The sequence below is a fragment of the Euleptes europaea genome, chromosome 16 (genome assembly GCF_029931775.1).
Source record: "Euleptes europaea isolate rEulEur1 chromosome 16, rEulEur1.hap1, whole genome shotgun sequence".
NCBI classification, from domain to species: Eukaryota; Metazoa; Chordata; class Lepidosauria; order Squamata; family Sphaerodactylidae; genus Euleptes; species Euleptes europaea.
In genome coordinates, this window is record NC_079327.1 from 32,279,710 (window position 1) to 32,568,067 (window position 288,358).

A 288,358-nucleotide genomic window follows, 5' to 3' on the forward strand; every position below is an offset into this window, starting at 1 on the left:
AAAGATACGACATTTTGGAGGACTTTCATTCATAGGGTCGCCATGAGTCGGAAGCGACTTGACAGCACTTAACACACACAGGGAGGTGGCGGGTATCAGGGGGGAGCAAAATGTAAAGTGAAGTCTATGTATTATTTGGAATGAGAATGTTAAGATATAAAGAGTAAATAATTTAGAACAAGAAAGAATTAAACCAGTCATGATCAAATGGATGCAGGATTTAGGATTCAATATAGACTTGGATAAATGGGAAAATTTATGGAAGAGGGAGTTTAAATTTACAATAACTAATGAAATTAGAGAAAATCTCTATAAAATGTTTTATAGATGGCATATAACCCCATTTATGATATCTAAAATGAACAGTCAAGATAAAGGAATCTGTTGGAAATGTGGAAAAGAAAGAGGAACTTATATGCATGTCTGGTGGACTTGTAAAAAAATCAAAAAATTTTGGAAAAAAATAATAAAAAAAACAAATAATTTGATTAATAGTAAAGTGAAAAGAAAACCATTATTTTGTTTATTGGGAATACCCACAAACGATATTCATGATCGGGATAGGATTATTTGTCAATATAGTTTTGCTGCTGCAAGGATTGTGATAGCGAGAGTATGGAAACAAACAAGTAAACCCTCAATTACAGAATGGAGAGAGAAAGTGTGGTTATATATGAGGATGGCTAGATTAACAGAAATTCTGCATGGAAATGATTTGGAAGAATTTAAGTTAACATGGTTTAAGGCTACCTCATATTGGGATAAGTTGGCAAAAATGGATTTTACTTTGTTATTTAGTGAGCTATAGAAAATTATTTTTTAAGCAATATTAGAATTTAGATAAATAAATAAAGCTACCGGACACTTCTATGGAAGTCATGGTGATGGGTCACTTTTGGTGGGTGGGGGGAAAGGGTATTTTTCTTTTGATGAATGTATTAAAAAATGAAATGTATTCAATATGTTATGTGAATACCCTTTTATATCTATATATGTATTTTTTTTTCTTGTTTCTTTTTTCTTTTCTTTTTTTTTATATTGTAAAATTTAATAAAAAAATTATAAAAAAAAAAAAAAAGATATAAAGAGTAATAAAAAACTTTAAAAAAAGAAAAAATGCAACTGACAATTTATATTTTTTTAATTTTAAGATAAGTACCGCAACAGTGCTAGGGAACCTAATTAATTATAACGTCTTCTAAAAAAGTTTTGTAGGAATGCATCAGGCATTTATTTTACTGCCAGGCATCTGTTTTTGAAGATTGGTTAGCAATGGGGGGGGGGCCCCACAGGTAGTTAGGGTTGCAGTAAAACAGGGGTTTGCGGGGGAGAGGGAGACCCAAGATCCTTATCAAGAATAAATGGCCTTAGCCCAGTGACCCAGTGCACAGAGCAGGCTGGTAGCTAGGCAGAAATATCCTTCCCTGGCAGTCTGGAAGCCAATGATTACCGGGAGATCTCTGGGGTAAAACACAGCCGCACTTACCTGTAACTGTCGTTCCTTGAGTGGTCCTCTGGGCAGGCACTCTGCGCATGCGCAGGCCAGCCGCGGAGCCGTTGGACTATCGAAGCTTCTCTGACTAGAGATAACGACGCTTCCCCCCTCCGCCAACGGCTCTTCCCGCCTTTATGGTCACGTGACAGAGGGGGGGAAGGGAGCGGCCGTCCCTCAGCGCTCGCTTTCTGTCACATTTCTGCTGGGCGGGGCGGCGGCCTGCCTGTCCGTCCGTCCTCCGAGGGAGGCGCAAGCGGCGCGCTTCCAGCAGCCTCCGCCTTCCTCTCCTCCCATCCCGAGTCGCTGCAGCGGAAAGGGGGCGGAGAGCCGGTGCCGGCCCGCTGGCGCCGCGGCGGCCCCTGCCCTCCTTCCCCTGGCGGTCCAGCGCCGGACGGGCCGCGCCGCGTGGCCGGGGACCATGTTCGCGGGGCGGCGAGGGTCGGCGCTGCTGCTGCTGCTGGCGGCGGCGGCGTGGCTGCCGCGCGCGGCCGGCTCGCTGGTGTGGTACTCGGCCTGGGTGACCACGGCGTACACGGAGCCCGCCGCCAACCGCACGGTGCGGGGCAGCGCCGAGAGCGGCCGCTACGGGGACGCCTCGCCCAAGGAGGGCGCGCGGGGCCTGGTGGGCATCCCCCGCGGCGCGGGCTGGGAAGGCTGCGGCCCGGACGTCGACTACGAGGTGCCCACGCCGCCCGGCGCCGGCGGGGCCCCTCCCGCCTGGATCGCCCTGGTGGCCCAGGGCGGCTGCCGGCTGCAGGACAAGGTGGCCCACGCCGCCAGGAGGAGGGCGGTCGCCGTGGTGGTCTACAGCGAGCCGCGCTTCGGCAACGCCACCCTGAGCATGCCGCACGCCGGTGAGTGGCGGGGGGGGGGCTGGACCCCCCTTCCCAGGGGTCGCTGGGGGTGCGTGGGGGGAGGTAGTTGTGCATTTCCTGGTTTGTGCAGGGGGTCGGACGGGATGACGCCGGTGGTCCCTTCCAACTCTATGTAGGGGCACTTGCGTGCAGCCCCAAACGATGCACTTGCGGTCCACTTTGAAGGTGGATGTTACGGCTGCTAGAAACATTCTTCTAACAGGAAAAATTCAGAACAGCCCCCTACGAGCCCACAGCCTGTGATGTCAACAAAATCTCCCAAGTCCTCTGGAGAGTTCATGAAAACCTCAGCCTCCTCTGCTGGGACTAGATTAGGAGGATTCAACAAATCTTCAGGGCCAGTAGTCGTGTTCTCCTCATTTAATTCATTCAGAACAAAGGCATTTGAGTTAGGGACTGCTGTCAGGCCCTCTCTTGGCCAAAACGCACGGGAGGTTTCGCCTTGGATTTGCCGCTCTCTCAATGCACGTTTTCCCCATCTGAATTCTCCAAACTCTGCATGGGGGCTCCTTGAGCAATTGATCTTAGCAATTGATCTTGAGCAGCATATATCTAGTGTTGGAGGGATATAAGGATTGAAACAAATCTTGCCACTGACCATGTATACTCAATGTATTGTTGAAGGCTTTCATTGGTTCTTGTAGGTTATCCGGGCTGTGTAACCGTGGTCTTGGTATTTTCTTTCCTGATGTTTCGCCTGCCACAGCTGCTGGTGAAACGTCCGGAAAGAAAATACCAAGACCACGGTTACACAGCCCGGATAACCTACAAGAACCAATATACTCAATATATTTTTGAGTTTAGAGAATTCAGATGGGGGGAATGTGCATTGAGAGAGTTGCAAATCCAAGGCAAAACCTCCTGTGCGTTTTTGCCCTGTGTGAACTGGCAAAATCCACTTGCAAACGTTTGTTAAGGTGCAGTGAAAGTGGATTGAAAGTGCATTATTATTTGGGCTGTGTGAAAGGGCGAAAATGCAGGGGAGGTTTTGTCTTGGATTTGCTGCTCTCTAAATGCACATTTTCCCCAGCCAAATTCTCAGAACTCAAAAATAAGCCCTCATGCAGAGTTTTGAGAATTCAAATGGGGAAAACGTGCATCTGGTGAGCAGCAAGGCAAAATCTCCCTTGCGTTTTCGCCCAAAGTGATAATTCTATGATTCTCATGGAAACACGATTGCTTATGCTGAGAAACTGGGGGGGGGGCAGGACACCGAGGTAAGGCGTGAGAGGGTAGCCTCCTGCGGAAATATTTTCCTTCTCAGGGTGCGACAAACATCCAGCCCCTTCAGCCCCTTTCAGAAAGCTCTCCACTTGTTGATCATCTGCCCAAGACCTAGGGGAAAAAAATCTCCTAAATTAATAATAAGAACCCCACTAGATGAGGACAAAGGTCCAGCAACCTGTTTTCCACAGTGGCCAACAGGGTGCCTTTGGGAAGCCCACAAACAGGTCACCAAAGCAACAGCCCTTTCTCTGTTGCTACCCATCTCCCCTGCCCCCTCCCCAAACTGGTTTTTAGAAGTGCCTTTGAACAGGAAACATACAATTATTGATAGATACCCCTTTTTAAAAAAAATCTCCTTTTAAAGTAATCTAAACTAGGGACAGCTACCACATTCAATAAAGAATTGTGTGAACAGGTCCTTTCTTGCATTTTCCTTGAAATGGTGGAAGGGATTTGTTGTAAAAACAGTAGGTATGTTTGAAATGATGCTTGTACTTCTCCGCTGATGCTCAAATGCAAGAGGAGCTGAAGGGTGAGCAAGGAAGGAAGCCACAGATCAGCTGAGCAGCGGCAGCTGTTGCACATCCTCCCCTTAAGAAAGGGTGATGCTGTGAGATGTTTAGGGGGAAAAGTGGGGTGACTTGGTTGTTTAAAGAATTGGCCTAACTGCAGAATTGGCCTAACAAGCTGCCTGGACCAAGTTCTGCCTAGATTGTGTAAACGAGCATGCTACGTGCAATTATCTGTCATAATAATTTCTGTAATACCTGTTGGCTTGGTTTGATAGTTTGTCATAAACGTTGCAGCAGTTAAAAATAATATGCATATTTAATAAGACAAAGTAGCAGTCCAAGGAAAACGCTGCCTTTTATTGGCTTGTGTAAAAATTTCCAAAACTATTTTGCCGTGGACTAATGCTCTACAAAATGGTGTAGTGGTTTAGAGCGGTGGACTCTAATCTGGAGAACCAGGTTTGATTCCCCACTCCTCCACATGAATGGCAGACGCTAATCTGGTGAACCGGGTTGGTTTCCGCTCTCCTACACATGAAGCCAGCTGGGTGACCTTGGACTAGTCACTCTCATCCCCATCTACCTCACAGGGTGTCTGTTGTGGGGAGGAGAAGGTGATTGTAAGCCGGTTTGATTCTGCCTTAAGTGGTAAAGAAAGTCGGCATATAAAAACCAACTCTTCTTCATCTTCTTTAGTATGTCAACAGATGTAAAAGCAGGCTATGAAATGTCCAAGAGATGGGTGCCTAAAGTTCTAGAAGCACATAGAAATGCTGGGTATGACAAATTGTGACTAGCTGGAGAATATTTCAATAGTCCAGACATGATGCTATACCATAAACCTGGCTGAAAGTACTTGGGTGAGACAGACAATAAGAAAAAGGGATCTTCACGGATCCTAGTTGGGTGGGTGGAGTACGTGTTACAGAGAGCAGAAAATGGTGACTGACTTACTGGATGCATTCAATGTATATAAGCTTTGAGAGAAGATGTTTAAAAATAAACTTTGGAACCACTGATAGAAGCATGTGAATTGCTGCTAGCTTCCTAAAGCATCTGAAAGGGTATTTTCATTGATGAAAAGTTTCAAAGGCTCTTTCGGCCTCACTTGGTATATTCTGCCAGTTTTCTGCATTGGCAAGTGTTACTACATTAAAAGTTTTGTCTTGCTTTGTGAACCATTTGCGGCGAACCTGCTAATTTGTGACCAATTAAACTTGGCATTGTCTATAGTTTTATGATGTTCTTCAGGCTTTTATTTCTATTCTGTTTTGAATGGATGTTGGCATTCCCTATTCTGTCTCAGACTACATGTATTCCAGGTGTACATGTTGAGGAAAGTACAAGATCATACCAATGGAAATGTCTGAGCCACAGGACTGTCGTGTAGTTTTTCAGATGTTAATGGTTGTCCTAAATCTGGGACATCTTGGAGCATTGGTTCCGATCTGAACCACCAGGACCTTTTTGATGGTTTTGATGTGTAGCACCTGTGGGAGTTGCTTTATTCCCCTCCTTTGGCCATTTCAGAAGACTTGGAAAACCTTTTTCCAAGGTACTTCATTCGGTGGAGGAGGGGAGGGTGATTTTTGCTGAAACCCCACTTTCACTGCAGATTACCACTTTGCCCTCCAGGCTATCCCTAAAGGTTTCTTGGGCCCCCCACAATCAGAATTTGAGGGGGTTATGTGGCAGGGTGGATTTGAATTAAATCAAATCGATTTAAATCACTAGTCATTAAGACCAAACTTTCACAATTTAAATCACTAGTAAGTAAGAATATATTTAATTTATTTTTTAAAAAGATAAACAGCACTTCTCAGATCACCAGGCCTTGCATTTCTTAGTTGCAGTGTTTACATTTTTCACACATGCCCACCTTACCCATAGGTAGGGGAACTTTGCTAAAATATTCCCAAACTGGGTCTCTTACAGCCTGCTGCCATTATAGGCTTTCTCCTTCAGGGAGAAAATAATATAGTAAATTTCAGGCTGTGCACACAAAGATCCCAAGACTTGTGGAGAATTCTGCTCAAAAGGTTTCACTATCATTTTTACTGCTTGTCCCTCCCTCCTCACACCTAGCTCCTTGTACAGATCTGTTCCGTTCCAATCAGACTTCAAGTAATTGTACTACTCCTTTAGTTCACCTTTTGTCTTTCATATCTGGGAAAAATAAAGCAGATCGTAGAGTATAGGGTTGTCCAGTCCCAAGCCATAGATGCTTCATAAATGAGGGCTAATCTAATGTTGTGATAAGTGCCTGAAGCTGTATGGTTTGGTTTGATTCTCAGATCTGCTATTAACTCACTAGATGGCCATATGCAAGCCAGTGGCGGCTCCCATCTGCAATATGAGAGTAATAATACTTGCCTGCCTTACAGGATTATAGTAGGGATTTTTAAAAGATAAAATAGATGAAGTGCTTTTAACAATGAAAGTGCTATATAAATGCTAAATATTATTATAATATGAAAGCAGGAAACAAAGGGAACTAATGCAATGACTGAGAAAGGAACTGTTGGGAAAATCCATGGATTCTTCATTGGCTGTTTCCTCTTCACTTATGCAGATGCATTCAGCATCTTTGGGTGGAAACTCCATTGAAGTACAATCCTTTGAACAGCTATGGTGATCATCAGAGCATGCAGATAAGTACGATAGCAATCGTACCTCCTAAGCAGGTCAGAGGATCTTTAGTTTTTTAAGTTGATATTTTCATAATTTATATTCTTTGCACTCTTAAATGCACACCTATTTCCCAATAATACAATATACCGGTAGTTATTTGCTTTCTTGTGTCTGCATTTGGGCAGACTGTCATTATAAAATCAATCAGCTTATATGAGAGTTTTAGAACCTTTATGCTCTTCATATTGAAGAGTGGCTTTCTTGTTTATCTGTTGTAAGATCCTATTCCGCACCTTAAACCCTTCATATTGAGTGTATCAGTCATGTACAGAATGTAGTATAAAACTGGATCCATGTACTTACTGTGGGACAGGTAGTGGCCAGGAAGTACAACAAACATTTAGTAGAGAAAATAATTGCTAATTAAAAAATACAAAAAAACCTTCTAAATATAAAAAAAAATCATGTTGGATGAATCTAGTTACTTGTGGGAATCTTTTAAATCCCCCTATGTAGGGGAAGGCAGTGTGGAATGATATTCAGGTGATCATTGTTCCTGTGATCAGGACCCTGTTTGAAATTCTTAAGGACTGTAATGATTTCTGAGACTGATAGAAAGACAGTAGAAAAATGGAAAAACCCTGCGGGGGGGAAGGGTCCCAGGGTCTCTTTTTCAATTTGACTAAGAACGGGGTGGGGGGCTCCTAGCAAATGCTTTCTTTTTGGTATGAGTGAAATGTTTTTTAAGACAAAGTTTTAGTCACTCAAAATATGTGCTATGAAGATTTTTATGTAATACTGCCTGCCTGATGAGAGAATGATAATTTCTCTGTAGACTGTAGATACAAAACATTCTCAAGGATATGTGTTTGTTTAAATATTGCTCATTTTGTCCACAATCAGTATTCCACATATATGATTATGATACACAATTGAAAAGTTTACATCTCATGTCTAGAGTGCCGATACTGTTAAGTTATAAGACTTTTCTCGCTCTGTTTTTTGTTTGTCTTGTGTGAGAGGAAGTGCATACACTTGGATCAACACTAGATGTTCCAAGGGGCAGAAGGATTTCTGCCCATGGAGTATTATTTTTTTCCTCCTTCCAGCAACAGCCCAAAATTCCCCTGAAATTCTGTTCTTGGGGGTCCCCTTTCCCCCAGGAAAGTTTGCTTTTTTGGCTGAGGAACTTTGGTTACTGGCTTGTGTTTGTGGATGTTGGATGAGAATTTATATGTAGTAGAAACTAATCTAGCAATTAATTACGGCCAAGTAGTTCCATCATAATTATAATGGGCCTGGATTTCATTCAATCAATAAAAAGTGGTGAGAAAGTGCATTTGATTCTTGTTTTTCTTCCCCCTCAACAGGTACTGGGAATACAGTGGTTATTATGGTTGGGTATCCCAAAGGAATGGAGATCTTGGAGCCAGTGCGAAGAGGGATTCCTGTGAAAATGACTATTGATGTTGGAACTCGGCACATACAAGAATATATCACTGGACAGTCAGTTGTTTTTGTAGCTATTGCGTTCATCACCATGATGATTATATCTTTAGCATGGCTTATATTTTTTTATATACAGCGTTTCCTCTATACTGGAACACAGTTTGGAAACCAGGTAATTACTAGTGGTGATGGTGACTCTTACCCTTTGCTATCTTTTAAAAACCTCTTGCCTAATAACGGGCAGGTGTTCAGAACTTACTTGAAACAATGTGTGGCAACCTTCTTATCTTCTTACCTCATCTGAGAATGCTGCTTAACCTGAACAAATTTCTTAATACCAGCTCCTTTATTGCCTGTTGATATTTATTGTTGCTACTTGTTTTTTAGAGCTAGACATATACTGTATCTGGTACTCAACAAAATGATTTTTTTTTAAATTGCAACTGGACCACGGCTCTTCTGTAACTTTTTCTGTAACCAACAACCAACAGAAAAAGTGGAATTATAAATATTCTCAGCTGGCAAGGAACTTGCTTCTCTGAGTCTTTTGAGATAAACTGAGAAATAGCTAACACTTGAGTAGGCTGTGGGACTTAATTGCTTTAAATAAGAGCAAGTACGTTTGGTCTTGGTAGGTGTTAATGCAGGTGGGTGTTGTTTTTCCTAGAAGAAACAGAAAGATGTTGCAAATTTATCTCCTGGGGGACACAGCAAAATGAAAGTATTTGTTTAGTTCTTAATTAAAACTGTACATATCTGTGTTGGCTGGCTAGTTGATTCAAATCTGTATGTGAAATTTGCCCTCACCACCTTGTTCTGCTCTACTGCATCTGAACTTGACATAGATCAATCTTTTTGTGGGAAGGTTGATCTGTTGTCTTCTCTACCTACAGCTTTCCCTTCTTTTCCCATTTCTTTACTTTGTCATTTCGCTTAAGCCATCCTGCTTCTGGTCTCCTTGCCCCTCAGTTTCCTTACTTCCTATGACTTCTTCCAGCTTAGTCCTGAACCTGTACTTCTCTTCCTAGTATATGTGTGATACCAGCTAGTATAATACCAGCTAAATTGAACAGCTTTCTGTTCAGTTGGGCCTCAAAATGGAATGCTTGTGAATCTTGCATGGCATTGTATCAGTCTAAGTGAGGGATGTCGCCACCATAAGAACAGTAAAATATAGACTAGAGTGAGCTATTTATATGGTGTTTAGACCTTTTTTTGCTGTCAAGCTATTCTCCTCCAAGGCAAGGGCATCTTCATGAGTGGGTGTTTTCCCACTCTTTCCAGGAGGCAGGACCAAACTTTATTTCCTGTCGCCTTGGCGGGAAGACCGCCCCGGCTCCCCAGTTTCCGTCCTGCCTTTAAGCAGAGAGCATCGACTTCGTTCAGCTCTAGATTCGATCTAGTTTATTCAGCCTATTGTATACCTGTTTACCTTGTCCATTGTAATTTGTTATCTTTGTTGTAAGCGTCTTCCCAGTACGTCCTTTCAAGCCTCCTGTAAGTCCTTCGAATCTCCCTCTTTCACTTCCCCCCTCCTCTTTTCGAGCCGATTTGGCCTCGGGAAGAAGCAAGATGGCCGACGCTGTTGTAGGGAGGGAAGACGATCTCCTCTCAGTGGAGGATTTCCAAAACAACGGGCTGGTCCTTTCCGCCCAGGGAGGGACCCCTTCCAATGGCCACTTGAGCGGAGCCTTGGGGAAGGGACAGGAAGCAGTGGTTGCGGAGGCAGCGGTGGAGCACCCGCTCCCGGCAAAGAAAAAAAAGCCACAAAAGGCTCCCAAAGCCGCACCGCTGCCAACGCTCAGGAGGAAGAGGTGCAACAAGATGCCGAGAGCCGGTTCCTTGCGAGCCATCTCCTCGGAGCCTGATAATCGGTGGGCCCCAGTTCAGCCTGCAACGCTCGCACAGCCTTTGATCAATCCTGGGGTAACGGTAGGATCCCCCCAGCCGGGAGGTGGCGACCAGCCCCCTGCAAATTTGGCGCCAGGCGGGAGGGTTTATTTCAATGAGGAGGCCAACTACCTAGTGAATATGGCCCTTCAGAGGCAGTGGCAGGCCTTTCAGGCCTTTCAAATGAGGGCTCCCCCCCCCTTTGGGTAATGCAGGAACCTTCACCCTCCTCTTCTTCTTCCCAACCGATCAGTGTGGGGCGGGAGGATCCACTATCGCCTGTGGCCCAGACAGCTTGGCCCACAAAGGCGGCCACAAAGTGCCATCAGCCCTCCTCCTTACAATGTGATCCAAATTCCTCTGATCAGGAATCTGATCCTGAGGAGTGCAAGGAGGGCGAGTTTGATTCCAATGAGGAGGTTGCTCCCTCGGATGATCAGCAACCCAGACTGTTTTCTGGGGACGATTTCCAGGGATTATTAGCCAAAGCCCTCTTAGCCCTGGACCTTAATGAGGAACAGGAGTCTGAGGAGCCCACTCCTAAAAGGAAGCAAGGGGTTAGGGAATACTTCCCTAGGAAGCCAACTCATACCAACTCTGTGCCCTTCCCTGAATTTTTCCTCAGAGCAGTTAAGGAGGAGTGGGATAATCCTGCTTCTAGCAGGCAAACACCAGCCAACATAAAGAAACTGTACACATTAGCTCCTCACGCCATGAACCTGCTCAAGGTGCCTGTGGTAGAAGCACCCATAATAGATCTCCAGACCCCGGGTCTGGTTCCTGAGGATGGAGCTGGCTCCATTAGGGACCAGCTTGATAGAAAGGCTGAGGCCTTAACTAGAAAGGCTCACGAGGCTGCTGCCCTGGCCATCCAATCTAGTGCTACCATCTCCATTTTTGCCAGAGCATCTTATCTCTGGATTAAGAAGCTCATACAATTAGTTCCAGAGGACAACCAGAGGGTCTCAGCGGGTTTGGAGCGAGTCTTAAAAGCCACCACCTTGATGGCCGATGCCTCATTGGACTCCCATTTCCTTCTCGGCTAGGTCCATGGCCTTCATCACATCTACCCGGAGGGCATTCTGGCTCAGGGCATGGCCCGCTGATTTTAAGGCCAAAACAACTCTAATGGCATATCCCATCCAAGAGGGTTGTCTGTTCGGGGAGAAATTGGACAGGATCCTTATTGAAACTAGGGACAAAAAGCATGTGATGCCCAGGCAGCTCAGGAAGGAAAATCGCACGTCATCATATCAGTCCTTTCGTCCCTCCAAAACCCCATTTCGTTACAGAGCAGACTACAGAAAGGGTAGCTGGGCTAGCAACAACAAGCCTTTCCACAAAGGCGGGAGATTCAATAGACAGAACCAGCACCCTCGTTCGGACAAACCCGACAAGTTTCCAAAACCTAACTCACAGTGACTCCAGGTCACTGCAGCTGGGGGGATGTCTACAAGCATTCTCGCACAGGTGGATGGAATCCAACCCGGACATCTGGGTTTCTCAGATAGTTTCCAAGGGTTACTTCTTGGAGTTTGTTTCCCCTCCCTTAGATCGCTTCCTCCATTCCCCAATCTCGTCCAAAAAGACAAAACACTCCAGAACTCAACGCGCCATCAACCACCTTCTTCAATTGGCGGCTATAAAACCAGTTCCGCGGCTAGAACATTCCCAGGGTATATTCCACCTTCTTCACCGTTCCCAAAAGGAACGTTCCCAAAAGGAGGCCATCCTCAATTTAAGATACGTAAACCAGAGGATGCAAAAGAAACGTTTTCGCATGGAGACGTTAAGATCCATAGTGGAATCTCTTCTTCCTGGAACGTTCATGACCGCAGTGGATCTCAAAGAAGCCTATCTGCATATCCCCATCCACCCCATCCACAGACGTTTCCTTCGATTCGCTTACGCACGGAAGCATTTTCAGTTCAGAGCCCTCCCCTTTGGACTTTCCTCAGCTCCTCGGGTCTTTTTGAAGGTTCTGGTTACCATAATAGCTATCCTGAGGCAAGAGTCTGTCCAGGTACACCCGTACCTGGACGACAGCTTGATCTGTGCACAGACCCCGGCTCAGTCCCGTGCTCACACATCTAGGGTCATGCAGTTGCTACAGGAGCACGGTTACCTGCTCAACCTAGACAAGAGTTCCCTCACTCCATCGCAAACAATCACTCATCTGGGGGTCAGAATAGACTCCAGGACGAATACAATTTCCTTTCCACCAGAGAGAATAAGAAAGATAGTTTCCCTAACCAAGACCATGATCCAAAGCCGAAGACCTCACCTCATGGCCCTGGCGAAACTCATGGGTCACATGGTCTCATGTATCAACATCGTTCCATGGCAAGATTTCACCTGCACCCTCTCCAGTAGACACTTCGCCCCTTCCAGAGGGACATACATCACATACAGGAGGAGCAGGTTCATCCACTTGCCACCCAAGCTCAAGCAAAGCCTCCGCTGGTGGACCAACTCATCCAACCTGAGCCGACCCCAGCAATACATTCACGAAGACCCTCTGCAACTGTTCACAGACGCAAGTCTCGAGGGCTGGGGAGCCACCCTCAAGGAACAGATGGCTCAGGGCCTCTGGTCAGAAGAAGAAAGAAAACTCCATATCAACATCTTGGCGCTTCGGGCGGTGAGACTGGCACTTCTAGCCTTCTCCACAGTTGTCCGACACCATCACATATTGATCAGGTCAGACAACATATCGACCAAAGCGTATATAAACAAGCAGAGAGGGCCGCGATCTTCTGCCCTTCACAGGGAGGCTTCACAGATCTTCAAATGGGCCCAGATCCATCTAAAATCTCTGAGGGCAGAGCATATCAGGGGAGTCTTAAACACCCAAGCGGATTGGCTCAGCCACCAAACCTTGGAGGAAGGGGAGTGGTCATTGGACCAGAACACCTTTCACTCCATCACGAGCAGATTCGGCCTCCCGGAAATAGACCTATTTGCCTCGGACAGCAACCACAAGGTACCACGTTTTTTCACCAGGTACTTCCACCCCCGAGCGATGGGAACGGATGCTCTGCTGAACCCTTGGCCGCAGGGGCTACTCTACGCTTTTCCGCCCCTCCCCATCCTACCCAGAGTGCTCCGGAAGATTCAACAGGAAAGAGCCAGAGTCCTGGTCATAGCCCCCTTCTGGCCTCGCAGGCCGTGGTTCACCACTCTCCGCAGAATGTCGGTACAGGAGCCTTGGAAAATACCAACCTCTCCAAACATGCTACGCCAGGGTCCGATAGTACACCCAGAACCCCACTGGTACTGTTTGACCGCCTGGGTCTTGAGAGGAGATGACTGTTAACCAATGGATATTCCGAAGAAATAGTGAACACCATGTTGGAGGCTCGCAAGCCGGCAACCAAGAGAATCTATACAGCATCTTGGAAAGCCTTCATCAGATGGGCTCACAGAAAACACTTTGACCCGCTTGCTCCAGGAATTAGAAATATTCTTGAGTTCCTACAGGAAGGCGTGCGCCTAGGCCTGGCTGCTTCCACACTCAGACGACAGGTGGCAGCTATCTCCACGGTAATTCCCATATCGGAAGGCGTACCTATCTCTCAGCACAGAGACATCATCACGTTCCTGAAAGGAGTCACCCAGATCAGACCACCTACCATCCATCGCTTCCCTACTTGGAAGCTCAACCTAGTGTTAAGGGCTTTAACTTCAGATCCCTTCGAACCCTTAAAGACGATACCTCCAGGTTCTATTCTTGACAGCCATCACATCGGCACGGCGAGTCTCCGAGCTCAGAGCACTATCGGTCAACAAAGGGCTCTGTGTATTCCACAAGGACAAGCTGGTCCTTCGAATGGACCCTTCCTTCAGGCCTAAAGTGACATCACATTCACCTACCTGTCAGAGACACTCTCACTTACCTGCATACCTACCCATCCCTGGGATGAATCAGGTTCAGTCAGTTTATCAGAACAGTTAGCATTCCAGTTTCCCCTTTTGCCTTTAGAGCCATCGAGGGTCAATGTTTAATGTTTTGAATTCCTGTTTCCTAATTTACCTTGTTGTACTGTTCCCTGTTGGTGTTTTTTATAACTCTCTAAGTAGCTAGGCAGACCAGTAACTGGGGAGCAGAGGCGGTCTTCCCGCCAAGGCGACAGGAAATAAAGTTTGGTCCTGCCTCCTGGAAAGAGCGGGAAAACACCCACTCATGAAGATGCCCTTCGCCTTGGGAGACAAGGAACCTTCACAATGAGTATCCAAGGCTCCATTGTGTTCTCATTTTTTAAATGAATGTGTGCTAGCCTTTTTCTTCATATTCTTTCTAATATATATTTTTTGCCATCAAGTCATATCTGACTTATGGTGACTCATGGTGGGGTTTTCAAGGCAAGAGCCGTTCAGAGATGGTTTGCCATTGCCTGCCTCTAGGTCATGACCCTGATATTTCGGAGGCTTCCCATCCAGATACTTGCCAGGGTCAACCCTGCTTAGCTTCTGAGATCTGATGAGATGAGGCTAGCCTGGGCTATCTAGGTCAGGGCCTTTCTAATATAGCGGCCAACAACAGCATCATGTCTTTTATATGGATACCTGAGAAAGACCTATATTGTGTCCAGAATTAAATACTTGTCCTTAAAGCAACCTTCTATTTCGAGGAGTCCTCCAGTACTGGAGTTTTGTTGTTCCTTTGAGGGCAATATGCATTTCACAGAAGCTCTCTCTGTTTACATTTGTAATTTCTGGAAGCCAATCTATGAATCCCAACTGGATAAGGATTTTGACTGTTCCTTATTTACACCAGCATGACAGAACAGGTCAGGATTATTTTCTTAATCTTGAGGGCTCTATGAATTGCTTAAGTGGCTGAAAATATATAAACTGGGGAATATAAAATGAAGTGCTGTGTAAGGAATGAATTTCATAAGTGCCTCGCTGAAGTCTAATGGTAGAGGAACTAAGATGGCTTTCCATTGCTAGCTTTGTTTCAGTAGGAAGAGCTGTGTAGTATTCTTCACAAGCAGAAATGATCTGACCCATACGAATAAATCTTCCAGTTAGCCAAGTTTTTATAGTGACAATTTTGCTTGTAGCTACTGTGCTTTGTATATTGAAAACATGGTGTAGAGGCAGTGAACATCATTCAAACATTATTTTGATAGGCACCTACAGTCTCTCTTTCATATGATATATTGTACAGAGCCATGCTTCTTTTTAGAAAGTGAACTTAAAATATTTACCCAGTGTGGATGATAGATCAAAACCCATAAACCATCTGACAGGTTAAAACTTTTGTCTGCAAAATACTTCGGAATCCTTCATAAAATGATGCCATTGAAATTTTGGATACTAACTTGAGGTTGTTTTTTTAAGGGACACAGAAAAAAAATAAAGAAAGCAATTGGCCAGCTGAATCTTCATATTGTGAAGCATGAGGATAAGGTAATTTTGATCACACTAATGTAGAGTGAAAACTTTATTTGATTATAAGTTCATTAAAATGAAATTGATGAAAATTCTGTATATAGAACTGGTTGGATGATTGGCTTTAACTGGGATTTTAAAAAAACTACATCATTTACTCTAGTGTTCAAGGGTACATTGGGCTTATGTTTTATGATAAGTGATAATACAGTATTTACTCAAATGTAAGACTTTTCACAGATATGCCATCAAAAAGAAGAGTGGGGGGTTGACTTACATTTGAATACAAGTTAGAGTTATGTCCAGTAATTTTTTTGTATGTAACATTTTTAAGGGATCTTACATTCAGAGTTGCCTTCCTTTCAAGTAAATATGGTACACTTGAGCACTTTGGATACTTTCTACGTTTTTAGTCTTGCTACTTGTCTACGGTTAAAATATTTTTTCTATAAAAATAGTTCACCATCAAAGCATATTCACCATATTGTGAACCTTGCCTGAGAAATGCAAGTGATTGTATAAAATGGACATTGATTTGATTTCGGGTTATATATGCCATTATAAGTCTAACCTTGCTACTAGGGGACTGTTTTTTTCCAGTGATAATACTTTTGGCAAAGTGGAAGGTGGGATTTTGCCTGATTCCCCTTCCTTGCTGTAGCCTTTTTGTTGCTTAGCATATCATTCACGGTTATGAATCCTACCAACTGACATCCTCAGCTTCTCATTGTTCTCCAATGCCCTAGCATCTATTGCAATATTTGTTGAAGCATCCTTCATTGTGTAGAAAAAAGTGCACCTCAGCCTCTAGCTTTAATTAAAAATACTGTGGATTTTAATTGTAAACTGCTTTGAGAACAAACCTGGCTGAACAGCAGGCTATAAAGATATTAAATACATTATACAAATTAGCACTAAAGCTAGTGTGCTGCTAGTTTTCCAGGTTAAGCTAGTTTTCTCTTTCCTTTTCAAGATGGGCACAAACTTATTCTATCTACAATATTCTGGAACTTCAGTAAATCCTGAAGTTATTTTATGAGCAAAGAAAACTTTCACTGAAATACTTACGCGAATATTGGAAAACAATACTACCAGTGTGCTTAAACAACTCTCTAACTCCCTCTCTTTTATTCCCCACAGGGGTTAGATGTTGATGCTGAAAATTGTGCTGTGTGCATAGAAAACTATAAACCAAAAGACACAGTTCGGATTTTGCCTTGCAAGTAAGCTCGTTAACTTCAATAGACTGGTTCTATAGGTGATGTCCCTTAGAAATGTTTTAATTAACCTATGTCAATAAAAGTTTTCTGCAGTATATGGAGAAGACAAATGCAGTATTGCTGCTGTATGATGCTAGACATAGTAAAAACAATATTTAATTCTTCTGATTCATGACTTTCAGTGTTCTGAAAATAGCCCGTTGGGGAATTGCTTTGTGCATGAGAATGCTCTAAATTAAGAGGCAGAAATGATGGAACAATATGGGTCCCTTCTACAGCTTTTCCATTATGAAAAAAAGTTTGGTTGTCTTAGGGTTTTTTAGCATTTGTTGTTATGTTGTTTGCTGAATCTTCTATTAAAGAAAAAGTTCCATCAGGAGTATTTTTATATTAGTTTTAATGATACTGCCCTCTGTTTTTCAGACATATATTTCATAGAAAGTGCATTGATCCTTGGCTGTTGGACCACAGAACATGTCCAATGTGCAAACTGGATGTCATCAAAGCTCTAGGAAGTTGGGTATGTATAAATAAATCTTTGAGGTGGCCCTGGGTATGTCTTGTACGGGGCTGAGTCGTGTGTATTTCTTCTCTCCTTCCGTATCGCACTACTTCTGGCAGAGCACATAGCTTGTTTGCAGAAGGTGCCAAGTTTAGTCCACAGCATCTCAAAAGTGCAAGGGTTTTGGTGGAGCTAGCTCTGCCTGAGATTTTAAACAGCCAGTGCCAAGGACAGTAAACAGCACTGGGCTGGATGGTCCAGTTGTCATTCTAGGTATACGGCAGCTTAATACATTGTGTACTCATGGAAACCATAACACATGAAGCTGTACTTAGAACAGGAAGTACACATCCAATAAAATCACATGTTCTCTTGGGACTGTATCACTGTAGATAGAGTGAAGGCAGGAGATGCAGTTTTAACACGGGATGGAAAATCCTGTCTTAGCATAGAAAATCCTGTCTTATGGAAAGCAGGCATATTGGATGGGAAGCTAAGCTAGAACACTTCTGCTTGACATGATAAATTTCCATCTGCAATGAGCATTTGAGGAACAGCGCTTACTGTGACCCAGTTTCTAGCTGTGTTCTGAAGTGCTGACAGGCACAGGAGTGCTATACTATTAGGCTTTGAAATGAACAAATAGATCAGCTCTTACTGTCTGTCCTACTTCAATGGGGAAGCAAGTAAAAATACATTATTTAGTGATATCCTGTGGTCATACCATGCCATAATAGGTGGATAAAAGGAGTAACAGGAAAGACCTATTGTACAGTAAAGGTTTGGACAATTATTGCTGGGAAGCATGTTTGCTTCCTGCTATAACAGTGTTTCCAAGGGCAGCACTTCATGTAGCTCTCTGAATAGCTGCCATTTGCTGAGAATGAGCTAAGGCTAATCTTGCTGTTGGTTTCTGTTTCTTGCACAGACCAGGTCTTTCTCCTTCTGAATAGTCTTGCTGATTGCAGCTTCACAGAATTTCTTTTTATCTTGAAAATTTAGTGGGAGCCGTTATAAACCAGGCCTGTTACTCTTGTGTGTAATCAGCCCTACCTACTCATGCATTTCTGGAGGTGCTAGTGATGGCAGTCAGAGAAACTGGCTTAGAGAGAGTTGATAGGACTGCATTTTAGTTCTGTTAAAAATAAACATATCTCCCTCACCCCAATACTCCTTGTGCTGACCAGTACTATTTTTTTAATTATAAAGGGAGAACCTAAAGATTTACTTGAACTTGCAGTGCCTGAATCAATAAGTGGCAGCATATCAGCTGAAAGCTGGAGTATTACTGTACAAGAGGATAGAAATGAACTGAGTGACACATCAGCATCCTCTGCTCCTGAATCTGCACTAAATTGTAGCAGATTAAAAGAAGATGTAGGTGAAACAACAACACTACTTGGTAGGTAACAACTATGCTGTATGTTTAAATCTTTCACGGAAAAATTTGCCCACAAAATTTCAAGTGCTCATCCAAAAGGTTTACCTTAGTGTAGGTACATTTTAGAAAATTGTCTCTTGCTTATTTTAATAGATCATATGAGCTTAATAGGAGATATTATCTTGTTAGAGCAATGGGGTGAAACTCAACTGGAGAGGAGTGAAAAGATGGGGAGGGGCTGTGAGGAACTGGGAACTTTAAGAAAATTATCTTGTAATACTGGGTATCTTTTCCATTGCCTGCAAGAGGCTTTGGAAATCTAAACCATTCATCTTAAAGATTTCTTGTGTTATCTTGAATATTAGTCAAGGATCAAATTGGGATGATATTGTTAATGAAGATCTTTTTGGGTCTCTAAGATCTTAAAATGTTTTGATGCAGTGTAAATAGAAAAGTGTTATTCTTTCTATGATGTAGATATTAGAGCTCACAAAAGTTACTACATCCATCTTTATTTTCCAGAATTGGATGGCAGAGGCAATCAGCCTGAAGAATTCCTGTCCAGTGGGAACTCTCAGTGAAAGTTTTAAATTGAAACTGAGAGCTAAAAACATACTTTATTTAAATGTTATGGCCATGTGTTGAGCGTATGAAATGTTTTAACATTTCAATTCATGTTCCAAAAGGGCTAATATAACTAGATTTTGTATTAGAATATTTTTAGGGAAGCTCTGATCCTACAGAAAGAGTTACACCGATGTTGGTTTTGTCTAGAAATGAGAGCTGTATCAATTGATGGGGACAAAACCAGCATGAAATCTGTGGGTGCTTTTTTTTTTTTTTAACTTTTCTGAGAGTATTGGAAAACAGGCCCCCTTTTTTCACTTGATTTCTGTAGGAGCAGGGTCCAAGGGAATGAATAGAACTGATTTCTTAAAGATGCTACAAAAGAAAATACCCTTGGGTAAAGAACAGGAAGCTTAAGATGTGTGACATAACTTATTTTTGTGCCAGAAAGCGCTTACAGATGTCAAGTCTGGGAGAAATATACAAGCTAATAGATAAATAATGGTGGGTTGTTGCATTACACACAGCATGCATTTATCAAACCTAGAATGTTCTTAAAACTGTTTTGTTTAAAAGATTAACTAGTTAATGTATGATATAGACTTGCAAAACACCAGGCTATTTAAGTGGCTAGCCACATACCTGAGAAAATTACTGTAAAAGTCAAAAACACTTAGGCTGTGCTATGTATTTAAGTTTCACGGTTGAAGTTATTTCTTTTGCATTGCCTTGGTACATAGATCAACTGCATTAGTTTGTTGTGCATGGTAAAAGGTAAAGGTCCCCTGTGCAAGCACCGGGTCATTCCTGACCCATGGGGTGACGTCACATCCCGATGTTTCCAAGGCAGACTTTCTTTGCAGGGTGGTTTGCCAGTGCCTTCTCCATGTTGTGTATGGAGAGTTATTTAAAACTTATGCAAGTTACCTCAACTCTTACATGAGTAAAACTGAAGTAGAATTCATGGTTGGAAGTTATTTATTCTATTTATAAATCCTCACTGACTCAGATATATATGCATCTTTTCCTCTGTTACTTTCCCATGTTCTTCCTTAGCATTTTCTGTATCTGAACTCAGTGTTGGGATCATTAGGAAGACATCCTATAAAGGTATACAAAAAAACTTTTCTTGAGGTATTAATTAGTTCTGTTCTTGTTGTGTTGCTAGATTAGCAACATTGTGCCTTTTCATATGACTGGGAAGCATTAAGGTTGACATATACGAAACTAAAAAATATTGCTGTTACTTAATTTCCTCTGTTTAAATAATGCATATAAGCTCAGAGGAAAATAGTGATAGTGTGTTTATATGTATAGATATATTAAATATTGAAAGTATGTTCAGAATTTTAGTATTACTACCAATGAATGAACGTTGTGAAGTTTACACGTTGCTTAAAACTGCCCAAGGTAGACATTTTGTAAGATGCTTTATAGAAAACATTCTTAAAAATAGTTATTTTCTAAAGCTGGAATATTTGATTTTATTGTGTTCCAAGTTTTAAATTGATTTTGGTCTATTAACCACAATAAATGAACGAATTGTGTTCCAAGAAGAAAAGTATTTCAAACATGGAAAGTCAAAAGAGGCTTGTTTTTAAGCATCGGGACCAAAGGACTTGCTGTAAACATATGTCCAAAATACCCCAAAGAGCTTACTACCACTTCCTACAGGAGAGCAACTACGCCACACGTTGACTGCCAACATTTACTTGCCCAAGACTTGCATCTTGCAGTGAGCACTTAATGGATTGGACTGCTAACCACGTCAATATTGATGTCGGCTTTCAGAGGGGGAACTATCTTCAAATTGTTCAGTAACTAATGTTTCTCAATTCTCAGCGCAAAGTAAAAGCATTAACTACCACAGTTTTTAAAAGATCACAACTTCAACTTAATATACAGGAACTGACAGGAAGGTGATTCATTGGAAGCCTCCAAATTTTAACTAATATGTACAATGCCGAGCTGCCTTTGGAGAATATAGTGCGGTGAGTACACATTTATATCCCTATTTAAGCGTTAGATTGGTACTTTATATGTTTAAAAGTGCACTTTCCCCAATTATTTTAGAGAGAAATCCAGCAATAATCACATATAAAATTGGTAGTACTTCTGAACAAGGATTATTGTATGATAAAGGTTTTTGGCATATTCTGGGGATGGAGTAGGGGTCACTGGGGGTGTGGGGGGAGGACTAGATGACTCTGGTGGCCCCTTCCAACTCTATGATTCTATGATATGGAGTCTACGTCTAGCAGCTAGGTACAAGATATCCTCAGAATACGGCATCTCCAGTTGGAGAGTGCTTAAGCAGTTACAAATCAATTTTGAGATGTGTAGAAATATGGAGGTAGTTTTGGTTGAACCTCCAAAAAACCAAAAGAAGATGGGGGAGGACTTCCAATGGAAGAACAACTGGATTTCAGTGCTCTGCCTGTGTGGTTGTTCTGCAGCTCTCAATGTGGCCTTCAGAGGAGCTTTGAAGTAGATTCTAATTACTGGGTAATTGTGTAGGTATAACTTTCTGTATAGCTTGAGCAGTGCTGAGGAGTGATGACATTGAAAGGCCGAATTGCAGTGCCTAGAAACAGTTTTCTCTCTAAAGGCACGATGACAAAGTTCCTGAAGCGACTACTCTATCTGACCTCAGCAATACTACATAAAGACGTCTCTATGGATTCTCAGTGGTTTAATCTTACTTTAGTAACAGAAGTATGTATCATTATTTCTTTTCTCACACAGGTGTTCTGGAACTCGTTCAGACAAGCCCAGTTGAGGTATTCCAACTGCTCTGTACGCTGTTGCTACTGATCTATAAATCAGAATTACTGAAGCTGTTTATGCACATGCAATATAGAAAGAAAATTATCAAAACTCTAAGTCAAAGCTAATTTTTTTATATATAGGGCAAGATCACTTTTCTTCCTGGTGTTATATTCACTGTAAAATTTTGTGATAATGCTGCATACTGTTTTCGGAAAGTACTCTTGCCTTTTTAAAGTATTTCTTATGAGGCTCCCATCCATATATCTAACCAAGTGTAGAAATAGTTTTGATTCTTCCAAAAAAAGACCCCCCCAATACAGCAAAATCTACGTTACCTCTTTAAAGTAGCAATTTGAAGAACAGAATCTGTACTACGTGAATGTCCATTTTCATGACATTATCTAATTTCTCTAGTACGTTTTACAACTCAATAAAGGTTACATAATGTTTGCACTTTAACAGAATCTGTGTGGACACACACAGAAATGAAAAATGCTTAATGTTATGATGGGTCTCAGAGGTAAGATACAGGGCTGTTACTAGAGTTCAACACTGTTATTTACACTAACCTATTTATTTAAATGAATTATAAAAATTTTTGAAAGTTGGTATTTTGTATAGCCACAGTTAAAAAGATGGGTTATATTCTAGTGACTTTTCCAATGGAAAAAGAAAGATCATGGGATTTACCTTGGTAAAAGCCAGAGGACAGGAACTGCAGGAAGAGAGAGAACTGAGTGAGACCAAGCTGGTAGCATACAACCCATAGACATCTGGAAAACTGGGCTAAAACTAATAAAATGCATTTTAACCAAGATAAATGTAAAGTTCTTCATTTAGGTAGGAAAAATGAAATGCATAATTATAGGATGGGGGAGACTTGTCTTGGCAGTACAGTGTGTGAAAAGGATCTTGGGGTCTTACACTGAACATGAGTCAGCAGTGTGACGTAGCTAAAAAGGCAAATGCGATTTTAGGCTGTATAAACAGAAGTATAGTGTCCAGACCACGTGCAGTGATGGTATCGTTTTACTCTGCTCTGGCTAGATCTCAACTAGAATATTGTGTTCAGTTTTGGGCACTACAATTTAAGCTGGAATGTGTCCAGAGGAGGGCAACAAAGATGGTGAGAGGTCACTGTGGGTGTGGGGGAAAGTAGTTGTGAATGTCCTGCATTGTGCAGGGGTTGGACTAGATGACCCTGGTGGTTCCTTCCAACTTTGATTCTGCAGTGCAGCTTTCATAATTCGGAACTGCAAGTGTCTTCTAGAGTTTAGTTTCCTTAATTGCTTGTTATCTCCTTCCTCATTTTTGAAACGTCAATCCAAAATGTATGCATAATCCAGCATTGAGGGACTCTTAAGAGGCCAAAATCAATCAATTGCAAGCACTGTTAATATGTATGAACTTGCATAGTCTTTGAGCTTCCCATAGCATCACTTAATAGGTCTAAAATGTTATACCATATCTACAAATATTACACCTGAATTTTTTCTCTGCTTTGACTATTAAAGCATTTTTCAGAGACAATATAAAAATCATAAGTATAAAGAAAGCAAAGTGTGTTGAGCCACGCCGGCGGCCAGGACAAAAATCTCCAGGAGGCTGGCGAAGGCCTCTGCTGGCACAAGGGCCCACAGCGCTGGCGTGCAGGGCCAGATGCCGGTCGCTGCTGCGGTGGCGACCCGGGAGGCATTCCCCAGGAGTTGGGGGGCAGGGCCACTGTTAAGCGGCCTCTTAAGCCGTTATGGCTTGGGTACGCCCCTTTTTATTTTTGCAACCCTATGCAGGTTGCTGGGCCAAAACCTCCTTAGGAGGCAGCGCCGCTGCGTTGCCTCCTAAGCCCAGCACAGGCATTCCGCTTAGGAATGCACTGTTAATCTGTGGAAATCTAAGCATGATCATTAAAAACTCCTGAGAAGATTTATGAAGCTGCTGCTGTTCCTACTGTTAGGTGAATTCGGTGTAACCACAGGTTCATTTCCACAATTACAATCAAGTACTAAACAGAACTTCATATAGATTCTCCCACTGCAAAGGTAAACTTCCAGTTCCATATTTTTAACTTGGGGTGAATGCTCACACAAAAGGCTGGGAGAAGGGGCTAACCTCACACCACTGACCACAGGAAACTACCACAACCACTTGTTCAGCCCAGCTTTCCAAGTTCTCAAACTACTATTTAATCTCTCCTTTGGAGATTGTCCGTAGAAGGGCTAAAGTACTTGAAACAGAGCAATATGATTGCTATGAGAACTGTTCTTCATTCTACACAACTACATTTTAAAAAACAGTTTTCTGGAGCCTCCACTACTCGCTAATAGATCTCTGTGCAATTATAGCACCCCATATCCACCTATACTAAATCTAGAGGATTTTACATTTGACCTCTCAGACAATGGTAGCCTCAGATCTTTACATGCAAATTAACAAAAAGGGTAAGTAGCACAAAGGCTGTACAGTAAATTCCACGTGGGTTTGAAATCCAAATATAAGAAATACTTCCAACAGTAACAACTTCTGCCCAAGAATGCTGTTCGTGTAACTCCCATGAGCAATTATCAAGAATAATACACGTACTTAAGCTGGAAGGCTGCAAACTTGCTAAGCAAGTGGTGAAATACTGAATCTTACTAGGCAGTAAAGCAACCTACTACTATATGGCCACCCCATACAAGTTCCATGCAAGCTACCTCAGTCATAGGCTAATGTCAACCAGGAGCTTGTGTTGTAATGCTAGATTCAGATTCCTTATCTACCAGAAAAAGCAGTATTTAATACAGCACAAATAGCATCTTCATTGCAAGCAATAATACAGTCAACTATACAAAAGTCAAACAGTCATAATCCAAGTAAAGTGTTCCCATCTGAGTCTTATTTCGAGGTCTTTGTCTCTGAAGGGTTTTCACCGGTGTCCAGTGTTTTGAGCAATCGAAAAAGGCCAGCTGCTTCTCTTATCCGACTGAATTCAATACAAAAGGCCTGTACCTCTATAAATAAGTCCTGTACATTAATGATTTTATTCCGGATCAAGGACTGTAGAAAGACGCAAACAAGACGTACCAATCGGTTCTGGAGGGGGGGGAATAAGCTATATTGTAAACAGGATTCTAATTTCACCCAATAAGCAGGTGAAGAATACATGTGATCTTATTAGATAAACACGACGTTTACTTAATACAGTTCAGTAAAACTTACCGCATTCTACATTTTATTCCAGCAACTAATGGATACTTTAATACAATATGTTCTGTAATTGCTGGAATATCTATTTCACCGGTCCAGCAGAAAGAAAAATAATCAGTTCTCCAAGGGATTTCCTGAAGCTAGAGGCCAAAAACAAAACGCTTGAACAGAACTATTTTAATGTGTGTGTGTTAACTGCCGTCAAGTTGCTTCCAACTTATGGTGACCTTATGAATTAATGACCTCCCAAATGTCCTATTGTTAACAGCTCAGGCTAATTTAACAGGGTGGAATTAAAGCCTGGAAAAAACTTCAAATTCCTAAGAGCAAAGGTTGTATATCCATGCTTCTTCAAACCCTATATGACTTCTTTCTGTACCAGCTAGGGCAGGGGTGTCGAACTAATTTGTTATAAGGGCCGGATACGGTATAAATGTCACTTTTTCAGGCTGGGCCATGCGTACCATAAAATTTAATGCCAGGTACTAGAGATACAAATTTTACAGAAGACACAGGCAAAGCCAATTAATTTTTTTTCTTTTTTTAAAACTTAAAATACAAACATGCTTAACACAGTAACACTCTTACAGTATTTTATTTAACAGTCTTTGATCATGAATACCTTGGGATGGGGGGGGAGGATAGCTGGCCACATAAGAGCTCTCAAAAGGCCAAATCTGACCCCTGGGCCTTATGTTTGACAACCCTGATCTAAGGCCTAGCTTTTCTTCAGTAGCCAGGATGCAATGGTTTCTCTTTTCAATAAACTCATAAATACTTACTTGCATGTACTTGTCCTTAATCTGCTCACAAGTAGAAATACAATTGGAGATATAAAGGTGAATAAATTCTGGAGGAAGATCAACTGCTGTTGTAAGCCTGTTGAATATATAATAGTTCATTAAGCCTGTTAAATATATAATAGTTCATTTTCCTTATTTGCCCCAGATCTAAACAGCTCATTAAGCCAAAGTCATAAACTTTTTTTACAAATACACATGTAAACAGCATCTAAATGGGCAGCTTAATATCAATCTACATTGTATGGAAGGCAAAAATCAAGAATACAACTAAATATGGGTAAAAAGGAAGAATCATCCCCTCATTTCTTTTCTGTACACAGATGCTGTTATCTCTCTGCTCCCCATGTGGAGAAGTTGTCCACGCTGCAGTGCTGTTCACAAATGCAGCTATTCACTTATATGGGAGAAATCAAAGAGGACCACTATTGAGGTAGGGACTGAACCTCCCCTTTGCGACTCCAGTACCTGTAATGAATACTGGGTTTCGCCCCCTTAGTTGGATCTCAGGTTGCAGTCTGCTTTATCCTGTAGAGTTCTATGAACTGGTCTCTGTCTTTCATCTGCATATGTATTCACCCCAGTATTATTTCTTGGAATGACAAACATGATGGAATTCTAGAAACTGAGTTTCTAAATATTAAAATCAAGTTCTTTAAAAAAAAATGCCAAAAGAAATTATTTCAATTAGACATGCACTTACCGATTTACAACTTCCATTGAATGGAGAGACATGTCCATGTTGACCAAGACTGAAAAGTACTCTGTTATTTGACTTGACTGCATTAGTTTAAGCAGCATTTCTATAGCAACTAAAGGATTATTTTCCACTAAGTCAGGCAGTTTGGCAGGAGTGAGGCCAATGTGGTAAACAAGTTTGGGGTCTTTCTCCAACTCCCCAAGGAGCTGCAAAAAAAAACAAAAAAAACGACCCTAAGTATGATAAGGTAAACACAGGTATCCTGCTCTTAAGATATCATTTTGTCTTTTAAGCAAAGATCTCCTGCACTTTGACAACACTGCTTCTATAATATTCTGTAAGTAGCCTGCAAAAGCATTATCTACCTTCTCTGCTTGTATCAGGAGACTTGTGGCTGGGATAGTTAGGTTGTTCTTCCCATGTCATGCCCCTTCACTGCCTACATGGCATGCATGCAAGGCCTTGTCCAGTTGCACAAGGATGGCTAGACTACTCCAGTCCCTTGTAGTGGCTCCTAGAACAGATCTTCTGGCTACCACTTAACTAGCATTTTATTCATCCCAAAAAACCCCTAATCCTATGCATGTTTACCTGCGGTTATCCCACCCAGTGTACCATGATATGCATTCAAGTAAAATAGCTCATAGGAGATGAATTTTAAACAGCCCCCAGAGGGTTAAAAGAAGTTAAGTTTTAATCCGAAGGGAATTTCTGTAGCAATTTGGATGCTTTCGACTTTGATGCAGCAGCCAAGACAAATCTGGTACAGCAATACCTAGATCAAAGATAGGTTTGATCAATCAAAAGACTACAGATTAGTTTTTAAGACAGTTCAGAAAAAAACTTTAATTTCAAGGCAGAGCAGTTCTCCCTGAAGGGCCCCATCAGACTCCTTTAATCACCACCTATTGTTCAATCACCATCTTGCTGACTCACATACCCTGTTTTATTAGCTACGCCCCAAGATGATTAACTATAATATAAGGGTGGAGATTTTACCACTGCTATATATTTAGGGCTAGTCTGCCAGACAGCCATGGCTCTGTGAGAAAGAGAGCCACAATAACAAAAGGTGAAAAAAGGACAAGAGAGGCAAGTGAATTCAGTAACAAGGGAAGGAAGCCAGGACACTAGTCTCTGTTCCTATCATCATAGGACTTTGCTTAGGATAAGTAAAAGGTAAAGGTCCCCTGTGCAAGCACGGGGTCATTTGTGACCCATGGGGTGACGTCACATCCCGACGTTTCCAAGGCAGACTTTGTTTACGGGGTGCTTTGCCAGTGCCTTCCCGTCATCTTCCCTTTACCCCCAGCAAGCTGGGTACTCATTTTACCGACCTCAGAAGGATGGAAGGCTGAGTCAACCTTGAGCCAGCTACCTGAAACTGACTTCCGTCAGGATCGGACTCAGGTCGTGAGCAGAGCTTGGACTGCAGTACTGCAGCTTACCACTCTGCGCCACGGGGCTCCTTTGCTTAGGATAAAAGGCATTAAAAGACAAAAGCAGTCATGGAAGGAGAAAGTAGGGGGATGTTATACAGTGTTCTCTGAAAAACTATCTGCCTACTTACAAGACTCAGAATAGGTTTGTATCCTTGAGGTTGCTCATCTGAGAATATGCCCTAGATACCTCCCTACACACTCCAAAGAACGTGGGAAAATACATCAGAAGACAAACAAGCTAACCAATGTACATACCTGTGTTTGTTGTGGTGATGACAACGGGCTTTTGAAAGCTTTGGCCATGATTCGCTTGATCTCCACTCCAGCACTATTTTTAACACACATTGATTTGTCCCATTGAATTGCATGGTCAGGCTCTATAGGGTTTAGCCAAGCTAGTTCATCCTCACAAATATGGAGTGGAGGTGGTGGCCGGATAAACTCAGGCCGAAAGTGACCTGAAAAATATCCATAACCACAAAATTGAAAGGAAATTACAAAGAGGATTTCATCAAAATCAACCACACTATGAACTTTAACAAGTCCATGCAGTATATCCTTCCAGGCTCTGGCCATGTTAAGAGCACGGGGTATGGAACACTGATCACTCTAGTCACATTTCCATGCAACCATTCAGAACACATAAGGAAATGCTGTCAGACTCTGTGCTCTATTATGATCATAATGTATAATTGCAAGAACTGAGGTTAAACATCCTTCAGTTTCCAGTACCTTTCAAGATAATGGTTAAAGTACCATAAAACATACAAAGCCATTTTTATATGTTCAACAGAATGCTCAGCTTGAATCAAAATCTCAGAGGAGAATCGGGAACATTAGGAAATAGAATGAAATCCATTTAGAAATTCATATAAACCAGTCTTATATATAAAGTGCAGGGGAGAAACCTAGAAGAGACTAAGATCTGGCCAAGTTTGATTCTCCTCTGCTCACAGGTAATTAAGGCCTGGGTATGGATTGACTCTATAGAGGAAGATACAGCCCTCAGTCTCCAAGACCTGAGCAAGGATGTTAACAATAGGACATTTTGAAGGATATTAATTCATAGGGCTGCCATAAGGCAGAAGCGACTTGATGATACTTAGCACGTACACACGCCCAAAAGGCATAAACCGTTGCATACAAGCCCGAAGGGCCCTTGCTCTTAGCCTAAGGGTCACACTCTAGAGCTGGGTGGATGATCGGGCAAAGAAAGAGGGAGAAGAACAAGCTCTTCTCCCCATTTTCCTGATTTTAAAAAAATTTGTAACCCATGAATATGAATTGTAATCCTATGAATAGTTCCATTAAATGCCTCTGTGAAGTGTGATGAAACTTACAAAAGAGTGTATCTAGATCAGGGGTCCTCAAACTACGGCCCGCGGGCCGGATCCGGCCCGTCAGGGTCCTGAACCCGGCCCCTTTAAAAGAGTGCAGCCGCAAGGTACTTCCTCCCAGCTCCCTACACACGGGAGGGAAGAGGGAAGAGAGACAAGCTGCGAGGATGCAGGTCCAGCCGCCTCCCTGCTCTGTGCCGCCCCGGGGCTGCTGGGCCGCCACTCCCGGTGGGCGGGATGCAGGCGGGCGCTTGCCAGGTGCTGTGGCGCCAGGTTGGGGCATGCTGGCAGCGGCGGCTGCTGCTGGGCGTGGGCGAGCACGGCCGCAGAGGGCCGGGCGGGCTGGGGTGCGCTGCACAAGAGCTTCAGCTTCCGCCTGCGGCAGGGCCAGGAGCTGCCACGCTTGGGCTCGGGGCTCCTGCGCATGGCCGCACCTGCAGCGAGGGAGCCGCTGCTGCCGCCGCCTGCCTGCACGCCTTCCCCAGCAAGCGCGACCTGCTCTGCCCGATGGCCCGGACGCCGGGCCCCAGCGGCAGGGTGGCCTCTAGTGACTGCTGGCCGGCCGGCTCCGGCACCAGGAGCGCACCTCGCCCAAGGCCTTCGTCCTTGCCGAGCCCCGCGAAGCCCGCCGAGCGCCCCCCCCCCCAGGGGAGAAAACACTTTTCAGGTCAGGAAAGGCCTCGCCCTGCGGAGCTTTCCCCCTCTCGGCCTGTTGGGGGGGGGAACACTTTTCAGACTCCCGTTTCCAGCCCTCAACGTGCCTGGGGAGCGGTTTTGCAAGGGGGTGGGGTGGGCTGGAGCATTCAGATCTTTGAGGAGAGGGAGGGAGAGTTGTGTTCGTGCGCATGCATGCGGACTGTGTTTTGACGATGCTTCCTGGCGTGCCTTCACAACTGCCTTGCAGGGTTGGTTATATGGTTTCTGAAAAGGGAGCTGAAGTTGCAGGGGGAGACCGACTTGCCCAGAATCCTGAGGTGGAATTCATCCCCTCCCCTTGGTCTGAGTTCACACCCATCTTCAGATGCGAACCTCAGAGGGCAGCCTGTGTGCCCGCTTCCTGCTTGTCCCATGCCATGCCATGCTATGGGAGGCATCTGAAGGAACTCCTTTCTGTGCCAGTCCTGCCCCAGGCCCCTTGTGCCAGAAAGAGTGACCTCGCCCCCTCCTCCTACTCCAGGATCGGTGCCAGGGCAAAGGGGCCGCCATGAGCAGCTTGTTGTTAACTGACTTCTCGCGGTCCTCAGGAACTCCCTGCCTTCTTTCTGGGAAAGCAGGATGGGGGGGGGCAGCTGGTGTCTTGGACTGAGCCCTTGGATAACCGCTCTGACCGCCATGCTGGGCCTGGGGGTTGCCCTCCTGGGGCAGGGGTAGAGCAAGCCGGAGGGTCGCTTTACGCCGCCTTCTCTGGGATGGTCCGTCAGAGTCAGCCTCGTCCACTCAGACTGGCAGCTGCTCTCTGGGGTCTCAGGCCTCAGAGGTCTTTCTTGTCACCTCCTCCCTGCCCTTTTAGCCAAAGATGCTGCCAGGGGTTAGCCCTAGGACCCTCAGCACGCCCAGCCGAAACTCTTCCGCTAAGCCTCTGTGGAGATTTCAGAGATTGGTATCTGAAGAAGGGAGCTGTGACTCACGAAAGCTCATTCCCTGCCAGAAATTCTGTTGGTCTCTCAGGTACTGCTGGATTTTTGCTCTTTTATAGGGCTACAGAGATTTCAGGGTGGCGCCCCTGGTCCCCCTCAGTACTGCCTACTCAGGCTGGCGGTGGCTCTCCAGGGTCTTGGGCAGAGGTCTTCCACATCAAAGATTCAAAACACATTCAAAGATTCCACATTCAAAGATTCAAAACAGATAAAAGGAAGTATTTTTTCATACAACACATAGTTAAATGGTGGAACTCCCTGCCCCAGGATGTGATGATGGCTGCCAGCTTGGAGGGCTTTAAGAGGGGAGTGGACATATTCATGGAGGAGAGGGGTATTCAAGGCTATTAGTTAGAATGGACTTGTATCACTTGCTATGACTAGCAGTGACAAATATGGAACCGGATATTGACCATCTCATTATCCAAAAGCAGGCCCATACTTCCCATTGAAATATTATAAGTTTATGTTGGTTAAAATGGTTCTTCATTTTAAATATTACATTGTTTCTCTTATTTTTTGTGCACTACAAATAAAATATGTGCAGTGTGAATAGGAATTTGTTCATATTTTTTTCAAACTATAGTCCGGCCCCCAACAGTGTTTGAGGGACAGTGAACTGGCCCCCTGCTTAAAAAGTTTGAGGACCCCTGATCTAGATCAATAGCTTTGAAGGCAGAGTCTGGTTCATTCTGTCCTTAGAATCAAACACAACAATTCCTGATGCAGCTCCTTTTGCCCTATTCACTAGATAAATGTTGCTAATAAGTAACAAAAAGTCCATACGCTTATGCATCCTTACTGGATTAAATGAAATTTACTTCCTAATAAACAAGTTTAGGACTTGTCTGGAAGTATTTGCATTCTCTTAAGATTTTGGCTATTTTGCCAAGGACATATATAAACCACAACTCATATTTGAGATGCGTTTCAGTCTGAGAAGGAACTTGAAATTCTATGGTCATACACAAATTGATAGAAGTGACACATGCTATTTCACAGCGTTCTTCATTTCATAGAACACTAACCTTCAACTCCTAGAGATAACAAAATACGAAAGGGCTGTGTTAAGACAGCTATTCAGGAGAGCTTTTGACATGGTTGCCTAATTCGTAATTATGTATGTCAAGTTTTCACAGGTTTTTAATTGTATATTAGGGAGGGAAAGCAGCATGGTATAGCCCAATCTCATCAAATCTCAGAAGCTAAGCAGGGTTGGCATTTGGATGGTAGACCAAGGAATATCAAGGATGCTATGCAGAGGAAGGCACTGGCAACCTACCTCTGTTAGTCTCTTGCCTTGAAAATCCCATAAGGGGTTGCCATATGTCAGCTGCGACTTTACAGCACTTTACATACACACAATTGCATATTGTTTTTATTATCATTGTAACCCACCTCATCTCTGGTTTCAGAAAAAGGTGGGCTAAAATGTGCTAAATAAATAAATTTTCATAACTTGAAAGTTTAGCAGGCCACCAGCCTCTGGACAAGAACAGAAGACATCAACCAAAACTACTTCTCAAACAATGCTAATACTGCTCTGAACAAAGCTTTATAGCTTCTGCATAGCAATTCAAGTGGTTTTTAGTTTTAGCACTAGTTATACTAACAGAGAAAAAAATACAACTGATCATATGGGTATTAAGTCCTAAATCGGTGAAAAAATACCAAAAAAATGCATACTTTCAATAGGTGGTTTTGGTCCACTCACTAGAGCTTCAGTGATCTGGGAGGCAACAGAGCTGTCAAAACCAGAATTGGAAGAATCCGGGTCAGGGTCACTGAGAATACTTGGGAAACTAGCTTTACTCTGTGTCGGAAGTTCAGACTGACGCTCTGAGGAGAAAAACAATTCAACTCAATTTCAATGAACACAAAATCCTGAGAAAATTAGCAGTCATAAAAAAAAACCAGGACAAACATTATTCACCAATCCATACCTCTGCCTAACTGCAGAAAATGATGGGGGGAATTGGGATGCCCACTCTAAGGGTGAGATGAGCAAGTTACCTGCCTGCCTCTGAGGAGTGTGATTTCCCACTTCCTAACTGCTCTATTGTCATGACCTCCCCCTCCCTCTTTAAAGACAGATTTAAAACCATTAATTCTTACCAATGAGGCTCAGTCAACATGGATGAAGTCATAACTCAAGTCTTTCGAAAGTTTGGATTAAACAGATACCAGGAACAGTGAGCCCGTGGCTCAGAGTGGTAAACTGCAGTACTTAAGTCCAAGCTCTGCTCACGACCTGAGTTGGATCCCAACGGAAGTCGGTTTCAGTTAGCCGGCTCAAGGTTGACTCAGCCTTCCATCCTTCCAAGGTCGGTCAAATGAGTACCCAGCTTGCTGGGGGTAAAGGGAAGATGACTGGGGAAGGCACTGGCAAACCACCCCGTAAAAAAAGTCTGCCTAGTAAACGTCGGGATGTAACGTCACCCCATGGGTCAGTAATGACCCGGTGCTTGCACAGGGGACCTTTACCTTTATGAACTTTTGACCACAGACTCTTACCACCTGGAGCTAATTTAAGTTACTTGGAAGCATCTCCCATTTTATTTCAGTGGAACACGCTTCTGGGTTATGCAGTCAGGATGAGACAGAATGAAGACACGTCCTGCACTCGAGTTGTAAGAGAGGCTTGCCTGTGACTGGCACAAATACAGCTTGTTTTAGTGCTTGCACAGTCACCTCGCTTCTCCCCATCTTATCACTCATGGGGTGCCACTGCAGGCTTCAGGTTTGGGAAACCTGAGTCAAGCTCCAAGTCACATGACTTCCCAGAGCAGGTGCTGAGGCAAATTGGCATTTCCTCCCACCTGGAAAAAAAATACACACCCCACGCTGACAAAATTCTAATCCAATGGTTAAAGGCCTGGAGGGAGGGAGAGGTGTGCCTGCATCCCAGCATCAGAGCAACCTGGAACTTGAGTCAAGATTTCCCAAACTCAGAAGCCTTCAATCCTTCCCCAAGTGGAAGGGGACTGCATCAGCACAGTAACACGCTGTGTTGACACCCATCATGAACAAACCTCTGTTTGTTAAGACATCTGAATATTGAGACATCTGAATGCCGCCTCTAGCTTTTGAAGGTATAGCTTATTATTTTCTGTAATTCTGGAGAAGGAAGGCTACATGAAAAGAAAAATGAAAGCAGACAAAATAAGCTCACATTTAGAGCGACCCTTGATATATGGCATTAGGAGCCAAAAAGTGTACACAGTGTTGGCCTGCTGAAACCCAAACAATGAGTTATAAACTTTATTAATAATTCATTATTTGGTTTACAAATTACAAGTAATTTCAAATATTTACAGTTTAGAAAGGACCTCATTGTCCCAATTTTTTCAACACAGAGAAAAAAGGAAATATAACATGAATTCCGCATGTTTCTTTTAGTTAAGTCCTTCAGTTATCTCAGGCAGCATTCCCCAAGCTGTAGTCTGGGGACTCCGGCAGGGTATGTGAAGGCACTTCAGCAGTTTGCTGATTCTTTGTAAGAATGGAGCACCAGCCTTTCTTGCATGCATCTGGCTAATGTGACAATGCATCCCCCTCAGTTTTCTAGGACTGGAGGCAGGGACTTGCCACATCCAGATAGGCTATGGACAGTTTCCCCCTCCTTCAGAGGGCAGGAACTCATAAGAGCAGTTGCTGCCTGCCTTCACCAAGCTTCAGAGCCCTAGTAAGAAAACATGCTGGCTGGGCACTGAGAAGCAACAACTCAGCCCTAGGGACATGGCTGAATGGTACAATCCTAATATAGTCATAACTATTCTCAGTATAAAACTGAACTGGTGTTCACTCATTTTCTAGCGCAAAGCATTTCAGCATACAAATAAATACATGCTCCTCTATGTCCACAGACAACAACCACCACTTGCGATTTTCAACTGAAAACTTGGAAGTTTACACTTTGTGCATCACTAGTCTCTATTTTTATGAGCAGCTTTAAAAAAATTTCCTGGCCCCTTCCCACCTGTGTCCTTCTGGCTAGAAGTTATTACCCACTAAGGATGTTTCTTGCTGCTCCTGGTGCAGAGGCCCTTCCAATCAAGGGGTAAAATTAGAATTTACATTAGAGCCTTTAAGTTGTGGATGTATAAAATCAGGTAACCTCTGAGACTCAACCTGGGTCTCTGCTTACAGACAATATAAACATTTTACATAAACTTGTTTTTAAAGGAGAGGTCATGTGGTTTTTTTTTTTTTTTTTTTTTTAGAACATCAGGGGATGGAGGCTTTCATGGGGGATGCATAACTTCTTGGGCAGATGTCAACAAAGGAGAATGGGAGGGCCTGGAAGGTCCATGAAACTTTTAAAGCAAAGTGGAGGCCCTGGGTTGCCAAACCACAGATTCAATGATCAAATTAAATTATTTAAAATATTTAAAAGTTATTTCAAAAGCTCACTACCTTGATAAAACGAGACAGTATTGTATCAAAGTTGACTTTAGGAAGGTCAGGCATTTTCCTAGTATAAGTATATTTCACAAATAACATGGCCTACATCAGGGGTGGGGAACCTTTTTTCTGCCAAGGACCATTTGGATATTTAGAACATCATTCGCAGGCCATACAAAATTATCAACTTAAAAAGTAGCCTGCTATATTTGGTCAAACATTTAGCCAAGAGGCACGACCGGAGACGGCTCTGAGTGTCTGCCACACAGAGAGACTCACTTTTGAGCTCTGCTGTCCCCAGCTGGGCCCAAGAGATTCAGGCATGGCAGCATCCTTCTGAGCTAGAGATCTGCCAGGACCCATGTAGGGCCGGACCAAATGATTTCGCGGGCCTTATATGGCCCCCGGGCCTGACATTCCCCACCCCTGGACTACATCTTGCTATGCTGAAAAACCATCTCAATTATGTATTTAATGTTTAATAGGATTACACTAAATTAAAAACACTGCTTGGGATAAATTGAAAACTTAAAAGTCAGGCAGCCCATTCCTGAAGGGGGGGTAGAGAGGAGGCAGCTGGGAGCAGCGCAGTCACGTCGCCTCCACAGAGGTTTTCCAGCCAAAAAAATAAAGGTTAAAAATGCATTTAAAAAAAAAAAACCCTGTGAAATTTCTTCATGGAGTTACACAGGGCTATGCCAGCTATTCTGCTCCACCCCTGAGAAACGCATCCTGATGCCGGCACCCGCTTCCAGGCTTTTGGTGCCCATGCTGCTGAGTTACTCTGCTGCACTGCCGTAAGTGCCCCTGGGCCGGCCTTGGTGCCACTCTATCATGGCACAAAATGGTATGGACACGGCATGGGGTTATGCTAGCTCCTATGCTGCTTCACTCCCCCCCTTCAGGATTGCACGGTAAGGCTATCAAAATTCAGAAATACTCAATCAGGCACATAAGGTTCAGTGTGAGGTCGATTATACTTCCAAAGCTTCATCACGACAACAAGGATAAAACTATGACCCTTCTAAGAGAGGGTAGTGGATGCCATATTTTTGGACCCCTAGTTCTTATCTAAAGAAATAATGTATGAAGAACATGAGACTAAGGATTCTTTAGTTTTTGACTGCACTCATGCCAGGAGACCAAGAGGCAAAAACTTTTCAAAAATGTTTGTATCTTCAGCACTGGCATTAATTGTGGCGATGGTATAAAAAATAATAATTCTACCTGTATGGAGTTTTCATCTGAGCGAACATATGCCTTCGTAATTTGTAGTCTTAATGTAGAAGAAAACTGAAGACATTTCTAAAAAGCACAGAAATATTGTGAGAGGAAAAAAGCTCCATGCTATTCAAAAGAAAATAACTGGAGATGTTTTGTGGAGCAAAATTTTCCCCTCATTTGTCAGTTCCAGGAAGTCTCCTTTGATTACAGAGGGAGTGTTCCAAAAAACAGCGATTCAACTACAGCTAAGTCATTCTTAATCAAAGCAATCTTGTGTATCAGATAAACAGTTTGTACTTACAGGATCTTTGCCAGAATACTTTTCTTTTTTCCATAAGCAACAGATGACACAAATTTGGCAGGCAAGCTCTAAAGTGAAAAGTAACTACAAAACATCTCAATTTTTTGTAAGAACACTCTAGAGGCTCTAAGGATATTTTACAAAAGATTACTAATACATTGATCCCAATATATATTTTACTCAGGACTAAGTCCTACAAAACTCATTGGAACTTACTTTATGTGACCATGCTTAGGATTGCTAAACAGTATTTCTCAGAATTTATATTCCAAGAAACCTGAAATCATAACATCTAAACTATTTTTTGTAAGTATGAAAGATCAGATGAACTGACAGCCTACTTCAAAGGTAAGGTTTTTGTACGGGAAGAAAGCTAATGAACACATGAAAATTCAGCACAATTTACCTCTATGGAATAGGTATCCTATAACCAAACACAAATTCTGATCTGGTGCATTCCATTCCACCTCTCTTAAGTGCCTCCTCCATTTTTATCTCTATTAAAGTCTGGGCTCATCTGTGCTATTAAATAAGGTTCAGTTTCACTACCCCAATGAACTGTTTTTGTTCTGGAAGAAATTCAAACTGAATTTCTGAAGTTCACTACAATGATGTTCAAAACAGGATAATAATTTCAAAAGCTCCAACCATCAATAGGACTCATCTTAAAAATTCTGTCCACATGCCCTCAATCAGGGCCCGGCCTTTTTCAGCCATGGTCCCGGCCTGGTGGAACGTTCTCTCTAGTGAGACCAGGGCCCTGCGGGATCTAGTGCAATTCTGCAGGGCCTGTAAGACTGAGATGTCCCACCAGGCCTAGGGTTGAGGGCAGCAACCCATCCCTTCCCCTTCAATGTATTCGATCAGACCTTTCAATAGGGGACCCTGACCTACTCAATTTTAGCTTCAGAAACTGTTAGTTTTAAATTAGAATTGGAACTTCCAGTTAACTCTTGTTGTTATATGGTGTTTTTCATGGATGTTAGCCGCCCTGAGCCCGGCTTCGACCGGGATATAAGTCCAAAAATAAAATTTTAAAATATATTCTAGGAGTTTTTGTATGAATATCTGCATTACCAGATACTTTCCTTTTCACCTGAGATCAAAGCTATTACCCCCATATGCAGCCTTGGAAAGTTACTAAAAGCTCTAATATTACAGCACAAGTCACCAAGCATCATCCTGTAAGTACAGAGAAAAAGGACACTGTCACTGCTCTACTATCATACAAGCCAAGCTAAAATTATGTAGGAGTTGAGCTGCAGCAGCATTTGCTGGGGCACACTCTTACAGGTAAAGCTGTAATCCAGGGCACAAATACCTGGGAGTCCTATAATGTGATTCACTTGGATAGGGGCATGCTGTAAAGTGCAATAGGGATGAGTAGGATAGAAACTAAACCCAATAGAGCATACTCTGAGAAGAGGCCTGTTGGCACAATCAATTTTTAGTACAATAAGTGTGCACAAACTCCCTTCTTGTACAAAATCCACAGACCTATCATGTGTCTTGATTGGAGGAATATCACATTTTTCTAAGCGCTCAAAGGACATGTTTTGGAATGGAGAGGAACAGCCAAAAAACTTTATCAAGTATATAGAGGCTATAAATAATAATTCTTTATACAAATTGTGTTATTTAATATTAAGAAATAGTAAAATTATGAGGTAAATGTGAGGTGATTTTACTTCTGTAAGGGAAGCAAAGTTATGAAGTAGGCCTCTGAGCACATACTAAGCAGCTTTATGTAACAGGATCTTCAAGATACAGATCAAATGAAGGGAGTCGGGAAGGAAGACTTCAGAGCAAGCCGGCCTCTGTAAGTGCTATCTTAGGGTGCAGCCTAAAGAAAGGGAAGTTATGTATCTAAATTCTATTAGGGGAGAGTACTAGCATAGGGATCCCTACCATCATCACCACCAACAATGACATTGAACAGAACATATTCTATAGAATAAATATCCAACATTATGTTTCAAAACACGTACATATTTGGCTTTTTAATCTCTTCATCTCAGTCTCTGCCTAGTGTACAAGTAACATATAAATAAAAAGGTATGTTTTACATTTACACATAAATGGCAGCAGTAAACAATCTGACAAAAATACACAACACCCTATTCTTCTCATGGTGGAAGTGTGGCTGAGGGGCAGGTCAAGTTAAAAATAAACCATCCTCCAAAGGAAATGATTTTTCTAGATGAACTAATGAATGTCATGGGACACTGGTCATTCAAATGCATTTTTTTAAAAGACCTTTGGTGGTTATACATTCCTCATTATGGAATCTCAAAAACAAAACATTCACAAAGAGCTTAAAAGTAAGGCAAGATATACTACAATCCATTATATTAGCATGAGACAATGACCAGCTCTGGAGTGGGCATATACCGGAACTAAACTGTGACTTGAATACTGGTTTGGATCATGCAAAAAGGCTTGCAGATTTCACTGTGTTTGTTGTTGACGAATGCTACATTAAATTGGTAAGCCTCGTGTGTAAACTGGATTTTCAGATGTTTTAGGAGAAGAGGCACTTTTGAGGTTTGCCCCCTAGATATTCAGAGCCATTACTTTGTTTTGAATGGGAAAATATCTCAACAGCAACTCAGTGCTAGAAACAAAGGGTCAAAGAATTAAAAGCACTCTTCATACACACTTAATCATTCTTCTTGAGCTTAACACAAGTTAAACGAAAGGGCCAATTGTGCACGTAGTCTAAAAGTGAAGACTACAGTGATGTAGGCTATAAATCAGAAAATGTTCTGGAAAAATTCACAATGTACTAAATAAAGCACAGATGTAGCAAACAACAATTTTAAAAAGTATCCCCTGTTAATTTTATGACCTAACAGTAACAAATACTTGATTGTTTTTCCTTATCATATATTCAAGTGCAATATAAAATGTTTTATTCAGACAAAGCTTTGCTAGACTAATACTTGCAAAAATATAAAGACAATATAGCATGTACTTGTTCTGTATTGCTCAAATTTAAGAAAAAAATAAGGCCACTGAAAATGGTTCACACACTAACAGTTCCATCCTAAGCAGAGTTACTCTAGGAAATCAACAGGCCTAAGATTGGAGTAACTCTTCACAGTATTGCAGTGAAATTTTAGCATACCCAAAACATTGTGTATTTTATGTATGCTAGCACACTCTTGCCCTGACCTGGATGGCCCAGGCTAGCCTGATCTCGTCAGATCTCAGAAGGGTCAGCCCTGGTTAGTATTTGGATGGGAAACCACCAAGGAATACCAGGGCTGCTGTGCAGAGGAAGGCACTGGCACACCACCTCTGTTAGTCTCTTGCCTTGAAAACCCCATAAGGGGTCGCCATAAGTCGGCTGCGACTTGACGGCGCTTTACACACACACATACCACAGCACACTCTTACCAAAGAAAGAACTGTTACCACTACTCATGTACCCTTATGGCATCACTTTGCACCCCCCGCCAAACCCGTGCAGAACAAGGACATTGTCTATTTTCCTTCCTTTTCCCCCTCAGGTGGCAGCTGCTCTTGTCTGCAGTCAGTGGGGGAAGAGACCAGAGAAAAAGCAGCTGTGAACTGGAGAAAGAATTATTGTTAAACTCTCTAACTTCCCAAAAATTGTCTCTCAGAAGCTGCATAAAGGGCATACATTGCAGAAGTGCAATATGTTCAGATTCAAGCACACTCTGTAAACACATATTGAATGGTACACGTTAGCTGGTAGATAGCAGGAGAGAGAAGCCATTCATTTCACAGAGAGGGCAAACAAACTTCGTATTTCATTCTGGAGCACTCAGATCTCAGACTTTCTTACCTGCTAAAGCCAGCTGAAGCCCACTTATATCCACTGATTGGCCCATATTTCCCACATCCATTGATGCAATCTGTCGTGGAGTTTTTTTAAACAGCTCTCTAGGTGGGGCCAACATCAGCTGGGAAAGGAAGAACTTTTCTGGTAGTGTTATCGGTGGCAGAAAACCTGGATGCGGCAATTTTATACTCTTAGATGGATTCAACGTTTAACACAATACATACACACAAATGTAAACATGAAGTTGATATAAATTAGCACGGTCACTGCACTAATTAGCAACACAAAGAAAGAAATTTCAGAGGGCAGCAGTGTTGGTCTGCAGTAGAACAGCTGGACTCGAGGCCAGTAGCATCTTCGAGACCAACAACATTTTTGGGGTATAAACTTTCGAGAGTCAAAGCTCCCTTCATCTGATAGGTTTCTCCTTTATATTAAGCAGAGGACAAGCATTTAACTGAGTAGACAGCATGAAGGAAGTTAGGGATTTTTTTAAAACCACTGAACTCTTCCCATGACTATCCCAAAATCATTAAAGAGACATTAAAAGGGCCATTTCTGGTAGTAACATTAAGAACATGCATCATCCTTCTTATATCCCCTCACAATTCTATAAAATAGATATTATTTCCATCAGTCTGCATATTGAGTTGAACTATATAAGTTCCTCCTGAAACACCCAGAGAGTTCATACTCTAGTACGTCTTAAAGTAATTTTACACTGCTTGTGGTAGTCATATGAATGGAATTGATAAAATCATAACCTATTCTTTGGGATTATGAATTTACTGATGGCTTGGAGGCCTTGTGATGTGAATTGGGCATACATGTAAACACTGCATATATAAATGCTGCAGATTCTTCTAAGTTTTGCTCTATATAGCTATCAAGCTATCAGCACGCACACCTCCCCATACCCTGCAAGTACTTATTGGTTTCTCCCAAGTGTACTTAACCACATGCACTTATACACAAAGTAGCAGGTAATGTAACAAACTCACTCAAGCACTGTTCAGAACATGTTTTACTTGATGCTTTATCAAGCAACATACATAAGCAGTGAAGAATAAACATCAGCTAACATGACATGGAAATAGTTTTCAAGATCAAGTCTTTGCTTCCTAAAAAACAAGTCAAAGCCCACACATTACTGTTTCCCCTACAAAACAGGTTCAGGTAAGTTACATGCAAAGTGGCCTAGTTTTCAACTTCAGTAGAATATGAGAGGCTTAGCACGGTACAAGCCATGAAAGCAACCCTTATTTCCCTATACACTTACAGCTGTAGTTCTTTTACCACTGGGTAGGAACCACCATGCACCGCAGGATAAGATGTTCAACAGCTGTTTGCTCAAAACAGCTTAATATTATACCACCTTTAACCATCAGTCTACAACTGTTATAAGAATGGAGAAAGAGGTCTTAAGCCAAACATTACTGATTGTCAGAACTAGGAAGTTAAGAGTAACTGCTCCAGTTTAATCAGTGAAGACTACAAGATGACTAAACTGAGGCTGTCGTAGTACTTTGGGCACATTATGAGAAGACAAGTCACCAGAAAAGACAATCATGCTATGAAAAGTTGAAGGCAGCAGGAAAAGAGGAAGACCCAACAAGAGATGGATCGACTGTATAAAGGAAGCCACGTCCCTCAATTTGCAAGATCTGAGCAAGGCTGTTAAGGATAGGATGTTTTGGAGAACTGATTCATAGGGTCACCCTGAGTCAGAAGCGACTTGACAGCACTTAACACACACACGCAAGAGGCCTGCATTACACTAACCCAGGGATGTCCAATCCTTTGGCTTCCCTGGGCCACAATGGAAGAAGAATTGTCTTGGGCCACACATAAAATAACACTAACGTAACACTAACAGTGTTTTAAGTAAGTTTACGATTTTGCGTTGGGCCGCACTCATAGCCGTCCTGGGTCGCGGGTTGGACAAGTCTGCACTAACCAAATCCATACCATAAAACATATCACGTGTGGGTATCAAAGCTATAACTAAGGAGCAATTTAGCATTGTTTAAAAGGGTTGTGTTATAAAAGAAGCTTTTAAAGTTTTAAAAGATGTGCGGGGGTGGGACACCCGGCCCTATATGATTTCATCTCGACAGGGTGTTTTAATAGAGAAGATGCCTGCGAAACCTCCTCCCAAGCAAATAGTTCCCAAGGCTCCCCCTGCCAGATGGAGTAGGGGTCACTGGGGGGGAGTAGTTTGGAATTTCCTGCATTGTGCAGGGTAGGGTTCCCAGGTCCCTCTTCACCACTGGTGGGAGGTTTTTGGGGTGGAGCTAGTGGAGGGCGGGGTTTGGGGAGGGACTTCAATGCCATAGAGTCCAATGCGCAAAGCGGCCATTTTCTCCAGGGGAACTGATCTCTTATCGGCTGGAGATCGGTTGTATTAGCAGGAGCTCTCCAGCTAGTACCTGGAGGTTCGGAAATCAGCACAAAGTACAAAATTATTATTAGCGATTAAGACAAATTACAACAAGTGTTATACAACAACAACAAATGCTATCCTACTATGATACACCTATACAAAATTCCCTCAATGTCAACCACACAGGTGTACACATATTCTCGATGCTATAGATGCAAATATGCAATTTTTCTTTATGGTGAGGTTGAAAAGTCCGATTCAAGTAGGATATCCAATGAATGGTATAATCCAAAAAGAATGAGCTGGGGGACGGCCGTTTCAAGATGTTTGTTGTTGTATAACACTTGTTGTAATTTGTCTGGATCACTAATAATAATTTAGCAATTTTGCACTTTTGACTGTGCTGATTTCCAGACCTACTAGGTACAGGCATAGCGATGCTCTTATTTGTTTAATCTAGTACCTGGAGGTTGGCAACCCTAGTGCAGGGGGCTGGACTGGATGACCCCGGTGTCCCCTCCCAGCTCTGTGAAGTACCTGAGAGCGGGGGCCTCTCGCTGTCGTCTCCCCCTCCCCCGGCCGGGCCAGGGCCGGCGTTGGAGGCGGCGCGCTCGGGAGGCGCGGGGTTCAGGAGGTGCGCGAAGATGGCGGCGAAGGGGTTGGCGGCCAGGGGCTCGGTGCGGTACATCTCCCACAGCAGGTAGAGAGCGGTGAGGCGCTGCGGGGGGCTGGGCAGGAGGTCGGGCTGCTGCAGGAGCAGCACCAGGACGGAGCCCACGCGGAAGTGCTCGGCCTTGCCGAAGTAGTGGTGGAAGGCGGTGGAGAGGCCCTCGAAGGTGCTCCCTCCGGCCTCCTCCGACACGATGCTCAGCAGGCTCGACAGCTCCTTCGGGGAAAGGCTCATCTTCTCCCCCAGCAGAGGCGAGGGGCTGCTGCTGCTGCCGCCGCCGGGAATCGAACCGGCGCCCTCCGCCGCGCTGCCAGAGTCGGGACTGATGCTAGCTCCGCCCCCGGGCATCCAGCGCCCCGCTTCCGGGTCCCTCACGTGCGCCTCCGCGCGCGCACCTTCCCAACTGCCCCCGCCGCTACTTCTGCGGCCCCCTCCGCCGCGGCCTGATGACGTCATCCTCCCGCGCGCGCATGCGTCAATCGCTTGTTGCCCGCAAGCGCGCGCCAGCCCCTTCCTCCCGCCCTTTTTCCAGCCTTCCACACACACACACACCCTCCTCCTTCTACTTCCAGCTACTGCTAAAGATCATAGTTGCTCAACGGGATTCTCCCCCCCCACTTTTAATTGTCTTTCCTTTTATCCCTTAGAAGCTCCTTGATCCATTGAGCTTGAGCAGCATATATCTAGTGTTGGAGGGATATAAGGACTGAAACAAATCTTGCCACTGACAATGTGCCTTGGGGTCCCTGTCGCTTAGTAAAAAAGGCATTATGTCAGTCACAGAGGCATTGGGTTTGTATATTAAAAGGGGGGAAATATAGTGCGATCGGAGTTCCTCGTAAAAGCGGCCTTCCAAAAGGGCATGGGCTAAGGAGTCAATAGAGCCGGAAGAGCAAGGGCAGATCCTGTCTGAGTAGGGTATATTCAGAATTCTGCCCTGCATTACCATAGCAGGGTTAGCATTCAATCTAGCCGAGCAAAAAGCTCTACAGACGAGTTGTCAGATAATATGTATAGCTGGCTAAATCTCCTGTTATCACACAGTATTTCAACACACAGCCACTTGATAGATAATATGCTTAATAGATAATACGTATAGGCAGGCAGACCACGCAGAGGGGGTATTCCAAAGAACTGGGATGAACGGACTTTTAATTGTCGTAAAGCGGTGATGCTGGGCCAGGGGGGAAGAGTAGTTTCTATGGGAAGAACAGTTTCTTCGTGGTTTCCTGTGCAAAGGGATTGGTCCTTCCCTTTCACACGGGGAGGAGGGATTGGCTGCTTGAAAGGCAGGAAGGGATTGGCTTTTGGTTCCCTCAGGACGGGAAGCACTGGGTTGCTAGGCTGCTCAAGGATTTGTAATCTTTTCGAAACGAGAGTTAAGGGTGAAATTAGAGACCCCCAGCCTGGTGTTCAGAATAGACTGCAAAATTAAGCAACTTCCAGGACACGCAGTACTACTTACTGCTGAGTATACAATAAGAAGTGAGCTGTGGCTCACGAAAGCTCATACCCTACCAGAAAATATTTTTGTTAGTCTTTAAGGTGCTACTAGACTCTTGCCCTTTTCTACTACTGCCGAGTATACAGGCTTATTTCCTAGTACATTTTGTCCCTTCCTTAGGGTTGCCAGCCCTCAGGTACTAGCTGGAGATCTCCAGCTGATAGAGATCAGTTCACCTGGAGAAAATGGCTGCTTTTGCCATTGGACTCTATGGTATTGAAGTCCCTCCCCTCCCCAAATACCGCCCTCCTCAGGCTCCGCCCCAAAAACCTCCCACTGGTGGCAAAAAAGGACCTGGCAACGCTACCCTTTCTTCCCCGTTATTTATGCTTTATTATTGAGACGATAAAATAAACTAGCTTCTTACTATCAGATTAAGCATTCCAATGGTGTAAAGGCAAAGGTCCCCTGTGCAAGCACCGGGTCATCCCTGACCCATGGGGTGACATCACATCCCGACGTTTCCAAGGCAGACTTTGTTTATGGGGTGGTTTGCCAGTGCCTTCCCCAGTCATCTTCCCTTTACTCCCAGCAAAGCTGGGTAATCATTTGACCAACCTCAGACGGATGGAAGGCAGAGTCAACCTTGAGCCGGCTACCTGAAACCAACTTCCGTCCGGATTGAACTCAGGTTGTGAGCAGAGCTTTTGACTGCAGTACTGCAGCTTAACACTCTGCGCCACGGGGCTCCTCATTCCAATGGTAATTGTATGAAAAACATGAAATGTATTCAGTCTTGTGATTTGCTTAGTATCGACCTCCAATTCTGTCAATTTAATTGTTATCCCAACATTCCTCAACAACACTAAAAGTAGCATACTTTTATCTTCACGACAATTCTGTGAAGTAGATTTGGCTGAGAGTGAGTTACTTGCCCTGTGTCATCAAGCAATAGGGCTGCCAGGTCCCGCCCCCCCCACCTGTGGGGGACGGGGTAGAATTGCTTGATCCAGGTTGGGAAACTCCTGGAGATTTGGGGAGGGAGCCTGGGGCAGAGGACAGAGAACTCAGTGGGAACAATGCCATAGAGTCCTCCCTCCAAAGCATCCATTTTCTCCAGGGAAACTGATCTCTGTAGTCTGGAGAAGAGTTGTAGTTCCAGGGGATCCCCAGGTCCCACCTGGAGGCTGGCATCCCTGTCAAGCAAGCTTCATGACAGCATGGGGATTTGAACCTGGGTCTCCCACCACAGCAGCTTCCCATTGCACCTTAACTCATTATACACAATACGTGTAGCTTGGTTGAAAATTAAGGGATCCCTAATTTTTGTATAGGATTGCAGGTTAAATCTACAGTTTATCCTAAGAATTTGCTTGGAAATAACCATGGTGCAACACAGGACAGATCGCTCTTTAACTGATTTACGGTGCCATCCTATGCAGAGTAATTCCATTTTAAACCCACTGAAATGAATGGGCTTAGACTGGAGTAACTATCCTCAGGACTGGACAGTATGTTACTTAAATGTGTCATCTATGTATGTCCCCAAAAGAACCATCTCCTTAATTTATCTGCCTTGAGAAAACAAATGAGGTCATAGTGTGTGTGTGTTTAAAGTGCCATCAAGTTGCAGCCAATTTATGGTGACACCTGCAAGGGGCTTTCAACACAAGTGGGAAGCAGAGGTGATTTGCCATTTTCTTCCTCTGCAGAGTCTTCCTTGGTGGTCTCCCATCCAAGTACCAACCCTGCTTAGCTTCCAAGATCGGACAAGATCAGGCTATTCCTTGCCACCTTCCTGAGGTTAAAGTACATATGATAAATTCTTTCCACCCTTTTCCTGTTACATTCCTTGCTCCAAAACAAAGCTTTCCTGCCAACTTTGTGCTAGTTGTGTCGACCCTTGTTCCAACTCTGACCACTTATGCAACTAAAAAGGAAAATAGTAAGATCTCTACCTCATACAGTTAAAAAGTTATTTGAAATGGATCTCCTGTTCTTTGTCGTGCCTTAGTATTGATACAAACAACTAGAGCAGGAACAGATTCGTGCCGCAGAGCCAGTGTAATGAAGTGGTTACATTAGTGATGGACTACATCTGATGGGCTCAACAGCTCTCTAAACAGAATTTCCAGCATTTTTAAAAATGAGGTGTGCGCGGACCCATTTGGAGCAGTGCTGTGGTATATGGGGGAGGGGGGGCTTAAGCTTCCACCCCATGCCGTTTTCCCAACCTTAAATAGGCACTGTTTGTCCTGTTGGGACACACATACAAGTCCCTGTACTGGTTTATGTGGCGAGGATGGAAAACCAGGCAAAATCAGCCCCATCTGCTGCTAAGGCTGTTTCTGTTGATGCAAGAGCAAGGTGGAGCAATCAGTTTTAAAGAAGTTTCAAGGATTGCTAGAGGAAGGGAGAGGCAGGAAAAATCCCCTTCAGCAAATGCCTTTTGTGCAGACTTCTTTCTATCCAACCCTTGCCTTGGCCCTGTGAGGAACAAGATGAAACAATAAAGTTGGCATTTATAGCTTTGTGGTCAACTGCTCTATCGTCAGATATAATGGCTAGTAAAATTAAATTTTACAAGAGGAATCTGACCCTATTTTTTACAGCTGGTTCCTGACCTTGTATCACATGTTTTCTGTGTTCCACAGAATAGCAAAAAAAGGGGGCGAGGTGCAGTGTTCAGCTTCCCTAGAATCTCTGGGGTTTTTTAAAAGCTCTTAGAATTGCAGGTATGTGGTTGTGGCCCACATTTGGTAAAAAAAAAAAAAAAACAAAGCCAGAGGAGTAACTGAATCAGCTTGCCAAAGCTCTGCAAAGTTCCTTGCCCTTTCCCAATATTAGCACAAGCAGAATGCAAAATAGTAAAGAGTACTTGAATAGATTGTGCAGCTTAAGGAAAATGTGGCAAATTGGCTTTAGCTGTGAAATATATACAATTACAGAATTAAATGGAGAGGAATGATGTAAAGTGCTTTGCTGTAAATAAATACAGAATTTTGGTTGCCGTAATACAAAATGTTGACTGCGAGTATATATGCATGAGTGCTACACGGCGTATAGTACAGCTAATCATATGACTGGTCAAAAATGATGTCACCAATCGATCAGATAAATATTAGTATTTTTAAAGCATTATTAGAACAGGTTACTTCATCAACAAGTTTGATACTATTTACAAAAATAAGTAAATTATTATTGAAAAACTAACTTTAAAAATGGTAATGAATGCTTAAAACTTTTAACAAGATCTGTAACTTGTTAGGTTCTAAAATGAAACAGGAGTCCAGCGGCACCTTAGAGATTAACAGAATTTATTCTACTATAAAGTTTCATGAGTCAGAGTTCCCTTCTCCTCTTTGACTTTTTCCCAGAATACCAGGATCAGTCTACAGTTTTAATTTTTAAAAGTGAAATAAAACAAGGTAACAATAGAAACTGTTGAAAAAGAAAAGGTCAGTTTTTAAAGCGGCACCAACTAGGTAGCAAGTTGATTCTTCCCGTTAGATATCTGGAGTTGCTGCAAGCGGCCAGTAGGAGGAGGTTTGTTATGCTGCTCGGTCTGCCTCTGATTCTGCAGGGCTCTTGGGCAACCAGCCCTCCCTCAACCCTGACCTTGCTTAACAAATGACACCCTAATTAATTTTTTTCAAACATAAGTTGTTACTCTGCTATTCTACAGTATTCTTAGCTTCATGAAATATTAGACAATAATTGAACATGGTCAACTTTTGACTGATCGATTTGACAGGCGTGCCGTTGCCAACCTTACCTTTGCAAGTCAGTAAGGCTGGCTGCAGCCCTATACATACATACTTACCAATAAGTCTCATTTAGTTCAAGAAGAAGAAGAAGAGTTGGTTTTTATATGCCGACTTTCTCTACCACTTAAGGAAGACTCAAACTGGCTTACAATCCCCTTCCCCTCCCCACAACAGATACCCGGTGAGGTAGGTGGGGCTGAGAGAGCTCTAAGAGAGCTGTGACTAGCCCCAGGTCTAGGGTTGCCAGGTCCCTCTTCGCCACCAGCGGGAAATTTTTGGGGTGGAGCCTGAGAAGGGCAGGGTTTGAGGAGGGGAGGTACTTCAATGCCATTGAGTCCAATTGGCAAAGCAGCCATTTTCTCCAGGTGAACTGATCTCTATCAGCTGGAGATCAGTTGTAATAGCAGGAGATCTTCTGCCGCTACCTGGAGGTTGGCAACCTTATCCAGGTCACCCAGCTGGCTTCATGTGTAGGAGTGGGGAAACAAGTCCAGTACACCAGATTAGCATCCACTCTTCTCCAGTGCAGAGAAGAGCAAGGCTGCGCCTGCTTTTCTTTATGGGGCGAAAGGCCCCATTTCACAAATAAAGCCTCCAAAAGGCTTTCTTGTTTTGTTTTTGGGCATGTGGGGAACGGCTTTAGCAGGCCAGCACCTCCTCCCCACCAACCACGCATGCCGAATCTCAGGAATGCGCTGTACCTGTGTTAGATGATCAAGTTAGACTTTCTGGAAAACATCAATTTTAGAGATTAGGAGCATGCCACCTATTTTGAGAGATGATCACATCCATCTTTTTCTCTCATGTGCACATGAATCATGCACCTGCACAAAATACCACTATCCCACACTGAATGCTGAGGACAACAGCGCAGGAATGCTGTTGCCTGCTGTTGCCTGCAATGCCAAGCTTGTACACTTCCCAGTGGCATTAGTCCATGTGCTGAATGAATGTAGACATTGACCAAGGCTCAAACTGAATGCCTGAACCTCAAAACAGCTTACCAGTTCTTTAACCCAAGTTCTGATGGGTGCTTCAACATAGCCCTCAGTGGACCATTTTCTGTCAAAGAAACATCCATACTAGATAAGAAACCATTCTTTTGTCCTAGGACCTGGTTCTAGTCCTCTTGGATCAAATCCATAAAAAGACCAATTTGAAACCAGCTGATCCTGTCAAAATTAGTTTGGAATGCTTTTAAGAACATAAGAAAGGCCATGCTGGATCAGACCAAGGTCCATCAAGTCCAGCAGTCTGTTCACACAGTGGCCAACCAGGTGCCCCTAGGAAGCCCACAAACAAGACGACTGCAGCAGCATGATCCTGCCTGTGTTCTACAGCACCTAATACAATAAGCATGTTCCTCTGCTCCTGGGGAGAATAGGTATGCATCATGACTGGTAGCCATTTTTACTAGTACCCATGATTACCCCTCTCCTCCATGAGCATGTCCACTCCCCTTGTCCCTTTGCAAGTGGCAGAGGTAAGTGAAGAGAAAAAATGGCTGGCGCTGGCTCTTGACACTTATGGGGAATCTCAAAGGGAAGCACTGCAATTAGACCTGTCAGTCACCCTGGCAAATCTAGATTATATTGTTTTGGTGGTCTAAACCTATATTACCAGTTGCTAAATGGAAGTCTCAGTTCTTCATTTGGGCGGCACCTGCATACGTAGCTGGGAACTGCAAATCAGGAACTAGGAACCAACATTATCCTCTGAAAGTGAAGGGTTTATGGGAATCTGTCACTTGTGGTAAGATCTGGACGTTACAGAGGTCATCTTAGGCTCGCAGATCTTAACGTGAGTGACATCTGGTCCCCTTTGCCAGATACATCAGAAACAGGAAAAGCAGAAGTAGGAATTTCACAGGTTTCTCTACTTCCTGCTTTTCATACCAAGTCTGCTTCACTTCTTACTTCCAAGTAAGAAGATATCAATGTGGTTATTCTCTGGAACAAAGTAAAATGGTTAAGGTATATATGTATACATTATTTATCATTATAGATCATAGATATTTATAGTTCTAAGCAATTGAAAGTGTAGTGCTTAGATGAATCTTTTAAAAATGTTTTATTCCTTTGTTTTCTTTATTGTTGGGCTTAACCTCCACTGACCTGCTTCACCGTCTTCTTGATAATGTTTTTCCACGAGTCTAGTACAACTTTGTAGGTGACCCTTTCTAATTTGGCACACAGTTCCAGATTCAGTTTTTTTAGTGCTTCTAAACTATGAAGTACCTTTTCAGTGCTTCTGTGTTCTTTCCATTTTAGCTTACTTTTTAATTATTAATTGCAGTAATATAACGCAGTTACTAGCGGAGGGGAACGATTGACTTTCGTTTGTAGGTCCAATGTTTAAACACTGCCATGTTCACCTCTAAAATAAAGCAACGACCAACTATGAACTTTTCTGCTGGCACAAAAGACCTGAAAACATACAAGCAGTTAGTGTAGTTGTTTCAATATCAATATAATGCAATACCACCATAATGTGATACCACCTTCTAACACCAGACAACTGTCTGGTGGTGACATTTTACACCGCCAGAAGTTTGGTGTAATAATAAATACTAATTTAAGACTGTTTAGTAACCTGACGAAACCTTCAAATCTCCTTCATAGGCCTTCCAGAATAAATACGTTTTAAAAAAAACCTGGGAAGCCCATAGTGATGGTACTAAATGTCCTTCCTGAGGGAGGGAGTTCTACAATCTAGAGGTGGCAGCCAAGAAGACCCTTGAGTAGGTCCTCACCACTGCATTTCTGAAAAGATGGGTTGCCTCAAGGAGACCTGTCCACATGTGTAGTAGTGTCAACACAGAATAACCCACAAGGAGGATTAGGGATGGTTTGGCCAGAGGACCTTATTCTGGCTTCAAGCATATTGGTGACTGGTTTGATGACTGTAAGTAACTACAGGATTACTTCCTCCTAGTCATTCAGCCTTCCCAATAAAGGGTTAAGAGCTCCAGGGGCAAGCATTAGACCCAAACCAGCATGACTCAGCGGATTCCCAGATGAGGGTGCAGCTAACAGACTGAAGAGAGTATAAAAGAGGAAAAGGTAGCAAGTGGGTTTCATCAGCGATCAGGAGGTGCTGTGGAACCAGGTTTAGGGCTATGGCTGTAGGAAGCCCCTAGCAACAAAGTGAAACTTAACAGTCTGCTGCCTTTGTGTACCTTGTAGACTGTTTCTTTTCTTGAATTAAATCATATTTGTGTTGTAAAGATCTCTTGCCTCTGTGAGATTTCTGGATCATCCAAATCCTTTACAGGATCCCTGCCTCAAGCAAAACAGCCTCTAGCAAAACACAATGACATCAGGACTCAGACAGATTGACAGGTGGAGGGGGTGTCCTTGGTACATTAGAGCCAAGACATGTATGGCTTTAAAGGTTAAAACTGACACTTGAATTGAGCCTGCAAACCAACTGGAATCCAACGCAGCTGACAGAAGATTGATTGTGTAGATAAACCAAAAGCAGTATCTTCTTGTAGTTTCCAAATTACGTTCTAAAGCAATCCCACATACAGAATTTTACAGCAATCTAGTCTGCATGTTACTAAAAAATGTGTGACAGTAGTCAGATCAGTTTTCTCCAGGAACAGCCACAGCTGGAGAACCAGCCAAGTTAAGAGACCGAGGATGCTTTTGTACCCAGCATAATCAATGGATAAGCAGGTTGATGCACCTTCTTCCAATTACAGATGGCATGTAAGATGCCCCCCCTTTTGGACTCTGCTGAGCTAACTATGCTGAGTCACACTATTGGAACTTCCAGATTGGATTGCAACATGCTTTATGTGGGGCTGTCTTTGAAAACATTTTGGAAGCTTTAGTTGGTGCAGAATGTGGAGTCTGGAGTCAGCCACCTGGAACATATAAAGCCAGTGCTACGTTACCTGCATTGGTTTCCTATCTGCTTCCAGGCTTAATTTCAAGTTCTGGTTATCACTATTTAAGCCCTTCACAGCCTGGGAACCTCTTAACCTGCATCTCCCAGTATACTTCTATGCGTCTGATGCTCAGACAACCCTCTCCTAGTGGTACCCTGACCTAGGATGGTCCATTTGACAGCAGCTAAGTCCCTGCCATTCTCTGTGGTAGATTCCTTCCTCTGGAATGGCCTACCAAAGTGGGTGCAGTGGGAATCTTAACTTGCTGCATTCAGTTCAAGCAGGCATTTGGTGGAGGGTAAACATTTTTGATCGTTTTAAACTATGTATGTATTAACCTTTAACTAGCTGGATGCTTGTAATTGTGTCCTTGCAGCTGTGCTATTTTGTTAGCCATGTTACGTTTGTGGAGATAAGGCACAGTATAAGTATTTTAAATAAAAATAAATAAATTAAATAAATAAACTAGTAAAAGGCATTCACAGTGCCATCCAAAGCAGAGTTAACTCCGCTAAATTTAGGAGGGTGTTTAGGACAGTGGTGAGCCCTTCGCCCAGAGTGGGAAGCTGTGGTACTGCAGTCAAAGCTCTGCTCACAACCTGAGTTTGATCCCGACAGAAATTGGGTTCAGGTAGCCGGCTCAAGGTTGACTCAGCCTTCCATCCTTCCGAGGTCAGTAAAATGACTGGGATAAAGTGTAAACAACTGGGGAAGACAATGGCAACCACCTCGTAAACATAGTCTGCCTAGTTGGGATGTGATGTCACTCCATGGGTTAGTAATGACCAGGTGCTTGCACAGGGGACTACCGTTACCTTTTTAGGACAGCACTGCTAGCCACTTTGTATTAGATGTTTCTCCAAAAGCAATGAAGACTTCAAAGTACCCCAAATTGTATGTCTGATCTCCCAGGGGAAGTACCACTCTGTCTAGAATGAGATGTACACTTAATCCTGGTTCAACTTTATTATTTCACAGCACCTGTTTCTTGTAGATTGCAATTCAGTTTGTTTTCCCTTCTCCAGTCCTTAACTGTCTCCAAGTACTGGTTCAGTACTCCACTGCCCCCCTGGACTTAGACAAAAGGAGAGATGTGTGTGTGTAAAATGCTGTCAAGTTGCAGCCAACTTATGGTGACCTCAGCAAGGGGCTTTCAAGGCAAGTGAGAACTAGAGGTGGTCTGCCATTGCCTTTCTGTGCACAGTCTTCCATGGTGTTCTCCCATTCAAGTATCGATCCTGCTTACCTTCTGAGATCTGATAAGATCAGGCTATACCATGGTACCTTGCCTCCGAAAGGATAGAGCTACGTATTATCAGTGTACTGATGACATTTCACTCTAAATCAAGTATTTCCCAGCTTGCAGATGTTAAATAGCATGGAGAACAAGGCAGAAACCTGTGGCATCACAGAAATCAGTGGCCAAGGGGCAGATACATCCCAGACCTTCTGTAATCTATACTGTAGAAGGGACGAAAGCCCCCCCCCATCAGTATATATTTTATGTGCAAAAAACAGTTAAACTTATTGAAACTAAATTAATGTAGTAAAACTGGTAACTTTCTAATTATATGAAGTAGTGACACTTCAGTGACAAAAAATAACAACAGAATAGTATGTTTTTCCACTCTGCTTTTTACATTATTTGCTGGTACAGTTTTGCAATCCCCAGGCAAGATGTTTGAAATGTAAAAGAAAATATTATAAACTAGCAAATTACAGGGCATGGCATTCAGTTTCCATATAGCCGTGGTCAGAAATAACAATATTGATGTAAACCAGATGAATTCTGATCTTGTTCAAATTTCAAAGACTTCTCTGAAACTCTATGTATGCTCTTATTGTTTGACAGCTGTTCAGAGACTATCTGCTGCACAGCTATCAAAAGGGCAGCCAAAATGGGATATAATGGAAAGAAACAAAATTATTGTGAGGATTCATGAGCACTCAAATGGTATGTGTGCCTATTGTTTCATTGTGGCAAAAAAGAATAGGAAGGAAATTTAATTAAGATTATTTCAGTCCAAGAATTGTGAAGGAAGAGAGTATTAAGCATACTGTAGAACATTCTTACATATCTGTGTGGGGAGACATAATCTTGAGTAGGCAAACATTATATCCATTTAACCCAGTAACTTATTTCTTTTGAGTTTCACAACACACTTGAGTTATCTTGGATACATAAGCTACATTTTGGCAGGCAGTTGGCCAGATAGAAACCATAAAAGTCTTAGCAGAAAAAAAACTAAGTCAACTAAAACCATGGAGAATACAGATAAACTATGATAAAATTGTTCCTCTTGCTCTCCAGTTTTTCCAACTAAATTTAATCACTATAAATGTGCTCAGATTTCAGAAGACATCTCTCTTACAGCCTGATACTAAGATGGACACTACTGCACATAGGGCCACACTGGTGCAGCGCTAACTGGAAGTATTCTAACAGTGCAAGCCTAAGCAGGTATACTCAGAAATAAAACCTATTCATGCAGACACTACAAAACTATAGATACCCACCAGTCATGGAGTCCAAACACACACACCCTGTGAAAAGTACCAGTCAGGAAAATCATAAGTGCAGGTCTATTATTATTTAACGGCTTCCTTCCCTCTCTTCTTCCCCACACAATGTCATTAGAGATTTATGAGCACACGCAGGTCTTCCTCATCCTGCTCCTTCATTACCCTGCATAGTATTTAGAAGATTGCATGGAGCTGTATGAAGCCCTGTCCTTGGGAGAGGGGTTCAAATGATGATTGACATCTCTTTAAAGCCATTTATGTTTGCACAATACACACCTGACATGTATAGAGATATGTAACACAGAAATAAATGTTTTGCAATGGACAAGTAAGCATAGAGACAAGAATGCACATCAGCTGCAAGGTAAATTAAGCCTACTCCAAGGCTGGAGCTCTGTGGATACCAGAAAGGCAATGGAAATGGAAGATGAAGGTATGAATCCCACTCTGGGGAGATATCATCTTCCCCTCTAGTGCATCAAGTTGATGTATCCCAGACAAAGTGGCACTTGCCATAGGAGTATTATCCTGCTAGAAAACAATTATTTGGAATGAAAATAGGCCGATGCAACACGAAAAGCTGGTCAAATTCTCAAGTAGTGAGACTTGATCCATGTCTGTTATTCCAGAAAGTGATTCCATTCCATTATCATGAACCCCACAGCAGCAGGAGAACAGAGCTTTCATACAGGAATCCCTGTAGTTTCCTAGAGATTCACCCTTTAACACACCACCATCCCTGGCTTCCACCCAAGATTCTTGTATGAGATCTAGGTACACTGGCCATATTACCTGGTACAGAAAAGGCACAGGTAGCTCATAGCTCAGTGTTCGCATACAGGACTTTTATAGCAAGAGGTTCCAGTTTTGGTTATTATTTGTTTTATAAATCTAATAAACACTTTTCATCTGATGAAGTAGCCCTCCCACAAATAAAGCTTATGCTAGAATAACAAAGCACCACAAGACTCCCAAGTTGTTTTAATAAAATGTATTAATACTACTACCCTTTAACAGTCTCAAGGTGACTGGGTAGCTGTTAAACATGGGCAGATTGGCCATTTAACCTATAGGGACATTTCCCAGTGGGCCACTGCCCTAGAGGACCACTGCTGGCCAGCTGTAAGCACAGCCAGCAACTCCACCAGCTCCTTGGCTCAGATCATTAGCAACAGTAATTAGTGTCAGCTCACCCGTTGTGTCCTGTACTGCTGTCAGTTTCAAAGAGGAAGCAATGGATGAGCTAATGCCCACTGCTGGAAGCGTGGGGCTGAGTGGCCCCAGCAACCTTGGTTTGTAGTGTCACAAGGGATGTTCAGTTTGGCTTATTCCCGGCCATTTTAACTTCCCAGCCTACTCCTGGCTAAGCAGTCAGGTAGGTGGCTTTATGGCTTCTCTTAGGAAGGTGGTAGGAAGTTACCTGAAGCAGTCTCCTCAGGTGCCATGGGAGATCAGAGAGTGGACTCAGGGAATTCTACCATATGGCAGATCTTCAGCCAGCCACAAATTTCCCATCACAATTTCCCTCCTTTCCCATGTGTTAACTGTTATGTATGTATATAGTTAGGCGATATGCAGGGGAACTTAGGAGCTTGAGTCCTGTACAAAGGATCCTAAGTCCTGTATGCGCCATTGGCCCTAAGCCGGCACGCGCCATTGGTGACCTGGGATTGTTTCCCCCCCTATCACAGATCGGAAGGAAGTGGCCGCAGGCGGCCAGGGAGCATATAAGCAGGGCTGTTTGCACTGCGTTCTTCAGTTCTGTTCCTGTTCACAATAAATGCAGTTGCTGTTTGAACTCCGTCTCCGACCTCGTGTGTCTTCCCCATGCTGACTTAACATTAACCTTGCACACTCTCTGCTCCTTCAGTACAGTAACAGCTATAGCCTTTTTCCGCATGAACGATGTACTTTTCCAGCCGTCAAAATATATGTTTTATTTTTTTCATTTCCACACATTTTTTTTCCTGTTTGCTATTGGAAACGTTTTCCCACCATTTTTCTTCTGTTACTTTCTCAAGCACTTTTACCACAATGTTTTTTCCCCTCCGTTTCTGAGCCAGCTTCCCTTGCGCATGCAAACTTCTCGAAACAATCTTAATTTCTCCACCCCACCAAACACGCTTCCCTTGTTCATGTCTACTGTTTTGCTTGTCTCCCATCCCATCCCTTCCCCTCCCTCCACCCATTCCCTTCCTAATTAAAAAAATATTAAGACGAGATTAGCAATAGAACGCTGGGTCGAATGGATGCATGAACGCTAAGATAGCCCTCTTTGCAACCCTCAGCCCCCAAGCCAGCCTCCATCCTTTTTCATTTATTTGCTTGCTCTAAGAAGGATCTTGGAAATCGCAAAGGGCCAGTTTCAAAAGTGCGTGAGTCTCCCTGGCCTTTTGGAATGCAGGATTCTCGGCTAGCAATGCAATAAGCAAATGGGATGAAGTGTGTGATAGTTCAATAGTTCTTGAGTGCAAAGCAAAGGCTGGACGCACTGAGCCTCTAGTTGTTTTTCGGGGGGCATGTAGATATTGCCTAATGCACTTTGGTGTGGGGCATCCATTTTGAGTATAAACTATTTCAAATACAGAATGGCAGATGAGACACAAGCACACAAGATAAGCCACCTTCCCAGAACATTCCCAGAATCTCCTTTTGGGCATCTAGGGGCCAACTGCAGCGTGTTACAATGCGCGTGAATTATTGGAACGTGTTTTTGTGGCCAGCAACTTCGAACCCAGGGCCGCTTAATGGTTGTGTGCATCAGCACTAGAGCGTATGAGTAAAACCAATAAAAATTAGGAGAAAGTGGGGGGAACATCCAGTGCAATCATCCACGACGTCACGAATGACATGACACCCCCACTGGAAAACATAGCTTTTTGGGGAAAGTGCAGACAGGATAAAACTGATTTAGGGAAACAGAAAACAACGTTGCAAAAGGAGGGGCGCGGACAAAAATCGTGGAATGTGATTCCAAGCCTCACAGATTGACCACATGGAAAATCATTGTCAGTGGCAAGATTTGTTTCAGTCCTTATATCCCTCCAACACTAGATATATGCTGATCAAGATCAATTGATCAAGGAGCTTCTAGAGATGAAAGGAAAATCTGGGATAAACGATGCATGCGGAAAAGGCCCATAGTCATGCATGCTAAAATAAAAGCACTTTTCCATTCTCCATTGCTACGTGTTTGCCTGCGTGACTATTGATAGAAAGTGGAGGAGAGGCATTTAAACTTGGGTATGCATTCTAGGTAATCTGGGTTTTACATTCAGGTCCCAATCAAACCCCTTTTAAGTTTTGCTACTCTTCTAGAACTTACATTGGGCGAAAACGTATGGGAGGATTTTGCCTTGGATTTAGTGCTCTCCAGGTGCACATTCCCCCCCCCCCATCTGACTTCTCCAAACTCTGCATGGGGGCTTATCGTTGAGTCTTGAGAATATGGATGAGGGGGGGGGGGGAACGTGCATTTAGAGAGCAGCAAAGCCAAGGCAAAGTCCTCCCACGCGTTCTCGCCCTTCGATCCCCCAAACCCCCAGGTGCCAGGTCCTGAAAGCCACGTCTTCTCTAACCAGGAAGCGCCTCCCCCCTTCTCAGCCGTAGGTACGGGTGCGGCCGCGGGGAAGCCTCGTCCTCGGCCCAGGCTCAGAACCACTCTTCCACCTCTGTAGCTCAATATTGTTTTTTTATTATTATTATTATTACTTATTTACCCACTCGATTTCTTCCCCCTGGCGAAATCCTGCCAGGAAAGGCCGGAGCCCCGGGGGGGGGGAGAATAAGCGGCCCCCGCCCCGCCTTCTTTCCCGAGCTTCGTCAGGGCGGACCTTGTTGACTCGGGCGAGGAGTTGTGGGTGGAAGCGAGAGGTGGGTGGGGGGTTTCCTCTTTCCGTTTCTCCCCCCCCTACCGACCCCCCCCCCTCGGACAGAGCCGGTTTCTTTCGCCCGCTCCCAGTCGGAGAGGGAGCTCTGAGGCGGCTTCGGGGGGGGGGTCTCCTTGGCCCAGCGAGGGGAGGGGGAAGGGCCCGGCGCGGCCGCTCCTCAGGCTCCTCCCCCTGGGTGGCGGTTGGTGGCGGTTGAGGGCGGCGGTTGAGGGCGACCCGGCCTCCCGCCGCGCCCCTGGCTGGGCTGCCTGACTGGATCCCGGCGGCGACGCTGAGCGGCCGCGGGGGCGATGTGAGGCTGCCCAGCGGGGCTGGCGGCCGGAGCCGGCGGCTCGGCGGGGAAGATGTGGCTGAAGCCCGAGGAGGTGTTGCTGAAAAACGCCCTCAAGCTGTGGGTGACCCAGAAGAGCAGCGGCTACTTCGTGCTGCAGCGCCGGCGGGGGCACGGCGACGGCGGCGGCCGCTGCTTCACGGGTACGCGGTTTGCGTGTGTGTGTGTGTGTGTGTGTGGAAAGGCCTCGAGGGTGTGTGTGTGTGTGGTTGTAGTCGGGGGAGCAAGGTGTGGGTCCCGGTGTGGCCGAGGGAGTCCAGCCTCGCGTGGGAATCGAGGCAGCCCCTTTGCCCCCCCCCCACTCCACCTCACCCGCGGCCTGTTATGGTCCCCGCGGAGACCCTCGCCCTGTCTAGCGTCCTCAAGGACGCCCAGAGCCGGTGCTACCATTTTTTAAAATAATAATTTTTTATTTTCTTAATTTGACAGGTTAACATATAAAACAATATCCAATATTAATAATACTAAAAAAGGAACACACTTAAAGTTTCTGAATTAACAATAAATTGACTTCCCCCTCTCCCTCTTCCGTCTAAAAATGAATTGTATAAACTTTTGCTAACGGAACTAATCCCTTTACTATTTTAATTAACATACTCTTCTCCTGTCTAACACCATTCAATCAATGCTTAATATAAAGTTAATAAAAGGTGTAAATAAGGGATTAGATCAGAAATTATTCTTAAAATGGCCCTATTGATAATAGTTAAGGTACTCAATAAAAGATAAAAACAAATAGGAACCATTAAAAAGTATTTATATATAGTCAAAAAAATTAAAGAAAGAGCCGGTGCTACCATTAAGGCGAACCTTATGTTGGAATGATTATTTATACGAATATATACAATCAGATATTGTTGCACAATTGGCTAAAGATTCACCGTGGGATGGTAAAATAAGGGAAATAAAGGACAAGTGGTCTCTGTACTTGAATTGGATAAAATGCGAGGAAGTCAACCCTAATGTAACTAAGAAGTTTAGAAACTTGTGATCCTGGTTAAAGATTTTGGTGTGAAAATGTTGGGTGGGGAAAAAATGTATAACATAGTATGGATTTGAATATAATGTATAACTCAAAAACATTAATTAAAAAAAAGGCGAACCAGGCGGTCGCCTAGGGCGCAGACCTCCGAGGGGTACAGTTTTAAACAGATTAGTTTCTTGAGAAAAAAATTGCAACTGGCAATTTATATATATATATTTATTTTAAGATAAGGACCACAACGGTGCTATGGAATATAATTAATTATACCGTCTTTATATAAAAAGTTTTCTGCTTTTATTTTCCTGCAAGACATCTGTTTTTGAAAATTGGTTAGCAATTGGGGATGGGAGGGCACAAGTAGTTAGCCTTGCCCAGGGAGCAAAAAATGACTGGCACCGGCCCTGACTGCGCCCCCTCACCCCCTCGTGTAGATGGCTTTTGGGGGGGGGGGGCTGAGAAAGAAGCAACTTCCTTCAGATGAGAGGGGAAATTCTTTCTTGTCTTGGTTGTGGGGCAGGGGGAGGCAGCTGTGCCCTAGAGGGGAGAAGGGGAAAGAGGGAGAAACGAGGCTCTTTGTCCAGACTCATGATAGGGAGGCCCTTGCTTGAAGTGTAGGGAACCTGAATACCTCTCCCCCTTCCCCCTGGTTTAGTTGAGAACTGCAAATAGAAACTGTGCATATTGTGCTTTCCCTCTGGCTGAAAAAGTGGAATGAGGAGGGGGTGGGGAGACAGTTGATATCTATGCACCATGTTACAAGCTCACTCACACCACTGTTTTCCCCCTTCCAAATCCTTTTTTGGCATCCGGTAAAAGGTTTATATTCTGCGGAAACTCCATCATTTCAAGGCAAATCAGATTTAAAATGTCTAGGACTTCTTGTTCTGGTGACTGGGACAGCTGATAAAAAAACACTTTTTTTTGAAGGAGAGAGAAAGTAAATGGACAAAAAGATAAGAGCATGGTTCAAAAAGTGCTGAAACTTAACAACTTAGTGTATTATAAGAAGGCAGTGAGAGGCTATGTTTAAGCCAGGCTATGATGGAAAAACAAAAAGGTTACATTTGTAAATAGTATTGCTTTGGGGAAATTCCACATGGGGCAACATGGGAAGAGCTGTGGACAGAGAAAAACATTCTCTTTTAGTGGCTGTAGACTTAGAGGAAGGCAGTGATTGTGGTTTATGACTACTGACAGGTATTAGGAAATTGTCAAGGTATGGTTAATACACTGTTCTCATTTTTCTTGTGTAATGGTTTCCAAATGCAAAAGGTGAGTTGTTAAAAATCACTTCTAAGAAGTTTGGGGAGATGTCCCATGTTTGAGAGAGAAGTGAATGTAAAACCAATTATCACGATCAGTATTCAGGATTAACACTAAGGGTGTTACTGTTTGATTTGTAATGAATCTGGGAGAGCTTTTATGGTGTAACTATCCAGATTAGTAATAGAAATAAAGCTGTGCTTCAACCTTTTTGATGATGTTGACTTTCCCATTAACTCAAGGGTATTTTGAAAAAATAATAGTTTAAATGGCTGCCCACACTGTTGAGACCTGCTGTTGCTTTTTAAGATTCCCTTATATTTCAGCTATTGAGCAACTAAAGGTGCTCTGGTATAGCATGTAAGTTGACTCTGTGTGTGTTAAGGAAGCTGAAAAAATATTTACATTCTTGATGTGCCGGGTTATTATACTACTGGGTTTCCCCCAACTCTGTGTAATAATTAATAACCATATACATCCAGCCCTATCTTGTGACTGAGGTCCATTGCACCTATAGTAAGCATGAGCAGTAGTAAGCATGGGCAGCCTCCAGAAATGAAGGTGAGACATATCCCATCCAAACTATCTTTTGATTTGCCCCAGATTTGCCCCGGAAGGTCCTTCTCTCAGCCATGATAGCTTAATAGAGTCTTCATGTTCTAGATGCTGGCAACAGAGGAAGGTTGTTGGTATTATGCACTTTATAGTATTAAGCTTTCCAGATTCAGTTGGCTGGCTATTTTAGTGTTGGGTTTTATGGATATGTTACTTGCCAAGGATCACAAATTGAAGACAAGGCAGAAGCGGAGACTAACATCCAGTTTGAAACTCTAGCACCCACAGTAATTTTCCCTTCCAAAAATTACCCTTCTGACCCAAGATTTGCTGCAATGTTGCAGTTTTGATTTTAATGTCTCCTTTCTCCAACCTGCTTCAATTTCTGCAAACATGGGAGGTCAAAAGGAGAAAAAAACATTCAGGCAGCTTCACTAAGCAGTAATGTACAATTACTTCTTCAGATGATTTTGCTCAATTTACTTGAGGAATTAAGTCCTGTAAAGTATAATGGTACTAGCTCACATACTCTTAAAAGACAATTAGACAAATTAATGGAGCATAGATACATCAGCAGCTATTATTCGTAAATAAATGGAACCTCCATGTTCGGAGGAATTGTACTTCTGAATACCAGATGCTACAGACAAACAGGGGAAAGTACGGGCAACGTGAATATTTTGCCTCTTATGACCTACTGGCAGTTTCTCCATTATTGATTCTTCTTCCTCCCAAAAGAAACAAATCTTCATTTCTCTTGAGCAGTTTAGAATAATCTACTGGGGGAGCGTTCTCCTTCCTTGTTCTCTCCTGCAGACAACCCAATCCCAAATGCCTTCCTTCTCCCAGATCTTGTGGTGGATGGGAGGGTAAAGGCATAGAATTGCAGCCATTCACCAGTGCTTTCTAGTTTGCCTGCCTCAACCACTGTGTGATGGTTTAGGCTCCCATGCAGTGCTCAAGGTTCCTCTATACAGACAGAGAGGGAACAAACCCTATGAACTCTTCCCTCCCACACACACACACTCTTCTGTGCCTGTGTTCCAGTCAAGAAATGTTTTTTACCCTTGTCCAAAATGGTGGATGTTGGCATGCTGATTGACCCAAATAAAGAGGCCACCTCTAAGCAGTTTCTTGATAAAACGTGCCTTCTACAATTTACATTAGGATGTTTCGGGGGGGGGGGATAGCTACTGTCTTCACATTTCACAGTGAAAGGAATTTAAAGCCCGGTTGTATTAGCTGCTCTGTAAGCAAGTACACACTCACCATAAGATGACTCTCCCAGTGTGATATCATGGTTGATAATGTTATTCTAACTTTATGAGCCGACATATGTTGTGTCTCGTGTGGATCAAAGATCACTCCAGCAACAGTTAATGTTGTCTGATGCTGGATCATCATATAAAACTTATGTAACATGAAGCTTGACCTACAAGCTATGGGTAGGACTTAGCAATTCTGTGTTGCTATGCTGAAGGTGTTATTGTCCACAGTAGGTGCAGCACGCTATCTGGAGACATCCCATTTAAGGAGAATGCAGCATGGACTGGACTGGTCTATTACTCTGACATAGTTATGTGTATCTTCATAACTTTTGTGACAAGTCTTCAAAGTTTTTCCCTTGGAGTGAAAGTGAAAAAGCTATACAAAAATTTTATTGTTAGTCCCTCAGATGATTGTGAAAAAACGTAGAGGAGTTTAGAAAGTTAAACCACATGAAGCTGCCTTATACTGAAGCAGACATTTGGTCTAAAAAGGTCAGTATTGTCTGTTCAAACTAGCCGTGGGTGTCCAGGATGTCAGGTCAAGGTCTTTCATATCACTTTCATATCACAAGGTCTTTCATATCACTTACTACCTGATCCTTTCAGATGGAGATGCTGTGGATTAAACCAGAGACCTGCATGCCAAGCAGATGCTCTAGTGCTGAACTATAGCCCTTCCCCAAACCAGATACTTTATGGCTTAGTTTGAATACATTATTTGGTTCTTGAGAATTAAAATCTAAATGAAGCCAAAGTATGGGGACGAAGTTTGACAAATTACAGTGGAGAAACCTGGTAGAATGCACAAGCAGATTCTGGTCTTAAAGCTTCCTGACTTTTGGGAATATTATAGAGCAGATTGTGTCAAGTCTTGTGAAGTCTTTATGAGAGTTTATTTTTTTCACAATAACTACCTTTAACATACAAGCCATTTTGAATTCATTTACTGAAATTATTAGATTTCTGGCTAGAAAGCTGATTCTTAGGGATCTACATGTTGATTTTATGGCTCTCCAGCATATCCTGCTTTACTAGTATACCATGATTATGGTAAAGTAATGTATTGCCAGTTAAAAGATTTGTGCTGGATTTGTACTTTATCATGCCAAAGTATCAAGGTTGTGCACTTAGGCACTGTGTTTTATTTCAATGGAGAAATAAAGCATGAACTTAATCCCTGCCACTTTATAAATGTTCATAATTTTGGTTGGATCAGGCCTTGATTTTTATTTTTGGAACTTTAGTTTGACTTCTAGAGATCAGGCACCGAAACATTCAAGAGGAATTCGTTTCAGTTAAAAAGGTGTTGTCTTCATACTTTAGGTCTTCGGTGCATGTTGTGGTTTTGATACCATGTCACTGGGTTTGCTATTGAACCAATGAGGCTGAAGAAATGTATGAACTAGATTCTGTTCACGTCACTATTCACATGCGCTGAAGCAGATAAAGATAAAAGACTGCACAATCAGAAACTTGTTGGATTAATTTTCAGACCTAAAAATAGCTTGTTCAGCTTCTAGAGTTAGGTCTTGACCAATGGCATCTTATAGATGACATTCAAAATTAAGATTGTAAGGTTGAGCCCTTGGATGCGTACTTTCAATAGTGTGTACTTGGAAAAATGTTTTCTGTAGTAGCTAACAACAAAGTGTTCTTTAATACAGAAACTAAATAAAGACTTAGGACAGTACTCATAGGCTTTAGATTTCTCTCTTCAAACTGCCTTATAGTCATCAAAAATCTGATTTCAAGAGATGGTCATGGCGTGGGGAAACGAAGCCACTACTTGGGGTGACCTTCAGTTTAAGAGCAGGTTTTCATGGGGGTGGGGGTAATATCAGAGCCTTATGTGTGTTAACCAGTGAATGTGATAGAGAAGTTAATCTGAAGTGAAAAAAGTATATGAGGAGCTGGCTGATAATATCAGTCTTTTAGGAGAAGAGGGAGGAATTAAACATAAGAAACAAGAAGTATACTTCCGTGACATGGTGTAGGGGATTAACTTTTGATTTTTGTAAAGCTACAAGGTGCACAAACCATAAGGTCATATAGGACAAGTTATTGATATTGCTTATACCTACGCTGCATGTTGATTGGCAGTGGCTACCTAGTACTTGATTTCCAACAATGTATAATTATATAATATGTTGAGAGGAGTAAAGAATACTAGTTTTGATTAGTGCTTTTACAAAATTAATACCTGTCTTAACAGGCAATGGTTGGTTTATTATATTATTTTAAATATGTTCTGTTTTTTGAAGCACAGCATTCATACTTCTGGCAGAGTGGATTTTACTTTTCCCTCCCTAGGCTATTACTAGGTATTTCATATTCATTTACCTTCTATCTTTATCTTTGGCTGGAGTCTTCCAGGCTCTTGCTTGGAAATAATTCTAATTGAGACTAAAGGCTTCTCTGGTGCTGTTGTTTGAACAGTATCACTAAAGCAGAAGCAGCAGAAGGTGACACTGAAAGAGATGTCGTGATTCATGGAGTTCTATGAAACATTTCTCTCCCCCCCCCCCATGCTGGCATTGATAAATCCTTTCCGATATGAACTAATGGGTATCATCGCAATTGCCATATGGCTTGTGGGGGAACAGTGTGCTATAGCTGAATCCCAGCAGAACTGTTGGTGTTGACATGCTACAATACTACTTATTCTTGAACACGTAAACAGAAAATTGCACCTTTGTCCTTTGATGATAATTTAATGAATCTGCAATATTGTATTGAGACCATTCCTTCTTAAGAACCAATCGCTATGAGACCAGAACAAAAATAGAAAACTGAGGTCTAAGGGTTCTGACTTCAGCACAACATGAATTTCAAACCTTTATCAAACATTGACTCAGATGTAGTTCTGCAAACTGTCTAAAATGATGACCACTTAACCCATCTCTTGTCTTACTGTTCACTTCATTTTCTAACAGTCCACTCCTAAGGAGAGTTACTCCAGTCTAAGGCCAACCAATAACTCTCCTTAGGAATGCACTGTAAGTATCCATATTTCTCTTGTGCGAGTCACTTTTGGGGGACACTTGGGTTACCAGCTAAACAAAAAATTGATATATGAGAATTCATAGCTCTGTGTTAAAACATTTTTTCTTTATATTTGTTCAGGTCGTTTGGTAGGTGCTTTGGATACTGTGCTCGATTCTAATGCCCGTGTTACTCCATTTCGAATTTTGCTTCAAGTGCCAGGATCACCCATTTATTCTGCCATAGCATGTGGTGAGTTATTGAATGGATCCGAAGTTTACTGGGCCATAGCCATTGGTGAGTTGCATATCAGACAAGAATAATGTCTGAGCATGCTATGGTCTGCATGTCAAAGAAGCTGAAGGTAACACAAATTAATAACATTGTTGTGTGCTTAAGAGCTGATTTAACAACCAAAATGTAATTTGTAACATTTCCAGATATAGGAAATTAGTTACATGACATTAAAAGTGCTTGAGAGTGCAGTCCTATGCCCACTTGCTTGGAAGTTAGAACAATTGAACTTAATCAGTTGGCTTTTTGAGTAGGAGGGACTTTTGTGGCACCCACTTTTGGGAAAGTATACTATAGTTTTTCAGGCCACATACTTCTTCTCTACTCTGACTTCTTAAAAAAACAAGGTAGCGCCCATATCCCTGAGTTTTGTATGTGTAGGGAAGTAATTAATGGGGGGGTGAAACACATAATTATTTTCCTACATATATAAAGCTAGTATGTCAGGGAGATTTTATAGGGAAAGCATTCACTTTCCTCCATAGTCTGAAAAGGTACGTCATAACAGCATGCACATCATGTGAGACTTCTATTAGTCTGTTTTAGATACTTAGATGCTTAGCTTAGATACTTTAATTACCACACTTTGTATATTACTGAATAGAAGTTACAGTTGTAAAGGAGGTTATTGCTCTCTGAAAGTACTGAGCAATCACTTTTTGTACATTTTGAAGACATCCGAGTGAAGTAAAAAGATTTGCCAATTGGACATCTGCTTTTTAAAAAACAGAGCCTCACATCTTATAATGCTTTTGACACTGGTGCTATATATTCTTTTGGGAATTGCTTTTTGCAGACAGAAGAAATATGATCAAAACTGTTCATTATCTGTAATGATGATATAATGGAGAAAATGAATGTTGTATTTGAAATATGTTTTGATTTTCTTAATCTAAAACATACTTGGACCCAGGGATTAGCAGAGTCCACCTTTGTTTCTGTGTAGTGCAGGGTTACTTGTTCATTCTTTGCAAACAGTCCTGTTATATTGGTTTAATTGGCTTTGAGGGTTACTTGTCTTGTCATATTTCTCACTAGTGTGTGCAGATTTCTTATTTAAAATAGCATTTGAAAATATAGTACTTATATGGTTCTTCCATGTCTTGTTGAAGGGAGTCCCTCCTGCCTCCTTTGCCCCGTTTTATGTTCCCCTTCCCTAGCAGGCTATAACTCCCTGATGTTTTGTCTCCTGCCCTGCCCAGCCATCCACACTGCTGCTTAATAATAAGTGTTCACTAGAAGAGGGTATTGTAAAGTAAACTCCTTGATCTAAACAACAGGAAGATAATTATCATAGGAACAATGTTACATTGAGCAGCAGTGTGCAGCCAAAGCATTTTGGTGGCTATATAAAGATAGGTTCCTAAATGGTGGAGAAAGGACATAAATTATTTAAATTTGTTTGCCATAGAATGCTGCCACTAGCAGTCTTGAAACAATCTTTCCAGGCTTGATTGCAGTCAGGAAAACAACAGGTGGACTCTCCCTCTCGACAGGAGGGATTGTTCTCGCTCTGAGGGAAGGGCATCTTGCAACGGGTGATTCACATTGTGTGCCCAGGGAGGCAGGACCAAATCTTCACTTCCTGTATTCCTGGGCGGGAATTGCCAAGAAATCAGTTTCAGTCCTGCCTTAGCTAGGGAGAACAGCATTGTTGAGCAGCTCCATGCTTGCCCTCAACAACTCTTAGGAAAACTCTATTTTCCTTCTCTTCTTTTTCTTACAAATTAGCCTTGCTCTATAGCGCCAACTATCCCTTTTTCAACCTATTAAAAAACCCCCTCTCTTTCCCCCCTCATTTCTTTGCTCTGCTTCTTTCCATAGTTTTGGAAGAGCAGCAACCCAGACTATTTGCTGCAGAGGATTTTCAGGGACTCCTCTCCAAGGCACTCATGGCCTTAGACGTCAATGAAGAGCCTTAAACCAAGAAAAAGGGGGTGAAAGAAATCTTTCCCAGGACCCAAAGCCAGAATAAAACTGTACCATTCCCCGAGTACTTTGAAATGCTGGTAGAAGTGGAATGGGACAAACCTGTGGCCAACAGGCAGTTCCCAGCTAGTGTCAAGAGACTCTATAACAGTGGCTCCCAACCTGTGGGTCGCGACCCCCTTGGGGGTTTTCTGGGGGGTTGCCGAGCCCTTGTACAAGCCACCGAGCCCTGGGAAACCCCCCCCCCCCGGCTCCCAGGGCTTGGCGACCACCCGCACCTGGTCCAGAGCCCCTGGCGGCGGCTCGGGCACCACCGCCTTCCCCCCTGGAGAGCGCCGCCGCGTTCCCCTGCCTGGGCTCCGCGGAGCCGTCGGGGCGCTTCTCGGCTCAAGCCTCCCTCCCATGCTCCTGGCTGCGAGCACGCCCCTCCCCCCTCCCCTCTCCCCCTCCCTCCCCGGGCTCGGCGTGAGTCGGCCCACGGGGCACCGGAGGGATGGGAGGCTTCTCTTCAACCACACCTTGGAAAACTCTGCCGGAGAGAGAAGCTGGCGCTGAGTAGGAGGCTTCCCGCGCGCAAATGCCACAGGGAAACGGAGCTTCCCCTGCTGCTCCGCGCGCCGCCTCCTCTCCCCGCCCAGCGGTCGCGGCGGCTCCTCAAGCTCGGGCTTGACTGGGCTCTGAGGGGAACAAGCCCGGCGTTTGCACCGCTTCCCTCACTAGAGTTGGCAAACCATTACCCCCCCCTTCCCCAGCAGCTGTTACGCTGGCCGGCTCCAATGCTGCTTTCTCCCATTCCCGCTGCTAGGGTGGGAAAGCCAAGCCGGGCAGGGAGCCTTAAAGGTGGGAGGGGTGGGAGGGCGCGCCCAGCTCTGCCATGTTCTTCCTGACGCTGCCCCAGACTCACCTCGGGAAACGGCGCCGCTCCTTCCGCTTCCCCCCTCCTCTGCTCCTCTGTCCTAGGCCTTATATGCTGGGGAGGTTGCGCCTGGGATTTGCAGCTCTCTGGATGCACGTTTCCCCCATCCGGATTCTCAAAACTCAACAATCAGCCCCCGTGCAGAGTTTTGAGAATTCGGATAGGGGAAACGCGCATCTAGAGAGCAGCAAATCCAAAAGGCAAAACCTCCCAGGCATAAGTGGCCTCGCATTATGTATTCCCAGCGATGTTTTAAGTCTTGCCAGTAAGACTCTTCCAGCTCCTCTGCAAGCGGTACTTAATTCTCTGATCAAAATTGTGACTCAAAAATCTATTTTTAATGTGTTTTCTTTATCCTATTGAAAATGTCATTTGATGGCTTTATGCAAATGTGGCGGGGGTCGCAGGTTACTTGGCAATTGTAAAAGGGGGTTGCGACTCGAAAAAGGTTGGGAACCACTGCTCTATAAGATGGCACCTCATGTGATGCCCATGTTTCAAATGCCCTTAGTTGACACCCCAGTAGCCGCTATTCAGTCCTCAGACTTGCTTTCTGAGGATGGGGTGGGCCACATCAGGGATCCCCTGGATAGGAAAACCAAAATTCTAACCAAAAAGGTCCACCCTGGCAATACAAGCCACAGCCAATACGTCCGTAATGGCCTTCTTGACTTGTCAATTGCATGGTGTATTGTCAGCTCTCATAAAACCACCATTCGAGCCTATAAAGGAAATCCCACTAAAGTTCCTCAAAATGAAAGCCATATTTTTAACCGCAGTTACATCCGTGTGTTGGAAGCCAACTCCGCCCGTCCAAGATTTTGCGTGTTTCATAAAGACAAGGTGGTTCTGATACCAGATCCCACCTTTATCCCCAAGGTGAATTCTATCTTTCACTGGAAACAAGAACTTTACCTGCCGTCCTTCAGTCCACAGCTTTATTTCAAGAAAGTAGTACACTCTGGACCTCCGCAGGCCTCTCAGGGTGTTCAGCAGTCATATGGCAACTATCAGAAGTATCGATGCTAATAACAGGGTCAAACAAGAAAGAAGACTTAAATACAGCTAGAATAGTCTTGGAGAGAACTTTTAAGCCAAGCAAGAGAGAGTTTTCTCCAAGACTATTCTAGCTGTATTTAAGCCTTCTTTCTTGTTTGACACTTTTATCTACCCTTTCTATGTGTATATATATTCATTTTCCTATCTCAGCTCAGGAAATATGAAACTGAGCTTCTGGGCAATTCCCACCCAGAAAGTCAGAAAGTGAAGATTTGGTCCTGCCTCCCTAGGCACACAATGGGAATCACCCAAAGTTTCAAGATGCCCTTCTAGCATCAGAGCAGAAGGAACTCTTGCAGTCGAGTTTCCGATTTTTGCATACTGCTTCTTTGACCTTCTTGCAGAAAAAGAAGGGCACAGTTGCTAAGATGGTCCTTTGCCCTCACTGTAGGTAACTAGAGACAGACATGACCTGAGGAATGTGGTTGAGAGTACACATTTAAGATTCCTATCTTCCTATACCTAGTATAGATGTGTAAGTATGTAGAAGCTGCTCCCTTTGTTCTTAAAATAAGCATAAGTGGCCAGCTGAAAGATTATTCCTCTGGTCAGGTATTTAAAAGGCATTCCTGCATAGAAATTTTCTGTGTATCTAAGATCTTGTGTTCTGTTGTTTGTATTTAAAAAGAAATGGTATCAGGCAGTCTATGAATAGCTTTGTTAATAATTTGCCTGTCCTGCTCACCTATGCAGCTTCTTCCTCTTCCCTTCTTTCCCCAATGCTCTTCATTGATCTTGTGCTTATCTCTTCCCCCTCCTTTATCTGTCCTGATTCCTTTTCTCTGTTGGTTGCATTAGTGTCACAAGGATATACAGGTGTTAAAAAGGTTTGTCACACAGTGTTAGATACGATTTGCTAATGTAGCTGCTAGACAGTTTTGAATTTATAAAGCATGGCAATGTTTAAAGCTCTCAAATGCTCTGGAGTCATCTTTGTTGTGGTTCCACAATATTCCTGCTATCCATTTCACTATCTGGTTATTATTACATTGTTGAAGACTGGAATGTTAATATTTACCTGTCAGTTTGCCTAGGATGTGTAATATTGCTGCATTGCCCATAGAAAGCTGCATGTTCTGAACTCTGTGTGCATTAAAATGGGGAAGGAAAAGAGGACTAATGCTGAAGAGCTGTTGAGTGATAAAAATAATTGCACATGGAAGTAAATTTAAAGGAAAGAAGAAAAATCTAGTCAAAGAGAAGAAATCTAAATTTCATCTCATAAAAGAAATGAGAGGAGAATTGACTGTAGCAGAGGTAGTCTACTCTCAGACATTATTTATAGACTGTATTTATAATATGTTTGTATTTATAGAAACTCGTGAATCAGCCCAATGTTTCTCTCAGAGAAGACCAGGCTGCTGCTGTTAGCCTCTGAATTCTTTGCACTGCATAAGAGGAACAAAAATGCAGACCACAAGATTGTGAGGGTGTCTTGCTTCATTTTCAGGCTCTTTATTCAAATTTTAATTAATACTCCATCATACCTCCCAAACCCGGGAAAGCATAGTCCTAAAGAAAGCAATAAGCTGAATTTTAAAATATATGGAAAATATAGCTTAAATATCCAGGGTTTTTTCATGACTATTAATTGTACTGATAGCTCTCGTTTGGGCCTAAAGACAGGCCCTCCCTTTCCAATTCAACAACCCCCCTCCCTGCAGTTCAGCTATGTGTTTGCTGGCTCATCTTTCACCCTGCTCGCCTTCTCCTTAACCCATCTCCCCTCCACTTCTTTTTAAATGTAAAAATATTCAGTCTTCCTTCATCTGCTGCACCATCAACACAGGGATAAGTATTGTAACAGTGTAAACTTGGTTCCTCCTCCTAGTCCCTATAACAGCTGCTGCTTGTGAAGCTGGTATCATAGATAGCAGTTCTGTTTTATACTGTTATTTTGCTCTGTCTTTGAATATAGCTGTGGGCAGCTGTAGCTGTACAACTTTTTATCATGTTCCTAAGCTAGCAAGGCTCATTTTAATGTCGGTGTTTTTAGTGCGTGCATGTGCTTGAGCGGGAGTCATCTTGATGGATGGTGTTTATCAAGAGCCATCATTGTAAGGCCTTCCTGTAGAGGAAATTAAATCTTGGAAAGGTCCCCTGGCAAATGGCACTTTCTGTGGGAAACCTAGCAGAGGGAAGTGGAAAATATTTAGCTATATTTATCATCTCTTTTGTGTGAGGCTCTGTGCAGTATCTTAAATGGTCACAGAGTACAGGTTAGATTCTGAGATTTCATGGATACTCTACTGTTCTCCTTTACATCTTTCATTTATTGGGTACAGCTGCTGGCTTCATATTTGAGGCTTAGAGAGTGCTTCTTGCAGTGCTTCTTACAGTGTTGCACCCAGCTTTTTTTTTACCATGATGACAAAAATAGTCTGTTCAAGCTCTCCAACATGACAAGATAAAGATCACATATTTGAAATATTAATAACAAAGCAGGGAGCTTGGTTTAGAATAATGAAACCAGGTGGAAGTTAAAAGGTTAAACCTTTTCTTCCTTCCTTTCATGCGCCATAGGCATGAGCCTCCAATTTGTGAGATATTCCCAGTATCCCAAACCCTGAAAGACATGGGGCAAGATCTGTTGACATCATACTTTCACAACCGGCTGACTTAGTTATAAATAAAGTCCTGTCCCATGTTTATTGTGTGTCCCTGAATTTGATGTTATCAGACGCAAATGATGCTGTCTTGGTCATCCTATAGAAAATAGCCAAGGTTGCTTCCCCTTCAAAGTTTCAGCAAAGTGGGGTCATATATACTACTGTGTATAGTTTGCTGTAAGTTGGATCCTACTATGTAATTGTGCATCATTTAGTGTGTCATGTTAACACTTATGTTTTGCCTCAGTTCTGTTTTTTAGATTTCTGATGGGTGGTTCTATAACCCAAATCCTATTTCATTGTTTATTGAATGTCCCATCCTGTTGATTGCATTGACTCACTTTGTGTAATCTACCTTGAGTTCCAGTGAGAAAGGCAGACTATAAATAACATAAATAAAATATATTTAATTGTGTGTATATAATGGATATAAATGCATCAAGGCAAACAGTATTTATTCTTGCTGATAAGTAATATCACAATACAAAAATATCAACAGTGTAAAAACAGTCTTTATTGTTTCTTTGCAGTTGTGTTCAGAGGACTTTAACTATTTCCTTGAACAAGAAGTAGTAAAACATAAAAAATAAAAAATGTGATTTGGGCAAAACATTATATGTTGCTGTATATTATGTACTTGTTTTAATTCATGGTGCCATAACTATTTTTCAGTTACTTTGTTACATCCCATCTTTAAAATTTGACTATTTCCTCCACAATGGTACTTCATTCTATTTGTTTTCTATCCCTTGTCCTAGGTGCGACAGATGAGGAAATAAATCAGCACTGGGAGTGGCTGGAACAAAACTTACTACACACCTTGCCTGTTTTTGATAATAAAGAAGATATTGTTAGTTTTGTCAGAGGAAAAATAAAGGTACGAGAATGACGTTTCTGTCTTTCACTGGCAAAGTTGGTTAAAAAGGCTATTGTGAAAGAATTTATTTTCCCTTTAAGTATCTATGAAGCAAAAATGTACTAGCTAGGTTGATAAACATTTCAACTTTCTGTTCTTGCAGCTTAAGGAATTGTAGCTGTGTACTCTTGAACTTGTTTCCATGTTTCTGTATTGTTGCCTCATCTACAATATAAAGTATGAACTATCACATAGATACAGATTTTCTTCTTCTGTTCACTAGCTCAATTTCTCGTGTGTGTGTGTGTGTGTGTGTGATAAGTGCCGTCAAGTCACTTCTGACTCATGACAACCCTATGAATTGGTGTCTCCAAAACATCCTATTGTTAACAGCCTTGCTCAGGTCTTGCAAACTGAGGGGCCGTGGCTTCCTTTTTAGAGTCAATTCATCTCATGTTGGGTCTTCTTCTTTTCCTCCTGCCTTCAACGTTTCCTGTCATTATTGTCTTCTCCAGTGAGTCTTGTCTTCTCATAATGTGACCAAAGTATGATAGCCTCAGTTTACTCATTTTAGCTTCTCGGGAGAGTTCAGGCTTCATTTGATCTAGAACCCACTTATCTTTTTGGCAGTCGAAAACTCTCCTCCAATACCACATGTCAATAAATGTGAAATATCAATTTCTTAATTCTCTCTTAGGGTAGAACATCATATGACTGTGAAATGATATACACACAAAATAGAATTGTTTATTTAAAACATCTGTATGCTGCCTCATAACATAATTATTGAAGCAGCATTTGGTACCTAATAATTAGAAACTACTTCCTACCAGAATTCTCATTCTAAAACTTTAACAGGCAGTATTGCCCAGAAGCTAATCCATCATTCATTGATGAGAAATTGAACACCTTTGCATTGTATTTGGAAATGAAGAAACTATATTTTTACAACCTCCAACTCTGCATTTAATATTGGTTGTTCCGACCTTTGTTGTAATGCCTGATCTCTGGGTTTACCATGTATCTCTGCTTGGAAAAGTCAGGAAGGATACATCTGCATTCAGTGGTATCTGAAGCAAATTGTCGTGTAATTAGAAGGGTTATTTACTTTGGCTGTCTCTGTCTTGCAAAAAATGTTCTTTGTCAGTAATGAAGCTGTGTATCACATTGTTGAATTTGCCTTCTGACCTTAGTTAAGAGCTTGTTTCAAGTTCTACTACCTTTCATAGCTATATATAGGAAATTTTAGAATTTCTGACTTTTCATTTCACTGACCAACTAGCAAATATGTGCCCCAAGGTCTAATACAGCCAGGGGAGGTGGCAAGCTGTTTCTATGATCCTCTGTTAGGAAGATGTACCCCAATAGTCACTGTCTGAAGGCGCTATGAAGTGGCATTAGCCAGAAGGAGAGTCTTTTTACCCTCCCCTCCAGTCAAGCCAGCTGAGTTGCCCCTGCTTCAGCCCGCAAGGAGGATGTGTTCTTTAGAGACTATACTGAAAACAGTTAAAAGTAAGTAAAGTAAAGGTCCCCTGTGCAAGCACTGGGTCATTCCTGACCCATGGGGTGACATCACATCCCAACGTTTTCTAGGCAGACTTTGTTTACGGGGTGGTTTGCCAGTGCTTTCCCCAGTCATCTTCCCTTTACCCCCAGCAAGCTGGGTACTCATTTTACCGACATCGGAAGGATGGAAGGCTGAGTCAACCTTGAGCTGGCTACCTGAAACCAACTTCCATCGGGATGGAACTAAGGTCGTGAGCAGAGCTTGGCCTGCAGTACTGCAGCTTACCACTCTGCGCCATGGGGCTAGCATTTATTTATTCAAGACATTTGTACCTTGCGCTCGTCAGTGTAGCTTGAGGCAGCTTCCAGAGAACAGTCAACTTTTGCTTGAATATATCCCTGCAGAGATGTGGCAGGTAGACTGTAGATGACTGGGGTCAGCCTGGCATTTCCTTGGAGAGGAGCCCCTCTTTGACCCACCCAGCCCAATTAGGTTGCCACAAGAGTGATGGCAGCCACAAGCAGATGGGGTGAAGAACTCTGGTAGAAGGGATTATCCTCTCCCCATATGTTTGCCTTTTGGTCCTTCAAGCAACTGCTGCTGCTGTTTTAGATTTGCTGCCAGTTTGCAAGTAAGGAATGGGCTTGAGAGCAGTAGAACCGGCAACATGCTTGCATTGGGGTGGTAATGGAGGTCCGTTTTCAGGATGAAAGACTGCAAGAAGAGAAGTCTGTCAGTCAAGCCACTGAAGCGAATAGCGCTGTAATACTTGCCAGTACACTCCTTTGTGCATTCCCTCTCCTCTGTCCAGTTATCCTTGATGAGTTTACTATAGTACTAGTTAATTGTTATTGTCACTTCATGCTGGATAATTTACCTTTAAAATTGCATGGAGAATACAAACAAAATTTAACTTGCTGGTACACTCACTGAAATGAGAGAAACTCAGCTATGCATAATTGTGAGCTAATAGTGGTTATGAGACTGAGCTTTGAATCAGGAAGTACCCAGTTTGCATCTTTCCTCTGCCATGGATTTGCTAGGTGTCCTTAGGCAGGTCACTTGTCAGGCAAACCCTCTCTCCCATCTGCAATGTGGGAAGAGAATGCTGACCTGCCTTTCAGGATTGCTGTGAGGATTGCAGGATCCCATATGAAATGATTTGATGTTTTATATAAATGATGGTTTTGTTGTTGTTAAATGGGTACCTTTTAACAACAAAACTTAGAAATGATCAACATTATTGGTTGGTTGGATATGGACAGTTCACATTCTTCTGTAACACGTTAATTTGTAATTGACTTAGGCGTTAATTGCAGAAGAAACCAGCAGTAAACTAGTTGAGCAAGAGGAAAATCCTGAGAAGTTCAGAGAAGCACTGGTGAAATTTGAGACCAGATTTAACTTCCCAGAATCAGAGAAACTGATTACATATTACTCATGTTGCTGCTGGAAGGGCAGAGTTCCTCGACAGGGATGGCTTTACCTCAGCATCAACCACCTCTGTTTTTATTCCTTCTTTCTGGGCAAAGAACGTAAGTATGAACAGATGTATGTAACTGGTCCCTGTGTTAAGTTTTCATGCCACAGGTTTCCCGCAATACAGCACAGAATTGTGTTTTTTTTCTAGTAAAACTCGTCCTTTGGCTGAATCAGAACTGATATGTCCAGCTGCACTTGTAGCAGGAAGGCATATACCAATAAGAGATTGTGTAGCTTTTCTTGATAACTTGCTTATATGGATTTTTAACTTTGTCCCATGGGCTGACAGTGTTTACCAAGTTATGAAAGTGATTGTTGTATTAAGAAAACTTAAGGACTAGAGCTAACAGTTCCGTTCTGCTAACTGGTGGAGCCTTTCTCCAATGCAAAAATACTTCTACTAGTACAAGAGTTTGTCTCTCAGTGCATGGAATGGGTTGTTCCTCCTATCCATATCCAGAGGCAGGATCAAATCTTCAGACCCCTTAGATGGTGTGTGTGTGTGGGGGGGGGGGGTAGTCCCCAATTCTAATCCTGCCCCTAGCAGCTTGTCAGTGCCTGCTGGCCCTTTTCTTAAGCTACTCTGCACCTAGTCAACATTCTTAGGAGAATGAAGGCTCATGGTGAATACCAGCATTCGTTTTCCACTAGTGAAACATGCCTTTTCTGTGTGACATGAGAAAGTGTAATTCTGTTGTTTGATATGGTTTATTATCTATTCCAGAACTATTTTTGGACTAATAATTGTGAAATTTTTGCTTAAACTTTCTCCTGTTTCCCACCAAATCCATAATATCTTGACTGTGTTACATGGGCACCTGTCAAACAATATTAAGCAAGATAAATTCTTATAACCAAATGGGAGAACTGGACAACTTGTGGGGGGCAGTAAAGAAAACTTTCCCAGAACACATGCAATGGAAGTGTAGTGTATGGGGAAGGACTGTCATAATACCACAGACCACAAACATGTTAAGAGACTTTTGAGTAGTCTTGCCTTTACGTTAATTGGTAGCCACAATTTTTTTCCAGGAAAAGGCACCTGCTAGCGCTCCCCCTGTACACTACCATTCATATTAGTCTTTTCTCACTTGTTTGTGCACTTTACTAGAGGAATTTGACTGAGTGAAACCGCTTCAGGCGTCATCTTGAAGTAATGCAGAACGTTTTTTCCTCTCACCAGTGTTTTGTGGTTCAGAGTGAGCAGAGAGTTGTTTAAGGGCTGTGTGTGTCCATGTTCTGCTCATTCCCTTAAAATAAAAATGCAAACCTTTTGATTTCTGTTTTCTGCCATGAGCCTCTGAGTACAGGGAAACCTAAAAGTTTTAAAAAATGAAGTTTGTATTTCTTTTCATGGATTTTTTAAAAATGTCAGATCTCTTTAATTTCTGCTTCACACAGATTAGCTAAAAGTAAGGAAGTTGCCCTAGTTTGTGTTTAGAGCCACTTTTATAGTCTTCTGAGTTTTCAGTGCTTAGGAAACAATCCTGACTATGGTTTGAAAATGATGACTGTGATCCTTTTATCTTATGACCATGTACAAATTATGACTATGTACAAATTGGCAACAAAGGATTCATTATACTCAATTCTTAGGCTGAAGGATATTACTTAATAACATAGATCAAGCCTTGTGACTACAAGAAATCATGCGATTGCATAGTTATTGTCATCTTGATTAAGTCTGCTGGGAGAAACCGGTACATCAGTGGTTGTTTATATAAGTACAGTAAGTCTTTGTAAATGCTTTAGTTTACTTAAATCTCCTAATATACCGTATTTTTCGCTCCATAAGACGCACTTTTTTCCTTCTCAAAAGTGAGGGGAAATGTCTGTGCATCTTATGGAGCAAATGTGTGTGGAATCCGGCCCCTGGGGAGAAGGGCAAAGCTGCGAGAGGCCCTGGGAGCCACGGCCGACCCTCAGCCGCGGCAGCCCAGTGCAGAGCCGGTGCGCCCCGGGAGCCGGCTAGGAAGCCACCAGCCAGCTGGGGGGCAGGAGGCCCCTCCCAGCAGTCGCCCAGCGCAGCGGGAGCCCGGCGCAGCCCACGCGCCCCGGGAGCCGGCTTTAAAGCTGCCAGCCAGCTGGGGGATGAGAGGCCCCTCCCAGCCGCCCAGCGCATCCTTGGGACCGGGAAGCGCTGGGGGGGTTAAACTCCTCCACGCTGCCATCCCAGGCTGCGCAGAGCACTTTCAAGACCCCCCGCCTGCCTTTTCCCGCCTTTAAAGACCGCCCCGCCCGGTTTCCTTGGAGTCCCAGGAAACTGGGCGGGGCGGTCTTTAAACTGCTCTGTGCTGCCTGGGCAGGCACTGCGGAGCAGTTTGAATCCTCACCGCCCCCCTTCCCGGGACTCCCGGGAAGGGGGGCGGTGGGTCTTTAAACTGCTCTGTGCTGCCTGCCCAGGCAGTGCAGAGCAGTTTAACCTCCCCCCGCGCTTCCCGGTCCCGAGGCTCAGCTGTTGGGCGGGTCCCTGCCCAACAGCTGAGCCTCGGGACCGAGAAGCGCGGGGGGGAGGTGGGAGGTTAAACTGCTCTGCGCTGCCGAAAACCTCCGGCAAGATGGCTGATCTGATCGCAACTTCTCTCGAGCTCTTGAGAGAACCAGGAGGCGCTTTGGAAACGAGTCACTTTCAGTGACTCGACCATGTTCCTAAAAGGTGGAATGTGGAGCAGGCAATTCCTGCTGCCGACCAGTGCGGTTTGACTCCCAAACTCTCCCCCAGAAACGAATCCCGGGGGAGTTTGGATGCTGTCCCGCTCGGCTGAGGGAGAACCATCGCTGCGAGCGCCTCTAATGGAATCGGGACCCGATCTCCTCTACCAAATACCAGCTATTGAATTATTTTAATCATCAGAAACCCCAACATCTGAGACCTGTAAGTGCCAAGAACTTCTTTTGTTTGCTTTTAAAAAAAAGAGAGACGGAGGAGTTTCTTTAAACTAGCTGTACACCCACATCCCCCCCTCCCAAGACTATGAGATAACTTGATAATAAGCAAGTAAAATCACCAACCGGACTGAGGATTATAAATCTTTCTTGCGGGTAGACATAACAGCTAAGGATTTGAGTGACATTGCACGCAGCAACTGAAGACTCCGAGGCAGAAGGGGGAGGGAAGAAGTTTTATCTCCGATTTGAAATACTTTCGCTTTTGAGCCTTCCTGCCACGTTTCATTGTGAGAACGAGGAGACTCAGTGAGAAATACCGGATGTAACTAGAAGACTCTTGAAACTCGATGGTGAGTGTTACATCAATACTGACCCCCTATACAACTAATTCTACAGGGAACCATGGATTACAAAAGAGTGGAGGAACTTTTGATGCAGCAAACTGAAACACTTAACAAGCAAATCCAACATCAAACACAGCATATGACTCAACTACTTGACCAGAAACTTGACAATCTTATGAATGAGATTAAGTCAATTAAAGAACAAGTGAAGGTATTAAAAATAGACATGAATAAGATGGAAATTACCATAACAAAAGTGGAGGAGGAACAAAAGGAAATTTACAAGAAACCAAAGATAATGGGAAACAAATTGGAGACCTACAAATACAAGGAGAGATTCTGAAGGACCAGATAGCACTTTTGGATATGAAATCGAGAGAATCAAATCTATGATTACGCAATCTCGCGGAAAAATATGGGGACACCAGAGAGACTATGATAAAATCACTTGCTGACATTTTCCATTTAAATGATCAAAAATTAAACTATGCAATAGACAAAATATACAGAATTCCCCTGTCACTAAAAATACAGAAATCAACACCTAGAGAGATTGTGATTGCCTTTTTTGATCTCAAAATGAGGAATACAATCATGCAAATCCAATATGATAGTCCTCTTTCGGTAGATGGATTACCATTAATAATGCTGAAAGATATACCTCGCCACTTGGTTGCAAAGAGAAATGCTTACAAAGACTTCACAACGATATTGAGGAAAAATGGAATAAAGTATGCCTGGTTAATACCACAAGGACTCACGTTCATCTATAAACACAGCAGATGTGCGGTCAATTCACCAGTTGAGGCTGAAAGATTTCTATTAAGCCACAAAGAACTGACAGATCCAATTAAAGGAAGAGACCAAGAAGAAATGCGACGGGATGAAGACTCAACTCGGCAAGATGTAGCAACTGGACACCATGGACTTCAAGAGACTACACCAAGAAAGCAAGAAAAGAACAATAGAAAACCTCGACATAAAAAGTCTTTTAAAATGAGGGTTGGAGGGTATTAAAATAATGGGAATAAGGGGAGGTGTAGGGAACTAATAATAATAAAATTTTAATTTACATGATAATGTTATGTATGTGTAGTTCTATCCTAGTTTTTGGAATAATTTATACCCATTAACATTTTTAATTATTTTTAATGTTAACTAATCATATCAAATAGGGTTACAAAGTTATGGAGTTTGTATGGATATTAGAAAGAAATAGATAAATAAAAATAAATATATAATGTTTTAGAAGGATAGACAAAGAATGATACAAAGAAGTGACCGGATTAAGAATGGGTTAAAGGAAGTTGGGGGGGAAGTTCAAATTGTTATATGTATTTTACTATGAAGATATCCATTCAGCATTGTATTATTATTGTTTATATAGAAAAATAAGCTAGATGGCATATCGAATGGGATTATTGTATCAACTTTATGGAAAAAGCAATAAAAAATTTTATATAGAAAAAAACTGCGCTGCCTAGGCAGGCAGCGCAGAGCAGTTTAAATACCCCCCGCCCGGCTTCCAGGGAGTCCCTGGAAGCCTGGTGCGGGGGGGGGGGGGTCTTGAAAGTTCTCCACACTGCCATCCCAGGCAGCTCAAAGCAGTTTAAACACCCCCCACCGGTGTTCAAGGGACTCCCTGGAAGCCAGATGGGGGGGTCTTGAAAGTGCTCTGCGCTGCCTGGGATGGCAGCGTGGAGGGGTTTAAAGACCTCCCCGCCGAGCTTCCATGGAGTCCCTAGAAGCCGGGCGGGGGGGGGGGTCTTGAAAGTGCTCTGCGCTGCCTGGGATGGCAGCGCGGAGGAGTTTAAAGACCCCCCCGCTGGGCTTCCAGGGGCAGTACACCATTTGATTCAGAATATATTTTTTCTTGTTTTCCTCCTCTAAAAACTAGGTGCGTCTTATGGTCAGGTGCGTCTTATGGAGCGGAAAATATGGTACCCAGATTGTTGGGGGGAAGCTCTTAACCATGCCTCATTTATAATAGCTGTTATCAGACCGAGCCTGCTAGCTGCCGCTTTGTGGTGCCCACCCAATGACAGTTCCAAAACTGACCTGTGCCAGATTGTTCCTTTAGTCCAGTCCTCTCACAAAGGACACTTTTGAACCCTTTTTTTAGAAAACTAAATGCTTTGAACAATGCTATGTAAACTGGCAAAACAGGAAAGATTACTCCCATTTCAAGCTAAAAGCCCAGAGGGAGAAACTTTTTCAGGTGTGAAGCCCCATCCCAGCACTTCGGACAATGGATTATAGAAACTGCTCTATAGTTTGCAGAATTAGGTTAATTTGTGGTAGTTAATTGGCTGTCTTTTCATGTGTCTGAACAGCTGTTCCCTCATCTGCAATGTAAAACTGCCTCAGTGCTCAAAGTGGGATGGGATGCCACCCATCTTTTAAGTGTGTATCAAGCCATTCCAGATGAACCCACCCCTAATATGGAGTAGGGTCACATCAGTATTGCAAAAAGCCACCCAGGACTTGTTTCATACTTGCGCTGTTTGGGCAAGTCTACCTGGAATATGCTGTATTGAACTTAGCTTCATCTTCATCCAGCACTGAAGTTCTGTCTCTGGACAGTGCTAGATGGGAATAGCCTGGGCCCTAATCTAGGATTGTCTAGGACAGAACTACTTATGGAGCTGGGCTGGGAAAGTCAGGCACTTGGAAAGGCAGTGTGCCTGCCTGCCTCTGCACATCTGGCCTGGGCAAGAGCAGAGAATGGGAATAGACTTTTGCTGGGCTTGCACTACTTCTGCAGAGACTGGGGAGGGTGGAATATGGCTCAGTGGCAGAGCATCTCTTTGGCATGCAGAAGGTCCCAGTTCAATCCCCAGCATCTCCAGCTAAAAGGATCAGGTGGTAGGTGATGTGAAAGACCTCCATCTGAGACTCTGCAGAGCCACTGGTAGTCTGAGTAGACAATACAGACTGTGATGGACCAAGGGTCTGATTCAGTATAAGGAAGCTTCATGTGTTCAAGTGCACAACAAGGATATGTAGAAGCTTTTTTGGAGACAGGACTTGCCTAATATTAGGCCACTACCATTGCAGTGTTTGACTTCATTTATAATAGCTCAATTCCTGGTAATGACTTATAACTGGCATAGTAGCCTATACAGCAGTTGTATGTCTAAAGATTGTGACTGTACTACAGAGTAAATTAATTGTGTTCTAATTTGAAAGGAAATCACCCAGCTTCCTTTTTTCTTCCACTCAGAAAATTTGCCTACCCAAAACTATAACAGATTCTTCTGCTGTAGTTGCAGCATCATTCATCAAGGGACGAAGAGCATTTCCAATAGTAGTTAGCATTTTAAGCTCATTGTAAAATGTTAGATTGAACTAAAAACATTATGTATTTTTATTAACTTGTACCCCCACTCATACCAAGGAATTCAGGGTAGCAGACATGGTATCCCCCTCGTACTCTTATAACAACCCTTCGAGGTACCTTAGGCTGAGAGAGTGCTTAGCATAAAGTCACACAGTGAGCTTAATAGCAGCATTGGCTGCATGCTCCACAAGGAGGTTTTCCCCTCATGAAAAGCAGGAAACCCCTGGGTTAAAGGGGAACACCCACATGTCATTGTGTTCATATTGAGCACTGCTCATGGCATTCCTGGGGCGCCCCCACATTTTTCTCAGGTTTTAAAGAGGAATGTTAGGAGTGTCTGTGGAGGAGCATGCGTGTGGATGCTCCTTCCGTTGCCACTACAGGGAAAGGAGCCAGAATGAAGCCTTGCTTTCAAAATGGTTGGAGACAGCTCGTTGCTGCAAGTCATTGGCTTCCTTTTTAGCCCTTTAACGGTCCTTTTCCCCCTTTTGTCTTTGATTATACCACGATCCACCCATGGCCCAGAAGCCTCCCTTTCCCTACCAAGCTATGTACAGCTCAGTCGGGAAAGGGGGTTCCAGGCTGTAGGGTATCACTGTTGCCCCTACACTTCTGCACAGGCACAGTGGAGAAAATGGGAGGAGCAGGTGGCAGCAGCAGCAAGTGGTATAAGAATGGGGTGATGGCAGATGCCATTCCTTCTGATTTCTGTGCTGTGTTTTTGTGTCTCCGTCTAGAAGCCGCCTATATGTATTTTTGCTTTCTGTATGTCACTGTATATGAACTTATTTGGGAATGTCCTGTTGAAACAGTAGGACTTACTTCCAAATAAAAGTTCAGAGGAATGTGTGTGATGTATTGAGGATTTTGATGTCTGTGTACTTGAACAAATCTTTTTTGTCTTTTTGTAATGGCAGTAAAACTTATAATTCCCTGGGTTGATGTCCAGAAGCTGGAAAGAACATCCAATATCTTTATGACTGACATTATTCGCATCAGCACTCAAAGTAAAGAACGTGATTTTTCCATGTTCCTTAATATTGATGAGGCATTCAGGATAATGGAACAGCTGGCAGATGTAACTCTCAGAAGATTACTGGATAATGAGATCTTTGAACTGGATCCAGGTCTGCAAGATCCTACTCAGATTACCAAGAGGTACATAGTGAAATTGTATGTATTTGTTGAAGGGCAGATAAGTAGCTCTTATAATTTTTTTCAGTTCAGTTCCCCCCCCCCTTTGCCTCATTGCATTGACTAAACCTAAATAAAGAACAAACATATCTGGGAAATTGGATCTTGTAGGTTATCTGGGCTGTGTGACTGTGGTCTTGGAAAGAAAATACCAAGACCACGGTCACACAGCCCGGATAACCTACAAGAACCAATGAACTCTGACCGTGAAAGCCTTCGACAATATCTGGGAAAGTGCAATGAACAAAAGGCAAAAGTAACTTTTGAATTAGTTCTGTTACCTTTGTACTAATAAATTCAAAAAACAAATTTATGATTTTTCTGTTAATAGTCATTTTAAAAAGGTACTTTCCACAATTTCTGTACTGAGTTATCATGTAGCACATGACACGTTTTATGTTCTTGAAGAAATAGCATTTTTCTATTTGTTGTTGTTGATCGTCATGCCTTGCTGAAGGGAAAGCGAGTAAGAATTTCCTAGACTTTGAACACAGCCAAACACATACTGTCTGATAGGGAGGGGACAGGAGAAGGGAGGCCAGCTAGAATGGACCCCTCGCTGTCCTCAACCATATGCCTGGTGGAACATCTCAGTCTTGCAGGCCCTGTGGAACTGAGCCAGATCCCACAGGGCCCGGGTCTCATTTGATAAGAGTGTGACTTGTCCACCTCTCCTTAGCCAAGAGTGTGTTTTAAACTTGGATCCAAGGCAGTTTTTCTGTGTTTAATTCTACAGAGTGCTGTTTAATTGGCACAACAATTGATTTTGCCTAATTTTCAATCTCATTAAAGTTTAACAGTTTCTGCTACAGTGATTATGACATTTGACATGGGCTTCATGTTGTTGAGGTGGGCTGTATGATGGCAGACTTCAGGAGGCTCCTCCGTTAAAGAAAATCCACAAGATAAAAACTCTAGATATTGGGTCTAAAGTAGAGTGTCAAGAATCAGCCACTCAGAGCAAAACCAGTTCTGTGCAAGGAGTGTTTGCTCTTTTAAAAACTCTTCTGGAGAGTGGAGGCCTTACTTGGATCAGTACTGTGGCATGTGAGGAAGGTTTTTTTTTAAAGCCTGCCACCTGCCATGCTGTTTTCTCAACCCAAAATAGCCCTGGGGAACTTCTTTTTGCACTGTTGAGCTACAAGTACACGTACCTGTATATTTAGCCAAATGTGGCAAATGGCTGCTCCCAGGTTGGGGGCAATGGTGCTGGGTGAGGGTTTATGCCGTAGTCCCAATCCAAATTGTCCCTCCCTCTGTGCCTGAAAATGTAAGTTTAAAAAAGCACTGGAAACTTAGGAACTCTGAACACAGAACTTGCTAAATAAAATAACCTCTGCTTTAGTTGCAGATGGGACAGATATGTGGCTGTTTCTGACATATCTAGTGTAACTAGGTCCTTGAGGGGAACTGAAAGACACTGGGGGAAGTAATTATTACCTGGGAAGTCCCTGAAGGTACAGTTCCCACATTAGTGGCTTCCTCATACACACCATGGTCATGGAAACTTGTTTTGCACTTAGCAAGAGACAAGAGCCCAATATTTTTTACCCAAAGTAAAATGAGTTATTTAGTTAGCATAGATATACTTTTAAAGAGGAATTAACAGACTGTTGTCTAATTTTCAAAAGTAGAGAGATGGTGACTCGTATACCTACAAAAGCTTATTGAATGCCCCCAACATGCTTTGTACTACTGGGATATAATGCCACCATAATATTATGGTTTGAAAATGTCCTGCTGTTAATGGATTCTGTGTGGTAGTCAGGATATGGAAAGCATGACACTTTTATCCATTATATGGTTCTGGCTGCAGTAGCTAGTATGCTACATATCTGATACTGCAGCTAGGAAGGATTTTCTGCTTTGGTTGCATGAGTGTTTCTTAGTCATAGTCTCTTGTGGATTTTCTTGCTGTTTGTAATTTCATGGAATTTTACATGTATTGGGTTTGAGCCAAACTTTTCAAGGGCTTTAGTGGGAAGGGACAGGTGGGAAAGAGGCATTTTGCAAGTACATCTCCACTCATGGACTTGGTTCCCATGTATAATTTCTACTAAAGAAAAGGAAGCAATTTTTGCCAGTTTTCCCCTTACACTGTCCCAGAGGTTCCTTGTCCTCCACTGTAGGGGAGGGGGACCATTTTGGGCTGCAGTGGGAGAGGCAAGGAAGTCCTATTCTGCTGATGGAATTTCTTCCATCAACAGTAATTTACCGCAGGGTCCACTCTAGTATATTGATAAATGGAATTTTGTTCTCCAGAGAGTTCTAAACTAAAAGCAGTGATTTAGGAGCAAAGCAGTGTATTTTATTTCCTTATAATCTTCCTTTCTTGCCAAGATTCAAGGCACTTCAGAAACTAAAGAAATTGCAATAAAATGCATCCAAACAATAGATGGAAAACTGAATTAAAATTTTATAGAACAAAGTACGTACAACAAGTAATGCAATAAAACAGGATTACAATTTAGAGAACAATATAATATAAATAGTATAATACATGCATACAGTAACTAATGCAGCGGGAATTGCCTCATTTTTTCACAAACATTAAAACTACAGTTCTATTCCCTTTCTTCAAAGCACATGAACACATGAAGTTTCCTTATACTGAATCAGATCATTGTTCTGTCATGGTCAGTATAGTCTATCCTGACTGGCAGTGGCTCTCCAGGTCTTAGATCAAGGTATCTAGGGGTGTATATTTGAATATGCTGAACTTTTCGGCTTTTTTTTCCAGCTGAAAAATAAAGGGCACTGTTTCAATGAAACTTGAAAGGCTGAATAAAAAAGCCAAAAATTTTCAGTTTGTGAGGGGTCCATTATACCATATGGGGTATCTTTGGGTGGGACAGTTTTTTAAGGTAAAGGAACCCTCAAGTATGGTAAATATTGGATTAGGGGGTCCAATTTTATGGGCGCCCAAAGAAGATGCCATCGTTCATTCTCCATTGGCTACTTTGAATGCTTTTTCATTCAAGCCCTTAGTGCCGTGTTGGCGAACCTATGGCACGCGTGCCACTTCCGGCACGCATAACCCTCTCTGCCGGCACGCGCGGGTGGGCTCCAAAAGGCCTCCTGGGTCGTCTGGGCCCCTCCCTCTCTCAGCTGAGCTCCCCCCACACCGTGCGTGCGTGGGCGTGTCAGCTTCCTGCCTCGCACTCACGCTGCTGGCTTCTTCCTCTAACCCCCTCTCGCCCCCAACAGCTGACAGGCGGCGGGGAGGCCAGCAGCAAGGAGGCGGGGCCTCCTCCTCCAGGCTCCAGCAGCAGCTCCTCCTTGCCGCCTTCCTCCTCCTCGTCCCCCTCAGGCGGCTCCCAAAAGTCCCTCTCCAGGCTGCCGCCGCCATCGTCGTCCTCCTCAGGTGCCTCTCCCCCGGCCGTTTTCGCCCGCCTCCTCCTCAGGGCGCTCGCGGAGGGCCAGGCGGCCCCTCAACAGCCGCGCGTCCGCCAGAGAAGGGCCTGCCATCTCCCGCCATCCTCCCCCTCTCCCCCACTCGCGCTCGTCCCTGACTCCTGCGGTAAGCTTGTGGGGTAGCCGGAGCCACCCTCAAGTCCTCTGGCTCGGGTGTGGCTGCATGGCCTCTGCCTTCTCCCTCCCTGCCCCCTAAGGTTGCCTGCAGGCTGGCAGGGTCGCAAGTGTTGGCGCGCTCTCCCTCGCTCTCACCGCCCCCTCCTCCCCTGCCCCCTCCCAGCTGGGAGGTGACCGATGCTGCTGCGCTGGGCCCCACATCTCCGCCGTCCTGCACCGTCGCCTCGCCACCTCCCCAGAGCTGCCGGTAAGGGGGGGAGAACTTCGGGTGTGCGCCCTGGAGCAAGTCCTGGGTTGGGCTTGAGGCCCGACCCAGGACACTTTCTTTCTTCCTTCCATCCTTCCTCCCTTTCATCCTTTCTTCCCCAGTTCCTTCCTTCTCTTTCCTTTCCCAGTTCCTTCCTTCCCCTCTTTCTTTCTTTCTTTCTTTCTTTCTTTCTTTCTTTCTTTCTTTCTTTCTTTCTTTCTTTCTTTCTTTCTTTCTTTCCCTCTTCCTTCCCCTCTTCCTTCCTTCCTTCCTTTCTTTCTCCATCCCTCCCCCCTTTCTTCCTTCCTTCCCCAGTTCCTTCATTCTCTTTCCTTTCCCAGTTCCTTCCTTTCTCCATCCCTCCCCCTTCCCTTCCTCTACTAGGGCTGCCAATCTCCAGGTGGTGGCTGGAGACCTGGCAACCCTAGCAATAATGTCTGGTGGCTGAACAGAGGACGAGTCCTGGAAAAATGCATGCCAAATACAAACAACTTTTTATTGAAAGGTAAAAGTTTGCATCATTGAAAGCTCTGTTATTGTGTTTTTCTTTTAACGCAAAATATGTGAATGTATGAGTTGTTTTTTTTTTAAACTAAAACCTCAGTATTCAGGTTAAATTGCCGTATTGGCACTTGGCAATAAATAAGTGGGTTTTGGGTTGCAGTTTGGGCACTCGGTCTCTAAAAGGTTCGCCATCACTGCCTTAGTGGCTGAACGGTCCATGGCCTATCGGTCTCTGGTAGCTGCACATTTTATTTGAATGTGTAAATAATTTCTTAAGAGGAATCTTTTGGGTCACCATTGTTACTGGACTAGATCCTAGGGGATTTACCTAGTGGCTTGAAAACTTTTAAAAAAACGGCTAATGGATTTCAGCTCTTGGTTTTGAGAGTGGGGGGAAATATCCCTCTGTATGAATTGTGGATCACCAGTCTAAGGCCGATGGACCCCTGGTAGCTACATTTACCAATGAGGGGTTTCAAGAGGACATTTAAAAAATGGTGTGCTGGGTCTGTTAATGGGATGTTGCAGTCTTAGTTCCCTAGTAGGGTCAGGATTATCACATATCCCTTTGTTTCCCGCTCTTTCCCAGAGTAGTGGGAAAGATTCTATCCAGTAGGGCGAGTGTTATGCTGATAACACCTCAAGGCCATAGTCTTCCCATATCCAGAGCAGTTGTGTGAACTTTCCAGTACTGAGGCTCTCCCAGCATTTGTTTAAAGTTGTCTACCTGAATACTTCCTCACATTTATCTATTGGAAGTCAGGATGATCAGGTACTATTTCACACCTTTTTTCAGCCTCTATCATGAGTACACACTGTACAGCGGTATAGATTTGCATAGCAAGCGGGGGACAAGTTCCCTGTCCCGCTCTGCCAGGTTCTTCCAGTTGTGGCAATGGGCCATATAACACAGCGTTTCCTTCCTGGCCGTCCAGCTGGTGGGAGAAGTCTACAGTGACTTCTGTTATGGGTTTCCCGAGCAGACAGGTTTCATCAACCCACAAGTGGTCCCTCAATTTTCGTTTCCCGCTTCTCTTTTTTAGAGAATAGAGTGTTCCCTCATAAAAATGTCCCTGCTTTGCTCCAGGTGGGCAGGGGGCCGTTGGAGTTGATTTCCAGTTCCGCTGGTCATGCACTGTATGCCCCTTTATTGTTTCCCTGACTCCAGAACAGCAGAGATGTTCATAGCTCCCTGTTGCCCACAATGGTTTCAGTTTCCTACTCTGTGGATTACTTCTGATGGAGATGTGGGGTACTTCCTCAAGAAGAGCATCTGATCATGGTACAGCCCCTACTCCACCACGATGTCCTTTTCACTACATCTGGTGGTGTGGTTATCCCAACCATCGGATGGGACCTAGCTAGAGTTGCAAATGTTGTTGATACTGTTACACATAACCTTCCACATGACCGTCTTATGCTGCCAAGTGGGCTCGGTTTTTGAATGAACAGGATCATACAGCCTGCATCCTCATACTTCATCATTATATGAGGTGTGTCGTTACTCATACTAATTAAATGGAACTGGCCTGGGTGTTACTTCCATTAAATACATCTGGCAGTCATCTCAGTCTTCCATGTCCTGATTAATTCTTACTTGATGCTTGCAGCACCAGTTTGGTAAAGGGTTTGAGGGCTTGACTGGCATATTTTCCTATGCTAATTTCCCCTATTCTTGTTTGGAGTTTATATAACATAGTTGCCAATTATGCATAAAACCTTTGATCCAATGGCAACGTCTAACCTGTTTTTCTCTTATCCTGTAAGGTGGCGTTTCTAGTCATTATCATTTCGACCAAAATGATGGGGGACTTATTGGTGTTATGATTTTGCTTCCTTTTTATCACTTTCCATCTTGTTAAGGTAGTATTGCCTAGCATGGAATTTGGGCCTAAGGTAGTGTCCCATTTCCATATGTTTCAGGACATTGCCTAAACTGTTATTTTCCAATTCTCAGTCGCTAACTGAGCAATCACTTCATGTACTCAATGCCAGAAGACCACTTATTTTTATTATGTCATTCAGGTTCAGTACAGCAGATAAACAACAATTGGTCTCTTTTAAAGTTTCTAGAAGGCTGAAGCAATAGCTTCTTCGCAAACTCTGGATGGGTGGACGCTGTGAGACTATGTGCTTATAGCAATGCTAAACGAAACTGTCCACTCCGTTGAGGCTCCTTGCACCAGGGCTTATGCCTCTTTAGCTGCTTTCCTTGCCACGACAGATCTCCAAGACTTCTGTAAAACGGAAATGTGGTCCTTCCCATTCATGTTCCTCTGGCATTGCCCTGTAGACGTGGATTCCAAGAGGGAAGCACCTGTTGGGAGAATTGTCTTTTAATTTGGTGACAAGCTTGCACCTGCCTCCATGGTAAGTGAGCTTGCTACTCTCCTGTGTGGGACTGCACTGAAGACAACGAAGAAAACAAAGTTGCACTTACATGTAACTGTTGTTCATCGAGTGTCTTCAGTGCGCGCACACATCCCTCCCTCCTTTCCCTGCTGTGGGCTACTGTTTAACAACTATCGTGCTCTTCCATGGTGGCGAAGGGGAAACTGAGGGAGGAGCACTCCCCCCCCTCTGTCACATGACAGTTGGGCAGGAAGCTGCCTCACTCTCGGCTCAGGAAGGAGGGTAGGGGAGAGCGCTCCAAGCACTCTGAAGCTTCTGAAAGCTTTCTAGTCAGTTCTCAGTGGCTGGCCTGTACAAGCGCAGTTCCCATGTGTGCCTGCACTGAAGACACTCGATGAACAACAGTTACAGGTAAGTGCAACTTTGTTTTCCCATCTCCTACTTTTTTTTAATTGGAGATGCTAGAGATTGAACCCAGGACCTTCTACATGCCAAGCAGACCTTCTGTCACTGAGCCAGGGCCCCTTTAAGATTATTCATACTGTCTTGTATTTTTAAATAGCTGTAAAATCTTCATTTTTACTAAGCAGGATTTATACTAAACATTACGATATCAGTTTGGTAGGCTGTTCATCATTTTTTTAACCTCTTAGAGAGCAATCCTAAACAGGTCTACTCAGGATCCTGCTCAAGTCTGTACAGTGGGGCTTACTCCAAAAGTGCTCTTAGGATTGCACTGTTAATGTCTTGATTAGGGAAGTTTGTTCCATTTCAAATAAAGCACAGGTCTTGAGAGCCACTCCTTAAATTCTTGAGCCCATACTTTGAATTCTTACATGAAAGAGGGGGAAGCAGATCGTCCTTAAAGTGAACAGTTTAAAGAAAGAAAGAAAAAAATCAATGTTAAGAAAATAATATTGGTGTGTTCCTAATTTAATTAATGCTTGTTAAATCAGTGAAAGGATATGTTTTTTTTTTAAATCTTTGCTCTTGTTTTGGTGAGTTGGGGCAAGAGGTCTGTGTATGATCAGAATATTTGAAATTCTTATGGTTGAAGGCAGATTGGTCCCAGTGAGTTCCACAATCACAACTGCAGTGCCAGCTGGAATCTGTCAGATGTGCGAAATACATAACATTAACAGGATAACATTGATGCTCACAGCCAGAGATAACTACAGATCAGCAAAATATCTTTGTGATGATATTTCCTAAAGGGACAGTGAACATACTCTTGCCTGTAATCTCGATTATCTTCAATTAGCCAGATTAAAAACAACTTTACTCTGGGGAAAAAATGTCCAAGCTCAATTTTTCCTTTCTGCCCTTCCTCTGCTAAATGTAATTGTTTTAGTGTATTTTTTCCACAGAAGCCAACAGCATAAGAAATAAGTATTAACCTGTTAGTACATAAAAACCACAGGCTGGCAGATGAGCACTTTTGCCGGTGGAGGAGGGATGCATTGTTGTTGTTGTTGTTATTTTTGCTCATTCACTCCTGCTGATTCATTGCTGCAGACCACCTTTAGGCCTAATGGTGCATCATGGGAGGAAGTGGAATGCAGCATCATGGTGGGGCTGCAAAGCAGGGGGGAAGGCAGGAAGTTATGTTCTGTGAATGGTGTTCTGTTCCCAAAATGTTGGATTCATACTAATGTTTAATATTCTCTGTAAGGGTTGGAACAGGCAGGGCCAGTCCGCAGTAGGAGGGGGCGTTGAGTAAAAATTTCCTCCCTTCTAACTGCTGAAATCCTCCATGGGGTTCAACCCATTGTTAGTTAGTATTCAAAGTAGTGGTGGTAATGGCAATTAAGTTATTTTATTTTTTATTTATTTTGCAAAATTTATATACCACCTTTCTGCCCTTATAAGGGCCTCCAAGTTGGCTGACAAATTAAAACATACATAATAAAATCACATAAAACAATTAAAACCAACAAAAGATTATAAAACCAGATTTAAAATGCATGCAAAAACATTTTTTAAAAAAATGTAAACGTTGGGCGGGAAAAAGGGATAACTGAGGAAATGCAAACAAAAAAAGTCTTCACCTACTAGCAAAAGATGGTAACAGCAAGGGTTCCTCATCTCCCTTGGGTAGAGAGTTTCAGAGTGTTGGTGCCACTACTGAGAAGGCCTTCTCCCAGGTTGCAACCTGCCTAATCTCAGAAGGCAGGGACACCTGCAGCAGGGCCTTGGAAGATGACCCATTATAATCTGTGGGTAGGTTATTGTGTCCTCTTAAATACCTTGTCAAATGCTTAGTAATGCAACTTCATTTTCAACTGTTTGGCCGACAAAGAATTCAAACGGATGTCAGTTTCAGTCTCGAAACAAATTATATTGACTCTTTTGTTTTCTTTTTTAAAGGGATCTTGAAGCCAGAGCACAGACTGAATACTTCAGAGCCTTCTTCAGGCTGCCAAAGAAGGAGAGGCTGTATGAAGTTCTAGACTGTTCTCTCTGGACACCCTTTAGCCGCTGTCATACGGCTGGAAAGATGTATACCTCAGACAGCTATGTTTGTTTTGCCAGTAAAGAAGATGGTTGCTGTAATGTTCTTATTCCACTATTAGAGGTTAGGTTCTTTTTTTAAAAAGCTTTACTGTTGAATGTTTATTTTTAAAATCCATAATTTTTATGACAAATCACTTTGCTGATTAAAATGTTGCTTTGGAGAAGAGGCTTAAAAGTAGAAGATTGTCTGTTTATTGCACGCCATTAACCAGTGTTTAAATGCTTTAGATAATGGTTAGCATCAATGTGGTATTTAACCCCTAGATCAGAGTATGCATGTTGAAGTAAGTGATGTGTCTTCACTGAAATATAACAACTATTAATTTACTATCTATAAAATGTGTAAACTACATACTTTACCAGAAAAGTAATATGAAAATACTGTGGAAATACAGTTCTCTCTGGGAGCCAGTGTGGTGTAGCGCTAGAGTGTCAGACTAGGATCTAGAAGACCCAGGTTTGAATCCCCACTCCACCATGAAAGCTTGCTGGATGACCCTGGGCAAGTCAAACACTGTCAGAATAACCTTCCTCACAGTGATGTGAGAATAAAATGGAGGAGAATGATATAAGCTGCTTTGAGTCCCCAACGGTAAATAAGTTAATAAATCAACCTACTTCAACCCGTGTACCCCACTCACCAGTTCTTCTTCCTACTCTTTCTGTGGACTGTTACTGATGTGGAAATTGTAAAAAGTGATTACAAGCAAATAACTAGGAGTTGGCAGTGTTTCTGGATTACTTAACAGCAAATACAAGGATTTAACCTTGTGTACACAATGATTGTCGTCATAGGGGCTGTTGCTTAAGCCGCCGGAAGAGAAACAGATGTTTACATGCTACTTCCCACACATCTCACTAATTAACTGTGAATGCAGATATATTTGCTGCTGATGAATCTGTTGCCATGTATTCTATTTTATAATGCTGATTTACCAGGAAGTTTCTGTGAATCTTGTGGATAAATACATTTTGTACATTTTCTTTAAATAGGTGGTTACCATTGAGAAGATGGAGGATACTAGCCTACTTCCGAATCCCATCATTATTAGCATAAAAAGCAAGACAGCATTTCAGTTCATTGAACTGAAGGACAGAGATGCCTTGGTGGAGAATCTACTTCTGAGACTGAAACAAGTAAAGGCCAGCAACCCAGCACTCTGTAACAGCAAAAACAAAGATATGGTATTAAACATTTGAAATGTTTTAATGATACACTGAGTATATTTCACTGCTTTAAAATGAAGCATATGCTTTACAGTTTGACTATACTGACTTCTTAGAGAAGAAAAGAAGCCTGAAACCTCTGTTCGTAGATGTGAACTTCACAAATAAAAATAGGCAATGGAAATTTGAAATGCCACTGTGTGTTCCTTATAGAATTGTTAGCAAAAAGCTGAAAATATGCTTAACATCCTTTCTCTCACTAGAGAAAATAACACCATGTTCTCTAATGGCATAAGAGGAAAATATTTATTTGTGTACATTTGTCTACTATAATTCACAGTGGGTAGCCGTGTTAGTCTGTTTGCAGTAGTCAAAAAGGGCAAGAGTCCAGTAGCACCTTAAAGACTAACAAAAATATTTTCTGGTAGGGTATACTATGTATTGTCTACTATGTGAGTGTGTAAAGTGCCAGCAAATTGCAGACAACTTACAGCGACCCCGTAGGGTTTTCAAAGCAAGAGACTTACAGGGATGGTTTGCCATTGCCTTCCTCTGCATAGCAACCCTGGTATTCCTTGGTGGTCTCCCATCGAATTAGTAACCAGGGTCGACTCTGCTTAGCTTCTGAGATCTGACGAGATCAGTCTAGCCTGGGGTCATCCAGGTCAGGGCTTGTCCGCTGTTGTATTGGGTAAATTGCAGTAAGGAGCATACTTGTACCATGAAAAACTGCAGTTTGAGAATTAGTTTAGTATCTAATTTTTTTTGTTACAACAGAAAAATGCAGTGTACGTACATCCTGGAAGATAGCAAGACAATCCTGTGTTACAGGAAGATTGAACAACTTTTAGTTTCTAGTGACAATATGTATTTATTTGAGACAATTGTTGGGATTTTTTGTGCTTCATAATTTGCTTGCATTTAACCGGAGAGCTGGGAAAAATTATAATCTGCTGATGAGCTGTTTTAGTACTGTTTAGCTGCAGTTATTGTATCTAGATTGTACAATGTGGCTTACAAATTGGTTCTGAAAAATCTTTTCTTTTGTAGCAAAACTCTCATTCAACATGTTCTGAATATCAGTTTGGGGGATTGGGAGTAGTACTTTCACAAAGCAACGGAGATGAAAATGATAAGAATGACAGACACCTCCTGAATGCAGAGGCTTTGAGTTCAACATTTCATCATTCTGGAATGGATGTACTAGACTTTCGGATGGTATGTAAAAGAATGGCTCCATTGTTGGGGGGGAAATTCATAAGCATACCTTAAAAGTGCCTGAGAGTTTATGGATCAACTTTGTAGCTTCTGGCATGCTGTTAATGTGAGGTTTGGACAGTAAAGGAGTTAAGATTTTGGTAATCTGGTGTGGTGGCTGTAGCGGGGGGGTGGGCTCTAAGGCAAACTCCTTCTGCCCTGAAGAATGTCTGACCCCCCCCCCCCCACTCTGGCCTCTCCTGTGGATTCTTTAAACCCCAACAGCCCACAATCAAATAAAAAGGAGGACAAAAGCTTTGATTAAAGGGTTGGTGGCGTGTAAACTATATGTTACCTTAAGGTATCATATTTGGGAACAGGCTAGACCAAGGTGGTGATTATTTATGAGAAGTAGAAATTGCTTTTTCATAGATATTTGATTGGACAGACAAGACCCAGATGGAGATGAGCAACAAATGTTTATTTAACAGATAACAAAGTATTTAACAGGATAAGGATCTTGTGTGGAAATGTTTCAGTATTTCAAAGTGGACTGCTTCTCAACTTCATCCCCATAGGTTACAAGTTTTCCCCAATGAGAGAAATCACTTTGTAACTGAGCCTCAGTTAATATAAATAAACCCTGAGAGGAGTTTTGATTCCCCTTTGTCCTGACAGGTGACCTCAGCAGATTCAAGGCTCTCTTTTACCACACACAGAGCTCCTGTCCACAGAACCTGTATGTGTAAGTTAGGAATGCAGGACCCTTAACAGGATGATTATTTGTCTCACTGAAAGAAAACTTTCTTCTCTAAGTCATCCTCAAACTAAAAGCCTGGTGAAGCTGATCCTCTTATCCAGAGCCACAATTCCCTTTCTGAGAAAAAGCATTTTCTTCACCCTTCTTAAGGTGAGGCTGGCTCACCCCCCTCCCATCCAGTGGCGTTCCATGGGCTCTGATTGGCTAACAATCACTTGGATTTGCACAAGGTCAAAATCATAAGGATTGGTTCAGAGCCCTAGAGGAGAGGCAGGATTTTGGGGGATGATTGCCACATCGGGTATCCCTAAATTCTTCTGAGAAATGGTAAAAAGGCTCACACAAAGCTGGACCATGTGCAAAGAAAGACCTGCCCTGTTTTGGTTTCCTTATTTCTCTATTTAGAGTACTGCAGGCTGGCATGAACACAGAGGGGAGCATAAGCATACAGAGGGTTGTGTCTGAACCAGGGCCACTTTCTGTTTTGTAATATGAAGATACAGGAATTATTTATATGAGTAATATATAAATTGGTGTGTAATTCCTTTCAATGATTGAGTCAAAAAGCAGTGTAGGCAGTAGCCCTCCAACTCTGTAACTCTTTCTCTCTCCTGTCCACCTTCTCTTGTTTCAAGATTTAGATCATACAAAGGCTTTCCATATAATATAAGTTCTTTCATTACAGTGGAACTGCCTAGGTGTTGACCAAAGAATTGCCCTTTATGGTCTGTTTTTATTTGCTTATTTTTTTTAATCAATAAATAGCCTGCTTTAAAAAAGAGGATATTGCTTTACATTATGAGTAACACAAAATATAGCTTTAACATGCATATCTTGGCTTACAGTCCAGGGAGCAAATCAAAGAGAGCCTATGGAATGACCATTTTTCTGAGTATGGCAGAACGGTCTGCATGTTTCGAACAGAGAAAATCAGGAAACTTGTTGCTATGGGAATCCCAGAATCTTTAAGGGGCAAACTGTGGCTTCTTTTCTCAGGTAAGAGCTCTGTAACTTGGCATTTCCACATCAGACTTGGCCAGCCATTTCACTGTGGCAAGAAGCCAGTAGAAAAGGTGTGGTTCTCTTTGGTAACTTGCAGTTTGGAAGGAGAAAGTGAAATGATAGAGGCGTACAGTCCAATTCTAGGTTCTAGGAATGGGAAGGAAGCTGCTGTGGTGATGAGAGGCACAAAAGGCAGAAAAACATTCCCTTCTGCTAAGTACTGCATTTAAACAATACATTTTTAGTAAAACTATTCAAAACAGTGTAGTAGTAATTTTTATTAAAGTGCATAAATGTTACAGATTATAGTGTCCCGCAAGTTGGCAGACATGGCTGATACATACTTGGAACAAAAAAAACTGAAATGAGAAGCTTTCCGGTAATTTCTTTTGTTGCCAGCTCAAAGCATGAGTGCTAATACACCTGGGATCATTAGTTTTGTTGTCTAGAATTTAGGTATTCAGCACTGTACTTAATTCCTTCTATTTGAATTTTGTTTTACGACAGACAATCCTAGTAGGCCTGTCCATGAATATGTAAATTAAATATGTTATGCAAAGCTTGCTACCAAGATGGATTATTGAAGTCTTTAGAGCTCTTTCAGGCCTATGTTTCATTTTCTGGAGAATACTATATTTTAGAAAAATGCGGTTAAATATTTCTGAATTTTTGCTAAGATGCATGTTGGGTGAATACAGAATCCAATTGCATAAGTATTACAGATCAGCCTTGCATAGACTTTTCCCTTTACAAATAGGGGTATTGAGTTTAACGTACTTGAATTCAGACCTGCTCTTCTATTTTGCATTTACTACTGCCTTCAGATGCTATGACGGATTTGCATTCTAATCCTGGTTACTATAAAAACCTAGTGGAAGTGTCCATGGGCATGTGTTGCATAGCAACAGAGGAAATAGAACGTGACTTGCATCGCTCATTGCCAGAACACCCTGCCTTCCAGAATGAAACAGGCATAGCTGCCCTGAGGAGAGTCTTGACTGCTTATGCACACAGGAACCCCAAAATTGGGTATTGCCAGGTAAAAATTTGTATGGCCATCAAAACATAGGGGGAACTCCCTTGGACCCACTTTTAATTTGTGAAGGGGGTGGGATTAGGGTGAATGGTGGATCAGAAAATATAAGAACTCATTTTAATCGCTTCCCTGGGTGAGACTTCATTTATTTTACTTGGACCAGAAGGAAGATTGCAAGTTAACTAAAGTTAGTGCTATGAAGATAATATGTGTGTGGTCTTTGTTCCACTTGTTTCTATTTTGGATAGATCATTGTTGGGTCCCAGCAGGGAAATACTTTATTTGCCCAGTTATATAGGTCACATTCTTTAAAGCCCCCCACCACTCCATAGATCCCAGTCTTTTATATTCTGTAGATCTCTTTTACTTCCTATTCTATGTCCAGAACATCAGTACACTAAGGTGCCTTATACCATTTGTTGGTCTATTCCGGTATTATTTAGCCTGATTAGCATTGGTTCTCCAAGCCCTGTTGTCTAAAATCCTTTAAATGGAGGTTTGGGGGAGGGGACAAGATCATGCCTGATGTCCCTGATGTCTGTGTATTCAGCAGAATATCTGAACAAAGCCCTACACAGATATTCCAGTGTAAACTCTTCTGTATGATTGGGAGGCCTGCAAAAGGCTAGCTGTGCATGTAGCTCTGACCAGATCTTCAGCAGAAAGCACAGGGGTTTGAAGGTACAGACAGATCCTACTCCTTGTGCTCTACTAGCAAATTCTGAATGTGTAAACAAGGTATAAAAGGCCTCAGGTAGCACAGCTACAACTCAGCCTGAGGCTGTAGAGAGCCACTGTAAGCCAGTGGTATGCACTCAGCAGCTCAAAGAGAGCCACATATAGTTCAACCAAAAGAGTCACATGACTACTGTGCGCCCTGTGCACCGCCCCACCAAACACACACATACAATAATATAAGATACAGCTATTAATATTAAACAAGTGGAGGCCCTGCAAGGACTTGCAGGGGCATCTTGGTTCCACTCCTCCACTATTCTTCTACCCAGAAATCTCCAATAGCTTTGCCCCTTTTTCTGCTTCTGTCTCTCCTTTCCTCCTACCAGTCAGCTTACTTTTATCTAGCCCTCATCTTCAGTGTTCCCTCCTACCCATCCCCTGGTAGCCTCTGCCTGGGAAAACTATGGCCCAGTTGTGTTCTGGGGAACCTGCAAGGACTTCTGAGAGGCACTTCACTTTCTCCTACATGCCCCTTCTGACACTATTTCCTCTTTCCCTGCTCCTGACAAACCCCCATTTCCTCACCTTTACCTCCTTCCTTCTCTCCTTCCCAGCCACCAACCAACCTTATCTCTCCCTCCATCTTCATCTATGTTTATTATTTATTTACTTCATTTATACACCCCTTTCTCCACAACAGGGACCCAAAGTAGCTGAGATCGTTCTGCTCCCCTCCATTTTATCCTTACAGCAACCTAGTGAGGGAGGTGAGGCTGAGTGAGAAGGTGTAACTGGCTCTGCCTGATGTAGTGGTTAGAGTTTTGAACTAGGATCTGGGAGACCCAGGTTCAAATTCTCATGCTGCTGCGGAAGCTCACTGGGTGACCTTGAGCCAGTTACACATTCTTACTCAGCCTGATCTACACTGTTGAACTTTAGCAAGCGACTATACCTTAAGAGGCTTGCCATTTCTCTGACCTCTAGCATTTCAAAGTGGGAAGTTTCCTTTAAGCAAGTGCTGAGATCAATTAACAAGAAGTCATTGGTACAGATAAGCCTTTGAGGGCTTTTTTCCCCTTTAAAAATGTAGAGTCGGTCTAGTCTGTACTGTTTATCTTCACTGAGCATCTTGGGTTTTGATAGGGTAAAAATACAGTTTGGGGGCAGATTGTCAAGTCCTAAACCTACCTGTTCAAATGAGGGATATAAGTGAGCCCCACAAAATTACACTTTGACCCAATGTAAAAATGTAGTGTTCAACTTTGCAATAATGCGTATACAAATTAAGAGAGGAATTCTAGTTGGTCTAGAATTTGGGGAGGGGGCATGGTTCAGTGGAAGAGTATCTGCTTGGCATGCAGAAGGTCCCAGGATCAATCCCCAACATCTTTAGTTAAAAAGATTGGGTAGTAGGTGATGTGAAAGACCTCTACCAGAGACCCTGGAGAGCCGTAGCCCGAGTAGACATTTCTGACTTTGATGGACCAATGGTCTGATTCAGCATAAGGCAGCTTTATGTGTTCAGGTGACTGCAGTGGAAGTAATTCAGTAATTCCTTTAATTTTAAGGTGTAGTCACTTTTTAAACTGTCACTGGATCTGAGAATGCTGTAGTCTTTTAAAAAAACTTTAAAAGTTTTTTTGATAGATATTATTGCAACTAAGTTTTTCTTCTTTGACCTCTTAACAGTCCATGAATATATTAACCTCTGTTTTGTTGCTGTATGCCAAAGAGGAGGAAGCTTTTTGGCTGTTGGTTGCTGTTTGCGAGAGAATGCTTCCAGATTATTTTAACCACAGGGTGATAGGTGAGATTCTCCAAATCTTCTTCTTCAGTCTCTGTTTTGTCTCTTCGTTCTGGGAACCAATGATAAATATACTGCATATCCTCACTGAAATAAGTTCAGTAACAGCACTGTTCCATGAGAAATTTTCTTTATTAAAACCCTTGTATGGAGGCTTGAATTCTTTATACTGGGCAAGAAAAGAGTTGCATTGCTTATTTTTCATTGTTAAGATTGGCTGGTGCATTATATGTGCAGACCAGAGGGAAATATACAGTTCTTTATGTTTATTGCATAAATCCCTTGTTGCCGTTTTGTTTAGACAATTGTTTCTACTAGTACTTAGTTTTCATGTGCTTTTTAGATTGCAGACAATGTTATTTCATAGTAACTTCCCCAAGGGTGCTGTGCATTTATTTCCCCCTTTACAGCATGCAAAAAGCACAGCTGTGTAGACAGCTCAGCATTGTGATGTGACCATGAAGAGGAGTGAGTCTTAACTGATAGAATAAACTATTGGTCGGCAAACCATACAGTCTTGGTTTTTGGTATCCTTTAAAGCTATGAATTACATTTGTTTGTCTTATGAGAGCAAGTAATCATTTCAACTTTGGCTAACATGCCCTGCTGTGGTTTACAGGTGCTCAGGTAGACCAATCTGTGTTTGAAGAGCTGATCAAAGAGCAGCTTCCAGAATTAGCTGAACACATGAAAGACCTCTCCACGCTGGCTTCTGTGTCCCTGTCGTGGTTCCTCACTCTCTTCCTCAGTATCATGCCCCTGGAAAGTGCTGTTAGTGTTGTGGACTGCTTCTTCTTTGATGGGATCAAAGCCATCTTCCAGTTTGGCTTGGCTATTCTGGAGGCCAATGCTGTGGAGCTGTGTAACAGCAAGGATGATGGGCATGCCTTGATGATCCTTAGCAGGTATTGCTCTGGCTTTTGTCCTACTAACTGAGCTGCTGCAATCCAGAAATGAGTTGGCTGCTCATTAAATAACAGTGATGGTAATGTGGAACTAGATGTGCATGTTGTACTCCTCAGTGTCCGCCCAAAGTAATACAGCTTACAAACCCCTTATAAATAAAGGGGTATCGTGTTTTCCTGTTGATGCAAGTCTGTATCTATAAGCATTCCATCAGTCTACTGCTTCTTTTCTCAAGTATAGAGGGGTCAAACTCTTCTAGGAGCAACTTCAGCCTTAGTGTCGATAAGATGTCTTTTAAAAACCAAGATGTTATAATTAGCATTCTTTAAGAAAGCCAGAGCACTTTACCAGTGCGTTGTACTGCAACAAATTGTCTTGTTTCCAATAACTGTCCTCTGCCATTGGAAGGACACGTCTGCCACTGGGATGATTTCCACCAGTTTCCTCCTATCACCAATCCCCACAATGTAATCAAATGTGTTCCTCTGGGGCACCATTTCAGGAGGTTTAAAGAGCCACAGCAGAAGGGAAAGGCAGTGAAGTTCTGTTTTGCAAGCTCTGCTCTTGGTTTGTGTTGGATACAAGGCATTAGGTCTAAAAAAATGTTCTTTTCAGGTTTTTAGACCATGTTAAGAATGAGGAAAGCCCCTTGCCACTGATTGGGAATCAGCATGCCTTTTTCAGTGATGATCTGGAACCCTGTCCTATAACTGAAATAACAGACCTAATTCGGGATTCGTATGAGGTAAGTATCAAAGAAGCAAGTGTGTTTTCCTTCAGAACTTTGGAGCAGTTTTTCCTATTTAAATTTAAAGAATGATTTTCTGTGTATCAAATACATCCTGGTTTTAGGCATGTAGAAGAATATGTCCCATATTTAAATATCTACATTGCAGCAAGAATACTTCTTTCAGTCTAAAGTGAAAATCTATTCCTGAATTTTAGAAATTTGGAGACCATTCTGTGGAACAGATTGAGCACATGCGCTACAAACACAGGATTCGTGTTCTGCAGAACCATGAAGAAACCACCAAACAAAACGTGGTGAGAATTCTCAAAATACAAAATCACACTCTTTTAGATGGTGCTAGAGCTCTGTATAAAGGCAAGCTTCTCTGCTGCTAGTAGATTTGCTTAGCCTGCGTGGAGCCTTGCTCCAGCACAAGAAGCATTATTCTGGAGGAAGCATCTCTACTTCCAGAGAGAGAGAGAGAGATGGTGCACTTGCTTTGTAAGGGCAGAAAGGCGGGATACAAATTTTGTAAATATAAATAAATAATAAGATACATCCCATTGACTGCCAGTGCTCTTGCACAGTCAGACTGGAAGCTTGGATCCAGTCCCTAAACAATTAACTTTAATTTGGAAAGATAATAGAATGAGACACCTTAAGTTTATTTAGGGATTTCTTTCCTATTTTATACCCTGTGGAGACCCAAAGCAGCTTACAAAAATGCTGTATAAATGCATAAATGGTAGTCTACATCCTGGGCTATCCCTGGATTACAGAGTCACAGTGCTTGTACCTCTGGGCATACCTGCCTAAAATGCATGTAATAAGGGAAAGAGAAAGAAGCTCAGGCCAGATCAAGGGGCAGAGATGTTCCCAAGAATTCTCCTCCTTTTGGTCAGAACTTCTGGCCACTCCTAGTCTTAAATTACCTGCAAACCTGTATTAAAATAGAAAGCTGGTAAGTAAAATTAATGGCGCAAGCCGTAGTTCCCTCTTTTAACACTATAGAGGAGAATTAAATCACTTCAGATCTGTGATACACATTTCTTCCCACTATTTTTCATAAAGCTTTACAAATGGAAAAGGTCTTAGCTGTTTGGCAGGTAGGACCCTGGAAAGAAATTTTTGGCTGTAGGTGGAAGAACCAACTATGTGTGTAGCCCTTTCGTGCACACCAGCAACGGAAAACGTTCTATAAGATGCTAGGATATCTTAATGCTGAAGTATAATAGGAGAATGTGCGCTCTAAATTGCTAGGAGAAATGTCAGTTTTCTGCTAAGTTCACCCTGTTTCTCTTAAGCTCAGAGTGGTCATCCCAGATGTTTCTATTCTTCCGGAAGACTTGGAAGAGCTTTATGACTTATTTAAGGTATGCACATCTCTGAATTAAATTTGACAGGGTTTCTGAATGTGTTTATGCTCATGTGTTTTGGTAAGCACCCAAAATATGTTGTTTTGTAACTAGTATTTAATCCTGTAATCCCTTTCTCAGCTCAGGTAAATTTTCAGATTTAAAGGCATTTTTGAATAATTTCAGTAAAATGGGCTTGTGCCACTCCAAAGTCGTGTATTGTTTTAACAAGCATAAGATACATTGTTTGTTCTACTCATGTAGCAATAGTACAAATTCTTATGCCATTAAAGGTATTGGTAGTACAAATTCTTAGCTTTTTTTAGTCTCTCAACTTGACCTCCACAAGGCCATTGTGGCACCGTATTCCACCACATTGTATTAGAATAATTAAAGAGACATCAAGCCAGTTATGTGCCACAGATGTGATAAGAGATACAGACGAGTGTATTGCAGCAAATATTGAGATGTGCAGTATTCATACTAAGGTGCCACCTAATCAGCACCTGAACCAAAGAACATCCCTTTATTTATTATAGCTAATCCAAACCGTAAAATTAACAATACCCTGTGATGCGCTTCAGTTTGCTGGCTGTACTGTGGCGTGGCTATCTGGCTTAGATTTCAAGAATGACAGAGGAAAGGAGATCAGTGATGACAGAGCGACTTAACAGATATTCAAAAGACAGTCATGTTGGTTGATCAATCAGCACAGTTATATACAGTTAAGTGTGTTTTCCCCAAGTGGTGTGTATACCAGTTAGTAACTTGCAGGGAGGGCTTTGGCTTTATTCCTACAGAAGATCTCAATGAATTTTTGTGTGCGCACATAAGCCCCTATATGTACAAAACCCTAATTCATGCTTACTTTACAGTAAATGTATACAGTTAATTGTTAATCTTGTTTCATCATGGCCCTTGGCACAGAGATGGAACATTCGGGAAGGCTATGATCCTTTATCTGTGGTGGTGTAGCATAGATGCACACCATTTTAAAAAATGGTCGCACCAATAATATACCACTCTCCTCTCACTATCATGAGTTTACCATTAATGATAACTTGTCATGGGTGAACTCCCCAGATTCACTTTAAATGAGTCTGACTTAAACTAGTTAATTTAGGTTTCAGATTTGGGCCACAGAACTTGGAATAGATTATTCATAGATGCTCAGGGGCAGGGATGGTGGGGGAGGGGAGAGGAAGTGTACCTCTCCACCAGCTCTCCATGGTGACTTCCTTTTTCTAAATCTTGGTTAGAAAAGGGAAATGGCAGGAAATATTGCCATTGGCATGGGAAAGCGTGGGAAATGCTGTTCCTGGTACTTCTCAGCTCCTGTTACTGGGAACTAATACAGGAGCAGAGCAGCCTGAAGCTACCAGCAGAGAAGGGGTGGGTGGGGCTGGTGATGAGAAGGATCAGTGGTGGGAATGGACCTTGGATTACTTGGTGTGAAGGTTCCTTCTGTTCTGAGGTAAGGAGGGCATCTTGAAACATTGGGTGATTCCCACAGGTTGCTCAGGGAGGCAGGATCAAATTTCAACTTCCTGCTTCCTGTCTCCTGGTCTGGAATCACCCAGTCCTCAGACTTCCCAAGCTACAATTGAGACCGCAAGGAACCAAAAGGCATACCTAACAAAAAACAGAATAGGTGCCAACAGTTACACGAAACAGAGTGAAGGACAATAGAAGGGACTGTAGAGGATCACTGAATTTACCTAAATTGTCCTTCTCCCTTTAAGTATTCTCAAACCTTGATTTGAGATTGTTCTATGACCTGCATGTCGAGCTTTGCAACCTTATCTCCAAATTTTAGTGACTTCTTTATCCACCTTGTTTGTTTTGGGGCGGGCAAGATGCCCCCATGAATACTTCATGGTAAGTATTCCAAGGTTCGTTCTTGCTCTGAGGAGGAGGGCATCTAAATGTAGAGTGCACAGCAGTGCCTGTTTGATACATTGCCCAAGATTATTCCATTATGACTGATGGAAGCTTGCCCAAGATTAAGACTGATGGACGCTTGGTCTGAGAAAAGATCGAAACATCAGGCTTCTAATGGATTGGTTGCAACTGATATAAGTGCAAATAAAACCTGCAGGTCGATCATATGTCGCACCTTCTCGTTAACATGTTATGGCTGTGGACCGAATAAGGAAGATGGATTAGCTTATAAAAGGAAAAAATTTCCTTTAAGGATGAAGGTAGGAACAGGGCATGGTACTACCTTGGCTTTTAAGAAATACACGCATATAGACCCTTCCTGAACAATAGGATTCCTGGTTTGGGTACCCCGTGGGTTGGCACAGCTGGCGTTGGGACAAGGCTTATCAGGAGTAACCTAAGTGTGACTTCCTTCAGTGTTTTTGAGGAAGCCTTGAAAATGCCTAGAGGACGAAGAGATGTCATCAGGTAGGGAACCAAAATATCGAAATATCTGGTAACTAGCCTGTGTAACGCCCTTAATTAGGTTTGACGTGTGAGATCCTGGCTACTCTATCCTGATATACCAGGTGTTATTGCAGCGATAGTTGTCACTTGATTGCACAAAGTGGAGAATTGGGCATCCTGGCATACTCCATCCTGCAGAACGTGAGTTCTGAGCCTGACCTAAGAACTTAGGGTTCCATATGCTTATGCATGTACTAGCAGACAAACGCTCTACAAGAGAGATAGCATAACTTCTTAGAGGCTGGTCTTCTAGGGTTAGAAGTGTGTGGTGCACTGGATTACCTTCCACAAGTCACACTCAGTTTCTTTCAATAACCAGGTGGTCAGTAGCGGTCGGTCCAGATCTGGGGAACCAAAGTGGACCACGTGTAATAATCCTGGCATACTGGAAGCCTCTATGGTTTCTATATAAACCAATTCATCCCTGATGGAAACCGTGGTTTGTTTGGGGTCCCCCCCCAGTCTACACAAGTACAAGAATATGGTTACTGCTTGTTTCTGTCATAACTTTCTCAGGCTCATGGAATACTTGGTAAAGGAGTATTCCGTTCCACCCTTGTGAGGTGATACCAGGAGAAAATTCCAGACCATAAAGATTAGAGTCTAGCGCAGATAGGTCCGCCTGTGGAGGCCCAGTCTAGGCACTGTCTGTTGGAGAAAAACTTGATTGACTACTCATTTGTCTCTGAACTAATGGCTTAGACAGTTCGTCTGTATGATGGGATATCCCTGTGTATGCTCTGGGACAAGGAACAGGTGGGGGAGACCACCTGACACATCTTACATAAGGATAGGAAAGGGAGTCATTCCCATGTCTGTATTTTCTTGGATCCTCTGGCAGAGGAAAAGATTTGTGTCCTCCTAACTTGTTTATGTGGACTGATCAGAGAGTAGTCTATTCTGAAGGGGACAAAAAATTAACGAGGGCAAAAAAAACCCTGCTTAGCTCCTAAGATCTGAGGAGCTCGAGCTAGCTTGTTCCACCCAGGTTGGTTAACTGGCCCTCAACCGGAAGGAAGCACCTCTATAGTGTTTTAGTGATGGCCCTGAGCTCCAGGATGTTGATGTTCAGAGTCCAGTTCCAGGCCACGAATCTTGAACTGATCTACCTGGGGGGAGGCTCCCCCACCCGGTCAGCCTGATGATCAAGACATTTGAACTAAAGGATAACGGGAGTACTGCTAACCCTTGGTCAGGTTGTTGGGTTGGTCCACCAGAACAGGCTCTGTTTAACAGAAGTGCTAACTGAGATCTCTTGACTCTCTTGTCAGAGTCTCCTAATGATAGGTTTGGAGAGATCGTTGTAGTGGTCTGGTGTGCAAAAGAGGCCTAGTGAACTGACCCTATGTATAACATCATAAGCCCTTGGTGGCAAGCTAGGACCAACAGTTGGTAATACTTGACCTGATAATGTCTCTGAATACCTTGCCTATCTCTTGTTGAGGTTGGGCTTATTCTTCCTGGTGAGGCTAAGATCCTCTAGGTGTTGGTACGGTTCCATTTTCTTTTCCTTTTTTAAAATTACCCTTGATCTGGGTGGGCTGAATCAAAAGATCAGGGCTTAGGCCTCTGGGCTACTATAGACACCAATGTCTGGGAAAATGTCCTGGATACTGAAGAGAGGCTGAAGGCAGGGCCCAAAACTGAAGGGCTGGTCCTGGTAAATGAACCGAGGAAAACCTGCAGTGGTTGCTGTGGATCCATCTGGGTCTCCCTTGGAGGTTAATCCGTCTTCAATGCTGCCAATCCACCATATTTTTTTGTCAAGAAGAAAAATACTGAGAGGGAAGGAGAAATGGCAGAGGAGGACAAGGTTGAGAGCAGAGAGGGTGAAAGCCGGCTCAGAGATGTGATTGGGAATGAAAATAAGAATTTTAAGAAATGGAGTAAGGTAGGTTTCCTAATTTAAGAAAAGAGCTATTTGCGGCAGAGAGCAAAGTGAGAGAACAAAGTGAGTTCCCTAAAGTAAAAATGAAACTAATTTGTAGCAGAGTGCTGTTTTGCAGCTGCTGTCCCTGTGCTAGGCAGGAAATGAACTGAGGAGTGGGCAATTCCAGCCCAGGAGACAGGAAGCTGAAACTTGATCCTGCCTCCCTGAGCAACCAGTGGGAATCACCCAATATTGCAAGATGCCCTCCTTCTCAGAGCAAGAAGGGCTGATGTCAGTTCAAGCTTATTACACACTGGGTCTAAATCTCAGAAGGGTCTGGGCCCAATTTATAATTCCCTCCTTTGAGTTCACCATTCCCAGTGTACTGAGAGTTGTTGCTACCACTTATACTAACTGCAGTCACATGCTATAAATCATACTCACATCCCATTCATCTAAATAGATGGGATTACTTGTTTTTCTGGGCCCAGTATGCATTGAACTGTGTTAGTAGTATACCATTTTGGCATGATTCTTACAAGGATTGAAGTGGATTGAAGGACTGAATTCTACAAACTCTTCCGCTCCATGTGTTCCCATAAGCTTCTATATGATCCATAGATACAGGACTGTAACCGGATAATGTTCTCTTATGTATACAGAACTTCAAGTTTCCTGTGTTCCTCAGTGATAACTTAAAAATCTGTGCAGATAAAACATGCTTTTTTCCTGATGTTTGCATTATTTTCTTTTTAATTCTTCTTAGAGAGAACATTTAATAAGCTGCTACTGGGAATGGAACAGTGCAGTTGTGATTCAGCGCCATGACCCAAGCAGACCTTACGCCGAGCAGTACAGAATTGACTCTCAGCAGTTTACTAACCTTTTTAAACTTGTCTCGCCTTGGACGTGTGGAGAACATACTGAGGTTCTAGCAGAAAGGATGTTCAGGCTTCTGGATACAAATATGAATAATCTCATTGAATTCAAAGGGTTTGCTGGCTGCTTAGGTAATTCTTTAAAGATGTGTTTGCCATTGGGGGCCTGATCAGCATGTGCTGGAGCATGGGTAGGGTTTCAAATTCAGAGCAGCAAAGAATTAGGCTGCATGATGCTTACCTAGTACTCTGGCTCCTGGAATTTGTCCAACACCCAACTATGCCTTTTTAGGATCAGAGAGCTCTTGTGGGGAGGGAAGAAATCCACCACGAAGACCTTCCATTTGCACAGCCCAAAGAGCCAACCCTATGTAACTCTATCATGAGACTTAATGCTGTGTGTATCTGAAATACTGAGCCTGTTTTTTGATAAGCCTTACACAGCGTAACTTAGTGCCCCCTCCACCAGTGTTCCTCTGCCTGTGCGTCAATATGATCAGCCTTCCTAGGGGCAAGGCTTGCGCTTCAAAACCCGCAGTGTTATTTTGTAGTGTGAAGGCTTTCTGCCCCATACCCATCTATCTGGTAAACCCTGAAGAAAAAACAGAGCAATGAGGGAGATTCAGGCTTTGAGGCCACCCTGTCTTTTGTGATAGATATAGGGGATTACTGCACTTTGTATTTCCAGCGATGTTTGAAAACGTTATAAAAAACATCGCTTTAAAAGGGTTTTTTGATACCACGGCTTATAAATGGTTGGAAGACGTCTTCACAGCTAAAGGGGCCAAAGTGCGAACAGTATTTTTTATAACGTTTTCAAACTCTTAATACATCGCTGGGAATACAAGTGCGGTAACCCTCATAGTCTTGGACAGTAAGTGGACTTAATGAACAAATTCCTCTCCAACACCCCCTTTGCTGCCAAGTTGATACTTTCAGACACTACCAACAGAGGTTTTAAAGAAAATGTTCAGAACGTGCTGAATCTACGGCTGTTACCCTAATCTTATACTCAAGATATTTTGATTCACTGTTCCTTATGTTAAAAATTATCTTAAGCTTGAAGTAGAACATCAAGACTCTAGTACACTGTCTACTTCTTACAGATATTATGTACAATGGAGAAATGAATGAAAAGATAAAACTGTTATACAAGCTGCACATTCCACCTGGTAAGTGGCTTGGGGGATCTTTACTCCTTTTTTCCTCTTTGTGCAGCTTTAATAAATATATAAATTACTTTCTCAAGAGTGCATCCATTTTACATTTGATTAAGTTTTCTTGGGTAAATCAGCATGTTGACATTTCTGTATGTAGCCAATCTTGATGTCTTGCAATCAGCTTAACTTTCCCTTAAGCTGTTGCTGTTCCCGTGTATGAACCAAATACTTTTCCTGTAGCAAGCTATCAGTGGTAGTATTGCATGCCAGGGGCTGCAGGGAAAGCTTTTTCTTAGCATCTGCATACCTCCTTTCTGACCAGAAGATCATGCTGGAAACTAGGAAATCCTAAACTGCTGAAACCTTAGCCAGTAAAATGGGATCATAACGATGGCATTTTTTTTCTTTTACAGCGCTTACAGAGAATGACAGAGACAGCCAGTCACCATTAAAGGCTCCCTTATTGTCAACGACCAGGCCACTAGTAATTGGAAAATCAAATGGTAGGTGAGCTGGGATTGCAAATACTGTTGGCTAGTCTGATATGTAGCTGCTTTGCTAAATCAGATTCTTTCCCTTGCTTGTTGGAATTAAGAACATAAAAAGAGCCCTGCTGAATCAGACCAGCAGCCCATCTAGTCCCGCACCCTGTCACACACAGTGGCCAAGGCCTTCCCCGGATGTGGCCTTCTGGCACTGATATTGATGTTTACTGCCTGTGAATGTGGAGGTTCCCTTTATTCACCATGGTTAGCAGCCACTGATAGAGCTGTCCTCCATGAATTTGTCTATGTATTTGCTTGTAGCCATCACTACAACCTCTGGCAGCAAATTCATTTTAATAACTCGTTGTGTCCAGAAATTACTGCCCATCGGCTTCATCGGATGGCCTTAAGTTCTGGTATTTTGGGAGGAGAAAGTCCTGTCAACTCCTTTAGCATAATTTGCTAAACCTCTATCATGTTCCACCCTAGTCAGACTCTTCAGCCTTTCCTCATAGGGAAGGTGCTCCAACTCCCTAATCATCTTGGTTGCCCTCTTCGGTACTTTTTCCAGCTCAGCAATGTTCTTTTTGAGATACGGTGACCAGAACTGGCTGCACCATAGATCTATACAGGGGCATTATAATATTGGCTGTTTTATTTTCAATCCCTTTCCTAATAATCCTGAACAGTTTGTTTATTTATTTAATTCAATTTATACCCCGCCCCAACCCAGTCTCAGGGTGGCTTGCAACAGCATATATATGTAATAATTACAACACAGGATTACAATTAAGGCCATCTAATTACACTTACTGCAATAAAGATGTTTTCCTAAGGTGAGTCTTAAGCAGAGGGCCAGTCTGATGACAGTCTTCAAGGGAGTAGAGACGGGTCAGGGGAGAGGCCAAGATGCTCTATTTACCGTTGCTGCCTCAACCATATGCCTGGTGGAACACCTCGGTCTTACGGTTTGCCTTTTTTACTGCTGCAGCACACTGGGTTGACACTTTGAGTTATCCATGATGACCATAGTATCTTTTCCTCTCAGTCTTAGCAAGTTCAGGCCTCATTAGCTTATACTAATTTTTTGTTAGTAATACTAATGTTTAGTTGAGATTTTTTTGTTCCAATGTGCATCACCTTACACTCACCAGCACTGAATTTCATTTGCCACACTGTTGCCCACTCATCCAATTTTTGGACATCCTCTTGGAGCTTGTTACAGTTGGTGTTGGTTTTTGCCACCCTGAATAATTTTGTCATCTGCAAACTTGGCCACTACACTGCTCACACCCAGTTCCAGATCATTTATGAACAAATTAAATAGTACCGGCCCCAATATCAGGCCTTGTGGGACCCCTCTTATTACTGTCCATTTATTCCTGCCTTTTGCTGCCTGTTGTTTAACCCATTTAACATAAGAAGACCTGTCCTCTTATCCCATCACTACTAAGCTTACTCGGTAGTCTTTGGTGTGGTACTTTGTCAGATGGGTTGATTTATTACTGTGTAGCAAATCAAGTGGGTTAATTTGCTACACAGCATCAAAGCTGTATTGTATCCTCCTAAATAGGTGACACCATAGATTATCAGAAGCAACTGAAGCAGATGCTGAAGGACATTGCCAAAGAGAAAGAAGCTAAGGCTGAAAAAGAATTACCAAAAATGAGCCAGGTAAGATATGAAGGAGTATACAGTTACAGTACACTTAGCTTGGGTACCTGTGTCCTAAACCTTTTTTTATGGGCTACATTTGTGTTTATTTCATGGAACACATAATGGAACTGAAGATCAAAAATATAGTAGCTACATGGCATCCATGAGTATAAAACTGACTTGCCTTAAAGGGCTGTTGTGAGGATTTAAGTGCTTTCAACACTGGAAGGTGGCATATAAATATTACTGTAAACAGCTTTAAGATTCTTACTTGTGCTTATGTATCACAATAGCTATGCAATAAATATCAAAACGTGCAGTACTGTACTGTTGAAGGTAAATAGGCAATAGGGTACATGTGACTCAAGTGTTCAGAGAAGTTGTGGAATACATTTTGAGTACAGAAAGAGCCATCTTGGGCCCCACATTCAGTCCTTACCCTTACAAGCAGTAAAATTCTTGCCTTCCTGAGCTGAATCTGTATAAAAGCTTTCTGATAATGAGAAATGTAAATATGTGGTCCTTTCTTTGAACACATGCACACATGAAGCTGCCTTATCCTGAATCAAACCCTTGGTCCATCAATCAGTATTGTCTACTCAGACCAGCAGCAGCTCTTCAGGGTCTCAGACAGAGGTCTTTCACATCACCTACTTGCCTAGTCCCTTTAATTGGAGATGCCAGGGATTGAACCTGGAACCTTCTGCATGCCAAGCAGATGCTCTACCACTCAGCCCCTCCCCTTCTTCTCTTGAGACAGTGCCAAACTCCGCAGCCAGTTTAACAGGCTAATAGTGGACTGGGACCAGTAATAAAAAATGCACTGAACCGTACGTTTTGCTTCCTAGCGTGAGTTCATCCAGTTCTGCAAAACCTTGTACAGTATGTTTCATGAGGATCCGGAGGAGAACGAGTTGTATCAGGCCATTGCCACAGTGACCACTCTGCTACTTCAGATTGGAGAAGTGGGTCAAAGAAGCAGCAGCTGCGGCTCCGACGAATTCACTGAAGATCTGCAGACTGAGGCGTCTACCTCAGATCAGGACGTAGTCTTCACCGACGAGAAGTCTCCAAAGAATACCCAATCCTTACCAATAACTGAAGGGGACTGGATTGTTTCTTTGGAACATATCTTGGCTTCGCTATTAACAGAACAGTCACTGGTCAACTTCTTTGAAAAACCCTTAGAGATGAAACCAAAACTGGAAAATGCAAAACATGCTCAGTACAGCTTCAAGACGAATGGTGCAAGTCACCCGTCACGAAGTGATCCCGAACCTCAAGGTGCACAGTAGCAAATGTCCGAGACAGTTCACTCACTCTACACCAAAGCGCATTATGTGCAACATTAAAGCTTTTGTACTACTTTTTGACTTGGTCAGATTTTTCTGTGGGACAGCTTTAAAGCCAAAACACTTAAAAGAGTTTTGGTCAATGTTTCTCTTCTTGAATGTAATTTAAAAGAAAACAGTCTTCACTTGGAAGACACTACAAATGTGTTAAAACCAGTTCCTGAAGAACAATGCAGCTGAACTCTTGGCTTGACAAATTTGTCTTAGCTAGTGACTGCAGGTTTTATGTATGGTTGCCTTTTTTGCACTAATACTGAAGACTTTGTTTCAATGCTGGTAATTGAAACTATTAATATATTTGATTCAAGATTTGTATGTCTTGCTTAAATGTTCAATGTACATGGGCTTTTTATGTTGGTCCGTGAGTGTGCACTTTTCAATAAAAATGGCTTTTGTAGTAAACCTCCAGTAACTGTTGCTTTTCATGTAGCACTGTGAAAATGAATCCCTTGAGCTGGCTGTTCACCTAACTGTACTCCTCCTTTCTACTCACTCTTAAGCAACAGATGCACCCACTGTGATAAGCAGTCTGGCTTTGGGATTCAACTGAAAAATCAGTGACTTTATTTTAGCGGGCCACTTGGAAATAATTGCTCCGTCTTTGCTCCCCCCAAAGTTTTCATACATAGACAACACTAAACTGCTAAGCAATTTATGGACATTAGGTACAGTCAATTTTAATTAACAAATTCTGAGCTCAATGTTCATTTTTATAACTTTATTGTAATGAAAGATTAGTTTTCATCCACATTGACAGTCTGTAGACCTGCAGGAGAGGAAAGAAAACCTACGTAAGATCACAAATAGAATATACATTTAAAATTCACAATCCCCCCCATGTACACAAATAGGCAGCAAATCTGAGTCCTCTCACCCATCTCATTCTACAGGTACATACAAAACTTACTTTTGAAAGTGGTAACTGGCACATAAGTCACCAGAGTGTACAATTTATTGGGTGAATCTTCATCTTCGTTGCGTTTTCTGGATAAACGCACACGGATGCGGTAAGGAACATTCCTAAAAGACAATGTAAGTACAATGGGGTACAATTAGAAGCATGTCCTGTTAAACACTTTAGAAGTTAGCAGTTACAAAATGTAGGATGCAAAACTTTGTATGGATGACTGCCATGATGGTTTGACACACACTTCTCTGCAGACAGCTTGCTCTTCTCCTAGCAGCCTCCCAGCTGCCAAGGCTGAGTGTGTGGAGGCTGCAGAGAAGAATGGGATGCTGTAGAGGATGGGCCCTTTTTCCATCCCTGGCATGAGGCACACAGCTCAGGGCAGGTTACCTGTACTCCAGTCCCTCCCACTTTCCTGGAGCACAGGGATGGGTGCCATGTTTGCAAATAGTGCTCAGAAGAGCCACAGATGGCTCCCAAGCTGCTGAGTATCACTGTCTAAACAGATCCTGTTAGCTGTCCCTATTCACTTGATACTCGAGATCTTAAGTCTGTTTACAAGCTATATATTAAAATATCAGTGCCACAATGGATACTACCACAGCAGGAATTGTACAAATCCATCTGACCCCAGAAGTGGATTACCGTTGGTATAGCTGTGTTTATCACTCCTTTCTAATCACAAGTACCAGTGTAGCAAGTTTTGACTGTTAATTACAGCTCTCCTTTTCACTGGGCAAGAAAGATGCCCTCAGCCACCTGAAATGTACCTTATTCCTTTTGCCCAGACTGCCTTGTTCAAGCGGGTATCAATGCGTACATCAGGTGTCCCCATCTCCTTCATGGCAAATTTACGGATTTCCTTGAGGGCCCGCGGAGCCCGCTTCTTGAAGCCCCTGAGAACACACAAAGTAATAAAGCCAAGTGCCATCAAACTTGAAGGATAAGCTTCATCGTTTTAAGTTACCTGCTCAGCATTAAGGATTTCACAGAAGTGGCTAAGGATGCTAATCAGATTCCCTGATAAGATGTGTAGTGGTCAACAATTTTCCCAGAGACCACCCTTGCCCCATCCTTCTTTCCTTCCTCTTTGACAAGGCCACAACAGAGGAACGTGGAGGATACCTAAAACTTGAAACTGTGTTTGAGGATCTACAAGACTTTGCTAAGATTCTAGACTATCTTCCAGAATATGCACGCTAAGTAAATAAAATTCAGTATCAAGCAACAGCTACAAAAACATGGTGGATATGTTTCAGTTCTTCCTAGGCACCTATTTGTGTCCCTTTCTGGGAGTCTACAAGTGATTGCGTCCTGACCTGGATGGCCCAGGCTAGCCTGATCTCACCAAATCTCAGAAGCTAAGCAGGGTTAGTATTTGGATGGGAGACTACCAAGGAATACCAGGGTTGCTAATGCAGAGGAAGCCAATGACAAACCACCTCTGTTAGTCTCTTGCCCTGAAAACTTCACAAGGGGTCACCGTAAGTAAGCTGTGACTTGACAACACTTTATACACACACACAAGTAATTTGATAACATTCAGCAATCACAGGAGGTGTGAGTTAAGAACAGAAATCAAAATTTTAATAAATTCATTTGCCTCCTATTTATCCACCTGCTGAGAGCTGTGCAGTTTTTCTTCACTACTGTAAGGGTTAAAGAGCTGTTGGAGTTAAAAGGTGATTAGACTAATAGTTTTTGCCAGACCCAACTTTGGCCTCCACCCCCCCCCCACAAGTCTGCTTCAAACATAAAACAGAGGACAGAGAGATAAAAGCATGGCAAAATGAAGGAGGCAATCCTAAGCATGTTTACTAGAGAGGAAGCCCAGTTGAGCTTAATGCTTCGGATCTACTACATCAAACTTTAAATAACTTCTTTCGAGAAGGCCACCGTATCTTCAAAATATTGAGATGTCCAAAAAAAGAATAAAGTCACTGGTGTTCCTGTCCAACTTCATGATAAGAGCGTTAACTCCACTTATTCTTATTATATACAGGGGGAAAAACTCTGCTCCATTGTACATGAACAGCACACCAGAGACTAGAACAGTGATGGCGAATCTTTTAGAGACTGAGTGCCCAAACTGCAACCCAAAACCCACTTATTTATCGCCGAGTGCCAATGCGCAACACGGCAACACGGCACAGCCCTAGGCCAGTGGTCAGCAAACTCATTAGTCAACAGAGCCAAATATCAACAGTACAATGATTGAGATTTTTTTGAGAGCCAAATTTCTTAAACTATATAGGTAGGTACACTGAATAAAACTTGATATCATATTTAATAATGATCTTTTTTATTGATAAAAATTAAATTGTAAGTCCCTGCCATTTCCCCCTCCCCGTCCATAAAATTAAATCATGACAATGACTGACAAACACTGTACATTTTCCCCATCTGCATTCTCAAAACTGTGCAGGGGGGCTTATTGTTGAGTTGTGCATCTGAGTGGCAAATCCAAGGCAAAACCTCCCATTCATAAATGGCCAATAACCCCCCATGCAGAGTTTTGAGAATCTGGATGGGGAAAATATGCATCTGAGTGGCAAATCCAAGGCAAAACCTCCCATTCACAAATGGCCAATAACCCCTGTCCCGAGCCCAGGCCTGCCCGGGCCACCTTGGGACTTCCCAGACACCGGCGAGGGCTAGCCCCCACACTCGCGGTGGGAGAAAGGGGGTCAGGACGTCAGGATAAAAGCCCCTCCCACCCGTCCCTCCCTCTGCCCGCCGACAAATCTCAGTGGTCGGGCACCTGGCCGGGGAGAGGGGGGTGAAGCGCTGATGACACCACCCCCAGGCAGGAGCCGACCCCCACAACCTACCTTTCCCCCGCAGGTTCCCCAAAGGCAAGAAGGGCAGACACCCCTGAACCGGCCCAATCGAAGAGGGGCGGGGGGGGGGGGCTTCTGGCGGGCCGGGAGTCCAGGCCCCCCCGACACACGTGTGTGTGTGTGCACATGCCCCTGCCCACTCCTCCGCATGGGCCCCTCCAGAGGGCTGTGGGGGCCGGCCGGCAGGAGTGAGAAGGGCTGCGGGGTGGAACACCCTCCGGAGGGGTGGGGGGCGCCAGACACCGAAGGAGGCGGGACAGGGTCAGTGAGCAGAAGCGGCGATGGGCTCCCCTCTTCTGGGCGGCGAGAGGTGAGGAGGCCCAGCTCAACGACCGGGGAGGGAGCAGCGGGAGGCCCCGATGCGCAAGTGCGCACCCCCCGCAGGGATTTCTCCCCCCCAGCCAGGCCCGGGGTGGTGCAGGAGGCCGTGGGGAGGGGGGGTTGTCCGCCCCCCCTCGGCTCCGGGCAGGGGGGGATCGAGACTGAGGCTGGAGCAGAGAAATCAGCCCCCGCCTCCCAGAGTCCAGGAAAGGGGGGGCGAGCAATTCAATGCTCCTGCGGCCCAGCTGGGCGGCCGCGTGCCTACAGCCTCTCCCATCCGGGTCGGGGCAGAGCCGTAAAGGCCAGCGGCTGGGAGGAACCGTGCGTGCCGGCAGAGAGGGCAACGCGTGCCGGAAGTGGCACGCGTGCCATAGGTTCGCCAACACGGGACTAGAAGAAGAGTTGGTTTTTATATGCCGACTTTCTCCACCACTTAAGGGAGACTCAAACCGGCTTACAATCACCATCCCTTTCCCTCCCCACAACAGACACCGTGTGAGGTAGGCGAGGCTGAGTGTGACTCGCCCAAGGTCACCCAGCTGGCTTTGTGTGTAGGAGTGGGGAAACAATTCCAGTTCACCAGATTAGCCTCCGCCGCTCATGTGGGGAATCAAACCCGGTTCTCCAGATCAGACTATTTCCTTCCCCCTCCCAAACTGAAGTGCCAGCTATTATAAGTTGGCTGGATCTTGATAGCACTTTACACACACACATATGCAGATGAATCAGTGACCCATGAATTTAAACAGGATGTCGCATCCAACCTTGGGCAACTGTCTCAGTCTATCTAATGCAACAACTGCACAGTGTATTAATGTGGTCCAATAATATTTGTATGCTCCAAATCATTAATTTTCTTCACCCAGTTTTTTTTAAACAGCAGTGATATACATAATTTGGAACACTGCCCAGCACTCAACACTGGGGACAAGGAACTCCGCTTACTGGAAACCTCCCCCCCGATCTGCACGTTCCTTAAAACCTGTAAATATAGTTCATGGTCTGTAACATTAGAAACACCAGGTGACAGGTCACAGAACTGCAATTCAATATCCGGTTTTATATATTTTTACACATAAAAAGAAAAGGCCTTAAAGACAATCAAGTACTCACTACCATTTTTACCTAAGGAAACACAAATTGTGGGACTACTGTGGTGCACAATGTAGAATGATGCGATGGTTTCAGAGATCTGGGAAGAATATACCTCGTGTCCACACTAGCCCATTTCTGCACTGATCAATATATACATACTGACAGGAAAAAGAAAAGCTACTCACACGCCATGGATCCGCTTGTGAATGTTGATAGTGTATTCCCGAGTGACCACCTCATTGATGGCAGATCGCCCTTTCTTCTTTTCACCACCTTTCTTTGCGGGGGCCATCTGTATACAAGACCAAGACTTTTCAAAGTCAGGCCCTACACAATGCACATGTAGCAGTTGCTTAAAATATAAAGCAACATCGATGCTGCTAATCCATGACTCTTCCCTCAGCCTACGCGGATGCTCTACTTATTTGCTCAAGCTAAAGTCAAACCTTTTTTTATCACATAGGCCTGCAGGAGAAAACTAAATTATCACTTTTTAATTAACAAAGGGTATATACACTACATGTTTAGGGAGCTGTTGGGGTCAGAAAGAGTGGCTTATTTTGCACCACCTATAGTGCCATCCTAAGCAGTTACACCCATTGACATCAATAGGCTTAGACAGCTAATGTGTTCACAAGACATGGGACTTCCTGTCTCATTCAGCCAGGAGATGCAGGAACTTTACTCATTGCTGGGTTTGCACAGGGCCTCCCCCCCACCCAAATCTCATTTGAGGAATCTCAGAACAAAACCAGCTCTGGCTGCCCATGATGTATAAACGCAGGCGTGCAGGTTAACTAGAAGCAGTTTTTGCCCCACAATGACTTTCTAATGTTAGCATCCTGGGTTTTTTTTGGGGGGGGGGGAGATTAATCCACACACCGGCACTCATTTGTCATGGGCAGCTGTAATTCATTGCTCTTCAGGATTTTTGTGAACAAAAGGATGGAGAAGAGTAAGAAAGGTGCAAGAGTAGGAGGAAGGGGACTCTTCTAGGCAACATTACGTGGGGGGGTTACCGCACTTTGTATTCCCAGCGATGTATTAAGAGTTTGAAAATGTAGTAAAAAACATCGCTTTAAAAGGGTTATAAATGGATGGAAGACGTCTTCACAGCTAAAGGCCAAGCAAAGTGCGAACAGTATTTTTTATAACGTTTTCAAACTCTTAATACATTCGTGGGAATACATAGAAAGTGTGAACAGTATTTTTTATAACATTTTCAAACTCTTAATACATCGCTGGGAATACAAGTGTGGTAACAGCCGTGGTTTAAGGGAAGGAAAAAGACATATACCATCTCATACATGCACTTTTAATGGTTTGGGGCAGGGGTCTCAAAACTGGCTCCAGAGCCGCATGCGGCTCTTTGGCCCGTTGAGTGCGGCTCTCCGAACTTGGTTCGGAGCCCCTGCTCTTGCACCCGCTCACGCCGGCAGCCGGGCTGTGGAGCCGGAGAGCCTGAGAGAGAGAGAGAGAGCGGGCGCGCTGTCTCCCCCCACCCACCGGGGAAAATGGCCGGGTCCCCCTTTCCTTCAATGGGAGGCTAAAGCCTCCCCTCCCCTCTAGCCGCGCGATTGCTGGGCGGGCGGTTCCTGGCCCCCCCCCGCCTATCAGCTGTTGGGCGGGGCGGGCTTCCTTTGGTAGACCTGGCCTCTGGCTGAGTCCCATTGGGAGGCCATGTCTACCCACTGGCTTTCTTGGCAGTAGACCTGGACTCTGAGGAGGGGAAAAAGTCCCCCTTCAGAGGCCAGGTCTACCCATTGGCTTCTATGGGCCTCCGGAGGCCAGGTCTACTGCCAAGAAAGCCAATGGGTAGACCTGGCCTCCCAATGGGACTCAGCCGGAGGCCAGGTCTACCAATAGGCTTTTATGGTGGTAGGCCAGGCCTCCAGACAAGGACTCTGGACGGGGAGGGGGAAATGGCAGGGACTTACAATTTAATTTTTATCAATAAATAAGATCACTATTAAGTATGATAAAGTTTTATTCAGTGTTAAGACTTAAAACTTTTATTAAAGTTTATTAAGTTAATAAACAGTGTACCTACCTATATAGTTTAAGAAATTTGGCTCTCAAAAGAAATCTCAATCGTTGTACTGTTGATATTTGGCTCTTTTGACTAATGAGTTTGCCGACCCCTGGTTTGGGGGAAATTTAATTAGGTGCTGTGGAGTTGTCGCCTCTGACACCTGTGGTTTGTAATTTAAAATTTTCTACCCCTGAACTGCTTGGAGAGCTAACCTTTTGAAGTCTGTATGGCTCCTGATGGAGGAAGGAATGATTTTATCTTACAATGAAAATGTCAAGATAAAATGAATTGGTAACATCCACCCTTATTTCAATATATGCAGCTGAAGCCCATCGAGTAGATAATACTATGTAAAGGATTAAGAACAGAGGTAAAACTGAATCCAAATTATCATACAGTGGAAGATATATAAAGGGCGGATTGGTGAAGTGTAACAAATATTGATTCATTTTCAATCTAAAAGGGAAAAAACTACAAGGCAAAGTGGAAAAAAGATACTCAGAGCCCCATTTCGCAATAGGAATGGGTTTGAGGAAATACTTCTAAAAATGTGATCTGTGTGCATATATGAAGGAACGTTCAACAATAAAGTCATTTTGGGTTCAAATTCAAACTATAGTCGCAGATATGCTTATGAAATATCATTGACACCTAAAGTGGTTTAATAGGATTTCTGACAAACTCTGCTGTAAGTACTGATACCTATATTGCGAAAAGCATGGAAAATGAAGACTTCAATATCGATAGTGGACTAGTATAACAAGATATGGACAGTGGCCCTACCCAAAAAAGCTGATAAAAAAGGAAGTGTTATGGCCTCTACTGAATACATTCACGAGGAACTGCATTTTGTTTACTGGCTACTGGAATGTTTACTTCATTTATACCCCACGTCTCTTTCCCAATGAATACCCAAAGTGGCTTTCAACATTCTCCCCTTCTCTATTTTATCCTCCTAATAGCCCTGTGAGATGGGCCAGTCACAGACACTCAGTCTAGCCTAAGGTCAGCCAGCAATCTTCTCTGATTCTATACAACCAGATGTTTCCCCCTTTTATTAAAAAATACATAATAAAAACTAAAGGGTGGGGGAGATGCATGCACATAAGCTCAGCAACAAGCCTAGTTTGTACACGTTCCATGTTGTTTAGAAATGACAACGCGATGCATCCTCTGCTCCCATACACCCCCAGTCCATGTTCACTGGATTACCACCAGCCCATCCACCACCTGAGAGGGCAGTTATTAAAAATCACCATGCCTAGACTATTCCCCTCCTTTCCTACAGAATAAGTCTCAAGCTTATTTTGCACACATTAAAAAAAAAACAAGTATCAGACCACTACCACAATATTCTGCAAATTAATCTCCTGCTTTAATACTGAGAACGGAAAGAGGTCCTTTCTCCCACCACTATCATACACACACCCGTTTTTTGTGCGCAAGCTGTCCTAGATTCGTTTGTCGCACAAGAACATTCCAAGCAAAGGCTTGTCAAGAAAAAGTGCTAACCTTACAATGCGGGGGAAAGAATTACATCACCCCCTTTTGAGCGCCTCCCCTCCGCTCCTCTTCCCAAGATGCATAAACACATGCATATAATGCATATAACAAATGCATATAAACACACCTTGTTCCCAAACTCGTTGCAATACTAAAATAACGTGCGGCCCTCTTTCCATCCAAAAGCGCCTTTCTCTCCCCTTGGCCGAAGCACAAGCAGAGCGCGGCCTAGGCCCTGCGAAGCCGCCGGGCGAGGGGAGGCCGACGCAATCTCCGTTCCGCCTGGCGCGATTCCCGCACCAGCCACAGAAATACACAGCCCCACAAAAGCGTCACCGACCCAGGCAGCCAAGCCCCCTTATACCATCCCCCATGTGGGTCGCGGAGGGACGGATGGCTCCGGATCACAACCGCGGCCTCGGTCGCAACTACTCACCTTCACCCGCTGCCGGAGCGGAAAGGAAGGCGCTAGGGATTCTGGGAAAAACCAAGGACGCCCAAGCTAACCATAGAGAAAGAAAACAAGCGAAGAGAGAACTCTTCCGGGTTAGGAGTGCCTAGAGGGGTCCCTGTCCTCACTCAGTTGTAGAAAAGGGCAAGAGTCCAGCAGCACCTTAAAGACTAGCAAGAATATTTTCCGGCAGGGTGTGAGCTTTCGTGAGCCACAGCTCACTTCTTCAGCTACAGCTAGAATGTGAATCCAAAGTATAGTATAGAAATATAGTATAGAAGTACTCTCTATACTAAAGACAGATGTAGAAAAGGGCAAGAGTCCAGTAGCACCTTAAAGACTAACACAAATATTTTCTGGCAGGGTATGAGCTTTCGTGAGCCACAGCTCACTTCTTCAGCTACAGCTAGAATGTGAATCCATCTGTCTTTAAGTAGAGGAGAGTGAGCTCAAGTGTCTACTTAAAGACAGATGGATTCACATTCTAGCTGTATCTGAAGAAGCGAGCTGTGGCTCGCGAAAGCTCCTACCCTGCCAGAAAATATTCTTGCTCGTCTTTAAGGTGCTACTGGACTCTTGCCCTTTTCTACCACTGCAGACCCACTGTGAATTATCCTCACTCAGTTGAACTTTTTGCCGCTTGGGTAAAATGCAAAACGGCTTGAACGGAGCGACATCCCACTCAGTCCGGGGGTGGGGCATAATGAAAGATAAAGCCTGTGACATGATCGTGCCGCAGTCGCCGTTCTGTCCGTAGATATGCAAGAGTTGTGCTTCTCTAGGCCTCCAGGGAAGCCGTCTTCCCATTTCTATGGCTTTTATGAGCTCGCCAAGCCGAAATCGTGGATGCGCGCATAGGGTCCCTTCTCACTGTTCGCTGTGGAGGCGTTCCCTTTTAGTGGAACGTTCAACGCGTTCGGCCCCGCCCCTTGGAATCCTGGCCCGGGAGAGATCAAAGTGCGGGGCGGGGCACGAGGGTTGCAAGTGGATATGAGCCGTCTAGAAAGCTCTCCCTCCGAAACCCCGGACAAGATGGACTGGATATGTTTGAATTAGCAGAAATGGCTAAACTAACAGCGTCGATAAATCAAAAGGACAATGCAGAATTTGTGGGAGAATGGGAGGCATGGATAACATATTGTGAAAATGAACTAAACTTGGTAAATATGAAAGGATATGTATTGATCTAATTCGAATGTTTATAGATTAAAGGTAATGGTTTATTTTTAATTACTAAATTTTTTAGTGAAATTTAAATATAAAGAACCATGAGGAATTAGATAGTAAATGCAAATGGGAGTAATAGAATCTTAAATGGACAGAGGAGGAGGGAGGGGAAGTTACAGAAAGTATTATAAATATATGAGAACTGTTTGTGTTTTTTTATATATTAAGACAAATGATGATGAAACTAACTGTAATATTATTAAAAATAATAAAAAAAATTTAGAAAGCTCTCCCTCCCACAAGCCCTTGTCACGATCAACTCGTTGGTCTTTCAGGGGTTTTTCAGGGTGTCGTGGTTTGGAGCGGTGGACTCGCAAGCTGGTGAACCGGGTTGCTATATATATATGTGTAGAAAACGGGGCTGAAGAAGAAAAGAAACGATCGTCTCCCTTATCACTCATCTATGAAGACTTCTTTCCAGTTCTACTTACTTTGAACTTTTGAACACGTGTACCTTCGGGACTATTTAGATATAGTTGTACATATATTGTTGTTTGTGTTTACTAGTCACCTTATGCACTTTAATATATCTTGTTTATCATAGAGCTACTTTGATTTATTTCAGCCGTTCCTGTGCTTACTTCCTAACCTGTGGTAACAGTACAGGGGTGTTAATTTTGATTGCTTAACCTCCGGGTACTAGCTGGAGATCTCCCGCTATTATAACTGATCTCCAGCCGATAGAGATCAATTCACCTGGAGAAAATGGGCCAGTTTGTCAACTGGACTGTATGGCACTGAAGTCCCTCCCCAAACCCTGCCCTCCTCAGGCTCCGCCCCTAAACCCTCCCACCAGTTGCCAAGAGGGACCTGGCAACCCTACTAGTCACAGCTCTCTTAGAGCTCTCTCAGCCCCATCTACCTCACAGGGTGTCTGTTGTGGGTAGGGGAGGGGAGGGGAAGGGAAGGGAAGCTGATTGCAAGCTGGTTTGATTCTTCCTTAAGCGGTAGAGTAAGTCAGCATATAAATACCAACTTTTCTTCTTTTTCCTGAAGTAGTGATCCCAATGTAGAAAAATAGTACAGCAGGTTCACATTTAGATCCATTTGTGACTGAGAATGGGCAAAAATAAGAGCTAGTGTGTTGGACTAGGTCTGGGGGCACTCAGGTTCAAATGTTTTCTTACAGTGAAACTAACTGGGTGACCTTGGGCCAGTCACCTGCTCTCCGGATAACCCTGTGAGGATAAAGTCCGGGGCAGAATATGTACATTATCATAGCTCCTTAGGCTGGATAAAAATGTACTAAATAAAAATAAATGCAAATTAATGGACAGCATTGCTCCCCCAATATCTCAGCTGTCAATCAAAAACAAAGAAACGTTGAGGTTTTAGAAGAGGAATTGTAGTATAGCACTGTTGGGTACACAAGACTGAAGTTGGCACCTAGTTCTTTATTCAAAATAGAATTGTAAGAGCAACCACTAATATAAACCCTACACCACAGAATAAGCTTTGGGACACCCAACTCCCATGATCAGCAGATTCTCCTCTCTAAAATGTTTTGCAGTTGCCACCAGCCCAAATCTTTATTTTTGTTTGGCATGCAATATTTGATGTTTGCAGCCCAGTATTACTATTGAGGATCAAAACTAATGGTTTTTGTTTCTCAAAAGCAGATTTATTTTTATTCCACCCCAAATGTTATGCAATTGGGAGACTGTCCTGCATGAGTGGCTCCACCGTTATGATGGGCCAACAGTTCTTTTGTATGACTCCCTCTTCAGGGGGATGCACAGCTCACAGGCTCCCACAAAGAGAACTGACCCAGCGTGCTTCCTATCAAATGCTGACTGAGGACCAAGCTGTAGGGCTGCTGTTGAAAGAAGCAGAAGACAGAAACTGTCTCTACAAAAATATTAGTAACTATTAATGTATTTTAAAATGTTCACTCACCCCCTCCCCCAAAGCACAAGAGAAAACTATAGACTTGTGAAATGAATGGGTAGTTCAAATACAAAACAATTCCTACATAATCCCATATAATTTTATTTTATATAGAAATAGGTTGGGTTGGGGTTTTTTAACAACAGCTATATAATACACTACTTCTTTTATAATTACATAAAATCTTTTTTTTAAGAAACATCAACATAAAACATACAAAAGTGCAACTCTTTGAATTCTAAATATCGTAATGAAACAGATATGTAATAGTTTGCAGCATTTCCCCAATTAATGGGCTGTAACACAGTGCATATTTTTCCAGATGCTTGTTCTGTGGAGGGGGGCTGTTCAGTTTGTAGGAGACCCTCTTTAAAGTGTTTAAAGAGCAGGACAAGTATGCTGAAACAATAGCTGCATGATTGTGCTTAGATTAGCTGTCTGTAAGCTGTAGTCCACTGCATTAACAGAAACTGTCCAGTGTAATTTTTTTAAAACATTAGAAATAATGAGAAAAAGGTAACTAACGGAATAATACCAGGTTATGGGTCAGAGGAGTAGATACTGCAGGGCATGGTTTTAATCAATGGCATTATGTTTTACATGGCTGGAAGTGCTTGTTTGGCCACCAGAACAGACTTTTCTTCACGGAAAGTGCTAGGTTACACTCTTTGTGCAGTTGTGCAAAATAATAATGTTAACATTTAATAAAATAATCTCTTGATCTTTCCTCAATAGAATCTCTCTGAAACAGTGCTTTTCATATTTGATCAAAATAGAGAAGGCCAAGTAATTTGGGTCTACTTTTTTGGGGGGGAACAGCCAGAGTACTTTCTGGTTGCAATATTTAGAAGAATCTTCAACTGAGACACACCAGTTAGTGCCACAGTTTGCATGTGATTGTACAGTCTAGTATTACTGTTCATAACACAGTCACAAAATAGTGCAAACATCTGCAAAGTGATTCCCACTCATTTCTATTGCACTATCCACCACAGTCTGGACTCGACAGTCTTTTTATCACAAAGCTTTGAAAAGGACACATGTGCAAAAGCCAGCATTCCCCCTCCCCCCCACCCCTGCTGCCATTCAATAAAGCTAACTGTGCACTGATAGTGCTGATGTGATTCTATTGTAGACGTTGTGGCACACTTGAAGACTCCGGCAAACTGACGGTCCTCCTGACTGCAGACTGCTGCTGCGACTGCATCTGATGATACACGACACTCCCTTGCTGCGGTGAGTAGGAAGGCAAGATCAGAGACTCTGCTTGCTCGCTGTGCAAAGGGCCTACAGGCTGCACCTGCAGACAAAACAAATTCGATGCCGTCAAAATTGTAGCCTCTGCTTCCTTATCAGACATATGTAGCAAAGGTTTGCTGGACTATTTGGACATTGTTGGCTAGAATACTTGAAACATGGGTAGCTAAAGGGATCTAAATACTTCACCATTTATGGTGGTGAATGGTGAAGTATTTTCCATTTATGGTAACTGGAGCTTTTTGGATCAACTGTAGGAATCACAGGGTTAACCAAACAAAGGTGGATTCTCCCTTCCATGTCACTGAATAAACAGCTCTGATGCTCTCTTCTCCATTGTCAATGGGTATCTTTTCCATTGTCTTTTGCAGCAGCTCCACTTTTCATATGGCCATCGTAGCTGGAAATCGCAATAGCAACATCCTCAGCATTTTTATTTAGACCAGGCCTACTGAGTTGAGTGGCATTAAATCCCTAGTAAGGGTGTTTAAGACTGCAAACTTAACATCCCAGTTTGACACACAAGACTCTCCTTATTGTCTTCTCCTGAAAAAAGGTTTATTTCATGTTTATTTTATTTACTACATATCTATCCTGCCTTTCCTCCAGAGAGCTCAGGGCAACATACGTGGGTATCCCTCTTCTCCATTTTATGCTCACCACAACCCTGTGAGGTAGGTTAGGCTGAGACTGGCTCCAGGCACCCAGAAATCTTCATGGTAGAGTAGGTGTTCAAACCTGGGTTTCCCAGATCCTAGTCCAACACTGTGTCTCCTAAGGTAGACATTCTATATGTACTTGTAGAAACTGACCCGTATTTCATATTTTATATTTCTTGTTTCAGTGGGAACTTAAAGTGAACAGAAATGTCAGAATTCCAAATGTGCCCGCAGGTTCAAAAAAGTGGGGGACCCCTGGTCTGAATAAGTTGGCATGGCCTAAAGCTTACTGGGGGGGGGGCAGTAAATAATTCATTTTGTGGGCTGCTTCTGCACCTCTGTGTTGAATAAGAACCTGTGAACTGGCGGCCAATTTTATTTAGGAAAGTATTGATAGAACGTTAGTCCGTCAAAAACTTCACAGGATGGTTTAAAATATGAATATACAGATTTTTTAAAAAACTCTGTACAAAATGGAAAAAACAATACAATTAATAAATAGAGCTAAGAAAAAAAAGAAATCATTTTAGGGAGTTTTTGTTTGACAAGAGAGGGGGAAATTCCAAAATAAACACAGACTCTGTCAGGATTAACAAAACATAGGAAAATTCACTTGTAATGTTTCCTGTATAATCAAAACAGTCTGTTCTAAATCACAGAGTGATGCATGCATAACATGAGCAAAACATGAACATGTTTTTGTAAACTACCCGCACATTCCTGAGTGGTGCCGGCGGCCAGGACGAAAGGCCTCTGGAGGCCGGCAAAGACCTGCACCGGTGCAAGGGCCCACAGCGCCAGCGTCTGGGCAGCGTATGCCAGCGTTTGTGGCCCCAATGCCGGCATGAAGGCCCGGACACTGGTCGCCAACCACTGCTGTGGAAGCGCTGGGCCGGGCTTCTCTGGTTATTATTATAATATAAGCTATATATGGAATGTGACATTCTCCAAAGGAACAGGAACTCTAAGCACTATACCCCAGTTCTACTCCCCTCCCCATAGAAGGATTGGAACGGGCCTCTGTCATTTCTGTTCCAGCCCACCTGAAGGTAGCATTGCTGTTGATGCGGTTGATGTTCTTGTTGCATAGGTGGCAGAAGTGAAGCCTGAGAGGGCTGCGCTGCAGAGAACCCGGGATGTAATACTGCATGTTCCATCAGCACTATGGGTGCACTGCTGCCAGAAGCTGGCACTTCCAAACTTTGGAATGCTTGTAGGCTTTGAGAATACCTATTAACAGGAGCAAAAAAAAAAAAGTCCAGCAGCACAATTATTGTGGGAACATGGGAAGAATAGCAGGTGCTGCTAATTGAGAACCTCAGTATTTTAAGGAGATGCATATATCTCTGAGCACATGTGATGTTAGGCAGTGAAGTGCACTTATTTCTACTCAGTATCCCTGAGTTCAGTTGTGCCTGCCTAGGGCTATTTCGAAAGTGCTTAAAAGTACTGGAGGAGATAGATGGGGGCAAGACAGAGAAATAGGCAGCTGAGCAGGGTTGCAACAACATAGCCTTTTTGCCTCTGTGGTTAAGGTGGTCTTGCCATTTTCAGCAGGCCTGATAAATGGGAATGTAAACAGAAAGAAACTATGGTCTGAGTAGGTAAACTTAGTATTTAATGGCACTATGGCATCTGTCCCAGTTTGCACCTTCAGGTTTTCAAGTGGCCACCCTCATGACATGCATAAACCCTTTCTTCTAACAGCTATTACATCCCATTAGCTCCCATACTCTTAAAAAGGTAAAAGCCAGGTAGCACAAGAGGAGCTGTGTACATGATCAGTGGAGGAGAGAAGTATTCAGCAACTGTGTGTGTGTTAAGCGCCGTCAAGTAGCTTCTGACTCATGGTGACCCTATGAATGAAAGTCCTCCAAAATGTCCTGTCTTTGACAGCCTTGCTCAGATCTTGCAAACTGAAGGCTGTGGCTTCCTTTATTGAGTCAATCCATCTCTTGTTGGGTCTTCCTCTTTTCCTGCTGCCCTCCACTTTTCCTAGCATGACTGTCTTTTCCAGTGACTCTTGTCTTCTCATAATGTGACCAAAATACGCAATAGGATCTAGAAAAATTCAGTCGGGGGGGAGCATGGGTAGACATACAACGTATGTGACAGAGAATGTAGGTACAGAATCTGTATGGTCAGAAAGTGGAGGCATTCTGCCTCTGACATAGTTTGCTTAGCCCAAGTACCTCACTGGATGAGTAGCGGTTTCATGATCTCACTCACTTTAAAGGTATTTCAACACTTATGTTTTCCCCCCAAATAAATATTACATACTTAGTTTGATGTGAAGCCACACCAATGTCTGATGACTGCCTTGCATGACAGGGACCAGGCATCATTGGCTGAATAGGCTGACTGAGTAAAAGTCTAAGAAACAGAAAATTAAAGAATATTAATTCAATGCCAGTGAAGAACAAGCGAGTCGCATACAAGGGAAAAGGAGTATGGATTGTTCTGTAAAGGCTAGTTTGTGTGTTTGGTAGCCAGGACACTTGAGCGGGTACTGGGTTCAGAGACAGACTTCCATTCTTTCTGGAATAGAAAGGAATTTCAAGCCTTATTATCAAACATGCACAGTGCCTGTCTTTTCTCTTATAAAATAATTTTATCCTTCACTGGGACATGTCTACACATTGCAATTGCCACAGTGCTATTGCTGAAAACAGAAATCCTGCCACAAATTCTCCACCACCACCACCACGTGCAGTATTTATATACCCTTACCATGCAATGTAATCATCTTGTGAATGTTTATAGGACAGGGATACTTCTAGCCATATGAGCCCACATTCTAGTGGTATCTAATGAACATGGGCCACTGGACTTTTTTCCCCATCCTCCCATTTGCAACCTTAATGCCCTTCTGATCCAAGAATACGAAAGTGGCACCTAACTTGGAGCACAGAAGAAACTTTCTAGTTTACATTATTTTTTCTATAGGAATACACTTTCTACTGCAGTCTATTACTCTAACTATTCTTTCAAGCCACTGAAAGGCAACTTTAAAGGCCCAAATCTGCTCCTCAAAAGCTCCCTCATGTCTCATAGGCCATTTATGCACGGGAGGTTTTGCCTTGGATTTGCTGCTCTTTAGATGCACGTTTTCCCCATCCAAATTCTCAAAACTAAAAAATAAGCTCCCATGCAGAGTTTTGAGAATTTGGATGGGGAAAATGTGCATCTAGAGAGCAGCAAATCCAAGGCAAAAACTCCCATGCATAAATGGCCATAACCTCTCTTTCCTCCAAGATGATAACATGAACATTAGTCTTATTGTTCAGCTTCTTTATGTGATTACTGTATTACAGACAAAAGGGCAATTATGTCCTTTTTTTAAAAAGAAAGCACTTTGTTATACAACGATTTTACCTCAGTTGTCGGTCGTGGCCATAGTCTGGAGTACTAAACCGGTGGCTGCTATCATGAAGAAGGTCAGCAGGTGGTGCTAGACTCACAGATTGTGAGAGCACAGAAGAGTTGTTGAATTGTGGAGGGATACTGCTAGAAGAATGGCAGCTCTCTTGCATGCCTGGAGTAGTTTGCACTGATTTCTGATCCTAGAACAGTTAACAACAACGATCAAAGGCTTTGAAGAAGCCCGCCCCCTAGCAGGCAGTATTACATCAGTGATGCTTAGAGGAGCAGTGGGGCAATGCTATTACCTCTGGATTTGCTATTGTCTTTTAGTCTTGTTTTCATCAGTTATAAACTGCTTTGAAGAGAATTTTCTGCTATTCAGAAAAATGAAAAAGTGACCATTTTACCTGCTGAGTGAAGATTATTTGCACTACTTGGATTGGACTAAAATAAATGTAGAAAACAAGTGTGTCTGAGTTTATTTTTTTTAATTCTCTAACTGGATATGAAAAGTTTCCTCAATTTTTTTTCTCTGTAGGCCAGCTACAGAGTACAGTATGCTTACCTGGCTTGGTAGGATATTTTCTTCTCTTAATATTTCATGGTCTGCTGCTTGAGAACCCGCCACCTGTCCTTGAAGATGAGGTATTGGAATAACTTGCTGCGGCTGCGGCTGCTGCTGAGAAACCCCTTCCGACTTCCCCTGAGGATCTGGCTGTTGTAGACTGGCGAAATTCAGAGATGCTGCAGACTGCTGTAAAAACATCTGGAAAATTATTATTTTTTAAATGTTGGGCAAATTAAGCCAAGATATGTAAACAATTTCAAAGTTGTGATACTGTGAATAATGTTCTAGGACTCTGTTGTAGAAAATGGGTCGAGTCCACTACTGTGTTTCCACAGGTGCGAAGACTTCCGCCTGCAGAGCATGGCTTTCATGGTTCCCTCCTCCCTCGGCAGCGCCAAATGCCTCCCCCCGCCCCCCAGTCCTGTTCCTGAGGATTTGGGGCTGCTGTAGAAGGAGCGATGAAAGTCATGTTCAGTGGCTGGGAGCCCTTGTGCCAGCAGAAATTGCTGCACTGGATCCAAGCCATTCTTCTGAGAGACAGGAGTCTTCCTGGAAGACTGCAAGATGATGTAGGGTTGGATCATATGGATCTGCTACACTAGTGGAGGTGCCACCCTGCAGTGGAAGGAACTTTTCCCTGGAGGTTATTTGACCAGCAGAAGACACTCTTGCCTCGTGAGAAGTCTCTTTCTGCCAAAGGACAGCTGCTCTGTCAGCACAACTCATCTGCAGGATCCAACCCTAACCACTCTAACCACAGCCATCTTTGACACTTCTGGGAACAATGCAAGAACTTCCATTTATGTTGGATGGCGTGATGGCTTGAAAGATTGTTTGAGCCCTGGATGGCACATTAAGTACTAGATAATGAGAAATCTTTTGTTCTCTGAGTTCTGATTAAGAAGTGTTGAAGAATTTATGGCTTGGATCCACCAGAGATTTCTGCAGATGGAATGAATTACCATCCATGGAGCAGGACATCTCAACCTCCCTCAGCCCCAAATACCTCCCCCCCCCCAAAAAAATGCTGTTCCTGGAAGAAAGGGAACCTCCCACAAGAACAGCATGGGAGGGAGTATGAGGTCTGCAGCAGGAGGGGGGAAACCAGAAAGAAACCCTTTCCTGAAGATGCTTCTCTCTAGACAATGCAGCCATCTCGGTTTAAATGAACATTTTGGTGTACATACAGCTTGGCCCTATATCCTCAACAATCATGACCCCTGTTCTTTCTCTGGGAAGACACATTTCCTTTCCCAGTTGAGATAACACATTGGACTATGTCTCCTTTCAGAAACTATCAGCATCAATCATGTCAAGAAGTGTATTTTATACAATATAAGGTGTATTTTAGTTATCCAGCAATGAATATACAAAAAGAAAGAAGACACAAACATGCCTTTAGACATTTGTAAGAGTAACAACTGCAATTTGATATAATCTTTGTTTAAATATTGAGTGCTAAAAGAAAAACCAGAAATGGTTAGATAGAGTATTAAATTGTTTCTCAACTGCCAATGAACCAGAATAGAAAGTATTTCATCCATAATAGTTACATCTGGGGGTGTATGAATACACAGAGTGTGAAAGCAGGTTGGGAACTGGTAGGAATGGTGTCTGCAAACACCTGTTTCCCCTCCGCTCGAGGATGTTGCTGCCTCTGCCCCTCCACTCGTCACCCTTTTCTCCATTGTGCCCGCACAAAAGTGTAGACACAAAAGCAGTTTTGGCCCCACAACCTATCATCTGGACTCCTGTGGGGGTTTCCTGTTGCCCATGTGGGGAGAAATCCCATGTGGAAACAGCACTAAATAAAGCAATATGTGTGTGTAAAGTGCCGTCAAGTCGCAGCGACTTATGGCAACCCCTTTTGGGGTTTTCAGGGCAAGAGACTAATGGAGGTGGTTTGCCAGTGCCTTCCTCTGCACAGCAACCCTGGTATTCCTTGGTGGTTTCCCATCCAAATACTAACCAGGGCTGACCCTGCTTAGCTTCTGAGATCTGACGAGATCAGGCTAGCCTGGGCCATCCAGGTCAGGGCAAATAAAGCAATACACATCTGAAAATCTCACTCAATAGAATTTATTTTCCCTCTTTGCAAGCAAGTCTTAAGTAGATAAACCAGAAAGTTCACAGTTGTGCCATCAACTAATCTCAGGATTCTTCCTGCTGTGCGTCAAGACATGAGAAGCATATTACTAATCTCTCCTAATTGCAGCCTCATTGGTATTCTTATGAAAGAAGCAGGGACAGCACTTCTCTCAAATCTGGAAACAGACACCATCATATTAGAAAAGCAACTGGAGAAAGCTGTTCCATACATGCTCTTTGGAAAGCAGACATTTTAACCATCTGTGCTGATCAAACCAGGAAACTCTTAGCAAGAGCATTTAAAAAAAAAGATGCCAGGAGGAAAGATATCACACTGAACTTATAGTTAAGGAACATTTTCATTCCATAGAGAGCCTAAACTGTAAAGTGCTGTTTTATAGATATTGTCTCATGCCCTGCTGTGCATTCTTCCTAGATTTGAAGTGTATCCAAAGAGATTAGGAATACAATACATCAGAAAGAGAGGGGCAGCACCTGAGGACATAGGAAAAGAAACAAATACACTCTCTGCAATAGAATATCAAAGTCAAATTTTCTTCTATCTTTCTCCCAGTTGAGAACAACTCATGGGTAAAAGCAAATATGAAAGTAAAGGGGGAATCAAAGATTAATCGTTCAAAATAAAGCATGCCAAAACAAATAGTTGGAAGATATTTGCTAGGTTTACGATAAATTTAATCAGGAGCACCTCCACGTATTTTCAAAAAGAGCATCCAACCCAGTTGGAAATCTGCCACCAACTTTACACATGTAAGTAGCATATTCATTTCCACCAACCTTATGCATGTAAATGCCATCAAGTTGCAACCAATTTAGGGTGACCCCAGCAAGGGGCTTTCAAGGCAAGTTAGAAAGAGAGGTGGTTTAACATTGCCTTCCTCTGCACTGCCATCCTTGGTGGCCTATCCTTCCCTCCTAGCAATCTTAACATGGTATATAATTTCTCCACTCAGTTATCTCACACAACGACCAAAAACGCATGGTCCCTTAACCCACTTTATTCCCTGTTTCAGCCAGGATCAAATTTACCTGGGCTGGGGGGGAAACTGTATGCATTACCTTGAAAAGCAGGGACGAAACTGGCAGTCGATCCATGTAAACAGAAAATGCGGGAGATATAAGTTCCTGTTTAGTTTGGCACACACCCCACACCCCCGGTGATTGATCGTTTCAAATTGACCAATGAGGGCCTTCCCTGCCCCAGGAAACGACCAATCACCGGGGGTGGGGGTGTTGCAAGCAAAACAGGAACTTTGCACGTCTCCTGCATTTTCTGTTTACATGGATGGATTTGCACACAGTTTCGTCACTGCTTTTCAAGGTAATGTGTACAGTTTCCCCCCAGCCCGGGTCAATTTGATCCTGGCTGGAATGGGGAATAAAGTGGGTTAAGGGACCATGCGTTTTTGGCCAACATTTCCCCATTGATCTCCCAATGCTTTATTAGGTGGAGCCGTTGCCCAGGGCGGGAAAGAGTTGGGTGTTGCCAGGCTCACCTGTATGTTGGAGTCCTGTACCAGGCAGAGTTGTTGTTGGATTTTCTGCAGCTCTTCCTGCTGCCATTGAATATTGGCTTGCAGTAGACGAGTCCGTTGCTCAAGCTGGTCCTTGATGGTTTGGAACATATTAAACTGGGATGCGAGCTTAAACAAGAAACAAAAAAGAGAAACATTTCTGTTGTGTAAACTGCCCTAGTTCTATGAAAAATACCAAAAATAACTATGCTTTTACATTCTTTTTCCTTGGGGGCACAAAGGGATCTATTCTCTTTTAAAATGCAGCATCCTCTCTTGCATCTTGCAATTTTAAAGATATTACTAACATTTCATAATCAGTCAGTAGAACACTAAACTGAAACTGCATTTCACTTCTTAGCATGGCCAACCAACCAATGATAAGTATAATACTATAAAGTATATTTGGGATCAGCTTATATATTTATAAGAGTCTGTAGCATCACATATGCTATATGACACAACTAAAAGTTCAGTAAGGGAGCACAATATTGCATTATAACTAGGAAATCCATACTAACTTCATGCTTAGATTTGCAGAAATCAGAATTTACCAGTCTTGTACTGAAAGATTTACAAATATATTCAGTGAAAAATGAAGCATGATGAACTAAGGCGAAGAAAAAAACAAAAAAAGGCTTGGAGTACAAAACAGAATTGGATGCAACAATGACTAGTTTGATTTCAATTCTGAATTTTCCTACAGAGGCACAAGTCTCTCTCTCTCTCTCTCTCTCTGCAGTCAGACTTCTCCAGAACTATATAGATGTGTGTTACACACCCTTTCTGTAGTAATCACAAAGGAAAAAATATAGGAAATAGGATTGAACAAGCGGGAACCAGCAAGGACTTGCAGGAGGCATTTCATTGCCCTCTCCCCCACTATTTCCTCTTTCCCTTTCCTGAAACCCCTATAGCCTCTCCCCCTTTCCTGCTTCCTTCTTTCCTTCCCACCCAACAGCTACTTACATTTATCTCCCCCCTCTGCCTTCAGTTTTTGCTTTCCCCCCACAGCAGCCTGTACCGAGGAATACTTGCATGGCACAGAACCCTCAAGGACATTGGGGGGCAGCTCACTCTCTCTTGTATCCCCCTCCCCACACTATTTCCTGATGCCCTCCCCCTGGCAACCACCATTGCCTCATTCTCTCCTTCTTGGCCATTCACCAACCCACACTTTATCTGTCTCTCATCTTCAGTTATATTTATTATTTATTTACTTCCTTTCTACCCCACCTTTCTTCACAGTGGGAAACAAGCCAATTTACATTATTCCCCCTTTCCTCTTTTTTATCCTCACAATAACCCTGGGAGGTAGGTTAGGCTGAAAGTATGTGACTGGCCCAAAATCACCCAGTGAGTTTCCACAGCAATATGGGCATTCAAACCTGGGTCCCCTAGACTCTACTCTGAAGCTCCAAGCGCTACACCACACTGGCTTTCATAAGGTGACTGCTATTGAACAGTAACAAGCAGCCAGGCCTAGTTGAGTCGTGCAAGTCTGGTGGTACCAAGTCATCCAATGGTTGTTGCTAGGTCCAGGCCTGGCCTTGATAAGTCCTCTCTCAATGGTCAAAACAGCCCTGGAAAGGACCCTACCTCCTACCCCTGCCTTTTACTCACAGAAACAAAGCTCTGGAATGCTGTGGTTGCTTAGCAACAGCCACTGAGGGCTGCTGTTTTTCAAAGCTACAGGCGTTCCTTTTATCATTTTTTTTTTACAAAAAAAAAAAACCAATGTATTTTTTTTAGGTTTCGGATTTTTATCAAACCTGGGGCGTTATTTAGGTTTGCAGAAAGATCTGTCTTGCCCGTTGTCAGACTTCAGTACCTCGTTGCATATCAGCAATAGTAAACTCCACTCCAGACGTTGCAGAGAGTTTAAAGAGTTTTATTAAGAAAAGCAAACAGGTCAGAAGGTCTATTCAACTTAAGGTCAGAATGCCTATGGGGAGGATACAGGCTAACTATATAGAGAACACACACTAGAATTGTTTACACGTAATCTTTGAAATGCAAAACATCAGGTTTCTTTCAAGCCTCAAGAGGTGCCAGGATTCTGGCAGAATTGACACCTTAAGAACAGATAGTTGATTTACAATAGGAAGGCTTTGAAGTGGAAGTACTATTGCCTCCGGCCTTCGCCCCCTTCCCAAACTGAAGAGAAGTTTCCCATGAGACCGGGAGGGGGGGGGGAGAACACGGAGCTTGCTTATCCGGGGCCCGACTGGGTGCCCTCGCTGACACCCGTCCAGTCACCAGATTTAAGTATCCTCAGATTTGGCTGACTTGGCTATTAGAATATACAAGCGGAGACCCGCAATACTCATGGGGGGGGGGGAATCCCTTCCCCTCTTACCTTTATGCCCCCCCCATTGTTGCTGCTGGGCCTGGTGTGGCTCCCAGCTTCCACCACTGGGCCCACAGAGCCCTTCCCCCCACTGATGGCAAGCCCAGTGCGGCGCCCCGGCCACCAGGTGTGCCGAGGCTTGTCCCCAACCAACTGACACTGGTTACTAATGTTGTGCCTGAGTGACCTCTTTCAGACACGCAAGCTACACGCATACCCGCAGAAGCCGCTTGTCAGTGGCCCCAACCCCCCTTCTCTTTAGCATCAAGCAAGTAGGCACACACACACACATTCCAAAGGCTAAAATCTTTCCTCTCACATAAGGGAACAGCCTTCCTCCCCCCATCCCTCCCCTCCTTTAAGTTTCGTTTCTCCCTGCAAGAGAATAGAGTTCTATTCATTATTGTAGCAATGCTCGCGCACGCGCTGTAGAAGCTAATGACGTTGCATTGACAAGCTAACATCGAATGTTATTGGGATGTCAAATGTCTATAAAATTTCTTGCATTGCCCCTCCCTCGGTGTGACAGGATTGCAGAGCTCATTGTCTGTATCCTGGCTCACCCGGTTATGATTCCTTGATCAATAAAGCAAGCCGTAAGCTCAAATCCAGCCTCCTGCCCTCATTACTCCATTGAACTCTACGTTAATGGGGGGGCACTATAAACACTAACCCCCACCAACCAAAACTGGCAAGGCTCATGAGGTTCCCAGTCTCTGCTGCTGGGCCTGCTGAGGTTTGTTCCCCCCGCCACAACTAATACTGGCAAGCCCCACATGACTAGGGTTTCCAATCTCCAGGTTAACAGCAGAAGATCTCCTGCTATTACACCTGATCTCCAGCCGATAAGAGATCAGTTCACCTGGAGAAAAATGGCCACTCTGGCAATTGAACTCTATGGGATTGAAGTCCCTCCCCTCCCCCAAACCCTGCCCTCCTTAGGCTCTGCCCCCAAAATCTCCCGCCAATGGCGAAGAAGGACCTGGCAACCCTACACATGGCTCCTGGCCTCTGCCACCAGGCCCACCAAGGTTTCTCTTCCCACCACCACTGACAGCCAGGCCTGACAAGGCTTGTCCCCCCCCCCATGCCCCCAACAATGGCAAGCCCGGTGCACCTCCCGGCCTCAGCCACCGGACCACTGAAGCTTCTCCCCAATTGACAACATTGGCAAGGCTTGTTCCCACCCACACTACACGTAGGCAAGCCCCATGGAGCTGCTGGCCTCTGCAGCTGGACCTGCTGAGGCTTCCTGCCGCCACCATCTTACAGAGGAGGAGGAAGAGGAGGTATCATTGTCTGAGCATTTGTTTTTTTGGGGAGGGGTTTAAAAAAAAACCCAATGTATTTTTTAAACCTTTTCAGATTTTTCTGCAAACCTGAGTTTCCCAAGTTTGAAGAACTATCTATTTTTAGTCAATGGGGGCCAGATCCAAGGTTTTAGGTATCCTCAGATGAATCCACATGTGACTATTAGAATATATGATGATGTATACTTCATCTTCTGGGTGTAGCAAAAGAAAGTGGAAGGTAGGGGTTTCAACAACAACAACAAAAGAGCAAGATTAATGTTATTTCCTAACTTTCTGGGAAATGAGTGATGGAGTTTAATACTTAAATTTAAAATGTCTCGGTAATGGAATTCCTGTTGTTGCTTCTGATTACTTCGATGATCATTTTGAAGCCTTACCTGAACAGTTGCAGGTTGGCTGGGTCTCTGCACTAAATCCTGGGGTACGCTGGAGGAAGCCTCTGTGAGGAGCTTTGTAGTTGTGGCTGTAGGAGAATAATTATTTCAATAAAATCTGTTTACTTAATTTATCACCATTTATGACAATTATTATAACTGTTATTAATACAAAAAAAGAAGAAGACAAGTTGGAGCGTGTCCAGAGGAGGGCAACCAAAATGGTCAAAGGTCTGGAATCTATGCCCTATGAGGAGAGACTTAAGGAGCTGGGTTTGTTTAGTCTGGAGAAGAGAAGGTTAAGGGGTGACATGATAGCCAGGTTTAAATATCTGAAGGGATGCCATGTTAATGAGGGAACTAGCTTGTTCTCTGTTGCTCCAGAGACTAGGATACGGAGTAATGGATTTAAACTAAGAGAAAAGTGATTCCACCTAAACATTAGGAAGAACTTTCTGACGGTGAGGGCGGTTCGACAGCGGAATGAGCTGCCTGGGGGCATGGGGTGGAGTCCCCGTCTTTGGAGGTCTTTAAGCAGAGGTTGGATGGCCATCTGTCGGGAGAGCTTTGATTGTGGGATCCTGCATGGCAGGGGGTTGGACTTTATGGCCCTTGTGGTCTCTTCCAACCTTGTGTGATTTTGTAATTTGTGACTGGATTCCTGCAATATCCATATTAGAACGAAGCCAGCTACAGAATTAACACATCAGTAACTGATACAGGGAACTAGATGAAAGAACTACATCTTAGAATCTCAGATCTGAGAGACCGGCTTCTTTTCTATTCCTGTTCATGCCTGCAGCATTTTGGCTTTCTTGTGGAACAAATGCATTATTGAAGTCATCACGGGGTTCTTTCATGCTACACTTTACTTGCTTTTTAGAAGTAGACTTCAGTGCTAAACCAGGAGCAACAGATGCTCCTTTACAAGTATCCTCTCATTGTTTCAAAACTGTGCTAGAATTAGAAGGGGGGGAGGAACATATACAAGCAAGAAAGAACTGCATGTACAAACACGGTTTCCTTTTCAGTTTTCATCATAGCAGCTGTTCACCACATAAGAGGTATCGTACCTCTGAATAGTACCTCTGTCACAGTACAAACATGTAAAGCTCTGGCTATATGCATTCTTTCCCTTGTGCTCTCAGGGAGGGGGCAGCAAGACAGTTGAAAGAATAATATTTATATGCTGGAACGGCACTATAACAATCTGCTGCCCACTGATCTTCATCAGATTTTAATAGAACTGTTACAAAGCTACAGCAAATGTGTGAATAAAAGAACCAAAAAGGAGGGGGTCAGGAAAGGTACACAGCAGCTGTGATTACCACAACTGAGAGCCAATAGGGAATCAACGTAAAGAAAATGTAGACAGGGAAATTTGGGGGGGAGCCAGAGGAAAGTGCACAGAAAATTCCCACGTGTGAAAACTGCATTGCTACCATGCATGCTTCTGCATCCACAGTGATGAAAGCAACGCATAGAATCTTCACCAAGTGGAAGCAACCTGGTAGTGGTTTTCCAAGGTCCCATATGGAGGTCCTTCATACCACCTTCTACCTCATCATTGTAATTGGAGATATGCTGGAGATTGAACCTCCTGCATGCAAAACGCTCTACCGAGCCATGACCCTACCTGAAAGTTCTGGTTTGCAAGAAGGACTAAAGAACACATGCCTCATTAAATTCTTGAAGAACATCATCAGCACTCTCCAGCAGTGTGGAGAGTGCTGATGAAAAAAACTTTCATTTTGCCAAAGTAATGGTAAAAGGAAAGATTGGAATGCATTTTGTTTTCATTTTGCCAAAGTACTAGTAAAAGGAAAGACTGGAATGCATTTTGTTTTCATTTTGCCAAAGTAACAGTAAAAGGAAAGACTGGAATGTATTTTGTTTTCATTTTAGGGTTTTGGCATTACTTAGGGTTTGAGGATTACTTAGACTGAAGCCCAAAGGAATATAGTGCCCTTGATTCAAACAAACAAACCAGATATCATTATTTAGTATTACCCAATAGTTGGCTTTATAATTTTATTGTATCATGCACCATAGTTTCAAACTATTCTGCCAGATAGCTCCTAGACCAGTCAACATATCCAGTTTAAAATCTTTATTAGACAGTATGTTCTGCATTTTCAATAAATAGTTCCAGAATTTTTTTTAGCAGTTTTCAGCTGCTGAAAGTATAGGCAGTGTGCTGGAAAGCCAAGCAGCTATTTTCTAAACCTCACTCTACCCATCTGTAATTATGGGAATAATAATACAAACCTATCTTAAAAGGCCATTAAAAGGATGACTTTTAGGGTTGCTAATTCTAAACTCATCCCTCTAGCTGGTTCCTTTAATATTAGTTCGATCTGCAACAATTATGCCATGAAAAGCTTCAACTGCCTATTTCCTCATATTAAACTTCTATTAAAGGGACAAGACATGTTTCTGTTGGCCAGTTGGCAAACAAATACTTTTAATATAAAGCAAACATTCAGAAATGCAGCTATTTAAATACTATTATTTAACTACACACAGCCCATTTCTGAGGGGGTGGGGCTAGATCCGCGGCAGCCAGGAGCAGCGCAGCCACGCCGCCTCCACAGAGGCTTCCTGGCCGCCGCGGAGGGGAAAAAAAGCTATTTAAAAAAATTACAAAAAGAAAAAAGTGAATATGCCCCATTGCGAACAGTGAGGCTGCACCACCAAAAAAGGTGGCACAGCCCCACTGCAGCTCAAGGGGGGGTTCCCAGGGCAAAAGGGGTTAGGAAGCTGACTGTCAGCTCTGCCCCTTGGAATGTACCACCTCCCCAACGCCGGCACGGCCTGCTGCTTCCAGGATTTAGATCCTGCTGCAGCAATGGAGGCCTGTGCCACTCCGGGATGCACAGGCTGTGTGTGTGACACCTGGGAAGGTGTAAGTGCCCATTATCCTGGGTTAAACGGGCACTTACACTGGCACGGGGTCACACTGACTCCTATGGAGCTGCCCCCCCTCCAGGAATGCGCTCTAACAGTTTATGTGAATCAGAGCGAATTTATCATTCTTTATGAAAGGAAAATGCTTCATTTCTGTTCAGGATTTTTCTTCTTGTAGAAGGAAATAGGAAGCTGATGATCGTATATGGCTTTGAATGCATGCTTGGAGCTGCTGGGTTTTAGCAATGTTACTACTAACCTGCTAGCTTACTGCCCGCTAGCAGTGTGTATTTTTTTCTTAAACGTATATCCCACTATGTATTCTGGAACTGAGGTTCTCGTATCATAATGCAGCTGAATCTATCTCATTTTTTATCTTCTTGCTCTTCCTGAGTATTGGCTGCTAATCATAACTCTGGATGCTATCAGCATTTTCCCTTCTGTTAGTGATTTTCTCTATATATGTAGACATACATCCTCTCTGTACATACGTTATATATACGTTTTTATCTCAAGATAACCTTTGCTCTTTTGGTACATTATGACTTTTACAGCAATATGTTACACTGAACATTTTGGAATCAGTATTTGTATAGCAACCACAACTTACACGCTGTGTCAGATAAGGATGTTGTCAAAGATTTGTGTGAACCTTGAGATGATGCAGAAAGTGTCCGACTGGTGTTGAGAACTGGGACACCTAATTCAAGTGCATTAAAGTGCTGTTGGGGATCCAAGTCTGAATCACTGTCCTTAAAAATAAAGTAAATATTGTATTATATCTGATTTGTTTTTGACAGTTTGGAATGCAAGATTTAGAGTGGTTATAAACCTTGAGATAGCGTATTTGTTTAAAATTTGTTCTTTTAAATATTCACTCTTTAATGCCGTGGTTATAGATACATCAATTTTTATGGTCTTCAGCACATAACTTGGTCATCGAAACTGACCTTTATTTTTCTTTCTCAACGGAGCACTCCCCTAACAGACCAAAAAAGAGATGAAGCCTCATTTCAGCAACATCTGTCAAGAATATAAATGTCTGTCCTAGTACCTAGCCCCATGGTGCAGAGTGGTAAGCTGCAGTACTACAGTTGAAACTCTGCTCACGACCTGAATTCGATCCCAAAGGAAGTCGATTTCAGGTAGCCAGCTCATGGTTGACTCAGCCTTCCATCCTTCCAAGGTAAAATGAGTACCCAGCTTGCTGGGAGTAATGTGTAGATGACTGAGGAAGGCAACGGCAAACCATCCCATAAACACAGTCTGCCTAGTAAACATGCCTTTTGCACCATGACCTTACTTAGAATTTCAGCCATTTCTTCCCCTATTGCATGCACACATATACATATAAGTATTAAATATAAACATACACATATATTCATAGTTCCCCAGGTTCCTTTGGTAGGTTTGTGTACCAATCAAAATTAATCCCTAGTGTTGTTAATACAATGACTTTTTTTTCTTCTGTCTTTGAAAACTTTGTTTTCCTTCTTCTGTCACTCTTCTAAGGGATCTGTGTTTCTCAGTTAGTGTTAGCAAGACATTTCACCAGCAGATAGTTTTTGTATTTTCAGGGGAATGCTTTGATATTTTTTTATTTTTCCTCCCAAGGCTAAGGGTACAACCTGACACCAGAGAACTGAATTCCCAATCACAACCATGTCTTGCACAGACCCTGGGATATCCCAAACACACATTAAACTCGCATAAAGGTACCATGAAAGCAAACAGTCGTAAATTACTTCAGTAACTATCTAAGTGTTTGTTGACTGCTGGAATATACTTTGCATAAACCAGAAAATAGAAAAACAAAAACAGAAAGTAGTAATTGGAGGATACCTTCAATACAGAAGAGATGATCTCCGAAGAACCATCTTTCAAGATTAAATCTTGTCTCCTTTCCACTCGAACATCTGAATAACTGATTTAAAACTATATATTTATGTGAAGAAGTATATTCCATTCCACAATTCAGACAGCAGCTGACTACAGTTTTATTACTTGATAATTACTTTTTTTTACTTGATAAACTCTGCAATGAGAACCCACAGCTCACATAATCTATATGTATATAGTAATACTGGTCTGTATCCCACAAACTTTGTTTGAAAAACAAGTTCTGAAGCTTTACTCCAGCCTAAGGAGCCTTCTTCCAACTTAAGAGGCTGTTCTGTTAAAGAAAGTGCCACTTAAGTAGGAGGGAATCTCCTTAGGCTTCAGACTTTGCTGAATGGAGTAGTAGGATACAGACTATTGTATTCAGCTTCTTCCCATTTTTATTATATATGCAAAAGAACAAAGAGTCTTAGCTGTAATTGTATATATTCTTCCTTGGGAGTAAGACCTATAGATAAAACTGGAGCTTGAGGCTGCTTGGTATGTTACATTCATGTAAAAATCTAATGTATGCACACAATAAACATTCATTTCAGCATTTCATGTTATACAGGTACCTATGTCAGGGAGCTAAAATAGTTCATAATTCTGCAACATGAGTACACAGGTTTGCTTTTGCACAATATGTGAAGGAGCTCTTAATCCAAACACATTGGTGTAGGATCGCAACCTTAATTTTAATGGCACTTTCTCTAGAGATTAGATTAGCATGCCTTAATCTACCCAATGTTTCATAACAGTAGTACAAAATACATTCTACATATAGTTATACCTATACATATAAATAAGGATGTCTGTATACTCTTTGAACTTGTTTAACCATACACAGGCTTGGATCCTGCCAAAAATAAGTTTCCCGTCTCTCTGCACAGCCCCAAATGTCCTCCTAAAATTCTGTTCCTGTTGTACAGGAGACCCCCATGAACAACATAAAGGGTGAGTTGGTGTCTGCTGTGGGAGGTAGGAATCAACAAAAATTGTCCCCTCCCTACATCATTGGAAATCCACCATGGGATCCAACCCGTGTGTGTGTGTGTGTGTGTGTGTGTGTGTGTGTGTGTGTGTGTGTGATGTGCCGTCAAGTCGTTTCCGACTCATGGCGACCCTTTTAATGAAAGTCCTCCAAAATGTCCTATCTTTGACAGCCTTGCTCAGATCTTGCAAATTGAAGGCTGTGGCTTCCTTTATTGAGTCAATCCATCTTTTGTTGGGTCTTCCTCTTTTCCTGCTGCCCTCAACTTTTCCTAGCATGACTGTCTTTTCCAGTGACTCTTGTCGTCCCATGACGTGACCAAAAATTTCATGACGTGATCCAACCCATAGCGAACTATAATTTTCTTTCAGTCTCAATTTACACATGCAACAAATTTTATAGCAGCTGCTTATAATGCAACCTCATTAAGGCTGCTTCATGTAGTAAGTCATTCTTATGAAGCACCTGGCTATGTGTATCTGGCTTTGTTCTTCATGCCACAGCAAACACATACCTTACTACGGTGTGTGTGCATACAATGAATTCTGGTTTGGAGTTCCACTGGTGGTAGGTAATGTAGTAATGTGTCTGCAGCCAGATCCACTGCTGTCCTTTGGTCAGAAACCGATAGCAGCAAGACTTCCCTTTGCCAAACTGCATCACTATTTGTGGAGAGGGGAAAATACACAATCAGTATCAATATATGAAAAAAATATTTTAAAAATAATTCTATGAGATTCTCAGTGGATTTCCTGGTAAACACATATTCCCCAATGGGTACCAGACTTCTCATTTTGAATGTACAGTGGTGGCATATATTCACGTAAGTATAATCAATACACATGATTATCCAAGGTGTGTTGTTCTTTTGTATAGAAGTAGTGGCTCTTGTTGTGGATGTGTATCTCCATTTGTATCAGGCACATCCAACAAGTTCAGTGGTGTCAAATAAGCATCAGCAGCAAACATAGTTATTATGGCGTCATTCTTTATTGAATAAAACCATGCTCAATCTCATTAGCAAACTATGATTTTCATCTATTGAGATACAAAGAAAATCTCAACTTTGTTAATTTCTGACAAAGCCATTTTTATGGCTTCATGTCCCAACTTTGCTCCTCCAAACGCAGATTCCAGTGAGAGAACTGAAACCACCAAAAGAAGATAGCCAAGCAAAGGTAATTCCATTAGGGAATTTGTTAAGATTTTTTCCCTCTCAACTGTCCATTTCTGAAATTATCACTGTGTGAAGAAGTTTACATAGTTCAGCACAGCCACTGATGTAAGCTTAATAGCTACATTCACTACTACCCTCAACAGTACGTACTGGAAGAATTAGAACCATTTGTCCAATCCAGAATGTTCACTGTGACTTTTCTAGTTAAACAATGTGCATTATTTTCTGCTTTCAATGCCTTATCTTTCATGGTCACTCCATATATGACATTCTAACCTCCCCATTGAGAAATATTAAAGGGGAGGTCTTTCCATTGATTGGTGGAGCTGCTCCTGACTTATTCTATTGCTACTGAGACCAATTGCCAGTTTTAGCTGACAGAGGAGGGGAAATGAGGAGCATCTTGTTGGCAGCATGCTAGTAGCAGCTGCGATCCATCTGTACTGACTGTTTTTCTCCTCTCCCTGCAAGTATTTAGCCTAGATGGGGTCAGAGTTATTCCTGGCAGAAGGGGGAAATAAGGAAGATATTGCTGGCTTGCTTGCTGAAAGATAGTAGCATCCAAGATCCACTGTGGCTGACTTCCCCACCCCCCTTCCTGTTTAGACTGACCAGGACGAGAAGAACAAGACCTTGGGTGTGAGCCCAAGGGGAGGGCCCATGGCTCAGTGGTAGAGCATCTGCTTGGTGTGCAGAAGGTCCCAGTTTCAATCCCTGGCATCTCCAGTTAAAGGGACTAGGCAAGTAGGTGATATGAAAGACCTCTGCCTGAGACCCTGGAGAGCTGCTGCCAGTCTGAGAAGACAATACTGACTTCGATGGACCAAGGGTCTGATTCAGTATAAGGCAGCTTCATGTGTCCATGTGTTCATGTGCCCTTGGTGTGTGTCCTATGATAGTCACCTTGGCGAACCTAGACTAGTGCAAATTGTTAGTTTTCTGTTTGTTACAGAAATTCGGAAATTTTTGCTCCTTTTTCATAAGCTGCTTGATGTCCATCCAGGAAGAGAAGTTCCTCCAAAACGCTTAAATAAATAAATAAATTCATTAATGAATAAATCTCTCAACTTCATCTCCATTGGTGTCAGGCCCATTTTAAGCATGATGTTTGCAAGGCAAGTCCCTAATGAGTGCCGAAACAGGTCTTCCCTCACCCAGGGCGCGTGTATACCTAGCAGTATTAAAATTATGGAAAAAGCAAGGCAAGTGCTTTCCCCACATGGGCTTAGCATCTTATTTAAACTGTGGTTCTGCCTGTACAAAGTACCTGTGCACACTTAAGAAGCATGGTGGGACAATATCCATAAGGGCTACGGATCTCTGGGGTGCAATCTAACTGCACATAGTTGCTTTTCACACATAACAATACAGTTTCAGGGAGAGTCTGAGTTCGTAAGAAGTTTCACGTGTTAGCTCTTTGTCACACTTGTGTCACGTTTGAACTGGGCACTGGTTCCTTTGTACTCATTTGAGTAGTGCCAGTCAAAATTAATTCTTATTTTAGAGGTATACTCTAAAATAAGAATTAATTTTGACTGGCACTACTCAAATGACTAACAATTAAACAACAGGACAGAAATCATGAGCAATATTTCAGTGGACTTGTTTAATTTTTGTTTATTCACCTTATGCAAAGCATTAAAATATAATTCTGTTTCAGCTCTGGTAATTAGTGATAATTAGTGATTCCCGGTACTGCTGGCAACCTGCACAATTTTGACAGTGTCAACCCCAACATCGTTTTATATCTGCTTAATAGCTGGGCAATGCAGCCATGTGATGAATAAAATATGGCTAAAATTAACTTATGTGACACACTTAATTAGCCTCAAATGACTATTCTTAATAACAGTCTTTGAACTCTATGATGTGGCCATGTAGGTGATAGATAATTCAGAAAAGCTGAACTAAAACGGAATTAAATTCGCTGACTAAATATAGTGGGGTATGTGTGTGTATATTCACTAAATATAGTGGTATAACCAGTTCAGTCTGGTAGCCAAATCGTATTCTCATCTTTTCTATTCCACAGAAACAAGCATTTCTCTGAATTCCCGTGAGTGCTGGCAAAGAAATACTCACAGTGTTCATGGCACCGAACCAACAGCTGTAGGTCATCTACATGATAGTAATCATAACCAGAAGTACCCAGCACTTCAAAAGGCAAATATCCTATGATTGGTGGTGCTCTGCATCAAGGCAAAATACAAATATTTCATTAGTCCATTGAAATAAGAAAAGCTATGCTTACGGTTGCCCACCTCCAGGTACTAGCTGGAGATCTCCTGCTATTATAACTGATCTCCAGCCGACAGAGACCAGGGAAAAATGGCCACTTCGGCAATTGGACTCTATGGCATTGAAGTCCCTAACCCTGCCCAAACCCCACTCTCCTCAGGCTCCACCCCAAAAATCTCAATGTATTTTCCAACCTGGAGCTGGCAACCCTAGCTATGCTTGACACCTCTCCTCCAACCATAGGACTGGGCAAACAACCCACAAGTAGACAAGAGAATGTTTGGTTCTACTGTGTACAACTTGGGGTGGGGAGAGAAGGGAAGGAAAACATTTCGGGCACTCCAGTGCCCTACTCTACAACTTGTTTTTTTTTTTTAAAGAAAATAAGGAAAGCAAAAGGAAAGAACAAAAGACAACAGCAAGAATGGCAAATTTATATCAATAATTTCTATTGAACAACTGGATTTTGATTCACTCATAATGATGAACAGTGAGTGACAGGCTACCAAATATGCCAGGTTATCAAAAAGAACCACCCTTTCATACGTTTTACCAAGTCTCAGGGTTAGAAGAAGGAAAGTGCAAAATAGTACAATTATAATTGTAGACAGCCCTGCTACAGGCCTGGAAATATTTTTGTGCACTTTTAAAAGTGAACATCTAATTTGACCTTTACAAGCATCGTTAACACGAGTTAGTTTGGTTTCTTGATTTCTCTAGTTGTTCCGTATTATGATCTCAATGAGATTAGTTTATCAGTTAGGAATGTTTCATTTAGAGGATGCTGCTGTCTCCTTTTGTAAGGAGAAAGGTTGTGCCAGGCTGTAGAGAACACCCAGGGCCTCACACGAACAAAGTATGGCTTCTCCCAAGGGAACTCCTGCCTTACAAACCTTTTGGAGTTCTTTGAGAAAGTGAACAAGCATGTAGACAACGGTGACCTGGTAGGCATTATATACTTGGACTTTCAAAAGATTTTTTGATATGGTACCTCACCAAAGACTCTTGAATAAACTCAGGGGTCATGGAATAAGAGGACAGGTTCTCTTATGGGTTAAAAATTGGTTTAATGACAGGAAGCAAAGAACAGGAATAAATGGACAGTTCTCACAATGGAAGTAAGCAGTGGTGTTCTACAAGGATCGGTATTGGGGCTTGTACTATTTAATTTGTTCATAAATGATCTGGAACTAGGGGTGAGTAGTGGCCAAGTTTGCAGATGACACAAAATTATGCAGGATGGTAAAAAACAAGGATGCTTGTGAAGAGCTCTAGGGGAATCTCCACAAACTGGGTGAGTGGGGAGCAATATGGCAGATAAAGTTCAATGCTGGTAAGTGTAAGGTAATGCATATTGAGACAAAAAAATCCCAACTTCAAGTACAGGCTAATGGGTCTGAACTTGCTGAGACTGAGAGGGGGAAAAACCTTGGGTCATAGTAGAAAGCTCAATGAAAGTGCGAACCCAGTGCGCTGCAGTGGCAAAAAAGGCAAACTCTATGTCGGGGATTATTAGGAAAGGGATTGAAAATAAAACAGCCAATATTATAATGCTCCTATATAGATCTATGGTGCAGCCTCATTTGGACTACTGTGTGCAGTTCTGGTCACCATATCTAGAAAACAACATCACAGAGCTGGAAAAAGTACTGAAGAGGGCAACCAAGATGATTAGGGGGTTGGAGCACCTTACCTATGAGAAAAGGCTGAAGAGTCTGGGACTTTTCAGTTTCGAAAAGAGATGACTAAGGGGGAACATGGCAGAGGTTTAGAAAGTATGCACAGGGTGGAGAAAGGCGACAAAGAACTTTCTCTCTCTCTCCCAAAATACTAGAACTTGAAGGCATCCAATGAAGCTGATGGGGCAATAGATTCAGGACAGACATAAGAACATAAGAAAGGCCCTGCTGGATCAGGCCAAGGCCCATCAAGTCCAGCAGTCTGTTCACACAGTGGCCAACCAGGTGCCTCTAGGAAGCCACAAACAAGACAACTGCAGCAGCACCATCCTGCCTGTGTTCCACCGCACCCAAAATAATAGGCATGCTCCTCTGATACTAGAGAGAATAGGTATGCAGCATGACTAGTATCCATTCTAACTAATAGCCATGAATACCCCTTTCCTCCATGAATATGTTCACTCCCCTCTTCAAGCCCTCCAATGCTCCTTTACATAGCAGGTGATTAAAATGTGGAATTCACTGTCAGAGTGTGTAGTGATGGCCACAGGCATAGACAGCTTTAAAAGAGGATTAGACAAATTCATGGGGGATAGGTCTATTAGTGGCTACTAGCCATGTGGACTAAAGGGAACCTCCACGTTCATAGGAAGTAAACATCTGAATATCAGTGCCAGGAGGCAGCATCAGGGAAAGGCCTCATCCCCTATGCCCTGTTGTTGGACCTCCAGAAGAACTGGTTGGCCACTGTGTGAGACAGGATGTTGGACTAGATGGACCATTGGTCTGATCCATAGGTCTCTTCTTATGTTCTTATGCTATGTTCTTAACTTACAGTCCTGGGCAATTGATTCCAGTGGAAGGCTGAGCTCTCAGACTGTGTTTGCCTTATAATGTAAACATATTTGCAAGAGAAAATCAGTAGGCAGAAGGGGAGGGGTTTAACCCTTCCTTCACACACTGATTCCCCAGCTAGCTCTTTCAAACTCTTCCTCCCTCTCCATCCAGGCTCTGAGGCCAGAAATACCACCAATTAGTGTGTATTTGGGGGCATCTGCTAACAATGTACATTTCCCAGAAAATGCCTCTCTATGCTTTGGTAAGCACAGTCCTGCTAACACATACTTGACAAGACAATGTACTGTTCTTTTCTAAATGAAATAACTGGGTTATTTTTTGTTCTAAAACAAATAATCTAAGAGCTGAATTTGTTTTTTGTTTTTTAGCTGCTCGGCCACTAGTTTACATAAAAATCTTAGAAATGTATGAAGGGCTTGCAGACATAGATTAGCATTAAAATTCTCATATGAGCTGTACTTATGAGCTATTGTAGTGATCCACCATGCATCATCTGGCCATCAAGCAGAAATAAACTTTGCAAAACATTGGCTAATAAGAGTGTACAAAAAGCATGAAGAACATCAGCACCATTTGTACTAACCTATGATCCAGAAATAAAAATTTCCACTCCAAACTGTGTCTCGAAGTAAATTCTTCTAAAGGTTCTTCAGCTACACACATTTCCTGTATTAGAATCAAATTAGTTACTGAGAGCAGAACCCTGCTTCATCTGCTTTTTGTTAAATATCAATGGACTTCAGGTAAGAGGAATACAATAGAAGATTTAGAAGAAACATCCATCTATTAAACAGCACTCAGTAAACTCTATAGTTTTGCGGATCTCATCTGATGCTATCCATTAATGTTGTTGATAAAAAGAGAATTTGTAGCCTTAAATGTTATTCAGTATACAGGATTTGATTTTTTTTTTTAAATACAGCTATTATACAGCATTTGAAGGTATGGGAAGGTGGCATGGTATGGCCCGATCGCATCTGATCTTGAACGCTAAGCAGGGTTGGTACTTGGATGGGAGACCACCAAGGAAGGCTCTATGGAGGAAGTCAATGGCAAACCACCTCTGCTTCTCACCTGCCTTGAAAGCCCCTGGCTGAGTTCACCGTAAATCAGCTGCAACTTGACAGCACTTTACTCACACACACATACACACAGCATTTGTAAACTTAACGCTGATGCCTATTTTACATGCTAAGAGAAATGCCACTAGAGAAATGCCACTGACAACTACTCCACTGCTTCACTGAAGCCCATTCCAGGTGTCATGTTTTAAGAGCTTACTTAGCATTTGGATCACTATTGTCTGTGCCTCTAACAGATGTTCCAGGAAATTTCTGGCAGACTCAGTGGGCTGGAACCAATCAGCATTTCCACTGGTGAAAATAGGTAGGGGGGCTCCTTTGACCACCCAAGAAAGCCATGCTGGGGATCTGTATGGACAAAAGCCATGTGGCATAGGGACTGTAGTAAAGACAGCTCAATATGTTTGAGCAAAAAGCTGGCTGGATCCAACCCACTGTAACAATGGCAATTCCCATGGTATGGCTGGGGGTGGGAAGGGTGCCACCTAGGATAAGGGAGGCTCTTTTAAGAAGCTACTGTGTGTCCTGGCCCATTGCATCCCATGAAAATTGTCAGGATGCTTTTGCAGATACGAGATGCAGTTTGATAATTGCATGTCATTCCTGTTTCTGTATGCAAATATTTTGGATATATGCCAAACTCACCAAATTCAATAACAACTAGCTCCCCCTAAAAACAGCATATTGCAATGTTCTCTAACACTGATGGTGCTTCACAGGGTTGTGGGGGAGACCACATCTAAGAGATATTCATAACAATATCTGTGTTAATATATTTGTGAGGGTGTCTGCAGATGGTAGCAAGAAGCATGGGCTCCGACTCACCTAGGGGCCACGTTTGTGACCCAAGACTGGGAGCGGGTGGAGGGAGGCTGTCCTTGCCGGCTCAAAGTTGGCAGTGCGTGTCTGGGGAGGATGCGGGGGCCCTGCAGCCTGGGCTGGCAGCTGGTGCATCCATGGGCGGGCATGGAGTTTGGGGCTAGACCTGCGTGTGTGTCCCAGTGCAGGTCCATCCCACCCCAGCCCTCCCCTACCTAGCCAGGTGGAAAAATAGGCCTCCCCTTCACTTGGCCTCCTGCTCTCCGTCCCACCCCTTGCATTTGATTGTTACAGGTTGCATTTTTGGTTATTTTGTTTGTTATCGGCATTCTGTCACAGCTTGGGTGGTGGTTTGAGCACTGGGATGGATCCATTTGTGGGGGGAGGCAATGCCTATGAGCCCACCTCCCATTTCGGAGACTCCCTGACGGGGTGGAGCCATGCAGCAGCATGCCTGGCTCAGGGGCTGTTGGCTGGCCCTCACCACTAGAAGGCAAGGGAACCACGCAGCGACTTGCACTTATGTGGGATCCTGGGGCTTGCCACTCCATGGATTCCCCCTCCCCCAGAAGGCAAGGTTGGGGGATGGGGTTATATCTGGCGGCAAGCAGGTCACCAGATGCTGGATCTGTCCCCATGCTGCCCCAAATGCTCCTACAGTTTGTGTCCAATAAAAGTTGTGGCCTATTCTTCCCAACCTGTGTGTGTGTTGGTGTACTCCCTCACCCTTCTCCCTCCCTTGCCCCTGGGTTCGCAAATGATCTGCATTACCTCATTGATCCTTCAGTTGCATATTGCTATTTTCCGCAAATATTCAGTATTTGCCTCTTCTACAAATTATTAATATTATATATGGTCATTACATCATCTCAAACATTCTGAAGTACAGTACCACGTTTGCCGGTGGTCTGCAAACCATTGTTTTCAATGGAGATAGAAGAAGAATAAGAATTGGTTTTTATATGCCGACTTTCTCTACCACTTAAGGAAGAATCAAACCGGCTTACAATCACCTTCCCTTCCCCTCCCCTCCCCACAACAGACACCCTGTGAGGTAGGTGAGGCTGAGAGAGTGTGACTTGGCCAAGGTCACCCAGCTGGCTTCATGTGGAGGAGTGGGGAAACAAATCCAGTTCACAAGATTAGCCTCTGCCGCTCATGTGGAGGAGTAGGGAATCAAACCCGGTTCTCCAGATCAGAGTCCACCACTCCAAACCACTACACCATGCTGGCTCTCTTAGGTACTTAGGTACACTCTGAACCTACTCCCTTCCCTTTGTACAAGTCCATAAATGGGAAGAAAATGATTAAAAGAACTAGTATTGCTGCTGATACTTAACACATTCCAACACACACACACACACTTGCCTTTAAAAACTGAGGCGTTGCCAGCCGGACAGTAGCAACAAAGCAGACTTGTTTTCCTACTGGTGTTCTGTAACCTCTTGGAACGGTACCGTCAAAGCCATTACAAGTGGATATAGGCACTGGATGAGAAAATTACAAGACAAAGAGTTGTGCCTCTTAGCTTATTTGCTCCTACAGACTAGTTTATAAATTTGAAATGCACAAACAATAGATCTTGCTCAGAAATGTCTTAACATGCTTTTAAAGTTTCAAAAATCTACCTGCAAAAGTGCATCTATTCTAGATCTAAATCAGTTGCATCAGAAAACATGTTTGTTAACCCGCAGCGCAACTTGATGACATGGTGGCAGACCCATGCCTTCAAATATAGGCTTCTGCTGAACAGCTGTAAATAGATGAGAGAGGGATGAAGCACAATTTACAGCAAGTGGGATGAGGTACTGGCTATCCCACGTAGTTCCCCCCACCCAGCTAGGCTTATTTCATGATTCAGGGCCCAGTTGTGAGAAAAATGGCTGGGGAGAAGAATCTTGAGTTGGAGGAGGCACAGCCTGCTGCTTTTTCGCTGGAAAAACCTCCACACGCTTTAAAGCTGCTCAGCATGACCTGCAGTTGAAGACAAATGTCTGTCATGTCCCATTCTGCCTTCACAGAAGAAGGAATTAGGATTGGTTTGGGGGGGTGGGGAAGTATGGCTGCACCTTAAACCGGCTCCTACGAGCTTCTTAAGGCTACCCTTCTGTTGTTGTTCACCAATAACAGTGATGGTTGTATTAATAAGAACACCGCCTTATTTTTCTAAAACACAGCTACAGCACCAATGACAAGTGATAGCTATTATTTCCAAGCTTATGATTTATTTATTTTTCCCAGGGGTGGAATTTTTAAAAGAGAGCTATTCGGTTACGAAAAATCAGCTGCTTCTCCTAAAGAATGTTTAGATAGATAGATGATAGATAGACAGATGATAGATAGATGATAGACAGACAGACAGTCAGACAGACAGATATCATAAGGAAAAGGTGGAACGCAGCAGAATAATATGATACAGTTTTTCTTGGTCTTCACCATTCAAATCAGAACCCTTCTTTCATACATGCTCATTTTCTTCATGAAGGGAATGCAAGGATTTCTCTCAGGGGAGCACTGAAACATGCAATCTAATATCTGCAGTCTGAAAGTTACAGTTTAGGAAAATGACACCCCAAAAGCACAGGCTCACCTGCGGGCCCATTTTGGCGGCCCAAGCAGAGGGCAGGGTTGAGCTGGCACTGAGAGGTGGGGCCGGCCTGTGTGGCGTGCGACTCTGGGGCCCCTCTGCGGGCCTTTCCGGGCTGCTGCAAATTGCGGCACACATGTTCGGCAGCATAGCAAGCTCAGGGGCATTCTCCTGAGCTTGCCTCGCGGCTGCTGGCCCACCTCCCTATTTAAATGGGCCAATCAGGCCCAGCCTGGCAAGGGGGCGGGGGCTTTTCTGTGTATTGGGCCTGGGGTGTTTCCTTCAAGGTCTAGCAGCACAGAATAAAAGGAGGGCCTGTCTGGCCTGACAACATTCAGCTTCATGTTGTGAAACTGGGAGCGCCTGGGCCTGAAGCGGGCGCCAACAGCAGCTGCAGCAGCAGATTCGGACCTGAGTCAGCCACAGTGGAGAAAGCCTCAGTGGAGGCAAGAGAAGAGGAGGGGACCTGCGAGACAGCGCCAGGATCAGCGGCCTTATCAGGAGCTGGAAGGCAGCCCCCCTTTCTTCCTTTTAAGCCTGGGCGGATGGGAAGAGGCAGTAGCCTGGTTCCCTTCCATCCAGCTACTTGTGGCTAAGAGAGCCATTTTTGAAGCTGAAATCACTGGGGGTAGGTGGGGGTAGCTAACCCTGTGCTTTGGCTGAAATCACTAGGTCAGCTGAATTCAGTGGGGGCAAGGTCGACATTGGACTGATCCCCCCCAGTAATTTTGAGGTGAGCTTTTGAACTGCACTGTGCCTCTCCCTCACCGCAGAGGTTAGGCATATTTTAATTTTTGCATGGAAGGTTCTGGATACCATGCCGCTGAAGAAGAAGGTTGAGGCGGCCAAGGAAGCTCTCCAGGCAGAGGGATCCCCTACTCACACCTGGGGCCAAGATGGGTGGGGGGGAGGAAATCCTGGGAAGCGCTGGTCCCCAGACCCTTGAAGCAGTCGAGGCCTGGGACCAAAGAGGTTGCCCTGCAAGGCCTCACCCAGGTGGTGGAGCACCTCCAGGAAGAAATGGTGGAACTGAAAGGGCAAAAGAAGCCCAAGGCAGCACCCAGCACAGGAGAGGAGGCAGGCCCTGCACCCAGGGGTCATGACCAGGTGGCATCTCGCTGGAGGAAGAGGAGGGGTTCATCATCACCCAGCTCCAGCAGATCCAGTTCCAGTGACAGCTCCAGCAGCTCAAGGACCAGGAGAAGGCGACATGGCCTGAAGGTATAGTTACAGCATTAGGCATTGGCATAGGGTTGCCAGCCTCCAGGTAGTAGCTGGAAATCTCCCTCTATTACAACTGATCTCATTTCCATATGTGCATTACCAAGCTGTTTTGCACATGCAACCTTTCTCCGATGCCTGGAGGATCTCTGGACTGAGGCATTTAAAGAGCATAAAAAGTCAGCCTACATCAATAAATTCAGAGTCAGAGGAAACAAAGAAAGACATTTCTTTTTGCCATGATTTATGGGCTTTTATGTTTCAGTCCTACGGTTTGAGATCATCAAGTTATGTGAGGTCAGGGAAGATTTGCATACTGTGGAATTGTGCTTTCTGGAATAGGCAGAAAGGAGGGGTTTGTTTGTTTTTTAACATCGAGCATGACCTATTTGGGCCAACACCAGCAGCTTTTGAAGCGCTGCTCCCCAGAGTGAATTCCAGAAAATAGCTGAAAGAAAACCCAAGTAATAATAAAGTGGAAGTAATAAAGAAGTTACTCCTTTTGTTTCTATATTGCTGCATAGAAACTTTTTGCTAGGGCATATTAAGTAAAAAAAGTTGAAATAAAAAAGAAGAATGTAATTCTCATCATTACTCTATGAATAGTTAAAAGAGCAAGGGTAAAAATGCAGCACTTAGAATAATGGCAGCACTCATGTGGCTGTTGATTTTCTCAGCTAGAAGTCAGAAAGATAAAGGAATAACTGAACTTTAAGCTACTCTCCAAAGCAGATATTCTGGCCTTGATTTTGTGTATATCTCCAAGATAACACGGACTATTCCCAGTTCACTTCAGCCGAAGAGGATCAATTTTGCAGGGTTACATCTTTCTGGATTCAACCTTCACCTAAATCAAGTTTGCTTGCATATTAGTCATACTTCTCTACAGTGCAGTCTTTTTCAAACTTGAACCTTAACACTAAGGGTATCAGTCATCATGATTAACACTGTTTCCTAGAAGGCAGCTTGTACTCTATTACCTATTTTACCCTGCCCTGTAAAGCAACAGGAAAGCATTCAGGGTTCCCAAATTTGCATTTTCATTCCCTGGACAAAGCCCTGCATAAGATAGGCAGGTGGGGGTTTTTTTTGTTTTTTTTGAGAACATGCTCCAGAATCTTCTGCAATGGCACTAAGCTTCTGTGGCAGAAAGCATGGTTTCCTTGACAGATAACTCCATGAAGGCAGAGGTCCCAACAGGAGAATTAAAAAAAGAAACTTTATGCACTGCTGCCATGGAATACGACAAACCTAAGAGCATGCCTACACTGAAAAAGTTACTTGGCATCATTCTGAGATGGTTTTCACTAACTTATAGCAGATTTTACTTTGGTCATAGCTTGTGTGTTTTGAATCTGACTCTGGGTCAAATTTCATTTTGCGTCAAGTCAGATTCGAGTTCCCTGGACCAGACTTACTTTCCCTGCAGCCACACAACAGCTGTTGGGAGTGTCATTTTTAAAATCGTAGGAGCCCAATTCAGCTTGGAATTGACAAACTGAAACAGCCCCGCCAGGGAGTTACTTGTAGAAGTTTGGAGCTGCACATGGATGGCATGAGGGGAAGGTAAGTCTCTCCCCCCCTTACTACAGTTTTGAGCCAAATTTAGCTCCCACTGATTTTTAAAATGACATTCCCTGCATCTGCTAATTAGCTGAGGTGAAAGCAAGTAGAGTCCAGATCCGATTTGCCAAAAAACATACAATGTAGTTTGGCATTTTTTCCTTGTTCCTGAGTATATGAGTATATGAGTATACTCAGTCTGATTAAGCCAGGGGAACATGTAGTTTTTTGGGGGGTGAGTTCTCATTCAACATTTTCATATTGTATATTCCCTTCAAAGTTCAATTCCATTCAAAGAGCATTCTTAATCAGAACCCTACTTAGCTCTATTCAATGGAGCTTACTCCCAGGAAAATGTTGTTTAAATTGCATTGTCAAACATTACACTAAGTAATGAGTGAAAAACAACCATTAACTATCCCAAACCTCAGTTTGATGAGCAAATTTTGCTATGTTAATCCACATCCCAGTTTTGAATATGAAGTCTGTTTTGGGGGAGGTGATCACTGACTTCCCCCAAAATGGGAAAGGATGTTGAGTAGCAGAAATGAAATACACATAAAGAGAAGACTTTCTGTCAATACAGTAAAATGTTATTATCCTAAATATATTAATTCAGAAAAATATCTACTGATGATCTTTGTGGAACTCACTTCTAATGACCGTTCTGCAGATCAATCAAAGCAGATCAAATCATCTCACATCTTAGCCTTTATGTTATTAAATTATTTCCGACAATAATATGGAATAGTGGAAGAAAGTACCGGAACTGTGCAATAGTAATAGTTGAAGGGAAGCCTTGCTGTGAGAGGGATTGAAGAACTTCCAAATAATGTAATTTTTAAAACTTAAGCAGAAGGTTAGTGAAATGGCAGGTCATTGCTGAAGCTTACCAGCTTTGCTGCTTTTGGATATTAGAAAAAGAAACAACTGATTAAGTACTCTACATAGCAGCTGCAGAACGTGAGAGCATCCAAGAAAATTTTAAAAATCAAAAACAACAAATGGTGCAAGAATGTGATGAACAAACTGTGTTCATCACTAATTATAATACATGGAATTGCAAAAATGTCACCGGCATATTACTGGCTATCACATTCCATAATCACAGTAAAAGCTAAAAGAAGTTCTGCATTTTCCCAAGTATAAAATGTTGTAGATGAGTACTAGGAAAATGCTACCTACCTGCAGTAGAAGCATAGGGAAGGGGGAATGGTGGTTGAATACAAACAGAAAACACTAACTTTTATTACAGACAACAAAATATCATGCAAGAAAAAGTCTAACGTTGCAGTCCTAAGCAGATTCACCCCGCTTTCTGTCCAATGACTTTAATGGGCATAGAAAGGTGTAACTCTGCTTGGGATTGCACCATAAGGGCCAAACTACACATTACATTTACCACATGATCACCACAGGGACTTGTACTCATATGGCAGCTTTGAATTCCCTGTAAGAACTCAAATTTAGAAAGTCCACAGGAATCTGATTCAGATAAGGATTGCACAGTGAGGAGGAGAGAAGCGGCTCCTGCTTTCCCCCCATGCCATTTTCCTGTGCAACCCTCAACAGGGCAAATAATGCCCCCAGGGCTATTTGTGGTCAGTAAAACATTGCAGGGGAGAGGAAGGAGGCCCTCCCCCACCACAGTTCTGACTTGAATCAGGCCCCTGCAGACATTCTAAATTGAGTTCCCTCAGGGAGCTCACAGCTCTTATATGGCTGCAAGTTCCTGTGGTGATCACACAGTAGATGTAATGTGTAGTTTGAAACCTAACAAATTTAGAATGACAGCATTACAGTCCAACCACAACCATGTTACCTCAGATGTTAAGTCAAACCAAACTAAATGGGACTTCCAGTTGTGTACACAGGATTGCAGTCTAGTTGTTAAATTTTGCTTTAAAAACACCATTTCTGTTCATATTGGAATGACACTCCAAACCACCTTAATACTAAAAAGGCCTCATTCTTAAATTAACCACATTTTACATATAGCCATTGGTTATATTAACAGAGCATCCTATACTGGTTCTATTAATAAATCATCTGGAGCTTACCATGAGTGTAAGACTGAAAGTTCCCTACACATTTAATGTATTCGTACGTTGGAAATTCCTTTGGGTTCAGACTTCCTCTTAGAAAATGACAGTGAAATTCTAAATCATTGTCAGCTGGAAATTTAAGGGGAAAATAAAATAAATATTATTTGCAAATTAAACAAACTGAAAATCATATAGTCAATCAAATGGTATTAAATGACTCTGTGGCCTCAGAGGTCCACAATTTGCTAGAGGTAGTAGGCTGCTCAGATCTGCAAATAGATATTTCTCATGCATCCTTTTAAAGCTGATAGTTTGTACCCAACAAGATGTTTTAGTGGGTTGGGCTTCATGGAGCAGAACATTCCCACTTTCCTTTCCAGCTGCAGCTCATTAAACCACCTGAGCTTTTATTCCTGGTGGCCAGAAGAACCTTGGAAACAGCACAGGGGGCAAAGTGTGAGTGGGGGTCTGCAATGAAAGGGGGAAAGCAGCAGAAATCACTGCCCCAAAATTCTCTTAAGTCTTCAGAACTGTATGAATAGAAGTCAGTGAGTGGATTTAACTGATAATGCTTCATGAGATAAATTAAACTAGCTTAACATAACAGAAAGCAATGCAATATAAAAACCAAATCCATAGATTCATCATAATCTATTTCACTTTTGAAGCATATAAAATTATTTGTTTAAAATGTATTTATAATGATTAGAACAAGTCAATTTTGCCTAAACATAAAAACGAAAACATGGAAAATATGTTTATAGGCAAAACATACATAAAAATAGCCTAAGAACCTAATGTTTTTTATTGGAAGTTACACTCACATTTTAAGTAATTTGATGAGGCAGAATCCACCACAAGCATATGAGAAGATAACATTTTACAAATGTCTGAATGCTCTTGTTCTGGAAGGAAATTTAATAAATTCTTATCCACTATATCAGACTGTAAAGAGACCAAAAAGAGAGAAAAAAAGAATTACAAAAATATCAAAAATTGCCATTCATATTCTTTGCAACCATGCTTAGATAAGTTAAACAACTTTAAAAACAATGCCTAATTCTCAAAAGTTGTATTAGAAGTGGGCATGCAGTTCTACGATTCTGATTCCACCGGCAATTTTGATGCCAGGATCAAATTCAAATTTATTAATACAGTCGACTATCCAATCACGTGCCAACACATCAAAATTTCCAGACACAATAGTTTTGCATCGCAGAATCACAGACTGCCCGTACATATAAAGGTGTAAGGTCAATAAAAGCAACCCCTGGTTAAAATTATCATCTTAAAATTGATAAAATTGTAAAATATTCTAACAATCATTCTCTAATAAAGTTCTGCGTATTTTAATAGCAACAGTGCAGAACTTGGCAGTTTGGAGTGTAAGCTGAGGGTCTTCTCCTAATAGGAGCTTCTTTGCCAAAAGCTCAACTGACTCTTCAGGGAATTTACCAAGTAGGGGGGAAATAAGCTTTGATCTAACTTTGTGGTAGAATGGGCAACATATCAGTGCATGTTCGACGGTTTCAATGTCCCCTGTTCCACATGGACATAACCTCTCTGATCCAGGGATCTTCTTATATTTCCCTTTAAAACAGCCGATGGTAGGGACTGGCATCTGGCAAGGGTAAAGGCCTTCCTATAATTAATAGACTCAAGATGATAAAAATAAGCCACAGGTGAGACTAAGTATCTAGATTTATCAGGTACTAGGAAAAATGGTGATTTTCCAAGGTCTGTCTGGTGTTCAATGTCTTCCACCCTTTGCTTCAAGAAACTTGATGCTTGGTCTATGCCCATGGCTAACAGGGTAGGTGGAGAAAGGCCCAGGTAGGCCATTTTATGATGCCAGGATCTAAAGAGACTTAGAGTTGTCCCTAAGGTGTTGCCTCACATGTGTAGATGGGTTCTACATTTTATTTTCTGGCTGAGAGTCCTCATGCCATATTAAATTCCAGGCAGGTGCGTCCACCTCTCTGCAGGATCAACTTTTAGAGAACATAAGGATTGTAGAGTGAAAAGGTAGTCTGGAAAATATTGTTGGGCATGTGGAACTATTACTATAACGGAAAAATAACATTGTTTCAGGTGGGTAGCTATGTTAGCCTGTAGTAGAAGAAACAAATTCTACTCCAGTGGCACTTTAAAGACCAACAAAATGTCCCAGGGTATAAACTGTCATAAGTCATAGCTCTCTTCATCAGATACTAAGCTTGCCAACCTCCAGGTATTAGCTGGAGATCTCCCTCTACTACAACTGATCTCCAGCCGATAGAGATCAGTTCACCTGGAGAAAATGGCCGCTTTCATAATTGGACTCTATGACATTGAAGTCCCTCCCCTCCCCAAACCCTGCCCTCCTCAGGCTTTGCCCTAAAAATCTCCAGGTATTGCCCAACTCGGAGCTGGCAACCCTATCAGATACACAGTTATTGTAAATAAGGGATGATTAATTTAAGGCCATTTTTAATATTGTTGTCATCCTCTATGACATGATCTTTTTAATTATAACATAAACCAATACAAAAAGAAAAACATCAGCCAGTATTAAAAAGATAAAATAGCAGTGATTGCAAATATTGCTGTCATGCAAACTTAGTAGTAGTAAAAAAGACAGCCAATAAAAACTCATTGGCCCGCCTACACATTGCAGCTTATGATAGCACTAAGTCTGCAGAGTAGCGCAGGGTGGTAAGCTGCCGTACTTCAGTCAAAGCTCTGCTCAAATCCTGAGTTTGATTCTGACGGAAGTTGGTTTCAGACAGCCAGTTCAAGGTTGACTCAGCCTTCCATCCTTCTGAGGTTGGTAAAATAAGTACCCAGGTTGCTGGGGATAAAGTGTAGATGACTGGGGAAGGCAATGGCAAACCACCCCGTAAACGTAGTCTACCTAGTAAACATCATGATGTGATGTCACCCCATGGGTCAGAAATGACCCTGTTCTTGCACAGGGAACTGCCTTTACTTTTACCTAAGCACTATATAAAACCTAACCAGGATACCTCTATATCAGATGACATGGTATATGGTATGGGGCTACACAGCTCTCTGGACTTATGCCATATGTATTTAGAACAGACATGGGGTGAAGGTCAAGACAGGAACCCTAGAGAAAAGACACTTTGCACAAAAAAGGGACTATTTTGTACAAACAACCACAAGGATGAGCAAGCGTTGTTGTAGCAAGAGACTTGCTGCTAACAAGAGACTGTATTGGTGCATGCAACTCTGGTGTGATGTCATGCCACTGTAGCATCACAGCATGTGTGGGTGGGAACCAGGTGATTTCAGGTAGGTGTGCCAGCAGTGGAATGCTTCCATTTATGCCTGGCATGGGTGTAGGGTTGCCAGCTCCAGGCTGAGAAATACCTGGAGGTTTTTGAGGGTGGAGCCTGAGGAGGGCAGGGTTTGGGGAGGGACTTCAGTGGGGTATAATGTCAAAGGGCGAAAATGCATGGTTGCTTTAGCCTCCTTTATTCCCTGTTTCAGCCAGGATTCAGCCAGGATCGATGCATGCATTTCGCCGAACGTGCATTCGATCCTGGCTGAATCCTGGCTGAAACAGGGAATAAAGGAGGCTAAAGCGATCATGCGTTTTAGACCTATAGAGTCTACCCTCCAAAGCATCCATTTTCTCCAGAGAAAGTGATTTCTGTCACCTGGAGATCAGTTGTAATCCCAGATCTTCAGCCACTGCCTGGAGGTTGAAAGCCCTACACGGGAGCTTGTTGGAATGCCATTCTATAATTGGTGGGTATAGGCAGTGTTGCTAGCCAGCATAGGGAGTGATTATGATGTTGGACTAGGATCTGGGCGACTGAGGTTCAAATCCCATTTTACCATGAAGCTTTCCCATGAAGCTTGGCACAGTCACTCTCTTTCAGCATAACCTACCTCACAGATTTGTTGTGAAGATAAAATAGAAGAGAGGAAGATGAGTACACCAACCACCCTGAGCTTCTTGGAAGAAGGGCAGGATTATAATGTACTAAATAAACAAACAAACAAATAGGCAGGCCAGTTCTACATGGGTTATGTATCCCATGTTCAGTGCTGTTGGAAAGTAGTTTTTCCCCCTGCTTCCCCAAAACATTGTGGTCCAGGGGTTCCCCAGATTTTCTCTGATATTTGTGAAGCCTGATTTGCAGCACAGTTTTGGGAAAGATTGCAGTAAAGCTTAGACAGCAGCTGTGTAGGCGGGAAAGTTTAGGGTTTTCATAAGCCCCAATGAGCCACATTCGGACTAATCTGAGGAGGAGCCAGATGAAGTGGAGGAAGCAACACTGTCTGAGGCAGATCAGGGGGCCTGGGGAAACTCCAGCACCACAGGCTTTCCTTCAGACCCAGAGCCCATGGCTCCCACAGCCATTCCCCAAGAACCTTTGACACTGGGAAACCTGGAGCCTCTGGGTTCCTCAGGCTGTGTACCTAGTGCCTACAGTTGATACCTTGCTACTGGGAGACCAAGCAGCGACCAATGACAGCTATTCCTTGCCTGGGCTGAACAAGGCTCAAGACCATCAGTCCTCCAGGCCCTGCTCTGCAGGAGCAGCAACGACAACAGGCCCGTATGGAAGCAACCCAACAGAGATGCCGCTCATGGCATAGCTCTTAAGCCAGACCCTTGCTCCAGTGGACTTAATCCTTTGCAGGATTCTGGACCCAGTCAAGACTTAGCAAGATGAGTCCTAGGTGCTCAGAGCAGGTGGGGCTATTTACCCCCCAGTCTGTTTCAGGCTTGAAATGGGAGGGGAATCTTTATGGATCAACTAGTTTGCAAGGCTTTTGGGTTCCGGCTCCAGCTTCTGAGCTCCAGGGTAGACAGACCGTGACTCCACTGCAATTACTATGTTCTTAACTCCTTGAACATAGGTGATGTGAAAAACCTCTGCCTGAGAGCTCAGACAGCAGCTGCCTGTCAGAGTAGACAATCTTGACCTTGATGCAATAGTGTTCTGATTCAGCAGATGGCAACTTTGTGTATTCTTTTTTGGCATTTCCTTCCGCTGTCAGAGAACAGGATACTAACTATGCCACGCCAGCTATGCACTGGCTACTGATGCTTAGGACTGAGCAGTAGCTCTCCCACTGTGGCAAAGTGTAGGAGGGGTATTTTTCCTGTTACCCATAGTAATGCTGTTTGTTCTCTTTTTGTGTGAGGAACTGCCTGATAGCCTGTGGCCTGATCCAGAAACACATGGGCAGCAACACACTCAGTGCAACTAGGCTGAAAAACAGTTTACTCACAGGCAGATGTCCAAGAAGTGATGTGATGCTATCAGAAACATACATGATGATTCCATCTATGGTAACACCAATAACAAACCCATCTAATGCCTGGTGATGGAAGGAAAGAAGAATACAAGCATAAATGGCTAGAAGATGGTCATTCAAAATATAGTTAAATATTTCTAATTATTATAAAATTCTTAGAAGTGTTTTTCAGACACCGCCCCCCAAATGACTTCAAAGCAAAATGCGGCTATGGACATTTTATTAATTATTCGTATTAATATTTAAACTGTATAGTTCTGCTGAAATCCATTGAGATAATTTCCCCCTTCCATAACAGTTGGGTTTAATTCTCTTCCTTTGTAACCTCAAAGTCTCCCACAACTATAATATTTGGTGGAGTGGTCCGGAGCTAAATCATGAAGTACCATGAAGTACACAGAAATTTAATTAGCATGATGCATATTTTTCAAAGTCGGGATTTTTAGCACTGATATGAAGAGTGCTTTTATTTCAAAATACAAAAAAGAAAATGTGTTATAATTTTCTATATGCTATTAGCAGAGCACCTGCTTTCTGATTGGCAGGAATGCTACCTGTTGAGTTTTAAATTAGTTTGAAAAAATAAATATTGCAACCTGGCTGATTTGAGTATATTTACTTACGGTATTTACCATCTCAGCCTTTATCATAGGAAACAGGCATGGATATATATGATCTCATGCAACTGAACAGAGGTTTCCAATCTTTATTCAAAAGAGTTCACTCTACCTCTACTGTTGCAAACAAAAATCATCCTGCTTGCAAACAAAAATTATCCTGCTTACAGAACTACAGCCACCATTTACTTTGGAAGAATTCAGACATTCGCAAAAATTGTTTTGCTTCACCTCTAACATCAGCTGGGTGAATTCTTCATTACTGAGAAAGGAAGGCTTCCACTCCTGCCGAGCTTCACAGATCTCTGCCTGTGATGAGAATTCTAAACAAATAAAAATATTCTGTTACCTATATGTAGAACAACATACAATGCAGATTAGCCACACACAAAAAATACCCTCTGCAAACTCGCCTTAACATCTTCAGCGGGAGATTTTGCATTGACAAGCAGAACCTGACTTCTATAAGAATTTTACATTGATAACTCTAACATAGTAATGCAGTGGGCAAATGAGAGACAAAATCCATTCCCTCCTTCGAAGCAAAGAGCTGGATGCAAAATTCTGTCACAACCAGTGTTAGTTCAAAGGACATGTGAAGCCTGTAATGCTTCATATTGTTGAACCCCTATTCTGTTCTTCCCCCACTGCCTTCACTCAGTATCTACCGACTGAATTTTTGTCCTACCCTTCATCCAAAAAGCTCAAGATGGCTAGATAAAAATTTCATAGAGAAGAAGTCATGCAGTCAGATTACTGACCACTTCAATGAGTCCCACATCTGAAATGTGCTAAAACGCAAAGACTCTTCAGCTTATCATGCTGGCCAGCTTATTGGAATTTTAAATGTCTTTCCATTTATAACATGACTGCCACTTCTTCTGTTGTATAGTTAAGTAAACAGGTGCCAAGTTTTAACCTCTGAGGAATTTACAAATACGAAAGCCTTTATTAGCATTAAAGTCTAAGGAATTTAAGGAAGCCCCTGTTTTATTTTATTACCATTTTGTTTCTGGAGAAAGACGATGACCTTTTCAAGAACAGTTGTTTTGTCCATTTTACGGGTACTTCCTGGAAGCATCGAGCTGAGTTCCTTGATGAGAATATTGAACTGGTCGCGCCTCTTCTTTTCAGACTTGTTACGTGAAGCCCTATGAAGAGGAGGAAAGTGGACGCAGATGTATGAAATGCAGTCATTTATAATCCTCTTTCTTAACGGTGTATTATTAAGAAAAGTAGCTTTTCACATCAAAGTCCACAGACTGAAATTTGGAATCAGAGCAAAATTTCAAAATGTCATTCCTTCCCCTCTCACCCACTCTAATTTCTTCCCTCCAGAATTATGAAAGAAAACACCACACAGGGAAAGAGAGCTAAGCTAGGAAATAACAGCACAGGATTCACTGCTTAATGAGTTTCATATGGGTTTAATAAGTTCCATAGCGACCTGCCCAACATGTTGTTATCCTTTTGTTTATTTTCCAGTAAAGCATGACTCTGGCTACAATCCAGAGGTGCACAGGCACACCAATATTTGAAGAGTTTCACTCTCAGCAGCTGTCTTCACAAACCTTACCCTTTCCCCAAACTCATGTGAGCTTAAAAAACATCCTATTGTTTCAATTCCGTTATTTCAGCTGAGGAAAATATCCCTTTACTTTGGGGGGCATTTGTTACAAGCTTAAAGGAAAACAGTTCCTAGTCCACACTCATGGCCCAACTCTAATAATGATTTTAAATTAGGTAAGGTCTGTAGAAGCAGCTGCAGAAAGGGATTTTTTTTAAAGCCATGTATGCAAGCTTTTAAATTGTTCTCTGTAGGTGCCTTCTGAAAAATCATGAACCTTGAATTATAAGTACAATATCTGCTGGTTTATCTGCGTGTACACACAAAAACATATATGGGTGGGTGAGGGTGTTTCCACATGAACATTTTAAAAACATGTACTTCATTATCTTATGTTCTAATAGCAAAGTTGGCCAAATTTCCCAACCTGGAGCTGGCAACCAGAAGGGGAACTGTAGTTGGGAAATCTGTTGTGATTCCAAGAGAGCTGTAGGGGGAGGAAGCAAGTGGGAGGCTGGGAAGGTGACAGGGGTAGAAAGCTTGATGGGGTGGGGCAGCAGAAAGATAGACAGTGACAGGCATGGAGGAAAGAGAAAGAAAAGAGGTGGCAGGTGGGAGGAAGAGTGAGAGACTGAGATAAGTAGGGGGAGAGAGAAGGAAAAAAAGGTGTGTGTGTGGGGGGAATGGGACAGCTACTCCTGCAAGTTTCTTGTGGGTCCCCACTTGTCTATATACTAATAGTGAAGTCAGCCAAATCTTTGGATACTTAAATCCAGTGAGTGGAACTGTGATAGGGTTGCCAGGTCCCTCTTCACCACCGGTGGGAGCTTTTTGGGGTGGAGCCTGAGGAGGGCGGGGTTTGGGGAGGGGCTTCAATGCCATAGCATCCAATGGCCAAAGCGGCCGTTTTCCCCAGGTGAACTGATCTCTATTGGCGGGAGATCAGTTGTAATAACGGGAGATCTCCAGCTAGTACCTGGAGATTGGCAACCCTAAGCTGTGAATGGGCAAGACAGATCTTTCTACAAACCTGAAAAGGGCCCCAGGTTTGCAGAAAAATGTGAAATCTAAAAAAATACTTGTGGGGGGGGGAAGGTTAAATAACCCTAAAATGATAAAAAGAACGCCTGTAGTTTTAAGCAACAGATTCCCTCAGTGGCTGTTGCTAGGCAACCACAGCATTCCAGGCTTCAGTTTCTGTGAGTAAAAGGCAGGAGAAGGGGGGGGCAAGACCCTTTCCAGCCTATTTTGGCCTTTGAGGGAGGACTCACTGGAGCCAGACCTAACTACGGTTGCCAGCTCCAGGTTAGGAAATTCCTGGAGATTTCATTGTGGAATCTGAGGAAGGCAGGGTTTGGGGAGGGGGGAGGCTTCAGCTGAATATAATGCCATAGAGTCCACCCTCGAAAGCAGCTATTTTCTTCAGGGGTACAGATTTCTGTCATCTCCCACATAATGGGAGATATTCACCCTGATATCACTAGTTCTGTTGCAAGATTTTTGGCGGAGGTGATGTCGCTCAAACGTCAAAACAAAACAAGCATGTAAGCTGCGAGTTGAATGTTGACATAAATTTTGTGATTTCAATGAGGCTGGTTGGTTCAGGGGAAATATATTGTTATGGTATTGGTGATGCTATGTTTAGTAATTGTTTTCTACTGTGTTTTAACCTTAAGTATACCTTGGGTGTTGTAAATTGATTATTTGGTGTTGTATTATGTATTATTGTTATGGTTAAGCTCAAGACCTTTGGTCAAAGGAGCTAGTAAATAAATGGAAATGGATTTCTGTCATCTGGAGTTCAGCTGTTGTTCCAGGGGATCTTCAAGTCCCTAGGCCTGGAAGTAACCTCGGGGTGACTCAATACCACCCAACTTGCATGACTCAGCTGGGCCTAGCTGCTTACTACTGATCAACAGCCGCCAACTTATGAAAGCCAATGCAGTATTGCGATTAGAGCTTCAGACCAGGGTCTGCAAGACCCAGGTTCAAATCCAGATCTTGTGGAAGCTCACTGGGTGATTTTGTCTATTATATTACTGGTCCCAAAATATTAACCATTTACACTAGCAGCAAAGCCCAGGTGAGTACCTGAGGGGTAAATTGCAATCCTTGTTTTTTTTTAATAAGACGGTTGACTTCTGTATCTTGATAAAGCCAGCATTACAAAAAAGACAGTGGAGCTTGGCAACACAGTAACATGACCTATATTAGTAAAGAAAAGCTGCAGGGAATAAAGAAACAGGAAAAGAGATAAGACTGCATCAAATAGCAATGCTCAGACTAGAAATTCTTAGAAGAAAAATGAGGAAACCAAACCAGATGCAATCTAAAGCTCTGTATAAGCCAATTAATCTGCTGGTTTCGCAAAACTGATAAAAGAACCAGGAAGGTGGGGGGGGGGGTTACCAATAGCAGACAGATGCTGTGAAACTACAGATGTCAATCAGATCTGACAGTTATTACAGCTTTGTATTGCACCAGACGTTTTTCTGCTTTTCACCCCAATGTGAAATGATAGCAATCTCTTTTGTGTGGCTTTTCCAGATTTATTATACGAGTACATAATGCTTGTCATAAAATGCCAGGCATAATGAAATATGTAACCTTTCCTTAATATAGAGAGTATTTGTGTTGTCCTCACAGAATGCAAACATTTCATTTCTCCTTACACTGTAATATTACCCTTTTGATACTAAGTGGGCAGAACTTGGTATCTCCAAGAGCACATACTATATATCTGGATCCATCGCTCTGCTTTGTTTCCCTGTTATCCCTGGTAGCATTCCACTCCGAATACCATTTCTTGCTTTAGAGAAGAATTTGTCTAAAGCATTTTCCCCCAAGAGATGTAACATCACTTGTACAATGTTTTGAAAGTTTTTAAGCTAGGACAGCCTTCCCTTCTTCATCTACACCATCATTCCAATACCAGGAACTTCCAATAGTCTTTCTGTCTACTGAAAAGATTTTTCTTTCTGCACCTGAAATTCAATCAGGGCTAGGGGCTGTTACTTTTCATGAGTGGTGGATGGGTGGAGAAGTCCACCAGGGACCTTGCCTTTATCAGGTAAAAAAAGGTAAAGGTCCCCTGTGCAAGTACCGAGTCATTCCTGACCCATGGGGTGACATCACAACCCAACGTTTACTAGGCAGACTATGTTTTACGGGGTGGTTTGCCAGTGCCTTTAGCAAGCTGGGCACTCATTTTACTGACCTCGGAAGGATGGAAGGCTGAGTCAATCTTGAGCTGGCTACCTGAAACCAACTTCCGTTGGGATCGAACTCAGATCGTGAACACAGCTTACCACTCTGAGCCATGGGGCTCTTTATCAGGTACAACAGTGTTAAAGTATCAGAAATTCTGTATGCAGTTGAAGTTCTTCATATTGTAGGAAGTAGGGAGTAGATACTTTTCTAGCCAACCTTCCTTGCATTCTGCAAGGAATGCTGTGATATAGGTAGAGTACGGAGGATTAGCCATGCTAGTCATATTTATCCTACTCACAAAATAGACCTATGCTGTAATATGAGAATCTCTACAAAACACAACAGCACGCTGGCTAATCTCTAATAAATGTAATAATCTCTAGTCTCAATTAAATTCAAGTAAGGTTAATGGAAACATAACTATAATAACATATCAATAACAAAAACAAACCACCTGTAAATGCCCTAATTGGGCAAAATACATCTGCATGTGTCCAAAATCCACAAATGGCAACAGGGAGTGGAATCCACCGCTTAGGAAGATGCTTGCATCCCTGTTGCCATTTGTGGATTTTGGACACATGATTTAGGTGTTAGCTACAGGTAAGGTGTATAGATCTACCCAGAGTTAGGTGCCTAAATCCCAGGTTGGGATTATGATGACTTTAGGGATGTGATGATTATCTTAAAAGGTAAAGGTAAAGGTCCCCTGTGCAAGCACCAGGTCATTCCTGACCCATGGGGTGACATCACATCCCGACGTTTACTAGGCAGACTTTGTTTTGCGGGGTGGTTTGCCAGTGCCTTCCCCAGTCATCTTCCCTTTACCCCCAGCAAGCTGGGTACTAATTTTACCGACCTCAGAAGGATGGAAGGCTGAGTCAACCTTGAGCCGGCTACCTGAAACCAACTTCTGTCGGGATCGAACTCAGGTCGTGAGCAGAGCTTGGACTGCAGTACTGCAGCTTGCCACTCTGTGCCACGGGGCTCCTAATTATTATCTTAGGGAGGCAATTTTACCTCTTCTTGATGGGATCACACTTTTTGAAGAAGCAAACATGCAGCCTGGTATTGTTTTTTGCTGATAGATTCCCAAGAGGCCTCTATAGCCACTAAGGGTCATTTATTGTTTCCTCCGAGAATGAATGAGCACCAATCTGCAGTGGCTTCTTGTCAAAAGATTCAAGGTGTTATACAGCATTAGTCAGTGTGGGACTAACTTATATCTGGGAATGTTTTTCCACATTTGAAATATTATCTCCCATATGTTAAGAGCCACAGGTGTGAAGCTCAATCATAACCTTCTATCTGTCCAGAGTGTTCAGTTGATGGGAATGTGGGCTAAACCCCTTTTGCATTGTGGCACCTCTTTTCTAGAACAGACTTCCAAATGACATCCCTCTGAACTCCTCAACCCTGCCTGTCTTTAGGAACAGGTGAAATCTTTCTTTACTCATGCATTTGGACTGTAGTTGATCTTTAGTTTTCTAATTTTATGATGTTTTGTTGTGTTGGTTTTATACATTTTATTATATATTGCTTTAGGCAGTGTTTTGGTATAAGGCAGTTGATCCATTTAAAGATAAATAAATAAATTATGACTGTCCCATTCTTCTGGTCTATTTGTATTAGATAAGCAGCAACCTTTCCATCCAGCCTATAAAGCATTCTAAGCACCTTTCAGGTATCTAAATTTTTTTGTTAACAGAAACTGATCTAATAAACATTGCATCTTTTCAATTTCTCTGTTGCTTTGTTCTTTTTTGTAAAGAAAAAGAAATTTCAGGCATTCCAGGAATATGGGATTCATGGGAACAAAGGTATTGTATTTAAGTATGTGTGTGTCACCCTAAGTTTATTCACAGGAATTAATTCTGATGGCCCTTTATTTTGGAAGAATGGCAAAGAACAAGTGATTTGAGATTCACTAGTCTTTCAAGTTGTTATTATTTAATACTTTCTTTCTTTCCCCTGTTGATTAGTTAAATGAGCAAAGACTCTTCAACAAGCAAGCAAGCAGGTTTCCTACAAAATTGACAGTTTTACATGAGAAGATAAAGAAGGGGAAGTGCTTACCTCTTCGCCCTGTCTTTTTCATCCTCATCCATTAGATTGTCTAAGCAGCTTTTTCTGTTGAAAGAATTCAAGATAAATATAAAGCATCATTTCACTAGCTTTCTGTGATGACTAGATTTCAGACAGAATTACTGTTGATTTACTTAACTCATTATGACACTTAATGTCTTTTGCTGTTCTACGAATAATCACTAGAGTCTGTTTATTTGCTTATGTTGGACATATGACAGCCAAATTTAGGCTGCAATTTTGTTCCCTTTGTGTACAGTGAGTAGGGTACAAAGGGAATAATGGGAATATTGATCAGTCCAGCAACTGTCTTTTCCCCATGATTCTTCCAGTACTGAAGCCTGGTTAGATCCAACCAGCTTTTCCCTTTTTAAAAAAAATGATTTTATTAAATATATATACATACAAAACAAAATATCAACTACACAACAATACAAACAGAAGAACCATATAGTGACCTCATATCCTATATAAAAGATAATACCATCAAATTACGGTAACGAAAACCAAAACACACATAACAACAACAAAAAAGAAAAAAAAGAAAAAAGGGGTGTGTGCTTCCCTCTTAGATGACTGAGACTTTACATATTCATTTCTAATCATCATCATCCTCCTCTGACATAACTGTTCAATACCTTATTCAAAATTTTCATGTAAGGTCCTCCAGTTATTAAAGCGCAACCAGCTTTTCCACTGGTAAAAAAAGGGAGAATAGGGTCCTCTTGGCCATCAAAAAGCCTGTGCTAGAAATCATGGAGCCTGCATGGAGGAAAGGCACATAGGATTGGGGCTGTCATAAAGAGAGGAATGAGGAAGGATTGACTGAAAAAGCTGGCTGGATACAACCTACTATTTGTAACAGAGCAGGGGTTGGAAGGAACAGAGTGCTGGGTGCTTTGAGGTGAGATCCAGCAATGCCTCAGCTTGCAATAAATGATGTGCATTGCAGTGTGCTGATCAACAGTGCATGGGAAGCACTGTGGTGGATGGGAGGATTATAGAGAGGGAGCAGGATTGTATCCCAAGTCTTGAACCGCTTTTCAGCCATTCTTTTATTGTTTTCAACGCAGCTTCTACAGGGGTTCACATTTAGCCATCATAAGCTTCCTTAATTAAAGAAAAAAGCATTTCAACCTCATCAAATACAACTCAGGCAGAACAGGAAAATGTAACTATTATTCTTCATTCTTAGAAAACGTGAAGCATTCAGATATATATCAACGATACTGATTTAATAAAGAATATTCACAAAGATTAATAAGTTTTAATCAAGTACAAGAGGAATGATAGGAAAGATAAGAGTGTGTTCATTAGATATATCATTCAGACGATTGGGAAAGGCTCAAAACAGCACCCTGTAGAACTTTTATTATTTTGATTGATTAAAATCACTGCCAAAGGAAGGAGGCAGAATTCTAATCCATATTTTATAATGGGAAACTCATTGGAGATAGCTGAAGTTACTTTATTTGACGAAACATAATATTTATTGAATATGTTTTTCAATGTGTTTCTTAAAAGATTGTTTGTACATCCATGAAACAAATATGATCATTTATAAAAATACAGTAGAATATCTCATGTAGGTTGCTTAGGGTAAGTGGGCAACTCCAAACTGTAAGAACCATGTACAATATGAACTGGACTCATTTAGAATGGAAATGAATTTAAAAGAATCTTAGTAGTTTATCCAAATGCATCCAGATCTGAGAATGTTCATGAAAGCAGAGGTGCCAACTGAGTAACAATTCTGTAACTTGAGACATAATTTAGTTACAGCATTCTGATTTTTTTGAAGCTGCAGTATTTGTTTTGTGACATTATTCACAATTACCATACCTTCAACCAAATAATGATTTTTAAAGGCACTGTCCATACAGGCTATGGAAAAAAGGCCATGTCCAGACATAAAAGCAAACTATCTTAATCAGGTAAGCAATCTTCTCAGCCCAAATGCCAAAAAATACCCCACAGTGTCTGTCTGTGGGCCTACCTGGACACAACTTTGTTTTTTCTAACTTGGGTCTGCCGTCCCCTAACCTGACACTCATTCCCTGATTCAGATGTCAGCTTCTGAGACCTAATTCCCTAAGTGCCACAGGGGCTAAATTCAGATTGGGACCATGGCACAGAGGGAGAAGGAGCTTTATCATTCTCCCACTAGCCACAGGGAGGAGAGATGAGGGTCATATTTGCCTGGGAGCGAGCTGAGCTTCAGCGGCACTGCCACTATCTCAGGGGCATACAGTTGTTCATTATCCTTGCTAGGGCTTCCTACACCTGATCTAACACCTTTGGCCACAATTACAAAAGGTACAACTACATTTGATCACATTCCTTCCTTGCTCCACTTTCCACTCCTTCCTCTCACTCGGTTGTCTCCCCACCTGTCCTAGCCACTGATAGGGGAATGATTATATAGTAAAAGATTTGTTATCTGATGCCAATGGAGAATGGGGGTTGTTGGCTAAAAGAGCTTTATTCTGATGATCTATGTATGCAAAAATGAAGTAGACCGTTAAACATAATTAAAGCAGCGTATCCACAATTTATAAAAGGCAAGTAAGATACCTAACAGACTAGCTTTATCTTACTTTATTCCCTGACATCACAAAAGGAAGCAGCTCTGTAAGATGTCAGGGGAGGGTGGAGCCATCTTGCGTGGCAAGCTGCACTCACAGCTCATCTCGGACCAACTCAGCTGTCACCCAGGAGTTTCTGCCACACTCTGTGACATCTTAGGGGGTGCCAGATTCACAGCCACCCTCGCCATAAGCCACACCACAGGAGAAAGGCCCAGCTTATCACTCAACCTCAGCAGGAGCTTCAGCACCACGTGAGGGAGTTGATAGGCAGAGGTGAGTGGGCTTTCCTTTTCCCTGCAGTGACTAGTAAGTGCAGGGATGGACTTTCCACCCCCAGACATATTGCTAGTCATGAGGTTGCAAACTTGGCTTCCACAAGCACCAGAAATGGATGCCGGGTGGCTATCAGAATTTTTCCAGTTAACTGAAGGAAGGTTTGTATTGTCATCCATGACAGATGCCAGTTAACAGAGTTGTCCAGATAACCAAGCGTTGGATAACACAGCTTTTACTGTATTACAGGAAAATCTGCCTTTTAATCTGTTCTGTTGCTTGTTATTAAAGGAAGGTTTTCCTTCATTCTAGTGGAACTTATTTTAACATATTTCAACTAAAATGACAATAAACTATTTTTATTCAATTTTTATTTTTGCTGAATAGCCCAATTATAAAGACAATTAAGAAGCAGGTGTTCAGGGTAGCTGGAGTAAAGCCTAATTTCTTTGTTTTACTAAAGATTTGACTTCAGTTTGAAAAGAGTAATTTATTGTCAATTTCCAACAAGCATCATGTTTTTTCATCAATAATGTTATACTCAAGACAATAACAGACAATTATCTGGATGCATCTCTTTAAGAAACAACCAAACCTCCAAATAACTTTTAAAAATGTAATTGGAACGCCAATGTTAAACATTTTTATCAGCATATTTTTCTGTATTATAATGTAGAATCCAGAAAAAAAATCCAAAAGCAATATAGGTAGGAATCATAAATCCAAAATTAAAGTGATTTTTTTAAGACAAGAAGTAGCATTAAATGCAGGGCCATCACTGACTCTACAACTAAATCAAGATACAAGGGAATTGCCTCCAGGATTGGGTAAGTAAGGAGTGATCTTTAAAATTTCTCAAGGATATAAATGTATGAGCTTGGAGCAAGACAGTAAAGTCTGGAAAGAGATAAAAGACAAGCAACCAAAGCTGAACTATAATGCATTAAGAGAATGAAAGAATGACTAAGAAAAGTCATACAGCTGGGTCCTCAAATTGGCCAAAGTTCTACCATGTTTCAATGTCACATCACAAATTAGGGTGCATAATGAGGAGACAGAAGCAATGTTTGTCAGCTTCCTATGATAGCAGGACCTAAATTAGAGTTATTAAATAATATTCATACGTTAGACTCCACTGCTGTAAGAATTTATTTGGTCAACTGGCAAGGTAGAAATGTTTAATATTATAATAGTAATCTGAGGGTTCTATAGGGCACCACTTCCAAATTATTGTGTTGCTGCTCCATCTTGCACTCCCAAAAGAGTCTTACAGAGCAATGTATGTTTACTCAGAAGTAAGTCCTACAATATTCAATGGGCCTTGCTCTCAGTTATGTTTTTTTTAGGATTACATCCCCAATCATTACATTTTCAGCACTGGAGTGCTCTTTGATCCATGGCTATACCTGGCCAAACATACTGTTTACCAATTCTAACTCATAAGAAAGCTTCAACTGCCATTGTCTGGTTTAGACAAAAACCACAATCCTAAAAACACTTTCCTCAGACTATATATTACTCTTCCTACACACTTGACACTGAGAGACACTGTCACTCCTCTGAAGATGCCTGCCACAGCTGCTGGCGAAATGTCAGGAAAGAAAATACCAAGACCACGGTCACACACCCCGGATAACCTACAAGAACCAATGAACTCTGACCATGAAAGCCTTCGACAATACTTTCCTCAGAGTAAGCCCCATTGAGTAGACCTGCTGAGGACTGCTCCCAAAGTCTAGCAATCATGCCTTCCTGTAATATACTTTTTGTGGTGCTGTACTTGAGAAATGTTGGATGCTTCAGCTAGTGCAGAATGCAGCAGTTTCACCTTCTGACAGGTCACTCTGTGACAAATAGGTCACTAAGAACAGGTATCCTATTGCTCAAGACTCTTTACTCTCCCACCCCCACCTCCACAGTTATTTGCACAATTCAAGGTGCAAGCTTTTTTACCTTCACAGATCCAGCAGTGCAATCCGAAACAGAGTTACACCTTCCTACAGTTCAGACTAGACATTATGACTTTTTATAGGTCAGCTTTCCCAGTCACACAGGCACTGTCGGGAATTGCCCTTTAAAAAAAAGCCACAGGGGCCTGATTCTACATGTGCAGCTCCAGAATGGGGCAATTTAATACCCACCCTGGCTCAGGAAAACAGTGCAAGATGAAGCAGGATCCCCTCCTCCCTCCATGCCATGGTCCTGAGCAGAATTGGGCCCCTGTGCTTTTTTTGAAGGCAATTCTCCACAGTTTGTGTGTGACTGCAGGGAACACAAGTTGAGTCTGGGAAACCAGGATCCAACTCATTAAACATCATAACAGGCTTAGCTCACGATTGCACTATAAATGACTTGAGTACTTGCATGCCTTGGAGAACTCTTTCTCCATGACGCTTTGTTATGACCTTTGAGATCATCCTAGAGTATCTTATTATTATTCTGTCATCCATGCCACTAATGCATGAAAAGAGACACCACACCTATCCCTTTACTTTGTTCTCTGGCTACACAGCAGCTTAAACCTGTGTATATTCCAGGAGCAATGGAAAACATTTATTTGAGCTGGCTTTAAAAGAAAGGGCTAAACAGATACAGGGTAGTTTTGATTCTGGTACAGCATTTTAGAATTTGAATAGGTTAATGCTTATTTTCATTGTTAATGTTATCAAAGTTTGGTTTTAGCGAGCTAGGTACAATGAGCTAGAATTGGAACAAAGAAATGAATACTTGTGTCCCTCTATTGTATCAGCATGATGGAAGCATTTTTTAATATCACTGATCTCTAATCTTAGGGCTGTGTCCTCCATTGTTATAATTACTATTGTGGGTTGTTTAATGGCTATTATATTGTTTTTCAACAGTGAATCAAGCAACGAAGCCAACACTGATGTTGTTTGCACAAGAACAGTTTTAGATCAGTTGGTTTCTTTTGTTTGCTTGCACTTAATAGCTTTGGGACTAGCTCTTGGGATTAAAGTTGCAGTGCAAATATGTATGAACAGACACTTCTTATGAATATTGCCACTAATCTGCCCTTTGCAAAAATAGGCCATCTCTGCTGCCTGAGTTCAAGCTGATGTCCTGGTCACACTTCACAGACAAGAGAAGAACAAACAATTTAAACAAACATTCATCAGCGAAGACTCTGCCATCTGCACAACTCAGAGCTCTCTTTGGTGTGCATGTTCCCTCCCAGCAATGCTAAACAGGATTAGCCTTCTGAACGCAAAAACAGGAAAAGTAGGTCACTTCAGCAACACTGTTCCATGTGATGAACTGACAGTACATTTGTAATGGTCTGTTCACAGCCATCTCTCTTTCTCAGCTGACTGCAGCAAATAAGCAATGGAGTACCTATGTAGCTTGTCAAAGGAGGCATTGGTAAGGGCTGGATGTGTTCCGTGAGTGTTATCAGTGGAGTATCTGACATTTGATATTTGGCATTGCAAAAAACTTAAAAACAAGTTTGCTGAAAAACATAACTGAGAAAATGGATATGAGCCCTCTTTAGATCCCCTGATGTACACATCCCCTGATGTACACATATTTAGCTGCAATGAGCACCCATCCCCCCATACGCATGTATCCATGTGATCCGGACCATGTTTTTTGCAGCATTCCTGCTCATGTGTACAAAATACCTGCACATGCTCAGAGGCTTTGTGCAGTAATTTGCTCATTGTATACATATCAGGGGATGGGACTAGCTTCTCTCTCCCATGCTTGATTTGTTCATTTCAGTTAACATGCCAAGAAACACCTGAAGATGGCTCAGACATGGTAAAGTATCTGAAATGAAAGGAGGGCTTTCATTGTTCAGGAGACACAGCATTAGTGTGTCCATCTCCCTCATATTTTTCTGGGCATCCTATGCAATGTGACACAAATACATTCCCTGCCGCATTCCTTTTATTTAAAGAGAGAGAGCAAACCCATATCATGTAAATATTTGAGATATGATCAATCATCTTCTACAATAGTAGCACTTTTTGTATGGTATGAAATAAACACCAAGTTCAAGAAAAAAAACCTGTTTAGCATTTAATCTCCATTGTCATTCTCCAAGAGTGAAAACATCACCCACCACTATTCATTTAAATTTAGATGGGGCTCCTGAAGTGGCCATTCTTCATTGATGACTAACCCACCAATCTGGAGTGTTAAAATAGCTTGCACTACTAAACTGAAGTATAAAAAGACAGCAGGGCTCTTGAACTACCAAGTTGACATTGTGTACCACCAATCATGGCCTACCCCACCCACCTTGCGGTGTAATGGTTAAGAGCGGTGGACTCTAATCTGGAGAACGGGGTTTGATTCCCCACTCCTCCACATTAAACCTGCTGGGTGACCTTGGGCCAGTCAGAGTTCTCTCAGAGCTCTCTCACCTACCTCACAAAGTGTCTGTTGTGGGGAGGGGAAGGAAAGGAGATTGTAAACCAGTTTGATTCTCCTTAAAATGTAGAGAAAGTAGGAGATTGTTTAATTACTCCCCTACTATCTCGGTTTGTACACTCTTATACCCCTGAGGCCTCTTTGGAGGAATATTTACTGGAAGATAGGATGACTTTTATTTCGCACTCTGTAGCTAAATTTTGCTCTTATGTCTGTTGGAAACGGAAAGCATTAATGATGAATAAAAGTCTTATGGGTAAATCTTCAGGTTAATCAGCATGGATGAGATGCTGTAAACAGGATCTGTATAGTTTTATCGCAGGATGTATATTTTATATTTTATGCTGGCCTTTGGCTGTAATAAAAATGAATGATTGTAGAGAAAGTTGGTGTATAAAAACCAACTCTTCTTCTGCTGCTGCTGCTGCTGTTGCTGCTGCTGCAGGGAGGAAGGCCAGCCCTCTCCAGCAGCTAGATCCAGCAGAGACCAATGAGGTTTCCCAAAATGCAATTGAAAACCAAGGTAGCATTTCTATCTTTCCCACACTCTACATCCAAATCCCACCTGAACCACAATGCCATCTCATTTCATTAATGACAGGCACGTCAATAGGTATTACTACTACTACTTGCACCACTGTTCATTCAACCAACATCATGAACAGGAAACACAAGTAAATTTCTAATGGCATTGAGAGGTCCATTGAGCTATCACTGCTATCAAATATTTTGCAACCTGCAAAAAGTCATTTGTTGCTCTTTGTCACTTAGCAACCACGAAACATTGGCCTCCGCAGAAACAACATTCTTTCCAATCAAAGGAAATAACTCATTTCTAAAATCTAAAAACCAAGGGCATTCAAGAAGAATATTATCAATAGTATCAATTTTCTCTAATCCACAGGTACATAATCTATCAGAGAACAATACGCCAAAGTACCTTCCTGTCATAACTGCAGAAAGAAAAACATTCAGATAAGCCAGCATAAAAGTCCTTCTGTATCTTCGTACAGTCAAAGTCTGGAAATACTCTGGGATCTTCAACAGCAAGAGATTAACAAACCTGGGTACAAGATCTTATAACAGTACTGTTATAATCTAACTTTTTCCTACGCCTTTTGATCAGGCAATATAAGTCCCAACTCCTTAGTGTGTTTGGCAAATCAGCAGTATTACTTAGAAAGTCGATGATACGTTGCCCTGACCTGGATGGCCCAAGCAAACCTGATCTTGTCAAATCCTGGCAGCTAAGCAGGGTTGGCTCTGGTTAGTATTTGGATGGGAGACCTCCAAGTAGGTCACGGGTCGCTATGCAGAGATGGGCAATGGAAACCACCTCTGAAAATCTCATGCCTTGAAAACACTACGGGGTTGCCATAAGTCAGCTGTGACTTCACAGCACTTACCACCATGCTGGCTCCTTCTCCTAAGAACTGACACACTTTTTTATTTTTTGGCGCCCCAAAGCAGCAGAAAGCTTTCTGGCACGCCACAAACTTAAGCAATCGCCCCTCTGCCCATGATTCAATCAATACATAATATAGTGATAACATGATATAGTGATAACATTTTCATTTTGCCATCTATTAGGGTAAAAATCCCTATTAGGGTCAAATTAAGGAGGCCCATTTGGAAGCAGCCTCACTAATTTTAGTCCAAATGATAACTTTCTTTTCCAGGGCTAAACTCAGAGAAAACAGGTTCTACAAGATTGCACCTGAGACTGGCTGTGTACAAGCACTGACTGGTTGATCAGTAAGATATAAACAATACAGTTTGTTTTTAAAAGTTTCCTTTTTATTAATAAGGATATGAATAAACTGTAGGTATGAATGAACTGTACATGCAGAGATTTGAAAAATAAAACTGGCAGACAACTCAACTGAAGCATGGAGGAAGAGGCTAGACCAATAGCAGAAACAGTATTACATTTGCTGGTATTTATGTTGCAGAAGGAGGCCAGGATCTTACCATGGCTAAGGGACCTATTGTGAGTTCTTTTTCAATATGACATTTATATTCACCCTGTTTTAAATCCATAGAATGAATGACCCATGCCCTTTGTAAAACTGTCCTTCAGTGTTACTCCTCTGAAGATGCCTGCCACAGCTGCTGGCGAAACGTCAGGAAAGAAAATACACAGCCCAGATAACCTACAAGAACCAATCCATTAAAATGGTTGCTAAAAATTTTGAAGCAAATATCGTGAATAAAGATGGAAACTGACGTCTGAAAACCTCTAAAGTACTATAAGTAAAAATACAAAAAGCCACAATTAAGTGCTTCATTTCAATTAATTCTAAAATATAAACTGTGCATGAGAGGTTAACAGTAGATTTTGTCTCATATTCATGCCTGTTGCTAGGTTAATAAAATTATAATGTGGCACATAAAAAGGGCACCCTTCTTAAAATAACTGCTTGAAGCTGAGTGCAAATGACATAAGATGAAGAACTCCTACAACTGCCCTGTAGGTTTTCATACACTTTCTCTGAATCATCAGTGCTGACGACTTGTAGACATCAGATATTAGGCTAGACTGTCACAAGTCTTGCAGTTCGTATATTTGAGATAAGCAGTACAGTATGAATTCTAAGCCGATGTTGCAACAGAAACTAATATTAATCTTAGATTATGAGCGGGGGAAGAACAAAGAGATAAGTAGTTGACGCTATTGTCAGCACACAGAGACAGTGGCATATGATGGTGATACAGAGCTATGCTTCCTTCCAGTGACCCAGATCGAGACTGGCCATGCTGATTCCCAGGCTGACACAAAATTAACGTACTCTTGGTTTTTATGGGCAGCACCCTGACCCTTGCTGATCTGAGACACAAGCAATCTCTTCTCAAGCATACCAGTCCAATCTCAACTTCTTGTGGAATCCTAGTAGTACTTTCCTAGATCCTAGAACCATTTGAAGTACATAGGAGGACTTATACAAAGGTTGCTGGTTCTCTAGAAGCAGAACATTCCAATATTTCTTGACCAGTTTACTCAAGCATCTCACTCAGTGACTGCCCAATGCAAGGCATGGGGTTAAACCCAAAGGTCATTTCCTGACACTTCAGCAAGCAGAAGACAAGGACAATTGTTGCCTGGCTTGGTGCCTGTGCTCCTATAGGGTGACTCTGAGGAACAGCATGTAGAGGCAAAGGTGGGATCTGCAGTGAAAGGGAGCAGTTAGCAAAGATGAACCCTACCCACTGGCTAGAAGTGGCTTTTGAATTCAATTGTTTATTACAGCAAACCAGGAAAAAGGTTTATTGCAGATAGGATAAAAAAACTGAAAACAGAAAGTGAGAAATATAATAAAAAACACAGCAAAATGAAATGTCAAGATAATATTTGTAATTAGATGTCTAACTAGATGACTAGACTAATGCTCCCTTTCAGGAAAGTTGGGGATATGTTCGGGTAACAAGATTACACTGTATGCAGAAGCTTGAATTAGGTGGCACATAGACCCAGCAAAGTTCCTATGAGTTTAAAATCTTGCTATCAACACATTATAAAGAAAGGCAATGGCAAACCACCTCTGTTTGTCTCTTGCCTTGAAAAACCCATGGGGTCGCTGTAAGTCAACTGTAACTTGAAGGCACTTTACACATTCACATCAACACGTTATAATCCAAGTGGAATAAAGAGTAAAACAGTTGACCACAAAGGTTCACTCTGGTCAAAAGGAATGTGTAAGAGAAATATTTGATCCTCACTTCTTCCACCAATACTATAAAGGCTTACCCCATGTTTACAGCCATGTTTATACCTGCTTTTCCTTTCAGAAACGTACACAAATGCTTATCTAGGGGCTTGTGAATAAATTTAATATTGACCTAGCAGAAATAGCAAATTCATGACAATAATTTCTAAAGGTGCACATTTTTACTTTTTTTGTAGAGAAGTAAAAATGGACTGGATCTGAATACCACCTAAAGTGCAGATAGACAATGATCAAAGGAGGTACAAAACACAAATACAAGTATTTCAGTGAAGGCAAACAAAAGCAATACTAATGAATAGAGTAATTGGTGTGTGTGTGTAAAGTGTCGTCAAGTTGCAGTCGACTTATGGCGACCCCTTTCATGGCAAGAGACTAGGATGTGAGGGCGATCTGGCTGCGACATCTGTCACCTTATTGATCGCCAGGGTTGATTCGGCTGATCTGGCTGGCTAGGCGGGTGTCCCCTACCTCCCTCACCGCTCCATGTGTGTCCCTCCCGAAGCTGTGGGCTTGGTGGAAGAGGACGACCATCCCAGATAGACGGAGTGTACCGTGCTTCGGTCAAGGGCAAGAGACTAACAGAGGTGGTTTGCCAGTGCCTTCCTCTGCATAGCAACCCAGGTATTCCTTGGTGGTCTCCCATCCAAATACTAAATGGGGCTTACCCTGCTTAGCTTCCGAGATCTGACGAGATCGGGCTGTACCATGCTGCCTTCCCTCCTAGAGTAATTATTACATGACTATTAAACTAAAGTAAAATTTTAAAAATAGGAACATTCATACGGCTTCCTTATCACCCAGTCTCATAATCTACCCGTTTGTGGAAAGTGATTGAGAGAGCAACAGCAAACCAACTCCAAGTCTTCTTGGATAACTCAGTCATTCTAAACCCTTTTCAGTCTGGTCTCAGGCCAGGCTATGGGACAGAGACGGCTCTTCTAGCTTTAGTTGATGACCTCCTCTCTGTTGCAGCCTTTGATACAATAGATCATGCTCTCTTGTTGAGGCACCTGGAGGCAGAAGTAGGTGTCAGGGGATGTGTGTTGAACTGGTTCAAATCATTCCTCATTGATTGGACTCAAAGGGTTGCTATTGGAAACCAGTTATCACTGTGGGACCTATCTTGCAGGGTTCCACTTCTTAATCCTCCATCCTTAATCTCTATGTAAAGCCCTTAGGACAAATACTTTGTAGTTTGGGGGTTGATTGTCATCAATATGCTGATGATGCTCAGCTCTATGTATCCTTATCCATATCTCCTGGTGATTCAGCAGCGGTCCTAAATTGCTGCCTAGCCACAGTGGTTAACTAGCTAAAAGTGAACAAATCGAAATGAAACCCTGAAAAGACAGAGGTAAAGCTGGTTGGGAAGGCGGAGGCCTTGAAGGACATTGTTCTCCCCACTTTTTATGGAGTTCAACTGACCCTTATGGACTCAGTTAAAAGACTCAGGGTCATACTGGATCCAGCTTTATTACTGGAGAAGCAAGTTAATGCAGCTGCAAAAAAGCTTTCTACCAACTCAGCCTAGCCTGTAAAATGGCCCCATACCTTGATACATCTGACCACCTAGATCCACTCCGCAGTAACATTGAGACTAGACTACTGTAATGCACTGTACATTGGTCTCCACTCTTCTGTTTTCCTTACTGCACTGGCTGGGATAGGAGATGAGAACATTTCCTAAAGTTTATGCTGTTGCTACAGGCATGATCATTCACTGTGCATTTCAAAAACATGCTGATTTCCATCACAGCAGTCACTTCTTCAAGATGGTTTATGCAAATGGGAGCTTTAGACAGCATTTCTTCTTTTTACATAAGGGGGAAAGGGGTGGGGAGACACATGAGCCAATGGAGAACTGGTTGGTTTTCGTAATGGAACTACCCAGTATGGAGCCTGGTATGGAAGACTGAGTTCTATCTTTAACCACCCCTAAATCCAGCTTAATATTAATGTCCTTTGGCATTACATTCAAGCATGTTTACCCTGAGAACATAACATTGAATTTGTTTAGAAAACCATCATTAAATAATTTTTCTACAGCTGCCAAATGATGTAAATTAAAATGCCAGGCTACACATACAATGCTGCACACATTAGTTCCTCTTTAAGTCCTCTTCTGTAACACTGGTTGTTGTTTTTTTAAGCTGTGCATTCAAATAGGCATCTTAAATGATAACTGCAATGACATATATCATCTTCTGGATGCCATGTGAAGCAATGTAATTTTTCATGCCCCAGTAGGTCTGCATTGGCCCAAAGTAACCGGGAGTGAAAATGTGCAGTGACCTGCTTTAGAGAAATCACATTAACTGCCAAGATCAAGTGGGAAGATGAGACTCTTAAGTACAGCATGTTTATTCCCTTATTCCTCTGTAAACTGCAGCAGAAGATGGACTTGTAAGAGCAAATCTGTTGGACTTGCAGTGTCCCCAAATTCTTTTCCCCCAGAAGATCTCAATTATTTTAGTTTAAGGAAGCACTTGAAGTATATGTGTGGTCCTTGCTCTAACTCTTCTAATTGCATGGTTTCACCAGTATGGTTTCCTTGAATTGCTATTAGTCCCAGCAGGGGGGAAAATATACATCTGAGTGGATTCATGTGTAATTTCTATTGGGAAAATGGTACAGTAAGATAAAGGTCCCCTGTGCAAGCACCGGGTCATTCCTGACCCGTGGGGTGACATCACATCCTGACGTTTCCCAGGCAGACTTTGTTTATGGGGTGTTTTGCCAGAGCCTTTCCCAGTCATCTTCCCTTTACCCCCAGCAAGCTGGGTACTCATTTTACCAACCTCGGAAGGATGGAACCGACCTTGAGCAGGCTACCTGAAACCAACCTCCGTTGGGATCAAACTCAGGTCGTGAGCAGAGCTTGGACTGCAGTACTGCAGCTTACCACTCTGCACCACGGGGCTCCTAAATGGTACAGGGGGACAGTTAAACCTTCCTTTGCCAGTGTAGCAGTCGAACTGGGGTTCTCGAGCTGCTTTGTATGATTAAACACAGAGATCTGACAATGGATTTCCCACACACACTCAGAGGTGCCAAACAGCTATTTTTAAACACACACACACACACACGTTTTCTGCATCCATTGTGATGTGTTATTAAGAGAGGGACAGTGATTGTAATATATACTTGAGAGGGGGGCATCAAGTCACAGCTAGCGTATGGCAACCCCATATGCTTTTTAAGGCAAGGGACCAACAGAAGTGGTTTGCTATTGCCTCCCTCTGCTTAGCAACCTTGGTCTTCCTTGATGGTCTCTCATCCAAGAACTCACCATGGCCAACCCTGCTTAGCTTCTGATATCTGACAAGATTGGACTAGTCTGGTGTATCCAGGTCAGGGTAGTTTATGTACTACAGGGATATACATACAAAGCCTTCACTGCAATAACTCTGCAATGGCAGAGAGCAGAAGAATAGGATACACTGCATCTAAAATCAGGAATATTATGTGACTTGCAGCTGTCACCACTTCAGATGCCATACAGATGTTGGCACAGTTATCTGTATTAGTTTACTGTGAGTTTACAGGGCAGATACTACAGTTCTGTTGGAACGGATTTCCCAGTCAGCCATGTGGCCCAGAATTGCACAAGCTGTTGAAGAGGCAGATTCCTTTCCTTTTTTGCTGCTATGACCCATAGGTCCTGAGTAGTTATTTCTTAGAGGAAAATATGATGGAGGGATATTTGGCCATGGCCAATGTTATATTTGGATCTCTATCCATTGGCAAAAATAGGACTATTTTGTCTCATGGGGGCAGGAATTCTCAGCAATATGGGGGTAATCCATTTATCTCGGTGGTGTTTAAAGAGGAGGCATTCCATCATCTTATGAAATAATGGGTCAATTTTCTTTGAATTGCAGTGGCAAAGTCTGTCAGAATATGGTATCTTCCGTTTAATACTGCTGAGGGTGCAGCATTTAACCGGGCGAGCATAAAGGCTCTTCGGAAGGAAGGGACTGTCAGGTTGTAAAAGTATAGTGGAGTTAGCAAAGGGGGAGGAATGCCAAAGAATTGAGTTGAACATACTCTCCGGGCATGCATTGTGGAACTATAGTAGTCTAATTCTTTTATGCATCTCTTAGTATAGATGTCCTTTTCCCCATGTTTAGTAGGGTATCGAAGAGGCAGATTGATATCAAATCAGTCAGTGGATCTGGGACCATGCAGATAGAACCATTTAAGCCCAGATCTCCCAAAGAAGAACTGACCTCATATTCACCCTCTCATAAGGATGAACACAAGATCAACACTGACATCATGCTCTTTGCAAGCTGTGTTATATTATTCAAAACATCAGACGACAAAACTGTGTTGCTGAGCTTCCAGACCTGCTGCATGTCCTCCTCCATCAAGCACAGTGATATGCACTGATAAATTGGTGATTTTCAGAAACAGAAGCATTTGTAACAAGTTCTTAAAGGTAAGGTAAAGGTCCCCTGTGCAAGCACCGGGTCATTCCTGACCCATGGGGTGACGTCACATCCTGACGTTTCCAAGGAAGACTTTGTTTACGGGGTGTTTTGCCAGTGCCTTCCCCAGTCATCTTCCCTTTACCCCCAGCAAGCTGAGTACTCATTTTACCGACCTCAGAAGGATGGAAGGCTGAGTCAACCTTGAGCCGGCTACCTGAAACCAACTTCCGTTGGGATTGAACTCAGGTCGTGAGCAGAGCTTGGACTGCAACACTGCAGCTTACCACTCTAGAATTCTAGAATGTGTAGCAAATACTCCTGCATACTCATCACCATGTTAGCCAAAATTTGTTCAGCCACTGCACAGAGTGTGAGTTGGTAGAGAAAAGCAAAAGTCCAGTAGCACCTTAAAGACTAACAAAATTTCTGGCAAGGTATGAACTTTTGTGAGTCACAGCTCACTTCTTCAGATACAGCTATAATGTGAATGCATCTACCCGTAAGTAGAGAAGAGTGAATTAGACACCCAATGCCAATAACATGCAAATGTCAAAAGCAAGCAAATGACATTAGCAGGCGTGATTGGGTTAGGTGTGATATGCAGAGGGGTAGTAAAGGTAAAGGTAGTCCCCTGAACAAGTACCTGGTCATTACTGACCCATGGGGTGACGTCACATCCCAATGTTTACAAGGCAGACTGTTTATGGGGTGGTTTGCCATTGCCTTCCCCAGTTACCTACACTTTACCCCCAGCAAGCTGGGGTAGTAGGTATGGAGAAATCAGCACTGGTAATGAGACAGGAATCCCAGATCTCTATTCAGTCCGAGAGAATGCATAGTCTTGAGCTTCATTATTAGTTGTAATTCAGCAGTCTCTCTTTCTAATCTCCCTTTGAAATTCCTTTGTAAGAGAACTGCTACTCTTAAATCAACAAATGAATGTCCTGGAAGGTTAAAATATTCCCCAACTGGTTTCTGAATGTTGTGGTTTCTGATGTCAGATTTATGTCCCTTTAATCTTTGTCACAGGGACTGGCCTGTTTGTCCAATGTAGAGGGTGGAAGGGCATTGCTGGCATGTGATAGAATAAATCATGTTAGAAGATGAACAGGAGTATGAACCTGAGATAGTATGGCTGACGTTGCTGGGCCCAGTGATGGTGTTGCTAGGATCTATATGAGAGCAAAGTTGGCACCTTGGACTGTTGCAGGGTTGGTACCAGAGCCCATGCTACTGTTAAGTAGTTTATCATAACAAGTGAGAATCTGTTTTAGATTAGCAGGCTATCTGTAAGCAAGAAAGGGTTGGCCCTCCAGTGACTTAGTGAGGGAAATGTCACAACCCAGCATTGGTAGTAGGTTGTTAATAATACCTTGGACTGCTTGAGTTGTGAGCTGTATGTCACCACCAGAGGTGTTCTATTGAGATTTTCTTTGGGCTTGTCTTGTAGCAAGCTGTGCCTGGGTATCATTCTGGCTTTTCCAGTCATCTTTCTTACCATATTAGCAGGATATTGTAGTTGCAAAAATGCTTGCTGTAGGTCCTTCAAGTGAGTATCTCTATCTGAGGGGTTGGAGCAGATGAGACTATAGCGTAGGGCTTAGCTATAGACAATGGACTGTTTGATATGGTTGGGATGGTAGCTGGAGGCATGTAGATATATTTGTCAATCTGTTGGTTTCCAGTATAATTTGGTGCTTGTGTGTCCCTCGTGTATCTGTACTGTGGTGTCCAGGAATTTTATTTCTTGTTCAGAGTGATTCATCGTTAGATTGATGGTGGGGTGGAAGTTGTTGAAAGCCTGATGAAATCTTTCGAGGGCTTCTTTGCCATGAGTCCAGACAAAGAAAATGTCATCAATGAATCTCAAGTAAAGGAGAGGTGCCAATGGGTAGGAGTTCAAAAAATGCTGCTCTAGATCCATCATAAAAACGTTGGCATACTGTGGAGCCATGTGGGTGCCCATGGCTTTGCCACCGATTTGAAGGTATAAGTCCTCACCAAACCTGAAGTAGTTGTGGGTGAGAACAAACCTGCAGAATTCAGTGGCAAGATCTGCTGTGGTGATGTCAGGACTGATGTTTCTAATGGCTTGTAGTCCATCCTCATGGGGGATGTTGGTGTACAGAGACTCAACATTCATGGTGGCTAGAATGTTGTTTTCTAGGAGATGGTTGATGGTCTGCAGTTTCCTTATCACGGACATAGCTGGGGGTATTAATGACATGTGGTCTCAGGATGGAGTTCATATATCCTTATATTCCTACAGTGATGCCTATGCTTGAGACAACTGGACATCCAAGGTTGCCAGGTTTATGTATCTTTGGCAGGAGGTAGAAAGTGCCCAGTTGAGGTTCTTGGGATGTATCTGTATAGATTTGTTCCTGTATATGTTTTAGTAACTTCATGATTTTATTGCGTTCTCACTGGTATACCTGTGTGGGGCCTGTGGATAGTGACCTGTAGAAGCTGGTGTTTGAGAGTTGTCATTCAACTTCTTGTGTACATTTTGCTTTGTCCATCATGACAATGGCTTCTTCCTTGTCAGATTATTTTATTATAATATTTGGATTGTTCTTCAGGCTCCTTATGACATTCTTCTCTGTGAGTCTGAGACTGGATCTTAAGCAGTGGTTTTTGTTGTTTATTTCAGTTTGGGTCCAGCAATTGAAACATTAGTTATACAGGACCTTCAGGAGGAGTCCACATAGAGTCCTTCTTTCTATGGTGTTGAGTGGGAACTAATAGGCCATCCTTATACGGTTTATTGGTAGAAGTGTGAGGAGGTTGTTCGGCAGTGGATTGTTGAAACTGTGAGGAGGCTGTTTGTTCGAGTGTGTTCTGTTTTGTGTTGTGGTGAAAGCATTCCTTCAAATGTAGATGGTGGAAAAAGGCCTCCAGGTCTCCACAGAGTTGTACTGTCTGTGTGGATTTAGTGAGGCAGAAGGATAGGCCTCTTGAAAGGACAGATTTCTCTGCCAAGGTGAGAGTATGCTGGGAAAGGTTGACAATATTGTTGGTGAGGTTGTTATTGCAACCAGTTGTGCCTTGCAAAAGGTTGGAAGGTTTTTTGTCTTTCTGCCTTTGTAGGGAAGTTTGTTGCATATTGTAGATATTTCGTCTCCTGTTTCTAAAAAAGGTTGATTATGTAGAGAGGAGTCAAGTTCAGTGAGCTTTTCCTTGGATCTGTTTCTGGTACAAGATGCTGACCAATTGTTTCAGTAGCTTCTTGGAGAATGCATGACACAAGCTTTCACCATAGTTTGTGGGGTAAGTAGACTGTAGTGGATTCTTTATTCTTAATCCCTTAGGTATGATGTTCAGTCTTCTGCATTTGGTGAGAAAGATGATGTCTGTCTGTACCTGAGCAAGTTTCTTTACAACATTGATGGATTTCCATTCTGTATGGCTAAAAGTGGTGCCTTCCATGGAGAAAGATCAAGATGGGTAGCCGTGTTAGTCTGTCTGTAGCAGTAGAAAAGAACAAGAGTCCAGTAGCACCTTAAAGACTAACAAAATTTCTGGCAGGGTATGAGCTTTCATGAGTCACAGCTCAATTCTTCAGATACAGCTAGAATGTGAGCCCATCTATCCTTAAGTAGAGAAGAGTGAATTTGACACCCATGGCAATAGCATGTAAATGTCAAAAGCAAATAAATGACATTAGCAGGCATGATTGGATTAGGTGTGATATGCAGAGTATAAGACAGTTTCCTGTACTGTACTGCACTGGTTGTTAAGCTATTGTTAATTTTTTTTCTTTGTTATTCCATAAATAAAATCCAGTATTGACTCAAACTATGGCTAGATGCCTAAAAAAATATATCTCAGTTCATTTTCTGCCCTTAATATCCTTTGAAGCAAAATGTAGCTAATTGTGTGTTTCCAAAAACACAACAGATTTATAATGGTAGTTTCAACAACAACAAAAAGTTTATGTTACAATGTCTTGAAAACCCAATTTAAAATAAAATCAGACTTTAATACATAAACATATTAATAGCACGACAGTACGCAACCAGCTGCTCTTCTGGAGTATTTCAGAGATCTGCCAGCGTACCACCCCGTCACCCAGTGCCAGGACCAACTATGCCAAGGTGTACCTGCGGCCCACCACTGGAGTGCCACCAGCACAACTCCCTGTGCTGGTGAGGGGAGGAGGTGGGCCCATCGGCATGGCAGGAATTAGCCTGCTTCCTAAGCCGTTCCATCCCAGGAACACCCCAGACAGCAGCACAGAGTTACGCCTGCAAAACCCATGGCATAGCCCATAGGCGCTCATGGAGGTCTGAAAAACCAACCCCCCTCCAGCTGCCACACCTCATGGCCCCAGGACCCACAAGAGGCTGATAAGCACCATGCCCAGCACCCATTAGTTTCCAGCTCAACCACAGAATGGCCAACAGTGGCACCTGGCAGGCAACATAAAACTATGCACGGCCTGGCCAGATACCAAGTCAGGTGGAATAGAGCTATGTTGATCAGCCTCACAAATGTAGTACTTAGCATTTTTGCCATCGTGATGGCTCACACACGCTTGGCAATGGGTGCATCTTGTGGGAGTGCAACTCACTGACAGCGGGAATAGGAGGGGGAAGCAGCTGCAGAGGTCCAGCAGACCCCTGAAGACCTGCTCCCCACAAAGAGGGTGTTCCTTTGCCACCACAAGGGTGCATCCCAGTCCTTTCTCACAGGCACAGCAACTCAGAGCAGCCACAGCAGCAGCACGTTGCCCGACTGCAGTGCCTCAGCCCAGCGGTCACAGCACAGATGTTCCAGCATGAACCAAGATCAGTCCACCATCCCTCATTCACCTTCAGCAGGTCTTTCTCCTACACCCACATCCCCCTCCCAGCCAGAGGCCATGGCCATATCCAGGAAGGTGCAGCATATGGGCCCATACCAGATGGCAGCACAGGTTTTGCCTATAGGGGGCTGTAGCCAACCACAGCCCCATGGGGGCACCACCCTGAGACTCCCCCACCACTGAGGCCAGTTCCAAAAAAGCCTCAGGGTGGCACACTGACATACCCCTATACCCATACACGGCATTATTTTGCCTTCCCCACAGGCACCCGCCTGCCACCTGGGCTGTCAACCTCTAGGCAGGCCAGACAACCACCAGGAGTAGAACCACCCTCCAGATGGAAGAGACCACCTACCACATGGAAGATGACTAGTCCAGCAGGTGAAAACCATGGACCCGCACCCCCAACCCTGACAGCAAACTCTCAGGACCATCCTGAGTTGCAACTGCAGAACTCACCTGCCCCAGAACCTTGAGGGTGGGTAGGGGTCATGTGTTCACCTTACATCCCTGCAGCAACACTACTGTTTATCATTTTCTTCCCCCAGGCACAACTCCCTGTGCTCTGTCCATGTGCCACACAGCAGCTGGCAGCTGGAACCATCCGTGGCAGTGGCAGGACTAGCATAGGCCCCCTTGAAGGCCTCCCACCCAGCCCCTAAGCCAACAGCCCTGTCAGGAGAGCATGCCAACCCAGGGACACTGAACCTGGAAGGCAGAGAAGGCTTGAGACTGGGGCAGACCCAGCCCACACCACCACCATGGAATCAAAGCAATGAACAAGCACCTAGAAATAATAAACTTTACTTAGAACACATACCAAAACCAGGAATAGATAACGTCACATAGGTGCAACCAAATGGCGGGGACAGTCCGGGGAGGGATGACCCTGGTCACATTGAGAACATGCCTGCTATTGTCCCCCATGGCACCCCTAGCACCCTGTGGCACCAATAGTTCGACTGCTTCAGGTGCCCCTGGATGTCCTCCAGGTCCATGGGCCAGATGCCACGCAGAAGACCCATGATAGTCACCAATAGGCCTTACAGGTGGCACTCTATGCCATGCTGGAGTTGCTTCATGCCTTCCGCCACCCTCTCTAGGCATTGCAGGATGATCACCACCTGGTCTAGCTGGGCCATGTGGCCATTGGACCTCCAGTAAGGACATCAATTATTGCTGCACGACTTGCCTAATGCTGACAGCTTTTAATGAGTCCACAACATAGAGAAGATTTGAACTGAAAACCTCCTACGTCACGGAACGTTCTCCGGCAGCATTTGCCTATATGCAATACAGGATCTAGAACTGACTGTTCCTCCTTGTCAAGTGTACCGTTTGATGGCAAACTCACACCCATGGACACATGAAGCTGCCTTATATCAGGTCAGACCACTAGTACATCTAGGTCAGTATTACGTGCTCTGGCTGGCAGTGAGTCTCCAGGGTCTCAGGCAATAAGATCTTTCACATCACTTCCTACTTGCTTTAAATTGGACATTCTGAGGATTGAATATGGGATCTCCTGCATGCAAAGCAAATACTTTACCTCTGAGCTACAGATTCTGTCCCCAAAACTTATAGTTGCCCTTCATAATCCATGAAATGCCCTAAAGATACTGCCGGAGCTGCAAGTTCCACTGAACAATATCAATGTCAGTGACAGAGACATCAGGAATGGTTTTTCTTACTAGCAAATGATAATGCTGTTAGCAGCAGTAGGATTATTTTTATTGCTAAGAGATCATCTGTTAAGGAAACAGTAGACAGTAATTAATGTTCTCTAAAAATCACATTGGGAATTCATGTGGTGTAAAGTTAATAATATACATTTTTCCAGTAATTAATGCTCATGTTTCTCTCCTTTGGGATGCTTTTCTTTATCCTCAGAATTACGATTATATTAAGAGCTAACATCATGTGTAGTTATTCCCACATGTGGAGCAACACACATGGAAAATGTTTACATTAGAATACAGTCCTTTTTAACCTGTTTGGCAGGCTGTATTGTAATTGTAGGAAACTGAGCTGGGTTAGGTAACAACCCACTCTCCTGTTTGATGACCCTTTCCACAAAATCCAGATGGATTTTGCATTGTGATCTAGCTCTTTTTTTCTATGTCCAATAGCCCTGTAAGTTATTTTTATTAAAAAAAACTACATCAGATTACTGCTAATAATCAGTCAATGCTGTAGCTCTAGGTATCAGATAATCACTACACAGATCACTGAGCTGTGTATTAAATATTTTATCACTGATCAGAAGTTGAACTGTTAAGCAGTTTCTAAGGTACAAAGTGAACTACACTCTAATTAAAAATGTAATAAAAATATACTGTGACTACACTTCATCAAGTTTCAGATTCTGCATATGTAACACTGAAATTCCACAAAAGCAATGAAACTACTCCAAGACTGTCTTATGTAAAAATATTGAGGAGTGTACTTTAAAACAACTAATTTGCAATGAGGCTGAGGGAGTTGGGAATGGAGCTGGATTCCCCCCCCAAAAAAAAAAGTAAGAGCACATTTATCTTTTGTTTTTCCATGGTGTGTCACAGAACAAGGGTATCACAAAGCAGGGAACACTGGCTCTATCAAGGTCTTCTCTATAGTGAACCCTGCCAGGACAGAGAATGTTGCAACCCTATGCATAATTATACAGGTAAGCTCCACTGAACTCTGTGGAAGTTCTAAATAAACATTCATATGATAATTTGGAATTTACTAACCAAAACATTCACTGCAGGCCTCTTAGTTGCATTCAGTACCTAGCAAGAAACTTTCAGGAATTGGATTTGATTTAGGCTGCAATCCTGAAGGGTGGGGGCAAGCTCCTTAGGAGCCGGTGTGACCCAATGCCGGTGCATGTGCCCCTTTAACCCGGGATAAGGGGCACTTATGCCATTCCGGGGGCGAACTGCTAGTGTCAGGGAGCCACGGAGCTGTGCCAGCCTCCACCTCCAGTGCAGAGTGCTGGCAAGGAATTCCCAGAAGGGAAAAGCCATGCTGGCATTCCAAGGGGTAGAAATGACATTAGTCAGCTTCCAAACCTTTTAGCCCTGGGAATGCTTCCTCAAGCTGTGGCGTTGCTACACCACCTTTTTTGGTGGCGTAGTCTCACTTTACTTTATGGAGGCATTTTCACTTTTTTATTTTAAAATGCTTTTTTCTTTCCTTTTGGTGGCTGGGAAGCCTCTGAGGAGGAGGCGCAGCTGTGCCGCTCCCAGCTACCGCGGATCTACCCCCCCTTTAGGAATGGGCTAACTCTGTAGCTAAAATATACCTAATTGACCAATCACAGACTTCCAAGTACCCATGAAGAATACCTATCAGGGATGTGCATTCAGATATATCTGAACTGAATATATAACTGAAAAATGTCTTATGAGTATTTTTTAGATATATTTGGGTCTCCAGATGGTATTTGGGATTTTCTGGAATACCAGTAAATAGATCTTGAAAAATCCTGGAAATATCCCGGAGTACTGGGACCCAGCATTTGAAGGCTCCCAGAACCGTTTTTCTCTTTTTCCTCCCCCCTTTTTTTGAGTGTCTGTGTCTTTTGAGGCTTCATATCGGCTTGCCAGGTTGATTTGTCTTAGATTATGCCCTTTTAAATTGTTTTTGTTGACTGCAAAGTTGTGTTCTTTGCTGAAGTTGCTTCATGTCAGGTTTGCTTTATGTGGTAGATTTTTGTGTTGTACATTGGCTGGATTCTCTGATTTTACATTTGCTAGGTTTGCTACAGTGTTCCTATTCAGTTGGCTTCGGCAATTATCAGGTCGTACATTGACATGGATTCTCAGGTTCCCCCCCCCCCATAGAAATCAATGGAGTATGGCGGGGGGGCCCTACAATTGGTTCTCTTGGTCCAATTCACTTGAAATTTGGCAGTTATTTAAAGCAAGAAGAAGAGTTGTTTTTTATATGCCGACTTTCTCTACCACTTAAGGAAGAATCAAACCAGCTTACAATTGCCTTCCCTTCCTCTCCTCACAACAGACACCTTGTGAGGTAGATGGGGCTGAGTTCGGAGAGAACTGTGACTAACCCAAGGTCACCCAGCTGGCTTCATGTGTAGGAGTGGGGAAACCAACCCGGTTCACCAGATTAGAGTCCACTGCTCCAAACCACCGCTCTTAACCACTACACTACGCTGGTTGGGGGAAGGTCTGTTCCCACATATGACTTAAATATATTGTAAAAACAGTTTTAAAGGAAGATCTAGAATAGAATTAGGTCACATTATGAGAAGGCAAGAATCACTAGAAAAGACAGTCATGCTCGGAAACGTTGAGGGCAGCAGGAAAAGAGGAAGACCCAACAAGAGATGGATTGAATCAATAAAGGAAGCCACAGCCCTCAATTTGCAAGACCTGAGCAAGGCTGTCAAAGATAGGACATTTTGGAGGACATTGATTCATAGGGTCGCCATGAGTCGGAAGCGACTTGATGGCACTTAACACACACACACACACACAGAATATAAAATCAACTGGCATATAGGTATTCCACAAGAAAAACTTAAACCAATCAATAACAGCCTGTTATGGTAAAACTATGATTATTTTGTTGAAAAAAATCTCTTATTGAACCATTGTTTCAGGACAATATTCAAGCTTATGCTTTATTTTTTTACTGAGATAAGTAATCAATAAGAAAAGCATTATTTTAAATATTTGATTATATTAAAGGAGCTTTTTCAAATGGGTTAGACAAGGAACAGCTGCCGTGACGCCAGATGAGCTCACTGGAGCAGGAAAATCCTTGGATAACACCAAGCCACTATTATGACTGTGCATTGGTACAAACCCTGAGGCTGACACAAGAGCAGGCATGTCTGTTTTATGCTCAGTTGAGCCATGCAAACCAAAGCAGCCATTTGGAGCTGCGGGCAGCTTGCATAAACCAAAGTAACCTTCAAATTATGCTGATTTACACTAACAGATATTTAATTAGAATTTAAAATCTGATGTTCAGCTGGGTTAAGTGGAATACGTGGCAGCTTTTTCTGGAGGGGACACAATGAAATATACCAAGGGGCCACTACAGATGTACTTGCTGATACCACATCACAGCTAAAAAAACACACAAGAAAAAGCCAACTCCTCCAAAGCCCTTCTTTTTGCCAAAAAAGTTGCAAAACTTCACTGCAGTGGTCATAGGCTACAAAGAGGGCCCTCTGTTTCAGCAGCTTTCCATAAAGAACCTTGCAAAGAGGGTTGTTGTTTTTTGCTCCCCCCACCTAAAGTTAGTGTGACAGATTTGGCATCACAGCAGTGCCAAGATGTCAGTCATATCTTCAAAGCCAAATGAGAATAAGGGAAACTGAGTGTCCTTTTTAAAAACGTTGCAGTTAAGTGAGTGTCTAGTTAGGCTAGAACTGGAGAGAACTGGCTTCAAATCCCTTCACAGCCAAGAAGGTCTTTGTCAGCCTAACCTCATAGACTTGTGAGGATACAATGAAGAGGAGAAAACTATAAATGCTGTCTTCCTTGGAGGAAAAGTGGGATAAAAATGTGATAGAAAAAAAGGTGTTGAGCAGCAGGGGGGGGACCAGAGATTGCTGCTATCATGAATACACAACAGACATGAAAAATGTGCAAAGAGACGATTTTCCACTCCCAAAGTCACCCTTTAAAAACCAGGAAATCTGCTTTGGAACTCTCAGTTCAGCCCTACTAGAAACCTACACACCCACACACATTTTCCAAGCCAGATTAAAACATCCAAACAAGCATATAATTTTTTAAAAAAACACCCTCAGGTCAAAGCTACATATTTCTAAGCATTTCAAGTAGTTAGGATCTTAAATTAATTATTTCCCATGGTACAATCGGTCTGTCCATATACATGTAGATTTTTTTAACAGTTTCAAATTGAAATCCCAGGTGTGTTTCAAGAAAGACACAATATTAGCCTAAATATTTATCTACTCTATATTACACTGATGCAGTCTTTCATTTTATGAAGCACAGGAACACAGACAGATTTTCCCCCCTTCAGATTTTGACCAATCCATTACCATGACAACAACGAATTGACTACAGTTGTAGCTGCTGGACTTCAGAAAATGCTAAATGGTCTCCTTGTAGGGGATATTTTCGTTTCTGCACCGTAAGTAAAAGGCAAATTCTCTAGACTGAATCTGTAAGCAGGAATTTATTATCATTTCCAAATATTCCCTGCTGTTTATTACCAAACTATAACTACTCTAATGTTGTTTCAAATGTAATTAAGGCTTTAATGAAAGGGGAAATCCCTGGAGCTAAGCTACTGTGTAATTGCCATAGGAAGCATGCACACAAAACATGTTTACCACATTATTCTCAGTTTGGAGCTCTTGCCTCCACTTTATTTTTCAAGTAGTATTACTGTATTTGTAACCTGACTGTCAACCCCAAGGCTTTCACTGAGACAGAAGATTCCATATCCCCCATACTCTGCGTCCCAAATGGTGATGCTGTGTAACACAAGCAAAGAACAGAAGTGGAGACCCAGATATATGATGGAATTTGATAAGGGAAAGCAAAGCTTGAGCATCCCTCCTCAACCACAGAGTACCCCTTGGGCCAGTTATTTTTTTCCCTCAGCCTGATCTAAGATAGCCAGCATGGTGTCACAATTAGAGTACTGGACTAGAACCATGGAGGCCTACGTTTAATGGCCTATTCAACCATGAAGTTCATTGGGTGGCAGTGAGCCAGTTTAATTAGAGTTGCCAGGTCCCTTTCTGCCTCCGGCAGGAGGTTTTTGGGGCAGAGCCTGAGGAGGGGAAGGACTTCAATGCCATAGAGACAAATTGCCAAAGAGGCCATTTTCTCCAGGGGAACTGATCTCTATCGGCTGGAGATCAGTTGTAATAGGAGGAGATCTCCAGCTACTACCTGGAGGTTGGCAACCCTAGTTATAATCTCTCAATATAATCCAACTCAGGGCGATAGTAAAGGGATAAAATGTGGGAAGGAACCATGAAAACCATCCTGAGCTCCCTTAAAAAAGCATAGCATAAGCATCTAACAAATAATCTATTCCACAAATTGCTATTAGGCTAGAACAAGTGGGAGCCCATGACATTTGTAGGGAGATCGTATCCTCCCCACACTTGCTAGCTGAACTGAGGTGCAGCTCCCTGCCCTCCCCAGTCACTGATCCTTGGCTTGGCACAACTCCTGGCCTCCGCAGCCCCCACTGCTGAGCCTGGCATGGCTGCTGGGCTCCACCACACCGCCCGTCAGTTCCAGAGTGGCTCCTTGGCTCCACAGAAGTCCCCGCCGGGCCCAGAGTGACCCTAGGGTTTGCCACAGCCATCGCCAGTCCTGGAGCAGCTTCTAAGCCCTGTCGAAGCCACCGTGAGGCCTAGAGTAGCTACTGGACTCCAACAATGCAGGACACAAGAGGTAGGGTGTATTGTCTGTTTTTGGGCAGACCCTGGTATCTTATTTGGAGAGTATTTACCCCCACACACACAAATGAATTTTTAATTTTTTTCAGATTTTTCTACAATCCTGAAGGGTCCTCCAAGTTTGCAGGACTATCTGTTTTCAGTCACTATCTGCAGGTCGGCCCACACTTGACTGTTAGAATGTAAGACTGGATAGTCCTGCATGTATGTCATTCAGGGGGGAATATGAATATGAAGAATAGCTGAAGGCATCACATTTGATCTACTCTGACCGCATTGTACAAAAATAACTGAAATGAACCTAATGAAACTGGCTGCTTCAAGATGTGCATGTTTCATGCAGTTATGTCACTGATATGTAACCATCTGTCATTTTCTTTTTAAAATTTATTTCTTTAAAAATACAGGAAAAACCACCAGGGTGGGTGGGGGTGGAATCCAGCAAAAAATCAAATTCCAGCAAATAAATTGAGTAAAAAAATTAAAAAGAACAGAAAAAGGTGTACATAAAGTTAAAACAAAAATATAACAACAGCGGTGGCAAATCAACACGTGAGTTTCTATAAAAGGTTTCCAAATATCTAAAAATAAGTCCATGTGCAATTGTCGCCTTTTTGCTATGCGTTCAAATATTGATAGAGGTCTAAGGTCCTTAATCCATTGATTTACCGGAGGTGGGCATTTATCTTCCCAATGCTGTAATATGAGTCTTTGAGCTGTAGTAAGGGCAGGAGAGTCCATTTTCATTGACCACTAGTTAGCCTCCAATAGATGGGCAGATAATTTAAAAGTACATAAGCATCCTCAAAAACCAATGAACATCCTAATACAAAATTGATGTAAGTAATAACTTGGGTGTCCTCCCAAAACACCTGAGTGACTGGACGTACCCAAAGCATATTTTTAAGGGATACGATGTATGAGTTGTAATGCCAACAGTTAGACACTTTACTCAGTTCTTTGCTAAAGTCGCTGTGGTGTTCAGTATATTCTAAACATAATTTGTTGCTGAATAAGTCTCAACTTAAGATCCATGGAGAGAACAGGTATAAATTTTAAGGCCATAATCCATTGCTTTGGCAAAAAAGGGTGACCTAACTCCTTATTCCATTCATTTGTGAGACTCTGCATATCATATTTATTAATCAACATCAAATAATTATAGACAAATATTGTAGGTTTTGTTTTCTGCACTGATTCAATTACTTTCTAGGAGCAAAGGGGACTCTGAGACACAATGGCAATGGACCATATTTAGATGGTCCTGGTAAAAATGCACTCAAATGAATATTATATCTAGGATTATTTATATTTTATGTGTAATTCCTTTCTCTATACCTTGCAGATATATTCATAAAATTAATACTTTGTTTTGGACATTTGTGATTATAAATATTGCCATGCAACAGAATTTGGGAAGTCATATCTAGACCTCAGCTGAGTAAATAACAAAAACTAATTATCATGGTGTATCAATTGGTCCAATGCAAAATCCCCTTTCAGTTCAAGCCTTCCATTAAAAATATTTCTTCCCAATTTTTAGGTCCAGATTGGCCCATAATATTTATTTAGCATATGAAAATGGATCAAATTGATATTGTCATGATGTTATGCACCACTGTTCTCTAGCTGCAAAAATTGCAGGAGGAATGGGATCCACTCTAGCACATTGCATTGTTATTTCTTTGGTGTAATCTGGATATAGCACGATCCAATTTTTATTAGGATCCCAACAAAGATCCTGTTTCTGTCTTGCTGGGTGGAGGAGGTGATCCCTTTAACTCTCAAGAACTGCACAATCAGTGGAGAGGGCTTATTTGTGTTGCTAGGTACACAAGGGAGCCAATAAGCTCATTCAATTTGCAACTGAGAATCAAATAGAAGTTGCAAAAGCTCATGAAAAAACTTTTCCATAAATTCCAACAGCTTTTGCTGGCCAGCCTTATCAGGCTCTTCTGAAAGACCAAGGTTAAATCCACGTGTATAACCCTCAAGGGATATCCGGCTGGAGAAGACATTAAATGTAACTGAGGCCACTGTTTCATGAGCCACTGTTCAGTCTTCCAAAGCAGCTATTTTGGGCATCTGCTGAAATCATGTAGCAATAGACTCAATCGACCACCAAAGCTGTTGAACTGAATCATCGACCATCTTATCATCTAAAACAACTTTCTCTTTAGTTCTATGAAATGCTGTTTTAGTTCTTCGTACTGCTGTTTTAGTTCATCAGATTGTTTTTCCAGTGGGGCAGCCATTGTTTTCAGCCAGAGAATTACCTCTTCTTGACCATCAGTGGCAGCAGGTTCAGCAGCTGTTTTCATTTCTTTTCCTTTACAGCTCATAGTTTTGAAATTATAAGCCCGCTTATCAGGATACATGATAAGAAACAAAAGTAAAATAATAAAGTATCAAACAACAAATCAAATCAAAGCATGATATTCAGAAGCGACAGGAGCAGCACAGAGTTGCTCCTGATTACTCCACCATCTTAACCAGAAATTTCACCATCTGTAATTTTCAAGTGAGCATAGTTTAGGAAATATGGCTCAGAAATAAACACAAATATTCCTGGTTGTAGGTGGTAATACTAGTCATAGATGTCTTTGCAACTGAAACAAACATTTGAAATTATACCTCCTCTCACTCTCTGGACCCTTTTCTTTCTTTTGTAAATGCCACAGAGAAGTAGACTGGAGGCACGAAATTTGTCTGAAATTTGCTACCTCAAGCAAGAACCCCATGCTGTTCCCAGGAGTAGCCAGCCCTGCTAGGTTGGTGCATTGTAATGCATAACTGTGGTATCACAAAACACATACTTTTAAAATAATCATACATAGGGACTAAAGGACTATAACAATGAAGCATGTGCCCACATATGTTACTAACAGTATGTAAAATATTTCTAAGACTATATGAATCTTCAGACTTCTGTTGCAAATCAATAAAGAGAAGTCTGAAGACTCATATTTTTTCTATAAAATCTGCTTGATATCAACTTGAGAACAAAACAGTTATGACTATTATACACAATATGTGCTGAAGGCACACTTATTTTCTACCTGTTTCCTACTAGCCATTTCATAAATACGTTTTTCCTACACTTATTTCCTATTAGCCATTTAGAAGAACCAATTTCTAGCTAGTTCCTCAAAACCATTTAGTGTGTTTCTCTGTACATGCTGAAAAATGTGAATTTAGTACCAAACATAAAACATATCTCAACAAGAGGCAAAAAGATCATTTCAGAGCCTAAATCAATTTGCAGTGCAGATTTTTGTCACTGAGACGCAGCGACAAAAAAAGCTCTTGGGGTGCATCACCAGAGGCATAACATCCACATCGCAAGATGTCACAGTTCCGTGGTACACAGCATTGGTCAAGCCACACCTGGAGTATTGTGTGAAGTTCTGGAGGCCTCACTTCAAAAAGGATGTGGACAGAATGGAGCGGGTGCAAAGGACAGTGACGAGGATGATCAGGGGCCTGGAGACCAAGCACTATGAAGAAAGGCTGAGGGAATTGGGAATGTTCAGTCTGGAGAAGAGGAGGTTGAGGGGGGACATGATTGCTCTTTTTAAGTATCTGATGGGCTGTCACTTAGAGGAGGGCAGGGAGCTGTTCCTGTTGGCAGCAGAGGATAGGACTCACAATTATGGGTTTAAATTGCAGGTGGAGAGGTACCAGGTGGATATTAGGAAAAAGTTTTTTACAGTAAGAGATGTTTGACAGTGGACTCTAGGGACCTAGGGAGGTGGTGAGCTTCCCCTCACTGGCAGTCTTTAAGCAGAGGCTGGACAAACACTTGTCAGGGATGCTCTAGGCTGATCCTGCACTGAGCAGGGGGTTAGACTAGATGGCCTGTATGGCCCCTTGCAACTCTATGATTCATGATCTGTCCCTTGCAAAAATGCTTATTTCAAGAACAAAAAGAAAGGAAGAAAGAAAAGGAAAAGAAAGATACTGTTAATTAACATGGGTACCTGGTGAAGATGGTACCAGTTTTTCCAGCCTGTTGCCGGTCAGCACATTGCATGGCCCACCTGCATCTGAGATCCATCCCTATGCATCACTAAGGGAGTGGAAGACTTGTGTGCCTTTGCCACTGAACCAACAAGAAGATATGGAAGTAGAAAATAACAGAACAAAAAAAGAGAGCAAAGGAAGAAAAAGAAAACGGATGCAGAATTGTGGGGATACAGATGTGTGACAGTACAGAATGAGAGAGAGAACAAGAAAGAGGAAAGACCAGGGTGGAGAGGCAGAAAACAGAATGTCATGCAATGTAGAAAGAAAAAGAAGGGGTTACCATAATTAGAGACGTGTACAGAGATACCTATAGTGCTGCTATGGAGACAGAGCCTGTGCTATGGGGTACAGAGAGAGAGAAAGAGCATACTGCGAAGAGTGAACAGAAAGAAGGGCGAACAAAGCAGGGTTTAGAGAGACCTGCAGAGGTGTTAAGAGAGGCACAACAACAACAAAATAAGTTAACAGAAAGCGATAGAAAAAAAACACTGATTTTAAATTGTTATAAATCGGTACTTCCTCATGGTTAAGTAGCTTTCTAGAACTAATAAAAATGCAAAAGTACCCTTAAGAGTGATTTGAGTTGTACAGTTCTGTGTTAACATAATAGTATTAAAATACCCCATAACAGGCTCGTAAACCCCTAACCAGTTGAGAGGAATACAAATTTCTGCAGGGAAGTTGACGGCATTTGTTTGCTTGTAGGGGGCCACAAATGATCAACAAAGGTATACGCAGTTAGGAGGGCAAGTAAAATGGACTTGATTAACTTTTGAGGACTTGTTTGCCATGCTACAATGTCATCAGTATCAACATAATATCAGCTACTTTAAAGGAAGTGTGATTTTATAAAGTGCCAAGCTGAACCCACATTGGTTACTAACACGTGGACCCTTTGATACAACTGCAAATGAATTATAAAGGCTGGATCAAAAGGTTGCTAATTCTGCTGGTGTACTGATACCTATGCTAGGGGAATGGTACTTTCACTGGCAAAGGAGAAGGAAAAGACTTTTGCTGATTTCCCCTCCCATACCACAGACTTCCATTTTGCCGTTACACTGTTCGGAAGAGTCCCCTGAGTGCCAGATTTTCAGGAAGGCTCAGGGCCAAGCTCCACAGGGTTGAGTTCTGGCCCCGGTACTTTTCAATGTTTTTATAAATGATCTGGATGAGGGTGTGGAGGGACTACTCATTAAATTTGCAGATGACACCAAATTGGGAGGAGCAGCAAACACACCAGAAGATAGAGATAGAATTCAATGAGATCTGAACACACTGGAAAACTGGGTGGATGTGAAGAAGATGCAATTCAACAAGGATGAGTGTTGAGTTCTACATCTGGGTAAGAGAAATGAGGGACAGGCATACTGGATGGGGGATATATTTCTGGGCAGCAGTGTGTGTGAACAAGATCTTGGGGTACAGGTGGACTGTTAGTTAAATATGAGCAGCGACAAAAAAAGCTAATGCAATCTGGCTGAATATTAGGGGGGAAATTTTTTTACAGTAAGAGTTGTTCGACAGTGGAATCAGCTACCTAGGGAGGTGGTGAGCTCCCCCTCACTGGCAATATTTAAGCAGAGGCTGGACAAACACTTGTCAGGGATGCTCTAGGCTGATCCTGCATTAAGCAGGGGGTTGGACTAGATGGCCCGTATGGCCCCTTCCAACTCTATGGCCATTTATGCAGGGTCAATTTTGATGCTCACTCAAAGCTGCTTTTTTAAATCTGCCCTTTAAAATGACTATTCACGGTCCTGATGCAAGAGGAGAAAGTCAAACAAATTCCACCCCCCACTTGCCTGCTCCTTGGTTCCTTCGTTTGCACAGTCATTAGCAATGGTTATTTGCATAGCTAAGCCGCAGCTGTGATTTTTCATGGTTCCTTCAGTAAATGTGAAGCAGGTATGCGCCAGCTTCGCAGTGATGGCTGCTAATGATGGTTCAGTGTGAAGAAATCAAAAAAATATGCAGGGCACTTCAGCCTGGAACACGCTGCTAATTACCAAGCATAAACAGCCTATGATTCTATTCTACACAATATGCCCAATATGTGCCAGGTCACTTGTGTGCAACTGGACTCACGGTCATATGTATATCAGGGGAACTCACCTTAAAAAGTGCTCACTTGTTCAGCACTCCAAGTGAGCCCTGAGAGGTGGAAGAAGGAGCTCCTGTTTTCCCTCCCGCCCTGCTTTTGACGGCAGAAAGGCTGGGGAGGGGACTTTTCGGCCCTTTTCTCTGGCTCCACATGTCCTTCCTATTGCACGCAGAGCATGAGAAAAGGGGTAAAAAGCCCTCCACCATCCTTTCTGCTGTCTAAAGCAGGATGGGAAACTAGAAGATCCTTCTGCCACTTCACAGGGCTCACCTGCAGCACTGAATAAATGAGCACTTTTTAAGGTGAGTTCCCCACATCTGACTGTAAATCCAGTTGCACACAAGTGATTTGGCTGGGTAGATCATGTAGCTATGCGCTCAGTGGGCTGGAACAGGATGGGTGTGGCAGGAAAGTCCCATTTCATGAGCTTTGCTCTACTCACATTACTTTGAATCCAACCTCAACAATGCAGGTCTAAGCTGAGCTACACCCTTCGTCTATTGAAGTCAATTGGCTTAGAAGGGTTTAATTCTGCGTAGGATTGCACTGTTAGGTCTAGAAACATATGAAGCTGCTTTTTATTTATTTAGGTCGATCCAGTATTGTACATTACAATCAGCAGTGACTCTCTAAGGTCCCATGCCAAAAACTTTCTAAGCTGTGCTACTTTGGATACTTAAAAAAAAAAAAAAAAAAAAACGTAGATGTTGGACTTCACCCTGATATCTTCTGTTTATTCTCTACCACTTCACTATGACCCCTATTAGTTACAATCTACTTACTTAGGGTTTTTTTCCATTCACTGTCAAAGGAGTTCTCTGTAATAAATGAATTGTAGATTGCGACCTACATCCTTACACTGATGACTATATTCTTTATCAAACTGCATGTCACTGGTTTTAAAACCTAAACAAGCCAGTTCACAATAAAAAAAAAATCAAAACTGCACCCCTCATTGTACTGGTTTCATGATTTAAAAAAAAATCTGGACCCAGCAGAAATATTTCTACAGTTTTAATAAAAAGGGAGGAAAGAGTGATTTAGGCTTCCTGGGCAGTTTGAGTCTGAAACTTGCAAATATAGAGTCCTTGCAAATAAAACTATATTAAAATAAAGCAAAACCAACATAATTAAAACATCAAAATTTAAATTATTAATATTATAGGAAAGAGAATAAAATACAAATACGCAGGCATTTAACTATTAACTTTTCCTAATGCAATATTTTACTAAAATCTTTTTACAGTACTATTATTGTAGTATTAAAAGGGTCCCTCCCCAATACTAGAAAAATAACAGTATTTGTATAGCACATTCAAGTGTTCCAAACAATTCACATGTGTGTGTGTGTGTGTGTGTGTAAAGTGCCATCAAGTCGCAGCCGACTTATGGCGACCCCTTCTTTGGGGGTTTTCATGGCAAGAGACTAACAGAGGTGATTTGCCAGTGCCTTCCTCTGCACAGCAACCCTGGTATTCCTTGGTGGTCTCCCATCCAAATACTAACCAGGGCTGACCCTGCTTAGCTTCTAAGATCTGACGAAATCTAGCCTGGGCCATCCAGGTCAGGGAAACAATTCACATACCCTGGGTTTTATCTCCTAATTCCTTTCCTCTATGTGACAGAAGAACATGACATAACTTAACCATTTTAAATATTTGCTTATATCCCTGGAAACAAAACTTCAGTGCTATGAAAGTGAAATGATCTTTTACATCTACAACTGAAGGTAGATTTACCCAACCATTAAACTGAAAGCATTACCCAACCATGGCAACTGAAAGCATCCTATGGTCTTTTATGTCCTCCACTCCTACATGTGAGTTTCCTCTTCCCTTTCCTGGGTTGCTCAATTATAGCAATATTCAAATCAAGCAAACTACATATAGTGCTAAACAGAACTGTCTCTAAACCATGGTTTCAAGCGGCATTTTTTTCTTAGAATAATTTGTCAAGCTTGGATGCCACAGGCAAACTATGGTTGAAGCTAACCAGGAAAGAGGAGAGACACAGGTGAGACTTGGAAGATTAGTTTCAATTCTACAAATTCTACAAATATCAGTCCTTTTACAGCACAAAAGTTGTTCCTGGTGACCTTAGTGGCAGACATCTTTTTGGCGGGGATTTTCAGTCAGGGTGGCAAGAATCAGCACACAAGACACCTTGATCATTATACATCCCTATGTATAAATAAAAGAAGTGCATAAGGGGAGGTCAATTTGTATTAAAGCGATGAGCTCATGAAGTGATGGGAACACCAATGCTTCACCTGTTTGCTGTTCATGAATAAACCAAGTAGCTCAGAAGCTGAAGCAACCCTTACAAGCAGAAAATATGTAAAGATGTTTTTAAAGGACAGAGTAAGTGACCAACTTAATTCTTGCATTGACAGAAGTATTATGAAAACAAGGCTTTTCCTTGGTAGGGGAATGTAGTGAAATCTAAAGTTATCTGCTGCAACTGTTATATCATCAGATCCAGAGGTGCAATGTGTGCATCTTTGTCCTAAAAATTATCCTGGAGGAGAATAAAAGTCTAAAGGGAATCTCTCAGTAAATTCTGACAGTAGAATCCTTAATACCCCAGGGCCATCTTAACAGCATTATAGGCCCCCGGGGCAAAGCAGTACACTGGGCCCCCTATCTACACAGCCACTCACAGAAATATTTAAACATTCTTTCATAATGAACAAGTCCTTTCTTACATTATACTTCAGTATTTATTCTTAATCCAAACCCAAATTAACATTAATATTGTTCATTATCTTTAGTAAGGCACATGCTAAATATGCATCTCTCTCCATGAACTAAGACCTACATAAAGTTTTGAAATAGTGTTCCATGTACATGACACATTGTGCGCATTTATTTATATCCCACCTCTCTCTCCTATGGGGACCCAAAGCGACTAACATTGTTCTCCTCTCCTTTACCTTCACAATAACCCTGCGAAGTAGGTTAAGCTGAGACTGTGTCACTGGCCCAAATTCACCCAGCAAGCTTCTATGGCAGAGTGGGGATTCTAACCTGGATTTCCCAGATACTGGTCCAACACTTTAACCACTACACCACATGGGCAAGGGCTACCGTGTAAATGTTGATTATAGTTATACAAAACTGCAATGCAATTTTATGGAAGGTCACCACACTTGCAAAAATTAAGTCTCAGACCACTTTGATCAGTTGCTGCACCCAAAACTAGCACTTTTTCCATGTGTACCACATTATTTTTGCACACATTTCAGTATTGCTCATAAGTTGGTGGGTTTGTTTTTACAAAAGCGATGTTTTAAATGCAGTTTGTATTACGGGTGATGAAGACCCCGCATATGAATGACCGGTATGAACAATGCCACAGCAAATGAAGAGCTGGGAAGGCCAGAAGGGCCCCGTTCAGAACAGGCATCCCTCCACAGTGGTTCCCAAGCTTTTTTTTGACCAGGGACCACTAGGACCTTTTTGTTCGGTGCAGGGACCCCAAGGCTCAAAATAAAAAATCCGAGAATCTGAAAATAAACTTTAATCATAACTGTTAGTTAAACATTAAACTTAGAATAATATTTGAATATATATTTTTATAATAGAGAACTTTTAATTGAAAATATTAATTTATTATGGGTTTATAACTTTGTTTGACGGACCTTAATTCAGTTCTCGTGGACCCCTGGGGGTCCACGGACTCCTGGCTGGGAACCAGTGCTCCAGAACCTTTCGGGAATGCCCCCAACCACCCATCTTTCAATGTATGTGTCGAAATCTACCCGCCTCCACGTTGCTGCTCACGCACCACCCTGAGGGATGGCGGGGGGGGGGGAGGAGAGCTCCTGTTTGAAGGACCCCTTGGTCCAGGGCCAGGGGTCGCCCTGCCGCCAGCTCCAAGGGCGCCCCCCGGCGGCGGTGGCGGGAGCAGCGGCCTGCTGCCGTCGATGCGCGCCACTGTGCCAGGCGCCGCCCGCGCCTCTTACCTGCGGTGCCGGTGCGTGGGGAGCGGGGCGCGCGCGGCCAGGGCGCGCCACACGCCGCTGCTGTCCGCGCTGGCGACTTGGGGGGGCGGACGGCCCTCGCCGTCGTGCTTGATGCGGCCACTTTCCTTGCCGCCGCCGCTCTTGCAGCCGTAGCCGAGCCCGGGCAAAGCGAGCCTCTCCCCCACCGCCGCCGCCGCCGCCGCCGCCCCTCTCCTCCTGGGGCTCCTAGTGCCGCCGCAGCTCCAGCGCCGGCCGTCTCTCATGGTGCGGGGGGACGCCGCATGCCGGGCTGGTCTCCCCTTCAGCGCCCGGACGGCTCTCCCGAGACCCACAAGCGGCCGGGAGCTCCCCGGGGAGGCAGCTGGAGACGGAGGGCTGCGGGACGCCGGCAGGCGCGGGCGGCTCTCGGGGCATGAAGTCGCCGGCGCTCCGGCTCCGGCAGGGGCTTCTCGCCCGGAAAGTGGCTGTCCCGGGGCCGAGAGGGGGGCATCCTCCCCGGCAGCGCCTCATCGGCTCCCGCCCGGGGCCGGGAGGGAGACCCGCGGCGCGGCGCCGTCCAGCTCCCCTCTCACCACGGGGGAAGGGGGGGGGGAGCCTGGCGCGCGCGCCCGCCCGCTCCCGCCTGTGCCGCCGGCGGGGATGGGAAGAGTGCGGCTCCCGCTTGAGGAGGGCGGTGGGCTGGACCCGAGCAGGGGAGGGTCCTCTGGCGCTGGCTGCTCCTGGCCGGGAATGGCGCGGCGCGGAGGAGCTCCGGCCCGCCGGTGCGCGCGGGAGGGCCGCGGAGTGCAGCAGGGACGCCCAGGGGCTCCCCGGCGCCCCCCTCCCCCTGGAAAAGAGGCGGGGCTCCCGTCGGGGGAGGGCGGGAGCGGGCCAAAAGGGACCCCTCCCTCCCTCCCTTGGCTTCTGCGCCAGTGCCGGAAATGTTCCACTGACCTACATATTGTTCCCAAACACGCGTGACCTTTCCTCCTCCTCCTCCCTCTCTCTCTCTCTCTCCGTTGGAGGAGGCGTCTACAAAGCAAAAGGAGTTTCTTTTCTTGTTTGAAACCGGAGAGCGGAAGAGACTTTAAGGAGAGTCAAAAACAAATGGAAAGTTTGCAGTGGGTCGCCGTGTTAGTCTGTCTGCAGTAGCAGAAAAGGGCAAGAGTCCAGAAGCACCTTCAAGACTGAGACAAATATTTTCTGGTAGGGTAGGAGCTTTCGTGAGCCACAGCTCACTTCTCCAGATACAGGTATCTGTATACAGGTATCTGAAGAAGTGAGCCTTGGCTCACAAAAGCTCCTACCCTACCAGAAAATATTTGTGTTAGTCTTTAAGGTGCTACTGGACTCTTGCCCTTTTCTACTACTAAATGAAAAGTTTGTTTCTGGGTTTTTTTTTTTTTTTTTTTGAGAGTCAAAAAGGTCGCTGTTGAGCTATGGGGTCACCGCACCTTGTATTCCCAGCGATGTATTAAGAGTTTGAAAATGTTATCAAAAACATCGCTTTGTTTTTGGATACCACTGGTAAATGGTTGGAAGACGTCTTCACAGCTAAAGGGGCCAAACAAAAGTGTGAACAGTATTTTTATAACATTTTCAAACTCTTAATACATCGCTGGGAATACAAGTGCGGTAACCCGAAAGAGGCTTTTGCACATAGGCCGTTCACACACGGTGGTTTTGCCTGGCCATTGTCCCATCTCTCACGCTTTTTTAACCCGCAATCCAAAAATTAAACGCATGGTGAACCCAATCCTGCATCAATCCCGCAAAAGATCAGGGAGGCGGGATAGTTGGGGACAAAACGACCAGGCACTAACAGCCATAGTCTTACCACAGGGATGTTGAACTCATTTGTTACCAGGGCCAGATAGGGTTGCCAGGTCCCTCTTTGCCATCGGCGGGACGTGTTGGGGGCAAAAGAGAGCTGGGTTTGGGGAGGGGAGGGATTTCAATGCCATAGAGTCCAGTTGCCAAAGCAGCCATTTTCTCCAGGTGAACTGATCTCTATCGGCTGGAGATCAGTAGTAACAGCAGGAGATCTCCAGCTGGTACCTGGATGTTGGCAACCCTAGGGCCAGATATGACATATATGTCACTTGGTCAGCCAGGTCATGCCTTGCCAGCCCAGTTCGGGACTGGGTGGGGGTGTGCCTCAGCTCACAGGCTGGATAAGAGTTCTCAAGGGGCTGGATCTGGCCCACTGGCCCTTTGTTTGACACCTCTGGTCTAGCATTTCCACCTATGGCCACAACTTCTGGCACGCAATTGTTGGAAGCCTATAAGCCATATATTTTGACGTATTTCTCAAGTCTATGGAAACAAATAAAAATAAAAATTCTTGCCCTGGTTCTCAACTTCCAAATACCATGTAGAAATATTTCTGGTTTGCAATACACACACACACACACACACATTCCACAATTTTAACAGGTGTTTATACATCTGTCAATATAAGCACAGAAGTACAGACTGTACCTCCTATTAAAATTGCATTTTTCTTTTAAAATAATATAGGTTCAGAAATAATGCATTCAAGAATAAAGGTAGTCTTTGCATCATCTCTGACAATGACTTGAGAGAGAGTACATTACGACATAAACTTGGAGGCTGCTCAGGGTGCCTTGTGACCTAAACACCCGCACAACTTTCTTCTTAAGAGTATCTCTGCATGCATAGGAAATATCATCCCACACTCTTGTTGTGCATCATGAGCACTGTTTTCGTTGTTAACTTTTATGCACAAAGCCACATAGAGTTTCCAAACCACAGTTTTGTCCCCATGGCTTGGTAGGTAAGGCAGTTGTTCAGGAATGGAAATGATTCCTGCCAAACCTGCCTTACCTGGATAGAAGAGACCAGGTGTCGCTGTGCATTCCAAGAGGAACCAAAACTGGGTGGAAAGCACCAAAGTTTTCCACTCCTGAAAGCATAAATAGTAAGTCCTTATTTGGTTATGCAATACCACATGGTCAATTAGAGCAAAACCTTTTCACAGAGCTCTTCTGGAAAAATAGGCCAGTCTCTTTATTTCCCACTCGTATTATTTTTGTCTAATGCTCTTTCTGAACATTGTCCAATATACGGTATAGGGAAGTGTGTTAGATCTTAAGAGAAGAAGCTGTTTAATTTTTGACTTGCAGTCCAAATGAAATGGGTTTGATTTTGTTTTTGTTTTGTACCGTTTATGGTGAATTTGAAATGCCATGTTTTTTGTCCTCAGTTCCAAAGCGTGGCCCTATGGTGTCAAGCACTCATTGACCCTGCTTTAAAACAGGCTGGTTAAAATGGTGTACTCACAATCAGGTTCAATCCAGTGATTAAAAGCTAAAACAAAACTTTGTTACTTTCAGTGCAATCCTATGCAGAGTTACTTCAATCAAAACTATTGAAATGAATGGGTTAAAACTGGAGTAACTCTCATTAGGATTGCACTGTCAGTGTATATTTCAGCATCCCCAGCATCCCCAGCATCCCCCCCTTTTTGGAAATTGCAAATAAAGGTTAAATGGTTCAAGCTAAAAATTCCTGAGAGGTTGAAGTTAAGAAATAAAATAGAGTGGAGTAAAAGATTTTTGTTGTTTTACCTCCAAGGGGATGTATTTAGGATTGTGGTATACATCTAGGAACATGAGAAAGTAGCATTTATTAGTTTGAGCTTTTAAACCTTGAACTGATGGATCTTCTTACCCCAGTTTCAATGCTTGAAGATTCTGTTTGTTATAGCAGAAATATCTTAGGGTCCACTTTATCTGCCTGTTTTCTCTGATCATCCAAGATGAAAAAACAAAAATAATTTCTCGGTATGTGCCAGTCCTAAATCAAAAATAAAAACTCACTGGTGAGTTACCGGTAATCTAATACAAATGAGAATCTGAATGCACAGTAACATTTTGATAGAAGAACTAAATTCTGTCCAAGCATGGAATCTGAGATGGATGCATTCTTAACATATAATTATTCTTGGGCTGCAAGTTTTTCCTTCCTCCTATAGAAGAATGATTAAGAAAAACAAATGCTATGGAAAATCTTGTGTAATTCACAGGCAGTGCAATCCTAAGGGGGGTAGTTGCAGTGTATCCAGGGATGGGGCAGCCGTGCCACCCCCTGAACGGCTTGCTGGCCTGGCACTGCAACCCAAAAATGTTATTTTCCCTATACCCTGTGAAACTGCTCTATGCAGTTTCACGGGACTGCACCACCATTTTTGAAGGCACACGTTTGCACAGGCAAAAGCTGCCCGACTCAGACCCTATAAGCCCCCTTTCCCTTGGGCCCACCCCTCTTCATACGTCAGGCCCAAGGATGAATGGAGACTGGCTCTCTGCTGCCACCAGCAGCAGCCAAAATCCGCCCCTCCCGTCACTTCTTTGAAGGTGGGATGGGGCGGTCTTGGGGTGCAAGTATCAATCTGTATGGCTATTAATCTATTCTCAAACCTGGTACATTATCTGTTTTATCTGGCATACTAGCCGTAAATAAAATTTATATATAAACCTGGTACATGCACATTGAAAACTGACCCTCTGTTTTTCTTATGTCAGAGAAGCTTGCTATATACACAAAGTTAGAGCTTACTTTTCTATTTATACATGCACAAAAGGATAGTAGGAGAAGGGCTGAAAAGTATTTTAACTGGCACTCGTTAACTTCAAAGTACCCCATACATTGATGGTGCCATAGTGACACCAACAATATCCTTTGCTTGCTTTTGAGAAAATAAGACCAAAGGTAATGCTACTTGAAGACATTATGAGATTTTTCTTTAAAGTAGCACATAATAGCATTAGAGGTAAGTCCCATTATATAGGTCCCAATGTGTGCTGCCTCTCACGTCAATCCGCTTTCAGCAAGGATGGTTGAGGAACAGAGAACTCATGAGCAACAATTCAAAGTCTGAGACTCTGCTACCATTGTATGACTTCATTTCTTTGTACCTTCAAAAATAAGATTCCTAAGCCTTTTTGGCTATGTAGTTCTTTTCTTCTTTTGTGCCTCAACCTTCTCTTTAAGGTACTGTTACCGGTGCTGAATAATCATCCTTTGTTAAACAGCATCTTAAAAAAAATAAGCATGACAGACAAAGTTGTAAACAGTAGCGTAAGAAGAGGTTTGTTGTGACCTTTCTATGGGAAGCCCAAATTATACCAGAGAAACACAGGAAATTTTCAATATTAGGCAGCACAATGTTAATAGATGTGCAAAGCCAATTAATCACCTTTAGTGTGAGAGAAAACCATTGCTGCAATTAAGATTGGATAAAACCTCCTGATAAATTCTAATATAGCAATTTGATGTTCAGTGAAGGAACTCCAGCAGGGACTTCAAGGAGCATAAAGAGGCTCAGGATGGTCATCCAAAATGGCAGAGCCTGGGTGCTGAGAAGGCAAGGTAGGTCAGGGGTGGAGGAAACCTCCATGATTCCTGCAGGAAGGACTGACAGTAACACAGTGCATGATGGGAAACACGTGAACACATGAAGCTGCCTTATACTGAATCAGACCCTTGGTCCATCAAAGTCAGTATTGTCTACTCAGCCGGCAGTGGCACTCCAGGGTCTCAGGCGGAGGTCTTTCACATCACCGACTTGCCTAGTCCCTTTAACTAGGGATGCCGGAGACTGAACCTGGGAACTTCTGCATGCCAAGCAGATGCTGTACCACTGAGTCACAGTCCCTCCCCAGTTCCTTTTCTATTTACCAATTGAAACATCTCAGATATTAAACAGGTGTGTACCACAGATGGGCAAAAGGTAGCTGCACTCAGGTAAACAAGTGCGCCTTCAGAGGTGTAATGACCACCAATGAGAGAAGCTGGAGTGAAGCAGAATAGTCTGGACCCAGCGCCACAAGACTACAGAGGCTTGCTGGTTTGAGGTGCGCCCAGCAACATGGTGTGACATCATCAAGGGACAGTACTGGTACTGTTGGCTGGGCAGACAGATGGCTGAGCAAGCCAGGGAGGAAGCAGAGAGTGGTGGAGCAAGGATGGAAGGAGACAGCTGGGTCAGGATAAAAACATAGGGTAAGGAAGAGGGAGGGGAAATTTAGTACAGAGGAAAAGCTAAATGAGGAGAGACAAATGAACTTGGAGGAGGAAAGAGACAGCCATGTAAGTGAAAGAGATGGCCCTGCAGGGCTGGCTCTTCCATGCAGTAACAGGCCAATCCTCCCTCAATCTAGATAGCTAGGTTAAACTGGAGCCCACTATACAGAAACCAGGGATAGATGTTATCTCGGTTTCTGTCTATGCCACATGCATGTTGTTGGGATCAGCAACAATAGAAGGGGAGGACTTTACGGTTGCCCCATCCACTGAATTAGAATATGTATAATGAGAAGATGCTCTCCTGATTACCAGGAGTCTCCCTGTAGCTGATTTAGAGTTTGGAAAGATGACAGCTAGTGGCTTGGATCCTAACAGATATTCTGCTCAGTGGAAGGGCAATGTTGCACAATTGTCCTCCTCACTGCAGCCCCATCACATCAGGGTTGGGTTGTTGTTTTTTTGCCCTGCCCAATTCCTGGCATAGTCTTTGGGGGTCAGGCTCTATAGCACAAGCAGAAAAACAGGTGGGAAGGATGCAAAGAGAGAGCTTTTGATTTACTGTCCTTTCTATTCAAATTGCAGAACTGCTTCCAAACCATCTCTTTGATTTTCTCTATTCAGACTGCCAAACTATCTCCAGAGAGAACTGGAGCTGTGTGAACACGAGCAGTGGTTCTCTCAAGGAATCTGTAGCAGAATTAAAAGATTTGGTAGCATGCAGTAGCAATGCCTAGAAATAAATGTTTACAGTGCAATACTTTGCCTGTCCTACAATGCTCTGACTATTGTGTGCCTAGGAGTGCATCTTAACTTGGATATATGCCAGTGCCTCAGTTTTGTGTTTATTTAACAAGAAGCTCTCATAGCAAAGCACTTGTTTACTTGAGTGCAGCTACATTTTGCCCATCTGTGGTACACACCTGTTTAATATCTGAGTTGTTTCAATTGGTAAATAGAAAAGGAACTGGTTATACTGGTTCAGCATACCTCTCAGTGCCAAAGAGATTCAGTTGCATTTTTTTCACCCTTTTGCACAAAGATGTTTCTGTATTACTGAATACAGATAAACACTGGGTGAAAAGATTTTTAGACTCAGAAAAAAACAGGCCATTTATACAGGGTCAATTTTGACGCTCGCTCAAAGCTCTTTTTTTAAATGAGACCTTTAAAATGCCTATTCATGGTCCCGATGCAAAAGAAGAAATTCCACCCCCACACTCGCCTGCTCCTTCTCTCCTTTGTTTGCATAGCCATTGGCAATGGTCGTTTGCATAGCTAAGCCGCGTTTGTGATTTTTCATGGTTCTTTCAGTAAATGCTTCGGTGCGGGGGCGGAGCAAATACAAAAGGTCACGTTAAAGGGGCTCTTAAGAAATGCGAAGCAGGTATGTGCTGGCTTCGCAGTCACTTCCTGAATGACTGTTCAGCGTGAAAAACTAAAAAAAAAATCTGCGGGGCACTTCAGCCTGGAACGCGCTGCTAATTACCAAGCATAAATGGCCGGAGTGTTAGGATTCTTAGGAACCACCGCCCTTTTTCAACAGAAGATTTGTCATATATCTTAATTAACCTTAAGAGTACATAAAAGCCCTGGCCATGCCGCAAGCATTCTACTACAAGCTGGACCCAAGCCAGAGGAAGTACTGGATATGCAGGCTGTTCTGGATGAGATCTCTGCTTTTGGCCTTTAGGCACAGTTATACCAGCATCATTCCAACACGGTTGATAGTTTTCCTCCACAACTTTGACCTTGTGCCTATTGTTCCTAGAGCCAATGCTCTACAGATTCAGTACTGGTTTAAGAGATTATCCACGAGACGGTTTTTTAAAACTCTGACTTGATTTGTCTCCTTTTATATAGCTTTCGAGAATGTGCACTGAAAGCATAGGAACCATTGTAAAATACAGGGAAAGAAAAGGGGAGAATGAAGTGGACTCTTTCAAAATAGCACATATTGTCTCTGCGGCCTTCTGCATCCAGAACATGTGTTTTACCACATCTGCTTCCCAGCTGTCTCTTTAGAAATGTCTTAGGTGAGGACTGGCTCCCAGGGTCTCCAGCAGACAGCTTTTCTAGAATGCTATCCTTTTAATGGCATTGCCAGGGTCTTCTAAGCTGTGGACTCTTTCATGCTATGTGTTTATGAGGCTGTTCTTAGTTGTATTTTGGGTGATTGCAATCATTTCATATTAAATGATGACTATGTAGTATGTTTAGGAAAAAAACCCACTGTGATGAGCTATGTAGTTTTGGTGATTCATTGTTTAAGCTTTTGCGGAAAGAAGTTGTTTACAGCTATGTTACCCAAAAGCAAAATCCAAAACCAAGAATACAATCCATGTAACACTCTGTATCAGGACCAATCAAAATAACACAAAACAGTGCGCATGCTTTCAAGTTCACTAGAGCTCTTCCTCAGGTTGAATGTTACAAAAAAAAAAAAAATGGGGAGGGGAGAAGCAGATGTCTTAAGCTTTCTGTGCTTGATGCTGAGAATGCTTGCAGATTCAAAATATTGCTGGTGTTAGGCTTCACCCCTGGCTTTCTGGGAGCAGAAGTAAAAGAATGGTTTCTCCTCACTGTAAACAATGAAGACCAGCAATAGTCCCTCTATCTCCCTAAGTCTTTGCACAGAGACAAAAGTGGTGTTGCTTACGTAAAAAACAGAGAACTGAATATGTTATTTTAAGTCACTATGTTACAGTGGAAACTGCACCATACCATACAGACACCTACTCATAGTTCCATAAAACAAGCCTAAAATATCTTTATAATGCCAACATAAACAGCATAGTTCTAAAAACAGCCAGCTAAATAGTTTTAAAAAATAGCACCATTCATGTTTCTCAGCAGGAGTCACAAACAAACAATAATTATAATTTACTAAGGCTTGGGAAGGGGGGGTCACTCATCAGCGATTAGGAAGTATTTATGCTTACAATAATAATTGACTATGTTAGAAGATCTTTATTCATTAGCAGCAACTTCTGGCTTAAAAGGGTGCATTCAAGCCAGGGTTTTTCAAGGCTTACCCCTGAAAATTATTTTTCAGTGCAAAACGAACACACGGAATAAGAACAGAGGTCCTCTTCCCCTCATGACTAGAGTTGCCAAGTTTCAGACTTTGACCCCACAACTCAGGTTTGGGGGTTCATCCTCAGGGCTATCAGTCCACTCGCTAGCTTCTTTTAAAGACCTTTACAGTTTGCTGCTCTTCAGCAAACAACCCAACTGTCCAGAGATCTTACATTATTTTGATTTTATTGATATTTCACTGATTTGGGTTACAGTGATGCTTGGTGAGGTTTTTTAAAGCTGTGTACTTTCCCTGCCTTCCCATTTATCTTTTTTTAAATTGAACATGAAAGCCATTAATATTTTTGCTACGACTACATTTAGCAGGCATAGGTAACATCTAAGCAAATAAATGCCAGTTACCAAGATTCTGTGTGACCAAAGAGACAAAATTCAGCAGACTTTGATGATATGATGAAGTCATAGGAGTGGATTTAGTCCATATCTCAATGGTGCCATAAAGAGCACTTCTTTACTTCCTTCCAGATATGTCAGTGGCTGCCACCCAATCTTGTGGGGGAAAGAAATTACGGTGCTTAAGAACAACACTGGAGTAAGGGATTCCTCTGCCCTCTGGCACCGAGTTGCCCAGTCCCTGATGCTGCGCAAGGGCCAGTTGTGCAAATGACCTCTATCTAATAAAAAAAATATATCCTTGCAACAGTAAAGGTTGCACACACACACACAGAGACACACATCCCACTTGACATGAAACATTTTGCTAGTTTTTAGTACAGATTACCTAATGCTTAAAATAAGGGGGAGGGGTCAGGGCTCCCTAACAGTCAAAGTGTATCATCCTATTTTAACTGGTAATTCAGCCTTTATACTGTAGACTGCTGCATTATTCCTGGAGGCTAAACTCTGCCTTATTTGACATTCTGTCTAGTGCTTTTTGCTCTTGAATGAAAGAAGTACATAAAAACAGCTTTACTGTGGTTACAGGAAATGGGTGTGGGGGAGACTGGGACAAACTTGACATGTCACAAACTGAAAGGGTATTTGAGCGTTTGTTCCTAGCTAGTCTGTCAAATTACATTTTTTTAAAGTGACCTGGTGAAGAAACCTGTTGTGTAGCAATGTGCTGGTTAAACCAGTGAAAATAATCTGATAGACTTTCTTTATAAGGAATTCTTCCATATCCTTTCCATGCATCTGTAGTAATGAGGACCATGGACTGTAAAGCTCCAAGATGATGTTAAATACCATTTGGCTGACATGGCTAACTCTGCTTCTATCTTGGCTTTCCAGAAAAAAAGATAATGCAAAGCCTGTTCCTCTAGGCTTTGGGAAAGGAAGGCAGGGCTGTGCTACCGGATTCTGATTCTGCCAACTTCTTACAAGTTTTTCATATTTCAGAATTGTTTTGTTTCAATATCCATGCCGTTGTTTTTATCATTTTCCCATACTCCCTTAATAGCATGGAGAAGAAGACAGCTTTTAAAAAAACAAACAGATAAACACATTTTCCCCCTAGGCTCACCAATACTGGTTAATTGAGGAATATTTCTTGTAGTACATAAAATAATTGTGACATTCATGAAATAATAGGGGGGGAGAGGATATTTCCTAGGAAGACGTTTTCACAGCTAAAGGGGCCAAACAAAGTACGAACAGTATTTTTATAATGTTTTCAAACTCTTAATACATCGGTGGGAATACACAGAAAGTGCGAACAGTATTTTTTATAACATTTTCAAACTCTTAATACATCGTTTGGAATACAAGTGCGGTAACCCACTATGTCTACAGCATTCCCCTGATCCAGCAAGGTAGTAACTTTCTCAAAAAATGAGATAAGATTAGTCTGACATGACTTATTCTTGAGAAACCAGTGCTTGCTCTTAGTGATCAGATCCATCCTTTCTAAATGCTCAAGGACTGACTGTTTGATGATTTGTTCGAACACTTTTCCTGGTATAGAAGTCAAGCTGATGGGTCAGTAGTTACCTGGATAATTTGGTGTGATCTGCAAACTTGGCTACTTCACTGTTTTAACCCCAACTCCAGGTCATTGATGAACAGGTTGAAAAGCACCGGTCCCAACACAGATCCCTGAGGGACCCCACTGCTCACATCCCACCATTGTGAGAACTGACCATTGAGTCCTACTCTCTGCGTCCTATTTTTCAGCCAGCTCTCAATCCATAAGAGGACTTGTCCTCTTATCCCATGACTATGAAGTTTGCTTAGCAGTCGTTGGTGGGGGACTTTGTCAAAAGCTTTTTGGAAATCCAAATACACAATGTCCACAGGCTCATTCCTGTCCACATGCTTATTGATGCTTTCAAAAAACTCTAATAGGTTAGTGAGACAGGACCTCTCTTTACAGAAGCCATGTTGGGTTTTGCTCAGCAGACCCTGCCCTTCTATACCTTTTGCAGACATCCTTACTGGGAAGAATGATCACAGGTATGGAATTGTGACAGCAACTTCCACTCCAAATTATGTGCATTAACTGCACTGTGTAGTCCTCCTCATCCATAACAATGTTGATGCTTCTACCTTGCATACTACCTTTGGTGCTTCTACTGCACTGTGTAGTCCTCCTCATCCATAACAATTTTGGTGTTCTACCTTGCATACTGGGAGAATGCTACATACCATTCACTGGATAGGTATGCATTTCATAAATAAGGCAATGCATGTATTTTCCAGCTTAAGTATACATGACTGGAAATCAAGTGTGTGTGTGGGGTGGATCATGGGTACCAAAGTGTAGAGAGGCAGTGTTGTGTAGTGGTTAAGAGCAATGGTTAGGAGCGGTAGACTCTAATCTGGAGAACCTGGTTTGATTCCCCACTCCTCCACATGAGCGGCAGAAGCTAATCTGGTGAACCGAGTTGGTTTCCCCACTCCTGCACATGAAGCCAGCTGGATGACCTTGGGCTAGTCACAGTTCTCTTAGAGCTCCCAGCCCCACCTATCTCATAGGGTGTCTGTTTTGGGGAGGGGAAGGGAAGGATGGTTGTAAGCTGGTTTGAGTCTTCCTTAAGTGGTAGAGAAAGTCGGCATATAAAACCAACTCTTCTTCTTCTTCCTACTATATGAAGTAGCAGCATCAAAATCATAATGACTGGGAAAAGGCTGTATAGATCTTACAAACTCCGGGCTCTCTCAACACATTTGGAAATCTTAAAAGAGCAGAATTCCCAATACTGCACAGCAAACAACATGCACATACACATAGACACATATTATGGGTGAAATTAACCTAAGGCCAATTTCCATGAGACAAAATTCATAGGAGGAGGATCCTGGATCCACTGTGAACTCCATCCCAGTCATGTGTGATTTGCATGTTCTCTTCTCATGCATGACATTTCTGCTCTGGATAAGACTGTGGTTCATATGCAGAAAGACATTCAGCCTTCCCTCCTGCACTGTTACTCTGAACAGAAATGGTCCAGGAAAAGAAGTATTTGGCCCTGTTATGGAAGACACATGAACACACGAAGCTGCCCTATACCAGGCCCTATACTCATTGTTCCATCAAAATTAGAATTGTCTCCTCTGACTGGCTGCGACTCTCCAGGGTCTCAGACAGAGCTCTTTCACATCACCTACAACCTTCAGCCAGGGGATTATTTAGAATGAAGAACAAATGAGCGGAAAGCCCAGTTCCCCCTTTTCTTTCTAAACTAGATCTCTTTAATCAGGTTACTTTTGATGCCACAGAAAATGCAGAAGTCTTCTCCCTTCCCCTCAATCCACCTTTTTTTTAATCTTAGAGGCTCAGATCAACGATAGAACAAAAGATTGACATATCGTCCCATTGTTCTATCACTGGTCTGAGCCTCCCCAAAAACTGTCAATTGACCAGTCTCACATAAAATTCCAAGGTCTAAAACAGTCAACCCAATGAACTTGCATTTTACATACAACTGCTGTCCTTCTCTGACCTAGTCTGACTGCTTTGGATTACAAAACTCCAGGGGTTTTAATCCAGTGACATCAATGATTTATTGGGCTTTAGAGCACTGGAATGTTTCTGCCTTAGCAATTTCACCACTCTGTAAAATGTGTCCATAATAATAATGGTTGGAATGTTTGTAATGCTTTAGAGTAAGTCCATTATCTGAAAAACAACATGGACGTAAAGATCCTGAGTCCTTGTCTATCTGAAAAAGCTAAATTGTGTATGCAGGCAATCTAGTTTGGATTGGGGCTGCCCACAGAGGAGAGAGGGGATTTAACCTTCAACTGCTTCTTGTCACTAATTGAAACTGGGCTTCCCAAACCATCAATAGCATTTTAAAGGGTAAAAAGCAGTGTCCATTAAAAAATTCTTTTTTCTCCTTTAAAATACTAATAAAATCTGGAGAACCCAGTTTCAATGAGCAAAAATGTCAGAGTGAAAGTTTAAATCCCCCCTTCCTTAAATCCTCCCTTCCTTTCCTGTGTGTATCTGATTCAAATTGTGAATGTGCCTGTGTGCAATTTAATATTTTGCATTCAGAAATCAATGATAAATGTCACATTTGCTTTACAACCAAACAGTGTTGTTTCTGCAGATAAGAGCAACAGCTTACCTGAGCCCAGGAACTGATTTCATGTTAGAGGCAATACTTGAAGAAGGGCCTTCTCAGTTTATAGTGTAGCCAATACACTGAGCTACTTTAGCTTCCATGGCCATATCATTCTCCTTTTTTAAGCCCATTCCCCCAGCATAGATGTGCTGAATCGAAAATAGTAGAATGATAGTTGGCAGAGGGAAGAAAACAGGTGATTCATTCCTCCTTCAATTTGGTGAAGTGTACATCATGAATGCTGCAACTCGTTCCCCTTGAAATCAGGACCAGAACTGCTTGCCCAAGATAGACTGTTGGATGTAAGACCTTTCCCTATGCCCCATTGCCTTAGGTGCATAAACTGGCTACCATGTTATGTGCCAAAGATGGCATTGGGAGGAGACATCATTGGGCAGCAGCCAAGGCCCCATGTTTTGGGAGTGCATGATATTGTGCAGCAATAGTAACCACAGTTTGCTTTCTGTCTCTTTCTCTCTCTGGATGCTGGCAGTGATAGCACTGGGACCCCCTGGAAGGACTGGACTTGCCTAGTCCTCATCTGTTATCATGCATGCCACCACAATAGAAGGAGATTGTGGTTCCTCCTTTTCTTTCACCTTCTGCTCTGCCAGGTAGTCAGCAACGGTTGCTTGCTGATGTAGTAAGTGTAATTATTATACAGTTCACCTCTGCAGTCTGGCAAGGTGCCATTCACATTGTCAATATGTGGTGGAGACTCCATGCCAGGTATGACCTCACATGCAAATTACAACACATATCAGACCTGCTTTAGAACATACCCTGAAGAACCTCCCCAGAAAAAGAATAGCGTGTACTTTTGTGGTCTAATTTGTGTAACAGCTATCTATGCTGGATTCAAAAGATCAAGCTTGAGGAATGAAGGCCATGTTCTTTAATTCTCAGAAAAAAGTGATTAAAGTAGCTTTTCACTTCTATTCAGCCCTGGATCTCCTGCGCATAATTAGACATTATAGTGGGTAATAAAAAGAGTCCTGTTCTTTATTGGCATCAGTGGATTCACAGACAACATTTTACATTATATTTTTTTCAGGGGAGAGGAAAAAGGATAAGGGATCTGCTTTATAGTAAATTACCACTTGACATTCATGGCCAGAATGTTGCTAACAATCCTTTAAATCTATGTATAGTGTTCCTTTTCTTTTTTTAAAAAAGAAGACATCTCAACTTAGACTTATAATTTCAGCAGAGAAAAATAACTGTTGGGATTCTGTTATTCTTAATTATGAGGTGGACAGGTAACTCATCTAGCTTGATTTGCTATTTAGAGATTTCCGTGCAACATGTGCAGAAAATGACCCCCTTATTAGCAGTTAGTCTGTACACTTGCAAATTTGCTTGGATGCCCAATTAACTGTCAGTCCTTAACAGAACAATTAGTGGATGCTTATTTATTTTTTATTTTAGCCCTAATTTTGGTGGTAAATTGGCTCCCAAAGGAGCTCACAGGTATCAGCATCTAAAACAGTTTATTTATTTATATTTATTTTCAGTTTATATCCCGTCCTCTATTCCCAGCCGAGGCTGGCCTCAGGGCAGCTGACATCATTATAAAACAACATCAAATATAATGAAACCATAGTACAATAAATCTTAAAAGTTTAAAACTGGTTCCCAATTATCAATCAATTAAATAGTGTCATTCATTACAAGAGTATAAGGCCACAATTCCCTATTACTATGTATGGATGTGAAAGCTGGCCAGTGAAGAAAGCTGATAGGAAGAAAATAGATTCCTTTGAAATGTGGTGTTGGAGGAGAGTGTTACGGATTCCGTGGACTGCCAAAAAAACAAATCAGTGGGTTATAGATCAAATCAAACCTGAACTGACCCTAGAAGCTAAAATGACTAAACTGAGGCTATCGTATTTTGGTCACGTCATGAGAGGACAAGAGTCACTGGAAAAGACAGTCATACTAGGAAAGGTTGAGGGCAGCAGGAATAGAGGAAGACCCAACAAGAGATGGATTGACTCAATAAAGGAAGCCACAGCCTTCAATTTGCAAGATCTGAGCAAGGCTGTCAAAGATAGGACATTTTGGAGGACTTTCATTCATAGGGTCGCCATGAGTTGGAAGCGACTTAACAGCACTTAACACACACATACACACACAAGGCCACAATGGGCCTGGAAAAGCAACCAGGGCCCCCAGATTTAAGTTGGCAACAGCTGAGGGGGTAGGGAGGCCAGCACTGATGACAAACCATTGACAAACTATAGGTCTGTTGACAGCTATAGGCCTGGCGGAATATCTCCATCTTACAGGCCCTGCGGAATTCCTTAAGGTCCCACAGGGCCCTGGTCTCACCGGAGAGAGAATTCCAACAGGCCAGGACCAGGGCCGAAAAAGCCCTGGCCCTAGCTGAGGACCAGCCAGACACCATTTGGGCCGGGGACCACCAGTAGGTTGTTATTAGCAGAGCGTAGAGCTCTCTGGGAGGTGTACCAGAAGAGACAGTCCCGCAGATATGATGGCCCCAGACCGTGTAAGGCTTTAAAGGTTAAAACCAACACCTTGAACCTGATCTGGTACTCCACTTGGAGCTAGTGCAGTTGTCCTAGCACTGGCTTGAATGTGCACTCTCAGTGGGGTCCCAGTAAGGACCCTTGCTGCAGCATTCTGTACCAGCTGGCATTTCTGGTTCAGTCTCAAGGGCAGCCCTATGTAGAGCGAGCCACAGTAATCTAGCCTGGAGGTGACGATTGTGTGGATCACCGTGGCTAGGTCAGGGTGGGATAGGTATGGCACCAACTGTCTGGCCTGGTAGAGATGGAAAAAGGCCTCCTTGGCCATGGCTGTGACCTGTGCCTTCATCAATAAGGAGTCATCAACCTTGTGAGGTAGGTTAGGCTTAGAGTGTGTGACTGGCCCAAGGTCACCCAGGAAGCATCCACGAGTGAGGATTTGAACCTGGATTTCCCAGATCCTGGTCTGACACTTTAATCATTACACCTCACTGCTCTTTTTTAACATATTTATCTTTTTTATCACTACTTTTATCATGTTTAATAAAATTATACTAGTGAAGACCCTGAACACTTAAAACATTATATAATACTATTATTATTCCCCGTACTCAGTAACAATTTCCAGAGTTCTCATAGATGAAGTCTTTCCTACAAAATAAATACAAGAACATACAGACACGTTTTTCTGTACAGCAATACACCACAGCCAATGGGCCCGTCAGACTAGGAACCAGGCCTCTTGCAAAAGGAGTGGGGAATCTGCCCTTTTACTATACCTTTTCTTCCTAACGTGGCAATTGGTTCTCACCTATGGCTTTGCCCTAACATAGAAAAATCAGCCAATTACAATGAAGTGGTATCCAAGAGATTTAACAGGGACCTGCCATACCCAAGAAATGGTAATCACTAGGGTTGTCAACCTCCAGGTACTAGCTGGAGATCTCCTGTTATTACAAATGATCTCCATCCGATAGAGATCAGTTCACATGAAGAAAATAGCCGCTTTGGCAATTGGACTCTATGGCATTTAAGTCCCTCCCCTCCACAAACCCCACCCTCCTCAGGCTCAACCCCAAAAAGCACCCAACTATTACCTTGTGCTATTCTGGCAGTGTGTATATGATAATACTGCTTTTTATCTCTCTTTGAAGAACTGGCAGCAATTAAACAAATCACACCATAAGCTTCACCCTAGGGCTATGCAGTGTTGTGGGAAAGAAAGGTCACCATGGAAGAAGTCTTTTAAGCCACAAAACAAAAAAGTACTGAAAAATGTTCTGTTGATAAGAAAAGTTGTATGAATGGGAATCCTAACGTAACAAAGTTTACAAAGTATGATTTTCAGTCCCAGAAGTGGGGCTTCTTCTTTTATTTTCTTTGCTTTGCTTTGCTTTTAACGAAGTGAAGATCTAATGGGTGAAATTTATTTCAGAAGGCACTAGACTTCCATGTAGTAGCTAATTCTTTTTTATCTTCTGACCATAAATCATAAATACCTTTTGAGTTTTGTAATTTCCTTCCTTAAATAGCTGTTGCTGAGACAAGGAGGAGATACATCTCAAGTGAGACAGCTCTTAATCACCAATAATCTGTTGGGATTCTCTGCACTGTGTCACCAAAGTAAGCAGGGATCAAAACTAAATCGTAGGAAGATCTGTATTCAAATACTCAAATCAGAAAACTGTTCTCAATTTGGGTATGGTGGTTTGGGTTATGGCCCTTGTCTAATGGGCATTTTACTATTAACTCTTCTAAAACAATTAATGAACCAGAGAAGTATTTTTTCCATAACAGCTACTTAACCTGTTTGTTTCAGCTATTAGGCATTTCCGCTGTGCATTATCAAAGGCATCCTACCACATTTTGGTAATGATCTTTAATTACATGATAAGTGATTTTTTAAAAAAACTGTCCTAGTCTAAGTTGCTCCAAGAGCACACTTTGTTGTATAGTGCCTCTTTCTGTGTTTAAGATTCTGATCTGGAAAGGGGAGGGTAGTGATCCTTTAACCCAATTAAAGACCTTATTCAACACAAACTTGCTTCTAGCTAGCCTTCTCTTTATTCAGTGTGCCATACCAAAACCACAAAACAAACAAACCACATCCATACACAATTGTTCTTTCTTTTTTTCCTCTTGGCATGGACTTTATTCTATACACCATGTGCTGTTCCTGGATACTATTTGCTGCTAATATATAGACCTACATATGCATTTGGATTACAGAAGTGGAAAAATATGTAGACTAGCAATGCATTTTCATGGCCTTGGTGTCTCTTCCAGCTTTCTTAATAACTCAAGTTGGAAGTTTGCGGGGAGGGGGGAGAGGAGTTCTTATGCTGGATGGTACCCGTGCATAGGCTGCAGTCATTTCCCTATTCATGTGCACGGTGAGGGGATCCAATGATACTGCGGGTTCTATTCGCCTGTTTTCTTCTTTCATCAAGGTGGAGCCATTGTATTTTGATCCAATTCAAAATATGAATAACTGCTGTTGGGCTCTGAGGTATGACTCAGTGTCAGTGTAATTGCAGAGACTTAATTATTAGTCCCATTCTTTCCTGTCAGACGCAAATGGCTGTCCGGTGAGACACTGAGGCAGAACGCATATAATTTAACAAGTCCATCAAAAATATGGGTATTGGAGCCAGCAGGGTCCGAAGTATGCCACAGCCCACCCTACAGCAGCCTTTTCATGTTGCATTTCTGTTACTGCTCAGTTACCTTCATTTGAAAGTCTTATTTCTAATGCTGAACAGCTCCAGTGAGTCAGGTCATGAAGACACAGAGAACTATTATTAGGAGCATGTTTATTTATAACAAGCAGTTTAGCGTTGTGCAACTAGAAATGACAGTCTTTACTTGGGTGAAGGCTGGTTGGATACCTTGGGTGAGAAGGAGTGAAAAGGCCTTTACGCCACCTAAAAAAATACAGGAAGCTGTAGGGATGCCAGCCTCCAGGTGGGGCCTGGGGACCTTCTGGAATTACAGCTCACCTCTAAACTGCAGAAATCAGTTCCCCTGGAGAAAAGGGATGCTTTGGAGGGTGGACTTCTGGCATTGTACCTCACTGAGGTCCCTGTACTCCCCAGGCTCCACCCCCAAATCTCCAGGAGTTGCCCAACCTGGAGCCGGCCACCCTACCCTTGACTATTTGCCAGAGGGGACCTGGCAACCCTAGGAAGCTTACAGAAATGCCTTGGCACAAACACCTGTCCTCCCTGTTCTAATGCTGCTTACATTTCAAACACATTTGTTCCTGTCATTGGCTCAGTAACATGAGCACCATAGTATGGAATCTTTGGCTCTTTGCACATTGCATTGTTGCTGGATCCACACTTTTAACATCTTAAGAGGAATGCCTAAATTGTAATGTATAAATGTGACAAACCTGTTTTTGCAAACAGGTGCGATTGCATTGAGATGGAAGATGTGATTTACTTCAGCTCCTTGTTGAGTGTACCATCAGTGGTTTCCCTTCTGTGTAGCATGTGTAATAGCCTTTATTAGGCGGTATCCAACGAACCTAGCAGTTTCATAACACCATGAGGGAATGTAAAAGTTTCTTGAAGAAAATCTGGATACCTATTCTATCTATATGAGAAGTACATGAAAAAACTGGTTCCAAGAGAATCCCAGCAAGCATTTGCTGATTGGCTTGTACTAATGCTTGCGTGTTTGCATGTTCAGCTAGAAAACTACAGCTAGAATCACCACCTGGAAAGGTCATATTCCTTTAAAAACATCCAGGCAACAATTCTATATCCTACCCAACTGGTCCTTCTCATCTGTGTTTCAGTTTTCTCTCCTCTGTACAATTCATTTTCCTGTGTAGTTTAAACAAAGCAAAACAACACCGTTTATTTTCCAGTAGGCATGTTTTGTTAATTTGATGTTACCTTATTGAATGTTCCAGTGTACTGAAGTGACTGGATTATGGCCTGTCCTAAAAACAAGTGGTTGAGTAATTGAGGGATGACAGACTACAGTTCAGAAAAATGCATTTGAACCTACTGGCAGAAGGAACTCCATTACCTGAGTCAAACTGAAAATGTGTGGGAAGTTGTTTACTGGATGTTTACTGGTCAAACATTTGTGCTGCATGACAGAGTGCAGAGTTAATTTATGGTAACAGAAACTTCTGAATCATTCACCTTTTACTACCCAGGCTATTTGAGAGATCTGATCTCATTTATCTACAATCTAATCCAATACAGGCTGGACTATTGCAATATGCTCTGTGCGGGGCTGCCTTTGAAGACTGTTTGGAAACTTCAGCGGGTCAACAATGTGGTGGCAAGATTGTGATCGAGTACATGTAGGTCATAGGAGCCCCGTGGTGCAGAGTGGTAAGCTGCAGTACTGCAGTCAAAAGCTCTGCTCACGACCTGAGTTCGATCCCGACGGAAGTCGCTTTCAGGTAGCCGGCTCAAGGTTGACTCAGCCTTCCATCCTTCCGAGTTCGGTCAAATGAGTACCCAGCTTGCTGGGGGTAAAGGGAAGAAGACTGGGGAAGGCACTGGCAAACCACCCCGCAAACAGAAGTCTGCCTTGGAAACGTCGGGATGTGACGTCACCCCGTGGGTCAGGAATGACCTGGTGCTTGCACAGGGGACCTTTATCTTTAACATACATGTAGGTCAGAGAAAACAGAATTACTTGGGTGGCCAACCGCTTTTCAGGTTCAATTCAAAGTATACTTCAACCTTTCTTATCCAGGGCGCAATTTTAACCCGCAGGCGGCAGCAAGAGCCCACTGAGCTTCAAGGGTTGTGTCCGTGAAAATCATACAGCTCATACACACACACACACACACACCATTCTGGAAAGCACAGACACCACAGGCACACACACCCAGCCCAATTAGACTGCCTTTGTTCAACCACAGACTCCCCTCCCTCCTTCCCCGTCCGTGCTCGCAAAAGGAACTCTCTGATCTCTATAGATTGCTTTATTGTCCAATCTAGCAAAACACTGGTTAGACTCGCTTGCGCAAGAATAAGCGCTGACTTTGTATCTTTCATACTCAAAGATGCTGCTGAAGACTTGTATAGTTAATTGTATCTTTTAATGGAATGTAACCGCCTTCATGGTATAAAACATACTGTTTGCCTCCTGCTCGGGTATGGCAGGCTCGCGACTGTTTGGTTTGGAGTCTGTGCACCTGGTTCTCTGCTTTGGCCAAAATAAAAGAGCTGTAGTTTATCCAACCTCCTCCTCATTGTCTTCATTGGACTTTATAGATAATTGGGTCACAACACAAGCACATCAGAATCACATGAGAGGAAGAGGAGTCCGAATCTCTGAGCCGGCCTGTGCTCAAAAGGAATCCTCTCCACCGCTGAGTGACCTCACCTTGCTGTCCTGCTGCTCCTCTAGGTGTACGTGCCAAGAGAGGCAGGGAGTGAGGCACTCTTACTTATGCGCATTAACAGCAGTTTCTTCTGAAAACAAAAAAAGAATGGCAGCTGTATGAGGGTCTGTGATCAAGCAGGTGGGGCTCCACAATCCTGAGTGTCCCAACCCATGAGCGGAAGACCATGGGAACCAAACTTCTCTTCTCAGGCAGCAGCATGTGACCTGCTATGCATGTGACAGAAAGTCACATGACATAGCCTTGCGACATCTTGGCTATATGACAGAATAAGGAGGAGACAGAGTCTCTAAACCTACCTATGTTCAAAAGTCACAGTTGCAACAGGTCCTTCCCAAAAAAAGCAGGGGGAAAATAGGAAGTCACAAACCACCTTACAAGCCCAACCCATGGATTGAAGACCAATGATTTATAAATAGTCTGAGACTGGATTTAATGTACTACCTGCTCTGTATCAGCAGTGATTAGCCGTGATATCCAAATGGCCGAAGGAAGCAAACTTCTCAATACCAGCTGCTTAATACAAAGTACTAGAACTCAAGGGCATCCAGTTAAACTGATGGGTAATAGATTCAGGATGGACAAAAGGAAATACTTCTTTACCAGAGGATGCAGTGATGGTCACAGGCATAGACAGCTTCAAAAGGGGATTAAACAGATTCATGGAGGATAGTTCTATCAGTGGCTACTAGCCACGGTGACTAAAGTGAACCTCCATGTTCAGAGGCAGTAAACTTCTGAATCCCAGTGCCAGGAGGCAGCATCAGGGTTACAGACTCTATCCTTTGTTGTTGGCTCTGCAGAATAACTAGTTGGTCACTGTGTGAGACAGGATGGTAGACTAGATGGCCCACTGGTCTGACCCAGCAGGGCTCTTCTTATGTTCTTAACTACCTTTGGTTGGAATTCTGTTGTTCTGGGTTGCTGGATACAGCTTGATTTGGGCAGAGATGTATTTATTTGTTTAGAATGTTCATTGATTTTGTGAGTATGGCAGTGAGTATGAATATGAATAATGGCAAATCTCCAGGACCAGATGGGTTGTATTAGAATGTTCATTGATTTTTGTGGATGCTTATGTACATTTAAACTATCTGCCTGTCTCTTGGAGGCTAACCAATGGTCAATGAAAATGCCCTTACTATTTCTAAAAGGCTTGTATTACAACATTGGAGAGATCAGTGCTCACATCTGATAAATAAAAGGTAAATAAAAAATAGGACTTTGGAGGACTTTCATTCATAGGGTCGCCATGAGTCGGAGGCGACTTGATGGCACTTAACACACACACACACAAATAAAAAATAAGCACAATTTTATCCAATGAGGCTTACTCCCAGGAAAGTATTTTTAGGATTGAATCTAGAATTTTGTAATACAGATTTTCAAGAGACTATTAGGTTCAACCCAGGGATAAACATGAATGGGAATCTACAAATATGTACTTCGATTTTTTGTGTTGTCATTATGAGGCTTACACTTTTCCTACATTCATTGCTGGTGTTCCTGAATTGTTTATTTTATGTTATTTTTGTGCCACTTGTACACCGTAAGTACACAACTGATGCAAACCTAGGTGTCTTTTAACAATGGTGCTGCTGCAATCGTCTTGCTTGTGGACTTCCTAGAGGCACCTGGTTGGCCACTGTGTGAACAGACTGCTGGACTTGTTGGGCCTTGGTCTGATCCAGCATGGCTTTTCTTATGTTCTTAACAATAATAATTCTATCACCTTTCAATATGTATGGCCAGAATAAAAAGATAATTGATAAGTTATCCTAAGTGAGGAACATTTATATTCAAAATTAGAGGGGCACTGAAATAGTGTGTTCATGGGATTCCACAATATTCCTAATTACACGTGTGGTAATATGCTTTGGATGTACTTGTATCCAGATCCAGGGACACGTCGCACTTTACAGTTGACCTTGGAGGTGTATAGAGATGTGCCTCTGGCTAATTTGTGGCACACTGCCTGAGTTGTTGCAGAAACAACTTGCAACTGCTTGAAACAGTGTCTGTATACATTAGATTGAAATGAAAAATTGCTGTTGTCTTTGGAATCTGCTTGAATTTAATTCATGCTGAATATGCAAGCAAGATGTCTGTAGCTTTCCAAATTCTGACATCACTCCTCTCCCTACAACTGACCAATACTTTCACCATTCATTTCTGATTGGGTTGGTTTTGGTATTGGAAATGCATGTGTAGCACATAGCAAGATAAATGGGAAAATGCAATAGATAGATCCTGCAAGTACTTGAAAACAAAATACTGTCTGTGGCCCTTGGGCCAGCCCTGTGAGGCTGTACAGCAGTGGGGCACTGCAACCTGACCAACTGAATAGAGGGGAGAGGGCATGGCTCAGTGTTAGAGCATCTGCTTGGCATGTAGCAGGTCCCAGGTTCAATCCCAGGCATCTGCAGTTAAAGGGACTAGGCAAGTAGGTGATGTGAAAGACCTCTGCCTGAGACCCTGGAGAACCTGCCGGCCTGGGTAGACAGTACTGACTTTTGATGGACCAAGCATCTGATTCAGTATAAGGCAGCTTCATGTGTTCATGTGTTCAAACATGGTTGGGCAGGAAATGGTGGGGCATCACCAGTGGGGGGCAGGGTCCAGGCCCACAGCCTGTTGAATCAAATGGGGAAGCAGAGCCCATGGATGAGAGACTGGGAGATAGAGGCAAGGAGAGAGAAGGTCAGCAGGAAGATGTGCCCACTGCACTTGAGCTAGGACAGGGAAAGAAGGGGGACACCTGGGAAGGCTAGCCTGAGGCACCTGGCCATACTTACCTGGGAGCACAAGGGTAAAAGGAAGGAAGGCATTCCAGTGTAGTGGAGCCAAGGTGATGGAGGATGCTGGGGGGCACAGTGCACCTGCAACAGAGAAAATAACACTAACATAAGTGGAGGGCCGAGGACCAGCCACAGCAGGGAAGCCAAAGCTCCAACAAGTGGCTGAGGACCTGGGTCTGTAGCCCTGCTCCACTAAGGGGGTAACTATCCTTGATAGATTTCATGCTGTGCTATATATTTATATAGTTATATGTAACTATTGAACTTCAGGCATCAACAACTGGAACAGCTGCAGAGTGTTAAATAATCTATGTAGTCTTGAAGGAATTAAATCAGGGTATGGTTTGATCACTTCCAAATTATCTGGGTGACTATTTAATAACTCTGTTTAACGTCTAAGTCATTAGATCACCAGAAAAGCAGCTCTTTTAAGGCTTTAGAAGGGATGATGGCAATAGAAGAAAACCTTATTATATATAATAGCAATGGATCTCCCTCTTGTGCAGATCCTGGTGTATATCTTTCGGCAAGAACGTGTATATCTTTCTGAAAACTTGACATAATCCTAGGTTTGCAAACCTCCGGGGGGGGGGGGCTGGAGATCTCCCAGAATTACAAGAGAGACCATTTTCCCTGGAGGAGAGGGCTACCCAGGCAACAGAGATAAATTCCCCTGGATTAAAGGCTGCTTTGGAGGGTGGACTCTATGCATTATACCCTGCTGAGGTCCCTCCCAAATCTCCAGGAATTTCTCAACCTGGTGTTGGCAACCTTACATAATCTCCAGGTTTACACAAAAATATGACAAGATGCAAAAAACCCCAAAAAAACTAGTAGCCACTGGCATCTGCACATGCATAGACGTCACAATAAAACCTAGCCTAGCAACTCAAGATGCCACATGAAAAAGCAAAATTTGTTTGGGATCCATTGGGAGGAAATGAACAGCAGGCACAGGGGGAGGGACCAAGTGATTGAACATGTTAGAGAGGAGGGTCCAATGGAAGCCAGGGGACTTGGGATTTCTCCAGTGGGGGTCAAATAGTGCCCTCTGGGATTGCTTCAGGTCAGGAAAACGTCATGGGGCGAAAGCTCAAGACCCTGCTCGACATTGAGCTGTGATCCTTATCTGGATCAGGCACCACAGACAGAAACTGAGGAGAAGCCGCAATGCATGTCTGACAAGGTGGCGGCCCCAGGCCCAGCCTGCATACTCTGAATGTGCAAATCGGGATTCAGTGTAGGTGGTTTACAAACTTCAGTTTACAAGAAGTTCTTCCAGCTCCAATTCAGTTCATTCTACTGGGGCTTGGCTTGTATAGAAAGTGAGTTCTGCAGCTACGGCACTTACTGTTAGAAGCTTTTGATTCCTAAAATCTGCAAGGCAATCCTGATTCCCCTGAGGCTAAAGGGTGTGTCTTGTCTTGGAGGCCTGGTGTCAGAGCGAGTGCACTGCTTCAGTTAGGTTGCAGCTTGGTTGCAGTGCTTTCCTTACGTCATGATCTGCGATGCTAAATTTATGCGGTTAGTTTTTTTATGTAGTACTTTACAGAGTAACATAAGCAATAAGACTGCTTCCTGCTGCCGGAGGACTTGTAATAGTGTGGGCCAGACATGTGATTTCAGCAATTCCTACAGTTGCAGCAGACTAAAGGAATGGGTATTGTCAGGAACAAAGATTTTCTCAATGAGAAAAGGGATTTCATGATTCAGGCAAGCAAGGTGCACCAGAACAGTGTTTCATGAATGGCTTATTTTAGACTCAACAGTAATAAACAGAATGGGCAACAAAACAGCACTACCTCATTTATGGATTTTTAAAAAACTTATATCTTTGGACTGCTTCCAAAACTGATTACACCAAGAGTAGTGAAAAATTATCCCTACGCTGAAATCATGCGTCCTGTGTAATTGTTTTAATTCATATCCAACCTGTCTGCCTCAACCCTTCCTTCACCCCACCTTGTAATCTTTCCTTTTAGTAGAGCTCCCAGTTTGATTTCTCACCAGATTAGGGTTGCCAATCTCCAGGTAGTAGCTGGAGATCTCCTGCTATTACAACCAATCTCCAGCCAATAGAGATCAGTTCATCTGGACAAAATGGCCACTTTGGCAATTGGACTCTATGGCCTTGAAGTCTCTCCCCTCCCCAAACCCCACCCTCCTCAGGCTCCACCCCAAACATCTCCCACCAGTGGCAAAGAGGGACCTGGCAACCCTAGTGGTGAGTGAAACTTTGGCCTGGTGGAATCCATGCTGGGGCAGCAACAAGCAGCAGTGATACAAACAGGGTTTCTTTTTCTTTCTGTCGGCCCTAAGACAGGGCAAGAAGATCACATACTCCCCTGGCTCAATGTGGTGCAGGGGTTAGAGTGGCCCTGTTCACAAGTTATAATGCATGTGTAACCCTGCCACTATTGTGGGCTTTAGGACCCAGGGGGCTCATTGAGCATGGGCAGTTAGGTATGTTACTAACTGTAATTGCCACACCCCTCAGTCAGTTGGGCTGGCTAGGAAGAGGGAAGCCAGAGTTAAAATAAGGGTGTTAATCATTTCCCTTTACAGGTCAGACTGGGAAGAGAGAAGGCCTTCAGCATCCTCAGCAGCATTCATCGAGAATGTAAAGGGAAGAAACAACCCTCCATTTAGACTTTAAGTTATGGACTTTTCTTTCTTTCCTTGTTATTGCACTTGGTGTTGATTACCAATGTACAGTGCCTGAAGGGCACTGAAGATTTTGTGTACTGTGTTTGTTTTTGTACTTGTTTGGTTACTTGAAGTTGTATAGGTTGTGCTGTTATATTTAATGTTTTGCTATTCTCTTGAAGGCAATTTCACATCTGTCCACAAGGAGTGCTGTCATTTTATTGAATTTAGGAAAGAAAAAAAAAACTTATCCTCTGCCCTGACCTGGATGGCCCAGGCGAGCCTGATCTCGTCAGATCTCAGAAGCTAAGCAGGGTCAGCCCTGGTTAGTATTTGGATGGGAGACCACCAAGGAAGTCCAGGGTTGCTGTGCAGAGGAAGGCACTGGCAAACCACCTCTGTTAGTCTCTTGCCATGAAAACCCCAAAAGGGGTCGCCATGAGTCGGCTGCGACTTGACGGCACTTTACACACACACACACACACACCTTATCCTCTAGTGCGGATTTGTGTTACCAGGGTTACACATGCATATAAAGTCTGTGTACAGTGCATGCACTTGATTTTTCTTTATGTGCATTGTATAATTCTCATGTTACATTCAATACATGAACAACTAAATGTGTGATTTAAACCTCATTTTTATCCTTGTCCTGGTCCCTGGTTTCATTCATAAAGGGAGCATGTGTTGGCTGTTTCTAAGAAACAGATGCATGCATTAGGGTTGCCAACTTCCAGGTGGTTGCTGGAGATCTCCCGCTATTACAACTGATCTCCAGCCGATAGAGATCAGTTCCCCTGGAGAAAATGGCTGCTTTGGCAATTGGACTCTATGGCATTGAAGTCCCTCCCCTTCCCAAACCCCACCCTCCTTAGGCTGTGCCCCAAAAACCTCTTGCCGGTGGCAAAGAGGGACCCGGCAACCCTAGCTGTGGATGAAAAGCCAGGGGAAAACCAGGCCAGGTGGAGAGATACCAGCTTGGCCTTTGTTGAACCAGGTTGCTAAGTGACAGGGACACGCCCTCCTTTGTGACATCGCCCCCTGCTGGAGCTCTGGGCAGTTGGTCTTTGGAGATCTCTCTGACTCTCTGAGGCGAAGGAGCTGATTCTGTTTTTGACTGAGTGAGAGAGTTTCTTGTTGGTTTGTTGGTTTTGGTGTTTTTCTTGTTTGGTTTGGTTTATTTATTAGACAGGGATAGGTTTGTTTGTTGGTTTGTTTTCTTAGAAGTTCTTGTTTGTTCTATATATAGTAGTTTTGAATTTTAAAAGTTAGGATAGGTGTTTGTTTAATTCTTTATCTCATACATAGGTTTTTTTTTCATTTTCAGAATTTTTAGTATTTTCCATAGTATACAGGGGTTTTTAGTGTTTTTTTCTTCTGCATATAGTTTTTTTTTCATTTTAAAAATTTCATATTAGGTGTAGGTGTTTTATTGGTTGTGTTTGTTGTTATTATTTCGAGTTAAGGGTTTTTTAGATAGTGTAGGGAATAGGCAAGATGCTTAACAGGCATCGTAAAATGTAAGTACCATTTCTGCATTCTGTAAGACGGGATCATTGTCATGCTGGCCTCCCCTTGCCTCCCTCTCCCCTCCACCCTTTCTTCCCTTCCCCCTCGCTCCCTTTTCAGGCCCTTTATCTTTAACCTTTCCTCATATACGTTCTAACAGTTAGTTTGGTCCATTCTCCCACCCCTCACCCCCAAGATCTGTCCTGGGCCCTGAGTTGTTCAACGTCTTTATACATGATTTGGATGAATAGAGGGGATGCTTATTAAATGTGAAGATGATACTAAATTGGGAGGGGTGGCAAATATAGTAGAAGACAGAGCCAGGATACAGGATGATCTTGACAAACTGGAGAACTGGGCTAAAACTCATAAAATGCATTTCAACAGAGATAAATATAAAGTTATTTATTTAGGTAGGGAAAATCAAATGTATAAGTATAGGATGGGGGATTCTTGTCTTAGCCAGTGTGTGTGTGCAAAAAGGATCTAGAGGTCTTAGCAGACCAAACACTGAACATGAGTCAGCAGTGTGATGCAGTAGCTAAAAAGGTAAATGCAGTCTTGGGCTGTATCAACAGAAATATAGTCTCCAGGTCACGTGAAGTGATGGTTATCTCTTTACTCTGCTCTGGTTAGACCTCAGAGTACTGTGCTCAGTTTTGGGCACCACAATTTAAGAAGGATGTAGACAAACCGGACCGTGTCCAGAAGAGAGCAACAAAGATGGTGAGGGGTCTGGAGACCAAGTCCTATGAAGAAAGGTTGAAGGAGCTGGGTATGTTTAGCCTGGAGAGGAGATGACTGAGAGGTGATATGATAACCATCTTCAAGTACTTGAAGGGTTGTCATATAGAGGATGGTTTTCAGGTGCTGAGTAGTTTTCAGTTGCCCCAGAAAGTAGCACCAGAACCAACGGGTTGAAATTAAATCAAAAGAGTTTCTGGCTAAACATTAGGAAAAACATTCTAACATCTGTAGTGGTTCCTCAGTGGAACAAGCTTCCTCAGGAGGTGTAAGCACTCCTTTCCTGGAGGTTTTTAAGCAGAGGCTAGATGGCCATCTGTCAGCACTGCTGATTCTGTGACCTTAGGCAGATCATGAGAGGGAGGGCAGGAAGGTTTGCATCAGTGTTGAGCTCTCATGGCTCTTTCTTGCACGCCCAGGATTGTCAGGAAGCCATTTTCCTCCTGGAGGGCGTTTTTTTTTTTTTTTGCCATCTTTTGGGCATGGAGTAGGGGTCTTGGGGTGTGTGGCGGAGGCTAATCTGGTAAACTGGATTTGTTTCCCAACTCCTACACATTAGCCAGCTGGGTGACCTTGGGCTAGTCACACTCTTTCAGACCCACCTACCTCACAGGGTGTCTGTTATGGGGAGGGGAAGGAAAGGTGATTGTAAGCCAGTTTGATTCTTCCTTGAGTGGTAGAGAAAGTCGGCATATAAAAACCAACTCTTCTTCTTCTACCCTCAACTGTTCTCCTTCAGGGGGAGACCTGAGAATACTGGCCTGCCTGGCAGGGCTGTTGTTAGGATGACTGTGATTGTGAAGCGCTTTGCACTCAGAAAGCGCTGTCTCTTCTTATTGACTAAGTGGTAACAGAGAGTCTCAGCAAGCCCCAGACTTTCACTACTATCAAGGAAGCTGCCCCAAAGGCGAGCCTACCCATGAGAGGATATGGTCTGCCAGAAACTGGCAGGCAACTGTGAAAGACGAGGTGCTTCCTGCTGCTGCCCCTGGCTTCGGGTGCGAGGGAAACTTGCCCCACTGTGAAGAGAGAGTGCCTTGCATGGTTGGACAGACCCCAAAGCCCCCAACCAAGAGGTTCCAGCCAATCCCCATTAGATGCCTGCAGGAATTCATCCAGAGGACAGCAAATCTGTGCCAAGAATACAGGGCAAGTGGGTGGGGGCCAGAGGAGGCTGCAAGGCCCACTCCTCACCTTCTCCGTGCTCTCCGCTAGGCTCCAATGCCTCAGGGCCATTTTTAGCCGGGGGGGGGGGAAGTCACCCCTATGGCCCCAGGCCAGCGGCAGGAGGCTGCAGGTAAGGAGGCTCCAGGGGCCATGTGGTATTGCTGGCAGGGAGGGGATGTGGCAGTGACAGGCCTGCTGGGAACCTTAAGTTTGTCCCCTGGTTGCTGGGGTAGTTGAGGTTCATGTTGCAGAAGCCCACCTATCAAGTGCCCGGAAGTAGTGACGACATCCCCAGCCTGTGGGGCAAGAGGGGCTGAAATCTGCCACAACCCCAAACGACTCCAGAGAGTCGCAAGGTGTACTGTGCCCAAAGCCTCCAACAGGTCCGGTGAGATTGGCAGAGAGGCATTCCCCCTGCCAGCCTCCGGGTGGAGATAATCCCTCAGGGTCATTTATGCATGGGTACTTGGACTCATGTTCGCCCCTGTCTGACTCAGTTGTTCCTTGGAGTTCTGCACAAGTGTTCCATCCATTAGAAATGACCTCACTGCCAGCCCTCGCAATGTCCGGGTCTTCCCATTCTTCTGTTAACCCGACTTTTCCCTCTCCTCTGAGCTCAGCCTGGCTGAAATCTCCATGAAGAATAGGGTCGCCAGGTCCCTCTCCGCCACCGGTGGGAGATTTTTTGGGCGGAGCCTGAGGAGGGCGGGGTTTGTGGAGGGGAGGGACTTCAATGCCATAGAGTTCAATTGCCAAAGCGGCCATTTTTCTCCAGGTGATCTGAGCTCTATCAGCTGGAGATCAGTTGAACTAGCAGGAGATCTCCTGCTACTACCTGGCAGTTGCAACCCTAATGCAGAAGGCAAAACAGGGGCCACAAAAGGTTGCTTTCTCTCACAGCCAGTCACAAAGCAGTGTGTAAAGAGGCAGGGATTCAAACACTTTCTTCCTTGGAGCTTTTTCTGAGCAAAAGAAAGGCTTTGTTAAACCGAGGCTTGGATTCCCCCCCCCCTTCTTTTCAGATGGCTCCGTTTTTTGCTCTTTGTTCTTAAAATGCTTTTTTATGTGGCAATTGGGTTTTGGGGGGTGAAATTTTATCTCAAAGTGAGCACTGCGAACTAAGCCAATGACAAAGCAGCAGTTAAAGAGGCTGGACTTGATTTGAGCTTGGAGACTGCTGGTGCAGAGATTCCCAGCTATAAAGTGTAGGTCCAGCCAGCAACGGACGTCAGGCAGAACTCCCCTGCATAAATGACCTAAAGCAGTCTCTGGAAACCAGTCGCCACTCTGGAAGCCAGACCAAAAGGGCTCAGGGGGAGGAGCGCTTGGACGGTGACAGGAAACACAAATCCCACCCTGTATTCTCCATGTCTTCTGTCTGCAGCTTCAGCCCCACCAAGGCAGCCCACAGGAAGGGACCCTGCAGAGCTGGTTGCCAGCTACCTGAGTGGAAGCAATAAGGTAACACACCACCCACCCACAGCAAAGGTCCTCCTCCAGAGACAGGGCCTTTTCCATTGCCTTGGCAGGCCCCGGGCATTGCAGAGGGACCCCTTTGGTTCCCTTCTTCTTCAGAGCCTCCTTGCAAATGGGGAGTAGTTCATTTCCAGGGAGGCTGACTACTTCTCAGGAGTGGGGTCTCCTCACCCCGCTAATAGCCTCATTCTTGCTACTTCCAGGTCCCGCACCAGGAGCTGCATTTTTTATGGGCCATCTGCAGGGTGTGCGAGGCCCACAAGGCCAAAGGCCTTTCCACCCTGCTGTTTTATAAATGGGGCTGGCGAGGAGCTCAAGGTGAGTGAGACGGAGGGCCCGCGTCCGAGTGGGAAGGCTGTGGGTGGGAGATCTTAGGACTGCACTGGGGGGTGGGGATTCTGCCTTGTCTTCCGCCTCCTGTTTGATTGCGTTTTACTGAGTTGTGTTGATGTCAGGCAGGTTTTTCACTGGGTTTACATTTTCTGTTGCCTTGGAGTCATTTCTGCTCCGAGGACTTGGGTGATGGTCTCAGAGATGCAAAGAGCACATGCAAAGAGAATGTGGGGCAGAGATGCAAATAGCACATGCAAAGAGAATGTGGGGCAGGAATAGCCCTGCTAGAGTCTAGGGAGCTCTGACCCCTCTGTTTTGCCCCTTGGTCTCCCCCAGGATATCATGGAGGAGGCCTTTTTTGAAATTTCGGAGAACTTCATCCGGGCGATGGACACCATCCGTAAGCTCAGGTACATCTTTTGTTGAGGAAACTTTTGTCCGCAGGCGGCAGGAGCTCTGTGAGGAGTGGATCGAAGCAGGAGACCTTGGGGGGGAGGGTCAGAGCCGGGAAAGGTGAGAGATCCACTGATCCATGAAAGGAGTGGCTGAAGCAGGAGACCTTGGGGTGGGGGTCAGAGCCGGGAAGGTGAGAGATCCACTGATCCATGAAAGGACTGGGCTGCCTCAGGATCCATCCCCATTTTCCTTTCATCATTATTGGAGACTCCCTTTCTATTGGAGATGCTAAACTGCTGTCACCCCCCCACACACACACACAAGGACCTGAGTTTGCCTGTTTGTGGCCTGTGGGGAAGTCGAGTGGCTCAGGGACCACGCGCAGGGTTTGGGGAAGACGACCCCTCTTTTCCTGCATGAAGCCTAATCCTTGCGTTTCCATCCTGACAGCCATTTCCAGCCTCCCCTGGGCACAGAGCTCAGGAACTCCATCGTGTCCTGAGCTCTCCGCCTTGTGCTCAGTGGGAGGCCAGGCCAGGAGGACCCCCAGCGCCAGGTACGTTAAATGCCCAGGGCCTTGTCAAGAGTGTGGCCAAGAGGCCTACCAGTCCTGCGGTGCCCGAGGCCGTGACGGTGGCCCCTCTTTGGGTCCCGAATCCATGGGCCTGCTTGCAGCAGGAGAGCACCAGGCTGGCCGTCGAGACATTCTGTGGGGCAGGGGGTTCAGCACGTCCCACACCAGCTCCGTCTATCTTTCAGGCTCTGCCAGAAAAGCAGAGGAAGGCCTCCAGCTCATGCTCCGGGGGCTGCTGAAGGAGGACCCGTCCTCGATGCATCTGGTGGGCCTCCTGGAAGTAAGTGTGGAGGAGGCAAGAAGGAGGTGAACAAAGGTCCCCTTTGAGGGTGAGGATGCAGACGGGTGCCTGGCGGGGAGCAAGGAGGACCCCCAGCGCCAGGTACGTTAAATGCCCAGGGCCTTGTCAAGAGTGTGGCCAAGAGGCCTATCAGTCCTGCGGTTCCCCGAGGCTGTGACGGTGGCCCCTCTTTGGGTCCCGAATCCATGGGCTTGCTTGCAGCAGGAGAGCACCAGGCTGGCCGTCGAGACATTCTGTGGGGCAGGGGGTTCAGCACGTCCCACGTCAGGCTCTGCAAGAAAAAGCAGAGGAAGGGCTCCAGCTCATGCTCCGGGGGCTGCTGAAGGAGGACCCGTCCTCGATGCATCTGGTGGGCCTCCTGGAAGTAAGTGTGGAGGAGGCAAGAGGGACCCCTTTGGTTCCCTTCTTCTTCAGAGCCTCCTTGCGAATGGGGACTGGTTCATTTCCAGGGAGGCTGGCTACTTCTCAGGAGTGGGCAAACGTAGAGCCTGCCCTCCCTGCCTGCCCTCTGCCATGCAGCAGGGACCCCGGGGGGGGGGTCTCCTCACCCTGCTAATAGCCTCACTCTTGCTACTTCCAGGTCCCACATCAGGAGCTGCATTTTTTACGGGCCATCTGCAGGGTGAGCGAAGTCAAAGGCCTCACCACCTTGCCGTTTAATAAACAGGTGGCAGGCGAGGAAATCAAGGTGAGTGAGACGGAGGGCCCGCGTCCGCGTGGGAAGGTTGTGGGTGGGAGATCCCAGGACTGCACTGGGTGGGGGGATTCTGCCTTGTCTTCCGCCTCTTCTGCATCCCAGCAATGGCCCGCACTGCAGTCAGTTATTGGGGATGTTTTGGTTGTGTGCGCTGCAGATCCCTCTTGAACAATAAAATAAAGTTGGCCCTTTTATTATCCCAGCACTGGTGTCAGCTCTCGTTATTACGCATCTGTGGACAAGACCACCCCAGCCCACCTTCGAAGAAGTGAGGGCGGGGTGAATTTTGGCTGCGGTCGCGAGAAGAGAGCAAAGCGCTGTGCATCGTCAGGTCTGACGTGCGATGAGGGGTGGAGCCAAGGGAAGGGATATTATTGACTGGGTCGCGCAGACCCTCCCTCTTTGGAAGGCAAACAAAGGGAACACCCACCCTCCCTCGATTTCAGAGTAGGCGCAAGCTGGTTGCCCATCGGGGGGCCGGGTAGGAATTTTTGCCCCCCCGGGGCAATTAGCGACTAGCCGAGGTTTTTTTTCCTCCTACCCTACTCTGAAAATGATAGGTAGTATGTGGGAGCAGTGCGGGGAAAGGTGGTTTCATGATTATGGTACAACTCCGGTGAGCACTCTGAGGGATCAGTTTGGAAGATGAAGTAGTAACCCTCAGACCAGGACTGGGACCTCGGTGCCTGGCAGGGACCTGGGACAGGAACTCCTTGAGGGGTGCCGCTATCCTTTACCTATAGACCTTGCGGCTAGGGTGGATTGGACGTGGCACACCTCCCTTGAGCACTAAAAAGGCTTGGCAAGGAAGAGCAAGAGCCGTACCACACGTGACGGCTCAGAGCTCAGAGCCAGGGTGGGTCTCGCCGTAAGAATGGGGATTCCCTTCTTCATCAGGGCCGCCTTGCGAATGGGGGCTGGTTCATTTCCAGGGAGGCTGACTACTTCTCAGGAGTGGGCAAACGTAGAGATGCAAAGAGAGATGCAAAGAGATGCAAAGAGCACAACTCTTGCTGTGGGAGGAAGGAGAGAATGTGGGGCAGGAATAGCCCTGCTGGAGTCCAAGGAGCGCTGACCCCTCTGTTTTGCCCCTTGGTCTCCCCCAGGATATCATGGAGGAGGCCTTTTTTGAAATTTCGGAGAACTTCATCCAGGCGATGGACACCATCCATAAGCTCAGGTACATCTTTTGTTGAGGGAACCTTTGTCCACAGGCGGACAGGAGCTCTGTGAGGAGTGGATCGAAGCAGGAGACCTTGTGGGGGGGGGCAGTGCCGGGAAAGGTGAGAGATCCACTGATCCATGAAAGGATCAGGCTGCCTCAGCATCCATCCCCATTTTCCTTTCATAATTATTGGAGACTCCTTTTCTATTGGAGATGCTAAACTGTTGTCACCCCCCCCCAAGGACCTGAGTTTGCCTGTTTGTGGCCTGTGGGGAAGTCAGGTGGCTCAGGGACCATGCGCAGCGCTTGGGGAAGATGACCCCTCCTTTCCTGCATGAAGTCTAATCCTTGCGTTTCCATCCTGACAGCCATTTCCAGCCTCCCCTGGGCACAGAGCTCAGGAGCTCCCTCGAGTCCTGAGCTCTCCGCCTTGTGCTCAGTGGGAGGCCAGGCCAGGAGGACCCCCAGCGCCAGGTACGTTAAATGCCATGGGCCTTGTCAAGAGTGTGGCCAAGAGGCCTACCAGTCCTGCGGTGCCCGAGGCCATGACGGTGGCCTCTCTTTTGGTCTCGAATCCATGGGCCTGCTTGCAGCAGGAGAGCACCAGGCTGGCCGTCGAGACATTCTGTGGGGCAGGGGGTTCAGCACGTCCCACACCAGTTCCGTCTGTCTTTCAGGCTCTACAAGAAAATGCAGAGGAAGAAGAAGAAAGCAGAAGAAAAAGCTCATGCTCCGGGGGCTGCTGAAGGAGGACCCGTCATCGATGCATCTGGTGGGCCTCCTGGAAGTAAGTGTGGAGGAGGCAAGAAGGAGGTGAACAAAGGTCCCCTTTGAGGGTGGGGATGCAGACGGGGGCCTGGCGGGAAGCAAGTAGCACCTCAGGCCAGCAGAAACCCCACTGCCACCCTATCGGGAACCCATCTCCACTGGCTGCTCGGGGACACCACCATGCCAGGGATCTGATAGCCGTAAACTCAATCAAACAAAACAGTGTTGTGCAAGCTATCAAGTTATCAAAACAAAACAACACTCGGCTATAAAGTCTTATGGGCTATATTGACAATGGATGACAATCAATGTGACAAGAAAGCAAATTACATATACAGATAATGAGCGTAATAGCGCAAAAACCCACTCCACAACGGAGGTGAAAGCAAACCCGAGATTTCCACAGGTAAGTCCTTGTTTATGTTGTAAAGGGATAAAAGGTCTTCTATCAAGGGACAAAAAAAGCCAAGAAGGTCAGGTACATATAGTCTCCAGAAGACCCCCAGCAAAAGGTAGATAAAGAAGACAGGCTGTCCAGATAAAAGCTGTGCTCTGTTTACTCTGTTAGCTTCATCAGTTGCTTGATCCCCAAATAACAATGTTTTCCATATGTTTTTTCTTGGAAACTCTTAAGGAGTTATCGGGGTCTGATAGCCAGCATCAAAGCAGGCTGCTTCTTCCTTGGGGTGGGGGCACGGCCAAAGGGCCTTGAGGGAGGAGGGCTCAGCCTAGAACCGAGAAGGCGGTCCAGAGCTCCCCTGGAGAGCTAAGCCATACCTCTTCCTTCCTCTAGATGTAAGACAACGCTGCTCTGGGTCACCTGGTGGTGCAGCTGGCCGTCTCCCTGGCCGACCCGCAAGCCAGCATCTGGGCACAGGCCAGGGGGACTGTGGGCCAGCTTTACAAGATGCTGCTGTCCCAGAGGGGTAAGTTCAGTGGGCAGGATGAGACCCACAGCCTTTCTCAGTGTCCAGTCACCTCCTTTCTGACCTCAGTGCCATCGGATGACAAGCTCTGGTCACACTTCTTGCTGTATACCTCCTCCCTGAACATCTTTGCAGGCTTAATTCTCCTCTGAGGGGCTTAATTCTCCTCTGAGAAGCTTGATGTCTCCAGTCTGGGTGGAGAACACTGCCACGTTGAGACAGGAAGGGGGGGTCCAAGTCAGGCCGAGGGCGGGGTCTCGGAAACACTTGCCTCAAGGACAGTTCCCATCCTGAAGCAAGAGAGAGGCCCCAAGCCAGATGGTGAGAAAAAAGCACCACTGTTCTGTGTGAGGAAACCCAACGTCAGCCCCTCCTTTCTTCTTCTCCTCAGGGCTCACCGGCAAGAGCAAAAAGCCCCTCTGGGAAAAGGACCCAGGGCAGCCCTGGAAGGAGGGCTACCGGCACATGATCCGTGTGGGTGAGGTAAGGGGAGTCTTCTGTGGTGCTGAAAAGGCATCCTCAGGAAAGGGGAGCGGCTGGGAAAAGGGGAGAATCTTTATTGCCCTCCCTATCCAGGGAGGCTGGGAGCCACCCATGGGAATGCTTTGGGCAGTGCTGTGAAGAGAGAGTGGGCAGTGCTGTGAAGAGAGAGATGGCACTCTCCCTCTCCCTTAGGAAGGCCACACAGTCATTCTTTTATTCCTTTATATATTCCGTGTACCCTCAAAGGGTCCAAAGAGACAAGTTGCCACCTCAGAGAGTTTCAGGACTCTGTTTTGAAAGGGGATGAGGCAGGGGACAAGGGAAGGCAGGAGCCAGGCGATCCAGGGGGAGAGACGCCAGAGCGGTTCCCTGTCCGCGGATTAATTGGGGCAGGGCGGGAGAGGACTAAAAGGATGACTTCTTGATTTCAGGTGTTCTGGCCACACCTCACCCTCACGCAGAGGGACACTTTCTCTGAGGCAGCTTGGCAGAATGTTTCGTACCGAGCCCAGGAGTGGGTGAGAGAAGGAAGCCTCTTAATCCTCTATTCCCTCCTGCGCCGTGCGCAGGAACTGTTGGAGGAGGAGGAGGTGAGCAGTAGGGTGAAGTAAGAGGGGGGTGGGGGAAGAGATGGATGCAGACATCCCAGCCGTTTGCTGAGAGGAAAAGAGGACATTAATCATTTGGGGCTTTTCCCTCTCTTCTCCAGGAAGATGACGTCAGGATGCACCTCTCTGCCCTCCTCTACAAATTGTGGGGAAGCAGGTGGGTCCTCAGAGCCACAAGAGGAGCCAGAGCTGCTCCTGCTTCAAACCAAGGCCCATCCTCTGTCCAAACCAATTTATTAATGTTTTGGTCACAGACCTTAACAATGTTCAGATTAAAACCATACACAATGTAAAACCCACAACACCCAGAGTTACATGAATAAAATTTTTAAAATGTTACAGGCAGCTACATATATACATATTTGTTACTGAATTGGATGTTATAGTTCTCCTAAAATTATTATTTCTGTGTAAGCTTTGGGGTCTAATTTTCTAATTTTCAACACATTTCTTCCTTAGCTTAGAAGCTAACATAAAAGCTAATATAAAAGGCCACACTAAGCGTGATCTTTGGATTAACATCTGCCATTAAAAACTAACTCGGCCCTCAACTGTGTCTAAAAACATCCTCTGTCACCTCAGCTGTTGCCTGAGTAGCCTGAGGACTCCAGTTTTGCTGAACGACGACTGAAAGAGACCATGTAAGATGGTGGTGGGTCTTGAAATGTCAGCCTTTCCACAGGCCAAAGAGGGCTCCTTCTGAGAAAGCCCCTTGGTGCATATTGTAGGTTTACCTGCCTGGTTTGGGACCCCATCTTGGAACACACAGTCCAGACACAATTCTTCCCAGTATTTCAGATGTGTAGTCAAATCCTGGACAGCCAACATAAAGATATGTCTGTCTTTCTGTCTTCTCTCCCATCCAGATGAACTTAAATAGATAGATGCAAGAGTGCCCCTCCTCCTCCTCGGCACATCAGGAGATGCCTGGAACCTGATACCTTCTGCCTGCTGCAGTGTCAACCATTGACCTCAAAGGCGCTGGGCTAGAGAGACTCACTCCAGGCTGGATTTGGTAGCCGCTGCCCACAATCCTAGACCGGCTGTGACAGTCAGCCATAAAAATGTAAACTCTTGGAGTTTCTGTTAGGGACAGCTAAGAAAATCTAAAGCCTACATGGCAAGGAGAGCAACGTATGTCAGACTTCTTGTTAATGGGCAACTGTGTGAATACCCACACATTGTCCTAAGGACAATGAGGAATTGAACAAAACCTTCAGACCCAAGTCTGCATTTATCCCCCCTACACGTAGTCATTTCATTTCAACGTTTCACATGATAGTGTTAAGGGACATAGAGAAACTGGAAAAGAAAATATCTCATTCTAATTTTACCAAACAGGATTGGGAAATAGCTCAGGGTTTAGCAGAAGATCCCAAGGATAGTGATCAAACAAGCTGACAAGGGCGGGGCAACGGTGATACTGAGCAAGGAACAATATCTGGCAGACCATGCTCGTTGCAATGCTCAGATGCATCCATGAAGGACAGGTGTGTCTGGAGCGCTTAGCCGTGACGGCTCAGTTGGAACGTCCCCTTTCAGAAGCAGTGGACCTCTGAAGCAGTGGATCTCTTCTGTGTCTTTAACAATTACACCAACCACTATATTAAAAATCTTAATAATTGCTTTTAAATAACAGGCATAACTTCTCAGCATGGGGAATGTGTGATTGGGAAAGATTAACTTTAACTTCCAACTGTGATGCTATTTGCACACAGAAGGTTCCAGGGTCAATCACTGGTGCCTGCAGTTGAAGGAATCTCAGATTAGCTATGAAAGACCCTGCAAAAGCTACTACCAGTCAGAACAAACAGTACTGAGCCCAATAGACCAATCGTCTGACAGTACAATACAGCTTCCCATGTCCTGCATTTAGGTGTGACTCTGTAGGCGCTGTACATGCAGGTGTGAAGAGGCTCAGATTATTTCTTCCTATCTTTCTGTACAACTCTTAACTGTCCACCCAAAACTGCAAATACAGTGTCTATGTGGGTATGATTTGCAAAATCACAGCTTCTTTTGCAAGTGATGGGGAGCCCCCATGAGAGGATTGGGCCAGTAGGCACAGTTCTGTATACCTATCACATTTTTTCCTAACCTTCCTTCAAAGAGTTCAGGTAGAGTTGCCAGCTCCAGGTTGGGAAATACCTGGATATTTTTGGGGGGTGGCGCCTGAGGAGGACGGGGTTTGGGAAGGGGACGTCAATACCATAGAGCAGGGGTGTCAAACAAAAGGGCCTGTAGGCTTGAGAGCTCTTGTCCAGCCCGTGAGGCAGCCACACACACCCATTCTCGATCGGTGCTGGTGAGGCCTGGCCCGACCAAGTGACACTTATGTTATTTCCGGCCCTTGTAAAAATTGAGTTTGACACCCTTGCTTTAAACTGTCAAGTCACATCTCGTACACAGGGAAGATCATGTGTGTGTGGTTTTTTTTCTGTTTTGCCTGAGAGAGCACACCATGATACCATTTAGCTGGAACCTGGAGCTATTGATATCCTGCTGTGGTATCATGTACACCAAGGCTGATGTGATTGTCATCCTAACGCAAAGGTTGTATTCATCTTGTTAACCCTACCATGGTCAAAATAACCAAATGTGTTGCTGCTTGACCTATCTTATTATAATGCTGAAGTCATTCAGTTGTAATAAAACAGTTTATGTACTTTAAAAAATTCTCTGGCAAAGGCACCATGATTGCATGAATATCAAACTACAAAACTCTGCTCAAAAACCCATCTTTCAGAACCAGCTCAATATTTTAACATGCATAAATTGAACAGATCAGTGAATCCCAGGTTGAATTTATATATCTTAGAACAAATAATCTGGGGCGGGGGGAATTTTGTAGGACTTGTGGTAATCAGACAAGCTGTGAAATAACTTCACAATTCATTTATTGTACAAAAGGAAAAGATTGTCTAGAAATATCTGTAATGAAAATAGCAGTTACAGTGAATTGGATTTAGATGTATTTCTTCTGTGTCAATATAAGAACTATTATAGTTTCTCCCCCAGTACAACTACATGTACAGTTACTATAGAAACGGGCATAAGTCTACCTTCAAGCTTCCATTCAAACAGGTGCATCATTGTAATCTTTATTTGTCCACTTGCTTGATTTCAACAAGCTGTTTGACCCAGGGTGTGTCATTATTTCAAGGATGGTCAACTAATTTAACCAAAGCAAGCCAATATGAAGTACAAAAGAAAACTACTCTACAAATGTAAGGTCTGCATAACGCATACAATTCCTAGCAAAATTGCTGGTTGTCTATGAGTGATACACTCAGGATGCATTAGAAAATTCAGAGGGAGCCATAATGAGAAAAGATGGAAGTGTCCCTGGATGAAGCAAGGCATTTCATTTCATGACTCGAAAAATGAAGTTCTCACTGATGAAGATTGAGTTCTTTTTCTAGTGTTTAATGTGAATGGTGTACAATGAGCTTCATATGGGGAAATTTTCCTGTTATATGTGAACATTCACATATAACAGGAAAATCTGTGACTCAGGAGGAAGGAAATAGTAAACAGAATAATTCTTTTAAGAAGAGACAGATTGTGATGGCCCCTCAGAGACTAACTGGTTTATTGCAGCAAGAACTCAAAGCATTTTCAGGTTGGCATATACATCTGGTGAAGTTGATTCTTTCTTCTGGAAGCTCATATCACAATAAAACCAATTAGTTGCATGATCCACCTCTCTCCATTTGTTGATGTTAAGGGTACAGTCTACATTATTATGAAATGGTCTCCATATATCTTCTTATTTGTGCCACTGCAACGTATAGCAAGGCTGGTCACATGGCTTTTCCAGATTGTGTGGAGCGTTTATATCAATGCCAGCTGCTACCAGGAATGTACCAGGAAGGATAGATTTTACACCGGGTGGTAGTTGGATAGATCCCTCGGATCTAAAGATGGTCTCTAAGAGCAGATACACCGCTGCCTCCTTCAGCCCTCCTGGGAATACCCCTGTACTCAAGGACTAGTTGATGATCTCAACCAGGGGGGTCCGCACCGCATCCCCACTAGCTATAACCTGCCAGGATGGGCACAGATCCAGGAGACAAGTGGTGGGCCTGACAGCCCTCAGGATCCTGACAACATCGGCGTGGGAGAGCTGACTGAAGCAGTCCAGCGTCAGACCTGAAGATGGGCAAGGGGCCTCTAGTTCATTAACTGTATCAATGTTGGCAGGGAGGTCATGGCAGAGCAACATGATTTTATCTGCAAAATAGCTTGCAAAAGCCTCACAGCTAATGGCTGAATTAGAATTTGGTTGCCCCTCAGATAGGGACAGCGGTGACCTAATTAATCTGAACAATTTTGCTGGGCGAGAGCTAGTGGATGCAATGGAGGTTGCATAGTAGTTTCTCTTTGCAGCCTTCGTCACCTCATAGGCTTTCATAAGCATCCTATAAGAAGCTCTCGTAGCTTCATCGCGAGCTCGGCGCCAAACTCACTCTAGCCATTTAAACTCCCGTTTCATAGTCCGGAGCTCCGCAGTATACCACGGAGCTCTGTCGTGACGGGTGCAGAGAGCATCAGGGAGCAATTCCATCGATGGCTTTGGATAGATGGCTATGCCAGTCTTCCACCACCTCATCTAAGGAACCGTCAGAGGGAATCAGATCCCACAGGGCACTCTGGAATCGAATTGGATACATGAGTCTCCACAGGCAAGCATAAATCAGCTCCCTGGCCAAACAGGGAAGAGGTAGGACATCAATCCAAGCCTTCAGGGTAAAGTGGTCTGGCCATGGCACTTCTGTAGTACATATCAGATCCACTTCTATGCCTAGCCCAAATATTAGATCCAGTGTGTGACCTGCTTGGTGTGTGGGGCCCAAAACAAGCTGGGAGAGCCCCATGGCTGCCATGGATCACACTAGGACCAAGGCCTGAGAGGATGAGGCTGCACTGGCATGGACACTGAAGTCCCCCAAAACTATACGTTTGGGAAACTCCAAGACCCAGCCTGCAGCTGCCTCTAGTACGCTCGGCAGGGTATCTGTTGGTGCTTTAGCCATGCTCTCCTCGGTGCCCCACATTAGGTCCTCACATTCAATGCCAGGGATCTCTGGGGCAGGTAGAGCCTTGAAGGGGAAAGCCTCCTGGATTAGTATCCCCCCCCCCGCCCCATTGTCCAGGACTCATGGAGGACCAAGAATCCTGGGGGAAACAGTTCTTTTAGGACAACAGTTTTACCCTCTGTCACCCAGGTCTGAGTCATGCAAGCCAGGTCCACTTCTTTTTCTGGATCTAGGTTCAACATCAGGCATTTCCCATGCCAGATATGGTAACAGACTTTGTTGTAAGATTTTGAGCATTACTTTACTCACATGAGAAATTAATGCAATGGTAGTTGCTGCAGACTTTGATGTCTCCTTTTTTGGAATTGGAATGTAAATTGAGCGTTTCCAGTCTGTGGGCCATTGTTTTGTTTCCCAGAGTTCAATTACCAAAGTGGCCATTTTCTCCATTGGAACGAATCTCTATTGGCTGGAGATCAGTTGTAACAGCATGAGATTTCCAGCTAGTATCTGGAGGTTGGCAACCCTAGTGCTGGCACTTGGACTTCTAAAGAACTGTGAAGAGTAGCTCTGTCAGACTTATACCAAGTAGTGAAAGCTTATTTTATTAATCATTAGCTCTAATTGTAATACAAAAAGCATGGGAGATTCTCATCTGAACTTTCCACATTAATATTACTCTTATCACCAAGAAGACATATGCACCTTCAATAGCTTTCCCCTTTGAAGTAGGATTTAAATGTATCAAAGAAAAAAAAAAGGGCATGTAACCTGACATGCCAATTTTATCCTGAGGGAATCAGCTATATTCCCTAGATCACTTGGAACAACTTTTATTCCAGAAACTGATTTTTGTAATAAAAAAAGCACAGAAGTAACCTATAGTTCTTTTGTAACAAGGCAAAGAAGGCAAATGATAGTTCTTTACCAGAACACAAAGCATTTATGGTCTGCAGTAGCAACTGGATTTTACAACTCAATGAAATCATTATTGCAGCTACAGTCCTTGGTTTGAATCTTACATGCTGTGCTTGTAACTTGGAAGAGACTGCAGAAACCAAGGAAGAGGTGCTATTGTCAGATTTCTTCTCTCTCTGTCTCTCTCTGTCTCTGTCTCTCTCTCCGTATATCAATACAGTTCCATTTTTTAAGGCTGAGTACAGATAGGTCACCCCTACTGTGTATTGAAGGTAGTATGAGAAACCATCATTATGTACTCATTCCATTATTGTAATGATGTGCATTTTTCATGATCTGAGAAAAGCAGCATAGAAAAACAATAGAGAAACAGCAAACAAACCATTTTAAGCCACTCTGTAACAATTATGGAATTGCTTCAGATGGCAACTAAGCACCCTACAGGTGTGTGTGTTATGTGCTGACAAGTTGCTTCTGACTTATGGCGACCCTATAGATTAATGACCTTCAAAATGTCCTATCATTATCAGCCTTGCTCAGGTCATGCATACTGATGATCACGGCTTCCTTTATTGAGTCGATGCATCTCATGCTGGGTCTTCTTCTTTTCCTGCTGTCTTCAACTTTTCCTGGCTCTATTATCTTTTTGACTTAGGGGGCATCTTAAGGCCCCACTCCCAGTTAATGCACAATCCAGTTAATGCCTCAAAAGTGATAATGTAAGGACAAATATTCCCACTGATTTCAACGGAAGAGCAATACAACTGACTCCCACATCCTCTTGCCGTACCTACACAGGATGTACCAAGTCTGTAGCCAAACACAGCTTTCCCAGCCAGGCAGCATGCTGGAGTGGCCAACATTAGGACTGTGTGACCCATCAAACTATGTTTCAAACAAGCTGTCACTACTTGTCCTGTGTTTGTGTGATACCTTGGCTAAGGAGGGGAAAAGTATAAAATGTTCAGAGCAGGGCATGTTCTAACCAGATGTGTCCATTTTTGCAGCTCCCAGCTGTTTTCCAAACTTAATTATCTGGTCTGCGGCCCCCAAATTTGGAAGGTGACCACAGTGAGAGGGGAAGGTTTTTTAAGCCATCTCCTTTATGCCATTCTTCCAACCTGAAATGGCTCTGGGAAGCTGCTGTTTCCCTGCTGGAGAAATTTATGGATACTGGTGAAGGTATGCACAAGTTTTCTCAGTAGGGCAAATAGTGGCTCCCCCAGGCTATTTCATGTTGGAAAAATGGCTCAGAGGCTTAAACTCCACCCCTGTCATGTCATGATCTGTATCTAACTGAGGGCAGTTGCTGTGATTTAGCAGTCATGCCTTGCTCAACTTGTAGTTATGCCAGCAATATAGCTGGCAATTATCCAACTATTGCCTTCCATGTAGGATTCTCAGATCCCAGATGCTATAGTTTTCAATGCAGAGACCATCAAACATAAACAGGAATTTATTCTTATCAATAAGTATAAGGAAATTGCCATTGGACACAGTAGCTGGTCCAATTAAAAGCCGATGCAACCAGTCTGGGTACTAAACAGCAATCTTAATCACAGTCCCTGTATTGCTATGTTCCAGCCTAAACTGAAAAAATGTAAGAGATTCCAGAGATAATATGAGGTCCATTTTTTAAAAAGTTGCGAACTGTATCTTTCAGTGACCCTACCCAAGATAATTTTTCCTGTTATCCTGCTAACCCATGTCTTACTAACACCTTAATCTTGTCTCAATTGACCTTCAGTATATTCATCTTCATTTAGTCCATTACTGTTTCTAGGATACTGAATTTTGAATATTGACTGCTTCTTCTCGTTGTAATGAAAAAGAGAAACACAATGGCATATTATCAGCATAGTGATATCATTGTATTCCATGTCTTTTGGACGATTTCTCCCAGTAGCTTCATGCATAGAACCCCAAGGAACTTTACCGGATTCATCCCATGGAAAAGAGCAGTAGTCTTCCAGAACTGACCTATCAGATCTATTTTCTAGAAAACAGTATCTCCTTGCCTATGTCTGCAAAGTGCTGCTGATGGAAACAATGGCCAATGGTATCTAGAGTTGTCAACTGCCTGGGAAAAAATGCCCTGTAGCTTCACAGAGGCTTAAGGAGATGTTATTTACAAGGTGATGTTATTTATCTCCATGCTATGAAAATCTTCAGCAGCCCACTTACAAATATTATTAAAGGGACAGGACATTTTTTTCTAGGCCCGGTGCTAACCAAAGCCATTGAAAGGTCCAAGAAAACGAACAGGATCATATGTTCTCTGCTTTCTCTCAGTAAAGGTCATCACACAGAGAGACTAAAGTAGCTCCAAAGCCATGTCTGAAAGCCTGATTGAGATGCTTCTGTAGAATACACATGAAGCTGCCTTAAACTGAATCAGACCATTGGTCTATCAAAGTCAGCATTGTCTACTCAGACCGGCAGCGGCTCTCCAGGGTCTCAGGCAGAGGTCTTTTACATCACCTACTTGCCTACAGCAGATGCCATTGACCATGTGAACAAAGGTCACTCCTAGAAATACAGCACACAGCACATTGCTTAGGCTATGTAAATATTAAACAGAAGTAGTAGAATTAGGCCTTTTAAGTAAACATATAAATAGTCCTTTACCGAATCACATATGGTGAGTAAGAATTGCCTCTAGACCACTGGTGTTTGTAAATTCATTTATTTTTGCAAGATTGTCTCAAGATATAGGTGAAAACTGAACACCTGTCTAATCAAGCCATGCTTGGTATACAAGGAAGATCTAAACAAGATAGATCTAAAGGTTTTTGTTTTTTTAAAGAAATGCTAAATAGCTTCGGAGGAATCCCGATTCACATCAGGGTTCAAATGCCTTCCCCAGCTCCTGTTTGCCTCACAGGGAAAACCTTTACTTGCTTTATGTTGTGTGTGTGTGCATATCTCTGTGTGTATTCTTATCTACCAAGATTCTTATAAAATTCTAGATCAGATATTCCTCAATGAGGCAAATTGAAAATGGGGGGGGATTGATTAAAAGCTGTTCCTCCTGCACCGTATACTCCAATATACTACTCTACAGCTTTGTTGTTTAGTCATAAAACCATTAATTGATCTTCCAGTGTCTCATTGAGTTTCAGCTTTTAGTGGCAGCATTATACTGGAGTAGGTATTATCCTACATTCCAGATATTTTACAAACCACTTCTAGAAGGAGGGTTAAGGGACTTTTTGGTGGAACTTTCACATTCACTGCAAGGTAGACAGTTACACACACACATACACATCTGCTATTTTTTCAAAGCACAGAGTTACTCCAAGAAGCATATTGAAATCAAGGGGGTTAGATTGGAAAAACTTTGCATAGGATTTCACTGCAAGGGGGAAACCATTCCCAAGACTTGGTTCTACACCATGAACTGACTGCAAAATCATCCTGCAATATAAAACATGGCTGTAAGAATCTACCGTACGGCCACAACAGTGACAGGTTAATCCAGTGCGTGTGCTTTGAATGTGCATGTTGAGCTGCTGTCTTGTGGTGTGTTCACTTTTCTCTGTTCCAATCATTTGAAAATATTTGCAAGAGCTACAAGGGAAGATTTCTTGGGGGGAATTTTTAGTCATGTTTAATGCATATCACTCATATGTGTTTCCGCATTTAAGAATGAGTAAGTTTAGTTCATTGCAGTATTTTCTCCCAGGATGTTTTAGAACACAGCAATAATAATGGCATTAAACTCGGTGCCCTTAAGGAGCAATTGTAGCAGAGGGTCTTATTTCCCTTCATTTCAATTAACCTGCTTGTCACATGAAATGATATACACACTCAACATTCTGCCCTGAAGTATTTCTTATGCTCTTTTAGTAGTACATAAAGGGCGGAGTGAATTAAATTCACATTCTACTATAGAAGTTATCACTGATATTTAGTCTTAAATGGTAGCCCTCAATAACTGAACAGCATTCCAGGCACAGCATTTCAGGCACAGTTCTTAGTTTAAAGTTCAGTTTCCTCAAGAAACTCAGTAATAAGCTTAGATGTTATTCATAAATATTCACAGACTCAAAATACTTGGTGTAGACTCCGACTAACCTAGCACACACAAAATACCAGTGAGTGGAGGTTCATCCCACAACCTTTCCCACTCCTTGGGTTTGCCCACCTCCTGTGGTAACAAATCACTCTTCCCCAAAACACTTAGGAGTCTCCCAGTTTCAGAAGCCACCTTCCACCAAGTGACCGAAGAAAGGGCTATCACCCACTGCCTCAATCTTCCCCTTGTCACTTGGTTTTGACACAAGCTCGGTAGTATGTGAATTTGTTTTGCTTATGACCAGTTGGTCCACAAGCATAAAGAACGGAATAAAGGAATAAAGGAAATTATGTGCCTGTGGAAACCGCCCCCCCCCTCTGCAATTATGCAAGACACGCATGTACATAAACGCGTGTCAACTCTCTCTCCTTCCCTAAAAGTATTCAAAGCAGAAGCCCTCCAACCCCACTTCCTTTCCTGCACCGAAGTGCTAACACACACTCACATAGTCCGCTCTACCTCCCCTCTCCAAGGAGAGCTCCTTATCTCTTATCTGAAGAAAAGCACAGTCTGTAAACTGACTAGTGAAACTAACAAGCTACAGCCACGGCTGCACGTTAGAAACGCTGGTCTTTGCCCTATGTAACGCTGGTAGAATAACAATGCAAGCAATGACTTAATTATGGGCTGATCAGAAATTGTATCTTTATTTGTGTCGTGATTGTTGGAAGTCTATAAACGTTGATCCTGCCTATTCCCGTGTGTGACACATTCTCCTGATCTCTTGGTCGTGGGTTGTGTGCCCCCAGCTTCTGTTATTTTCTGGCCAGTAATAAAAGTAAGCTGTTAAATTCATCCTGCCTCCTCTCAGTTGTCTTAATTGGGCTTTAGATAACTGAGGCACAACAGAAAGGAACAGCTCATGTATGTAAGATAAAAGAAAGCTATTTAATAAAAGATTGTAAGGTTATGTAAATAAACAACAGTCTCTCTTTAAGAGGCTTGTACTATTCTTATATTCAACTGAAATATTGTTACTACTTCATTGTGTGTGAGGGAGAGAGCTAACACAGTTATACAGAGAGACTTCTGACTTCTGACAGGATCTGAGTCTGAGGTGAATACTGACAGTTGGAAATGTCCGTTAGAACTAACTGCCACCTGACGGGAGGGGCCGTCTCCACAGGAGCTCAGAGCCCCCTGCCAATCAAACTAGGCCCAGCATTAAATCCAACAGTTTCAGCCAGGATTCAGCCAGGATCGAACGCATGCGTTTGGCCGAATGTGCGTTCGATCCTGGCTAAATCCTGGCTGAAACAGGGAATTAAAGGAGGCTAAAGCGACCGTGCGTTTTCAAGTCTCTGTTCACCTCCTTTATCCATCACACCTCAGTATTTAGAACAAGGTTAGTTTGATTAAAAGCGACAAGCAGTTCCCCTTTGAACAGTTCCAAGCTAGTCACGCTCGTTCTCTTTCCATTAGGAGGTATAAGAAATGTTGACCCAGAGCTAACTGTTACTCTTTTCTAGCCCTGGAAAAATAACTATTTTTTTGTATGATTTGTAGATGTTTTGTGCACATGAATTGAAATAGCAATATTTTTCCAGTAGAGGAAGGCATACCAATATTCTGCCTCTAGATCCACGTGATTTCTGACTCCGTGATTCCTTCTTTCCAAGTGATGCGTCATAGTTACCGTTGCTATAGACAGATTTAATAATGACGATCTTGAAATAATAACAGGCCAACAATAGGTATGAATGCCACTCTTCTTCTTGAGTGTGTGAGTCAGAATTATTGTGCGTACATGAAATACTAGTATCTTATTTGATAAGAAGGAGAGTGGATATCTATGGAGGGTGCAGATATCTATGCACTAGGGTCTTTGAAAGTATTTAATTTCTAAACTTTTCTGTTACTCTTAATGTTGCTCATTATATTCTTTGCCTTTTTTCTTAAACAGTGACACATTCAAATATAATGAGGAATTTTGTTCTTTTGCAAACATCTAGTAAGGACCTTCACACATTTTCGAAGAACCTTTGTGCAAAAAATAATGAAAGCACGTTGGGCATATTTTTTAATGTCTTGTGGAATTATTATTTCCCCTTAGAAACACATACAAAAGAACTGAACTTATTATTTCCAAGGAATTAAATCAGACAGAATTTTCCTATATATTAATAAATCTCATTTTTGCATCTTTCTTGAAAGGGAAGGGCGGGAAACAAAACTGGACAAAAATTCATGCACATTTGGTAGTAAACCATATAATTCTTAAGTCTAATGCTTCTCCACTACTCACACGTTTTATATGAGCATTACTACAATATGGCCCTCATCAGGGGACCCCCTGGCTTCTCCACTGATTTGTGGGATGCTATTAATTGTATGTTCAGATGTATCATATTCACCAATCAGCCCTCAAAGTATCAGTCTTGGCACAAAAGCCTTGATTTTGGAAAGACAATCCTTGCCACTCCCTAATTTCATCTGCAGCCTAAGAAAAAGTGTTCTTTGTAAGAAGAGCTCTGCTGGATCAGACAGGTAGTCCATCTAGTCCAGCATCCTATTTAATACAGCAGCCAAAACAGTTTTATTATTTATTTAGAACATTTATATGCCACCTCTCCAAAGACCTCCAGGGACCTGCCATGGAGGACCCAGAAAACAGGGAAGAGAGGCCAAGGCTTTCCTCTGATCCTTAGGGTTCCCTTGAGTAACCTCATTCAGACACGCAAGCTACACGCATACCCACGGAAGCCGCTTGTCAGTGGCCCCAACCCCCCTTCTCTTTAGCATCAAGCAAGTAGGCACACACACACACATTCCAAAGGCTAAAATCTTTCCTCTCACATAAGGGAACAGCCTTCCTCCCCCCATGTGGGAATTGGGAGAATGAAGACAAAGACTCGGTGTCAAGGAAAACAGACCTCTGGTCACAGAGCTGCGCTTTATTTATAGGAAGTAGTAAATAATCTGCTTGTAACTTGCAACTGTTGTAAGTAACCATGGCAGCGGCAGAGATAGCAGGAACTAGAAGCCTTTGTCTATTGTTCTAAACCCCTCTGCTGAGGGGCAGCCTAACTGACGCAGTACGCCTGACTAGCCCAAGGCCTTGTGTGGTACGGTGGTATGCCAACCCGTCGGGAGCAAGGCCTTGGGTATGCTATGGCAATGCCCTGACGGTGGTCTGCCAGCCCGTCAGGAACAAGGCCTTGTGGCTAGGTGGTGGTGTGCCAGCCCACCTATAGGCTACCTATAGGCCACGTACCCTACAGCTCCCCCTTTTTTGTTTTAAGCTGATGATATGCGTAGTACATAACACGACGTTGAACATGCTCCTTAGAGAAAGCACACATATTGTAAAGACCAGGAAGACATTGGACAAAGCACCCCAATGCAATAAAACCAGCAATGATTCCAAGTAAGGCCAAAAAAGTCGCTCGCAGCCACCCAAAGTCAGGTAGCCAGCTGGTCAACCAATCAAAAAGACCAGGAGCTCCGGAAGTAATAACATTGTTAGTGAGCATATGACGCAATTTCTCCAGCTCGTCCTCAATGGTTTTGTTGAGGTCATGGAATGTGACCTTGCAACCTGCCTGACCAACAATTTTACAAAACCCACCTTGTCGAGCCAGGAGAAAATCTAAGGCAAAGCGATGCTGTAAGGTGATTTGATGCAATTCAGAAATTTCCTGCTGCAAGTCTTGAATCAGGCGGCTTGTAGCATTGACAGTCATTTCTAACCTACAAGTGAGGCCTAAGATGGAACGGCGGTTCTCCTGGGCAATGATCCCTGGGTAGCTCCCCAGAGTCAAAATCCCAGTAAGACCAGCCCCTATGGCGCGACCCCAGTCGCTTCCCCCACTGAGTTGGGTGTCCACAATAACCTCATCGGAACACCCGGGGCCAAGGGGGGCCGCTGCGGCACGCCTCACTTTGTGATTGGCTAAAGGAGTTCCAGAAGCATCCAGGACTTGGACTGGCAAGGTAAGATACCCAAGAGCTGAACACTGATATTTTCCAGGATGATAGTTGGTAGCCCACCCTGACCCCCAAAAGAACCAAAGGTTGGGATCTCGGATGAGCCAATTGCCACAAATGCTTCCGGATGTGAGCAGGGAAGCATTTGGGGAAAACATCGGTAAACGGTGATACAACTGTTGTGTGGTAGTGTTCATGAGATGGAGATTGGGTTGGAAAGAAGAGTTAAAGGTACCCCAAAGGTAAAAGCGGTCAGAACAAGCAGTATAATTGGCTGCATTATTTCCCCACATCTGATCAGCAGCAGTCTTATAAGTCCAGTGGGAAAACAGAGGATTGCTAGCATTACAACTGAAGCACAACCCAGGTAGGTAGCGATGAAAGCGAAACCTTTGGAAAGGAGTACTGTTCCAGTGAGGGTCAGTGGTGGAGGCAAACAGCATGGAGTGGTTCAAATGTTGTAGTTCAGACAGAACCAGTTCAGGAGAGTTAAAGGGAGTAGGCAAAAAGGACATAGCAGAGGCAGAGAGAGGAGGCTCATAAATCAGAGAAACGTTCTTGCCATGAAAAGCAAATATGTAAGAAGCATGACGAACCCATAAGTTCGGAGCAGAGGACTCATGCTTAACCCCCTGCACCCCAGAGCTCAGGAGGCAAAAACACAAGATGATCATAACTGAGTTCACAGTCAGCTGAGCAAAAACAGCAGCCAGAAAGTTCTCTGGGGTCATAGGCAGGTGCTGCTTAGCCAACTCCTGTTGGGCTTGCTCAGACAAGCCTTTGAGGGCCCCCCAAGTTACTGGAGGGCTCGATCTGCGACGACCACGACGCCTCTCAGCCATAGGCTCAGGGTCCGCCAACTGAAGGCGGAAGTGAGGAATCGGGTTGGCTTGAGGACTCGGGTTGGGGAGACTCTGATGCCACGCCATGGAGATCAGGGCGAACACACCGTGCAGGCACCCACAACGGTCCGGTAGATGTTTGGACTGCAGCGTAGCCCCGGCCCCACATGATGAGAGGCACCGGCCCGTGCCAGCGGGGGTCGGGGAGGCAGCGGTAGCGGACCAGGGGCTGTGGCAGCGGCACGTCAGTCTGGAAGTGCCGCTGAGTCCTAGTAACAAATTTTGAATTAAAAGAGAGAAGGTTAAGATGGTTGAGGGTAAAGAGAGCCTGAGCTAGTAGGCCCTCTCTGTCCAAGAGGGAGAGGCCAACTCCCCCTTGTTGTTTCAATTTTTCAAGCATTCTTTTGAGAGTGCCATTGGCACGTTCCACGATGGCTTGGCCCGTGGAATTATATGGGATGCCAAAGGTATGGCGCACTTGCCACCGATCACAAAAGGCAGCAAAGGCGGAGGAACAATAGGCAGGGCCATTGTCCGTTTTCAAAGCAGAGGGAACACCCATAACCGAAAAGGCACGAATTAAATGGGCGCAAACGTGCTTAACTTTCTCACCCTTTTGGGGAGTAGCAAACAGGTAACCAGAGTAGGTGTCCACAACCACATGGAGACATTTCCAGGGAGCAAATGAAGAAAACTGAGTAACATCCATTTGCCACAATTGATTGGCTCCAAAACCTCGAGGGTTGACACCAGTGGAAGGAAAGGAAGCCTGTCCAGCACACTGAGGACATTGCTGAATGATGGCAGAGGCTTCTGCAAGGGGCAAGTGAAATTGTTTCGCCAAGGCTTTGGCGTTTTGGTGATGCATGGCATGGCTCTCAATGGGGGAGAGAGCTGCATAGGAAACAAGGGAGTCAGCCCGTGCATTTCCCTCAGAAATAATGCCAGGAAAGGGCTGATGACTGCGGATATGAGCAACAAACAGCAATCCAGTGCGCTTTGCCAATTGATTGCGCAAAGCAATGAACAGACTTAGGAGATTGTCATCACAGGAAGGAGAGACGTAGCTCCCTTCAACCTGAGAAATAACATTACAGACATACAAACTATCGGAGATGAGATTGACTGCATCATGAGGAAAAAGACCAATGTGACAAACATGAAACAAATTTTCAGAAGTATTTGAAAAAGTAAAAAAAGGACTAAGCAAAAGAAAAAAATGTGGAGATTTTTTATAATTTCCATTAATTTTAGTATAGAACTGCAAAACGCAAAAATAAAATGGGCCCATACAAAGGGACCCTAAAAGGACAGAAAGTGTTAGAACTGCAGTTGACTTAAGCACAGAAAGTTATTTCCAAGGAACAATAGAACCTTTTAAACAACTAATTCTTTGGTCAGGAGATGCTACTGAAGGTCTTTGCCGTAGCAACGGGAGGGGAGTACAGCGAGTTGGCTGGCATAGAATTGTTGCAACTTTAAGAATGTGAATGTGTTTGTGTGCTGTTTAGGCACACTGAGTGAAGTGTGTAGCAGAGAAACAGAGAGCAGGAGAGAAAAAGAGGGGGAAAGGTTTATGGCATGCAGATCCAGAGGCCAAAGTGCCCTGGGTGTCACACCCACAAAGACAGCATAAACATTCAAATATATACATTTTAATGGCTGGTGGGAAACTTCTGCAGTTATTTGCTTCGATGCAGATGTAGTCTAATTAAACATAGTTACCACTGTAGAATCATTCACATTATTTATACAATCCATTTCTTTCACTGACTTTGTTATTAAGATTCCATCTTACCACGTGTACCGTGAGCTGCAGTCTCATGTTCCCACCTTCCTTTGAAGAACTACATTGTAAATTAATTATTTTCTCTACACTATTTGTACATATTATAACCTTCATAACTTCCACCAGAATATGGACATGGGGTGTCTCCCGGAATGGCCTGGAGAATCTCCCGGAATGGCCTGGAGATTCTCCCGGAATGGCCTGGAGGTGTGATTTTTGAGCATCTGGTGCATGCTATTGCCGTTGCAGACACTTATGGATATTTTGGGAGTGTGAGGTGACCTACGTTGTGCACAAAAATGGACTTATAGACATGTGACTGTTGAGTTTAAAGGCAAAATATTTTTGATCCTGAGGCTGTAAGGTCAATGATAGCCATATTACGAGGGATCATGTTCGGGTTGGGCAAGCCACACTGTAAGGCACCCATAGGTTTGATAATTTTATTGATGGCGCGCAAATCATGCTTTGAACGCCATTTGCCAGATTTTTTTGTTGATGACAAACACTGGAGTATTGTAGGGACTAGTGGAAGGAACCAAATGGCCCTGTTGTAGCTGCTCTGCAACCAGGCGTTGCAGAGCTTCCAATTTTTCACCAGGCAGTGGCCATTGGTCGATCCACACATAATCTGTTGAAAGCCATGACAAAGCAAGGGCACGAGGCTTAGTCATTAGTGACTAAAGTAGCCCCCAACTGAGACAAAAGGTCTCGCCCCCAAAGATTGACTTTAAGTGGGACGACAATTGGAGTCACGTACCCCACCTGCTGGTCAGTTGTGGTAGTGACAAGGAGAGGCCGAGCACTTTGCTGTGCCGGCGTGGAACCCCCCACCCCCCAGACAGCAGCTGACCGTTCTAGAGGCCAGGAGGGGTCCCAATCCTGAGGGGTGATCACAGAAACATCAGCTCCAGTATCGAGAAGACCCCTTAATTTTTTACCTTGCACCTTATACTCACGGATTGGCTTCTGGTGCCAGATGTTCTCGGTGACCAAGGCAATCTGTAAGGAATCAGAAGAAAAATCCCCCTTGTCCACCTCCGAGTGCGGGAGCGGAACAAGGTGTGCACAGGAAGCACCTTCCTTTAAATCCAAAGGAAGAGTGCTCCAACACTGCAAAACAACAAATACAATTGTCCTGGCCCACAACTTTGTCCGGTGGTACATTGATTCCCTGTTGCTGGGCTGCACAGGTAGGTAAGGCCAGGTATGTGCCAGGAGGAGCCTCAGCACGCATGGAAACAAGGGCAACCTCTCCAGGGAGGGTTTGTTGAAGTGCTTGTGCAACATAGAGTTAGGAGTGTTAGCACCACTCCCTCGGTAGGCTCCCCCACCGGGGGCTCGGCACTTACTCCTAAAGTGATTGGGCTTTTGGCAGTGAAAACAGTGAGATGGCATTTTTAAACCGATTTACAAAACTTGCATATGACTCATTGGGACTTTGTTTCAAGGCAGAGAAAGATTTACGCAGGTGGATCTCCCTCCCACTCTTCGGAAAGATCCAGGTCCCCATTACAGCGGGCTGCCTGGACTGCCAACGCCACTTTTGATCGAGGCGGTGGACAAGCGGGAGAAGGAGATAAGGGAGCCAAAGACGAGGCTGCAGGGAGGAGAGCCGGATAGGGGGGCGGTGTCACCTCCATAGCAGGTTTCAAGAGCATGTTGTCCGCTGGCGTCCCAGCGCAGACAGCTCCAGAAACCTTTTGCCAGGCAAGAATAAATTGCACTGGTGCATGGGGCTCACCCTTCAATTCCCTTCCTATCTTTTCCCAGTCTCCTGATTTGAAAGTGCCTTCCTGGGGATACCAGGAACACTGACAATCAATCTCCCGAAGGAGATCCTTAAGGTCTGCTGTCGACACTGAGTCCCCGCTATGTCTCACCAATTGATGAAGTTCTTCAGCATGCTTTACCTGCTCTGAAGATAATGTTTCACCCATACTTACCAATGGGAGCCAAAGCTGTGGGAGCCGATGAGCTGAGGGAGCCAAAGAGCTGAGAGTCCTCGTAAACCTTTTCCAGTCGTGGTAAGCAGGCGGGATCCAGTGAATCACGTCGGAGGTCACCAGATGTGGGAATTGGGAGAATGAAGACAAAGACTCGGTGTCAAGGAAAACAGACCTCTGGTCACAGAGCTGCGCTTTATTTATAGGAAGTAGTAAATAATCTGCTTGTAACTTGCAACTGTTGTAAGTAACCATGGCAGCGGCAGAGATAGCAGGAACTAGAAGCCTTTGTCTATTGTTCTAAACCCCTCTGCTGAGGGGCAGCCTAACTGACGCAGTACGCCTGACTAGCCCAAGGCCTTGTGTGGTACGGTGGTATGCCAACCCGTCGGGAGCAAGGCCTTGGGTATGCTATGGCAATGCCCTGACGGTGGTCTGCCAGCCCGTCAGGAACAAGGCCTTGTGACTAGGTGGTGGTGTGCCAGCCCACCTATAGGCCACCTATAGGCCACGTACCCTACACTCCCATCCCTCCCCTCCTTTAAGTTTCGTTTCTCCCTGCAAGAGAATAGAGTTCTATTCAGTAATGTAGCAATGCTCCCACACTGTAAAGCTCACATCAGCCTCCTTGTCCTCATTACTCCATTGGACTCTATATTAATGGGGGGACACATCATGGAGGACCCAGAAAACAGGGAAGAGAGGCCAAGGCTTTCCTATGATGCTTAGGGTTGCCAGGTCCCTCTTTGCTACCTGCAGGAGGTTTTTAGTGCAGAGCCTAAGAAGGGTGGGTTTTGGGGAGGGGTGGGACTTCAATGCCATAGAGTCCAATTGCCAAAGCAGCCATTTTCTCCAGGTGAACTGAGCTCTAGCGGCTAGAGATCAGTTGTAATAGCAGGAGATTGCCATCTAGTACCTGGAGGTTGGCAACCCTACTGATGCTGCATCCTAGCACCATTATTCAGAGGCCTTTTGCTCTTTATATGGAGTTTCCCTTCACTCACTATTGTTAGTACCCATGGATGGACCTCTCCTCTATGAATCTAATTCCCTCGTAAAGCCATCTGTACTCATGGCCCATCTCTATGGCCACTGGCAATGAGAGGTAGAAGAAGAAGAGTTGGATTTTATATGCCGACTTTCTCTACCGCTTAAGGAAGAATCAAACCGGCTTACAATCACCTTCCCTTCCCCTCCCCACAACAGATACCCTGTGAGGTAGTTGGGGCTGAGAGAGTGTGACTAGCCCAAGGTCACCCAGCTGGCTTCATGTGTAGGAGTGGCGAAACAAATCCAGTTCACTGGATTAGAACCCACCACTAATGTGTAGGAGTGGGGAATCAAACCCAGATTAGAGTCTACCACGCCAAACCACCGCTCTTAACCACTACACCACACTGGCTCACTTTTTCTTGGGCTGCAGATGAAATTAGGGAGTGGCAAGGATTGTCTTTGAGTCCCACAATTTAACTACAAGAAGCCTTTCCTTTTGTATGGCCTGAATCTATAGGATTGCCAACCTCCAGGTACTGTTAGACGTGAAGGACTTTGCGCTGTCTCTTAACCTCAGACTCCAGAGGGGGACAAGACTAGTGAGTCAGACAGATAGAGGGGACAAGACATTGGGGCATCCTTTCTCTACTGCTCTGACCTATCCCTTTAATGTGTAGATTGCTACTCTTAGGGAAACTTCCTTTCTTCCTGCTTCTTCCTCACCTCCTCTCACACACAGGCACCTCTTCTCCATCTTGCCACCATGAGGGAAGGACACATGTCCTGGATCTCCCTCTATCCTAGTTAGTTAGAATAGATAGGCAACTATAGTCTACTCTATCCTGTCCAGAAATGGATTTCCTGCAATAAATGAAGTATATTAGTTAAACAGACAAAAGGCTCCTAGCAAATTGATTTCAGCAAAGCCTTTGATACAGTCCCCCATGATCTTCTTGAAACAAAGCTAGTAAAATGTGGGCTGGACACTGCTACTGTTAGGTGGATTGGGAATTGGCTGACCAACCGAACCCAAAGGGTGCTCATTAATGGCACAACTTCATCCTGGAGAGGAGAAACCAGCGGGGTACCAAAGGGTCTGTCCTGGGACCGGTACTATTTAATATTTTTATAAATGACTTGGATGATGGAATAGAGAGCATGCTAATCAAATTTGTAGATGACACCAAGTTAGGAGGGGTAGTTAATACCCCGGAGGGTAGGGTCAGAGTTCAGAATGACCTCGATAGACTGGAGAGCTGGGCCATAAGCAATAAAATGGATTTCAATAGGGAGAAGTGTAAAGTACTTCACCTAGGCAGAAACAACATAAGGCACAGGTACAGGATGGGAGAGAGTTGGCTTGACAACAGTACATGTGAAAGAGATCTGGGAGTCTTAGTGGACCACAAACTGAACATGAGTCAACAGTGTGATATGGCGGCTAAGAAGGCGAATGCAATTCTGGGCTGCATCAATAGGGGTATTGTGTCTAGATCAAGGGAAGTAATACTACCACTGTATTCTGCATTGGACAGACCTCACTTGGAATACTGTGTCCAGTTTTGGGCTCCACAATTTAAGAAGGATATTGACAAGTTGGAGCGTGTCCAGAGGAGGGTGACCAGAATGGTCAGAGGTCTGGAATCCATGCCCAGTGAAGAGAGACTTAGGGAGTTAGATTTGTTTAGTTTGGAGAAGAGAAGGTTGAGGGGAGACATGATAGCCATGTTTAAATATTTGAAGGGATGTCATGTTGATGAGGGAACTAGCTTGTTCTCTGTTGCTCCAGAGACTAGGACACGGAATAATGGATTTAAACTAATAGAAAAGCGATTCCACCTGAACATTAGGAAGAACTTTCTGACGGTGAGGGCTGTTCGACGGTGGAATGTGCTGCCTCGGAGGGTGGTGGAGTCCCCGTCTTTGGAGGTCTTTAAGCAGAGGCTAGATGGCCATCTGTCGGGAGTGCTTTGATTGTGGGATCCTACATGGTGGGGGGAGGGTTGGGGTCACTGGGGATGTGGGGGGAGGTAGTTGTTAATTTCCTGCATTGTGCAGGGGGTTGGACTAGATGACTCTGGTGGTCCCTTCCAACTCTATGATTCTAAATTTGTTCTTAGCGCACACAGAGGTTTGGATGAGCTTCTCTGCGTGCAACAGCCTTTGTGCACTCTGCTAATTTAATAAGGATTTGGGCATAATGAAGCCTTCATAATCCAACAGGTACTTGCTGGAGATCTCCTGCTATTACAACTGATCTCCAGCCGACAGAGATCAGTTCACCTGGAGAAAATGGCCGCTTTGGCAATTGGACTCTATGGCATTGGAGTCCTTCCCCTCCCCAAACACCACCCTCCTCAGGCTCCACCCCAAAAACCTCCTGCCAGTGGTGAAGAGGGACCTGGCAACCCTATGAATCTATTGCCCATCAACTTTATTGTTGGGTACTCTCGAGTTCTAGTATTATGAGAAAGGGGAGGGAAAAAGTTCCTTCTATCTACTTCCTCCACTCCATGCATAATTTTATAAACCTCAATAATGTCCCTCTCCCCTTAAGTTTTTTCTAAACTAAGAAGTCCCAATCTCTTTAGCTTTTACGTATAACAAAGGTGATCCAATCCATCAGTCATTATGGTTGCCCTCTTCTGCACTTTTCCCAGCTGTGCAATATTGATTTTGAGGTATGGTAACCAGAAATGGGACCACACCATAGCTCTATAAAGGGCTTTACAATATTGGCTGTTTTATTTGCTTGGAAGTAATTCCCACTGTGTTCAGTGAGGCTTGCTTCCAGGTAACGGTGCTTAGGATCACACTGTAACTATTGTAGCTACAGTTTAAATATTGTTAATATAGTGCTCCCTGAATCTTAAATTTCTTTTAAAAATCAGATTCTTTTATTTACTTAGAAGTATGCTGTTTGATGTTTTTTCTAGACACCATCTTATGGCATTACTTCAGCTTTTTCTCCAGAGCTGCCCTTTCTGAAGTCATTATTACTCATTAGGTATATTGTGCAGGAAGCAGAAGTAGGTCAAGGATGAAAAGCACCATCTTAGCAAGAGGCACACAAGTATTGTACAAAGCTATTTCCAATTTTTTGTGGGATTAAAAAGGGGGTTCCTGCAGGATGAAAGCTGTCACTGCCAATTTACAAATCTGTGCCCCACATAGAGAAGTCCTTGTTTCGTATATTTAGCCTTTCATATGTTAAACACGTTGTTTTAGAATTCTATTTGAGAAGATGGGTCAGCATATATAATATATATATACTGTGAATTTCATGCTCTGTGTACACCAATCCAACAGCCCCATCCTCAGAGCCCAACTTGGGTGACTCCATTTGGTATTATGTGGCCATTCTGTGTAGGGGGATGAAATGACACAAACACCCCAAGGCAAAGCTCAGACCATGTGGTGATCACAGCAGAGTACCCCACCAACATTTACCAGTCAATGGAGCTGCATGCCACAATGCCCCCATATTATTTGTTTGTTTGTTTGATTAGATTTATACCCACCTTTTCCCAACTACAGTCAGGCTCAGGGCAACTACTAGACTATCAGAAAACAATTCAATATAAATATATGTTATAAAATTAAAAAACCTTATACGTGTTAAAATCAGGAGCCCTGTGGCGCAGAGTGGTAAGCTGCAGTATTGCAGTCCAAGCTCTGCTCATGACCTGAGTTCGATCCCAACGGAAGTTGGTTTCAGGTAGCCAGCTCAAGGTTGACTCAGCCTTCCATCCTTCTGAGGTCGGCAAAATGAGTACTCAGCTTGCTGGGGGTAAAGGGAAGATGACTGGGGAAGGCACTGGCAAACCACCCTGTAAACAGGTGGGGGGTTTAACTGCCAGGCAAGGCTGATTCTCTGCATGTGTTGTTCTCACTATCACAATGCAGTAGGCCAAACTAGATGTATCAGTTTGGGTTCCAGTTCCCCTCAGCCACATAGCAGCTATGGGGAACGGCTGTTTAAAAATAAAGGAGAGTCTTTGGGGCTTGGATTGCCACTGTGGGGAGGGGGGAGGAAGTGCTCCACCCTTCCCCCCCCCCCCCAGCCATTTTCCTATACAGGAACAGAACTGTGGTGGTTGTTTCCCTTTTTTTGCTGTTCCATATGGAGTATTCTGTGCAAGTGGAGCAACAAGAATGGGAAAATAGTTCACCCAACTCTTTATAAACCTGTACACCTAGTTTGGCCCTTAGTCTTAAATCTAACTGGTTCATCTGTCCAGTCAGCCCCAGTTATGTTAGAGTGACCTGACACACACAGGTCACACTGATGGTCAGTACAACATTCATTTTTAAATTAACTTAGCATGGTTTCTTTTGACTGGCTGCAGGACATGTATTTCAATGAACATATTTGTGTTGAAAACTCTTGGCCCTTATTGGAAGCCTTTATAGAGTACTCTAGAAGGGAGCCAATGCTAGAGATATGTATCTCTAGATATGTATGTGTTTGGGATGTGAAAATTGGTATTGCGTCCATGAAATGGACTACAATTGGAGATCACTGTGCTGTAGAATATAAAGCAAGCAAACTATGGCAATGACTTCTTCAAGAACAAATATATTTCTGGCACTGAATTTTTATTTAAATACAATTTTCTGCTAGCATGGAAAAACCATTAAATCAATTTGGAAGTAAGTTTTCCATATTTTCTGTTAAGTAAAGATAGTTCAGCTTCTGGAATCGTCTATGGAACTGGATTTTTATTCTCTCATATTACTTCCACTTTGAGATAAAAATGCAATGGAAGTTCAAAGCATATACCTACAGTACCCTTATCTTTAGAATACAGTGGACCCCACCTCCATTTCTCCCTCTGCATACCAGGTCAGAACATTTTTTTTTTCAGTTTGGGTTTGCAGGAATGACCCACTGACCTACTTTTCTGCATTTGACCACTAGTGAGTATCCTTGAAATTTATACACAGATTTGTTACATTTAGGATACTTACACTCAGTAACAATTCTGCTGTGATAAACAGGAATTTACTCAGAATTTATGTTAATTGTGAAGGTTCTATCCAGCATTATTTACCTTTTCTTTTTCTGTGAATCATATTCATCTTGGTTAGATTTCTCCCTTGGCCTGAAAGGAAGAATACTATACATCTCTTTATGCAGGAATTCCTGCTTTTCAGCTAGATGAACACTGAAAATAAAGGAAAGGCAGAGATAATGATTCTTTGAGGGAAGGCAGCAATCTTCCTCTTGTCTGAGCTAATCCATGATACAGAACTCTTGAAATTGGTAGATGGAAGAAGGGAGTAGCAACAGCCTCTAAAACAAATAACATGGGTATTTTTTTTTTGTTTTTTTGGAGGGAGGTTATAATGCCTAAGAATCTTGGATTCATGTCAATGACCTGAAACAGTTGTTTTCGTGTATATTTTGGGCCCAGGAGTTTTGGAACGCACACCCCTAATGAAAACATGGAGTTTCTTGTTGGAAGCAACTAATCCTCTGCTATGCTCAGCACTGAAATTATCTCCCTTTTTCTTTGCTTAATTCATTTCAGCTGTTGCCAGTGACAGCACATGATAAAATAAAGAACACGGAGGACTGCCAGTCAGCTAGATGGCAATGTATTAATATCCTTTTGTGTTTGTATTTTTAAAAACCTGTCTTCAATACTTTCATTCATTTAATGATCACAGGTATTCAGTCCTCTTCCCACCAACTCTAATTCAGCCCGAGTGTGGGGGCATGTCTTGGGAATCCAGCAATTAAAATCCAGGCAAGAATTTCTCCAGTTTCTCTTTGTGTCTTTGCAAATGTGGGTGCTGCAGCTTAGGCTCCTTATGTGGGGCAGAATGATCACAGTGAAACACCAGTGTCATAAGCAGAAATTTTTAACTTCACTTGTAACTAAGCCATTAATAGCAGAAAGGAAAAACATGGTAAAAACAAAACAAAAAAATGTCTATCAAGTATGCATTTCAGAAAAAAGGAGACTGTACAGTTAAGGTATGGCTGGAATGCACACAATAAAACAGCCTTACTAAAGCTGAGCCAGTATGTCTATGGTCTGGGCTTAGGGCCAAACTAGACAGGATCCTGGGGTGGGGGGTTGGCACTTGAAAAGGACCAGGGGGGGAAAACAAGAGCAATTCATACTTCCATGGTGTGGGCCCTCATGGTATTTTAAAATCACCTCACTAGGCATTAAAATGGCAGTGGCTTCCATGGGTCCAGGGTCTAGGCATTCTGTCTTAGAATGTCCTTAGATGTAGGGTTGCCAACCTTCAGGTACTAGCTTAGATCTTCTATTACAACTGATCTCCATCCGATAGAGATCAGTTCACCTGGAGAAAATGGCCGCTTTGGCAATCGGACTCTATGGCATTGAAGTTCCTCCCCTCCCCAAACCCCGCCCTCTGCAGTCTTCGCCCCCAAAATTTCCTGCCGGTGGCGAAGGGGGACCAGATCTCCTGATGGCCTTATGATAACATGTTAGATTTCATACTGGAACATAGTTGGAAAATAAATATAGTAAATATGGCTCTTCAAATTGATAAGCATTTTGCTAATTGTAAATAATTATTATTCCACTCTCCCAAATCAGTTATCATATGGAAGCAAACCACTCAGCTATTTTGGACATATGACAAAAGAAGATAAATTCAGAACTCATGAATTCGATTCTAGTTCTAAGCCATCTTGTAAATATATCATGCTCCTCAACACAGAGAGATACCTTTTAACTGTGCTTCTTTTAAAAAGAAAGCATACCCCACTAGTTTCTCAATTACATTGGCACATAATTTGGTTCTATGGCAAGGAGAAAGTGCGCCTACTGTAATAAATGTGGATATGACCACAAACTCCAAGGACATTTAAGCTGGTTATTTCCAGAGTCCTCTAGAAAAGTAAAACAAAGTAAAGCAATAATGGAAAAGGTTGCTATTTCTACATCAGGGGAGTATAATCAGTGTTTGCTTTTCTCTCCTTTGCCCAATTAAGAGCTGCTTTCTTTTCATACAATATTTTGTCCAACCATTATTTATGGTGTCGCCATTATCACAGAGCAAATTTGTTGCATGGTTTTTGAATATTCTATTTTGGCCAGAATTTCATAGCTCTAAAAGGAGCCTGAATGTCTATAGGGACATAGAAAATGTAATGAACGAGGTGCATGATGAATGGTGGCAAATAGCAGGAACTACAACTGGTTACCTTCTGGAAACACAACAAACCTGGAGGAAAGTATATGGATACTTACAACAGTCACACGAGAGCCAGAAGAATGCAAAAAAAAGTACATAAACTTTATAATAAATGAAAAAGACAAAAAGAAACTGGAAAGTCAAAACACATGTGTGCATTATATTTTTACTTTGCTCTTTCCCTAAGTAGCTCAAGGTGGTATTATTAAACCTCACAAACAACTTTTTAAGTAGGTTAGATTGCGAGATAGTGACTGCCTACATCTTTAGATAATTGAACCTGGGCTTCACCTAGCCAGATTCCAAATATCAGCTACTCCACTGCTGTGACATACTCGTGATGATACTTGTGTGTACCGCTATCAGTTTCCCCAAGAGAGCACTGCATTCCCCAAGGCCATTTTTCAATCAGGAAAACTGCATCGGAGGAAAAAAAATGTCCTGGAGCTGTGGAAAGGCAAACATCAGGTTAGAGCCCTTGTCAAAAAAAAAAAAGTGCTGTAAAGCTGTTAGAAAGCACACAGCTGAAAAGTGCAGAAAAATCAATTTAAAAGCATGAAGTAGTTCAAACAGCTGTTTAACTCCTTGCAGAGTTAGGCTTTCCCATTGTTAATATCCTCATCACAAACCCCCTTGGCTCATGTCTCTTGCTTAATTTGTATTTATTGAATCATGCAAGTATTAAAGGAAGATTCTAAAAGCAAGTTTCTGAATGTGTTAACACTGAGTTGTGAGAACAGAAACACCATCTGCCCATCCAATGAAATATGTCAGTGCAGATCATTTTTCTAAGATGTAAAATATTTTACTGTTACTTGGATACTACAAGAGAAAGAATACAGGCAATTATATTTTATGAAAACATTAGAGCACGGGACATGGAGGGACAATTTATAGAGACTTATGGGCTTATGATATATATTGCATGTAACAGACTGGACATTCAGATTCAACCAGGAATTTTGAAAGGAGAAGCAAGAAATTCATTGACTAGTTATTTGATGTGAAGATAAGATAAGGTTCTTTCACTATGCTACATTTGCTTCTGTATGGATGCTTTCCATTCTTCTCTGGTGATAATTGACACAGGAAGATTATGTGGGGGAAGTGTGTGATGTGGTAACTTTCCTCAGCAGATGTGCCCTTGTGGCTAGCAGAAAGTAAGCACATGGGCTCCCCATGTGGTATTTTATACATACAATACCAGAGCAATATGCAAAGTAGCCAAGACAATTTATCTGTAGGTTCTCGGCAATGGTAGGGCATTGTTCTTTGACACTTCTCTGTCCAACTCAAGTAGCTTTCACTCATATAAAATTACAAGTGAAAAAAGCCAAGATGATCAAGATTAATTAACAGTTTATGTAGGCTTCTTTTTGTCAAATGAAAATACCTCAAATAAGCTTGATTTCCAAAAGAAATGAGCTTTGTTAATGTCATTAGTAGAATTTGTGCAGGAGGGGGGCTCTAAATTGGGAAAGAGAGGTAAATGGGAGAAGGAGGGAACAGAACGCCATGTAAAATTCAGGAACGCTTTGATATGTGTGAATACTTGTACAGCCACAATATACAAGTTACTTCTATCCATTCCCATCTTGAATTGATTGATAACCTTTCTGTTCAGTTGCCTACATTCCAGAGTTACAGAGAATATGATACAATCCTTTCAAATTGTCTGTTTACAGTTCACACTGGTGCCATTCTACAGGCAGATAAACTTTTTTGTTGTTGTTTAATTCATTCTGGCAGTTGCATGAATGTCTGCTAAATTCTTTCTCTTGGAATGCTTGATGTTCAAAGAATAAATAAATAAATTCTGAACAATTTATTAAATCCTTCTGACATAGTTTTCACATTTCTGCTGAAGCCAAGGACAGATCTCTACAAAGTAGGTCAGGAACTCCAGGGAGACATCATCCCTGCCTTTGATTTTTTCCACCTTCAAGTTCAAAGAGCATGAGTAAGTTCAGTGAAATAAGGAAGTACACAGTTATTTGATGATTATACCGAACACACTTACCACGTAGCATACTGAAAACTTGACACTAGGTCATAAAGCATAACAAATCAGCTGTGTTTTGTCAAATAATTATCATTCTTGACCCTAAGCTCAGGCATTTTTTTTAAATCATATTTGCTGCTAAATTCAGTGCTTGAGTCTAAACATGCTGGCTTCCTTAGATTGAAATTTTCGAAGAGTTGGTTTTTATACCCTGCTTTTCTCTACCTTTAAGGCATCTCAAAGTGGCTTACGATCACCTTCCCTTCCCTACAACAGACACCTTGTGAGGTAGGTGGGCTGAGAGAATTCTGAGAGAACTGTGACTAGCCCAAGGTCACCAAGCAGGCTTCATGTGGAGGAGTGGAGAAACCAACCCGGTTCTCCAGATTAGAGTCCACCACTCATGTGGAGGAGTGGGGAATCAAAACCGGTTCTCCTGCTGTTAATCACTACAGCATGCTCTTAACCACTATACCACTCTTTACCACTACACCACTATGAATTCTATCTTGCCTTTGAACCATGTACAATTTGAATAAAAGTAGCATGTCACTATATGGAAGAAGGGATGTGGTTTTCTCTGTGTGACGGACAGGAGGCAGTCCAGCCCACCAATATGAAACAGGCAATCAGCTGGGGAGAGCCTGAGCTGCTAGGGATTCTGCTCTAACATCCAAACACCAATGACTGATTGTTGGAGGTATTTCAGCGGCTGACATTTCCAGGGCAGAGTGACATTTCAGGCCTGTTTCTACTAGTGAGCAGTCCAGTGAAAGCTGGAGTCTGTTTCATGAGAAAAGGATGGACTGGTGCTATTAGGATCTCCATGCGTAAGAGGGTCTAATCTGGTGTTTGGGAAACCTGACAGAAACCTACCTGTTTCTAAAGGAAAGGCCCTAAGTGACAACAGGGGAATCAACATCATTCAGAGGTGGTTTAGAGATGAAAGTCTCTGTGATTCCTATAAGTTATGTCAAGCCCTATTGAAGCTGTAACTAGTACATGAGCAAATAAGTTCCTCAACTAGGCTATTCCTTGAGTGTGTATGGAAGCCTGTGCCCAATGAAGCTCTCATAAGTTAAATAAACCCATTTTGTTGTTCTGTTTTACTCCTGCCTTTGAGGTCTCAGTGTACTGCTACAACTGAAATAAAATTGCCTCCCAATAGTGAATACAACTACTCCATCTTTTACCACATGATACCATATTTTCAGCTGGGGGCAGAACATGGGGAAGGCTCATTACAACAAGCAAGTCCCTGAAATTGTAGGTGGGAATGGTCTTTTGGAATGTGATAATGAATGTAGGGATTGCTTCAGCCTCTGCTTTCAGGAAGACATGTAAAATGGTCTTATTTGAAAGGGCATTTGGTGGAAGATAAATTGTTTTTGCTGATCTGGCTGTGCTGTTTTTATTTTGTGTTTTTTTATCTTGCTGTTTGGTTTTTTATTATGCTTTAGGTTGTTGTTTTGTTAGTTATCTTGAGCATAAGGATATAACGAAATATATAAATATTTGAAACAAATAAGATAGACTGGGGCCATGCCAAATCCCCTTCCTCCTACTTTCTCTCCTACTACTGTTTCTACATGGGTTATTTGACTTGAGTTTGTTGCTGTTGGGAAGCGGGGTTTTCTTCCTGCTTCCCCACAGCATTGTGGTGCATTTGTGTACCTTCTGGTATTTCCCTGACTTTACTCTGACCTTTCCCAAACCTGTTATGCTGTGAAGTTTTGAAAGAGATCTTAGCAAAGCCTGGGTGGTTGCTGTATGGGTAGGAAAATTTGTGAATTTTCCTGGTCCCATCCATACAACAGCCATTTTCCCTGACCCTGTTTCCTCAATGGTCATTTCCTCCCCTCACCACTGGTTTGTTGTTTTTTTTACTGGGCAATTGAATATTATTATACTAGAGTTGGGAGAGAAGGTGGCATGGTACAGCCCAGTCTTATTAGATCTCAGAAGCTGAGCAGGGTCAGTACTTGGAAGGGAGAACACCAAGGAACACTCTGTAGAAGAAGGCAATGGCAAATCATCTAAGCAGGTTGATGGGTTGGTACAAGTTTGCAGCTCTGGCCAACTGGGGTACTTAAGAGCTACTTCAAAGTAACATATCAGTGCAAATACACAATTCTGCTAGGAGAGATTTGCAGGAAAATCTCCACCATGCACTTACGGCTTTTCTTTAGAACCCTATAGCTCTCTTCCATTCCCCAGAGTGAAAAGTCAGAAACCAGAATTTGGCTTAGCAGTAATAGGTTATTCAGGTGTCATTTTGTATACTGCCAGGGCAGAATCTTGGCTGACTACAGCCCATCTTCCCTTACAGATTTTGCAGCCACCATTGATGCTATATTACATCTCACAGATTTATATTTTGCATAACTGGTACACAAGATGACTAGTCACACTAAAGGAACAATCCTAAGCACGTCTTTTCAAAAGCAAATATATTATGCAACAGGGCTTATTCCCAGGAAAATGGTCTTAGCTTAACAGCCCACTCTGAATCATAAACCCGCTGACAACTGTCCAACTAAACATGCATAAGTGTAAGCTGTAGGTGATCCCAAGGCATTAATAATATCTATGCCAAGAGTTTGTTGGGCAAATTCTGAAGATGATTTAGACATTAAAATGCTCAAAATAACTTACAATGAAAAAGGTGTTTTATGCAGAATGCAGCTAAAATGTAACCCCCCCCCCCAAGGAAAATAAAGTTAATCATTAGGGACTTGAAACATGAAGTGAAAACCTACAGTGGTTTCTTACAACATTATTAACATTATATGGGATATATAAGGTGGGATTAACATTAACATTAGGTGGGATATATAAGGTGGGATGTGCTATAGCTGAAGCACCTAAGGTGATGTAAATACTGGCAGCTCTGATTTAGGTATGAGCTCATCAGTGGATCATATAAAAATCACTATCATCATCATTGTTTCATGCTATTTTTTCTAGCTCTCTTTTTTTAATTCATCTGCCAATCCTCTTGGTGATTCTGTTCTCCTCAAGATGCGCTTAAAAATTCCATCAACTCTAATTATTGTTCCCATTTTGCCTCAAAGATACAAGGTCACTCTGAAACCATCTGCTTGATTTTTTTTCTTTACCAGGGGACAAGGAACAGTCAGGAGCTATAATTGGGGCTAGCGTCACTATCAGAAGTGACCTGTATGCCCTGTGAAAGAACACACTGTATTATATGCAATATGCTCCATATGCTACTCATTCATCTACTTCACTCCTGAAATGCAGACTTTTAATGATTCAGTCAGTCAAGACCTTATTTACTTCTGGATTACATTGTATTCTGTCATCCTTCCATGGAGCTCAGGGCAGCGGTGCCCCCTCCCCATGGCAAAAATCTCTCAGCCAGAAAGACATATGGCTTCAAGGGGCCTCTAGCAATTTAAACCAGTTTAATAGTAATATTTGAAGTTGCTAAAAATTCTCAGTAACCCCTAATCCCTTCACAGTAGCACAGTTCTCAGAAGGGAATTTGACAGTTAAACTGGCTAAGTGAAGGTAGACATGTTCCTAACCTTGTCCATTATACCACGATCTCCTGTTTGTCATAGATCCTTATCTCTGACTACCTTCAATCTAGCTCTGTTCTGTCAAATCTAATATTTTGTGTCCTGACCCTCAAGCTTATTGCCAGTTACTCTTAAAGGAACAATTTACTGTTTGAGACTTCTTGCTTAGAAACCAGCTATGGTTGCTACAGGCTTGTCTCACCATATTCAGAACCATCATGCCATCAATATCCCCCCCTCAATCTTTCCTCTTACAATAGCACAACAGTTACATATATTACTATTCCTCTGGTAAGTCTACATTGGTTTGATCCTTGACCCTGAAGGCTCTCTTTAATCACAACAGTCTACATTTCATTTTGTCATAACATAATAACTTACAGAATTTAATCCATGCGTTGTCATCCCAAAGCAGGACAAGAGCAGCTATGTTCCAAGTGGTGGGGAAATTCAGTGTACAATACTAAGACAAGATTAAAGGGGCTAGATGGACAGGAATGAGATAAACTCTTTATGCACACTGCCATATAAGAATAAACCATGATACAAAAGGCTCTGTAAACTGGGGTGTGTGATCCCTTGTCTAAAGTGAAAAAAATGGGACTCAGAGTAGAATAAAACTTTTCTGTAAATTTTCCTTAACAGCTTTGACTGAATAGTCACGCATAAATCAGAAACTAAAAAAATAAAAGTCAATAAGAAATCACCATTTAAAATACATGAGAGTTTCAATAACTTAGAGGCAAATCAAATGTGATGTTTTGCTACAAGTTGAATCTGGGGTCCCTCATCCCAACCCTCATTCTAGCTTGGTGCACACAACTCCCTAAGGTTGCCAGCTCCAGATTCAGAAATACCTAGAGATTTTGGGGGTGGAGCCTGAGGAGGGTGGGGTTTGGAGAGGGGAGGGACTTCAATGCCATAGAGTCCAATTGCCAAAACAGCCATTTTCTCCAGGGGAACTGATCTCTGTCGCCTGGAGATCAGTTGTAACAGCGAGAGATCTCCAGCCATCACCTGGAGGTTGGGAACCCTACAACACCCTCTCGTGTTCACTGAATGCTCAGGGAGGGAGAGCAGGAGTGAGTGTGCTGTCCCCCCCCCTCACCGCCTTTATGCGATCACCTGGTTGTCTGCAAGGGCAACTGTGTGGAGGAAGTGGCCATGAAACCTCTCCTGCTCTGTGATCAACGATGCTGTGTTTGGAACTCCACTAATCAAGGGGAGGATGGGTTTACACAGCCACTTCCTCTGTGTGATCACCCCTGCAGAAGACCAGATGATCACATGGAGGCAGGGGGTGGAGCCAGCAAACTCGCTCCAGTTCTCACTCCCTTCATGTTCAGTGAACATATGGGGCTGGAGATCTTGTGCTGGAGTCTGAGGAGGCAGGGTATGGGAAGCGGAGAGGCCTCAGCCAAATATAATGCCATACCCTCCAAAGCAGTCATAGACTTCAGGGGGATAGATCTTTGTCATCTAGAGCTCAGTTGTAATTCTGGGAGATCTCCTGGCCCCACCTGGAGGTTGGCATCCCTACTTGAGGTACAGGTAGCTCAGTATGCTCTTGGACATGGGGGGGCACTATGTTACTTTTTGTAATGGAATCAGGATGTGTGTTCTCTTCTTATTAGGGTTGCCAACTTCCAGGTAATAGCTGGAGATCTCCCGCTATTACAACTGATCTCCAGCTGATAGAAATCAGTTCACCTGGAGAAAATGGCCACCTTGGCAATTGGACACGATGGCATTGAAGTCCCTCGCCTCCCCAAACCCCGCCCTTCTCAGGCTCCATCCCAAAAACCTCTGGCTGGTGGCGAAGAGGAACTTGGCAACCCTACTTCTTGTAGAAGAGGTGTGCCTTTCCGGCTTCTCTTCCTCTTCCTGTCTATCTCACTGTCTCCTTATGGCCCTTGGAAGGACCAAGATGCTCCTGTGTTTCTCTCGTCTATGAGGAAGGATCAGAGAAGCCCAGATGTGCCCACCATTATGTACACTCACCCACTTGATACTGGATTAGCCAGCTCTTTGTTTAGGGAAAGCATGTTTTTTTTTTTTTTAAGAATAGGCTTCTCTTTGCTTCTTATTCCAGTGGATGTAAAGCTGCCTTCCATGAAGTCAGTTTTCGCCATTGCACAACACTGCTATATAAGCAATAATTCCCAACAAATAATAATAAAACTCCTCACATATATTTAACTTGCAAGAGTTCTCTTGGTTGTTCATTGTTGTTCCTCATTGTTGTTCTCATGAGGCAGAGAGAAGAAGGATAAGAGATTGTAGTTTGTGAAAGGCTGCCTTTTAGTGAGGTCAGGATTTCAGCTGGAACTTCCTGGTTCTTACCTCGCACACCATGACATTCTAAGCTTATGCCATGCATCTATTGCACTGTATAAACGATGGTATCATCCGCATGTCATTATACAGACACTCTTCTATGCTAATAATGTGAATATAATAATGTTAGAAATGCATCTTATGGAGCCACCCTTGGAAACTTTTAGGAAGTGTTGTAACACTGCTATATTCACTAGGGATTTTAATGGAGGGTACACCTAGGCACTTTATTGCACTTTATTAAGGGGGGAGTTGGATTTGGGGTTTTATTAATTATGTATTGTAAGCCACCTTAAGCCATTAGGAAAGGTGAGATATAAACGTTTTAATAAATAACGAATGAATAAATAAACAGGTCTGCTTAGAAGTATGCCACATTTTATTCAGTGTGATTTACTCCCAGGGAAGTGTGGTTATGATTGCAGCCCTAGTGTACCTGTGTGAAATGTAGCAACATTGTGTGTATAAAGTGCTTTCGCAGCCAACTTATTGCAACTCCAGCAAGGGGCTCCCAAGGCAAGTGAGAAGAAGAGGTGGTTTGCCATTTCTTTCCTCTGCAGAGTCTTCCTCGGTGGTCTTCCTTCCAAGTACTGACCCTGCTTAGCTTCCAAGATCTGACAAGATTGGGCTACACCATGCCGCCTTCCATTAGCAACATTCACTTCTGTATTTGCGATGCAAGTAAGTCTTCTCATCAAGCTGCTACCTGGCTTCCCTGCAAATGCATGAATTAGAAGGGATGTTGATTGCATTGCAGGATACACAGCAACGGAATGAAAATCCTTCCAATTTTTTCTCCAGCAAATGGTATATTCTGCTGCCACATAGGCTTTCCAGCCTCTAGATGGGGCTTGGAGATCTCCAGCTCCCTTGAAGAAAAAGGCTGCTTCGGAGGGTGGACTCTATGGCATTATACCCCACTGAAGTCCCCCCCTTCTCAAACCTCACCCTACCCAAGCTCCACCCACAAATCTTCAGGAATTTTCCAAACGAGTTGGCAAGCCTACAGCTGCATAAGTACCTGTATATTAAGGCATATAATGCCCATGAGTTGTATGTATCATGAAATTAAAAAAATATATAATAATTTGCCCATGTCAAAAATTATATGTGGGAAGTTACAGTAGGTCCAGTTAAAAATGCATTCTGGAACATGTATCTAGAGTGAAAAACCATATTGTAGAGGTACCTCTTACAGAACATTTTTGGAAAGCCAGACCAGAATACATGAAATTTGTAGTTATATCAATATTCAAAAAGGAAAGATTCAAATACAATAATGTAAATGTTATGAAATGGCTAAACCAACAAGAATCATTTTATATATATATAGATTAAATACCATGCAACCTGTAGGATTAAACTCTGTATTAGATCTATCCTCTTCTATAATTTGTGATAATTTCTGTAAACTTCCTGAATGTAAAATGTATGTAAAGAGAAGTATAGCAGCTGTAGGCAATTAGCATGAGAGAAGATTTATTGTGAGTGATAGTAACGGTTAACACAGACCTTTGCAAGAGAGAGAGGCGTGGAGCCCAGAGCAGCGCGGTCTGTCTGGTTTAACTGAATAATTGCTTGGGTAAATTCATAGTAATATTACTTTGCTTGAATAATAAATTTTATAAACTAATATAGGAAGAGTAAACTTATGATATAAACTTTGTTTTATATAGAGAACAGGAATAAGAATCAGTAAGATTTCTAAGGAAGCAGCTAAGATTCACCTGTGAAATTTAAAATGACAGACTTCTGAAGAAACTACAGTGAAACAAGGAGAAATCACGAAACCGTGTCATTAATGTTATCTGATTAATGTTGTTTGTATATAAGTTTATGTTACAATTTCTATATTAAAGTTCATAAATGGAACAGTACACTATTAATGAATACATCTAAAACACTTGCATGTTTGCATAGTGGTACTTTTTTTCTATTTGTTTATTCCTAGGTACCACTCCTCTCCATATATTGGTTGATTAAAGCTTTACAGGGCAGGCTGGGGTCTTTTCCCCTTTGCAGGTTTCCCAAGCAACAGGAGGGAGGGGGAAAGGGAGGGGGCAAAATGTCCCCCTTGCTTAAGTTTGTTCCGCTGGGATTCTGTGGTTTGACTTTGGTTCTCTTGGGCTTGCTCTGCCACATTGGCTTGTGGTTCTGCTGGGATTCTCTGGCTCTGCATTGTTTTGTTGGGCTCATGGGTTCTTTTTGCACGGGAGGCATTTGACCAGTGGTTGTTGCAGCATCCTCAAATGTGTTTTGCCATTGACTTTTGCCCTGGAGAAAGCACGAAATTGCCCACCCCATTGGAAACAATGTAGGATGGCTGGGGGCACCTTGTTCAGGGGCTCATAGAATTGGATCCCTTGAGCCAAAGTACTTGAAAGTTGGGGATTCTTCAGAGGCCAGGCGCCACAAGCTCCCTTGAAATTTTGGTGCAATTACCTTTGAAAGCCGCCTTTCTAGCCCCCTGGAAAGATTTCCCCTAGGGAATAATGGAGTTGAACAATATTGGAATCCAAAAAACAAAACAAAAAAACCTGGATCTGAATACTAAACCAGTATTTGGAACTTGGATAACCAGGAATACCTATATTTTTATCTCCATGATATCGGGATCCAAAAATACCACCTCTTTTTAAGGTGCAGATCCCTAGTCTGGAATAACGATTCCCTTTATGCCAGTGGATAGAGCAGCAATCTTTTTGATGGAGAGCAATGCCATCTTCTGGACAATTTCATTGGTTTAAACTGATTTAAGTATGTTACAGCTTAAATGCTATATAATAACAACTGAAAACATCTATTGATTGCGATGCTTATGATGTAAGTTTTTATCCAACTTTTAGCTAACAAAAAAAAATTCAACATATCAAATTTAAGAACAGCTTTAAATGTACATTTGACTACAAAAGTTAGAGACATCTGGGTGTGCTGACTGTTTTCCTTGACTCAAGAATATTTAACACCAGCAGTCAACACACCCATTTTGTAGTCAAATGTTCAGCAGGATACCATCAACTTGCCTGTTTAAAAAACACCTTCACCATGTCAATGCTGTTGTTTTAGGGTTGGATCTAGGTGTTGTGAGGAAGCTTTCCATGTTTACATGGAAGAACACAATTACAGCTTTAAATGCACATTTATCAGGATTTGGCAATATGGAAAAAAGAACAGGAGTTTTAAATGCACTTAAACTGGGGGTTTCTGAATTTATTGATCACCATGCAGGAATGTTGATTTATAATTGCATCCAAACCCTGTTGTGACTTTCCAGGAATGCAACATGGGTATACATGATGCATGACTATTCAGCAAAACCAAAGCATGGGCAAAGGCCAGATAATTCCTTCTTTCCTCAGAGTTTCTGCTGTAAATTAGGTTGTCAAATATAACAATTGTCTTACAGCACTTATCTATATCTGAACAGATAACTGAAGCAGAGAATGTCTTAAAAGAATGTTTTAAGTGCTTAATGCATCATAGGAAAACCTCTGGATCCCTTATCTTATTCATTAGTACAAATGCTTTGATTATTCTTGCCATTCAATCAGGAGAGAATTGCTTAACATTTTGCTAACACATAACATTAAACGATCTGACCAGGAACCAGT

General features: G+C 43.2%; 5 protein-coding genes and 1 non-coding gene across 6 annotated transcripts; 3 read left to right on the forward strand and 3 right to left on the reverse strand.

Annotated features, from left to right (window-relative positions):
- The first annotated feature begins 1,913 nt into the window (after positions 1-1,913).
- Positions 1,914-19,160, forward strand: RNF149 (ring finger protein 149). The gene is made up of 7 exons (XM_056862156.1): positions 1,914-2,349; positions 8,111-8,361; positions 15,426-15,494; positions 16,617-16,699; positions 17,120-17,216; positions 18,408-18,600; positions 19,102-19,160. Exons 1-7 carry the CDS (start codon positions 1,914-1,916, stop codon positions 19,158-19,160), a joined length of 1,188 nt encoding a protein of 395 aa, XP_056718134.1.
- Positions 19,161-21,691: 2,531 nt separating this feature from the next.
- Positions 21,692-21,800, forward strand: LOC130488531 (small nucleolar RNA SNORD89). Its single transcript, XR_008933822.1, has one exon. It is a non-coding gene; the product is annotated as a small nucleolar RNA SNORD89 (small nucleolar RNA).
- A 2,986-nt stretch (positions 21,801-24,786) lies between these two features.
- On the reverse strand, positions 24,787-44,155 carry CNOT11 (CCR4-NOT transcription complex subunit 11). The gene is made up of 7 exons (XM_056861834.1): positions 43,675-44,155; positions 40,758-40,922; positions 32,704-32,856; positions 28,299-28,501; positions 26,605-26,807; positions 25,884-25,980; positions 24,787-24,987 (listed from the first exon to the last, which is right to left on the reverse strand). The coding sequence occupies exons 1-7, from the start codon at positions 44,153-44,155 to the stop codon at positions 24,790-24,792; spliced, it is 1,500 nt and encodes a 499-aa protein (XP_056717812.1). The 3' UTR covers positions 24,787-24,789.
- A 15,515-nt stretch (positions 44,156-59,670) lies between these two features.
- TBC1D8 (TBC1 domain family member 8) lies at positions 59,671-114,704 on the forward strand. The gene is made up of 20 exons (XM_056862157.1): positions 59,671-59,800; positions 66,852-67,007; positions 74,276-74,394; positions 77,187-77,415; positions 84,853-85,093; positions 94,131-94,338; positions 95,271-95,462; positions 96,495-96,662; positions 98,247-98,397; positions 99,228-99,442; positions 101,807-101,924; positions 102,541-102,826; positions 103,443-103,572; positions 103,773-103,871; positions 104,862-104,930; positions 109,997-110,240; positions 111,215-111,280; positions 111,682-111,771; positions 113,327-113,427; positions 114,258-114,704. Exons 1-20 carry the CDS (start codon positions 59,671-59,673, stop codon positions 114,702-114,704), a joined length of 3,459 nt encoding a protein of 1,152 aa, XP_056718135.1.
- Positions 114,705-115,468: 764 nt separating this feature from the next.
- On the reverse strand, positions 115,469-120,260 carry RPL31 (ribosomal protein L31). The gene is made up of 4 exons (XM_056861910.1): positions 120,110-120,260; positions 116,439-116,564; positions 115,669-115,781; positions 115,469-115,527 (listed from the first exon to the last, which is right to left on the reverse strand). Exons 1-4 carry the CDS (start codon positions 120,214-120,216, stop codon positions 115,496-115,498), a joined length of 378 nt encoding a protein of 125 aa, XP_056717888.1. The 5' UTR covers positions 120,217-120,260; the 3' UTR covers positions 115,469-115,495.
- A 7,603-nt stretch (positions 120,261-127,863) lies between these two features.
- NPAS2 (neuronal PAS domain protein 2) lies at positions 127,864-212,321 on the reverse strand. Its single transcript, XM_056861998.1, has 20 exons — positions 212,059-212,321; positions 174,327-174,380; positions 168,476-168,624; positions 167,705-167,796; positions 166,830-166,919; positions 162,404-162,524; positions 161,595-161,708; positions 155,532-155,650; positions 152,846-152,928; positions 149,570-149,676; positions 146,825-146,972; positions 145,281-145,362; positions 144,049-144,190; positions 140,535-140,620; positions 136,477-136,623; positions 132,869-133,069; positions 132,316-132,503; positions 131,221-131,313; positions 129,984-130,170; positions 127,864-128,324 (listed from the first exon to the last, which is right to left on the reverse strand). Exons 1-20 carry the CDS (start codon positions 212,319-212,321, stop codon positions 128,151-128,153), a joined length of 2,640 nt encoding a protein of 879 aa, XP_056717976.1. The 3' UTR covers positions 127,864-128,150.
- Between the last annotated feature and the right edge of the window lie 76,037 nt (positions 212,322-288,358).

Excerpts from the sequence above, each read along its gene's own strand:
- NPAS2 (XM_056861998.1), bottom strand. The coding sequence starts at position 212,321 with ATGAGAGACGGCCGGCGCTGGAGCTGCGGCGGCACTAGGAGCCCCAGG. Across the intron at positions 174,381-212,058 it reads CCCACGCACCGGCACCGCAG|AAAAAGCTGCTTAGACAATC; the intron begins GTAAGAGGCGCG and ends TTCTTTCAACAG. Across the intron at positions 145,363-146,824 it reads TGCACACACACCGTAGTAAG|TTATTCAGATGTTCGAGTGG; the intron begins GTATGTGTTTGC and ends GTTTTAAATCAG.
- TBC1D8 (XM_056862157.1), top strand. The coding sequence starts at position 59,671 with ATGTGGCTGAAGCCCGAGGAGGTGTTGCTGAAAAACGCCCTCAAGCTG. Across the intron at positions 98,398-99,227 it reads ACTGTGGCTTCTTTTCTCAG|ATGCTATGACGGATTTGCAT; the intron begins GTAAGAGCTCTG and ends TACTGCCTTCAG. Across the intron at positions 113,428-114,257 it reads AATTACCAAAAATGAGCCAG|CGTGAGTTCATCCAGTTCTG; the intron begins GTAAGATATGAA and ends TTTGCTTCCTAG.
- CNOT11 (XM_056861834.1), bottom strand. The coding sequence starts at position 44,155 with ATGCCCGGGGGCGGAGCTAGCATCAGTCCCGACTCTGGCAGCGCGGCG. Across the intron at positions 40,923-43,674 it reads CGAGAGGCCCCCGCTCTCAG|GTTTTCTGCCACCGATAACA; the intron begins GTACTTCACAGA and ends TGCCGCATCCAG. Across the intron at positions 26,808-28,298 it reads CATCACCACAACAAACACAG|CTCCTTGGGGAGTTGGAGAA; the intron begins GTATGTACATTG and ends TTTTTTTTGCAG.
- RNF149 (XM_056862156.1), top strand. The coding sequence starts at position 1,914 with ATGTTCGCGGGGCGGCGAGGGTCGGCGCTGCTGCTGCTGCTGGCGGCG. Across the intron at positions 17,217-18,407 it reads TCAAAGCTCTAGGAAGTTGG|GGAGAACCTAAAGATTTACT; the intron begins GTATGTATAAAT and ends TTAATTATAAAG. Across the intron at positions 18,601-19,101 it reads TGAAACAACAACACTACTTG|AATTGGATGGCAGAGGCAAT; the intron begins GTAGGTAACAAC and ends TTTATTTTCCAG.
- RPL31 (XM_056861910.1), bottom strand. The coding sequence starts at position 120,216 with ATGGCCCCCGCAAAGAAAGGTGGTGAAAAGAAGAAAGGGCGATCTGCC. Across the intron at positions 116,565-120,109 it reads CACAAGCGGATCCATGGCGT|GGGCTTCAAGAAGCGGGCTC; the intron begins GTGAGTAGCTTT and ends GTGTGTTCTCAG. Across the intron at positions 115,528-115,668 it reads GCCAGTTACCACTTTCAAAA|GTCTACAGACTGTCAATGTG; the intron begins GTAAGTTTTGTA and ends CCTCTCCTGCAG.